Here is a 288,358-nt window from a genome sequence, read left to right on the forward strand (position 1 = left end):
TACTCTGAAATTTTCAGAATAAAATAGGACCGAGAATGTTGTATCTGTGAGAGGCTTAGCTACCCCTAATGGTACAAAGAATACAAAGGAATACCCTGGTCGTATTTTGAAACTAGTTTCAGGTTCACCAATATCATCATGTTTTGGCAAGGCAAGGAGAAAGCAAAGTCAGTAGCATGAGAATTGAATAGGATTAATACTTACTCTGTTTTTCTCTTCCTATACCTGATTGCTGGGGGTGGAGTTGGGCTTTTTGATGGCACATGGGAACCTAGCTTTGCCTCTGGAGTTCAAGCAAATTTTGCCTAGCTAGTAAGTTTAAAACTAAGCTCTGTAGATACATGACCTGGAGGTGCTATTAGAAACTGTTGTACCAGAAAATCTTCCAAATGTGTTATAATGTTTTCTTACTCAATAAATCTTACAGTGTGAACTGGATGCTATTCCTATTAGATTTAAACAATTGCTTTTTTTTTTTTGTGCTTTCTGATCATTGCCAATTGGGAGATTTTAGTCCTGAAGATAGGCTGGACAATCTAGTTTATTCAAGCACTGAATTTGGGAGTTTGAGGTTCACTGGATTATAATGAATCAGCCCTAGGAGGAGATACCATCTATAGAACATGCCATTCCAGTGTGCTGCGCTGCCTCAGAGAACCTTAAATAAAGTTGTGATTAGTGCGGTAAGGTTTGCTGATATTAAGGTTTGATGATCAAATCCTACTAGTTGCATTTTTTCTTTTCTGACCTTCTTCCTCAATCTTTGGGATATTGACTTTGAATTAAAAGTTTTATTTGTAGCAAAGCATAGCCTGTATATGGAAAATGCAATAATTTTTTCCTGTCAGCTGTAATTTTCGCTCCTTTTTTACTTTCTCTTTCCTTCCCATTTCTTTTTGTTGCCTTTCCTTTCTCCTTGTCACACAGAATTCCTCCAGTGACTTAATGAAGGGATGCTATTTCAGTAGGGCAGCCAAACACCTCTGCCAGGACACCACTGACTGGCATGCTATAAATCAGCCAGTCTTTCAAGCTCCAGGCAGATGTTTTCAAAACCAAGTGGAAATTTGTTTTCAAAAAAAAGAGGCACAGTATTAGTAGAAATGCAGTTGTAGGTACAATTTAATATCTCAGACCTTCAGCTCAGCGGAGAGTCAGTGACTGCAGTAATGGACTTACAAATGGAAACGAGATTCATGATGGTTTATTGATTGAAGAAGTGAAATAAAGGCAAGGCTGGCAAGAACCTCAGGAAATACTCTGGTGGGAAGTAGACAACGGGCAGAGTTAGAAGTGTATCTTCATTGTCTTGCAAAAAAAAAAAAAATTAAAAAGCCTCCTCCAACATGTGTTCAGCCACTCTTTACTGGGAGCAAGTAAAAAGTTTTACCAGGAGGCATTGTGCCACCTGATTTCAGTAAAGTTGTGTTTTCTGCAGTGTTCATCCCTTACTGCATCTGCTCCCTCTCCACATGAGGAGTGCAGACACGAATGGGTGAGTGCAGCAGCCGAGGCTCTAGCTACCTCTTGGGAAAAGCCACTTGGTAGTCCCTAGGAAGAGAGAGCTTTCCTCGCCTGGGAGCAGAGCCATTCAGCTCCGACCCGGGGAGAACAGCAAGCCCGGCAGGATTTGGGGCCAAGCGGTCCTGCTTTTCCCAAAGCTTTCCCTTCTCCCCCGCAAAGTAGGGCTGTCAGAAAATTATTGACTGGTTTGATGGCCAACAGCTATTTTAGCCTTGCTGGCAACAGGGTTCCATCTCTTTTTTTGACACTTAGTCATTCCAGCGAGGGTAAAAGTGCCTGCCAATGCCAGAATCCAGGATGGGCAGAATATACATGTCTTGGTCTTTGTTTTAAGCCGTTAGTACCATCTCCTTAAAATGACAGAAAGTCTGTTACCTCAGTGGAGGTCTGTTAACTCAGCAGAGAGTGGTTTGGAGCCTGAACTGAGTAAGGGGGAAATTGAGGCAGAAGCCCTGGCAGGCTGCATTAATGGAGAAAGAAACCAGGGCACACCTGATTTTCCTTCCACAGACTGCTGCTGTTTTCACTCTGGAACAAATTAAAGGGATGACTGAAAACTGGTCCTTTCTGAGCAGCACAGCTCAAAGCCCCTTTCTTTTTCTTCGTTCTGTTACATCAATGCTTGAGGAGATGCTGATAGTGACTTTCTGCCGCCCTTCTCTCAAGAAGTAAGATTGCAGGAAACTACTCCCTTACTGAGCCAGGGGTAAATACAGAAATGGCAATCAGGATTATGAACCCAGGATTATGATCCTATATAGAAAAAGAGTAAGAAAGAGATAAAGAAATCTATAGGAAAGGTCTGAAGAAAACAAACACAACAACTTTTTACCCACCTTACCAGTTCCTCTGCAGTGTTGTTATCTCTCTACATCCAACATGCAGTGTCTCTGATGTTTTGTGAAGCTGTTGTAAATGAGGAGTTTGTTTTGCTTTGCTCTCATGAGGTTTCCGGTATCCCTTGCCCCACAGCAGAGCAGATACAGTATCTCGCTCAGAAGAGCTCTCCAGATTTGCTGTGAAATCTCACTCTACTGTGGTGAACGGAATAGGATGTTTCTCCCAGTATTTTACAGACCTCAGTCTTTTCCAGACTCTTAAATACTTGGTTTGGAACGTGTTTTCCCCACATCCTTATGGAAATTCGGCATACCTCCGTGATGGCATGAAAGACCTGCTTGTTTCTCTGCTGAGTATAGTGCTAAAGTGCGTAATCCCAGCAGAACTCATGGCAATGTGTCAGAAACAGCAAGAACTGAGATGTTTCTCAGTGAGCAAGAACAAGAGCCTTCACACAACCTCGGTGCTGTCTGCAGCTACTGGCCGGTGTTACAATCTCCTTTTTCCATTTTGAAGGGATTTGGTCAGAATAACTGTCCCCGGCTTCATTGGCTGACAGCATTTCCCTAGTGGGCAAGGAAGAAGGAAATATGAAGCAGTTCAGTTTCCTTTGACTGCACAGACATTACTGTGCCAGGTATGAAAACTGTTAGCTCTCCCTATGCATACTGTCATATGGATTTACTACTAATGCACTTCTTCCCTCGCCTCAGTAGTGGAATAAGACATTTGCAAGCATGACATGTTAAGTTAATAGGAATCCCTTCAAATTACTGTAAAGAAAAAATTTCTCCCTCTCATAAAGTTCTAACCCCACTCTAAGGTCACTTATATGAGAACTGGATGGCATCAATTCCGAACAAATTCAGATGCTGGGTTACAGACAGGTCAAGGCAAAAGTGGGTGGTGCTCTCGTGTTATTTGTACTGCAGATGAGGCTGCCAGTGGTTTCAAATCAGAGCAATTTCTAAATTTACTGTGAAATACACTAAGAGCCATCATCTCTAAGAGGTTTTTTATTGCTAATTGCGATGTTCCCCTGTGCAAGGTCCCCTTCAGCCTCTGAGACCCGGGATTGCAAGCCAGTGAGCAAGACTGGGCTGAGCGTTCCTTTGTGGTCTGTGCTGGGAGTTAGAGTCCCATGGAGAAGGTGGTAGATGCTCTTTAGCTTTTGACCGCTAAACCATAAGACTGGATGAAGGGTTTGTTTTTGTTGTTTAGCTGCCAAATGTGGTAGCCAAGAGAAGTCAAAGGACGCTAAATTTGGGAATATCTTTAACCACACATCCATCACTGGTCCTTTTAATTGGATTATTGTTTTTTCATAGAAAAACCTCTCATAAATCACCTACCTCTTCCATTCAGTAGCAGTTTCACTTTTGCATTGCAGCAGCGTGAGGCTGAATGGCTGGCAGAAAACCTGCTCTTTGTAGAGATAGAAAGGATGATTTTGCGTAGGAGTGTGTGTGGGGCACAGTGTGGTCACTTCATTGCTGCTAAATTTGCTGGCTGCAAAGATTCTGCCTGCAGCGGAAGGATTTTCTGTCAGGAGACCTCTCAAATGTATGCACTGCCTTGGTGGAGGCTGTACTTTCAGTCATTTGAAAATGGAAGGGCTATATTGCAAGCGCAGAGGGTACCTTCCAGCACAGCCTCTTCCAATTTAATATCCCTTGGGCATCCCAACATCCGAGATTGTTGTAGTATTTTCATTTGCCTCCTTCTATAAGATATTGGAAAGAACATGCAGTAGGTGAGAGATTAGGCTGCTTGTGCTATTCGACGTGGAGCGTCACAGGTTAAGGAACGGCATGTCTGTGCTGAATGGCATTTGAGAAGTTGTGGTGGAAAGCACTTGCGTATTCAAGGTTTTACAAGTCTGTCTTGAGCATCTTGTTTGCTAGTCTGAGGCTACAGTCAGAAGTGTCAGGTGAATGGGCAGCTCAGGTGTTTGAGATACTGTCCAGAAAAGCTTGTGGAGAGTAGATTTGATTACATCCTCCTCAGAGCAAAACGTGTATGTTAAAAGCAAGTTTTGTGCTCTACTTCCTTTTGACCACCGGGAGGAGCTGGTAGAATAGGCTCCCCAAATACCCCAGGTGCCTTCACTCCAGACTTTTTTAGACCCAGTAGAAGCAGAGATGCCTGTGAAAGTGCTGGGTTGGTTATGTATATTCAGGATAAAGAGCAGTTCCCTGCCTGTTTATTTCCCACTCGCACTGCTCTCTTGGTACAGAGAGGGCAGATACTCCTTCCAGCTCAAGGTCATACATTTAAATAGCATATTGCATTGGAGTAGGTGCAGTAGGACACCCAGAAACCAATCTACACGGAGTGATTTGTAAACATCAGAGATATGTCAAAGTCATCTACAAGCAAAATTCTGCCTTCAGCCAAGAGGGAAACGTATCAACGGGCCTCCAGGCTGTTCAGATGCTTCAGGCAGTCTTTCTGCTTCAGTTGGCAGGCCCCATCACTCACTCTGTACAGCGTGACCAACCAGTACTTGGCTGAGTGGTCAAGAGCGCTGGGGAGAAGTAACCCAGAATTTTTACACCTTTTCCAAAGTGTCATGGCTTAGTTGTCCCATGTTTCTCAGCTAAAATGAGGGTAGTGAAGAGTTTCAGAGAAGACAAATTCAAAAAGCAAAGATAATGCTGGAAGAGTGTGATAAATGTGGACTCTTCCCTCTCAAGACAATAATGATAGGCATGTCTGTGGCAGTATTAAATCAGTCCAGTGATTCTTTCTAGCTTACTTCTTTGTGAATAAGCAGAATTCGTTTCTGTGCAATATGAGTAAAATACCTACATGGGATTTTTGATCTTTGACTCAGAGCACAGAGGGCAAACATTGTGTGGACCCTCACATGGTCAGTTTGGGGAAGTCAGTCTTAAAAAAAGCTGTCTGGGGATGGAGTAGTCAGCTGTACAGCACAGCAGTTTATCCTGCAACGGGCAAAGGAACATGGATAGCTTGAGCTGTGGGAAAGAAAATGGAAGAGTGCCAAGTGCATCTCCCTGAGCTAGAATTTGTTGATGATATAGCATCTTTTGGTTACCTTATGGTAAATTCAATAACCACAAATGGTCACAGTGCTTCATAGCAGGGAGACAGCACAGGTCCATTACTGAACCAAGAGAGGGAGAGCATCATACCAAAATACCAATACCACTTCCTCTAGGATTCATCAGGCTCTTGAGCACTTTTGCTGTTGCCCACGGCCATTTCCCCTCAAGACTGTCAGACTGCACAGAGCAGCTACTCTCCAGATAACAGCTACAGTAAGCAGATCTATTCAAGTTTTATTAACCTATGCTACAGCTTTGAAAGGCTAGAACAGTTTATGGACTTCTGCTTCTACTTAGATACTGAGAGAATGGTTGCAGAACTCAATTTAAAGAGACCACATAAGCCACACAGCCTGGCAGTTAGTAGGATGTTTCAAATATATTGTGTCATGTATGGTCAGCTAATCGAGTGATATGATTTGGTGATTAACAAATACAGCAAATACAAGAGCTATTTGAGTGATGAAAGAGCATGTAAGCAATTTGACTATTTTTCCCTCTCAGATCCTGGATTTGGGACTTTTAGCTAATCACTTACACTGCAGAGCATCCAAAGTCCCTGAAAGTCTTTAAGATAAGGAGGAGGGGAAGAATAGGTAGCTATGAAACATTTATTTTCTTAGCTCCTCAGATGTTGCCTACTGCCAATTTTCACTGCTCTGCACACACAAAGCTATTTGTCTCTTAATGCTAAATCCCGTACTGGGATTCACAAATGCTTCTTCCATGTGTCTGTAGGGATCAGGCAGATGTACAGAATTGCCATCAAAGAAGCTGTGTGCTTGGGAGGGAGAGAGAATGGGACCATATGCTTCATGTTGGTATTCTGCGTTCAGCTATGGAAGGTAATCTCAGTATTAGGACAGAAGTAGATATGCATATGTAGTCTGTAGTTCAGTGTTATGCCTACCCCAGAAAGCCTCCAAACTCAGCAGTGAGGCAACCTCCTGCGTGAAAATACATTGAAGAGCTTAAAAGTCCCCATCTTCCCCACGAGAAAGCAAGTACTGCTCCATAGAGGCTGTCACCGGAGGTTCAAGGCTGCAGAACTAGGCCAAGATCATTTCTTCTGTATGTTTATCTAATTTCTGCAATCTGGTACCTTATAGCAGCCCTTTGAGGTAAAGCTCATACCGCATCTCACAAAGCTGAACCCTTTGGCAAACCAAAGGCATTTTCCCAAGAGTAACGTAAGCAAAGTTGCAAACATTATCCAGGAATTCCTTGGCACCTGGAGTCCTGCAGTTTACTGTCCCCGTGAGGATTTGGGATAATGATTGTCAATTCTATTTCCACTAGCTGTTATGTTTTTCTGTTTGGGTTTTGTTGTTTGTTTCTTTTTCCTGTTGTTCGTTTCTCTGCTACACACATGAAATTTGCACATGTAGTATAGATTAACAGTCTAGCAGCAATCAAGACTTACTTGAATGTTCACAAACTGAAAGGAGATGTACATAAACCAAAACAAGCCTCAATTTCTGATATATTGAGAAGTTCTTTGTAAATGGTTCACGTTTGAATTCCTCTCTAAGGATTGTTAGTAGATCAAACTTAAGCAGCAAGCTAAATTTAGCAAAATTACAGGACACATCTCACACACCCAAACATTTGCAAGCAGGGACATCACTTGTGGAAACCTATGCCTCCCCTTCTTTGGCGTGCTTACAAAAATATTACCATTTCTGTATTCTGCTGTTGCTCTTGCGTCTCCAATAAATAGCCAAGGAAGTAATGCCATTCTTGTTTCAACCTGGAAATCTAACAGAAAACGTGTAATAGTGATGATGTGAACCAATACATCAGAGCATCACAAGTTCCGTATGTTCAATGAAGTCTTTACTGCAGAGGTTGTAGTTACTGTTAAACCTCTCCAGCCGCTCCAGAGGTGGCTGAAGGTGTACAGCAGCAAACTAGGTATACAGCAGCAAACTCAGCACGTTAAAATGTTTGGGGTGTTCACCTCAGGCTACGTTTTCAATTCTGGTTAAAATCCTTTTAATAAACACCACCGCTTATATCCTGGAAACCGGGATGAGAAGAGGATAGTATGACCAAGAGATATATCCCAGGCATATGGGACACCATTCTGAGAGGTGAACCAAAAAGAAAAAATATTTAAGGTTCGAAATAATTACAACTTGATTTTTCTGCTAACTGGCATTTTAAAAGTATCCCAGAAATGGTTTTATTCTGCTTTGCCTTTTGCCATTTCAGTGACATTTTTGCAAAAAAAAAGTTCTGGAAGAGCACTAGACCCACCCTATAACGCGGCAGGACCTGCACCATAATTATCTGAGTTTGAAATATGGTGTCTGCCTGCCTGAGCTCCCCTTATAGAAATAACAGTCAAGACAGTGAGATTCTTCTATTTTTCCCCTATGCTTTTATGTCCAAATCTTCACAATCACCACCCAAAGAGTGTTTGCCTTGCAGTTGAAGGACAAACCCCATGACAGAGGAAGAATACTTCCACGTACGGTTAAAATCATTCAAACAAACTGTTATTAGTTACAAAGGAAGGAATGTCATCTATTGCCTTTAAGTTTGGACAACCTAAAAGGCCAAGAGAAGTTTTTCATGCCAATGTTCTGTGTCAGCACTTTCTGATTTTATTATGTTGATTAGGGTTTTAGGTTACATACACACTTTAGATCTAGGTCTAGGTTAGAAGAGGACAAGCAATTTTTATTGTGTCTACTTTCTCTACTATGCTTGGTGGAAAGAGGAATGCAATGCCTTTGTTTAATTGGAGAGTAGTTTATTTATGGAACACATATTGTAGTACTACCATTATCCTTAAGTAGCAATTCATTATGTGACTGTGTTTTCTTTCAGTCAAAATAGTTCAAATTTTCTCCATGATCAGTGGAAAATTTAAATCTTCAAGGTAATGGTCTAATCCACCAAAATCACAAAAATATTAATGCTTCCTGAGTCTCCTTTTTCCCACTGTGCTCCTTCTCTCTCCCTTATATTCTGCAAGGTACCATCCTGAGTTATTTGTAACAGCCAGGAATGCTGATTTTTCTTGGCTATGTTCTTTCTCTTTTTTCAGGGCCGCATGCCCTGCAAGAATTTAAGAAGCATTGAATATTGGAAATAAGAATATTTCCAGGAATGGCTTGGAGTACTGTAACTTCAAGAAATCTTGGCCTCTCGTTTCCAAATACTCTTAAGTGTATTTTGAATTTAATGCTCTCTCACTTTTTCTTCCACATAAGAAAAGAAGTGATAAAGGAAATTGTTTGTTGTGTGACTGAACTTTGATCTGCGAGTGACTCTTGATAGTGATCCAAAAAGTGGTTTGGAGATGTTTGGTTTAGAAAATCAAAAGTAAAAGGTAAAAAAACTCAGTGATGTACATAGGGAGATGATCTAGGAAGCCTAAATCGGTAGCGTTACAGATACATTCCATGGAGGCAGAATGAATAAATGCTAGTCCAAGGGGGTAAAGGCAATAAGGACCCTTGTCTGCAATCACAAGTTTACACTTTGTTTTGAGAATTGTTCAAGGTTTCTCAGTGACAGCTACGTACTTCGTATCACTCATGAAACCTCGGAACATAAGAGATGAGAAACAACCGAGGACATCAGAAATCTAGGCTTCCCATGCAACAAATGTTTCTTCAGTCAAATAGGAAGAAAGGTCTTTCATTGCAACATAAGCACTAGTAGGACACGAAACTATAAAGCATTTTTAATTTAAAAATACTTACATTGCCAAATGTGAAATCTCTTCCTTCATTGCACAGAGAATGTGTGACATGTGGAGGCCGTGTCTTGGTTTAGTGCAGCTGAGCATGAGTCGAGCTTTTTGAGGGAACCAGTTTAGTATTAGCTGTGCAAAAACTACCAGCTTTTCATAACATCTGACAGTTGTTCTTATCACCTTATGGAGAAAATACAAGGGAAAAAGCTGATTCATGACAAGCAGAGAGCTGATGTAACGGGTATTTAAATTTTAAATCCATGAGCTCTAAGATGGGTTTTTTTTCTCCCATAATCAAGTTATGAAGTGGTGGACTCTTTAAGCTCTTTAGATTCTTGTGTCTCCTTAAGAGGAAGCCTCCTAGTATGCCAAAGAAATATTTGGTATATTGTACCATTATGATATGGTATAGGGGAGAACTTTGTAGAGTAGGGTAGATGGTTGGACTCGATGATCCCAAGGGTCTCTTCCAACCTAGACGATTCTATGATTTATTTTTTTAAATTCTTCTAGACTAGAGAGACAATCACTCATCTTATTGGCCCTCTGAAGGTACCCTTTAGTCCTTGATGTCATGAGAACCATCACGCCCTCCTTGCAAGACACCTCTGATGAAATAATATCTAAATACTAACAAAGGCAGGAAAAGGATTGAGAGCTGGCTGCTAGTAGCTCCTTCAAGTAGCAACCTAAGGATTTTAGTTGCAGCAGTATAACTTAACAGTTCTTCAATTTAAAGGAAATTCTGTGGCAAATATCCAGGTAATAGCAGGTAGCATTTATGGCCTAGTGGTAAGGAGCAGCTGCAACATCATCTTGTAACAGACCAGTTTGGGTTTGTGCCCGTTTTGAGCCACAACAGCAGAAAACCCAGCTGTTACCTGTGTACTGTGCCATGTATTTTAACATCAGGCTGTTTCTTTTTGCCTCTCTTCTTGCCTTCCTTGCAATTTCAATTAACTTCCATAGATGAGTGGTATTTCCAAAGACACGAAGTTCCTACAAGTTTTGTGAAAAACCTTTAGCTGTATGTAGGAAAGAGACAAGCTACTGACTTCTGCAAAAAAGCTAAGCAGGTTGAATTCTACCCACCATTCTGATATATGCAGATTCTTAAATAGAATATTAAATAGTCTGATATATACAGTTATATATATGCACACATATTTTTATCTGTTCTGATATATATAGTAGTTAGAGATGATGAGTCATTCCCACATAGGTTGAATGTTGTATAACTGCAGATAGAGGATGTGAGGGAGGCAGGTAGCGTTGGGAGTGTGGTAAAAACCTGGGAGTTATGTGGAGCAGGGGGTGAATTCAGGGACATAGTGTACAAATCTGTACAAACAAGTGTTATTTGTCCAGAGAAGTTGTTCATGTGGCATAGGAGTACGAACAAACTGTGAGTGGAATAGCAATAAGCATTAGTTCCTGGTGATAAAACTTAAAAGCAAATCTTTTCTTAGTCTTCATCATTATTAGACTCTTTTTCAGATTAGGCAGTTATTGAGAATCCGCGGCAACTTTTCCATTAGGCTGTTACTTTAGTATTTGAGCGAGGTATTAAAGGGACAAACAGAGACTCCATTAAGCAGTACAGCTTCAGCAAGACAGCACAAAAGTCAAATGTAATAAGGGAATATTTTCTTAAGAAGCCATACCTAGGTTTTTCTTATTCTTTTGTGAGGCAACTGAAGATGGCAGAGCTTTTCATGCTTGAGAAATAGAATGAATAAAGGTTTTGATTTTCACAGTTCAACGTTGAATCAGCGATGATAATTTATGAAATTGTTGCCTGCTTTTGTGAGTGGCGAATTTACAGACAAATTCATTCATGCCACTTCAAGTTAACTGGCCAAGAAGGAAAAAGAGAAAAAAGAAACCCTTTCATATAGATTTACTCCTAATTGTTTTCTAATCAGTTTAGGTTCCGTTTATAACTGGAGAAGCCAAATCAATATTCAGCTAGGCAAATGTGCTATGGAGGCAATCTCTCCTGATGCCAAATATGAAAATAATGCCAGCTTGCAGTGTCATGACCTATCTAATCTCACTATATTAACAATGCTGAATCTTCAACTTCATCATTGCCAGGTTGTCACAGCGCCCCTCGCTCTGAAGATGTTTTACTGTATACTGACAGTACCTTACCTACCTCCAAAATCGTGATAAAATTTCTTCTTGATAATGCCTGCAACAGGTTTTTGAAGTAAGCTATTCCTATTTTGCCAACAGGAAGACTGAGAAGGGAGGGAGGTTAGATTACTTGCTCAAGGCCAAATATGTAACCAAGTCGCAGAATTCCAATGCCTTTGCTGTACTCAGAATTACAAGTATGCTTCTCTTGGTTTATTACATTAATTTATTGATTGATTGAAGGACAGTGGGAATATTTTCTACACACAGGCTTTTCTAATAAATCTGCTTGTCTGAAGGAAAGCACTTAAAAATCTTTGTCAATATTATGTTTTAATAGTATTTGCATCTTTAATAATATGTCCAAAATCAAAATACTAATATTCACAGTAATGATAAATTTGATTTATATTCTTAAAGATTCGTGATGTATTAAAATATCCAAATCCTCTAAAGTTTTCCAAGTAATCCAAATAATACTAATGCGTGCCTGGCATCCCAGAATTGATGAGCTCCAGGTGCAAAAATCAGCATTCTTCATTTGCATTTTTTATTTAACAGATTACTGTGATATATTTTGGGGCACAGAATCTGTATTACTTCAAGCATTTTTGCTTGACTTGCAGTGCAGTATTTGTAATTGCTAAACTCACAAACCTGCCCCAAGTGGAAAGAAAACTTGCATGAGGCACGTTTACAACTAATACTGTGGGGGTTTTTGGTTTATGGGTTAAACAAACTTTAGTCTTTTTTTGTTGTTGAATAGATACTAGTTCTGTAATATCAAAGGCATTCAGGGAAAGGAAATATGATCCTCTGAATCTGTAGCCTTAGAGATATGTGGGGTGCTAGCCTCATCTTGTATTCCCTTAGTGTTTAAAACCTGTTGGAAACATTTTTCTGTAGTACTCAAAGTGTGAGGGACCCCAGATTTAGTGAGATCACGGACCTCTGCCTGTCCTGAAGGCAGAACATTGCATCTGGGTTCCTGATTTGGATTCATGTCTTGTATGCTGCTAGGCAGCTGATGGCAACAGTAAAGAGAAATTTCTCCTGTGGCCCTTGCATCTGGATGTCATTTATCTAGAGTTCATTTTCAGCTTCTGAGGTAGCTGTTGACCTGGAATCTCATTCACAAAGAAGCGAAGGCAAATGATTTTAAGAAGCATTCTTGCCAAGTTCTCACCATAACAAAGAAATTCTTACAGGTCAAACTCAAGAGATAATAGATGGCCAACATTATTGATGCCCTCTTACTGATGACATTGATGTTATTGATGCTCTTAACAACTGCTAATTAGGAACTGGGCCATGAAGTCCACAAACCCCTGGATGATATTTGGGAGAGGAGTCTGACAATTGTGAACAACTGCATAAATCTACTCGGCCATTGAGTAATTTAGTTTTGGGGATTTTTTGGTTTTGTTTTTTTGCCTAGACCCTTGAGGCTGGATTTGTTTCCTCTTCAGGCAGCCAAACCTGAGGCATGACCAGCGAACAGCGGTGTGCTAGGGACCTCCAGGACCCAGGGTCGCTGAAGGTACTCAGCAATTCAGCCAGGAGCTCACCTAGGAACCAGATTGTGTGGTAGTCAGAACGATGGCCAGACAAGGGTAAGTGGATTGTGCATCAGAAATAAATCACTCACGTGATTGTTCCCAGACCACTCTTTAACAGTAATATAAACATAGATATTAGTTGCTCAGGTTGTTTTGAGAGTTACTTTCTTATTGACAAATATTGTATGAAGCCTTTGCATAATGCTTCAAGACATTGAGTCACATATCCATCTTCATAGCTCCTGCAGTTACCTAAGAGAAGAGATGCACTCTAATTCTGACCGAAAGTAGAATAACAGCAAATTTGATTTGGGACTTTTCAATGAGAACATCACAAACTTTTTGCACTGAAGCCTCTGGATATTACTTCAAAATTTTTCTGGATAGTGGATATGTGGTAGCATCATGCAATGGGTCAGCTAGAGATCTTCTGTGATGCTATGCAAATGCCCAATTAAAAAGTATTAGTAAGGTTGAGAAGTCATACACTTCCATGTTAGAAACTGCAGAAATCATTGCTTTACCTAGTTCTTTAGGTAAAAACTAAATGTGTGTTCCCCTCTTTCTCGGTGGCTAGCTGAGATTTTGAGGCCTAATTACAGAACTGTTGTTAAGCCTTAACGATTACGCTAGTATTACTAGCAAATATGTTTGTAACGCAGAAATGTTCCTAAAGATAGGTCTTTGTCATAACAAATTGGACATTTAATATTAGCTGATGTGGTTTTACCTTAATCTGGATGTTTCTCAGATCGTTTCTGTAATGTAGGTAATGTCCCCAGTCATCTCGGATGGGCACGTGAAGCTCTATTTTGTTCATTTGTACAAAAGCTTTTTATTATTTGAAAATAAGGAGTAAGAGAAATTTTAAAAGGGCATTTTTATTTTTCTCTTCAAATTGAAATGGGAGAAATGTTCAGTAAATAAGATCTTTCACCATAATAATGAAGATTAAAACTATTAGGTATTTGTTTCATAGGCATTTCATAGGTGTACTGGGTAAACTGTGGCTCTGTGGTGAAGTACATGTGTAATGACGTCATTCAGTATTGTATCCTTCATAGCAAAAAAGGGCCAAACTGAGATTACACAAGCAACTTTTATTTCTGGTATTTTTTGAGTTTCAAATGTTTGACTTTGTAAACATAAGGTTCTTTTCTTTCTTCAATGCAGTTCTAAATGGGTAAATTCGTGGATTTACAAAACAGTTAAGTGGCCCCTTGCCCTCTCCCTCCTCAAGTTCCATCATCTGAGCATTGACATACTCAACAAACACCATTAGAAAGTTTATCACTTGAGCTAGTACTTTACGGTAGCATTCCCTATCTAGCCAGGCAGTATCTGAGGAGAAGGGGTTTTGTATTACCTATAGAAATTTTTGCTTTCAAAAAAGAAATGACAGTTTACCAGGTGTTATTCCAGACTCTGTTCTCCAGTTTCCAGTCTGTCTCAGTCACCCTTGTCACTAGGCTCCAAGCTTGTGCTGTTCTGCTGCCTTCCTCCTCCTTGGTCTGTGTCTTTTTCCGCGTGGATAGCTGTCCAGTCAGATCAGGACAGGGAGCCGAGGGTGGTTTGAGCATGATCTGGAAGGAAGGAGTTGTCAGGGACTGTATCTGCTAAAATCTGACTCTGTGTCACGGATTCTGATTTAGGATCCTGACGACTACACCAATTTGTCGCGAATGAGTGGAATGCACCTCACTCAAAAGACAGAAGCAGCAACGTTTTATTGAGGTAAAAATAATAATTTGACAGAGTTCAGTAGATTTGATGGAATTTAACAAAGTTTAACAGTGGTTTATCAAGATTCAGTAAGTTTGATGGCGAGGTTCACCTTATTAATTACTGCATGGAAAAAACATGCAAAGGAAATTCACACAGAGACTGGAGATGCAAAAGGGTAAGGAAGACCCTCCCATTGAATCATGAGGTTCAGAGTTGGACCCCTCTGCTTTCTCAACTCCTGATGGAGCCTAGGTGTGGCTGGGTCCAATCTTAGCCTCAGACTTAGATAATTCCATTAGACATAAACTGTTGTTAATTATTATAAACTTTGTATGGACATTTAATAGTTACATGAATTGGTAATGTTTCATTAGTGTTAATTCAGCATGCTCTCAGTCACTTACCAAAGACCTGCCATGGGTAAAAAGTCTCTCTGCCTGGAAGAGCAACCTTGAGAGGTATCCAGATCAAGGGGAGATCACGGCCATGTAGCCACACTGCCTACCAGGGAGTGCTCAAAAAAGGCTCACTTAGGCTGTCGTGTTTATGGAATAAAGAGACTGGCTTATAGTCAAATTGTATGTAATGGGAAAGGTATGCATGAGACTCCTCGTACCCACGAACTCTTCTTCGTTCCTTGATAAATGAGTCTTGGAAAAGCCACCCCGCTATTCATGTGTTAATCGCATGATTGATGTTCCAAGCTCATATGCATCGATGCTCACTGTGTCACTCTACTCCTTTGGGGGGTTTCAGAGAACAGATTGAAACTAGAGGAATTCTTGGCCCAATTATGGCTCAGGCCTTTACCTCCTTTGGAGCCTGTACCAAACTACTGCTAGTTGGGTTAAGGGGTCGAGTGCATCCGTCACACTCTCCAATGAAACCTGTGTGTTGAGACTTAAATTTCTGCATTTTCTTTCCTTCTCCAGCAAGAGCATGGTAATTTTAGGGGACAGCCAAATGGATTATTCTTCATAAGCTAGTAAGCATGAGTATGTAATGGTTGCAATTAAGAAATGAGCTTTGATAAATTGTAGGGCCTTTGAATAAGGGCAGGTAGCACAGAGGTAGAGGCTGTTTTCTAAAGAGATTTACAAAGCCTCAATCCAGTGTAAACTCTGATAAATTAAAAGGTAACCTAGCTTTTAAGATGTCCTCTTCCTACAAAGATCCAGTAACAAGTCGAAAGTATTTCCTTCTTAACTGAAAGGTTTTCCATACATTAGGAAAGACTCTTCATAAAACTCCATGGCACTCTTATTCAAAATTCATTAAAAGATCATGATAAAAATAGTGTAATTTTCCCTGTACCGTAGCAAACTATTCACATGTAAAGAATGCTGTACTAGCCTTCCTTCTTGTCTTCCACCGAACTTCCAGTTCCATTTTTTTTTAATTGTCCTCCAGTATTAGCACTCAATAGGATAACTCCAAATCCCAAGTGCTAAAATGCAGTGTAACAAACCCCTGTGCTGTGAGTTGGTCCAAATTATGCAAACATACCAGCTGTTGCCAAACGGTTAGCTTGGCACTGGAGCCCAATTAAGTATTTATGCCCATGTAAAACACTTCCCAGAGCTCTGGCTTATATGTACAAAAAAGCCTTTGATTTAAACCAAAAATAAGCTTGTGAGGCAGGGGTAAGGGTGAGGAAGAAACCTTGCATGCAAACCATGGCTTAAGCATAAGGAAATTCTATGCTTTTAAAACTGCCATTAAATCAACAAAACTCCCATGAATGAAGAATTCTACCACCTTCTTTACGGCAGCAATATTTAATATTGAAGGCTGTGCCAGGTATGAAGAAGTCTCTGCCTCAAAAGAAAAGGTTCTGTGTTGTGATTTTCGTTTTTCAGCAGGAGTGTATTTTGGGAATAGGAAACAGGGAAAAGGCATTGGAGAAAGTAGGAGGGAACCGAACATAGGAGAGATGGTAACAGCAGGGTGTCCTTACTGGGAGGAGCTCATCTTTGTGATGTGGTTCCTCAGAGAGTACAAGTAGCACTTGCTTTGTCCTTTTTTTCTAGAAAGTCCACAACCACCCTGTGCCAGTGCCTCTCTGTTGTATAGTGCACTGCGGTACTGACCTAAGGCTTTGCCTCTAAATGGTGCTATTATGGTAACACCAAGTGGGGAAGATTGATACAAAATGTATTCAAGAGCAGTTTGAGGAACCGGGTGAGTTAGAGGGGGAGAAGAATAGAAGGGAATTACGAGAAATGAAATGAGTGTGGATTTACTAACAGTGTCTCAGTGTGGTGTGAACTACTCTTTAGGGAGCGAGGCAGCCCGTGGAAGTGGGGCACTACAGCCAAAGAGTATATTGCTTTGCATTGACTCATTTATCTGTGGAAATGTAATAAAAAAGAAGAACAAGGATTTTATTTTTCATACTCCTTAGGAACATCATGGCCATGCCTTTAAGTATCTTGTGTCTCCTGAAGGGTCTTCCCCATCAAGCTGCAACAGGGTAGGTTTAGACTGGACATTAGGAAGAAATTCTTCACAGTAAGAGTGATCAGACACTGGAACAGGCTGCCCAGGGAGGTGGTTGAGTCACCATCCTTGGATGAGTTTAAGAGTCATTTAGATGTGGTGTTGGGGGATATGGTGTAGGGAAGAACTTTGTAGAGTAGGGTAGATGGTTGGACTCGATGATCCCAAGGGTCTTTTCCAACCTGAATGATTCTATGGTTTTCCGTGTAAGGGTCCTTGGCTATAGGTGTACTTCAGGCTGTTATAATGTCAGGTACAATTTTAAATTGATGGTATTACAGAAGTAGTCTGAAATATGACTGTTTAGTATGAGGGAAAGGTGGAGTATTTATCCCATCTGCTTTAGCCTGTTGATGTATCTCAGCAGCAGTTAGCAGCATCTATGTTCAGACACCTAAGTTTATGATATAATCAAAATAGAAACTCCAGAGCTTGATGCAGCATGCCTAAACTGGATGTCTAGTTAGAGGCACTAAATCTCTCCTACTCTGGTATATTTTAGTTGAAAACACTTCTAAAAGATAGGGAAATAGGAAAAAAAAAAAATCATATACCTGTGTTCACGGTGGGTTTGTACATTTTTAACAATAGAATCATATAATTTAGGCTAGAAGGGATTTTTGGAGGTCATCGAATTCAACTTCCTGCCCAAAGCAGGGCCAATCTTAAATCTGTTTGTTCAGGGTCAGTTCAGTCAAGTTTTGTGTACCTCCAAGAATGGAGATTCCACAACCACCAGTCTGTTCCAGTATTTCAGCATGCTCTTTTCAATTTTTTATATTGTACATCAGAGTTTGCTTTAAATGAGCAGGGTTTGGTATCAGAGCAGCTGGTTACAGCAGTGTGGAGCTAAGAAGAGCCTGTAAAATCCACCTGAGAACCATGGAGTGGACAGGCAAGGAAAGGACTGCGTAATCTCTTTATCAAGAGGGCATAATGGGACTAAACTGATACAATTCAATAATAGGGAATAGTGGGAGAATATTGGGTGTTTCAAACGCTTTGTTAACGCACTGGGTTAAGTCACAGCTAATTGGCATTTTATTGCCAAGTTTTCTACTATCTCAAACTGCTGCCTCTTAAATTGCATTAAATGTGAAATGCAAGTCATATTCCATTCATCAAAGCACTGCTAAAAGGCCAGCCTCAAACTGATCCCCCTTCAAAGTGAGCAAGGAGTGACTGAGGCTGAACTGAAGCAGTCAGATGCGAGAATGGAGGGAACGCAACACGGAGGATGGGGTTTGGTAAATAGACAATACGCCAGTAAGGTTGAAATGTTGTCTGGGTATTGTAACCATAAAGAACTGGAATCAAAAGAATCCCCTACAGATACAGCAAGTCTGTGCAGAGGGGAGGGATGCAAGGGTTATGTTTTCATGGTGAAGAAGTACGGTTTGATTAGCAAAAGCTCGAAAAAACTGGTGGCCCAGGGAAAAGGAGGAGTTTCCATTTTTGAGAAAAGATGCAACGCTTGCTTCCAACAGGGCCCTGACTCTTCAAAGCTAGGAGTGCTGAAGAGCAGGAAGGAAGTAGCTGCGTGTAAATGAATGCAAGCAACTAGTGACAAGTTAGGTATACAGATTTAAATAAATAAATGTGGTAGTATTTTGGAGCCCACTCAAATCTGGGGTGCCCTTTTGCATTGGTGACCCATATGTTCCCAAAGAGGTTGGAAGAAAACCTGGAGTGCTCACAGGGTTAGACCCCTGGGAAATTGAGTTGTTAAGCTATTTGAAAGCACCAGAGTACCAGCTAGGCAGCAGGGTCCTATTTCTGTGAAGGGAAGGGAAAGAGCTGTGCCCAGGATGCTCAACAGAGAGTTTATGGAAGAGGCTCGTGACACAACCGATAGCAACTGAGGAAAGCTGAAGGGGCCAGGGACCCAGCGCGATGAGTCCCTGACACAATAGCTTGTTAAGTGTTCAGCTTTCCCAACCATACATAATATTTTGGAATAATTAAATGCATTTACTTCTAGTATCACCATGACATCTTTATTTGAGGTCTATGGCAGAAGGGCTTATACTTTTAATGAAATACAAAACACATTAAAAATAGCAACATATAAAAACTTGGTATCAGTGATCTAGATCAGTGTCTAAAGTCAGATGAGCTGCTAAGAAAATGCTAAGAATATTTGGGTAGAAAATTAACTGATTCATGATCTCAGCTTAGTATGTCAGCAGGATGCACTGTTAAAAATTAGTAGTGATGCAAAACTCCAGATAACAAAGGAGAACTCTGTTCTTTTAAGATGTAGACTTGAAGAAAATTTAGAACAAGATCTAAAGAGGATGAGGTTTCAAGGAGTGAAGCATTACTACTTATAAAGCAAGAATAATAAAAAAAAAATTTGCTGAAACCGTATGATTGCCAAGCTGCTTAACATAAACATGTAAATTTTTTTGGCTCTATTCACACAAATCTGTTAATTTGGGATAGCTTCATTTTCCTTTTCAGGAAAAAAGATGGTTGGTATGATAATATTAAAAGCTGAAAGGGGAAACAAGCTTGCTGCGTCCCAGTTAGACACAGGAAAAATAAATGTATCTTCAAGAACGCCAGATCAGAGAGCATTTCCCTCTAATGGTTTAGTTCACTGTACTGTAAAGATCAGGGCAATTTATAGAACTCCAATCTGCCTTGTTACAGCCTAAATTTCATGTGTGTTCAGTTTGGGTTTGGCACAGATATAACTCTGTTTTCACTGGATTAATTCTTCTCTTTAAGCGACCGCTGAGAATCTTCCACTGTCTCTTTCTTCGGTGAGTTATGTTAGTTGCCAACTCCAAAGATGGGATGAGCTCAAATTGGAGAGGACTGGATTGTCTTACATTTTTTGACTACAGTAACAGCTTTGTCTGTTTAACAATAACTAAGAGGTAAAGAGGAGTAACCGTCCCTTTATTCTCTCCCGTTATAGTTTTTGTAAGAAGACAAAAGTAGATTTGAGTAAAATATGGTCAAAACTGGATATTCAGGTGTCTAAAGCTAAGCCACGTCTGTGTATGTGTGTCAGCATTTTCCATCCACAGAGCTGCTATAGTGCAGGAAGCAAAGGCTTGTGCTTTGTGTAGGACTAGCAGCCTTCCAGTATCTGAAGGGAGCCTACAGGAGAGCCGGAGAAGGACTCTTTGTCAGGAGATGTAGTGACAGGACAAGGGGTAATGGTTTTAAATTGGAAGAGGGGAGATTTAGATTAGATATTAGGAGGAAATTCTTTCCTGTGAGGGTGGTGAAGCACTGGAACAGGTTGCCCAGGGAAGTTGTGGCTGCCCCATCCCTGGAAGTGCTCAAGGCCAGGCTGGATGGGGCTTTGAGCAACCTGCTCTAGTGGGAGGTGTCCCTGCCTGTGGCAGGGGGGTTGGAACTCGATGATCTTTAAGGTCCCTTCCAACTCTGACCATTCTATGATTCTATGACTAGGGCAAGGTGGCACAAATTCTAGGGCTTAGGCAGTTGTTCAGACTGAGCATTGTAGGTAAAGATCATGCCTCGTGGCCTGAAGTTCATAAAATTTGCCCTGAGTTGGTAAACTTAAGAGCACAAGGTCCAGTGATTATCAAACATACCAGAGCACGAAAAAGGGAGTCATACAGGATATGGCTGTACACGCTGATATGGCTTTAGTTCAAATATTTTTCTGAATATGATACTTTCTCGAAACTTCCCTGTCTGTTACTTGTGATTATCATTCTTTAGCCAAGGCCATAAGCCACTGATAATATACATTTCAGTTCTCAGGACCCATTTCAGAAAACAGGCCTTTTGATGACTCTCATATCAACACATTTAAAATGTTCCCATAAGCACATTACTTAAGCTGTATTTTTTAAAAAGCATGTGATGAAGTTTCCTGCTGAGAATCGTTAGTATGTGGATCTACAGCAAGATCTTTTTATGGTTTAATGTATAGCTGTCTGCCTCAGAAATACTGTGAGAAGGGAAATGTGTTGCAGAGCATTGATATCCTCATCTTGATCTGGGGACAGAGTGGCACAGAACAGGCACAAGTTTTTCTTCTCATGGAGGCTACATGTCCAGGACCAAGATCATGTTTCTTCCTCTCCACAGATTATCTGAAGTGGGAGGAAGATGCTCATTTTCCTTCCCGCCTCTCTTCTCCAGCATGTCATAAAACTTGTGTCTGAATTCTTTTTCCCTAGAGCCAATCACCGTACTTTGCAGGCTTGTCTTTTGGGGCTGTAATTCTTAGGGGGTGGCTTACCTAGGGAGAGGTCTGATAACTTCTGCTCTCAGCTTGCCCACATTATCTTTTCCACAGAGGTTCCTGCTCCGCCCCAGTGCAGGAAGGCTCAGTTATTTGAAGAGCTCACAAAGCATTGCAAATTATAGCTGACATAACAGGGAAAGCTAAAATCAATGCTAGTTTACCATTCTATAAGCTGTTACCGTTCAGCTTGTACCTTTTTTAAAATCTAAGGGAACGGTGAGACAGGCAGCTGTGCACGGAAACCGAACAGCTATTCCTGCCGGTCAGTTATGTGTGTTTATTGCACCAGACCCTTTCCCAGAACGACAGTCATTTCTAGAAAATAGTCTTGAGAGACCTAAGAGGGGAGATAATGAGAGAGTATTTTGCTTTTCCCATTTTGACCTTCCCCTCCGTAGCATCTTGCAGTTCAGCAGTGCAAGGGTACCAGAAAATAGTACATCCTCCTCCTGTGGCTGCTGCCAGAGAACATTGCTGGTCAATATGCACATATGCTGCCCCCTGACTGCTGCTGGGCCAATCTGTGTCCAAGAACTAGCCTTCCACAGCTGTTTTCAGTACAATTGCATAAAATCTGCTCTGAGCATTGCTGTCGAGCCAGAGACACTCAGCTACTCAGGCTCCCACCGTGCCTACAGGAATGCTAGTAAAGGTGGAATTTTTGTGGCATAACCAATATTGTCGGCAAAGAGACGGCATCCTTTTTGTTGATTTCCAGTTGCCGTTGCTGGAATGTGTGCACTTATAGCTGCATTTTCTAGAGTGGTGGAGCATCTTTGTCAGAGGTCGTATTGGCAAAAGACATCAGGCAGCATCAGTCCAGGGCTTACAGCTGCTGACGCGGCTGTGCTGCTGGAGTGCATCCACTTTGGCACTTCACTGGTAACTGTGGTGACCTTGTGTGCTTCCTGCAGACAATGGAAGGCTGGACTCTACCAAGTCACTTCACCTATTTTTTTGCACGGCTACACAAAAAGCTGTGGCAAACAAACACCGCAGACTCTCGTTCTCTGCTGATCAGAATTTGTTGTCTACCCAAACCAAAGCAGTCTGCTGACCTGCTGACCAGCTTGATGCGTAACCATTTCTCGTAGGGTCTCTAGAATTTCGCAGATGGAATTGTTGACTCTCTTGAAATGCATTGCACACAGTTATCTAAAGGAATTCTTGCCAGTTTAGTGGCAACAAATGTTATGCAGAGGCATGACCTTATCAGCAGGCAATTCTTTGCTCCTTGAAGCTATGAAGAGTAAAGTGCTAACTACAATTTACTCAAGTTTCTGCAAAACCAACACAAAACCTTCTCCAGGGTCTATCTCCAGGAATGATGTGGAATTTTTTCTAGTATGTTTTGCTGGATTAACTGAAGAACAATAATGAAGTGCTCACAACTTCTTTTGGTTTCTGTTTCACTGAGAACATTCAGATTCTTTTTATAGATGGCAGCAGTAGTTATCAGTAAGATTCATGTATTCCTCCAAGGGAGGCTGTAGACACACACACTTGTACTGCCGTGTTTTAGCTCTTGCTTCAATAAAACATACATTTTTACAATTTTCATTTCTCTATCATGAATAAAGTTTAAACTCCTTCCTTCCTATACCCTCTTCCTTCAAGAAAATGTCCACTGTTAACCTGGCAAGCCAGCAGCAGGAGCAGAGGAAGCTCTGAATTAAAATGCTCCAATGCATTGCAATTACCCATCTTGGCTTTTGTGTTTCAATAGCCTTAATTTTGCCTGTGGTTTTGCATTTCAAATTTTAACAGTGCGAATATCTCACCGTCAGTCTCTTTTCTGAACTGATGCAATAGTTTCACATTGGTACAAAGCCCCAAACTCTAGGCTATAGTCCTTAAAACAGAAAGCTTGTGTCACTCAAAAAGTGGTTCTCCCTCAAAATGGAGCACTTCTATAATCTCTTCCAATTTCTAAATAAGCTAACAGCATGTCTGTATTAGGTAGTAAATGACCACAGTAAGAAATCCAGAATAGTTCTCCAGTATGGACACTGCTCTGGAAAAATAGCTTGGGGAGGGGGGGTTACATTGAAACAAACTACTCTGCGTTTGAAGCAAACTGATTATTCCAAAATGAGTATTTTTTTATTTTAGAAGAGTGTCCACACTGGGAACTATTATAATACATTTCACTATACCGCAAATCACAAAGCAGAAAGAATAATACTTCTATTTTAAACAATATCCAGCCTGTGGGAACTCATTTTATTTCAGGCTATTTCCATTGTAAGAATAGTATTAGACAGCCTGTTTCTGTTCAGAGATTCTTATCTCAGTGTTCTCAGAAGCTGTTTTCCAAGAGGTTACCAAAATGACAGATATGTGGAAAGCTTAATATTCTGGCTGGAAAGAGAAATTTTTCTTTTTCCATTTCTTAGACAGCATAACTTTCCCTTAAGTTTGTTTGGTCCACAACAGAATCTTAGGTACTGTTGGGAAGTGCTTAACCTTGTTCAGTTCCTATGGAAAACACAACTGTGTATACTAGTACCTGTTTCAACCAGTGTTAGAGAAAATGATCACTTGCCTCTGGCTTCAGTAGCCTTTTCATGAAAATTCTCATCAAATCTAGGAAACTAAGTTTGAAATTGTCATTGTTCTTGAAAATAATGTTCCATATTTTCATAATTTCAGCCATTTCCATTTTTAACTAAGGATATTCCTGTAACACTTTTCAAGCAAGAAGAAAGCATTTCCTTTCACTACAAAGTCATATTCTCCTAATTAAGGATAGCAACTTTAGAGTGAGGTTTGCATCACAGAGCCCACTGTCGTGCCAGATACTTGCTCCTTACTCCATCCTGCTGGTGGAGAAAACGGCAGGAGCAAGTATCTGGCACGACAGCAGAACCCGTATCATCAGGACTGACCCATGCCACTGTCTGTGACAAAGCCCCAGCAAGGTACCCTCTGTCACAAATACTTTAATCCTTTCTGCAGTGTAAGGAAGGAAGTTAATCGGTGATAAACAAAACTTTACCAACTTGGAGAAAACAAGAAGGAACATTAAAAGGTTAATTAAAAGAAAAGGCCCCAGTCATACTAAAACTCCCAATTGTTTTAGCAACTGTACAGTAAATCTATTAGAGGGAGAGATTAAAAAATGTGAAATTAACAGAAAGTTGCTATCTATACATTCAGTGTTTTTCCTTTTCTGTGATACATATTGTACAGGAAATAGGTTGTTGGGCTTCCTACAGCAGAGTACACGTTCTCTGTGGTTTTCTTTAAAATATACACAAATCGGCAGAACTGGCTGGTCTTGCTTGGGTCCCATTTTACTGTTATCGATTGTCACAAGGATTGAATAAGTCTTGAAATTTCTCCTGTTTCCATCCAGCATCATCCAGTGGTTAGAAAGTGGAAATAAAGAAGGTAGCACTGCATCCTCCTAGGGAATGATGTGGAATTCTCTCCAGTAATTCTGGCTGCAAACATTTGTTGACCATAACCTTTCTTCCTTCTGACGAAGGAGTATGAGGCAGGATTTTTTTTTTTTTTTATTACAGCAAACATTTCAAATGGAAGTACAGAGCTGGATGAATTGTAGTGAGAAAGGAAGGTATCAGTTAACTGAAATTGTCAGTGTCCAGGAGTCAAATGTAGGGAAAAATTCAGCACAAGTTCAGTGTAGCTCTGTTGCTTTTTTTAACCATCCAGAGTTTTATGCTTACCTGCCTTGTGAGACTCAGTGCAGTTGAGACTTCTATGTTTCCACTAAAATAAAATAATACATTTTTATGGTGTTTTAAAGTTTGATTCTCTATTTTGGCTACGTATAGACTAGTAGGCTAAATTTATTTTGTTTTTCCTGTTATTATTTTTATGAGTCCTTCATCCCAACCAGTGTACTGCATTTGTATGTATTAGGCTTATTTTCTAGGACTTCTTATTTGTATAAAAATTGAAGAGGCAGAAAACTGTGCCACCAGGTATTGCTGATGCTCAGTGTACAAATAAAAAAAAAAAAGAATTAAGAGATTGATATCCTATGAATAATGCCTTAAGTAGATCAGGCTTGAATTACATACGCCCTCGTTGCAGAGACTGTGCTGGGTCTATGGTTATTTCCCCAGAGTGCCTGGATCAGGCTTAACTGATGATCCACTCTGGAGCTGGTCACTCCTTCATCTGTCGCAATTTTAAGTCACCGCTATCAGGTACAGTTTGGGTAGATCACTGGTCTTATCTCTCTGGTAAGTTAACCTGTGGCAAGGTTTAAAAAGGGGTTGAAGTGCCACCTAGGACTGAACAGCCCAGAAAAGTCAAGCAGCCTCACACTACAGCCCTACTGCTCTGCATTGGCCACACTGTTTTCATTTCAACCTGGTGGCATTTCAGCCTTTCCTCCCAATTTTCTCGTTGCTGTGGCCTAAAAATGTTTAACACTCAAGAGCTCTTTTTATGGTAGCTTTTCTTTAATTATAAATGTTGTGGACTTAATTTTGGTCTTGCAATCTTCATGAAATTCCTCTTCCTCATGCTCTGGAGTGTTGACTTGATATCTTTTATAAGGACTGTTTTGATATGCTGACAATCACAATTGCTGTGATAAAACCAGCTGTGGAAAATCCCTACGATTTGCAGCATCAACAGGTCTGGGAGTGCCGGGAGCCCCGGCTGAGTGCACCGGTTGGTGCTGGGCCACTGCACTGCACGGGCGGGCCAGTGGCAGCATGAGGAAGCCCCTGAGCTCCTGGTTCTCCGACATGCAGCTCCTACTACGAAGAAGCAGCTGGAATGTGAACACCTTCCCATTTCATTTACCACTGAGCTATTTTTATGGTGTTCCAAATATTGTGAAATGGGGGAGTATTTTTATTTCTGCGCTTTTTTTCACATTAGGGGATTTTTAAACCAGCGGCTTTTATTTGTTCAGAAAGTATTCAGACTTTTGTTGGCCAAGTCTAAAGCTCTTCTGCTACATTGCTTGTAGAAGCAGTGTAATTGAAAGAGCTGATCCTGTGGACACAAGACAGAGGCTGTGATTATCCACAGCTTGGCTTTGCCAGTCAATTTCTTTTTTTAAAAAATCCATTAAGCAGTACACTTCAAATTCCTCGTACTTTTCAGGTGGTTGACTTCTGTCTAAAAGCCTTCAAAGAGCCGAATTGTGCACATTTCCAGTTTAGCTGCACATCTCTTAAGCATATGATTGCTGTATAGCCAGTTTATTTTATAGCTTTCAGCTTATTCACTTCATTACATAGCTTCTTAATTTGGGGCTTAAAGGGGAAAGTGATTAGTTACTTTTGTGCATGTATCTCAGTTCTCATGAACTTTAGCATCCCTGCTTTGTCTGTTCACCATTTATGTTACAGCATCAGCAAGGAGGGATGAATGCCTGTTCTAATTAGTTCTTTCCCTGGAGGATCACACAGAGATCTCAAGTCAAAGTCCTGTAAGCACATTTGCTTCAGAATGCAATTTCCAAACTGAGTTGTCGGTTTTTTGATCAAGATCAAGGGAACAATGGTATAAAACGTTAAGGAACAGTGCGTGTGCTAACAGGACATTTATATGTTTGTGTAAGTCCCAATGGCAAAGAGACAAGGATCTTCCGGGTGCATTGTAGCATTTACTGAAGAGCATAAAAATAAAGGAAAATTATGTTTTCGATACTGTTTAGATTAATATGTATGACACAAGAAATCCATGCCGGCAAGCTTGGCTATAAGCCAATCTTAAGCCTCAGGTCGCTGCAGAACTTCTGTTCATACGGAAGTTATTCCAGCACGGCTTTCTGACTGTCTCCACTCTTGTTACAGGTGTGGAAAAAGTCAACAGGCAGAAACTTTGCTGGCTGGCCTGACACGGTGAGACCACCAACTTAGTGTTTCTAGATACGTCTCACACTGATGTCCCTACCAGAAGCCAAGTGTTTGTGCTCTGAGGGGGTTTAGAGAGCAAGGCTGAAAGGGTTACACTTGTTCCCTGCTAAGAGGCATGTCACAGGGGACAGCTGCTGCAGGAGAGACAGTCGGGGGGGAAGTGAAATCTTGTAGAACCCAAGCTCCCTTTACGTTTATTTAATCCCCATGTACAAATGGGTAATAATGCTAATAATATGCTACCAACAAATAGGCCTGTCCTTTCCATCAAGCCCGGACAGCATCTTCTTGCAGCTGTTGCAGTGCAAGTAGGGAAAAAAAGAGCTTGAATAAGGAGCAGCTGGCACTTTGTGCCTTCTCTGCGGACCCACAAACTCCTCCCTTCATTAAGGCTTAATACCTTAGAAACTATATATGCTTCAGCTGCAGTCCCAACTCCCTGCTCGAACTGGGAGGCATTTGTATATTTTGAGAGATCAGCTAAGGTCTTTCCAATGTTTCAAGGTCCTGACAGATGTTTGGGTCTGCCATCTGCAGTTATTAAATGGCAGCGTGTACACGCGGCTTTCATAAATTCAACTTTTGCTTCTGTCTGCCCACAGGAGGTCTCAAAGCAGTGAACTGCAAACGGAGGCTCACAGGGTGGATCTTCTTCAACCATCTTCCCTTTGCAAGAGAGAAAAGGTGATTGTTAGGTAACTAGCTCTGTCTTACTGGTCATATGCTGACCTCCTGCTCACACATGGATGTTTAGATCCACAGCATAGACATGAGAAGAGGGAGTGGGATGATACCATAACCACATGGTCTGTGAAGGTAGTTCCAAAACTCAGACTCGATCTCTGTACCTGCTGAAGGTAGGTCTTCCTTTGTTTAGGACAGCTGTTAGTGGCTTCCCTCTTTTGATTCCTGCCAAGGTTTCTGAGACTCTCTTTGGTACCTTTCAAACAGCAGATCTTTCCAGCGGCCCTAAAAAAGTAGTGCAAGAGCCTGAAATCAGAACCAGGCTTGCCAGGTCTGATGGATTTTGGCACCTTCAGTACTCACTTCCCTGACTGGAATGGAACCATGTGGTACTGAGGGAGCAGCGACCACCTCACTGACTGGGAGAGCCCTGTGGTGGTGTGGCTTAACCTCCAGCGTGAGTACTCAAGCCACAGAGTCCTTACACCAGTGCTTCCAAACTGCAGTGGGTTTCAGACTAGGAGTACAAGTATCACAGGGAAAAGGCGTGTTAGTGCTGCCACTCTACAAATGTGTGTAGCTGGGAACTGCCACCGATGCTGCAGCAGCAGTGGGTGAGAAAAATAAGTTTAGAACCCCCTGTTGTACACTTTGCTGTAGATCTGAGCATTGATACTACAGGCCAACTGCTAAATCCTATCATTCGTGACTCCTCACCAGTCGCTCAGTGTATGGTACACACACACGTGTATCACCAAAGCAAATAAGAGTATCGGGTGCCCACTCTTCCTAAAGAAGCAGAAAAAAACCCCCACCCTCGATTGGAATAAACAAGGTAAGTGGTTTGTTTCAACCTATTTGGGGGAGTAAGGAGCTTATCCTCGGGAAACAAGGTAAGCACACTCTTTTTTCATAATGGTGAGTAATAAACTTTGTTTAAGGTGCCTTTATCGAGGTATTTTTTAGGGATTGCAAGTGTTTAAGGAGGATTTTTGTACTGCTTTGCTTGAGTAAGTTACACTAGTTCACAGCAAACTAGTGTGACTTCTGTGCTGAGAAGCATTTAGACTTCCCCTGCCTGATAAAGCTACTATTTACTTATTAGCCTTTGAGATAAGTATTTCATTGAGGTTTTGGTGGCAGAGGTGGTATGCGGTTTACATGTTTTCTATTGCTGTTTCCTCATGGGAGGCTTTCTGTAACAAACTGCACTCTCGCTGTACCTGAGTTTGTCCTCACTTCAGTTTTAACTTGGATTTCTAACTGCAAATACATAAACTGTGAGCTCAGGTGCGTGTTAGTAATTTCCACCCAAGGTAATGGACCCATTCCATCACACAGGACTAAGAGCTAACCCAAAGTGCTGCTTGCTCTGACTGTTGGTAACCGTGTGATGCCGGCTAAACTGGCGGAAGGCTTAGTCCTTTAGTGCCTGCGTTCCGCAATGACGTGGAAAGGGTGGAAAAGGGACAGGCTGCTCTGCTGGGAACAAAGCGAGGCCCTCAGAAGACCCAGGTGAACACGGAGTATTGCACCTTGCTGTAAGCCAGTAGGGCTTTGGAACCGGAGCGCTTACTCCGAGTCAAACCAAGGCTGCTACTCCTAGCTTCTCTGCAGGGAAGGCATAGCCCCTGTGGGATATAAAGCAGAATTTTATTAGATCTTAAGGTAAATATTTAGGCATCCAATGGCCAGCAGCAAGCAATGATAAAATACTTTTCGACTGCATTTGCAAAATTTGTGTTTATTTCTTGTTATCTGTAAGAGATCTCTAATCTTTGTATCTCACTCCTAGCAACGTCTCACCATGAATAAATCATGAGTGCTGACATAGGTCTCTAGTAAAGTGGCTGTGTGGAGATCAAGCTTAGGTAACTTAGCTGGCAAAACCTGATCTCAGTCTGATTTATTTCATAGTGAGAATTCGAAGTTAATGCCTTCACAAATACAGGTTAGTGTGGGGAAATGTACAAAACCAGTCGACCTTTCAAATGTACCTGGAGATGATTTCCAGAGGTCCCTTCCAACCCCGTATCATTCTGTGATTCTGTGAAGTGACTGTGTCATGTGAAAATCACTGAAAGTCAATGGAACTTACATTCTTAGACCAAGTGGATTCCTCTGAAAATGCCAAACATAATCTTCCCATTTGCTTGTATTAGGAGAGGTTCTGCTTAGTCTGACGTACATCTGGAGTGGAAAGTCACTGGATATTTTATGTTAGTATAAATGAAGAGAATTTCAGTCGCTGCTGAAACTGGTCTTCTGTCTAGTGTCAAGCGCAGAATGAAGGAAATGATATTGAAAAAATAAAAGACATGGAGTCCATGTTGAGGTTTAATCTCCTAGCACCTAAGATGTGGTTTATTTTTCCCACCACTTTTTAAAGTCGGAGCTTGCATCAACGCAGATTTAAATACATGACCTTCAGTCAGTTGATTTTGAGTTCCTGTAGCTTTTGGCATGATTTTTAAATGGATACCCGAACTGCTTGCGATGGTTAACTGCATGGCTGATGTAACCTCCTTTGCACTGGGCATGAAGGTGATGTAAAATGTTATGAATTCAGAGGTCTGACGCTTGGTGGGGGAACAAGGGAAGTTTGGCGAAGTGCGGTGTGAGAGTTTCCATGTGACTTATTGGGGGGTCTACAAACAGGGAGAGACAGCGGATCCCAGCGTCGCTTGCAAGTGACTGCAAGTTAAGCTGTTGGATGACTGAGGGTAGGATTTATGCCAGGAATGCAGTGCAAAATTTATTTTTCCAAACTAGGATGGAAAGGATCAGGTAGACACTGAAGTGTCAAAGAACTTTGTCAGTGGGCTAAGGGGAGGTCTTCTGTTTGCATTTGCCTAGAAGAATGCAGAGAGAGGAAGTCTGAAACGCATCTCCCCCAGTCCACAGGTTAGAGAGAAAAATACAAATGTTGGTTTTTTTCCCTCTACAGTGCTTTCATTCTATGTAAACATTTAGTTTTTAGGCAGCTCAGTGATTGCAGATTGTCACTCTCACTGCCTCACAGGAAGCAGCTCTGCTCCTGGAGCTAGTCAGACCTCCTGTGATGAATCCCAGACAAGACGTAGGAAAGCCGAGGGAGGTCTGGCCTGAGAGTGGTGGATTCAGCTTTGGAAGATGGATAACAGCTAAACACACGGTCTAGGTGAAGGCAGAAAATAAGCAGGCAGTAGCAGTAGGTAACAGGAGGTAGCAGTGACAACTTGTATTTTTTGGATTTCTCATCTCTTTCCACTGTTGTTTCCAATGGAAAGGCCAGGGAAAGCTGAGATCTTGTTATTTTAACTCCATTCAGATCTTGTCTGGTCTAAGAAACACGCTGGTCTAAACTAGCACTGATGCGGTACTTGATGTTTAACTCCCTGTGTTTCCCTGTGTAGAAAGAACTAGTCTATCATTGGATTCAGTGGAATTTTACCTTGAGCATAAATAGGGATTGACTTAAGTATTTGCTTAAGTGATCACCTTAGGCGAGTCATACCTGTAAGCACCTTTGAAATACCAGCATTTCAGAGCACTAAATAGAAATTAGCAGGGAAGGATTCCACAGCGTTTCAGTAAAAAGAAAAGATCCCAGAGCTTTGGTGGTGCAGTGTCTCCCGGGGGGCTGTCGGGTGCCCGGGTGGGTGGGTGCGCAGGAGAAGGGCACAGGCCTTCCCTACGCTTCCAGCATGTTTGTCACCCCCCACCTCTAGATGGAAGGTGCTGAAGTAAAGAAAACAGCATATTCTGCCATAACTCTGTATTTTCTTTTGTGGTCTGTTTATCTTTCATGGGATTGTATTTTAGTATGTTCTTTCATAAACTAACAGGCACTGTACTTACCACAAATATAAATCAGTAACAAAATCCACTGGAATATCTCCATGTGTATAACTAAAGAAAAGGCCAACAAAATTTTTATATCTTACAGTTAAAACAATTCATTAACGATAAATATCTCATGTAACTGGAATTAACTCAGTGGCTGATTTCTTCATAGTTCTGTCTTTTCTAAATATTTATACCTTTATAACCGCAGGCAAACACATTGGAATCCTAAAATCTGCTCTGGGTTTTTTATGGTGCTGTGTATAGTCCATGTATGTAAACCTCACGTATATGCCTCTATTTCCCAAATCATAATATAAATTTCAAACCTTTAAATTGGGTTTATACTGTGCTTCTGGATGTAGCTGAACTTTGTGTGTAAGAATGACATCATTGTTTCTGGAGTTACCAGCCTACATGAAAAGAGGAAAATCAGAAGCAGACTTTTTAAGAGGAAAATATCAAACAAAATAAATGGTTTGAACACAATATATGATGCTTTTGGGTGCTATAAACATTTTATTGTTACTTGTTTGGGAAGAACCGCGTAACTCACTGGGGCTCCACAACTTGTGAGTAATGCAGCCATCTCAAAACCTAGCAGATTTATCAGTCACAGTCTTCAAATGAAAATCTGGGATCTCATTTCCTCCTAAGCCCTTTTAAATTGGACCCAGTGTTTAACAATGGCTCATCTGCATGTGCTTCCTTACACTTAACATGAAACACAACTCGGACTGAAAAGTGTGATCTGATGGGAATATTTTAGTGCCGGAGCGCTAAAATCTACTTGTGGCTTCTATTTTAAAGAGCACCAGAAACTTAAGAAAAATGTCACCAATAGCAGTAATTACAGGAGATATGGTATTTCACTTAGAGATTTGTTGCTAGAAATTAACAATTGTTTATATTATTAATCCTGCATAGGCAATAACTGATGTCTAGATGAAGTGCCAGCACGCCTGCCGTTGCACTGACCCTCCCTCTGCTCTTTGTCACGGGGCCACGTTTCACCCTCTCTTTACAGGCAGTGGGGAGAGGCACCAGAGGATGATTTTCGGGGGTCGCCCGGACACTTGGTGGCAGTGACCTACATCTGCCTTTCGGTGCCCGGCTGACAGACCGACCGCCGGACCCTTCCTGCATCTTCTGGAGAGGACCTTGCTGGGGTAAGGTGGTTGAGCCTGGCTGTAAGCACACCGGCCCCACGTGCTGCTCCTCACAGCAGCATCTCATCCTGCTAACTGCTGCCCTACAGGGGATGCTGCCGTCAGCCAGCTCCACACCTGGTGGCAGCTCCCGGCTCCTCCAGTGCTTTCCTTCACTTGCGAGATTACTGTACAGCACGGGAATTCTGCAGCAGCACCGCTGCGGGGTGGAATTCTGCCCGACAGATCAGCAGAAAGCATTTTGCTGGGGAAAGTTTTCTGTAAATAACACCTCTGTTGGGTTTTTGCCTCAACTTCACCTAGTATTATTATTATTATTTCCAAATGATGTGGCTGATGGTGCGCACAGGCTCCTGCCTGCTGCTCACAGACATCGTCCTCCTCTGTGTGACCACAGCGTTTTCCTGTTGCATCCAGTTGCGAGGTTGCAACCAAAGGCTTGTGGTGTCCCGTGTGGCGGCCGCAGCGGCGGCAGGCACATGTGGGAAGCCCTAGTCCTATTTCCATGCAAATTTTCTTCTTCCTAATTAATTGTTGTTTCAGAAAGGGAGTAGGAATCCAGCCCCCGAGGAGCTCCGAGGCTCCCCGTTCGGGGTGACAGAGGTGGCACGCAAAGACTGCCCCCGGCGAGCGGCCGGGAGCCGAGCGCTGCGGGACCCGCAGCCCACCCGGCTCTGCAGCGCCGGCGCTTCGCTGCGGGGAGCCGAGGCCGGCAAAGGCTGCGGGCGGAGCCGGGCGCAGTGCGGGCCCGCCGCGCCGCCGCTCGGTGTGTGCCCGCAGCCGGGCGGGCTCGGGGCGGCGCGGGCGGCGGCGGCGCTGTGCATGCCGGGCGCGGGGCGGCGCGGGCAGGAAGCGCTCGCTGCCGGCCGAGGCGAGCCCAGCCCAGCCCAGCCCGTGCGCAGCCGGCGGCGGGGGCGGGCGCTGCCGTGCCGGTGCCGCTGGGGCTGGGGCACGGCGGAGGCAGCGGCGGGATGGGGTTGGCTTCCTGAAGCGGGTGTGTTGGGGGGGCGGGGGGGGCAGGGCGGGAGGGGGCTGGTTTTGCATTTCGGTCCCTCTCCGCCCCCCTCCTGCCCCTCTCTCCCAAGTTCGCCGCTCTGCCGCGGCCCCTCCGGAGCGGGCTTGGCTGCGGGCTGCCCCTGCCCCGCTCCCGGCGCTGTCCGGGGCGGGGACTGCGGGGAGCCGAGGCGACCGAGGCAGCGGCCCCGCCGCCCCCGGGGAGGCTCTTGCTCCGGGGAGCAGCGCGGGGGGAGGCGGCTGGCACAGGCGCCGGGTTCCGCCGCCCGCCCCCCCGGCACCGCCGCCGTCTGCCCAGCGCTGGCAGCCCCGGGAGATGGTGACACATGAAGCGTGCGGGAAGGACCATGGTTGAGAGGACCAGCAAGTTCTTGCTGATCGTGGCCGTCTCGGTGTGCTTCATGCTTATCCTGTACCAGTACGTGGGGCCGGGGCTGAGCCTGGGTTCCCCCAGCGGCCGCTCCTACTCGGAGGAGCTGGACCTCTTCCCCACGCCGGACCCGCACTACGTGAAGAAGTACTACTTCCCCGTGCGGGAGCTGGAGCGGGAGCTCGCCTTCGACATGAAGGGCGAGGACGTGATCGTCTTCCTGCACATCCAGAAGACCGGCGGCACCACCTTCGGCCGCCACCTGGTGCAAAACGTGCGGCTGGAGGTGCCCTGCGACTGCCGGCCCGGGCAGAAGAAGTGCACCTGCTACCGCCCCAACCGCCGGGAGACCTGGCTCTTCTCCCGCTTCTCCACGGGCTGGAGCTGCGGGCTGCACGCCGACTGGACCGAGCTCACCAACTGCGTGCCCGGAGTGCTGGACCGCCGGGAGAGCGCCGCCGCCAAGACGCCCAGGTACCGGCCCGCCGCCCTCTCCCCCCCCCCGCTGCCCCGCCGCCGCTCGCCCCGAGCCCTTCCGCTGCTGAGCCCCCCCCCTCCTCCCGGTGCCTTGCAGCGTGCTGCTAACCAGCCCTGCCCCAACCTGCCCCGAACCTCTCCTCAGCCGGTTCACCTGTCCTCCCCTCCCGCCCTCCAGGCTGTGCCCTGCGCCTTCCCTCTGCATTCCCAGGCAAATAACACTGCTCTCTCCCTCCCACGTACCCAGCGCGCTGCACCCTCAGCCCGTGCTCTTCTGCTCTAGCAGCCTCTCTGGACCCCTTAGCAAGCCTCTGTATTTGTTCTGCTTACTCTCTTTTCTAAACATTAAGTCTTCATCTCAGACCTTGCTTGCCACCTTTTAGTACCCATTACACCATACCCTAGTCTCAAGCTTGCCTTTGTAATCAGCCGTGCCCTAACCTGTGCACCCCTTTTCCTCCAGCTGGAATTGTTCTCCGGTGCAACTGAGGAGAGGCACACCACACCACCAGTCCTCGTGCTTACCCCCTTGTTTTACCCCCTCTAGTCCGCCTGATAGTTTTTTGCACGTTGCAGAAAACATCCCTTAAACACCCTGTTTATCTTGAGGGAGACCTGAGGTGAAATCTTTTGGGAAAAGGAACTACCTTGTACATGTTCCTTGTGTCTCCCTCATCTGTGCACCAGGAGAGAGCAAGAGCCACCCGAAAGCACCCCTCAGTGCATCCCTGTTGAATAGCCAGTGTTTCTGCTGTCTTATCCCATTATTTCTCTACGTTGGTCTCTTTCTAAATTATAAGCTTCAGAGGAATTTTCCGTTTGAAGTACTCTGATAAAGACAGTGGCTTATATTAAGATCTCCAAAGATTATGTTCTTTTAGCGTAATATATCTTTGTGTCTTTCATTTTAGGAGACAGGTTTTTTAATTGATCGGGTTTTTTTAACACCACACACACCTTCCTTGATATATCAGTGTTTTTATTACGGCACTTTGTAATCTGTTTGCCTTAAAGTTTCATTCTTAAGGGTGTCCAAGATCTTATGCTAACATTTGCTTATGCCATATGCTTTATTTATATGCATATTGTTAATACCATATATAATCCCTTTAGTGAAAAGTGGCCTTTAAGAAAGTGTGTTTTAGCATCATAACTGTTTTTTCTCTGCGTTTTTTAAAAGTGATTTTTAATCATTTTTCTTTGAGTGGAGCTGAGTGTGATTGCCGGGGTTCTTTATTGTCTCTGTCATGATTGCTGCTGTTTTCAACCCGTTTTGGTGTTAGTCATCCAAGTACTGTGCTCAGATTGCTGTCATGCTGCCTGACCCAGGAGCAGCAAACTGAAGTATGTATCTAAAGGGCTGAGTATTCAGGCTTTCCTGTGGTCTCTTATTTTATTAATTAGGTGCCTGAAAACACCTGTAAGTAAAATATCCTTAGCCCATCTGGTTGCTGTTGAGATTTTAGTGAAGTCTTGTCAGTAAGAATGCACGAAGTTCAAATCAGATTTAAAAAAGAAACAAAGAATTACCCATTTTGTGAACCTTGGTACTTGCCTAGCAAACCATTAACCTTACATAAGGACCTGTGTAGTTTTATGAATTGTCTTGTCTGCTTCTGTTGGCAATTTTGTACTGAAATCTGTGATGTGTTCAGTATTTAGCTGTCTCATCCTACTTAGCAGTTGTTTGCTGGGTTTTGTTTTGTTGTTTGTTTTTTTTTTATTAGGTACATGAGAACAGGGCACTTCAGATTGGGAAGTAGTAATTAAATTCTTTACTGTAAGTCAAAAGAAGTTGAGAACCAGAAGCCTATCGCCTCATGTCAAATGCTTGTAAACAAGCTTTTCTTTGCCACTTTTTTTGGAACATCAGGAACTATATGCTTCTATATACTTCTTAACTGTCTTGATTTTGGATGTGCAGGAAAAATAATTAAGCCTGCCCCATTCCCTCATGTCTGCATATCCAAAAATAGTTCTCTTTACTTGTAGTCTCCTCACTTCCCTTAAATCTAAATTAGAACTTCATTTTCAGCAGATTACAGAATAACTATGATGTGAAAGTTTTAGATAATCCAAGGTTTATCACCTTGGTCTTTTAGTCAAAAAGCAGAATTTCCTATTCATTGTATCCTGAGGATGGTTTTGGTGCAATGAGCAACTGCTGGGTATGTTAGTACTGTCCTAGGATCTGCTCTGTTCTACTGCAGTCCAGTTTAGTAGACACTTTCTCCAAACTATTATTTATTTCATGTCTAAGAAAATTGGGAGTAAGAGACAGGCAATGCTTTTGTAAAATAAAAATTGATGGATTGCCTTTGTTAGAAAAGGGATAGTCTTGTATTATGTCCGTCGCACTAAGAGCAATATAACTTCATTTCTCCATTGTGAGTGTTGTATCTCCTGCGTTGAAACAGGACATGTTTTTACATAAGGCATATGCTGGAGAGGCTACTGTTTTATAATAGAACTGAACTATGAAAATATCTCACTCTCTTTCAAAAGAAAAAAAAAAAAGAAGAAAAAGGAGCAGCAAACAACTATTCGGTCAGGGTTCCCTCAGATTTAAATGTTATCCACTCTGGGTTTTGGAGTACAGTCTTCAAACTCAGGTTTTAAAGCTAACGTACTGGCCTCTGCTTCTACTAATTAATTCAAAGTTTAAACCTTTGTTCTTCCAACTATATGTTTATCCCCCAAAACAAAACAGCTGACTTGTGATTACAAATAAATCTGCCTTCTAGTGAATGTTGGAAAGCGTGAAGGTCATTCAGTATTGCCCACATGTACAAATCATGAGTTTAAAGCTGTTAACTTTGTAAGGAATGCAGTTTTATCACTGCACAGTGCCCTATTGCACCGCATTCCATAACCTGCGTATGGTACATAAATTTACAATGCAATTGCTCTTTTTATTGTTCTTCTGTTCTGTGTTACACTTAATGATTAGGAGCCCTAGATTGCCGAAGACTGCAATTTTATTTTTTTCTTTCTTCTTCTTTCTTTCTTTCTTTTGCACTGATATAGTAAGAAGTTACAGATGGGTGTTTTAGCTCTGATAGGTCAGTACTCCTTCAAAAAAAAAAGCCAAAACCCCAACAAACTACTGGTTCTCATCCCCCTTCTTCCCCCCCACCCCCTTAGTGACTTCCCCTGTTTTGTATTCAAAAGACTTCTGGACAAGCACTTCTTGAAGCAAATGTTATGTTTTATACACAGCCAGTAAAAGCAAGAGATTGATTTGTTTGGGGGCTGTAAAACTTGGGACTCCAAGGAACTCTGAAGCTGGCTCTGTTTATCAGCGAAGTCACTCAGCTGCAGTTCTCTTCGTGGCTTTAGTAGAGGGCAAATTCCAAGATTTTGGGAATGGAGACCTATTCATTCCTTGTACTGTTAGGCATAAGTAACTGCTGGAAAAGACTTTTTTTTTTAAAAAAAGCAGATAATACTAAGCTGCGTGGTTTGAGTCATCATGATGATATTTCAGAAAGCAGAGGCTAAGCAGTGTCTGTGAACTGCTCCCTTAAATTTATCTCACCTAAAACTGCAAGAGATCTGATCTCTTTGGTTGGTTCTGAAAAAAAGCCGAACTTCTCTGTCAGCCCAGTTATTTAATTTGGCTTCCAGAATTAGAAAAATCTTTGAAGTGATCCACTAGTAACTTGTCCATCTCCTCCGTTAAAGGACTGGATGAAAGCCCCTGGAGGAAGCGTGATTCCATGCCCTTCTCGCTGCATCCTCCTTCTGTGCTCCCAACACAAGAGCAGAGCTGGGTGTTCTGAAGTTGTCCTTGTAGGACACTTCATGCGTGAGCTGGACTCTAATGTAAGGTGCTGCAGGAACACTAAAACAAATAAATTACACTGAAGGAATTCTACATGCTTCCTCTAGCGCTTCTCAAAAAAAAAAAAAAACAAACAACCGAAACAAAACCAAGCCAACCCAACCCCAAACAGCCTGGGCTTTGTAGCCATCCTGCCAGTTTCTTCTGTCTCACGAAAACAAGAGCATCTAAGCTGGTGTTCTCCTGAAGAGATGTTATTCACATGGAGAGGACTTTAAGGCATACAGCTCCTTTAAAAATACATTCCGTGCCAGCTGCCTGTTGCTGTGGAGAACTCGTGTGCTTGGAAGAGTGTTGGAAGGGCATTGCTGGCTCTGTGCTCCCCCAGCTCACACGCATGCTCTGCCTTCTGTTATTCTCTTTCAAGCACCAGGTATATGGTGGGTTTTTTTATTTTTAATGAGCCACCTTAAGACACTAAGCTTCGTCTTGGGTTTGTGTGTGTGTTTTTCTGTGCTAGTCTGTCATAGAAGTTTGGTTTCTGAGTTCATCTATGGACAAAAAACTTGACAGAAGTGTTTCTTTGTGATTTTAAAAACATGTGCGCCCTTCCAATTTCAATATTCTTTCTCTAGATTTCATATGCTTTAGAAATAAAAATTGTAATTCATATACTTTTTTTTAATGTAAGAAATCTATGGCGGGTTAGTAAAACCTGCTGTTAAACAGATAGTCTAAGTTTTAGAATCTCTCTGATAAGCTATTTAGAGCTTATGTTTTGGGTTGGTGGTTGTTTTTTTTTTTTTTTTTTGTTTTTAACAAAACACAATTAACAAGGCTCAGCAGTTTGTTGGTTTGATTTTTCTGAAGTGTGAACTTTCACAGCTTCCAACCACATATCTGTCCCTTTGCAGGGATCTGTTCTTGATGAGGTTTTTATTATATGTGTGCTTAGGAGCTGCAGAGACACGTTGTCAAGAGACCAACTGTTTGAGAATGAAAGGCTTTACCAAATCGTTTTCATAATAGCACTTTTAAAAAGCTTGGGTTTATCATTCTTGGTGGATCTGTGTGTGCTGGGGGTTGTGAAATACCTGTCTGCGGGGAGCAAGGGGCAGTTTTTCCACTCACCAGTTCAGCTTAGGCTAGTTTCTCTTAAGGAGTGGGGGAGAAGTATCAATGTAAACCTATTTTCAGTAGCCTGATTCTTCTCTCAAATCCGTAGCATGTGGAGTATTTTAAAGCCTGCTGGTCTGATATGAAATTTTTTGTATCCACTGGTGCTTGCCCATAAAGCCAGGTTGGTTTTTCAGAGCCAGGCAATTCTGAGAGGCCGGATAGTTTTGTGGTGAAAATCTTTAAATTTGACATGGTAACTAAAAGTAGGTGAAAGTTGGAACTCTTCAAACAGCTGCCTTCAGGTTGAGGTACTATATTTATCTGCGTTTACGGCTTTTGGCTAGTACACCAGGTCTAATTACTCTTACTATTTTTTTTTTATTTTGCTGGCAAAGCAAAAGGATGTGTCCTTAGATATGTTCTTGCTTGAGTGTATACTTACACTAACCTGATTTTGCAAAACTATGCGTTTGGCTGTTTTCTATTAATCTTTAAACAAAAGTTGTGTCATAACATAATAATTTTGTTTTTCTGCTTAGAAGTTTGCGAACACTCTTTACCCAGACCTCAGATTTTGCCTTTTTGCCCTTATCCTTTCCCACTCTACAAATAAAAATGTATTGCTATTCTGAGTAAAACCTTTGATAATCGCTTTTTTCTTCTTTTTTTTTTTTCTTAACCCAACAATTCAGAAATAATTACTTTTAAAGAGCTGACTCGAATGTTATTAACGACTGAACTGGGTGCTTTGATATATACTCCCAGTCTAAGGACAGTCTTTAAGGAATGGTCCACTGTGAATGCACAGCTGATGTATTCCACCACCCGAGCGTATGCAAGGCTTTTGAGGTTAATTACTTAGAGATTACAGTTTGTAACACTTCGTGAAGGGTCCTGTCTTGTCAGTTTGAAATGACGAGTAGAGGGCCTGTTCTCTATCACTCATTGAGCAAGCAATTTTAGTGTGCGTGTATCTCTTCCAAAATAACATGATCTTGAGCAATGTCACCTCGTGACCTTTATGTCACATCTTGAAAGGAGTCTGTGATTTAAGAAAATGGGAGTTCATGAGTGCTGTAGGGGCTTTAGGTGAAAAGTACCCTGTGATCTGCAAGTATGTGAGTTCGATGTGGTGTGATAGAACTTAACCTGATGCAGCCTTACCTGGTGTGAAAAGGGTGGGACCTGCCTGGGGATGTGTCTTGAGGCCTCTTCCCCGCAGAGGACTGGTGAAGGTCTTTCGTTGGATATTAGGATGCAAACTGGAAGAGGTCATATTGCTTCTTAAGGAAGCACTGCTAGAGGGGATTATGTTATAACTTGGAGATTATTACAATGCTGCCTTCCCTCTGGGCCTTCTGTTTCTTCTAGGAAGGAGGAAGAGATTAGCCTCCTCTTGTGGCCTCTTCCTTCGTTGATTTGCAGGGTCAGACTTAATGGGTTTGGTCAGCCATCAGCAGAAGCTTTTGGCTGCCTGTCACAGAAATTGTAGGAGTGTAACCTGGGACCTGTTTTCTAGAAAGCAATTCAGGATGTGCGGGCCTGGAGTTATTTAAGAAAACTTCTTTGAGTTCATTTCATAAGTGAAGTTGATGTTGTGCCTTATCTGAGTCATATTTGTACGCAATGCCCACGCTTCCTGCTCTCATCAAGAGTCCTAGATGACTCCTTGCCAAAGTGTTCCTCACCCAAATGTTAGTCACAACAGTGACAAGCAGAGCCACAGAAGAATCATGATAGAGAGCAGTCAAAGGGGCTGTGTTTGTGGCTCTGGCATTCTAGGTACTTTGACCTGGGAACAGAGTGACTGTACAGATAGAACACACCTGATTTTAAATTCAGTTAGGAATATCTGGTTTACTGAATGTATTGCGCACGTTCTGAGTCTCCCTGCTGTAAATCCTGCTGTCTTTTACAGGTTACGGCTTTTGTACGTCTCAAAAACAGGGAAAGGAGCATGGATGATTGCTTTCAGTCAGTCGTAGAACCAAGATCACTGCTTTGTGTCTCTTTATTTTAGACTTCCACTTACTTGGCAGTAACTTTACCACATCTGTTGTAGTAATGCTTTAAACAGGTAATATTTTGTCAGTAAACACTTGAGCTTCTCCTTGCTTTAGAAAGCCAAAGTGGCGTAGTCTAATGCCACAAAGCTTATCTTTGTTTATGCTTGTATTGCCAGGAAATATTACAGCAGAGAGAAATTTTCCATTATTGACTGAAATTGTGCATTGTCAAGCAAAGATGAAGCATGGTCTTTAATTCCTAATAATCACAAGTGTGATAGTCTGCCGAGTCAAGATTTTTTGATGGAGTCTTGCTTGGTGTGCATGGAAGGGAACGATACTTAAAACTCAGAAGCAAATGTCTTCCTAAACAAAGATGTTAGTGCTGCTGTGTTGAAAGAGTGTATGAAGCACAGGAGGAACACAGAGCTGAAGTAGTCCATTACAAATTCTCTTGTTTCTGAAATGGTGGTTGACCTTAAAAACAAACAAAAAAATTCTCTACTTTTTCTAAAGAAATTGAAGTAAGAATTGATGAGGAAAAAATAACCACTAGCATAGATTCAAGGCCACACAGTTTCTGTAATCACTATTTGATGTATTTTTGTTCACCCTTCTATTTCTGTAACAGAGTACTCTGCTGAAAATCCAGTCTGAGAATCTCTCTGAAGAGTCCTTTGGAGATTATTGTCACAGAGACACAAAGAGCCTTAAACACCTCTGTACTCTGTAGTGTGTCGAGTTTCAGATCTGAAGAGGATGCTTCAGATAGTCTTGTGTGTTACCACCAAAGGAGGAGCTATTTACCAATGCATGGCTATTGGAACCTGAGGTATCTCATGCCTGGAAAAAGTGTTTTCAGGAAAGGTCCATGCAGAGAGAGGTCGACAAATGAAAAGCACATCATATACTTAAGTAGAAACAACTAAACCCTATTGTATTAAATGGTGTACATCCGTTGTCATTTCTGTGCTTAGCCTCGGAACTATGATGTACTATTCTGAATGCTGCTTCGTCCCTACAAACTGCTGAGTGGAGCTAAGGATGTGAAATATTCTCGGGCATCTTTGTTCCAGTGATGCATCCAGAAAGGATTAAGAGACTCCTGTTGTCCAACGCTAACTGTAACCTGAATTTCTTAGCAGTCCTAGTTATATGGCTCTTTCACCTGCGTATTTCAAAGCCTCTTACAAAGTATATAGTAAATAGCACCTGGTGTTATATTCATTCACAGCCTAAACCAGCTCTTAAGTGGTCTGTCTTAAAGCTGTCTTTGACCGTAAATCGCAGACTTACATGTTCACATACAGACCTTTCCTGCCCAGTGACTTTGTCTCTTTCAGAAGTGACTAGTTTCTTAGCATGTTATTATTACTTTGCTCTGTACTTCCCTTCCTTCCACCCTATTAATGGTAAATTCTACATAATAGCTCACCTATGTTTTTATAGAGGAAATATTTCACAATTTCCTGCCAATTTAAACAAGAAAACAGTGATTTGCAATTAGCTTTTTATGGTCTGACTCTGTGTTTTGCTTCATAACTAATCTCCAGCCTATTGAGCAGAGATTCTTTCATTACACCTCACTGCAGATTGAAATATTATCATTCCTTTTATGGACCTCTTCTATGCGAGGGGTGAGACCTCTGAGCTTCCTGAGCCACCTTTGCATTTTTGTTTTTAAAAATACACCAAATTTCCTTTTTGGTTAATGCTGATCTTGAAGTACTAACTAAGAGGATTTAAGATTTTCTGGCGAAATAGCGTTGCTTAGTTTCAAAATGCCTGGGGACTTTTCATTGTCTAACTGCGGGTAAGTCAAAAGGGGCCTGGTTTCTGGACAAGTGCTAAAGAGGTAGAAGTGCTGCCTTCCAAAAAATCCTTCCATTTATTGGAATTGCTCTACATTTTAGCCTTAGTTCTTGTGTTAATTAGACATACACATGTATAAGATAACTGATTACAGGGAAATACTCAGTGGCTTTTGAAAGAAGATTTTGTGAAGAGTGTGAATTGTTCTTTCCTTTTCTTATCTTTAACAGCTTAAAGAAAGAAGTCTTTTTTTGTATTTTTTTCCTTTCAGGTCTCTCAGAAAATTTAAGTGTCCAAACAAATACTGTAAAAATAGAATTGACTTTTTTGTTTAAACTAACAGCTCTTGCTGCTGTGACCCCCTTGCTCTCAGTAAAGATTTTAGCTAGGGTACCTGTGACCCTATATCAAAGCGTTGGGAAAAAAATCAATGCCTCGTAGCTAAGACAAACAGCAGCAGCGTGCTGACTCACCACTTTCCTGACAGGTTTTGCTTTTCTAGAGGAGATGGGGGAAAGTACAAGGAGCACAAGAATCTCAGAGTATAATCATAATCAGTCAACCATCCCTTCAACCATGCCTTAAATCATAAAAGACTGGATTACCTTCTTCTGTTCCTTGCCTCTTTCTCTTCTCTTTCTTGCCACCTGTACCTTTTTTTAGGTCTTTGAAAGAGAAAAGACAGATGCGACTTGGGTAGTTCTGCAAGGAGGGAGATTGAACAGATTTATCCTGTCTGCTGAAACAAGTACAGTAGGAGTCATTTAGATGAGAAACCTCGTTAAGGGAAATACTTCATCCGTTGTGTACTGTACAGGAAAGCCGGTACGTTTGCACAGGAGCCTTTTCAGATAAGGAAATACCTCAGCATCTTTTCTAGGGGGAGAAAACTGGAATTTCTCGTTCCAAGGATCTGAGTGGAGTTGCCATCACTGATTATACTGTTGCGGTTGGTGGTATTATTTGCAACACATCCAAAATAAATCATCTTGAGCTTTTATTTGTCCTGAAGTTTTCCTTTGATTTATTTCACCACATTTCCATATGTTTAAAAATGACAGCATCTTTCCAGTGTGTACATCACCTGACTGCAGTAGAGCCTCAGACCAGGCCAAAGACTTTACCATTGATTTCACCACTATTGTAGTGAGATCCTGCATTTTTAACAGCCATATTCTGGTACACGTATCAGGATTCCTACTGTTGCTACTGGTAGCTTTGATTTTGAAATGTAATATTATGCTAAAGACTAATGACTCAATATTACCCTTCTTCATTCAAGCCGTTATTTGGGCACAGCGTTTAATCCTGCTCTTTCTTTTATACTTTGCAGACAGGCTTTGTCTAAGCAGTGTGTTACTTCTTCACAATATCAGAACAGCATTTATTTTCTGTCCTCGGAACTAACACTTTCCTCCAGGCTGGCATTTTCTTGTGCCTTGATTACTTCAATGCTATCTTCCTAAACTTGATAAATTTTCCTCTGTCACTTTAGAGATCTGTTACTGCCTATCTCTTCCTATTCTCCTAAGTTACTAGAAGTAGGACTTGAGCTCTGAATCAGCCAGTGGTCCCCGCTTCTATCACATCTTGAATTTTCAGGCAAATTCTGTCATACTTTCTAATATGCCCAATTTCCTTAGAGAGGAAGAAGCTTCCTGTGTTGAAATGCAAAGTTCCTTGGTTGTTGTTCATAATTAAGAGCTCATTGACCTGTGCTGTTATACACCTCGTAAATGCTATTATCACCAAATAAGATTAGCATAGGTATTTTGATTAGACATCCTCGGAAATGTTTGGTGCTGAAGCAGGAGTTGAAATGTCCTTTTCTGTCGTAGGCTTAGTTCACTTGAAGGCTGTGTCATCTTTGTTTAGATGCCCATGGCTTTACTCTTCATCCGGTGTGGTGTGAAAGCAGTCCACTACGCCCAGAAAGTCCTACAATATGCTCCAAACCATCTGATCACTTTCAGGGTGCTTCTGAAGTAATCACTTAATAAAGAAGTGAAATCATCTATATTTTCTTAGAAAGGGAAAATGTGTTTAATATGGTGTATTACTCTTTGAATGCTTTACACTCTTGCAAGATATCACGTACTTTGTTAAACTAGGATAAGTCAGAAGAGGGTGAAGTAATTTACTTAAAGTTGTGCTTATTTTTCGGTTTCTTCCCATAACTGTGTGATCACCTTCCCCCATCTTTCTTAGTCACAATGTGAATGTAGTCCATTTACCATTTCCATGGGTTTAAAAGTTTCTGAGGCAGAGCAGGCGCTAGCAGCTCGAGGCCTAACTGGCAGGAAGTAACTACAAAAATGTCTCATGTTTTCCATACTTCTTCTGATGGAGAGGATGGTCGTACTCCAGCACTGTGAACCCCACGTATTCCGGAATTGGGAAAAAAACCCAACCCATTCATCTATTTCGAGATGCTGGTTGTGTCTTGAGATTTTTATTTAGGTTTTCTTTTTGTTCTGGTCCTTGCAGAGCCCCTTTTTTTAATAGGTCAGAAAGCTTTAGATGTGCAAGACATGACTCTGCCAACATCAGAAACAACTGTTCATCTCAACAGTCAAATTTAATACGGTCAATACATTCAAATCTTTTGAGTGAGGTATTACCGTCTTAGGATGAGCCTCTTAACAGTACTCAGAAAGGGTTGTTTTCATGACTTTTACTAAATTGGATGAAGCCGACACCTGTTTATGCAACCAGTCATACATAGCAAACACATGTATTACAGAAACTCCAAATTAGCCAGTTACTATTTTCAGCAGTTACACTTTAATAGCCAGTTACCAATTTTCAGCCCCGAGTGTTCAGAAGTCAGTCAGGCTCCAAGCAGATGAGTTTTTTTTCTTTTTTTTTTTTTTTTTTAAGAAAATGCCAGCTCCAAATATTTAACTGATTAAAAATCACCAAAAGGTACATGATTTTAAAAAATAACCCTGTTGTTGACTGTTTCTAATAAGAGAGGGCCAACTATAGGTGGCCTCTTAGTTGTGACTTGGGTACGTCAAGAAGGAACTGAAGAACAGCCGCCACAATTCTATTATTATGAACTCGGGTTTGGTCATGCATCATGAGGACTGATGTGACTGTCACCGAAAAGGGAGTAGCAGGAAGTTGTTCAATGGCAGGAGCAGTTGTACTTAAGTTCTGGTTGTAAAAGGAGCATCTGAGGTTGGGGATAGAAGAAAAATGAGATAATCAGTCACTGTCTGAGGATGAAGGCAAAAGAAGAAACCCCGCGTACCTTGTGTTGACTGGGATTTTCAGGTGTTCGATGGTTTCTTAGTTACCAGTAAAGCTTTTTGTTTAATAACCATAAAGTCTTTGATCTCAGTGAAGGCATAGTTGGAATTTCTTGCCCTTCTTTCCACCAAATTTGCCTTGGTACTTCTGTAGGATTTGACTCTGGAGCTGTGTGTAACTGTTTAAAGGGATAACATTGGACTACGACATGCAAGAAAAATACTTGAAAAGTTGAGTGTGAATAAATATAGTATGTGAGACAACTAGCTTAATAAATTTTAAAGGCATTCTAAAACATTTACATCTTTAACTGGCAACTGCTAAGAATATGTTTTTATAATATGATTTAGGCAACTCCTTGGAAGAATAATTTGGCAAGTTCTGTGTAACTTGCTGCCTTGAGACAACTGAGAAGGTCGTGGATTTGCCTTCAGCTGGTCTGAAGGTTCTCCATGCTGTGACACGCTGCTCACAGCACCTTCTGTGATGTAGCGACACATTAAGGAAAGGTGTCTTTCCCTGAAAGCCTAATCAAAGCTCAAGGGAGGCCTCAAAAATCAGGATTATGCTTATGCCAGTGGTTCTTATTTGGGTGTTAGCCTGCCTGTGACAGCAGGTCCTGGGAAGAAATCCTCTCGTAGGTCGCTGAAATGCTTCCACGGTGCTTATAATGGTAGCTATCAGCAGGAGAAATACACTTGTTTTGTCCGAACCTTTGAAATTGGTTGATGAAAACAGTTTTGTTTACTCTGATAGGATTTCATCAACTGGAAGGCAGTAGGAAATTGTCCAGCCCATTTCCATCCCAGCAGATGGCCCGGCCAGGGGTGTGGAAGTTGTGTATTACAGAAGCTGGGTTGTTGCCCACGTTGTTAGGTACTTCAGGGAAGCTGGTAGAAACTGTTCTTACCCCGGCTGTCTGTCCCACCAAAGCTTGCTCGGACAAGTTTTTGTGTCTGTTTGACAAAGCTGGGACTGGGTTATGCACACTATTTGCACAGCCAGCTTTTATGCTGCTGAACGGTAAGGTAATACATGCCTGTGGGGGGTGCTGGGTTTTGTAACTGTTCAGAACAGGTTTTATATTCCTCCCAAACATTTCAGCTCTCAAGTGCAGGGGTTGCTTCTCTCCTGACACCTGAGGGAACCGTGCGTTGTTCCCCATCCCCTGTCTCCAAAGCTACTTAGAAAGCTTCTCCTTTGTGACTGGCACAGGGCAGCACCAAGTGAAGGAAGCAGCACCAGCAGCAAACTCTTTTAGTGCATAAAAAAGGAAGATTCTTGCTATACCTTGATGTCAGTTTGTATTTGTGAATAGCCCAGGCATCATCTCTAAAAGGCAGCAGAGAGCTTTGCCTACTTTTCATATCCAGAGAAAGTGCTACTTGCCATCTGACCTCTGAAGTATTTTAATAATAGTTGTTTTTTATTGTATTTACTGTTGCATGTATCACCTTGGAGCTCTTTTGAAATAGGTTGCCTGCACAAAAATGGAGAAATGTTTTATCCCATTAGTTTCCCAGCCTTGAAACCACAGATGACAAAGCCGTTACGTGGCAAAGGTATGTGAAGGATGTTGTTCTTGAAGAGCACATACATGGGATGTGTATGTGTGTGTACTCCGTTTCTTCAAATTCCTCTGAAGTATGACTCTTAATCCCTATGCCACGCTGAGCTGGGATATTATGTGTTCTTTTTACAAATGCAGAAACAGAGACAAAGGTTAAACTGTTTGCCATGGGATATGCCAGGATGCCAAATCTAGGATTACAGTATGTGCTGCTTACACTGGTAGGTTGTGCCTCAGCACAAGGAGGGTTGTGCAGTTACCGTCTTTCCTGTCTCAGGCTCTGCTGAAGGAGTGAGCCTGGATTGGACTGTGTAACAAGGTGACCGTGAGAAGATTTCCTGCCACTCAATCAGACACTATAAGTAAAGATCTTCTACATCAGTTTTCTAAATATCCTGAAATAAAGGCAGAAGTTAATCTTCTTGCAGACTTTCCACAGCATGACTGCTTCCATTTGGAAATAACTTCCCCCTGAGGCCTTCTCACGAAAGACCTTCTTAATGAGAGTATTTTCTTCCTCGTGCTCTAGCTAGTGTTGGAGGGGGAGAACTTGACATTTGAGGTGTAGTCGGACTATGATGACAATATAAATCAGAATAGGAAGGGTGCAACTGCAATTTGTAAAACTTGCTGGATGATCAGTAGTTTCTCCTGCGTACTGCGTGGGTAGCAGTTGGCTATGATAAAGCACTGGTTGCCAGTGTAACACCCAGCTGGAAATCTTGCGGAAATTGAAGGATGGATTCTCTGAACATTTGGGAGATGTGGGATGCTTGGTCTGCCAAATACTTCAGGCAGGATGAATCCACCCCTTTCCTAACTAGGACATTTCCTGACTTCTGAAGTTATTTGGGGATTGTCATGAAAAGCCTGTTTTCTGGATTGAAGCCTGGCCAATCCCAAATCTGGAAATAACTGCTCATGAGAGCAGAAAAGGCTGTTATATTTGTCAACTATACTATTGTGGGTAAGCGAGATTTAGAGACTCTTGCCTAGTGCAGAAAGGATCAGGAGAACAGCTTTCTCTTATGGAAGTCAGTAGAATTACTTCCATACCAAGGAATTTATATGGCTCTTTACTCCTTCTTTTCATGGGAATGTGTTTGTGTTGGGATGTTTGTGAATGTTTAAACCAAACCAAGTTAAAATAGATGCATTAAACTCTAGCAGGATGCTGTATCTGTATGAACCATGACATCTTGAATTATTCTGAAAATAATTTTGAAATCTGTGCGAAAGAAACCCACCCTAATATAGACTGGAACCAGAGCTAGTGAATTCTAAAGGTGTCAGCTATTAAGTTCTTGGATACTTCAGGTTTTACTGTATAATGCATACTGCTGTAATATCTCTGTCTCAAAAAGAAAAACCCTCTTTCATGTGAAATGGTCTCTCTGGGGTCAGCAAGGAGAGAATACGAGGGGGAAATGACTGGGCGTTAACAACTTCCCACAGGATAAAGCACAAACAGTCCTCCCTTCAAACAAATCCAGTTACTGGGTGTGAGTAGGAACTCTGATTTCTGCAATTAATAATACAGGCCTCGTGCTCCAGAAAATAATTAAGCAAGTGTTTATAGTGGTGAGGGAGCTCAGAGTAGGAGCTGGTTATACCAATTCATTCTGGTTATTGGCCTTTTTTCCCCCTTCCTATTTATAACTAGTTTAATCATGACTAATGGCTAAAGCTAGAAGTACACTACATGTCAAATAAACTTTTTTTTTCCCATGCTGCTTGATGATGCGAGTTGAAACAAAGGCCTAGTTGTTTAAACTCCCTTTAAACTCTATAAAAGTTCACATGCTTCTAAGCCGTGCTTTTAAATCACACCTCCAAGCCTGTATGGGAAAGCTATAGGCAAGTTTCGAGAAATTCATTCTTCATTCTGTTCAGCACACAGCTGATGGTGCCACAGGAGAAGTTGGAGGAGTATAAGCAAGACAATGGTTCTTGTAAGTGCTCTGCTTGGTTAGAGATGGAGGTGGGACCAGTGCCTTGAGGTCATAAGGAAATATCTGGTGGGTTTTGCCCCCAGGTCACTAGATCAATGCAGAACATGCTTAATGTGCTAAAAGCTCATATCCATCTGTTTGGTACTTTCAATGCTGCTTTTAAGTGACAGATGTCCTCTGTACAAACGCAACTATCTGTGAGGCACTAAATAGACCCCTGTTTCCTCTATAGTCTTAGTTGAGCATGTAAGATTGAATTAAACGGGGGAACTGAGCGATGTGAGTGGTTGCCTGTCTCGGAGGAGAAGGTTAGTGAACGTAGTCTTGAGTCAAAAGTATTTGCTGTTTCTTTTGCTCGCTGCAGCAGCCTGTACCAGCAGTAGGAACTGTGCCATCGCAGTGTCAGGAGGTTGGGTACAAATGTTGTACAGAGCCTCCGTGCATTAACTCTTTCTCACGCACTGGAGCAAACATCCTTCTACAATTTTTTTTAAGATTTTTTTTTTTTTTTTCTTGTAACCATTTGGTGCCACCCCCCCTTTCCCTCTTCGTCTCTTTTCCTCTATATTGGGGAAAAAAAGAATTGTAACTGCAGGCACTTAGCTAACTCTCAACCTGAGAAAGACGGAATTGGTTTATTTGGCTGGAAGCCACAGAACTAAGTGAACCTGTCATAGGATTCTCAGCCACTTATGAGAAAAGTCTGGGTTTACTTTCAACAATTTAGTGATGAAATTCAAGCACGGATAACAGTTGTGGTTCACGGTCTCGGGAGAGGTTCACTAAAGGACTTGGTTTCCAGCTCTCTCCTCAGAGCTCCTGTGGTGGTGTCCCATCCAGCTGTCGGGAGATCAGGTGTCCCGCTGAAGAGCGCTGTTGTAGTATCGATTTAATCTGGAGTGGACAAAAGAGGACTCATGTCTTTGACAGAAAAAAGGGTCAGGCTCTTCATGCAAACTTGTAGCTCGGAGCAGTTGGTTTCACTGGCAGCAAGACAGAGGAGCTGGTGCAATTAGTCTTTGTCTGGCCTTGTGTGGCAACACTACTTGGGTTTATGTGCTGCATCCGATTGCATCCTGGTAGAAAAGGCAGGCAGCAAGAGGATGCTGGAAGGAGGTACCTTAGTTCACTGGCCAAGAATCTCCATTTGCCTTCAGGCTTTTTCTGGCTTAATTTTGCATGGCTTCAAGTGAGGGTGCACTGTTATTCAGTTAATTTGTAGGGTGCAGTCTCAGACAGGTTGTTTCTTGGGTTTGACTAGTCCGCATCCACCTTTCTGCCTCCATGAACAGAGAGATGTGGGAGGTTTAGATTGTGGGAAGCTTTGACAGGCACCATGCACACGCCTGAGGTTCTGAAAAAGCAGATTTGGAGCAATGACTTTCAGGAAAAACCTTCTTGTCACTGGTTGATCCTTATGAGAGTTGCTGTACATGAGCAGACCGCTGCCCAATTTCTAAGCTTTTTAGCCCTGTCATTTTATGGTATATAAGCATAAAGTTTAGCGTGATAAGCTTCAGTAGCTCTGATACTTACTTGCCTGTGCAATCAATTCTCAGCAAGAAACAACAAAGTTGTCCTTCAGGCTTTAGGAGTTTGATTTGCTGTTCATCGGGGTTGTTTTTTTCAAGTAAAGGAAGAGATAGTCATGCTTTTTTTTTTTTTCTTTAATTGAGGAATTTCGAGGGGTGGAGTAAAAGAGCGTGGTTTATTCTTTTGTTTCATTTTTCCTTTCCTTCAGAGAACAGATGTTGGAGTTATGTTTATGTCATCCTAGTGCTAAATGCTTGCCTTGACTTAAGCAGCAGCATTACTGCAAAAAATAGAATAAGAATGCCCCAACGCACGTAGGTATTACTGCAGAACGTTGACTTGCATTTCTAAATTGTGGCAGGAAATGAGGCAGGAAATGCTTTATTAGAAACCTTGTCCAAAGAATCTATAATGGCACAATTTAATTATGTTGGCAAGGGTCTCTGGAAAGGTGCTCGAGCTTCCGTCAAGTGGTGACAGCATATCTATATGTTTTACCAGTTGGTGCCTCTTGCCCCGCAGGCTGACATTTCAAGAGAACAGTCAGTGCTTGCTGAATGGGAGCATGGAGGTGGACACAAAGCAACGTTTTCAACTCCAGCACAGCCCGCTTTAGCATGCGGCACACTGCCTTTTCCACAGGGATTTGTGTGTTCTGGGGAGTGGACTGGACTGGGCTGAAATTAAGCATCTGCAACATTAATTGTAGTGCCCGCTGTATGAGTCCGTTTATCTGTAGAGATATGCGTGTAATGACTGATATTGTGAAGCTTTTCTGCATGCTCTTGTCTACGAACAGTTCAAAGTACATACAGGAGGCGTCACCAGTCCTGTGGTAACATTCACCTTCTTCTGCCCAGCTCTCTCCCGGTGTCAGTTGTCCTTTCAGAACCCAGGGGCACAAACTGCTTCAAAAGTACCTCAAATTAAATTGGCAGGAATATCATAAATTTGAGCCTGAGCCTGACTACTCCTCAGTTATAAATGTTTATCTTTGTTATTGCTGGGCTGTTAACAAGAAATGCAGACCTGGGATTTAGTTTGAGTAAGTGCCATTTGAACCTTACATATAAACACTACAAATAAACCTACCTGGCTCAACAGAGATCAGACATGTAATTCCTTCTGAGGTATCTAGATGCCTCGATAGCTTTTCTACAGGTAACCTGCCAGTTGAGAAACAAGAGTTGTTGCTCCCTGTCTTCTCTTGAAGGTTGTTTCTCTCCTTACGTCTATTACAGAGTTTCATTTTTTTCAGTGCTACCCTCCTACTTTCTAACCTTTCTCTTGCTATTGGTTGTAACTTCACCCTCAAAAAGGGGTCATTCTACAAGACTCCTGCGGGACATCACTGTAGAGCAGACATCCCTGTGATGTGGGAGGTTTAGATTGTGGGAAGCTTTGACAGGCACCATGCACATGCCTGAGGTTCTGAAAAAGCAGATTTGGAGCAATGACTTTCAGGAAAAACCTTCTTGTCACTGGTTGATCCTTATGAGAGTTGCTGTACATGAGCAGACCACTGCCCAGTTCCTAAGCTTTTTAGCCCTGTCATTTTATGGTAAATAAGCATAAAGCACAGATCCCTGTGCTGCTTTCCCCATTAGATAGGAGTTAAGGTCCTCAGAGCTGACCAAAACCATAGGTCAGTCTAAAGACAGAGACTTGGCAAGGCTATTAAGGATAAGTATCTAACAGGGAATGTGAGAAGTTCTCAGATCTTGCTTTTGCACTATAGTAAATTGACATGAAACAGCTCACGTCTGTAACTTTCAACTCTTGCCACCCTTCAAAATAGAGTGGCTGCATGCAAACTGCCCATTGGCAGCGTCTCAGGCCTTTGCCAATCCCTGAGCTATGCCCAAAATTTGTTTGTGAGATCATTGACTGGCCTGGACCAAGACCACACTGACGACCAGCAATTAACAATGCAATAGAGGAATGTTCTTTGGGTGGCATAATCTTAAGTGTGGGGGTGTTTTCCCCTCCTCCTCCTCCCTGCTTTATATTGTCCATCATCTGCGGTGCATATTTAAGGGATTTAGAAGGGAAGTGCCCTGTTATCTTCTCTGTATCCCGCGCTGCCACGTGGCTGTCCATGCCTAACTGGGAATCTGCAGAGATGCTAGGCAATGAAGGAAGCAACCATCTGTTGGAAACTGGAGATGAATAACTGAAGTGGAAGGGGGTTAGTATTGCCTCTCTTCTTTTGGCTCTCCCTTTCCTTAGAAGGAAAACTACACGATGTAGTAATTCTAGAAAACTCTTGAGAGTGGGTTTTGGGGGTTGATAGTAGAGGATGCTGCACAAAGGGGCGAAGTTAGCATTAGCTTCTGCAGCCCAGTACCATTTCTGAGCTTTGGGAATGAATTTATTTTCCCTGACTTTGAATGACTCCTTGCTGCTCTTCCTTATCCAGGTAAAGGAGGGGCAGACTCTCCGTGTTCAAATCACAAACAAACTGAGCAGTCTGGATCTTTTTGGGAAACAGCACAGTGATACGGTCTCCAAGTAAAATGATAATAGGGCACAAGAACCTGGGATGATGACAGAGGTGCTTAATCACCACTTCTTCCCTCTCAACTCTCCAGCAGGCATGCAGGCTTCTTCCTTTGCTGAAAAGTCTTTTATTTTTGGAACAAGGAAAGAGGAACTGGGAAGTTGTTTGCAATGCTCAAGAATAATGAGCTGCCCTGTGGTTTCCTTGGGTTGTTCGTTTGTTTGTTTTCCCATTTCAAGGAAGAAGAGGAACATGTTATGTTCCACTTGCTCTGTGGGCAGCATCTGTAGAGCTGGTACACCGAGTCCTCAGTGGAGATCAGACCCCTGAGGCACCTCACAAGCACCAAGTAACCCCGTACCATGTGCAAGGCAATAGAATGCCCCTTCCTGCTCCATCCTTTGCCTCTCAGGAGGCACAAACAAATACCACATTGTCATCGCATAATGGGAACTCCATCACCAGGAAGGTAAATGTTACTCCTGCCTTTTTCTCTCTATTTTAATACCTGTATTTTGGTATTTGTTTTGGAAATAACTTTGATTTCATGTAAGCCTGTCCAAGCAGCATTGGTGCATTGGTAACTGAAGAGGTCTTCTTTAATAAGTGTTTTAATGTGATTTAGTGCAGCGTGTTTGTGAGGATTGCAAGCCATTGGCACGGGTTCTGTGTCTGCTTGGACTTCCTTGAGACACTAGTATTTATAGAGTGGGTTTGATTCAACTTCACCTTTAACTGGCCCAAACTGGGTATGTTTTACCTGAAGCCAGTGATGTATGTAAACTTGCTGCAAATAAGGAAAGAATAGGAGTTGATATAAAAGGAGTTAATTTTTCTAGGACGCTTGATCACACTAAATTCCGTTTGTTCCAGTGCAAGTTTCATGGAGTTCAATTCTGGAGCCATCCTTTTCTGCCCCTCTGGTTTAGGAGGCAATAAGGAGCATGACTGCCTGGCACCACGGAGCTGCACAGCTGGCACCTGCCTAGTTATTGATTTTTTCCAAAGCTGTGCCTAACAAAATATTTTATGACATCCAATGATCAGTGCAAGTACACAGTAAAAATCCACTACATTTATTTTTATTTCTAAGTCATAAAAAGAAAAATAAGCGCATTATATGCTATGCATATATATATATAACATATATAAAATGGTGTTTAAATGGGAAATGAGCAGCTTTCCTTGTCTTTCCTAGTGTGTTATGGTTGTTCTCTCTTCACTTGCAAAAGACTGAAGGTCCTGAAACAAGCAAGGAGGGGGCAGGAGGAAAAGCTTTCCCAATAGAAGCAGCAGTGTTCAGTGCCTGCAGCCACGTCTTGTTTTAAATGTAATCTACTCATTTGTTGTCAGTGGAACAAAATTATCATATCACCCTTGGCTAATACTTCGATAACCAAATGACTGAATATATGCAGACTATAAATGAGTTAAAACATCTACAGGTTCCCTCCTGGAGAGAACAGAAGCAGAAAGCCTAATTCAAAGTCTTGAAGAGAGTGTGTGTAAGAGCTGATCCAAACCGTGAGTGCATTGGTGGCATTCAGCTGAATGGTAAGCTGCATCCTTAAGACGGAATTAAATCTTCTCCTATGGATGTTGTCACCTTCTCTATGGTCTAGTGGGGAGTTTTTCACACTACTTGTAGGCAGAAGCTGCTGTCTGTTTGTCTGGGGGCTGGTATTTTCCAAGTCTATGTCAGTGACAACCTTTTGAATAGTCAGTGGCTCCCTTCTAAACAGTGCCTTTGCCTCAGTTTATTAAAAATTCTGTGCTTCCTTTCTCCATCTGTCAAAGCAAGGTGATGGTGAGCAAACTGAAAGTAATTGTGTATTTCCTACCTCATTTTGAAAGTCTGAGTCAAGAATTGTTGCTCTCAAAGTGCACCGAGACTGCATGCTGGGTCCTAGTCTGTAGCTCTGTGCCGCAGAGCTCCATTTGTCTCCTTTCAGAAGTGGTGAGGCAAGGCTCCTGGAGGCTTTGGGTATTCACTTGTGGTATTGCAAGCAATGGCATTTTGTTCCTGCCTATCAGAAGTGGAACTGATGTCTCAAAGAATTTATGACAGTTTATAGATTGTTAAATGAGGTCAAAATAACATTTCTGTTGTGTGATACAACAAAAATGATATTGCAGAGAATAGTAGTGACAGAGGCTCAGATCTTTAAGATTAAAGAGATAAAGTGGGCCTGTGTCATTTTTTTTAAGCTTTGCTTGGATACGGTATTAAAAATTAATGTAGTTTATCTTGGTTTCTTAAAAAGTACACAAGTCTAATGTAGAAAAATAAATCGGTAAGCTAAGAAGTACCATTTTGTAATGGCAATTTCTTGAAAAGAGACATAGGACAGACTATTGCTTAGTGGACACTTTTTTCACGTTAGTAATTTGGAACAGTGGGTTAAAATTCTCCTAAACTTCTCCCATGCTTACTTTTCTGTGGAATATTTGCAGTTCAGAAACAGATAAATTAGTAGTGAGTTGCAAGGAATAATTTAATTTGTATTTTTACTGCATTTTCCTAGCTATTCATACAATATCATAAATATGCAGTTTAACTTGGTGATACATTTTTAGGTAGAGTCACTACTGAGAATAGGCTTGGACTTATGCCACCCAAATCACAGTAAGCTCATGTTTTTTCCTGTCTTGGAAGACTCCTGAATATCTCACCAGGGCCAAGCCCTTAATAATTGAAAATCCTAGATACACAGGTCATTTTTTTTGTTTTCCTTTTCCTTGCTTTAATTTCCTTTTCCTTTTTGCTATCTGAAGTTGCCACTTCTTATTGTCTGGTCTATCTTTGGTCAATCAATTTTACACGTGAAAGTGTAAAATACCACTTATTTCCATGTAGAATACTCAGAAGGGAACAGGCCCAATGTCACCCCTGTTCCAATAAAGCCCTGGTTTAACCCTTGAGCTTTTTGACAGGTGCCCTCTAAGTATTGAGTAACGCTAATAGGAAAGATTGGGAGCTCTTCTGTGAAAGGAGAGGATAAATAACTCTCAGGTGATTCTTATTTGCCTGTCGCATCTTCCCTACAGGCCTTTGTTCATAAGACATTTGAATTGTCTATAGCGGAAAGATCAAGGAGAAAGGTGCTTTCTAGCTTTTTCATTTGAGTTCCCAGACTGCTGTGGGGAATATGGGGAGAAGAGGTAGGCATTATTTTCTCTTTTTAATTAGGTCACTGATTTCACTATCTATGTACAAAGTGTTTGAGCTGTAGCTGAGTCACTGGCGGATTTTTAAAGGCAACTTTTTTTTTTATTTATTTTGATTAAGTTTGCTGGCCCAACAGATGCATTAGCTGCCAGGAGGGAGAAAAGTTAACGTTCTTTAAAATTAAACTTCACTTCTGCACAGTTCTGTGATCTTGGCCCTGTACATCCTATGGAAACCTTTGCGCTTGGTACTGTTGAATGGTCCTTCAAAGATCTATTTTATGAGTTGATACAATTCAGCAATGGTCAGTGTAAGGCAGTTGAGTGTAGACTGTGAACTACGAATGCTGTCCTTTTGAAAGCAGAGTTTCAAGAACTAAATGAGGAATGAGATGGAGTAAGAAATGGGAGGAGGTCAAGGGAAAAAGGCTGGCAGAGAAAATGGAACAATTGAAAGTGGACACCTTGCAGCTCACAACCAGAAATAGGCGGATCTTCATCTGTCGTGGCAGCTGTTTCTCTCTGACTTCCCCTCTGTACCAGTGGTCACTGGGGGGCTCTTTGTACTGAAGAGAAGTTGCCCAAAGCAAAGCATTTTAAAGAAATGGATAAAGTACATGTGTGTATATATATATAGTCAGAACACTCTTATTCATGGGTATTTCTAAGCGACTTGGGGAGGAACAGTGGAGAAAGGAAAAGGAAGCATTTAAGGTAGGTGGTTCTTTATTCCCCACTGATTCACTACCTAAAAAAACCTGCAAAATGTGAGTATCCATACAGCTGCATTAGGAAGGAAAGCCTCAGTGATTCATTTTGTTAAAACAAACAACTTATTAGCTTAATAAGCTAGTTCAATGTTGTATAGTAAACCCTTTACAACTGCCATTGTGTCTCGTCACCATGGAGTTACAAAACCTGATTTTTACATCCGTGAAACATGAACAGTCTCTGTTTCGAGGATTTTCAGGTTGGTATATGAAAAATCAGAAGCACTGAACAATTCTTGCAAGTATGTTTTTGATAGTATGTTGAAAGTGTCATGTCTGAAGTTTTATTTGGGTTCCATTAGCAATTGTGTGTCCAAAGGCTGCACTATTTAGACATGACTGGTGTCACCTCTCCGATGTGCCAGGGAGAAGGCAGAGAAGCAGGACATGATGAAGTCTTCAGAGGTCTGTTTAATTTCTTCAGAGCCTGTTTCACGAGCAGAAGGTAGCCAGAGCATATTATTTTGTTGACCGTGTCCTTTTCTATGCTGAAACTGTGTGTAGAGGAAGTGGAAATTTCATGTTTGGTTTTTCTCACTTTTCAGTACTTGGTGGTTGTGTCAACTTCCTTTCAAAGCTGTTGTTTATATGGAAAGCTGTGCGATAGAATCACCCCTGTCGGTGTGGTTGTTTTAAAGGGATTCTACCATAGGTTACTGCTCCACTCTTGTGTGTTTTATATAGTTAAATTTGCTATATTTTTAAAGTTGGTTTTTTTAATGGACTTTGAAATCATTTCATGTAAGGTCAGTGACCAGAAGTAAATGACCAGATGTTTGGGGTTAGAAGTAAGTCAGGGATAGAGCCTTGTTTTGCTCTGTATTAGGTGTGGATTCTGTAATGAGATAGGAGGTCTAAAATTAAATCACGTAACAAAAAAAGACGTATTTGAAATAACTTACTGTCCGTTGAAAAAGACACAATAACTTTCTGGCAGTTACTCTTAAATGAAAAGTAAGAGATGGCATGATTTAGTGGCAGGTCAATCTAGAAAATAGTGTTATTGCAATTGTACCTTTTCAAAGGTGTTGGTGTTTGTCAGAAATCCTGCCAGTGAAGGGCTGGGTTTTGGGTAGTGGTATTAGACTGCCGTGAGGTCTGTTCCTGCAGCACATCCACAGTAACTTTCAGATACTCTCGCAAGAACAGACAGTCTATATGAAGGTTTCAGATTAAAACCAGTGGGGAAAAATAGAAATATAGCTATAGAAATACACTCTACTTCTGTTTCTACAGAAAAAATAACTATAGTGGAGACTCATAAATCAAAAGAAAAGGAAGCATGCCTTGTGCATGTTAAGTCAGTTATGTGGCCTGAGCTTGTCAGTCAAACATAATGAAATTCCTATTTATGCTGAAATTACTGTATTTCCATTCAAAAAGGAACACAGAAGATTTCACAGGTTCATGAAATGCCATGAACTGTAAATACATGGGAATTCTGTGACTGCAAAAAAAAATTACTAGTGAAGTACAAGCTAAAGTTCATCATATTCTTTTAATGCAAGGGGAATAATAGCATGGAACTCGGCAGACAGTAACTGTGGTGTTTTTCTACCATTTGATGTGCTACCCAGTAATAATCCAGTAAGAGAGCAAAACAGTGGTCATGGGAGGAGATGTATCGTTGTTTTGACATGTCATGGTGATAGCGAAGGATTGTTGTCAATTTTGGTTTTGAACAAAAAACATGTGAAAGAAAATTCTTTGTAGAGTCTTTGTCGTCTTTGGGGCGGGGGGGGAGCAGGAACGAGCAAAAAGTGAAAATGGGTGGGACGATGGGTTGAGGAAGCACCGTAAAAAATAGCTGAGACTTCTTAGTAAGTAAACACATCTTTGAGAAGTTATTAATACAGAAAGTCACTTTCCTAAAGAAAGGAAGACTTCTGTGATTCCAGAGATTATGACAGAGAATGTAACTTTGTTGGTTTTGCCAAACTATTAACAAAACCCCATCAATGTGTTGTTTTTCTTGTTACCTTCAGCAGATGATATTAAGCCAGTTTGTAGACATGAGCTGGTAGGCATGTCTGAACAGGAAAGTATGCATCTTTACTGTGTTATTCAACATTACAGAAGTTTGCCAAGACTCAGTCTGGTTTATATTCACTTTTCATGCAGGGTAATTTCTTTTTGACTGTCCAAAAATGGGTGCACTTTGTATACAGAAGTGTCTTTGTAGCCTTGCGAATATTTATAACATATGTTGGCACTGGACATACATGAGCATGAACATACACTCAGTATACTCGTTCTGGACCCACCAGCTGCCTGTCTGGAGGATGCGCTTTGCTTTGAGGGGAGCTGCATCGATCAGCTTCCTGCGTGGAGACACTGATGTTCTCTGGCGGTGCAATCACAGAGCTACAAAGAAGATCAGAACAAAATAGCAACCAGCCAGTAGCAAGTTTACCATGTTCTTTTAGCCTCTCGGGAAGTGGGGTTCATCTTCGACAGCTGCAGATTATTTTGGGGGGGTGGGCAGAAAAGACAGGAATCTAAGTACCCATTTGGCTTAACGTTTTCTGCACAAGAAATATTTCCCTAAATGTATTAGAAACTTTGAGCATCTGGGGAAGAAACTGTAATCTCTGCTGTCCAACCTGCTCTTCTGCTCTGTTCCTGTGCGTGTCTCAGGGCAAAATGAAATGAGTCCTGGCTGAGTTTTGGGTTGCATTAGTATGTTGCAGTGAAACTGAATATGATGTGCCCAATTTTATACCTTATTTTTAAACAACCAATTTCATTAACAATGTAATGTCTTATTTCAAAGAATTTCTTGCAAAATGCTTTGGTTTTGAAGAAAAGTTCAGCTTTTTACTGGTTTGCCAGTAAAAGTTTATAGACAGTGTGTGCATGTAGCTGTGGACAAGTGACTTCAATTCTTCAACTGCCGTACCCTAATACAGCTTTAACCTGCTTCCATGACTGTTTTTTTGCTTATTTACGAGCACTGAAAGGTAAGTGAGAGACAAGAATCTTGTAGTCACAGATTTGCAGGATGTAGCACAAACCATCTGCAGAAGTGCTTTAAATGCCGGGCTAGCGTCTATTGATGTGTTCAGAGCTGAGGCTTTCTTTACAGAAAGTTAAAAGTTTTAAGTTCCACAAATGAAGCATCCCTTTCAACCAAAAACCTCGACAGCTCTGCTGGACCCACTTAACCCCAGGAGGTAACAGATGCTGGCTGAGCAGTGGGCTGATTTTTCCAGAGGAAAAGTCAGGCTCCTGCCTAGGCCAAAATAGAAATGAGGGAAGAAACAGATGCCATAGTGAACTGAGGTGCTGGTCTTGGTCGTGACATCTAGCTCCTGCTTCGTGTTTTCACAGCAGTAAATTCATTGTGTTGCTTGTTGGGATGCACGCACTCTCTTAGCAAGCTGTCTCTTAAATAGTATGAATATTATTTTTCAGGCTGAACCTACCTATTGTTACTGTGGCTGTTCTCCTTTGCAAACACCATGGGACCTCATATCCATTAAACTGTAGTTTCTCCTCTTCTACCACTGTGGTATTAGGTAATTGTCTGAGCAGCGAGTGACTTCTCTGCCCCACAGGGGTTGCCGGCGTGACTGGGAGGCCGTCTTTTCGGAAGTACCTAACAGCCGCTTTGTCAGGCAGGCAAAACCCATCACTTTTTTCAGGTTGGGGTTTATAGACACCTGAATCTAAACACGTCTTCTGATTTTAGTTTAACTGTTATTTCTGGAGACTTTAGATTTTCGAGTCTAGACAGAGAAGAAATTGAATCTAGCTTACTTGTAGTTACAGTAAAACCCAGTGGTCGGTGCTGAAACCCTCAGCCAGTTACAGAGCGCTTATTCTCTCGGCTCTGTACTAGGGTGGAAACGAAGGGAGCGAGATGAGTAGGAGACCTCTTACTGCAGGGCAGCTTCCTCTTCATGGTACATATCTTTTTGAAATGAGTATTGGACCCTTAGACCTGTCATCTGCAGGGTTGTGCCTGAAGTTGGAGGAAGGGCAAAAAATAATCAGCCTAAGTAGAAATGCAAACAAACCGTCATGCTTTTAATCACAGAGGCAGTGTGGGAATCATAAATCAGGGAGACGGCTAACAGAGTGGTTACAGGAAGCACAGATGAGTAGGAAAGGTTAGACTTTTCTTTAAAGATACTTTAGCTGCTCACTGACCCTGCAAATGCTAAATTTTTGCATAGTAAGTATGATGGAGAGAAAACAAGATTATACAGAAGGAAGTCAGCATTATGTAGATGTTCTCATGCACCCTTCTAACTGCATTTTGTATTTTCTGAAATATGTATGTCTTTTAACCACCTACAGTGACAAAGCACTACACCCTTCTGATCCCACGTACCGTATACATGCACACTCTTCTGCTCCCCTTTCTTCCCTCCTCTGCTTCTTTCCCTTCCTGCCTCTCAAGAATGAAAAGGGGTTATAATATGATAGAGTTCTTTTTCCAGAAAAGAAACTGATGAAATTTGAAGAGACAGAACATCATAAAGTAGCTTTTTTGTTGTTGTTGTTGTTGTTGTTCATGTAGACACAGTTGAGATAGTGCTTCATTTCTTACTTGGGCAAGCAAGGACAAAATTGGAAAGCTCATTGTTGTATTTCTCCATCTGTTGCCTCAGACACAGCTTTGAGCCTGGAACCACAGCCGTGAGAATTCAGCAGTCAAGGAATGTATCACAAAAATGTTTCTATTTCAAAAAACTTACGTGCTCACCAACTTTTTATTTTTCTGTGCTCTATCAGTTATTTTCATCATACATATTTAATTTCCTTAAAAATCTTCCCACCTTTTGCTTTGGTGACACTTTCTTAAGCCTTCCAATGAACTTTACCTTTCCTCTGGTAGAGTAATCCAAAATTGACCTACTGCTATAATAGCGCCTGGGGATTAAAGATTTCTAGGACCTATTTTCTCTTCTATTTTAGTTTTGCGAAGCCTTGAGCTTCTGCCACAAGCCTTATATCTTTAAAAATGTTGTTATTTTTAAAATACCTATAATATAGTGCCCAACTTGAGACACCTTTGGCCTCATTTTGAGAAGTACCCAAGCTTCCAGCGGATGCATTGCAAGCGATGCATGCCCAGAGATTGCGGTTTTTCACTTCCATTATTTAGAGCTTCCTGAATATTTTCCTCAAAGTTTCTCTGTCTCACTTCCCAGTTTTGCAAATGGTACTAGAACACGCTGCTGTCCTGTACTTTAAGCCTCTCTGCGTAAGTTTTGTGAGCTTTTTTATAATGATAGCACTTCATTTGTTATGCTTTTGACGTGCAAAACTATTGTAGGCAAGAGATTTGTTTTTTGCAGGTAGGTAATTTGGTTATGTCACGTGTAAAACAGAAGCAGGTGTCAGTGCAGGGCTCTGCCTCCAAGTTTACATTTACCAGTTTAGAAACTGGTTTGCAATCAACCAGTGCCACTAGAATCTTGCCCGTTGAGAGTCTCCCCTTTCCAAAAAGAGGTGCCTGCTCTATCAGTGTCTCATCCCACAGTTTTCTGTAAAAATCTACTTATGAATTTCTCCAGATCAGGCAATCCCGTTTGTCTGCTTCTAGTCTTGTAACACCCTGAAGTTGGAGGGGTTTTGGAGAGAGCAAACTGATGCTGTGGAAGTTGGTGGATTAGCAGTTGCGGCACGAGGATTATACTCTGGTGAGAGCAGAGGTGCTGTACCAAGTTCTTTAGTCTTCTCTTCTCATTAGGTTTGCTGGGTTAACAGTCTGTAAGTGATACTTGGATGAAGCAGGTTTTTTTTCTTATTTTCCTTAAAGCTCTTTGATTTGCTGGCTTTCTAGTTTGAGAGCTCTGCCTTATTGCTGATAGGTGACCTGTTAATATCCTGGAAACTGGAGTTTTTTAAAAAGGATTGATGCCTTCAACATTAAAAAAAAAAGAAAAAGAAAAAAGAATTCCTTTGCATTAGTCCATTTTAACAGCCAAGGCAATTTTCCACATGGTGGCTTTATGGAAATGGGTTGCAGCTCTTGCCGACCATGACCAGAACATTACAGGAAATGTATTTTCATGGAAGATTTGCTGCAATTGCCAACTGGAGGAAGGAGGGGGGGGACACAGGGGTTTGTTCTGTTAATGGACAACTGCGTGCCATGATGTGAATCCCTTCTGTTAAATTAAATTGGTTTGCACTTTCCACTATTGCTTGTTCCATGCTGAAAGAAATAGTCACTGATATGCCATTTCCCTCTGTAAGGACCCAAGTGTGTTGGCGTAGCATGACACCTTATGCTGAAATGGGGTGAACAACAAATGCATTTAGGTGTCTGACTGAGATCATTTAAGCAGTACAAACAATTGGAATATTTCCATGGAATGGCTTGGTCAGAACCAGAACTAATAGAAATTGGCTTTGCAGCCTCAGTGCTTATAGGTGGCAGTATCTTATGTGATTTACAGCAGTACTGAATGAGATTTTAAATCTGCAGATATTACTGCACAAGCATGTGAATAGTATCTCTACATTAAAACTTCAGCATGAAAGTCTGAAGGTTTGGGTGGGTTTTGGTGCACTGTGAGTGTATTTTTTCCGTAGCAGCTACAGCTGGAAGTTTGATACTTTCCAAGTTGAACCGGGAGTGATATGTGACCTTATTTATATGTGAAAATGTTATCTGTGCTGGGAATATTTGATTGCTTGCAGGAAAAAGTGCTGCATGACAGATTCCCCTATGGTAAATATTTGAATTCCAGTGGGTCCATTATCAATTCCATATGAGATATTTTCCGGCTCTTACCGCATACATAGGAAATGAGAACAAAAGAGAAATAGAAAAGAGCAGAGAATGAGTGGAGAACATAGGTTCCATCCCCTAAGCTAAACTCCTTGTTCAAGTCAAAGGAGATGGGAGGTACAGGGCAGAGACACTCCTTAAATACTCATGTAGGGTCTTACTGGCTTATGTTTTCATTTAATTTTTCTGCAGCTTGATTTCAGTCTTTTCTTGGAAGGAGTTTAAAGCTGAGCTCTCTAAGTTTGTATTGACCCTGACACTGGAAAGGCAACTCTGCTGAAACAGAGTTTAATATAGATTTTACTTGAAAATGGCCAATGTAATTCTGAAAAAGCGGATGAGGTAGGATCTGCTCTGGAAGGGTAGAGTTATGCCAAACTGGGGTGGGGGTGGTAAACTCATCCGGATGATAAAAATAGTGTTTGTAAAAATAGTTTTGGAGGGGTTGAGGTTTTTATAGTGATGTATGGAATTTTCAGTGGTTGAGTTGGTTTTGCTTTGAATTTACTCTAGAAGAAAGTTTTAATGTCGACTGTGTGATATTTGTAATTACATGAGTAGGGAAAGAGGAAATGGTGAAGTAAGACTAATTTGATAAAATTACCCTGAACATACAATAGATATATTTCTTGACAAGTTGCCAGTCTGTGTGCTAGAAAAATTTAATTAGTCCTTTAATTTCCCAGTCCCAACAAGGAGGAATTGATTTAGCTAGGTTTGCTTGCTGGGCAGAAAAACTTGAATGATCAATTGAAGTTCAGCCTTTGGAGGAAGTACTGTTTTATACTGGACCAATATAGTTGATATACTTTGTGTGGCATATGATACATTTATAGTCTGTTTTTAATTTTGATCTTGTCAGCAGCATTATAATAATGTTGCACGGCATATTCTGCTATACCTGCCACGTTTTAACTTTAGGTGTGTTACGCAGAGAGAAATCCTGCACTAAGTTGACAGAAATGAGGAAGAGGGAGCGTGGCGGAGAGGCAAGGGCCTTCGAGGAGATGGCATTATCTTGCTTCCTCTTTGTGGCTAAACTTTGGAAATGCTTATTTCTTTGTAAATCTTGGCGATGGCAGCAAGAGGGTAATGGAGACCATTCACCTCTAAGGGTGAATGCTCTCCAAACATTTCTGTAGTATCTTGAACATGAGACTTTGAAAAATATGCACAAAATATGCACTCTTGACGCTGCAAAAAGAATTGGATTCGGAGCTGAGGTTGGGGAATCGGTCATGCAAGGTCTTACACTGCAAGGGGACACGGCAGCTTTTCTGTACTGGCCCTTGTTACTGCTTGTCTTCTGGACAAAGGTACGTGCAATGAACAGCCTCCATCAAATGCCGATGCCATGGTTTCAGCTGGGATGGAGTTAACTGTTTTGCCAGCAGCTAGTGTAGAGCCATGTTTTGGATTTGGGGTAATTAATAATGTTGATAGCACGTGGGTGTTTTTAGTTTGTTGCTGAGCAGTCAAGGCTTTTTCTGCTCTTCACATCGCCCCACCAGCGAGCAGACTGGGGATGCACAAGGAGTTGGGAGGAGACACAGGTGGGACAGCAGACCCCAGCTGACCAAAAGGATATTCCATACCATATGACATCATGCTCAGTATATAAAGCTGGGGCAAGAAGAAGGGCGGGGGGGAGATATGTTCGGAGTGATGGCGTTTGTTTTCCCAAGAAACTGTTATGCTTGATGGAGCCCGGCTTTCCTGGGGATGGCAGATGGGAAGCAGTGAATGAATTCCTTATTTCGCTTTGCTTGTGAAAACAAACAGGGAATGAAGCCTACACAGGCACTGTAGGATTCCAGGATTCCTGCTTTTTCTTTCTTTTTTTTTTTTTTTTTTTTTTTTTTTAAATTGGTGGGTAGCCATTCTTCTCAGTATAGATAATTGAAGTCCAGGCTAGCTGGTGGAAGACCTGGAGTTCGATAAAGCAGTCAAATGAGACACAGTGAAATAGTGCAATCGTTTTACATATCAACACTCCCATCAATGACTGTTTCCACCTGACTGGAGTGGGTTCTGTGGTAGATTGAATATGACGTGCCATCTCGTATCCCAAAGACAGAGTTATTAAATCAACGTGCCATGCATGAGTTCTTACACACAGTATCACCGGAGGATTGTTAAATATTCACTGGGACAGGAAGAAATGCAGACTTTATATCCCAAGGGTCTCTTCTAACCTGGATGATTCTATGATTTTTATGAAGAAAATCAAGCTCTCCTGTGCCAGCTGACTATTAAAAACTTGTTGATGAGAAATTAAGAGTCCAGCACAATTGCGCCACACTGTGCGCTTGGAGGGCTATATATAGCTTGTTCCATTTCTGTTCCCTGTTAGCAAGGCAGCTTCCAAAAGAGAAAGGGAATGTTCTGTGTAACTGGATGAAACAATGGATTTCTGTGCCTATTGGTAGATTGATACGGTGCTTAGAAAAAAAGTGGCTTTAATCGTTGGTGTGGTCAGTGCTCAGCCTTGAATGTCTGTGAGATAAATGAGCCCACACGCACCTGGTTCTTGGTGCAGAGCAGTAGAAACAATATGCTCCCAGTCAGTCAACAGGTTATTTAGTTGAAGGATGAGTGTTAGCAGATATATGTTGGCGTGGATGGATGTAGTAATGCTTTTTGGGGAAGAAACAATATTTTTGCCATGCCTGTTTTAGGAGTAAGCATTAAATGCTTGCACTGGGAATGACATTAGAGCTTGATGTCAACTCATGAAAGCCCTTAAGGCCTTTGTTTGCCTTGGATATGACAGCATCTAAAAATACAGTATTTTAGCTCTGTGTCTCTTTTAGCACGTAACAGAAGCTGTACAAGTGGGAGTAAAAGACAGAGGGTCCAGCTTTGATTTCTCTATTCATTGCAGTACTTCAAATGATGGAGCAGTCTGTCATTTTGCTTACGCAGGAAGTTTTCTCTTCAGCATCTTATTACCCCACTGACCTTTTTGTTTGGGGTTATTTATTTTTTTGTCGTGATGAAGAATGGTGATGGGACTCTGTATTGAAATGTTCTGTGTTTTGTTGTCTTGACTTTTTCTTGTTACCAGTTTTTCCCCCTGGTTGGGTATCTACCTGCGAGCACTGAATTAACATGTTTTGGTAGTTCACTTGCTGCTGTAGTTCTGCAATGAATCTTCCTCGCTGGACTGGGAATGGCTTTCTCTTGGAAGTGAAAAATAATAGGCTGAAGGCAAAGTTCTAGAAGTTGCTTCCTGTATTTTATCAGTGCTTTGCAGAGAGACTCGAGTTTATAGAAGAGACCTGCATTGGTTCAGAAAAATCCCAACTGGCTCCTTGCCACTTAAATTATAAGAAATAGTTCAACAAGCGGATGTTTTAGTTATGAAACAGCCAGCCCTTATGATCAGTAACTATCTGTTCTGAAAGGAATCGTGACCTCAAACACACCTCAAGTGGCTGCAAGAAGGAGCAATGGTACTTGTGACTTGAACACAGTGTCTGCACGGTATTATTAACAGATGTGGCTGGTTTATTTTGAGCGTATCCTTTTGGTCTTATAATGCAGTTGCATTTGTTGATAAGGTGTCTTGCTAAGCACCCGGTGAAGGGTGTCTCAAGGTGAGAAAAATCTGTGATGGTAATCTTTGAAACCATGATCCATAAAAGCCTATTGTTTGTATTATGGCTGTTCATTCTTTTTACAGCTTACAGAATACCTGGAAAGAAGCAAAGTTTTTATGTTCTTGCGTTCTAACCCAAATCCTTCCCCTGTCTTGGATATAAGGAAAGGTCCAGTGCTGCTAGAGGTGGCGATTGGGTGGCAGTGGGAAAATGCATAGTCGGCCTTATCAGATACTAAATAGAATTGAAGGCACAAAAGCATTTATGCCCTTCATTCCTATCCGATCCATTGTTTGATCACAGATTGTCCTGTCTCTTATTAATGTAAAGAGAGGAGTCTGCTTTTCTGAAACAGCTGAATGTCTTTGGAAGTTGGGTTTGTTTAAACCTGTTTGTTTTTTTTTTCTTTAAACCTGTTTAGGGCGATTTTACAGATCGGTTGGTTCTCTGCTTTCTCTTAAACACTTTGCTCACCGGCTGTTTGTATTTGCAGCAGAACGGCTGATGCGTCAAAAGAGAAAAAGGATAAGAAAGAAAAGAGAAAAATAGCTATTTCCTCAGTTTGTGTAAACTGATGGAGGTATCCCATCATTAACCAAAGGTACTCTTTCTTACTGCTGAGCTGAGGACTTAGATCTGGAGACTCTGCGCCAGCGAGCTTTCCTGTAGCAAAGGTCGGGTCAGGTTTTAAACTGAAAGAGGGGAGATTTAGATTAGATACTAGGACAAAATTCTTTCCTGTGAGGGTGGTGAGACATTGGCATGGGTTGCCAATGCTGTGGATGCCCCATCCCTGGAGGTGTTCAAGGCCAGGCTGGATGGGGCTTTGAGCAACCTGGTCTGGTGGGAGGTGTCCCTGCCCAGGGCAGGGGGTTGGAACTCAATGATCTTTAAGATCCCTTCCAACCCGAACCATTCTGTGATTCTATGAGTGCTCCTCTGCCATGTGTGCCCAGTGCCTGCCGGCTGTTGTATTGCATGGAGGCAGACTGGGCACAGGGTAGCTGCACTGGTGGTACCCTGTGTAGTACTAATTTGTGTAGTATTCTCAGTGATCGCTGAGGGTGAGCAGCGATGCTCGCCGAGTCTTGTATCCTGTACGTTACTAGGAAGTAGTAACACTGCAGTGCATGGGATCCAAGGCTGTCTCCTCTCTTTTTTTTTTTTTTTTTTTTTAAAGAAAGAAGTTTTTATTGTTATCTAACAAAATACTGTGTAACTCTACTGCTAATAGAAGTAAAATAGTGAGAGAGAGGGTGCTGCTTGCAGCTGCATTTCTTGTTTGACACAAATATTACAAGTTAGTGAAGCAGTGTTTGCACTTGATATCCTGGATCTTACCTGTGTGGGAATAAGTTATCCCAGCTTCTATTTCAGTACAAAATTAGTGCATTTAGCCTCCAGCAACTGGAAGGACAGAGGTCTGGTGCAAACAGGAGCTGTGGAGGTGCTGATGAAGGGAAAGACAGATTAACCGTATTAAGCCATTTCCTTTCCCCTTAACATCGGCATTAAGCTCTGGATTTCTAATCAAAGACACCTCTTCTACCCAGGGCAATGCTGAGACCATTAAAATGGTTGGACTAGATGATCTTAAAGGTCCCTTCCAACCTATGATGATTCTATGATTCTAAAATCAAAACTTGACAGTGAGATTTGGTATTTAGGGTTATAAAATAACTCCATTGGAAAATGCTTTCAGTGCTACTGGAAGAAGGCAGCGTGCAGCCTGGGAAGTGTGGAGGAGACTTCTGTGTTACGTGGGTAAGATCTAGGGCAATAATGTCTGCAATAAATAGAGGAATTTCATGGATGTTCTACCAGGGCTGGGCACCATTCCTAAATGGAGTAAGGAGACGCAAATGGATGATTCATCCTTTCTGCAAACAGCAAATGAAATAAAAAGCTTCATTGGGTTTTGTTTTCCTTCCTTCAGGCAGCAACTGAATTCCAATTATACTTGGATTTTTTTTTTCCATATTATTAGAAGGAGAAAAAAAAAAGCTATTTCTTATTCCAGCATTACTGATTCAGACACGAAAATGAAAATGTTTATTTACTTTTGTTACAGAGCTTGAGTGCGTGATCCCACTTGCATTGCCATCGGTGGCAAAGCTCCCATTGATTACAAAGAGAACTGGGTTGGCCTTTTGCTGGCAGCAGGGAATGCTGTGATCAGCTTGATTTGTGACAGTGAAAAGAGTGTTCAGAGCCAAGGGATTGAAAAACAACCCACAAAAGTATGGAAAAACATATTCCAAAAACACCCAGATATGATATCTGTGGGCCTGGTAATAATTTTTGGGGAAGTAAACAATGCCAGTGGACTCTGAAAACATGCAGTGATCAGTAAAAAATAACAGATTGTTGCAAAATTCTTCTGTGAGGGAAGAAGTCTCCCTTTAGAAAATAATTACTTCAAAACAAATACAGCAAACATCTGAAAATTAGCGCTTCCGAAGCATAAAATGAGAGGTGTGTGGGATTGCTATGGTATAGTTTAATTTCTCTCCGGATCAGCTTTGTGGGTGTCCCAGCTTGGCAAGGCAAGTCGTCTGTGCGCATTCCCAGGCTTTGCAGCGCCGTGGGGGAAGAAGGACCTTAGTGCAGTTCTGTCCAAGAACTGGGACCCCAGTCCGAGAAACCTCCCTGTGCTGCTCTGTGCTCAAAGCTCACTGGTTTTTAATGGGATTAGTTATCTGGGGCTTGCCTGTGCAGGGTAGGAATCGGAAAGGAACCAGTGCATTGGAAATTTGTGCTTGCCTCTCATGCTGGCAGGCATGAAGTAGAGCTAATTCTGGTCGAGTTTTGGGGTATCTGAGCCAAAGTTTATGCAGTCCATGTCTCTTCTGTTTGGTGAATAATCACCAAAACAAAAGTAATCAGTCTGTGTCTTTTTTGTTGTTGTTGTTGTTAAAAACAACAAAAGGTCATGATGAGCACCCTTGAAATAGAAGACATGAGAATACTGTTCAGAAAGGAACACAAAAGACTTTTTTTAATTGTTAATGCCTTGCTGTAAGTAGAAAGCTTTTAAATTTAAACAACGGTTTTAAAGTGGTGAAAAATGTCTTAAATGTGTCCCTCACTCCAAAAGCTTTTGATGCCTTTGCTTTCTCTTGAGAATAAGCTTGAGCAGAGAGCAGTGGTAATTCTCCAACGGAGCTAACTTTGATTTCTTGTCTGGCGGTTATATTTGCAAACCTGAGCCTTCAGTACTCGCTCAGGATTGGATTAATGCAACCCTGGCTTCGTTTTGTCACTCCATTGGGACACCAAAGGAGGGAACGGGTCATGGTAGGGCTTTGAACAGGCACATACCTGATGGCACAAGCTGCCACGGCTGGTTGAAGAGCTCATTCCACCCAGGAGGAGCTTAACATTAGGTCCCACAGAGCAGTTCCCTTTTCAGTGGGATGGAGCCACCCTGGGACTTGCTTTTGCTTTAGATCTGAAAACTTCCTGCTCTTTGGAGAAGGATAGAGAGAAGGAAACGGATCTGTTCGCCACACACGGATACTGGGCTGTGAAATGGGAGTCAGTGGTTCTTGGAGAGCTGAGAGGAAACTAATTGCTTTAAGTCCCAGGTCCACACCCTTGTTTTACTGCAAGAATCACTATCCCCTGGCTTGAGCAGCTGCTCTCCCTTTCCCTCTGGGTGCAGCCAGGGTTCGTGTTACTCATCATTATAAGCAGCTGGATGCTTAGTAATTCAGTCCATCTTCCCCATGCTCCTCCGGTGCAGGTGGGAATGCAATTGCTCCCTGCTTATTGCGTCTTTGGAGGTGGTGGAAAGGAACGTTAAGTAGATGTTGGCCAGAACGAGCAGAAGAATTGGGTTGGAATGGTTTGGTGGCTTTTTGGGTTGGTTTTTTTTTTTTTAGTTTTGGTGGGGTTTTTTGTTTGGTTGTTGTGGTTGTGGTTTTTTTTCAATGCTGTATGCACGTTCTGAAGAAATAGCATTTCACAGAGGGGCAATGTCATTATTGCCGATTTCAGACTGGATAGCTTATTTGATTGCTACCCAAATAACACATCTCTGTCTTTAAAAAAAAAAAAAAAAATTAAAAAAAAATCTATCCAGCTAGGCAAAACACCATGTAATTTAAACTGGTTTTTAGGGGGAAGGGAGAGAGGGGCAATTGTCAGCAAACACTGACATAACCCTGTTCCTGATCTTCCTTATCTCTGGTTGCTGCAGGAAATCCTAGTGCTGCCATTTCAGATTCTTGCTCTTGGAAGTTTAGATTTGTACAGCTGCAGAGAGCCTACTGGGTTGGGCTTTTTGGGTTTTAAAGACAAAGATTTACTTCTTATATTGTGTTCCTGTTTTCAGATTAATTGATGGAACTTCTAATGGCTGAACTTCCCTTTCAGTGTTTGCAAGGGTGATCCCAGGCTCAAGAGCTTTCTCCCTGTATTTTACTGACTGTTCTTTTTACTTAGTTTTGGTTACAGCCCTGTCTGTCTCGCTATGAAGTGCTGCCGCCTGCAAGTTTTGCTTCTTCCCATGACCGTTTCCCCCCTCTACAGAGGAAGTTGGGTCTGTTAGACGGGGATGTGTATCATCCTGTGTAACCTCACCAAGAGAGTGGTGCCAGAAGATGAGGCAATGAAATCCTGCCCAGTTGAAGGACTTTACATCTCTGTAACACAGCATCGTGTGCTTTCCCCACCCTTGGCTGGACATCTGCAGGCCTTTCCCTAGACAAGGGGTGACCGTGACTGTGTAGACTACTGAGTTCTCAGACTAAGGGGTTGAGAAGAAGACATACCGGTTACCATGGTAAAGTGTACCAAACCTGGACTGGTGGGGTTTTTTTGGGTCTTTTTTCATGTTCACCCTATAAATTTGTGCCGTGGCTCTAGAAATCCGTTCCTATTCTGAAGAAAATCTGATTTGAGGAATCTGGAATCAAACTCTGTTTGGCAGGGAATTTCTTTTGGAAGGCTTTTGTCTCGCAGCCCTGTTTTTATCCCGTTGATTGAAAGTGTTGGGAGAGGAGAAGGAGCTCTGTGATCTACCTTCAGCTTAGAAAAAAAAGTATTTGCATTACTTTAATTTTCTTTTCACTGGATTTTTCCTCAAAAAAATCCAGATCTCTAAAGATCTCTCAGTGATTCTGCGGCTTCAGGAAAAAGTCATCCAGGCCTGACATCATTTACAAAGCTGGGGAGACCTCAGGCCCCATGCCCCTCTGTTTAATGCTGATACCATTTTTTAAAAAGGTGTATTGCCCACTTCACTGAATCTGCGGCACTACCTGTAATCAATATGGGTTTCTTCTCTTCATTCACTTACTTTTTCTGCCTGATTACATGGTTTCACATTGCTTTCAGGTAGGATGAGTTAATATATAAGGGTGTGTTAGTTTTTAGCATGCCAATGATAAGCAGTTTCTACTGTGTCAAAGGTGAGACGGTAAAAGCTGCAAAATATGCAAGTTCTGTGCTGGTATTCAATATTCTTCCTCCTTTTCTCTGCTCTTTCTGCCCACAGCCCTTCAGGTGAGCGGAGTGAGGTGTAATGACACAGGCTGCGGGTACATCTGCACTGCAGCCACCGTGACCACAGCTGTTCGGCCCAAAGCTGAGCTGCCTTCATGTAGTACCTTATTTTTAGTATTGATAGTACCTCCTGTTGCCTGGCACAAGGTACCTGCATCTTATCTCGTAGTATGAATAGATTTTACAGCTCACGCTGAGGTCTCTGCAGTCAGAATTACCCTGTTCCCGATAACCTCTATTTTTCCAGTTTACAGTTTGCTTTAACTGCAGACCAAGCATCACAACACGCATTCTCCAATTGACTTATGTTGTTTCTTCTTGTAGTTTTTACCCCATGCCATATCACCACTATCTTGGCTGTGCTTATGCAAGTGTTTGGGGGCCAGACCTTAAAATAATATTGCTGAAAGAGCTGATTTTCTCTAATTCACATCCTTTTGACTTTTACACAAGGTCCTGCAAATGTCCACCTCAACACAGCTGAGAGACCAACATATAACCTTGAAGCATGGATGAAATCTTGATTTGTTTTTTCTCATCCTGTACCCAGTGTTTTGAGTTGCGGTAAAGTTGTTTTATCCCAAGATGACTGGCACAGTTCACAGCTGCTCATCCAAAAACAGTACAGCAGGAGTTAGTGCGACGCACAGGAACATTTGGCTCTGCAAGAATAAGAAGTGCCACCATGCATACACGCCAAACACACACCATGCATCTGCCTGGGTGTGCTCTTTGCTACCGTTATCAATTTTCATGGAAAATCAACAGCGTTTAAAGTTTTCTTTGCCTTTTTCACCTGTGCGCCTTCCCTTCCCATAGCTAAACCGAGCCTGGGAGCCCAGTGACGTCTGCACGGCTCTTGGCTTGGTCAGTGTGTATTTTTTGTTACCTTCCCGTCCCCTGTTCAGTCTGTGACAGATGGCTGTCGTTCCTAGAAACGCTGCTCCGTTTTGCCTTATTCATTTGCCCGGTTGATTTAAAATGTATACACCCTCTGGCCATCCTGTTGTTCACCTCATCGGCAAGATACCCAGAGCTGCCTGAGCCGGGGCTGCTGCTGTGCGCGAGGTTGTCATTAGCACAGCAGGTAAAACTGGAGGGTTATTTCGAGCGGTGTGTTAATGTAAAGGAGCTGATGAACATCGTCCCAAACCCGTGGCGTATTTTAAGGAGTTCTAACCTTTAGACTGGTGCTGAAGGGTGCTTGTTCACAGGGTAGGCAGATTTTTTATCTACAGCTCTGCTTTCTGGTCTAAACCCCTGTGAATACTTTCTTCTTTCTTACTGTTTCATTTGAAAGATTTCTTCTCGGGCACTCATAGTTGTTGAATTCTTACTTCCTTGTGTGTGCATAGTTTTTATATACTTGGGTTTTTTTGTATATATAAAGGACTGAAATAATAATTATCATTATGTACCAAAGTTGATATTTTGCCGTTTTAAGATGATAAATTGTGTAAAAACCCCATTTCTGAAAGAAGGTATTTTTTCTGCTGACTGTAATCATTTTGGTCTTCCACAGAGATTCTGTAGCATGAGAGCCATTTGTTTGCAGCTTAGTATTTGAAATTCTGTGAATTTTGGGATGTAAAGTTGTTTTTTAGGTGCTTTTATTATTTATTTTTTTAATTATTTCCCAGATTATTTTTCTTGGTAATCTATATATAAATAGTCTATTATAATGCCTGATCCTTTGTTAAGGGAGACGTGGAAGGATCGACAGTGCTGTAAAAGAATAATTGGCTATCTTTTCCCCGTTACCCTGAATTGAATTTTCATTCTGTGTTGTATTGACTTCTAACAGTTTATTGAAAATGAGATTTGAGAAAGTCTGACTCTCACCCGACAGGCTAATCAGTCAATTGCTAATAGGCTTGGGATGCTCCGCAGCCACCAGCTAATAGATTTTCCCTTGTTGTTCCCTCCTTGTTGATCAGATAATCTGTTTTGGTGGTTGAGCTAAGGCATGCGGTTCTGGGAGCATGAAGACCCTGAAATTCCCTTATACAAAGTTTCCTTGGCACAACCATTTCACGTGCTGCAGCTCTACTTGTGGCCAGAGCGCAAGTGATATCAGGGTATGGCTAAAACTTTTCTCTGTAAGGAAGCTGAAGTTTCGAGAGTTCCCTAAAAGCCTGTAATGTGCCAGGAAATATGTGGATATAAAAATGGACCATCACAGATGGACATTATTAATAAATGAGTTAATGCCAACGAAGCGTGAAAGAAAGTAAAAACGTAGTGGATAATATTGTTTCTCTGTAAGAATTAGACTCTAAAAATAAGCCTTTGAGTTAATCTTGGATATTGCTGCACACTGTGGGTCCATCCAGGAAACTCTGCCTCCGTGCCTCTCCTAGGACTACTCTTGAAATTGAATCAAGGTGAAAGATATCGCCAAAATCCTGCATCAGAAAAGAAGTCTGACTGTAAGAAACGTATCTGGGGTCTGTAGATCTAATATGAGCAAGTGGAGGTGCCTGGAGTTCCGTAATGAGCACCCAGCTCTGTTTCTGCACAGAGCTTAGAGAACTTTTTAACCAGGGTCAGATGTCAGCACCTCCTTCTTTCTTATAGATAAGCTTAATAAGCCAATAGATTATTCATATTCAGGGGAAGGAAAGAAGAATTATTTTTCAAAATATATAGGAGTAAACAGGAAAAAAATTGTATTTGTCTCTGTGCCATGTTTTGTGTACTGCGCATCCCCACCCACCCCAGGTGGGGGCAATTTTCATTTTCAGAAATTTTAGCTTACTGGATGGTGCGCTGCTGGGATGGGGACAGACACGGACACATGCAGCCTCTCCTACCCTCCTCCCACCCAGGGAATGACTTTTTTCATAGTAATTGATCGATGTGTGAACAAATTACTTATTCCTAACAATGACAATATATATATATTTTAAGGATAATTCCCAAGGAATGTATTTAAAAGAGGAAAAGTACTACCTTTATGGTCAATTTTTCACTTCTTCAGAGCTGAAGAAGTCACTTTTAGAGAAAGTGGAAAACCTGGGAGTTCTGATGCAGTGATACGTGCAGCATCAGAAATTGTTTATTGAAAGATAGTTGTGCCAGAAACTCGAGGTTTAGAAACTCAGCAGAGACTTGAAATGTGTTGCCACGTTGGTGTGGCTGTTTGAGCCCTGAAGGTCAGGGCCTGTTAGACCACTGAGGCTTTGGTGTTCTCTGTAACCCCTTCATTGCAATAACAGCCACCCTGCCCTTGATTTGAGTGGTGAGCTTTTAAAATTAACTTAAAATGGTGCTGGATTGGTTAAAATCCCTATTTCTTTTTAACATCAAGACATGAAGCATAATGGCTCATGTGCAGGTCGGAGATCAGAGTTTCAACCACGTGGTGCAGTCAGGCGTGAGATGAGAGTGATTCCGTCGCCAGTGTCTTGAATCAAAAGGGGGAGAAAATAAACTGATCCCAGTAGGTTTGCCTGGAGAAAGATGATTGATAAACGGAAAATAAGTAGCAAAAGCTGCTAGCGATGTTGGGGTTAGGGGGGGAAGGGAACAGTTTTCTGCGTAAGTGACATCTTAAATAAGCTCACAAATGCTTTTTCTTACTTGAAGTTCCCAGTTTCTTCTGGCTTAAGCTCTAAGTGCATAATGAGAGAAAGATCTTTAGCTGATAATGTCGTTCATCAGAGTCTGTTAAGCAGCCAGCCAAAACATTTAAATTGTATTGAAAGATGAAGGACTGGACAACAGAAACCAGAAACTGCCCTGAAGGAATGACCCTGATTTCACAATTCCTTTTTTATCTCATTATCCTTTTTTAAAGTCACAGTTTTCATGATACGCACCTCTGGAAGAACTCTTGGGCCTAAATTTTTCTTGAATTTTGGTCATTGGTTTTGTACTTTGCTAGGAGATTTAACCCCTTGAGAGCCTGCCCTGATATGCTCTACGGGTGTAAGGTATGGTCCTCAGTTTCTTCAGACAGCGGTGCTCCCTGAGTAATGCTTAACCTGTTACAGACCTTCTGGGAAAATAGATTTTGTTGTTTCGTCCAAACACTGTCAACCTCCTTCCTGAGTGCTCAGTATTATATTTCCAAATTTACATGGTTTTGGACAAATATATATATATATATATTTGTGTGTGTGTATATATATATGTATAACTAAAAGAAACTTGGGTGGAGGTAGAAATTCAAATAAAATGCAATGCGCAAAAGACTCCAAAAGCTAGAAAACAGGGCAATCCATTACTTTTTCTTTTAACAGATCTTGTGTTTTACATCACTCCATTGTCATTTTCTTGAGAATTTTCTGCCTGAAAGTTTATGGGATAAGTCTGAGGTTAGACCCAGTCTTAGGTGCTATTTCAGGCTGTAGAATTGCCCGGTGAAGATACCTTCTAAGAACTCAGGCAGGAATGAGTTTGGATCCTTGATACTATGGTGTCTGCTGCTAAGGGCGGGAGATTTCATCATTTCCAACCGCAGCCAGGAATTACTTGATTCTGAGATTTACATTTTTTAAAAAAATGTCTCGATTTCCATTTGAAGTAAAAGAGAAAAAAGAAAAAAGGTTAAAAAAGCCCCCAACAACAGGAACACTGGAGCATCACATTGCCTATCAAAGGCCCTAGGAGATAGTTTTGTCTTGAGGAGCACCCTCCAGCGTCCCTGGACATGGGAAGGAGCACACCAACTTTTTTTCACCTCTTTCAGTGCATCTTCTTCCTTTTCCCCTTTCAGACGCCAGCCAGCCTCATTAGTTTGGTTACTCCTGGGACAGCAAAGTGGGAATAAGCATGTGAAAAAAGACCAAAAAAGAAGGCAGAGTAGAGGTGGGAGTTTGAAGTGTGCGTCTAAGCCTCCACTTGAGGATTTTGGCCAGCAATGTCTCGTGAGAGGGGAGCAGTTGGCTACCAGGACCCTTCAGCACACCCTTCTTGGTGGCCACAGTGAGCTGAGCCCTTCCCTCCGCCTCTCCGAGGAGCTGAACTCCAGCACTTGTACTTGGTAGTGATTTGAAGCAAAAATCAAACCCCTGATTGGATTGCAATTATCTGAACTGTGTCCTGGTGGGAAAGTGGATGTATGTGTGGAATAAAAAGGATTAGTGGTAACACTCTGCAGAAAGAGATCATGGAGCTAAAACCACCCAAGCTGTATGTGACTCTCTCAAAGGCGGGAAGAAAAGCTCCCCTTCCCCTTTGGGGGGGCCGGGAGCAATCTGCCCTTCTGTGGTCTGAGTCGGTAACAATTAGCAATTTGTAATAGCTGGGGTTTTCTGAGAGGATAATCCCAGGTTAAAAACAAACAAAAGCTGAAAGGAGTCCTGTATTTTGTGATAGCTTTCCCAGCAGAGAGCAAGTTAGTAAAAGAGAAACTGCATATACTATACCTTGTATTTTTGATGTATTTTATTCAGGCGCTTGTCTCACCTGATATGGTGATTTCTGAGCACCTTTCAATGCTGGAATGGTTTAATTCTTAACTTGATTTTGAAAACTAAATGAAAATGTGTTTTGTAGAACAACATGGTATGGATTCTGACAACACTGAATGACCTTTCTAATTAAGCAATACTGAAACTTAGTAAGAGATTCCCAAAGACAGTATATGTTTTCAGTCTGGGAGTTGCCCCAATGACGAGCCATGTCGTATGAGTACTTCCCAAAATGCCAGGTTGCCTGTTGTTCTTTCATTTTTCCTGGCCAATGTCTTAGCACCCACCTGATTGTTTCTCTGTACAAGAACCTAGGTCTTGCAAGGCTTGCTGAAATTCTTGGCTTACTCTTTGGGAGCTTGATGTTTTGGAAACCACGATGGATTTCTAAGGAATTCTCATTGACAAAAATCTGTCCATGGCAAGCTTCCATGAGAAACAGTATGAGTGAGGTAAACTGCAGAGGGAATATTCTCTGGATCTCTTTGGAGGTCTTCAAATATACTTATAACAGTGAAATGGGAAAGATTTATGTTCTCTAGACCACATACAAGGAGCTTCTGATGAAATCATCACTCTGGCTAACGGGGGTTTAAAAGCAGAGGTCAGTGAAGCTGCTGGTGGCGCTCAGAGAGCGGAGCTCGGCAGGTTGGGCAGGAGGGGCCGGGTGCTGATGTAGGTCCATCATTCTCCTCTGGGGAGCTCAGAACGGGTTGGCCCTTGGGAGCCCTGGTTTTAGGTTTCATCTCTCCGGCTGGGAAACCAGGAAACTATTATTTCATTAATCGTCTCTCCAAATATGCCTGCGTATTATATGGGTTCCATTGTTTATAGAAGGAAATTATCCGTTTAATGAGTGCTAGCAAAAGAAGGGGAGAGGGGAGAGAAATCCACTCTTGCATCCATTAAGACAAATTCCCATGCAGAGAAAAGCCTTCCGTTTCCCATAATGAATTCCTCTGCAAATAGAAGCATACACTAAGTGCTCCTGCTATGCTAGTGATGGAAGACAGGGTGTATGTGTACTTTATGTATATTAAAATAATTGTGCAACAGGTGTAGAATATGATTAGATGCCACTGACATAAATGCATAGGTTTTGTAAAACTGGGGGACAAGTTTAGCATGGAATATAATTAACTCGAATAACTTTGTTAATTTGGTGAAAGGCCCCACAATGCCTAAGGAATCCCTTTATTCCTGTGACATTCTTGCTCCTGTTCCCACTAACTATTTCTTTAATGTAGTTATTTCTGAGATCTGTTAATACAAACCTAGTTATGAACATGGTAGACCTTTAACAGTGTAAGGCAGCAAGATGTGAAAAGGCAAATCATTTAAAGGGTTCTCTGTTACCTTGTGGTGGGGGAGAGGGTGTCAGGCTGTTTGCTGGTGACAGCAGGTTTGCTGATGGCTGTAATGAGAAAGGGCAGCAGTGCTAAATGGATAGGCAAAAAGAAAGACATTTTAGAGCAGACTACAGCACTTAAGCTCTCATAAACAAATTAACTGTAGAAGAGGGAGACCAGCTTTCTTAGGCACAAGGTCACCAACTCAAACTGGAGCCATTGTATTGACTTCCACATATGCTTTGAAAACCTAAAGCCGAAGCAACCAATTAGCACATCTGACTGTTGTTGAAATACACCGTTTGCTTGCTGTCGGCATCTGGTACAGTTCCCTTGAAAAGTCACTAACAGGAGGATCCAAAATCCTTCTTGGAGAAAGATGGGGCAGAGGGATAAAAGATGTAAGTGAGAAAAACAAGAAAGGTAGAACTGGTGTGAACAACAGCTCCGTTTATATCTGTGCACGATTTGTCATCTTTCTAAAATTGTTTTGTTGCATTTGCCTGTTTGCAGGGTACAAACTGTTTTCTTCCCGAGCCTCGGCGAGCAGAAGCCAAGCTGTGGCAGGAAGCTGTCTTGAAATTTGGTACAGCCTATTGCAGCTGGCCTGGATGTGTGGCTTATGTACCTCCTGCACGTTCACCTAGGGGTAAAAAGAGAAACAGAGAATGAATCGACACCTGCCGGGGGTGGTATTATTTGTGTTGTATCATCTTAATATCCCATTTGGTGGCCCTGTGAGCTCCACAGCTGTATTAGTATGAAAATGAGAGACTTTGCCACGGTTGTGGAGTACATTCTCAAGTGTTTTGATCTGTTTTCCAACTTCTGCGCTTTAGAATATAGTTCCTTCGATCATAGGTCACTGTTTTATCGGAGCGACTTTGGGAAACTTCATTCTCAGTAGGCGTTTCATTTTTCAGGCAGAGTTTCTATTCTGAAATCTGGTGGAGGGGCAGGGTAAATTTAGTAATTCCAGTTGCCGCCTTTGAATTTGTGTTACAATGCAGCACTCGGCTTTTTCCTCGTTAACTTTTAAGTGCTGTGACACTCTGCTCTCCGAATGGAGGGTAAAAAGAGTTGCTTTAGAGGAGGAGGAGAGGCATTTGCTTTCACAGGCACTTAGGCGCTTGCGCTTTTCAGATTTGCCACATTGCCCTGGTTCAGGGAGAGACTGACCTAAGGAGGATGATGACCTGAGGAGCACCAGCGTGTAGCGATGGGGTTGATAATTGCATGTCAGTACTGACTGATATGCAAACAGCTTCCGGGGAAAGCAAGGTTCCTGGGGGTTTCATAGATCTTACAAGCCATTCACGCGCGTGAACTGCCGATCTTGGTTAAGATTAAATGGGTCTCAAATAACACGTCGTTACTTTTGCTATGTTTCTTTAAACTTCTGCAAAAAGTATTATAGAAAGGTATAGATATATTTAGGGGAGATATCAAAAGATAGTGATGACATTCTTATGTTGAAACTAAAAGAGTTGTTTAAATGTTTTTTTTTTAAACTTAATATGGTCTAGCAGAAGAGAAGATGACATTTTGAATACAAACATCGCAGTGGAAATGGTCTAACAAGCATTTTTCTGCCTTTTTTACCCTTTTCTAAGCGTTTCTTGTGGTTGCTTTCTTTGCACTTAGATCAGTGTTTGCTGTCGTTACCACACACATGTTGTAACTTAACCTTGCACTTCATTACTAACCAAAAGCAATCATTGCAAGCACAGCACAAACATTCTAACTTCTTAAAGGAAAATAAAAATATGATGCTTTTTATAACCAAAAAATATACTTTCTGAGTACTTAGTAGTGTAGCTTCTGTATATCAGCATTCACTTCCCTGAGGTCAAGGAGTTCTTTTGAGCCTAAGTTGCCTGAATTTTTCTAAAGACTTTTTAAAAACCAAATTCAGTAGTACCCAAATGATTAAATGCTGCAGAAATCTACTACAGTTGGTCTGTGGTTTATTAAAAGTATTAAAGAGTTTTCTGTATTGCATTATAACTTTGTTGAGAGGAAACTTTTTTTACCGTATCCCCAAGGTTGTCATTAGGACTTTGATTAGGGTTGTTTGAAATCACAGCATAAGTTGAGTGTGTTGCACGTTCCTTGTTCTTGTTCCTTCTTGTTCCTTGTTGTCTTCTCCTGACTTGTCTCACGGCCCTGGGTAAATCACTTCACCATCTTCCCATGGTTTTCTTACTGGTGTGCGTGTTCTCTCTCCCCTTCTGTTTGTTTTTTTTTTTCTTTTTTTTAATAAATATTGTAGGTGCCTTGGGCCAGGAACACCCTTTCTGCTCTGTGTATGTCCTACCATGGTAGAATGACCAATCTTGCTTAAAAACCTCTGGGTTCTACTGTAATAGTAACGAAAATCATAAATAGTAAATAACAACCCCATAAGCACTTCTGGTGCTTTTGTTCATAATATATACCTTGCTTTTTTTTAAATTAATGAAAATATGTGAAGTCAAGATAAAAATCCCAGAGTACTCTGATACAATTAAAAAATAAATTGGCTTTCAGGAAGAAACACTGTGCATTTGAGTCACTTGAAAGAAGAAAAAATAAAGTGGGTAGAAATGCTGTATTGCTGTCTAGATGGAAAACATGTCAAATATGCATGAAACTCTCGGCCCAGGGGGTGGGGAGGTTGAGAAATGGAATGCTTTTTTTTTTTTTTATCAGCTAAAAGAGACCATTTGCTTTCAGCCTCACCTCTAATCCTGATAAAAGAGTTTATTGAACTCAGATGCTTTTCAAAGAGAATTGAAGGGCATGCTCTAATTTTATTTCTCAGAGAAAGTTGAAATGATGATGTTGCCTTCATGTTCTCAGTGCTTCTTCGGAGTTGAGGGGAAAAAAAAAAAAAAGCAGGAACAAAGCAGAAAAAAACCCACCCTGTGTCTGCTCCTTCTTCCCAGGCCTGGTGACAGCGTGTTTTTATTCACTCTGTTTGTACTTCCCTACCCTCTAGTAAAGCAACACGGAATTCTGCACAAGGCTGTTGCGTCTCCCATTGCACGAACCACGGGGGGGTGGCCCGTTCTTGCTCTGAGCTCTCACAGAACTTTCACAGGCTCTCAAAAGCCTCTGAAGGAAGGAAGGAACCCACGACCGGGGACCCTGCAGTTTCCCATCGCATCTGCAGTGATGAATCTCTTTTAAAATTATCACCTCGACTGCTGTTTCGTGTCCTGGCTCAGCCTTTGCTTTGTCAGCTCCTGTTGTACACCGTGGCCTGCTTCTGAGGGGTCCGTGAAAGACACGGAACAGTGAGGTTGAATATGCCATGGAAAAGTTTGCGTATAGTTCAAAAAATAAAAAAAAAGTCCATATGTCCATTAGCAATTGCTTAAGGAAACAGCAATTGCGCAAATTGGAAAAGTTGAAATACCACAGCTGTTTCTTTAGACAAATTTTCTAGAAACTTTCCCCATAAAATGCTGATGGACAAGTTGAAGACGCTGGATGTAGTTGGGAAAAGCTGTGTGATACTGTAAGGGTTGCTTTACAGCAATATTGAAGGACATCAGGTTGCATTCATCCAGCAAAGAGGCACATATTACAGTCACGTGGGGATTTTTGTGGTTATAAATCTTTGCTCTCTTCCTTTTGGACCTCCACAGACAATTAATAGATGAAAGGAGTTGGGGATCTGAAGGAGCTTGTTCATTTTTTGTTAGAGGAGTAGATTTTCCTTCCCTGTTTCTCTACTTGTCACTGCTAAAGGAAGTCATTGTACCTTCATGTGTGTTCTTTTTTTTATAGCCCAGCTTTACAGTTGGTCTGTAGTACACACTCCTACTTCTGTCGTCTGAAGCACCCTGTTCACTCTGTTTGAAATTTATACTTTTCTTATTTGCTGAGGTTAAAAAAAATACATTGCTTGTCTACCTTTTCATGATAAGACTGGAATTATGCAAGAGGCTGTTTGAATGCCTTGAGAAAGACCACGGGAATGAGCAAATGGCCACTGAAAGCTCAGGAAGATAAAAAGGATGGTATGAAGACATTTCTTTTGTTTTTTTGGCAGTCAGTGGATCGGGTCCTGTATCATTCATTACTTGGGGGTAGTGAACAGTGCCTGCTGATTGATCTTTTCTGCTTAGTATCTAATATTGAAGAGTTGAGGATTCTTTCGTTGTGTAAGTTACTTCTGATTATATATTAATTTCTCCTGATCTACTTGTAATTAAGAGAGGATGGAACTTTTCCATCAACTGCTAGTGGGGAAAGGTAAATTTAATAAGCTTGATCGTTAGCCTGGAGAAGAGAAGGCTGAGGGGAGACCTTATCTACATTTACAAGTACCTAAAGGGTGGGTTGAAGGATGATGGAGCTGGACTCTTTTCAGTGGTTTCCAGTGATAGGACAAGGGGCAACGGGCACAAGCTGGAACATAGGAAGTTCCATTCAAATATGAGGAGAAACTTCTTTACGGTGCGGGTGCCAGAGCCCTGGAACAGGCTGCCCAGGGAGGGTGTGGAGTCCCCTTCTCCGGAGATTTTCAAGACCTGCCTTGATGCAGTCCTGAGTGATGTGCTCTGGGCAACCCTGCTTTAAGCAGGGGAGTTGGACTAGATGATCTCTAGAGGTCCCTTCCAACTCTGACGATTCCGTGATTTATCAGCTAATAAATTGTAATAGGGAGTGTCATTACTCTGTTACAGTATATGCTGGTTACCTGTTCTGACATTTGTTTCTTATCTAGTATTCGCAATATATCTAGTATTCGCAACTTGTGAGCCATCTTTTTTTGTTTCTGATGGGGTTTTCTGCCTCTTAGTGCAGTTCGCCAGTGTGGTAAATTCGTCCTTTCATATGGCAAGTCCCATCCTTGTATTATGCATGAATCTTCCTTCTTTTCAAGGCCCCCAGGTCTCCAGGTCCATAAATATTCCATGAATAGAAAGCCCCTTAAGGTTTCCCTATGGCCTGGAACTGGTTGAGAAAGAGGAGAGGTTACAGAATAAGAGGATGGGGCAAATGCTAAGCAATTCTTCAGTTAATTCTTATTAAATTATATATTTAATTAAATTAAATTATATATTAAATAATTCTTATTAAACAAAAACAAAACTTTGTGTTTTTCTCCTTCCTTCTGCCTCTACTTACAGCATGTTTGGGCTGCTTTTTATACTGGAGTGGGGCAAGAAACTATTTTATTATTTAGTTCCTGACATTTTTAATGTCCTTGGAACAATTTTAGTGTCAAATACCAGAGAATGGGAGGAGGAGGGATAACAATGGTTTGAAGTCATCTTGTTGTTAATAGGATGTTATTTGTGTAATTAGCCAGTGAAGATGTAATGATATAGCAGAGAATGTGACTATGGCGTGCAGCATCAATAATAATAGGGGTGAAATATTTATGGTTTTCTTCTTCAGGTAGCAGTTGCAGTTTTAATTGTTCGTTTTTAAGCGTCCATATGCTGTTTCTTTGTCTTCATGTGGTTCAGTTGTTTTTTGTGTAGCTTTCGTAACTCTTAACTTCCCTTCCTATTGCCAGAGCAGCACCTGCTGGCTAGAATTGATATAATTGCCATCTTTAGGAAATCATTTATTTCCTTTATTTCCTATTTATTCAGGGTATTGCCATAGCTGGTTTTTCCCTTAGGTTTGAATAGTTGTGCCAATCGCCAATGCAGAGAAATCACCATTAGTACCTTGAAGAACGGTCTAATTTTCCTGCAGGAGGTACGAAACACAGGGTACAGTGATGGGGTTAAGAGTTCTTTTGTAGTCTCTTTTTCCTGATAGATAAGCTTTTGCTCCTAGACATATTATTTCAGGTCTATTATTTATTCTCATGCCAAAACAGAGTATCGTTGAGCTTCATCTCCCTTCCCGAACAGATGCGAGCCAACTTTCAAAATGACCACGTGATCTGACGTTTGGATCTGTTCAGTAGATGCCATTAGCTGGAAGAACAGCAATGTGGATACTGGAATGAAAATGCAATGGCTACATCTCTGTAGGGAATTTTTGTCCTTGTTGAAGTGCAGTCAGTATGGTGCTATCAGGGAAATGCTAATACTTAATGCATCCCTTAATACGTGCTAAGAGAGGGAACATGATGATGAGGGATACGCTTCCCCTACAATTCACCACGCTGCATTTGAATAAAGAATGAAGAAAGTGAGGTACCCTTGCTGTTTTTAAGCTATATTGTGGATTTCTGAGAAAATTAGTTTCTTCTCTCAAAGTTATAAATAAATATGCAGAATGAAATTATGTAGTCCCAGCTGATGTTCAGATGGGATTTACCTGAGGCACCATGTGGATGGACATTTTGGTAAAGAGCTGGATTTAGCCTGTCTGTGGAAACTTAAAAATTTGGGAAAAGATATCCTTGGAAAGTGGTGCGGTCTGGTACATGGAAAAGAGAGGAAATGTGTCTAAGAAACATTTTTATGAGGCTAAGTATGAGGTTTGTCTTTAGCAAGAGTGATTTCATAGAACCCACAGAAGGGGAGAAGGGGAGAGGACACCTCTGGCAGAGACTGGGAACCGTCTCGAGTGGCCTCAACCAGGGAGCAGAACCTTCATGAGAGAAAAACATGAGTTTGCCCAGGAGCCCTCCAGCACTCACGGAGCTGGCTCAGGAGTGGCAGTAATTTAAGATCTTTATTGTAAAGCAGTGATTTACATGCTGAATTTTTGAGTTTATTTCCTAGGTTGGTGGGGACTTAGTCATGGCGGTGGGATTTTGGGTGCTGTAGAAAAGGTGAGCTGGGACCCAAGCCCTACGGACTTCCCGAATAATGCAGAGACATGAAGTAACATGGGCTTGTTTGGTGCTGTGGAAGAAGTTAGTGGCAATCAAAACCATGGTTTAAGATCTGCATTTCTCCACTTGCTTCTGCTGTCTGCTTAAATCATGTGAAGACAAGATAACACTGTAAACAGTGTCGGCAACAAATAAATTATAATTAGACCTCTAAAAGCTAAATGCTCACAAGTGTAAGTGCTGCACATAGCATTAGAATCATAGAATCATAGAATGGTTAGAGTTGGAAGGGACCGTAAAGATCATCGAGTTCCAACCCCCCTGCCGTGGGCAGGGACATCTCCCACTGGAGCAGGTTGCTCAAAGCCCCATCCAGCCTGGCCTTGAACACTTCCAGGGATGGGGCATCCACAGCTTCCCTGGGCAACCTGTTCCCGTGCTTCACCACCCTCACAGTAAAGAATTTCCTCCTAGTATCTAATCTAAATCTCCCCTCTTCCAATTTAAAACCATTACCCCTTGTCCTGTCACTACACTTCCTGACAAAGAGTCCCTCTCCGGCTCTCCTGTAGGCTCCCTTCAGATATTGGAAGGCTGCTATGAGGTCTTCCCGGAGCCTTCTCCTCTCCAGGCTGAACAACCCCAGCTCTCTCAGCCTGTCTTCATAGGGGAGGTGCTCCATCCCTTTGATCATTTTCATGGCCCTCCGCTGGACCCGTTCCAACAGGTCCATATCCTTCCTGTGTTGAGGACTCCAAACCTGGACACGATATTCCAGGTGGGGTCTCACAAGCGCAGAGTAGAAGGGCAGAATCACCTCCCTGGACCTGCTGGTCACACTTCTCTTGACGCAGCCCAGGTTCTGGTTGGCTTTCTGGGCTGCCAGTGCGCACTGCTGGCTCGTGTTGAGCTTCTCATCCACCAACACCCCCAAGTCCTTCTCCTCAGGGCTGCTCTCCAGCCATTCTCCACCCAACCTGTATTTGTGCCTGGGATTGCCACGTCCCAGGTGTAGGACCCTGCACTTGGCCTGGTTGAACTTCATGCTATTTGCACAAGCCCATCTCTCAAGCCTGTGCAGGTCCCTCTGGATGGCATCCCTTCCCTCCAGCGTGTCGACCATGCCACCGAGCTTGGTGTCGTCGGCAAACTTGTTGAGGGTGCACTCTATCCCACTGTCACATTCATTGTGATGTCTTTAGTACAGCTACAGGAAATATGAATTTGGTCCAAAGAGAGACTGTTTACATTTAGAAACTCAAACTTTTCACCTTGCAGTTCATCACTGCTCATCCCCCGGGCTCCAGCGAGCGGTAGGTAACCGCTTCCTGTTTTTTTCCTTGGTCTGAAACCTCAAATCTTAAAAGTAAACTTTGCATATCTCAGAAGCGTGCACATCTCAATGCAACCACCTGCTACTCTCTGCTCTAGAAATCAATTTGCCATTTCATAGCAGATGTCGGTGAATGATTTGTTGAACTATTTAAAAAATCTGAAATAAAAGCAAACAAAGTGAACAGATAATTTATTATGCTGTTTCATACTGAGAGTGGGGAAAAAAAAAAAAGCAGCTCACTAAAGAGGTAAAAACTTCCTCTTATATGCACTTCACATATTTTCTGTTGCTTTGCTTGCGTATGAGCTGACTTAACTACGCAATATAGTCTGTGAAGGTAGCTGCGTAGTGTTTACACTCACTCTGTTTTGTCACCTTGTGTTCCTGTTCCCAAAAGGAGTGGGAAGGGCCAGAGTGGATTTTTACAGAGCACAGCTTACTGTTCTCCTCACTGTTCAACTTAAGTTCTAATTATTCTATTATCTCTGCCTCTGAAATACTGAGGTTTTTCAGGGTGAGCGCTGGGGGCTGGAAGAAAGAAGGGAAAGAGTATTCTTAGCCAGGAATGGTGGGGTTAAACCTTTTACTTTCCTGCTTTGGTTGGCGCTGCCCTGACCTCTGATAAACTTTAGGGGGGTTCAGGACTGGTGTAGAGTGGGCTCACATTTAAAAGCTCCGTGTTTTGAGCTGAGAATAATTTACTGATCCACTTTCTGCCTGCTGCTGAATGACTGAGATGGTGAAATTTAAAGGGGGGGAAGGAGTTGTAGAGGGGATTAATGGGGGAGGAGGGAAGAACTTTAAAACAGTTCTGGCAGCCCCATTTATTTGGGAAATCCTGTGTCCAGCAGCCTTGTACACAGCTCAGTCCTGATGTGGTTCTTGTGAAGAGAATATAACAACCTGGCCCTGGTAACTACACTGTTAATTAAGCTGTCGTAGAGGGAATGTGAGTGAAAGCGCTAGCACTAAAGGAGTGTTTTTAGTTTAATCCTTAGTTGTTCTTCGAGCAGTTGCCCAAATAGGTTTCAATTTCTGGAAACAGTTGAGCATGCACGTGAGACTTCATCTATTTATTTGTATAAATTGTCCGTTTCCAGTGCAGCCCGCAGACCTGCTGTGTGTGCTCAGCAGCCGGAGCAGAAAGGGGTGCCAGCCCCTCAGGGCTCACACCGAGTCACCTCCGGTGAGCTAGCTGGGGGAGAGGTATTTGAATTGCCTTATGTCTGCACACCAGCAAGCACAGAACAATGATTTATTTATTTATTTATTTATTTGAGATCCTGGTCGCTGGCCGTTCCAGGACAGGGAGCCGCTTCTCATACCAGAGGATCATCGTGGTCTGCTTCGGGGAACACAGTGCACCGTTTATTCTCCAGAGTACTGGGGAACTCCGAGATGTTCCTGACTGTTGTGTGGCTAGACACATCCCTCAGTGTTCACCCCTTGTTTCCAAGAAGTTTGGTAAAGATCTTGTTGCTTAGATCCCAGAAATGTGCAGCTCCACCAGTGGCATAGCGTATTCTTCTGGCTTTGGGGAGGGTGAAGTAGGAAGTGTTGGTAAGGATTTCACAGTGTCTTAAAACGTTTGACATGTGGCTCTTCGGTAGGAGAAGAAGAAAAGGGAAAGTCCAAAGGCAATACATCATGGAATAGACCCAAAGAGGTTACGTTTTTGTTTGTAAAGGGGCAAGTTACTTTACGGTACACCATGAATGAGGTAAAAACACTTCCAAGCTAGAGCTTGATCAAAAAATCCCACGCCCACATGAATCAGGAAGACTTTTCATTGACATATTTGTTTTTAAATGCCTAATATCACAATCTTTTTATTTATTCTTTTCCTCAGGTTTTATTTTGTGTTTATTCCAAAACAAGCACTTGATTTTTGTGCCTAGTTTCGAGTCTTGTGAATTTATGGATATTGGTCTCCTTTTACTTTGGAAAAGGTCAGTTGATTTCATAAACTTCTGCAGTTCCTCATTTCACTTTTTAGGTGAGACTAAACACAGAACCTCCTTAATTCAACCAGAGAATTTTTCAGGCAGACATAAATGAGCAGAAACTGGAATTCTTAGCTTTAACTGTAGTATTTTCTATACGAGTCCAAGATAGTACAGGTTGTGGTGAAGTAAACAATAAAGCTGTCAGCTGGTAGTTACGTTTGAAGATGGTTTTACAGGGATCTGATTTGAGCCAAGCCAGGTAAGTGCGGGTCAACAAGCATTTTCTGTGACCTGCCATATTCTTCCTGATCGAGCTCTGATCAGACGCTGCCAATTGGGCCAAAAGGTGGTGTGATTTTGCAGCAACCAGGGAGCAGGATGGGACTTGCCAAATACTTGTATGCTTGCGACTGAGGCCAGAACTAAAAAGAAAAACCCAGTGGCTCTGGCTGCCTTATTGAAAATGTGGCTTTGTATTTTCCCTTCCTTTTTGTCTTGCTTTCTAACAATGTGGCACAGTTGCAGTGGCAGCCTCTAGCTGTCCAGCTATCTGCAGGCTTTTTTTGTTGCATGGCTTATAGCAGGAAAGAAAAAAAAAGAAAACAAAAACCAGGCAGAAATTCAGTCCTTTCCCAACCCCAGTTCCCTCTTTCAGGAAGGGCAAGCCAGGTAGAAGACTTGGCACTCTTAAAATCTTGAATTTTTAAGCTGGGGGGGGGGGGGGGGGCAGGAACCTGACTAAATTAGTCTCTTAGTCTCCTCTTTCTTTGCCTTCTTTCTATTCCTGGTTTTCGTCTGTCCTTTCCCCTTGGATTCCTGTCAACTGGTTTCTGTACCGTTTCATTGCCTACAGCCAATGCTGCGGCTCCCAACCCAGGGCCGAGCGTAGCGATAAATCACGGCCGCCCCTGCGCGCTGGGAAGAAGGATGCTTTCAGTGAGCTCGGGGCTTGTAATGCAGATGAAGGTTTCAGCCTCTCCCGGGAATGCAGGGGAAGGCAGCGAGAGGGAGGGAGGCAGAGTTGTGTCTCCATTCAGGAGCCGTCTCGCTGTTTGGAACTCGCCTTTGTTCGAGTCCCAGTCAGGTCTGCCTTAGGTCACACATTTGCACTTGTTTTGAATAAGGTAGAAGAACCCTTGAGAGACTGCATTGCCAAAGAGGGCTGGGGAGGGAGCAGGGAATGCATTCGGGGCTTGGGAAAGCAAAGGGAGGGAGGGCTAAAGCTTCTCGAGTGCAGCAAACGAAGGTCAGAGGTCTCCTATGACCTTGCACTGCCTTCGTGACCTTTTTAAGACTGTTGACTGGGATGATTTCCCTGCCTGAGGGATCGCTGGCATCTGCCGGCATTCCAGCAGCAGTTAAACACCTGTGTGTTTGCTGCTGACATTTCATTAGGATGAGTAATGAGGCTGGATATTAAATGTCTACCTTTCCGACTGGTCAGGAGAGAAAACAGGGGAGGGACGTTACGGTTTGTCTCAGGGCACGTGAAATCCTCATAGGGAAAGTAAAGCCCTGTCCCCTCAACCCTGCTGCTCAGAGCAGAGCGTGGAGAGCGGACTCAGCATCACAGTGTCCTTGTCCTGCTGCACCACGGCCATGAGCTAAAAAACATTTTCCCATTTTTTACAGCTTTTACAGCCGTGGCATAACTTCCTTGTGTCAGTCTCGGGTTCTTCCAATAAAGGTTTCCTGGGATAAACACCCACATGTGTGCAAAAGTTTATCCTGTAGCCTCCAGTTCGGGATAATTCTTCTCTGCGCTGGGATCCAGAGCTCTGCGATGCCAGACTGTGTCCCATACGGAGCAGGTGTGAAGGAATGCCTGCGACAGCCTGGCTTGGGAAAAACATTGCTCTCCCGACTGTGGGCCAGGGCTGCTCTCAGCCAGCAAGCGAAGGGCTGGGAAGCAAGGTCAAGATACGGGAGCTTTCTACCTTTAAAAGCAGCAAATTAAATCCTCGGGGATGAAATATCTATGTGCTCATTTCAGTTGTCAAGGAATTGTATGTGTTTTGAATTCTTTATGCAACTGATACTCCTGTACCACAAACAAATCTAGTAAGTGTCAGGCTTTGATTGGCAAAACAAACAAACCCCCAAGGGTGGGAGAAAGGTGGTTCTACCTACACTCTGATCTTGCAACAAACTGCACCTCCAAATCTAAATCCTTTTCTCCTGCTGTAGGGGAGAGTGGGCTTCTCCTGAATCTGAAAGGGCTGGGTTGCTGAGAAGGGTGTCCATGCGCACCTCTAACATGCCTGAAAACAAGGCAAAAGTCTTTCTCTTGGAGTGTTTTTTTCACAGCAAAGGCAGCTCTCGTTTTGCCGTTGCTTTGAGCTCTGCTGAAGTACCATCTACTGACTCGCACCCATGTTCAGAAAAATTGATGTCTCCTTGTTTACACAGTAGCATAAAGATGTGGTACCCTCTGCAGACAGTTGGCAAGCGTCATGTACTTGAGATGTTTTAGATGTGCTGGTGGAGAGCCTTCCTAAAGGAGCCTTTTAGGAGCCTTCCTAAAATTTAGGAGGTGCTAAAATTATACTCTTCTTCAACAGGCAAAGATGGGCTTCCCCCAACCACTCCTACCTTCTGATCAAAAACTTACTGAAATAAGTGGAATAGTTATACTCTTTTTAACTTAGCTGAGGTTTATGTGTGGACCTTTAAATATTCTATTTGTCACTGTTGGCTGAAGGACAAGATCAATGTCCCTCAAGTTTGTGTTGAGTTTAATTGGAGGAGTGTTATGCTTCACTCCAGCAATACGGAGTGTTCAAAATGAGTTTACCATGGTATAAAGAACAGTTAGCTGGGCTTTTTTTCCAGCCCTTGGGAAATTATTGCCAGATTGTTTTATTCCTTTTGTTGCTGATGCATAGGACAATATTTTCATGAGCGGCATTTTCATTTCTGACAGCAGCTGGCCTATAAATCACTTTGGCATAAAAGCATTGTTTGGGATCTGAAAATTACGTGTGTCTTGGGTAACTGTGCTCCTGCCATCGGGTCAGGAGTGTGTGTACAGAAAGTCTGAGGGCTGCTTAGACAGTTTTATGTACACATGAATGGAACGGTAATTTTTTTTCTTGTTCCCAGGTGTCCATGTGTTGGTTTTGTTCTGTGTCTGTTTTCTTGCCTTCGCACTACCGCAGGCATTGGTGTCCTTGCAGGTTATTCATGAAGGGATGTGTGTTTGCGTGTTTCCCATTTCACCATAGCCAGAGTGTTTTCATCTGTTCAGTGTTTCTGTCCCTACTCGCTGTCCTTCTCCCTTGGCAGAGCTGATACACACACTTAATTGGTTCAGGGTTATGCTCAGTCTGAATAGAAAACTTCCTTGGAGACTACGGTTCAGTCATTTTTACGGACAGCCACTACAGGCCATTAGATGCTGACTTTGACTGAGCTGTCCTCCCTGCTTCCTTCAGCGTGTCGGGAAAATCACTCGTCCCCAGAGCTTCCATTTTCTCCTAGTTCCACCAGCAGTGATGTCTGCTGTGCTGCCTGTGAATTGAGTGACTCCCAAGAGGATTTTGGTTTTTTAACTCCCTTCCTCTTGTTTCCTGACATAAAAAGTATCTTGAGCGAAACACCCGTGCTCAAAACAGTGAAGATTTGTGATCGTTCTGGACAGGAGAAGCAGTCAGCTCTTTTGGCATATTGTGTCTTGGGATGTTATAATTGGCCACTAGACCCTCCTCTGCTGCGTGATCAAGTGAGCAGGGTAATAATGTCACAGCAGTCCCAGCGGGGGACCCGGGGGGTTGCCATGAAAGTGTGTGCTGGGCAAAGGCCTCTCGTGTGTCACGGCTGGAGGAGTTTCTTGAGGGAAGAGGCGGAAGAAGAAGGGGGAGGAATGTTTTTATTGGCTTTTTGAATGAGAGTGATAAAATTCATGGTTCTCACTCTGATAAGGCGTCAGAGGATTTGCAGCTATATTGTATTTCCCTAATTCCTGAACAAGAACGAGAATGATACCTAGGTGGACTTGGAAGTTCTGCCCCGACAACGTTAAGACTCCTCCCTCTCTCTCTCAGTTTTAGAGCTGGATACAAGTGTCATGACATGGAAGTTTACAGCCTATTTAGATTTTCATACCTACTGACCTCTAAACCTTTTATGCTAGTTCATATCTGATTTGTAGGTAGATGTTTAGCTAAAGATTGTGTCTGAATACAGGTTTCATCACCAAAAGGCTTTGTAGAGTGAAGACAGAGCGGAGGGGAGGAAAACTCAGGCAGACTTTTTGAAAGACTCTGCAAAGGGTTTTGTAACCACAGAATCCGCAGAGAATATACTTTTCAGGAGATGACATCCCTTTGTTAATTAAGACCTTTTTTTTTCTTTTGGAGTTGACAAACAGAAAAAGAAAAGCCTTGTTTTATTGCGGTTCGTGGGGCTGGGGGAGAAACCAGGCTGACGTTCAAGCTGCCCTGCAAGCAGAAGGTGAGGGAGAGCTGTGAGTAACTGTGGACAAGCCACGAGGGGGGGAACCGTGTTCTCAGCACTGATTTTTTTGTCCTGACTATCGTGCTTAAGCCGTTATACCTGTGTACTCGTGTGTATTTATCAGTCATTTTTAAGCTGTTCATACCACGGTGGAGGGACGAGCCAAGTGGACTTGAGATCATCTTTTCTTTAGTTGGTTGGTTGAGTTTTTCCCCGTGTGGCTGCTCTCCCACAGTGGGTTGTGTTTCTGTTGTGCATCGGCGAGTCTGGAAACGGCACCGACAACTAAGAGAGGAGAGGAGGGCGTTCGGCTGGCATTGGGCACTGGCCGTGCTGGCCTTTTAAACTGGTGATGACAGGCAGCGAGGAGGTGTGAGCGGGCAGCAGCGGAGAGGTCTTCTTCTGAACCTTTGCTGAGAGCTCGGCTTCACCAATTCAGCTCTTTAGCAACAGCATTTTGAAACCAGAGAAGAGCATATGTAGGACGCGGTTTACTTGCCCTTGAAGTAAGATTATGATTTCATGGACAGTGACAAATTCTTTGAAATAAGGCAGCACTTGGGCTACTAAAGCGCTTGTTCGCTCCGGCTGTGGCAGAGCAAGTCTGCTGCTGTAGTCGGAGATCCCGAGAAGAAATACTGAGGGAAATCTGTAAAATCATTGTAATTTGGTGGAACAAAGTGGCGTAAACCTGGGTGGGTTTTTTTTTTTCTGCTGAGCATCATATAAGCTCATGGTAACAGAGGGTTCCTGCTTTCAGATGCCCGCAGTGAAAGATGGGAGGAAAATAGGCACAGGAAGGTGACATAGCGGTAGCGGTACAACAGGACAGGGCTCTGGGGACCCTTGTGCTTTATGATCCCGCGCTCTCCCGGCTAAACAGGGCTGCCTTTGCCTCGCTGTCCCGTTTCGTTCAAAGCAAACCTTTTGGTCTCCCTTTCTCATACCAGAATTATTTTCTTAATCCTAATATATACTCGAAAGGAAGAAAAACACTTTACAAGAAAAGTTGGTAAAAATAGTACTAAATATTTTTGTTTTCCTAAAGTAAACATCTCCATAATGAAGCAACTCTGAGGCATGCTCTGTCCTGCTCCTCAAGAACAAGCTGCACTGAACGCAGGGTGGGATTGGAGAAAGTGCAGGATGTTGATCTAATTCTATGCTCACTGCGGTCAAAACTATGGATTTTGGTAACAGCAGGTTTATGTCCGTGCTTGCTTTGTTTGAGGAAAAGCAAGAAAATTCCAGTCCCTCAAAACTGCCCGTTGGTTTCAAAGACCAGATGAAATGTCCAATGTATCACAGTCGTGATGGATGCGTAGATTTTTCTTCTCAGCTCTGGAAAATACTTTTTAGTATTTAGTAAAACAAATATCCTAATATTGCACTTAAAAGTAATTCCATAGGAAAGAAGTATCACTTTTATTGCTTGAAAAAGTAGCATTTTTGCAGATATCTGATTAGTATTTTTCAGTTTCCTAAATATGGTAACTTCCAAAGTGTAATACTGAATGCTTTTGAAAAGCGTATAGGAGAGAAAACTGTAATTTCATCAGTGTCCAGTATAAAATCAGCCTTGTTCATGCAGTAACAGAAAATGATAGATCTTTAGTGACAATTAAAAGGAATCATTACGGTTTCATTCCACACAAACCTTTTTATGAGTAAGCTGAAAAAAAGCCCATAGCGTTCACCATATGGTTTTATTTCAATGAAATGTTAGCTTATTCTAGAAGCGGTGAAACTCATCAAGGCTTTTGAAAGATGTTTTTTTTTTTAGTGGAACTGGTTTTCATCATCTTTTCAGATTGCACAAGGGTTGTTGGGATAAGGTCTCAGCGGGTCCCTCTGCCAGCTGGCCTTGCAGTGATTTCTGCATCTGCATCTGATGCTGTGCGAGATCTTGCCCAGATCATATCATATTTTGCTTTATTCATCTCTGCCCATAGAAGGGAGACAATATTACTGTACAATTCCAGCTTTTGAGATTGAGGGGACACTCTGCATAAATGCCAAGTGATGATATCATTTGAGTCCGAGCTTTGAAATTATTTGAGCCGTGTTCCTCTGTCGCTCCATGGCCACGCTTTCACTGAATTTCACTGAATTTTTTTAGAGTTGGAAGGGACCATATAGATCATCTAGTCCAACTCCCCTGCTGAAGCAGGATTGCTTAGGGAATGGCAGGATTGCTTAGAGAATGAACTAAATGAGCTTTGAATGAGCTTTGAACTAAAACTCGGCTTAAAAGGTGAAAGGAGGAACTCTGCTGTCTTGTCACACCCCGGCATGGCAGACTGGGAAATGCGGAAAAGGTATGCAGAAAAGGTTGCCTTTTTATTTCTTTTCCATAGGAAATTCCCTGCAGTGGAGAGCGCTGACTGGGTTTTGTTCCCTTATAGTGCAGTTGGCTGATGATCTGATCTGGCTGAGGGCTTGTTAGTCCTCAGGCAGTGGGAATTAGGATTTTAAAAATGTAAAAAGTGTGTTTGAAATGGCATATCGTGTGGTATTATTTTTGTTTCGTGCTGTAATTATTGAAGTCAGAACTTAAGCTGGGAAAAAGTTCGCATTATAGCTGTTTAATTTTGTTGTCTCTTCCTCTTACCAATAGCTTTGTCTCCTTTTTATTCCCTCCTTGCTCCTGCTGCATCTGTCAACCTGGGAGAGCTTGCATGATTTCCTTGGCAATGCCACACATCCCTAATCTTAATGCCTATTGCTGCCTGGCTCGCCCATCCTATGTAGGTTTCTCTAGTACGCTGCGGAAGGTGGCCAGCAACAATCTTTCTTCTTTATACCTCTGCAGCTCTAATCCTGCAGAAGTCCTCGCTTGTAAAGATAAAGGTACATTTATCCTCCTTAATGAGGCAGCAGGTCTGGAGCTGCGAATCGGTACTGAGTTATGTCAGCAGAACCGTACGGTGACTAAAATGTTATTGCTGATAAAGACCAAGTGGTACTGAAGGAGCATCTGCGCTTCAGCGAGCTCTAGCCTGCCCTGAAGAGTTGCTCAGGTTCATTTGTAAATTACGTTAAGATTAAGAAAAAAGCAAAGGAAATACTCGTTTTGCCAGCACAGAGCCTGTTCTGGGCTGGTAGAGCAGGGAGGAAGCCCTTCAAATTGGGGAGGAGAGGGTCATAATTCGCTTGGCTGGTTTTAAACCTCTGGCCCCAGAGAACGTGGTCCCAGTTATGCAAAAAGGCAGATTAGGAAGCAAATGCTTTTCTCTGGGCAGTGCTTGGAGCCTCTGAGATGGAGCACTGAGGTGCCATTCAGGCAGCACGAGCTCATCCTGATCCATGGCTTTGTACTTTGGGTTCTGGATTATCTCTGCTTCAGAATTTGAACATGAATGATTAAGCCAAACATACAGAGGCTATTTAGTTCTTTGTTTTTGTTTTTTGGGGTTTTTTGAACTTTTTCTGATTAGTCTCATGGAATAAGAGATGTTCTCTCCTCCTTAACCTTTTTTTTTTTTTCTTTTTCTTTCCCTTAGCACCTTCTGTCCTTATGAGCACCTGCCCTGATTTCTAGCCATAGAGAGCCTTCCTGGAGAACAGCCAGGCTTGAACCTTTGAATACTAGGATACAGCTCTCCTGGATCAGATCAAAAGCCCGTCTTAACACAATGTCTCCAGTGCTGATCCTAGAGAGATCTCTACAGATAACTAAAACAAGGCGAGGGTGTATGCTACTTCCCCTGAGTAAACTTTCCTAGTCTCCAACTATTTCAGCTCAAAAGATTTCCTGTGCTAGATGCATTCTTCTGTATTTAGTAATTCTCAGTGGATTTTTCTTCCTTGAATTTTCCCAGTCTGCCATTAGTATGGCTATCCTTTGGTGGTGCTTTCTATAGGTGCATATATTTCTATATTGCCCACAGCCTCATGGATTTACTTACTGTTGTTTCTTTTGATTTTGGCTCACAATCCCTTGCATCTGCTGCTCCAGCTCCGAGAATGGACAAGCTGGAGAACAGTTGATCCTCCTCTGTTCACTGAAGGTCTGGCTGAACGTGACGGGAGTTGGTGGCCGTTTTTTAACAAGGATTATTTCATTTGTTTGAGCTAACAGAGAGGCTACAAAGAACCTTTGTATAAAAGCTATGGCAAGATAAAATCATAGTAAAATTTGGCAGGAATAAGATGATGAAAATGAAAAACTAAGGAAGAGAAGACATTGGGGAGCAATGGTATGGTAATGTCCTTGTTGGAAATGTCCATCCCTGATTTAGGGAGAGAAAGCAGAAAGGTAGATTTGGCTGAAGTTAAAATGTGTATAGTTGAGGTAAATAAAAAACATCCTTTGTCCAGTTGGCATTGGTTGCAATGTTAACGTAGGTTATTGTGAGTTACTGCAGTTAGTGGAACCGAGTGCCGTCTGTTCCCCTACAAAGTCTTTGTTAAGGGTTAAGATTTTCACCATGCAATGGGATGAATGACTGTTTATATCATATTAAATAAATATCATTGTAACAGGAGCCTCAACAAGAAAAAAAAAAAAAAAAAACAGTGCAAAATAAAGATATTTTGAAGGTTACTCATTTTCCTGTCTTTTTTCCTTTCCTCCTAAAGCAGATTTTTTTTCCCTGATGATTATCTGCTCTTGAAATTTGCTCCAGGCTTAGCACAGCTAAGAATTAATGGGCTCAATAGGAATCAAGTTCCTGAAATTGCTTAGCCCAAGTCAATGAGTTCTGAAGGCAAAGCCAGGCCTTTGTGTGCCCTGGCCACCTGTGTTGAGTCTGCAGAAAGTCTTCGGTGGGCAGCTTCTCTGGGTCCTGAGGGTGGAGTCGTATTCCCTCCAGAGCGTGCTAAGGGTTTGGTTTTATTTCTCTGCTTTTTGTATCAGCACATCTGCGTGCATCATGCCGCCGCTAAACTGACACGTCGCAAAAGGCAGTGCTTGTTAACCTTTGCTCACTCAAATAAAGGTTGGGTCTGATTTGTTTGGGGTGCTCCCATCATCAAGATAACTGGAATTGCCTGTCTTTAAACTAACTTATTCCCTCTTTTTTTTTTTTTTTTCTCTTTTCATGTTTCCTGGATGTCTTCTGACCTGAACCTGTTTCACCATTTGATGCGGTTTAGGTAAGTGTATATGCTCTAAAGGAGCATTGTTTTGTTGTGGGATTTTTTTATTCCCTTCCTCTCCCCTTTATACTTCACGCAGCATTTTCTGACTGTTTCTGCTGTGGTTAGGAAGCAGTTTTTACTATTTTTAATATCTCTGCTATCACATTATTGTTCCGTGGGCTGAGCTGCAGTGCTATACCTTCTGGGTCCCTTCAGCTGCAGGTGTGGAAAGGAAGATGACCTCATAGGCTCTTCATGATGATGCCATCCCTAGGCTTCCAGCCTTAGTGAGGGTAGTAGCTCCCTGCTAGAGCAAGGAGAGCATATCTAGACAAAACACTCGGAGTAATAAGGAAGTGACATCACACAGGGTTAGCGCACTTAGAGCTGACAAGAAAAGCTTTATGATGTTACCTAAGTGATTGCTGTGTAAAAGCCATCTTCTCTTACTTAGAATTCCAGTTTCTTCGGAATTTAAATCTTAAAAATAAATAGTGGATCATGAAGCCTTCCTTGAAGGGCTTCTTGAAAATCTCACCATTTTAGGAAATGTGTATACTTTTGAAGAGAGAACATAAATGCAGACAGAAAGCGTTTTCCTATTGAACGGTAGGGCTACCATCTGATGATGACATGACTACACATAGCCGTTATTTTTTTCATTCTTGTTCAAAGTAAAGTGCTTTTTTAGGTCTTAAACGTATCTAGACATAGAGAATGTGCTAGCATCTATTGAGAATGTTAATATAGCTGTGTGACTGAGACAAGTGAAGCACTTGCTATGGTCGGGGAACTGACAAGTACCTATAATCTGCTGGTGAAAGCAGCTTTAATTGTGATCAGCATGCGACCTTTTAATGGATTTTTTGGAAAAATACAGAATGTAGAGATACTGACATATTGGGGCAGGATTTTACTCTTACATGATGTAATATAGCAGTTGTTGACTTCACTGAACCACAGTGGATTATGAGGCATAATTTGAATTGCAGAATAAGAATGCATGAACTGTCTTTCCTTCGTGAGTATTTATGTGTGAGAAATATCACTTTACATGCAGTTACGGAAAGCCTGCCTGCATAATGTGGGATCCCATATGCTTGACAAAAGAGAAAGTATAGAGGACAGCCTACCGGTTAGATTTGCTGTGTAGGAAACGGATACCTTGTGGATTTAACGTTGAGGTCTTCTGTGCCCAGCAAAGGTAGCTAGTTAGCTTGCGCACTTCTGTCAGGCTGGGAGGTGAGGAAAAAAAAAGAAGTGGAGAGGAAAATACTCCCAAGGGGGTCAGGTTCCCAACTGTAAGTGATGTCTCTGTGGGCAAACCAGGACAGACCAGTTTAGAATTCACGTTCCAGAAATCCCAGCCCATCGGCAGAGCGGCTGCTCACGGGAAAAGAAGGTGAAGCACTTCACGCCCCGGCTGACGTCTCCCCACGCCCCGCGTGTCTGTGCTGGCGTGGGCACAGGAGGGGATAGGAAAGGAGGACAGCTCAGCTCCGGAGGCAGATGTGCTGCTGCCCATGCCCTCCTGCAAGGGGCAACTGGGATTTTCTGCCTCTCTGCACAGGTTCAACTGGGGAACCAAACACGAGCTGGCTACTAGCTGTCTGCAGAGAAACAAGTGGCTCTTTCGGCAGCTCTGCGAGCATTGCTATGCTTCTTTGCACAGGTAGTTGTTCCAACCATAAAAAGAGTTTTCCGCGGGAGGCGTAGCACTAACCACATCTGTCTCGCTGTCCTCGGAGGAACAGCAAAAGCAGAAGGGCTTTGTCTTCACCACAGAAAGCTTGGCAATGGGGCCCCAACACATCACACTGACACATGGAAAAATGTATCGCTAACCACGCACACTTACGCAGTACTTCTGCGGGGACTGTACTTGCTTCAGCGAAGCTAAATGCTGTGTCACACGCCATCATGTCATTTTCTACCCAAGCAGCAGCAGCAGATTCTGCTCATTTGTCTCAGCCGTCCAACTCCCACAGTCCCACGTTCCCCAGCTACAGCCAAGGTGACATAGCTTGTTGAATTTCTGTCCCCATGTGTTCTTGTAGCGTTAAACGAACAATATTTCATTACCTGCACTTTCTTGACAGCTCCAACTTATTACCCATTGTTGTATACTCTTTTAGAAAGCGTCTTTGGAGCCCATCTCTCAGAAGCTGCCTTGCAGGGGAGGATTTCGGGTGACTGTGGGCTGGCTACTTGTGAGCATATGGAGAGAATGGGAGATTCAGCACAGCCGTCTTCTGTGATTTGAAACACCCTGTTCTGTGGCAGCCAGTTTGAATATCCATGGTGTATCAACAGCTAGAAGTCACTGCCAGGGAGAAAGGGAAAAGATCTGTAGCTCCTATTAACGGGGTGGTTAGGAAGAGCAGAAACTACTCTAGGTTACTAAAGAAAAGATACTCCCTTCTAAAAGAACTGAAGCATCCCGTTGTTGCCTGTCCCAGGTGTGGAGCAGTTCTGAGGAGCTGAGCGCCAGTGTGGTGAGGGACCAGGATAAAGAGGTCATCAGCCGTGCTGTCTACTGTCAGAGCAGTTGTGCCTAAACCCGTCCTGGGGTCTCATAACCCTGCTCAGGGGCTGTGTGTGCAGAGACAGTGAGGAGTGACATTTGGGCAGGAGACAGCTCTGAAGGGAGCTATGCATCATTTATGCTGTAGCAGTGCTGAAAAGGCTTGATAATTTTAGCTCCTGTGTTGTGCTATGTTCAAAACAAGCCATGTCATTAATGACTGCCTCAGCTAAAACTTGTCATCTCATTCAAGGATGAGACAAACCGGGATGAAGGAGGAGAGGTGCAGACCATCCACAGGAAACAGCAGTAGCTGCTTTCAGCTCAATCATCGCCGCTTTTGCTGGTGGTGTGAGGGCTGGTGTTGCATGTTCTATTGCTTAGGAAACACGACCCGAGAATTAATGGTCTAAAATTTCAGCCAGGGAGCTTCTGCTAATACTAGAAAAAATGGTGGTCTCAGGCAAATGCTGGAATAGGTTTCTTGGGGGGCCGTGGGAGGAATTTGCTCAGAGTTTAAGGACTTCCTTGGCAAATGTTCTATCAGAAAAGTTTTAGGTAGAGTTGAATCGGTCTTGTTTGCAGGGTCTCTTCAGGCGCTCTTTATGCTTTCCTCCTGTCCTCTTTCCCAAGTCTTTTTTCCCAGCCAGTTCTGCTTGTGCAAAAAGACAAAACACAGTCCTTAGAGAAGAAAAGGCCTCTCTCTACACGTTCTGATCTCTCCATCTTTGAAGTCAGGGTCCTCTGCTGGCTTGGTCAGTTCTGGCAAACTTTATCAGTTGTGACATGAATCCATCTCTTTTTTTTTTTTTTTTTTTTGATTTGGCAGGGCAGGGGGGGATATCAAACAGTTGCCTAGCATAAAAGACATTTCCAGAGGCTCCAAGTCTCCAGATTACCTGACAGGATAGAAGCAGGATTATGTTACTAGTGTGTTACCTCTTCTTTAAGACCTTCTCATTGAATTTCCCTGCTGTTGCCCAATTGTTTCTGTGGATTACCATGACACTTCATCAAGTTGATAAGTGGAGCAGAGAAAACAAAGATTTCAGGACGTCTATTTCACTTCAAGCACCACATACGTAGTGTGATACACATTTTGATTTGCAATTAGGCAGTATGCTTATGTACTCTAATCTGCAGCAATTTTGGCTCTATTAATAACCTATTAGTAGCCTGCAGTGTGTTCTCTATACATGACCACTTCACAAATTAGTGAACTTCCTCTCACAAGTTTATACGAACTGAAACAAACTAAAGCAAAAAGGGTGAGAAAGATTGCTTTTTCAGAAATGGTGAGATCTGACCTCGAGATCACAAACGACGACTCTTGAAAAATACAGCTGCTAAGTACAGGCCGTTTCGGGCCTTGGTCCTTTCCATCTCGCTGTGCAGTCGTGTCAAGTGTACACACTCCAGTTTGGCTCATTTGCCTCGTGCCGGCAGCAGCCATGTAAATCACAGCCTCAGGTAGCATTGCTTGTCATTCCAGCTGCACTGCAAATCTCATGGCCCTTTGAGCCCACATGCTATTAAATACCTTGCCCTGGCTGTTATAAATGGTGTGCAGAAAAGAGGCAAAGATTATGATACCTCTGCTGCTGATTGCACTGTCATTGTGGGTCATTAATCTCAGCCTGGCTTTGAGCCTTCCGAGTGAGCGCTCTGCCATCGCTCTGCACCTGCCACCGCTTACAGCATCTGCAGGATCCAGGCCTGGCTTTGTAGACCCCAGGAGCAGGGGGAATGCAAGATTCCCGGCAATCATGGCAAGAACAGGGGCCATGAACGTGTCTGTCCACCTGTGGACACGTAGCTGCCTGGCAATTGTCCAAAGTAACCAGTTTCCGCAGAGTGACGTACCAGGATGAGGTGATGTGTTTTTCAGATGGGGCAATCACCACTTGGATTTGTACTATGAGAGAGACTCTTACACTGGTAATCTGGGACTTGCCTGTTGAGGCTGGTGTCTGGTCTAGATACACAGGAAGGTCTCCTTTCCTTGAAGTTGTGAAGTTACATCAGCTCTGCCTGAGCTGCTGAGGGCAGCAGCTTGGTCCTAGGAGCCAGCACCTATGGGGCAAGTGGCCCCTGGGACTCCACTGCTGACGGCCCCATGGAGTGGGTTATTCCATAATTTGGGACACAGCCAAGGGCATCCTGTAGACCTGACACACATTCCGCTAGCTGGTAGCATTGCTTGCTGTCTGTCTATGGACTGTTCATTGGGCTCCCTGGTCATTGAGATTTTTGGCAATGACACCTCATAGGTTTCTTCAGAACCTGTTATCTGATCATAGAATCATACAATTGCCTAGGTTGGAAGGGACCTTTCAGATCATCTAATCCAACCATCAACCTGACACTAACAAAAACCATCACTAAACGATATCGCGAAGCACCACATCTACCCATCTTTTAAGTACCACTAGGGATGGTGCCTCAACCACTTCCCTGGGCAGCCTGTTCTAATGCTTAATAACCCTTTCCGTGTAAAAATTTTTCCTAATCTCCAATCTAAATCTCCCCTGGCGCAACTTGAGGCTGTTTCCTTTGTCCTATCGCCTGTTCCTTGGGAGAACATTGGTTGAAGGAGTGCGGGCTTTCCCTCCAGTCTCCATTTTGAGCAAGTCTGAGGCAAGTTAGTGTAGTTCCCAGAACAGCCCTTCCTCCAGGACGCTTTGCCAAGTCTGGAAGGCATCGCTTACTCTACCACAAGGCATGTCTGTGCTGGGAAGTGTGGAAGAGTGCTCACAGGATGGTCTTCCGACGGTAGCCGGGCTAGGTATTCATGTGGGAAAGAAGCCGGGCAGGGCTGGTGAACGTGCACACCCAGAGCCCAGCAGAATTGACTATGGGTACAAAGAGTTGATCAAAGGAAGGTAGTTTGTTGGAACAGATTCAGCTGAAAATTTGAGCCAGTATCCTTTTTCAGCAGCTCTTTCTGTGTTTCAGTATTTCTTCTTTCTCTTAATTCTCCTCTAAAGTTTACTTTTTTTATAGCTTTTGTCCTGTTTTTAGAGAAACGCCTCATTTATTTTGAAGAGTTGAAATAGCATTTGTTCAGTTTCTGCTACTTTTAGCACCAGATTTGTCCTTCCTACACTCCCACGTAATCTTTTTTTCCTGTAGAGAGACTGCCTGAGCGTTTGAGCCAGATCCAAATGCAAAATCAATAAAAGCTCATTGCCGTACATGTCATCGTATTAGAGCTCAGCAAGGGAGACTGGTGGGAAGGAGCTTGCTTCCAGCCCGTTATCAGGCAGCCACCATGCTCCTTGGGTTTGGGGCCAGGGGCCAGTACCCCACAGCACAAAAGGGAAAGTGATGTTCTGCCGGCGCTAAGCAGCAATGGAATTAACATTGCTCTATAATTTATGTGTTTTACCATCAAGTCACAATGCTAATCTTTCTCTTTTCCTTCTGAAAATCAAACAGACCAGACTTTGGAAATCTTTTCTGCAGGGATTTTACTTATTGACTCTAAGAAAGGATATCTAAACAGATCCTTTATTAATTATTGTTATTAATGCACAAGTATGATGCCTCTTGACAGTCCCTCGGTACTGAGTGCATGGGGTTTGAGGTTTTTTTTCTCCTTTAGCCTTCTAGTTTCTTTCAGAAAAGTAATGTAAAAGAGAGGCTTGCTTGTGTTTGGATTTTTTTTTTCCGTTCCTTAATTCTGCATACTTTATTTTTGAGTCATCTATCTCTCCTAAGAGATGAATTTTGAAGGTTGTGAACTTTGCAGCTTACTAGGAAATCCTCTGCTGTAGCCAACAGAGTCAGGATTTATTATCTTTCCTGCAGTTCTTTCTGGAAGGAGAAAATAAATACATTTGGTGGGGAAACTGGTTCTGGGCAATGAGAATAGGAAGCCTAAAAAATTAAAAGAGACATAGAAGGCACTGTAGCATCAAGGCTGTATTTTAGATGAAATAGTTTCTGTCTTTTATTTCATTTCTAATTCCCCAAATGCAAATGGAGTTTTTACATATTCAAAGAAGCTTTTGCATTTGGAGTCTGGGTTTTGATGTTTGGGGTGTTCTTCCCAAGAAATAGGCCAGAAATACCAGCTTCAAACGCGTACGCTGCCCAAGGCGTTCCCCATGACCAGCATTTCAGACACCCGCTGTCCCAGCGTGAGATCTGTGGGGATAACACGTTGCCTAGAAAATGGTGCATAAAGAATGAACGTGGGTTACACAACAGAAGTTGAATAAATGGGGTAGGGGGAGGTGGGGTTTTATGACACCATCTGCTTCTGTGATCTGGAGCCTCAATGTAAAATCGTGGCTGGAGCTCCATACTATAGGTTAACAAAAGCCTTTAAATAGGGTAACTAATGGGTCAAACGTATCTTCGCTTGTAAGGTTAAGACCCACAAGTCATCGTTTGTAAGAAAGTGGGGGGTGGATTGGTCACTGGAGAGGAAAGACATTAAATTAAATGTGGTGAAGCAGCCACATGGGACCCCTTAATAGTTTCTGAGTATTATTTTTTTCTTAATGAAATGCAGCTTAATGCAATCCCACCCTCCTGGCCTGAAAAACATCGACTCTGGCCGCTTGAAGGTTGTCATGTCACCGCTGCCTTTTCAATGATCCTCTGCACCCTCTGCTCTCTGCAGCTTTCTTGTCACTTACAGCCCCTGGTTTTTGACGTAAACAAGGGAGTTTGTCAGTGGGAAGCTGGGACTGTCAGGCCTTTCGTTTTTGCTTCTCACCTCGTTGCCTTTCTTACAACAAAAAATAAGGTGTATTTAAAGTGGGGGTTGTACGTAGAGCCAGTGGTGCATTAAAAACAGGCGGCAAAAATGGGGGAAAACATCTGTGGAATATGAAATATGAATGGGGACCTGAGCTCCTGGAGGTCATGGTCAAATAGGCAGCGTTGTACGAGGTGGATCCGAGCGAGTCTCAGCCCTGGGTTCATCTGCTGGTCAGGACTCAGAAGAAAGCATTGCTTTTTTGGGAGCAGTGAGGAGAAGTGGGTCAAATGCAGGTCGCCTGAGTCATTTTAAGAGCCATTTTAGGAAGGCTGCAAGAACTTGGATCTTAAACATGTCTTTTTAGCAAGACCAAAGGCCACAAACCATCCTAATAATTTTTACGAGAGTGTGTTTAAACACAGGCAGAGCAACACTGCTACTGACCATTATTCATCAACAGCAGCACCTCACGGATGAAATGCTGTGTTTTCTCCTCTAATAGCTCAGTCCTGGTCTCCATTATGAGGGGGTTTCGGTAGTGTATTTCTTTAACCTCCCCTAGAAGAGTTTGTCCTTCACCCTTCTGATCTTTCCGTGCTGGAAACTGCCAAGGAGCCGGGGAGAGGTTGTTCCGTGGTTTGCCTCTGGTGACTGAGGCACAGATTGTAAATGGCTCGTCAAATGTCTGCAGCATTCAGATGGTTGAGGTTTTTTTCCCTTTCTCTATGTTCAGTCTTTCCCTTCACTAAATTATTATTGTTTTGAGGTGAAATGCTTTTCGTTCTGGCCAACAAGTTTTTCGGAATGAAAAGCTTTTGGCTTCCTCTTTGAAGTATTTGGGGAGGAATATGTAATAGTGTTACTGCGATAGGAGCTGGGCTCAGTAGGAACACGAGGGAAGCTGCTTGAAATTGAGAAGAAGAGTAGAGGTGACAACGTAATCTGAAAGGTTTCTCCTTATCACATAAGTATGTGTGGAAGGTGGTCAAAAAATCCATCACTTCAAACTAAACGTGTCTGGAAGTGAATGTAGCTGATGGTGTCCCACTACATTGGTATCCATAGTGCCCCTCATGCTATTGTTTTCCTCATTTACTTTGACGTTATATTAACTGTGCACGTGCAAAATGAATGTATTTACCTTACTCGCTCTAAGTTATTGCTGTTTAACGCTGGGAAGGACAGCCCAACAAAGTCTGACGAGTCTTCCAACAGGAAAAGTAGAGAGCACTTACAAACCTATGGAAAGGGGTTGTGAGATTTGAAAGGACTCTCCTGGCCTGCTCTTTGGTTTTGATTCTTGAGAGAACTTGATTCTTGAGAGAACTGCTCAAAGTCTTCCCTTCCTTAAGGGCTGTGCTAATCAACGTAATCTGCTTTATGCAAGAGGACTGGTAGTCTAATTGATGCATCCATATAAAAGAAAACTCTTGATAGTGGAACAGAATTTCATACCCTAGTTGGCATCTCAACAGAGAGGCATGAGAGTGACTGGGCGTGAAATCAGAATTACCTTTATACCCTGTGATGGTGGTTCTCTTAGGGCATGGGCCGTGCAACGGCAGGGCACGCTCGCAGTTGCGAACTTACTGCTTCTGGTGGCAGAAAAGCTGTCAGAGCTGGCACAGGTTCAAAATAAAAATTGTCTGTGGAGACACAGCGAATGCTGTAGTCCAGCAGAATTCCTTTGAATACTTATCCGAAAGTTAAATGCCACTTGTTGAAAGGAGTTGGCGTCTACTGCAGTGAAAAAATGTGTATCTGTAACCGAGCAGCTGCACAGTCCGTTGTGTGTATGTAGGAAATCGGGTTTTCATATGTAGCAGAACCAACGTGCCGAGTGTCTGCACCCAGGAACCCGACAAAGAAGAGGAGAATCGGTTCAGAGCTTTTTGTAAAGGTGGTTCCCAAGGGGCAGTTCCCTCTTGTGCTGCTGCTAATAAGGCTTTTTGTCTCTTCTCCCACCTGCGAGAGTCCTTGGAACAGCTGCAGAATGTGGATTTCCGTCTCCCACCAGCAGACTCAGCTGTGTCCTGGGAAGATCCATCTGCATATTTCTCCTTAGGGGAAGCTGATTCTTTGATTGCATGTGCTGTCCCACCAGGGGCTGGCTCTTGCTAGGGACAGTTCATAATAAATAGGTGTCTCCAGGGAGGCCTTTAAAGGTAGGGACCCTCTGTTTGGGCCTGTTTTTTTTAAAGTAAAGGTGAAAGGGCAGGTAATTCATCCCTTTAAGGATTCTCTTAGGAAAGAGAATATGTCACGTAATTAAATAACTGTCCCCGCAACATTTCTAGGGGTAAAGCAGTGCTCAAAGCAGATGCTTCGATAAAAATGACACGCAGGTGTGCTGGACTCACACTATAATGTGCTTAGGGGAGGTGAAAGTTTAAAGCTGGTAAAAGTCCTTGAGATTCTGGTGGGGGACTGATATTGTAATTCTGGCCTCTTTTCTTTCTTAATATAGGTGAAACTCGTAGGCCCAAGTGCGGCCGTAACTGAGTATGTGTTCAAACCTCATCTTGAACCTTTGAGCTTGTTCTAAAGCTAATCCATTTGTGCTTAATTTACAAACAGCTGGTTGATTTAAAGGGATTTTCAAACTGGAGTAAACAAGAAAAACGTTTACACAACGAGTAAACTATCCTGCCATAAATTCTCTTTGGAATTGTTGTAGCTATTTGTTTGTATTAGATCTTAACTTCCTCAGTGCAAAGCTAATCCTTCTTGATCCTCTAGTGAAGTCATGATCCTGTGTTTGATGTCACCATCTGTTGCCATAGAAGCAACTGTGATGTTGCAAATTAAACTTTATGACTTCATGGCAAGAGTAAAGCACATCTTCAGCTGCTTGCAGAAGTAGTTAGGAATATTTCCATGAAAAGTATGCCAGTTTGGATTTTGTCTAAATACAGTTCTTGGAAAGTTTATGAACAGGGAGGGGTTGGAATAATGTACTGTATGAAAGGGGAAAAAAGAATCCCAAGGCTTGTATCAAATTTGAGCTTTAAAAAAAAAAAAAAAAATCCCCTGGCAAGTAATTCATACTTGGCAGGAGCCCTGCCTGTTAAAAGGTTAGAATGGTTACAAACAGGATTGAAATAGAACCAGTTTAAAACTCAAACACTGTACAGATATCTCCTCTTCTGACTACAGAGAAAAGCTCTCATGATCTCACCTGGCAGTGTGCAACAGCTGTTGATAATGATGATTTAAGTCATTGTCATATAAATATCTAGTCAGGGATTACAAAAGCTTGAGCTAGAATATGATGTGTTTTTTTTTTCCTGAAGCATTTAAATAGCTTAGGAAATTAAGCCTTGATCACACTTTTAGGTGTGTGACCCACTTTGAGAAAAATCTTCCTTTTCATAAATTAGAAGAATGTTTTTTGCCTCCGAAAGATCAGGGTGTGGGATTTTGACTAAATGGCAGGGGAAGGAAAGGCGTAAGTAAGCTCAGCGGTGATACAGCTGCATCTGCACAAGCGAGCAAAGGGCTGCATGCTCCTGCGAGCTCTCGCTCTCTTCTTCTGCTGACGGGGGGTGCTGCAGAGAATGAGAGGTCAAATGCAGGAGAAGTTTTTGTTTTCCTTTTTACTGTACAGAAGACAATATAATTTTTTTTCTCTGCTACCAGGGAAAAACACTGCCAAGTCCTAAATTAGGAACTGATTTTTAAAAATGGGTTTAATTGGCACTTTCTCCTTCCTTCCAGCAATCGCTTCCTTAAGAATCCTAGCTTTTTTCCCCTCTTAAAAATGGATATTGCGTTTCAGTATCGCAAAACCGCAAAAAAAGACCCAAGTCTCTCAGTCTTACAAGGAAAGAAAAGAAGGCTGAGGGGGGATCTGATCAACGCCTATAAATACTTAAAGGGTGGGTGTCAAGAGGATGGGGCCAGTCTTTTTTCAGTGGTGCCCAGGGACAGGACAAGGGGTAATGGGCACAAACTGGAACGTAGGAAGTTCCATCTAAACATGAGGAGGAACTTCTTTACTTTGAGGGTGGCAGAGCCCTGGAAGAGGCTGCCCAGAGAGGTGGTGGAGTCTCCATCTCTGGAGACGTTCAAAACCCTCCTGGACACGTTCCTGTGCAACCTGCTCTGGGTGGACCTGCTTTGGCAGGGGGTTGGACTAGATGATCTCCAGAGGTCCCTTCCAACCCCATAGCATTCTGTGATTCTATAAATATCTTACTTCTCATTCTCTATCTTTGAGTGATAAAGAATAAATCATCTTACCAGAGCAGTCCAGAGTAATATATTGATGCCAAAAGCAACTTGACAGGCTCTGGATGACACAAGGCAATCTAATGGGGAAAGTGGAAGTTTCCCAGTGAAGCTGAAGGAGTGCTCTGTACCGACATGCACCTGCTGGAGAAACATGGTCTTGATTCTGCTTGTCCGTCCTTAAACAGCTATTGCTGTACGTGCCAAATACTCCATGTGCTCATCATCACCCACTTGCTCTTGTCTGTACTTGAGGTTGGTGGCTCCAAATGGTTGGTTTCCAGACGTTGTTAAAGTCAAAAAGAAAAAGGCAGTTTGTAGTGCTTAAAGTGAGGACATAGAATCTAGTAAGTGGGATTTGTTTGCCTTTCTGTTCAAGCCTGAGCATCTCGGGGAAGCACAAGGTTGTATTGTCCATCCTGATCAACTGCTGCGGGGTTGTTCCCTCTGATGTATTTGTGGTTAAATCACTTAGATCACGGAGTTTACTTCTCTGATAAGCACACAGCTCTGATAATTGAGTTAAAGGATTACTTGAATAGTTTCTTTAAGGGAACACACTAATTCTAGATTCTCTTGCCATGTCTCTTCCCATCTCTGAATGTCTCCTAGGGAAATGAAAGTCAAAAATAACATCCAGGGACCCCCAGCGGAATTAGGTTCACTTTAAACATGACACATGCTCTATATCCCTGGGGCAGGCACTTAATTTTGTAGTGTTTCAGACTTTTATGACACAATGATTGATTTTGTAGAGGTGGAGTTGCTTTAGTCATTAGTTAAAAAGCCTGATAAAGCTGCACAAAGATATTAAGTTGTTATCAATCATCACTGTCTTTTTGTTCTCCCCCAACCTTTACCCCCTGTTTCAGAGGGAAGGAGAGAGACAGGCAGGAGCTGTCTCTCTCTCAGTCTGTCAGGGTTTTATTAGATCCTGGCTCCCTTGTCAGACCCACTGCTGAAACCCAGGTTTGCAGCAGATGATTAATGGGGAGCAGCGTGCTCTGAGGCTCATGCCAGGCTCCTGCTCTCCAGCCTGAGCCACACAGCCTGGCCAGCTGGTCCTCTGCTTCAGCTTAAAACACCACCTTGCCCGGGCTGCCTTCCCTGCTCCCTCACCTTTGCAGATGTGCACTAGCCTGCAGTTGAAAACAGTGGAAGAGTTTTAGGCTGTTAGTTTCCTTTTCTCCCTTTTTCTGTTCCCCTCCCTCTCCCTCTGGTAGGGTTTAATTGGTTCTTGGAAATCTCTTCAGCATATGAATGGCAGCCCGAATCCTCCTGTGAGTTGAGAAGCTGCCCAGTGCACACACAATTGATTCTTGCCTTGATTGCATGGGGTTCTCCCAATTTTTTTTAATTATGCATTTTCTCTGAATCACAGAGGTATTTTTCCTGATTTCTATTGCTCGATTTCCTTTGTCATTTTTACCATCAGTGTGCTGGGGGTTGGCTTTTTCATTCTGAATTTCTTTTTTATCATTGCCATTTGCACTTACAGACTATGGGAAATCCTCTCAGTACAAGCTTCTTGGAGTGTTGTTCGGGTTATTGTTGGAAGAATACAAGTATGTCTTGTGGCTAGGATTTTCCAGCCAGAATAAGCATGTATCCTTTTGACACGGCTAACGACAGGATAGTGCAAGGTATGGGTGGATAATGACTTATGGAAGGTGAACGTCAGGTCACACAATTGACAACAGTAAATCTATGCTTCATCTCTCTTATATAAATTTAAAAAAAATGATTCCTGGTTTTTCAACCAGCCAACCAAAGCTGGTAAGTGCTTCAGACGGCTTACTGTAGCAATACTATTGTAGTGGACTTAATTGTGGGGCGGGGTGTATGTATTTTTTTATTTTTCTCTGTGCTTATGTTTTGATTCTACATTCCATGATGTGGAAGCATTTTCCTCATTCTGCATGTAAGACCCTTTCTGTATCCAAGTGCGACAGAAGAGGTCTATGAATGTGTTGAAAGGACCTGTCATACTTAATTTTTTTCTTCTAGAGGCCTTTCACTACAGGAACTCCAGTGAAGTGTTCTCGAGTGGTACACAGATAACATAATAAAAGCCAATTTAAATCCGATTTAACTAAGTTCTGTCTTTTTTTTTTTTTCTAACAAGAGTGACATATATCAGACCAAAAATGTCCACCTAGTCCCCTGTATCCAATAGCAACTAGACTGAAAGCCTGGAAAATAGCACCATAAGAGGGCAAGAATATACTGCTAGTCATCCTAGTGGCGTTCCAACCTCGAGGACTTCCCTGAGTCAGAGGTGACATCTTCAGATATTACTTCCAGTAATTCTTCCAGTTGCATTTTGAACCTGTAGGCTTCTTAGCGTTTACAGCGTCCTCTGATGATGAGTTTCACAGTCTAACAGGATATTGTGTGCAGAGCCACTTCCTCTGCTGCTTGTGAATTTACCACCTGCAGGTTTCATTTCATGCCCCCGATTCCTTTTCATGAAGGTGTGGTGGACACCGGGCTGTTCTCCGGGCACCTTCTCTGTGTCACTTGGCATTCAATAGCCCTTGTCCGTGTCCTTACTTAGTCGTCTCTGTTTCAGGCTGAAAGTATTTTCTAGTTCAGTTGCATCTTTCTTCAGATGGTAAGAAAATACAATCTTATTCTGTGTATAAATCCATCATAGTTGCTATTCCATGTTTGCTTTTCTGTTCTTAATTCCTGTCACTCCCTTCGCTTTTTTGACAGTTAGGGAGCACTGAGATGGCATTTTTATTCAGCAGTCTTGTTAACTCCCAAGGTTGGCTTCTGAAATGACCAATTTGTAGTCCATCACTGCATATGTAAAGTTAGGATTACATTCTCCTATGTGCATGATTTAACATTTTTCTACCTAAGTTTCGTCTGCCCTTTTATTCCTTAGACTTTTAGTGAGGTCTTGTCTGCAACTCTCTGAAATTCTCTGTTTTTCCTCTCTTGGTATATTGGTACCTGTGAACTTTGTGTTATTGGTCATCTATTTGCATACCATCTGGGAATATATTGCCCGGGAGAGACCCCAGCACAGATTCTTGTGCGATTTCCTGTGTGCCTTTGTGCTTTTAAGAAAAATAACTATTCTTAGCTTTTGTTATCTGTGTTTAAAGCAGTTATCCTTCTCCGCACGCACTGAAGCTTTTTTTTTGAGGCAGATTTTTGTCTGAATCTGCAGTTTCCAATTTGAAAGCACCAATGACGCAGGTAAGAGAGACTCTATGAATTCATAGAACCAAAGAATGGTGTGGGTTGGAAGAACCTAAAAGATCATCGAGTTCCAACCCCCCTGCCCTGGGCAGGGACACCTCCCACCAGACCAGGTTGCTCAAAGCCCCATCCAGCCTGGCCTTGAACCCCTCCAGGGATGGGGCAGCCACAGCTTCTCTGGGCAACCTGTTCCACTGTCTCACCACCCTCACAGGAAAGAATTTCCTCCTAATATCTAATCTAAATCTCCCCTCTTTCAGTTTCAGAATTAGTTGTAAGGTCTGATTTCCAGATGTGCAGGCGGAGCAAGGATCAACTTTGTTGCTCAGATGGTCTCTGTGCTAAAGAAGCTTTTTGAATAGGGAAGCCTTTAGTTTATTAAGCATGAAAACAAGTATGAAGAAGAGGTGAAAAATACATATATGTTTCTCCTACTGATGTTTTACAGGTTGCCTATACTTTATCTGCTGTTTATACATCACATAAATCCATTTGCCATATAAGTAGATTGGACAATGCCAACTTCTTGTCTCAAAATACACTGTTAAATTTAATTTAAAATCCTAAAATGGATAATGTTCACTAAAGGTGCAGTAGAAAAGGAAATATTTATAGCTAGAAGCGTCAAGATTTTCTCAGGCTTCTCAGGGAGTTTTACGATCCTCTTGCTTTCATCACCAGTATCCACATACGTACTGGCTCGCTGTGCCGGGCTGTTCAGGAGTAAGGCTGATCAGTGGCTTATTGCTTAAAAAATAATGCCGGTGTTCTCTGTGGACTGAACTGTTTTCCAAGCTATTCTACTCTTTCCAAGTTCAGCAAACATGGCATTAATTCACAGCGTAGTTTGGATAAACAGTTATTTAGAAATAGCTCATTTGAATTGTTTTCTCTTTGGAATTGGTAGTGGGTGAGTGGTCTTGCAAGTTTGGTGAGGGTTTTGCTCTCTTCTGATTGCATGATTTAAATTTCTAAAGGGAGGAAATGAACAACTGAGAATAATGAACATCAAGGTAATAATGGGGATTCTTGTTCTTGCACAAACACCCTTTCAGCTCTGGAGAAAGCAGCCATTTCCCTAACATTTGTGGAAACAAAAAAAATGGTTCAGTTGAACGTTCATGAATAATAATAAGGCATGAATATTTTCTGTAACAGCTGTTTGGTGAGAGCTAACATGTGAAGCAGTGTTTGGAGCTTTCACCTCTTTGTTCAAGAGCATGAAGGTTTTGAAAAAAATACGGCCGTTAAAATCATAAAGCCCCGGTGTCCAACAACAAAGACGAAAAACAGGAGAATGTTTGAGGATTTTGATACTTACTTAATTTAAGCATTCTCTCCAATAACCTGTGGGAGCACACATGCCTGCGCGCAGGCATGGCAGTTTTCAGAAGCACAGAGACCTCTGCACAGACTCCTGTTGGGGCAGTTCTTAAAGCAAGGAGGAAGCTTTGTAAAAAACATTTGCAATTTCTAGCTGGTGGGATGATTCTCAGAGAACAGCTGCTGTTTGCACAACAGGCTGCGTGTGTGCGAGGGAGAGCAGTGAGTGACTCGGGTCCTGGCACTGGTGAAGCCTAAGTCAAGAAATGTCTAAGCGCTCCTGGGTGGGATTTAAGGAATGATACCAGTCTGTGAATCATCAGTGGGATTTTTGTTATTGGGTTCAGGTTTAGTTTCTCACTGTAGCAAGCGAGCACCTTTCACACGTTTCAAAGGAGTCACGAGCATGCGAAGGGGTGAACAAATGGGACTTTAAAGTGCCAGTTTCATTTAAGAGCACTTTGAATATTGGAAGATATGGGTGAGTAATTAGTTTGATTACACGTCCATCTCGATGACCATCTACTCCTTTTAAATACTGTTTCCTGGACAGCCAAAGTGAGACCCCAGAGGATGCTGCAGTGCAACCACTCACCAGCCTCCTCCTTGTCAGAGTACGCGGCAGAATGTGTTTGGTCTGGGACGGAGCGATTCCTGGGGTCACACAGCAAACCTACTTTCTGGTAGCCGGCAAGTGCGTAGGTCAGGCTGGTAATTGTAAAGTTGAGAGAAGCTGAGAACTTGAAAATTGCTTATTTTCTGTTTGACTGAGCAAAGGAGTTTGCCTCTTACAACCGCCACTGTATTTTCAGAGTAAGACTGTAGTCATGTGTGTAACGGTAACTTCTCTTGCTGGAAGTTTTATTCGAAAGATGGGTCAAAAGCACATAATTTGGGAGTACAAAGGGAGGCTGATTTCTCCCCTCTCCCCTCCGTTCATTACGTGGGGCAGTTCAAGCTTGTTACCTCCCCGTGTAATCTGCTCATTTTCCCTTGTCAGGAGGCGCTCGCAGCGCTGTATTTACAGCGAGGGGATTAGGCTGGCAGCTCTCCAGTGATGCTGAAAACGGCCTCGGCGAGCCCCGTTTCAGCTGAGGTTGTCAGCGCTGATTGATTTTCATGGTTGACAGCATCTGAAATGCTTTCAGATTGTGATTTCTCACTGGGCCTGATGTGGGGGAGGTATTTTTATTATCATTATTAATAGTAGAAATAGTATTATCTGGATACTTATGCAGATAGAGATTACGGGCGCAGACTGGCATGAGCAGTTGGTGTCAAGCTCCATGTTGGCAAGGAATAATCTCATCAAGACTTGCATTGCAAAATGTAGCTAGTTCATGGGCTTTCTAGGGGAAATGAAAATTCAGCATAAATTTTCATAGATATTTTTGTCATTGTTGCTTAATAAGACTGCTGTAAGTTGGCTTCTTCTGTGGGACAATCCACCTTTTTTTTTTAACTTTTAAAATTGTATGTTCTTAGTTTGATGGAGCAAAATTTGCATGTTTCAAAGGTGAGTGTTTTAGTGAGGTTTTTGCAGAGCTGTTTTTGAGCTACTTCTGTACAAAGGATCTGCAGGCTGACAAACTGCAGGGTGACTGTTCTTGGAAGGTATAGCATGTGCTTCCTTGTTTCCTATCCACAAGCATGAATCTTTGTGTTTGTCCCTACTTTATTGACTTATTTGGGAAGAACTGCAAATCCAAGTAAGGATGACCTTTTTGCCGTTTTCATCCACGCCTGAGCATGGGATGGCACAAGCTTTTTAAGACTGGTTTGGCTGCCTTAGATACCATCTCTCCTTAACATCTGGTTAATTGCTGCGTGGAAAACTGGTGTCCTGGGCCTTAGGTTTTGTGTGCTGCCTAGAGATAAATTTGGGAAAGGAATTCTTTTGAGTCTTTTTGTGAGTTTCCAAGCAATGTACTTTGACCTACTCGCGGCATTACCTGGGGTGGCAGGAGAGCGTGTTCCAGCTGAACGCATGTTCGTATGGCTGGATGCAAGCCATGCTTTTCCTTACCTCATCCTCAGCATCTCAACTTCTTTAAAGTGTCTGGCCAACAGCTGGCTGTGAGGAAGCTGCCGGCTTCCATCTCCTGCAAATATGGGCACCAAGTGGTCTCACTTCATGGAGCAATGTGCTGGCTTGTGCCTAAGTGGAGCTGATCATGGGCCGTCCTGGGGAAGTGCTGCATAGGGCAGCTGAGCCTGAGCTCCAGAAATACATTATTGGAACTATGTAGAGCTTGTCTTGCAGTTCTATCAAACACGATAACCCCAAGTTGTATGTAACATCGAAGCTGGAAGTATTTGAGCTGTAGCTTGGTGGTGTTTGCTCACCCACAGCCCCTGCAGGTGCCTCAAGGGGCAAAGCACAGCCTGATCTGTTGCTTTGAATCTTGCTCATCACCAAGCGTATCTTCAGACATACAGATGCAGGTTTTCTTTTTTGCCTGGTTTTTGTTCAGTCTTCAGAGCAAGCAGGTGTTTTTTACTCCCATGTCATTTTGGGATGTCACTTCATGTGGCAAATATCTGTCCAGCTTCTTTTTTCAGTTACTTGCTGTGACACTGCAGTCTGAGCAGTCCCAACTCAAGAGTGTATCCAAATGAGCATTTTATCTGCTGAATCCTCAAAACCCGGATCTTGACCCAGGTTTTTCCCATGCCTTGTTAGAAGAACTACTTATCCCAGGGTAATTTCTGTATAAGTAACGTAACTTCCAAAAGGTATGAAAAATAAAAGGAAAAAAACATTGAGGGCAGCATAAGAATAGCATTAAGGTTCATTTTTAACATATGGAACAGCTGTCGGTTTTGTGCTATGAAGACAACATATCCTAATGCTTTGAAATTAGCTTTGTAAGGATAACAATGAAAAGCACACACACAAAAAACCCTAAAGGATGTCTGTTAATAGTGTTGCTCTGAAAAACAGTCTGATCTTTGTGGGAAATACATTACTCACGGAAATAGGAAATCACAGTGGCTAATGAGAGGAAGTTTCAGAGTTGGATCGGTCTGCTCATCTTTGTTTGAAGGGATCCCCCCCTTAGCCAGAGAAAAAGGTCTTTTGAAGTTCAAGGCTGAAGTATGCTACTGTTCATGCAATTATTTTTTTTTTTCCTACAGTATAAACAGTAAGGAAAAATAATTCCTTATGAACATCTGAGTTTAGGGCTACAGTCTTAAGGATTTACACGTAATGCGTGCCCTGTATCACCCCAAGCCACACTGAGGATAAATCTATGACCTTACTTCGCTTCAGTAGATGTTTCCCATAGTGCCTGTGGACCAAGAATCCCTCCTGTAAGTCATTGTATAAATACATACCAAAGACCAGCTGCCCCTTCCTCCAGGCTTTTATGAGCTTCTAGGTACTGAACTCAGCAGCAAGACTCTACCCATGGTTCTTGGAAGTGGTGGTGTTGGCTGAAAAATGAAAGCATATTTTGTCATGAAGCACATTCTGTAATCCTTTGGCTACATTTATGCAGTCAGTGTTGCTGTTGACATCGCAGTGCATTCACAGGAGACTTGTTTCTTAATTGCAGAGAATCACATTTTGGCTGCAGGTGGTTTCCTGATTTATAGATCTATAAATCCGAGATAGATAAATGTTGAGTGAATCATTCCGTCTCCCTTTTTTGCGTGGAAAAATCCAATGGTGGAGCAAGGTGTTGCTCTTATCAGCGCTTGCCTGTCAGGGACCAGTAATAGCTACTATCTCAAGACTATGTGTTTCTTTAAAAAAGAAAAGTAGTTGTATATAGAGTGACATATGGTTAGGATCTGGCCAGTTCTTCCAAATGTCTTTGATAACCTTTAGGCAGTTTAAACATACAAATTCTCATCTCGCCCAGATTCTGGGCTGCTTTCGTCATTTAAGAAGGAGAAGCAGAGCTGAACATTATAACCCTGCTGGGCACAGAGATGAGGTGGGTGGATTGCCAGATTGAAAACACGCGCTGTTTGCTTTCTTGGAGAGCCACAGAGGGTTGCGCACAGGTAGGTAGGTTGTTGTTTTGTTGTTTGTTTTTTTTTTTTAAGGATATATCAAGGGACTCTCGTTCTTTATTGGATTTCACCAGCTCCCTGCAGGGGAAGTCTGTTTTGGGCTTTAGTCAAGGTATTCTTGAATTCTTGCGCTTATGCAGTCAGTCCCAGCTCTCTCAAACAAGGCGGGCTAAGTTCTGCACTTTCACACTGAGAGACTTCCCTGTATCAGATACAACATTTGGTAAAAATATTGTTTGGACAAATTAGGGTCACATCTGAGGTTTTGTGAATCGGTTTGCTTGTATGTGGTAGTTCATTACACCAGAAAGTTCAGAGAAGTCTGTCCTGGCTTCCCTGAATCTAGATTTCCCTTCTTTGTAGAAGTGGTACTGCTTAATTAGAAAGGTGCCTCCTATATCCTTTTATACTGAGACAGTAAACTAATCATTATTCTTTGTGTCTTTCATTAATTCAAATAAATGCTTTTTAAAAAAACCCAACTTTTAAGTACTTTTTCTTGTAGTAACTCCGCACATAGAATTCATCCCTTTTATCTGTGCATTGGAGAATAAAGAGGGTTTGGGAGTGGTAAACTCTTACTCATTTTGGTTGGTGCTGTGATATTTTATGTAGTTTTCCCTAAACCGTAGAATTGTATGTGAAAAAGGAACAGTCTGCTCTTCTTTGTTGCTATAGTCCCTGTTCAACTCTGGGATGGATGAAGTAATCATACACTGTATTATTGGTGACATTTGTTTATATATTTCAGACCTTCACTAAAATAACTTTTGTCTCTCTCACTGAGCTTTTCTAGGTGTTTTTTGGTTTGTAGAAAATAAGACCCCATCAGAGAGCAGTAATCATGTAGAGGACACGCCGCTGATTTACCCAGTAGAGCATTTTCAATTTCATTGCTATCAATTTCAGTTGTGTTCACTCTGTCTCTGCAAACTGAACAGAGCGCTGCCCATCACAACATCCAGATCTTGTTTCTGGAAGGCTGATCCATCACAGCGTAAGCCGGGAGCCACAGATCCTTGTGGGCATTTTGATGCTGGTCTTCTAGTAAAGTGTGTTCAAGAGGTCAGGTTTTGTTGAGGGTTTTTTTTTCTGGTTAGCTAGCTCTTTTCCTGAAGCTCCCCTTTTATTTTTTTTCACTTGGGGCGCTTTCTAAGTCTGTTGGTCATAAGGAAAGGTATGCTAAGGTTCACTGGTGTGTTCCCCCTCACTTCCAGATCTTCAAACGCCAGGCAGAACACTATTGAACCCTGTGGGAATTTTGCCACTTAGAAGAATACAGGGGTTGAGCCCAGTATCCTCTTTGTGCCGTGGAAAGCTCATTTAAGAGGTTTTTTGTCTCCTGTTTATGCCTCCCATTGCTTAGTTTGTGACAGGATCTTCTCATTCTTAGTTCTGTGTTACTTTAATGGCCTGTTAGTGGGGACTTCATGAAACTTTCATTGAAAATTTATATAAATTATATCCTCTTGTGCTTATTTATCTGCCATACAGATAATACTGTTGAAAGTAAAATACTGTGGTATTAAGCCCGAAGAGTATGTATGAATTGCAGCTATAAAATAGAAGCAGATTACGATGTACGCATTTATATTGGCTTACTGTCTAAAAAATGTCACAAGGGTTGTTTGTAAGACTTTAGCACAGAGATACTCTGCACTCACCAATTGTAAGTATTGCAGGAACGGGGAGCAGGAAGCTGAAGACAGAGTTTTGTCTTTAGACTCTACTTAAACTCTATCATGAATATAAGCGTGTCAAGGTCAGTTGAACCAACATGAAGAATAGTGCTTAAAATGAAAACCAAATGAAAATCAGTCTGTCTGCTTTGCCCTTCTGTGGGTGGCTATGCATTTCTGCCATAGGATAAAGCTGGGTTTCTGATTCCTCCAAAGAATAGTTTTGGCAGCAATTATGCCTATCAAGAACCATTTATTTTTCCCTGTGTGCTCAAGGGATATACTTAAAGGGGAATGGGGAGAAATAATCTTCTGTAGTGATCTCCACTGTCAGAGCAATTCATGTTATAGTAGCAATGGCAAATCGTATGCAGGAGTGCTTCTCTTCCACATTTCTTTCTAATCCAGAGTACATGCAAGTGAGGTTCCAGTGCTCGCTGTGAGTCAGCGTGTCCTGAACTGCCCTGATTGACTGAAGGTCTCTGCAGCTGATTCTGTCTTTTAGCAGGTTTTGTTCTAGACCTGCTATCTACTTGCCTTCTGTAGGTCTTCATCGTGTAATATCTTTTATTATTTTAATTAGCTCTACCTTCTGCGAAGAATCCTCTCTCACAGATTAGTCAGGCTTTACTGGTTGTCACAGCACAGGTTGTGATAACGGGGCTCAAATGTTCTTTCAGGTAAGGAGTGTGTGCCCGGTAGTGGACTCAAAGTCAACTATTGTATTTAACAATTAAAAGTATAGTGCACCTGCGTGGTGAGGGGATGTTGCAGAAGAATTTCTTTGTGCAGGTTACCGTATCTCCACAGGCTTTGGCTTCAGTTAGTCACCTTACATGAAGGATGTATTTTTTGGTTTGGCTTTGCTGAAGGAAGCTGGAAGATGACTCTGCTCTGGTTTTGAGGGGAAAAACACAGAGAGGTGAATGTGGTGCACGTACTGCCAGCGCTTTGGTCCTAATGAGCAGCACAACCACAAACAGTCAACAGCCAGAGTTTATGTAAAGTAACTCTTGCCAGAGAAATCCTATTGTTTCGTTTGCTAATTTACAAAATTAGTGGCTGAGAGGAATGCAGTTTCAAGGCAAACCTGTGATATACGCAAGGAGGAGAGTGATTTATAGAGCTAGAACAGGAAATCAAGGAAGAGGAAAGCTTGAAGAAGATACTGGGAGGAAGGAAGGGAAACAGCCTGACAGTGACATGGGTTAATATTTGACTAGTTCTCCAAATTGATGCATAAGGCTTGTCTGATACAAATAATACTTATTATACTGTAGGGAACAGATTTGTAACAGGAGAGACACAGTCTAAACTGTGTCTCTGTTTAATGTGTAACTGTTGTTTTGCACAGGTAGGTTTGTTTCCAAGAATTTTTGCTGGGTAACTGTTAACTTGTGAAAGCCCAGTTACTGACCGAAAAATAGGAGCTGTTTTCCTTTTTGTTGATCACAACCTGTTTCAACTGTCCTGCCAAAACAAGCACCCACTTAACTCGATGGGGTGACGATTTTCACACATTACATTCGGCATTACTCTGTTTGTCCAATGTGCAGAGTGAAATGAAAGGCTCAGGATGGTTACACAGAGCGGTAAGCACGTTTTCAATCCAAGATGATGCTTCAGGCCTGAAGAAACCTTAGAAGGAATTGCCACAAATCTTACAGAAGGAACAAAAATCGACAGCTGCCTGGCCTAGCTTTGAACTTAGCAAGTCCAGACCTTACATTCTCAAGGAGCTTCAGCCAGGTGCAATTCTAACATGCCTCGGGGTGCTCTCTGTTACAACACGAGAATATAGCTGCAAGGGCTACACTGAAAAGTGAGTCCATATTTCTTTCATCCCATGGCATGCCCTTCCAGAGATGCATTTGCATTATTGGTGAGGCAATATGGATTTTTTTTTTTTTTCTAGTAGCCTGTAGTATTTAACTAGCTGAACACCTAGCCCTTAAGATGTTGCTGATGTTGTATTTTAAAAGTCTGGGTAAAACTTTCTAATATGCCTTTATCTTTCGGCAATGCAGGTCTTCAATTTCTAAGCAGATAGATATGCTAAAACACAGTTTCACCACCATTCTTTGTTGGTTTTCTGCTGTTTGTTTTTCTTTAGTAACAGAAACTTCTCAAAAACACAAGCTTTGTTATATTAGATTTTTTACTTATTTTCCTCAGGATAATGTATTTCATTTAATGTCACCTATAACAGTATAATCAAATGCATGTTTGAGTTCCATATCTAAACCATGTCTACATCAAAACCAAGAGATGAATGAACTTCACATAAATTGTCATACTTGTCTTAGGGCAAATGTCCATTTTTATATGTGAGGAAGAGGACAAAGAACAAGATCAGAAGCAGAGTATATTAAAGCAACACTTAGATTTAGTTAGAAAAACAAAATCTCATCTTTCAGTAAAGTCCCAGAGCTTTTGGCTACTGACTTGTTTTGAAAACCTGATCTGGAGGGGGTTGGTTTTGTTTTGTTTTTTAAAAAAGTCATATAATCACCCATTTTCTATATTCTAAGCAGTGAAATGTTACCTCTTTTCTAAGCATTGAATGAACTTGCGCTGTGTTTGCCAGGAGCTCAGAGCGTGCGCTCAGTCAGTTACTGCTCTTCCGTTGGGGCACAATAAATGGTCAAGCTGCAGACTTGGTTACTCAACTTTTAAGCTAACGTTGCAGTGAATGTTTTTTTACAACTGAGGGGGAGAGAGATGATGTGTTGGATTAGTCTGCATTCATTCGAATGCCTTCTTTTCTTTTTTTTAAGCAACTAAAAGACAATATATTGAAATAGCAGCAGTCTTGCAGTGATGAAAGTCTAAGGGTATATGAGTTTCAAAGACAGATGATATCTTTTGTTACCCTAACTGATACGCATGGGAAAGCAGGACAAGCTTTTGATGGCAGTTATTTAATCGGCTGAAATATCAAAGCACATTCTCTTATCTCTACACTGTGGAGATCACATTTTCTAAGATTTTCATGATGATTCAGTAGTTCTTTAAATACTCCTGTTAAAGTGTGTTTAAATCAGCCAGCGGGAACGAAGAATTACAGTTTTTGCCACAAGAAGGTGGTGAGTGTTAAGAACAGACTCACTGAGCACGCTTGGGAGATGTCTGAAAGGTTCCTTCAGTACGTGTTTTTGGAGTATCACTAGAGAAACTAGTTGAAATTCAGCAGCCCTTCGTATGCTGGGGTTCTGCAGTGATGTGCTCATTTCACATTGACGAACGGATCAACGTAACGGTGGTATCATGTATGGGGAGAAGAAGAGCTCTCCTGCCTGCCCTCGCGGGTCTGGCCTTTCTTTTAATGGCAAGCTGTACGAGCCAGCTGCCAAATGCATTTCCCCAGTGTGGCAACAGGATGTATAGTGTATTCCCATCTAGGGAGTTCACTCGGGCTGTATTTCTGTATTATTACGAGGGCTTCTGGCTGTTAGATCTACGGCAGAAAAGATGCAGTGTCTCTCAGGCAGGAATGTTTAGCATCTGATAAAATGATGGTGCGATTAGCGGCGATTTGTAATGTGCCTTTTCTTCTTTTCAAATTGAGTTGCTCTTAGGAACAACACTGAATGTTTGAGAACTCTGAAGTGTATATATATAAATATGTAATACTTAAGCAGTCCTATATTTCACTGCATACCTTCATTTTTCTTTTGGTTTCTCTGTTTGGACAGCATATAAATACTGGATCCTAGAAGGTCCTGTTTAAGCTGGGAAATTGAGTTGACTTATTATCACTGAGATGAGAATTACAATAGGAAGAACGGTATTAGCTCGGCATAGCACAGTCTAACCTCCCTCAAATCCCAAAGCTCCTCATTCTTCACACCAATATTTTAAAGGAACATCAGCCACTTGGAACCAATCTGTCTCAAGCTCTTGTAGAGTTTGAGAGTTTGTATTGTTTGAGAGTTTGTATTGATCGCTATCAATACAGACTGGGGGATGAGGTATTAGAAAGCAGCCCTGAGGAAAGGGACTTGGGGGTGCTGATGGATGAGAAGCTGGACATGAGCGGGCAGTGTGCACTTGCAGCCCAGAAGGCCGATCGCATCCTGGGCTGCATCAAGAGATGTGTTGCCAGCAGATCCGGAGAAGTGATTCTGCCACTTTACACTGCTCTGGTGAGACCTCACCTGGAGTGCTGTGTGCAGGTCTGGAGCCCTCAATATAAGAAGGACGTGGACCTGATAGAGAGGGTCCAGAGGAGGGCCACGAAAATGATCAGGGGGCTGGAGCACCTCTGCTACGAGGACAGGCTGAGGGAGCTGGGGTTGTTCAGCCTGGAGAAGAGGAGGCTCCGGGGAGACCTAATAGCAACCTTCCAGTACCTGAAGGGGGCCTACAGGAAGGCTGGAGACAGTCTGTTTACAAAGGCCGGCAATGACAGAACAAGGGGTAATGGCTTTAAACTGGAAAAAAGCAGATTTAGATTGGATATTAGGAAAAAGTTCTTTACCATGAGGGTGGTGGAACACTGGAACAGGTTGCCCAGGGAGGTGGTTGAGGCCCCTTCCCTGGAGACATTCAAGGTAAGGCTCGACGAGGCCCTGGGCAACCTGGTCTAGTTGGGGGTGTCCCCACTGACTGCGGGGGGGGTCGGACTAGATGAACTTTGGAGGTCCCTTCCGGCCCAGAGGATTCTATGATTCTCTTTGTTAGTGTTTACTGGTTTGTACTTGTTTTCCCATCTAATACCTTTTTTCCTGCTGCACAAACTATCTGCACAAACAGCAAAACTGACAGACTGTAAAAACCAGAAGCTGTTCAATGCACAATACCCAGAATTAACAGGTGTGTAATGAGCCAATCTCCATGTACGCTCCTTTTACAGTCTCTTAACTGGTGCTGCAGTGGGGCTTCACTGGGGTGTTGGTCCTTTGCTGGGTCTCTGTGCATTTTTACTTTAAAAGATATTCAGTGAGTAGGGGAAGAGTACATGAGTTTTGGCCCTGATCTTTCATTATAATAATTCAAGGGAGTTACTGCAACATTTTTAATAAATAAAAAGACTGTGATACTTTCCAAATTAACATGTGGTTTCATGTACGTGCTGTTTCCCCATGGGGGTTGCATTGTTGTGGTACCCCTTTGTCCTTTCTCATCACTGTGATTTTATATTCCCCCACGCTCCAAAAATGTAGGATCCCTCTCCACCCTTCTTGCTTGCATATGGTAGAGGTAGAACAGAGGGAGAAAGACTGCTTGCCAGCCTGACCCCACCAAAACCAGCTCTTTCTGAAAAACAGAGATTGGTGGGAACTGCTGGCCTATTCCCAGTTCTGTGGTAGTAGTGATGGTAGAAGGTTAAGGTCCATCAAGCAAAATCAAAAATGCTCTAGTGAACGCTTTCCTTTAATCTCGCTGACACAGAAGTCACTTTGGCCTAGTGAAATGGATTTTTGCCAAAGGGTCTTTCTCAAGACCTTTCTCTCATGCCTCTGGCAGTTGAGGCCTTGGAGGAGATTTTATTTAAAGCCTTTGGCTTGGAGACTGGGCTATAAGTCACAGGATCTCTTCTAGCATCTCTGTGCACATCAGACAGCTCTGAAACAGGGACTTTTAGGGATGTCAAGCAAAATCTCATCTAGACAAAGTTGCATTTTTTAAATCAAACCAGGATATGTCAAATGGATTGCATCAAATAAAAGTCCTTGAGTTAGGATGCCTGAGCCAGACTTACCATAAGCTGATATAGTGTGATTTCCTGGGCAGAATCTGTCTTCTCCAGCCTGGTGTCACAGTAGTTCCTCTTCTTCCTCAGTTCCCTTAAGTCTTGCACAAGGAAGCTTTTATTGTCTCCCTCAAAGTGGGCTCTTCAGTTATATTGCCTCATTTGACTCTTGGTGTGCTGGTCAGGAAGCTTTACTGCAAATACCATTCATTTCTTAATGTTTCAAATTGGAAAAGGAGTTTCAGGAAGCTGGGAAGAATGAGGCATGTAAAGGGGTTGTTAAAACAAGGCAAATCAAATATTCTCTGTATCTGTGTTATTAATCATGCTTAAAGACTTTCCTAATATTGTCAGAGCAGGCAGAACTTAAATATTCCAGTTTCTATCATACAAGTGGTAGGAGAATAGTTGGATTAGTTCAGTGCTGGGTGAGAGAACCAGAAATGACTCTTTGCAGTCACCTTTGTGGTCCAGGACAGCATCTTTCTGTCCATACAGTGTCTGGTTCAGTCCACTTAGTTGAGGTCCATCCAAGCTAACTGGAGATCTCTGTCTTGGGTGTCCTTGTTAAGAGGTATTCACTGTAGAGATTGGAAATACAGTTCACAGAAACAGTGACACCTCCTAGAGTGTGCTTCAGATTTTAGGCATCAAGCAAGTTTCCAAGTTAGGCATCTCGGGTGGATAGCTAAAAGTTGGGTGGGACAATTCGGGGCTCTTTTCTCTCTGTATTGAGAAATGCTCTTTTATATACTTTTTGTTTGTTTGTTCATACAGCAATATAATTACATACTTTGCTCTCTTTTCAGTAAAAAAAAATAAATGTAGAAATAGGAAAATATTTCAGGGGCATAGTTCTGATGTAAACAATACTTTTAGATTGCAAAACTGTCCCAGATTCCTTTCAATTTCCAAAAAGCAGATTTAGGAATCCACAGAAGAACAACTCCCCCATCTGCCTTCCCCTCCCCTTGACTTTGGTTATTCTCTTCCAATTGCTCCCTACTTTGCTTGAATAAGAATTAATGATTTTTATGTCAGCAACAATTATGTTATATTTCCCTCTTAAATACTGTGCATGACCCTATCTTTCATGTTCACAGTTTCCATGAAAGACAATATGGAGTTGAAATCAGTTTGGGTTATAGAGTGGAGAAGGAGAGTTTCCCTTGGGCAGCTTCTGTGCTTTTTCTAAATTAAATTTAATCTTACCAAATTAATTAAGGACAGTTTCTCTTAAACCTGATCTGATCCAGCTGCTTAATGGAAAGAGAAGTTAGTTTTGTTAGACTAAAGGAAAGCAAACTATTCCTTTCCTCTTTTTTCCTGGCTTTCTGCCATGAAATGGACACCAATCCTAACCGAGGTTGTAGGGACAGGAAAAGAGTGACACCAGACCTTTTGTACTACAGTGCTCAAAAATGGAATCTATGACATTTTGTAGATTTTAGATGTTCAGAACACTGAATAAGTAGGCCAGCCTGTTGAATCCCCCACCAAAGTATCTGGAGGAGAGAAGTCTGGCAAATTCCAGCCAAAGAGGAGTAGTCACCTTAAAGAGAGTAAGGTCTAGAAAGTATAATGAAAGCAGGCAATGACTTAGAGGAGAGAGAAGCAATAATAGGTGAATGTCCTGCCATCAGGGAGCGACTGTAGAAAAGTCTGAAATACAGTTGGTGTATTTTTAATTGGAATTTTACAGTTTTTCAGTAAGAGGAGTAACTGATTGCTTTTTGCATCTTATGTTCAAGGAAACAATGCAAGAAAGTTGAAATGTGTGAATTCTCTCAGTAAGAAAAATTATCCTCAATTGTTTTGCATATCCCATTCCCTACGAGACTTACCATTGGACTTGATGGGAAATCACACACAAAGTCTAGTCCTAGACTATAATGGTTTGAACTGTTATTTAATTCACCATTCTCCTTTTTATTCAGTATTTATTATCTGTTCTGTAGTATAGAGAAGATGGGAGATTATTATGGGCACTGAAATGTACACGCAATTTTATTTTTTTTTGGGGTGTTGGGTTTTTTTGGAGGTTTTGTTTGTTTGTTTTTTACAACTATTCTCAATTCTAGAAGCAGTATCTGAATTAGCCATCTCTTTAAAATCATTGTCAATGATTTTAAAATAGGGGTGGGGTGCTTCCTGGAGATGGGAGAAAGGAAGACATTGGCATCTGCTGCCTGTTAAGTCCATTAATTGAAAAGAAAATACTGCTGGTGCCAGAATGTACAGCCCTGCTCCTAATTAAGCCTAGGGAAGCAATGGGCTGGTTTTAATTGAGAACAGCATCTCCCTTAATGGTGCCAACAGTTAAAAAACGCAAATAGATTCAAAGCATGGAGCACATGCAAGACAGTGGTGGCTCTTTATTTATAGGGTCACTTGTGCCACACTTGGAAACCTGCATCCCAGCTCAAGACCTGGAGGAATAATTGGGTCCAAGTTACCGGCAGAGTCATCTATACTTTTTTAGGTCTGAGAGCTGGGTGTTTACAACACAAATTAGCAGTAGTCATTAGTAGTGTGTCCTTTCAGAAACGGTTAAGGAAGAAAGTATTTCCTGGTGGCTTTGGTGGCAGGAGGAAGAGCTGCCATGCCTTACTGTGCGTGTGGCAGTATGGTTCCAATTAGCGTAGTCTTCATACTTGAAATGCTTTCTGCCTAGGTCGCCCACAGGTTCAGGCATCTGGTGTGTGCACCACATTTCAGTCCTGGGTCCCTTAATTATCCCTACTTATTGCAACAGAGTAAAAAAAAAAAAGGAAAAAAAAAAAAATCGTCATTCTGAAATGATCAGCTATTAGGAGTTTTGTGCCAAAAAAGGTCCTAAGCCACTTTTAGCCTGTTTTCTTAAGGGAACGAGGCTTATGTGGTTGTATCATCTGTTCTCATGCTTGTCACCCCTGTTCTAAAGCTTTTGAATCCACTAGGCAATTTCAGCTGAAAAGCTCAGTGAAAATTGGTAGCCAGGCAAAGCAAAGAGACACAAATTAATTCTCCCCTTGAGGGGAGGGTTAGGGGTAAGCTGGGCTACATTATTAGACACTAATGAATCCACATGGGACACATACCCCTGCTTCAGGAGAAGCTCTGAGTAGAGCTCCCACTTCTGTTAGACATGGGATAATCAAACCCCAGGCCCTGGGAAATCACTCTTTCTAAGTCCCATGGCTCACTTGCTTTCTTTGATAGATCAGGGTTTGCCTGGTCCACTCTGGAAAAAATCTCTTCATTTCTCCAGAGCAGAAGGCTCGTCCTTTGCCCAGCCATCTGTTCTCCCCCCCCGCCATGGAAAAACTGCAACATTGAGGCTTATCCACCATTTCGAAGCAGCTTTTTGATCCATATTTGCTGCTTTCCAACACAGCTGCCAGTATCCTTTGCCTAGGCAGGGAATGCATTAGATGTATCCTTCTGGGCCCCTTCTAGAGGATGTGAGCCTTTTTTTTTCACGTGGCCTGGCTCTTTAGCTCCAGCTATAGACAAAAACCAAGGCTCACGGCACCAGAGCAGCTGCTTCAGTCCATTTTAACAGCTAAAATGTCCACCATCACACCAAACGGCAGACATTTAACCAAAGCCAGCTTTTGGGACACAGAAATATCTCAGCTCCATCTGTTGTCTTGTGGTTGCTGAGTTAGTCACCGTATTGAGTAATGCTTTAAAATCTGAGGTGCTTCTGGAACTACAGATTTGATGAGAATATGTACCTTGGGTGATGGGTGGCACTGGCTCTGTGTGGAGGGAAAACAGTGACCTCTGGGGAGAAGTGGTAGCTCATGGTGCTAACAGCTTACACCTGGATGCCTAAAACCAGCTTCTGCTCGTTAAACAATTTGTAGCCAACTCCAAAGTACCTTTCAACAGGAGAGTTTTTAGATGGGACTTCACTTAACACCATAGTGTTTTCAAAAAGGTGATTTGAAAGGGGGCTGAACTGTGTCCACCTCCTCTGGAAGGAAGGAAGGAAGAAGCCAACAGTGAATTTGCTATCAGTCTGGGATTTTTATCTAGTATTTCTACAGCTTAGAAGGCTGGTTTTGTTCTGGCTTTGGTCCAGATCGTTTAGCAGCCTGGCTCATCCGACTCGAGCTATAATGACCTGGCTATGGTTTTAGGCTGCTGCTGTGAGCCTAATTGTGGATTTAGACATGGCTTGTGTTTTCATGGCAGTCGTCAGTAAGTCCGAGCTCATGTTGTAAGCCTTTTGTCACAGTACCTGCTGGGTTTTGCTCTTGGATTGTATTGCTCAAATTGTTTCTTCAACTTTTTTTTTTTTTTCTCCTGAAGAAATCCAGCCTGTGATTTATTTTGGGGTGTGTTTTCTCACTTTGGCATCCTTAGTATGGCGAGCTTCTACTTTCAAGTTGTTGGTATGCAGATGGCAGCAAAATATTCAGTGAGCAGTAAATTGGCCAAGAAATATGATTAAGGGTGAGGGGAATCAATATTATTTAAAAACTCTGGTTACATTTGGCAAACAGTTTTGGCTAAAAAATAAAAGAGGATTTTTATTAATTTTTTTTTAAGTACTTGGGGCGAAGGTCTAAGATCCAGAAAATGAAATTGTTTTGGCATGAGCAAAAATGAAACTTCTGCATGGATTTGGTCTCTGACTTCCAAAAAAAATTCTTTTGCATAGCTCGAAGTTTAAGTTTTCTTTGAGTTCAGCCTGTGCTCTGCCAACTGATGACACTCTCCAGACCTGAGACCTAGGGTGCCTCAAGGTTTCTGTATTTCTCAAGGCCCAGGCTGCAATCCTCGCTAACCCTTTGACTTCTCCAGCTATGTCTCTTGAGATTTTGTGGTTTATGTGGTTGTGCTGTTGCAATTTGTGCTTGGGCAATGACCTCTAAGCACAGTTCCAGTTCTTGAAGTAACATCTTGGACCTTCCGCAGAGCAACAGATTGAACTTTGTAAACCGACCCCTGTTCGTGACTCAGTAATTCTTAACTCTTCTGGGACCACATCCTGGAAGGCTGGTATCTTGTCCATGCTGACCTGTGGCACTTTTTCTAAAGACAGTAAGGAGGTAGACTTTTTGGCATAAAATGAACCTTGTTTGCCTGTGCCAGAGACTATAGCTCCCACAGCAGAGCTCTCGCAGAGCCTCTCGGGATGTGCAGCAGCCCTGCTTGATGCCAGCTGAGGTGTGTGGGAGGGAGGTGCCTGTCCATGGCTGGATGGGGACAGAGCTGGGACTAAGAGGCTTTCTCAGAGCCAAGCTGCTACCAGCACTCCTTGATGTGTCTGCCTGTGAAAGAAGGAAGCTCCAAACTCCCACCAAAGTGGAGTTTGCAGGAGTCAGGAGCGCCGCCACTCACAGACACAATTTGCCTCTGTGCAAGAGAAAAATGGAACCAGCAGACTTTGTATTTTTCCTTCACAAAATGGAAGCTGTCTGGCGTGTGACGCTTGATGGGCTGCTGACCCCCGAGCTGGTGGTTAGACACTTGAACCTGAGGTCAAGAGATCTAAAGGGTTGCACAGTTTTGCCCCTGGCCTGCTTTTGAGCCCTTGGGCAGCCTGCTTTACCCTGTGGCTCTGGTTTCAGTTTGTCCTTTGTCTCAGACATTTAAATTATACGCTTTCAAAGACACTGCCCTCTCTCCCTGTGTAAGTATGTGGTACCTATGGGGCCTGTACCGGGACCTGTACCAAGCCCTGTTTGTGGTCTGGCTGCTGCTGGCGTACAGAGAGTGACAGTCTGGAACTGATGAGAAGCTGTGGCTGCCCCATCCCTGGAGAGGTTCAAGGCCAGGCTGGATGGGGCTTTGAGCAGCCTGGTCTGGTGGGAGGTGTTCCTGCCCAGGGCAGGTTTGGAACTCTTTAGGGTCCCTTCCAACCCGAACCATTCTATGAATATCGTTTGTTCCTCTTGACTTCAGTGAAATTTGGCCCCTACCACGTGCCTGAGACCCCCTACCACCATTCCTGGCTGCAGGCTGTTACTCTACCTCAGGACTTTCCCATCTTGTGTGATTCTGAGCGAAAGAACAAACTGGTGGTTTGAAGGTTCATTCTTGAATAAAACTGCCCAAATAATAATATTTTTTTTGAACACCTGATGTGGAGAACAGGAGTATTCTTACCAAAGTGGTAGGGAGCCTCTAATGAAATTGGTCTGTCATCAAAAATGAAATGAGGAAAAAAAAGAAACAGGTTTCCATAAGAAGTGGGAGTACTTGGTTAAATAGTTAAGCAAATCAAAGTTATATTAGTACCTCCAGTAATACTGACTTTTCATTTTCACTGTTGTTCCCTAAACACACACATTCACATTTAGAGTCTTCAAAGGAAGAAAACAAGGGTGGCCAGCAGTTGGTAGAGAGACTTTTCCATGGTGCTGTTTCTTTGTGTGTAATAGAAAACTGAAAGTGGATGAGCTGGTGGGCAGCACTGAGGTGTCTGTATCAGTTGCTTTCCAGCTGAACTGTCAAGCTGGTTTCTAATTGACTCTTTCTCCCTCCTGTTTTTGTCCTACCAACTTCCCTTTGTCTTTTGGGGGGCCCTTACCTTTGCTCCAGGATGCCCAGGAGGTAGCACAGTGCTTTGGGGAGCTTTTAGCTTCTGCTGAAATAGGGTTTCTAAGCTGCTATTTAAAATCACAGCCTGCATTCTTTTGAGACTGTGATTGGTGGTCTGGAAAACAAACACGAGTGGCAGCTCCTCTGTGTTTGATAAGTTAGATTGGACAACATCATCCCTTCCAATTGCTTTCTATTTATTTCTGGCTGACATGAAGCAGCGCTCTCTTTTAAGACAGGCCATGATGCCGAATTGAAAATCTGCTGGTTTATAATCAGTGGGTGTGTGGCAACGAGAGCCAGGCAGCACCTTTGTCATCTCTTCTCATTTTTCTTCCCTTTTCCTCGGGCACAACCACACCTCTCTGCTCCTCGGCCTCGTCCCCCCGCCTTCCCCAGTGAGTACACCTGAGCCATTTGTTCAGAGACTCCCCGTCTGAAATTGCTGTTAGCCCATTAGCACAAATGCCGAATCTCCCAGCCCTCCAGTGTGTTTTTTAATGGAGCCCTCTGAAAGCCAGTGCTTTATTTTGGGGGCTCCGCTAGACAATAGGCTCTCTGGATTCTCCTCCGGGGGACAAGCTTGTCAATCAAATTGTCACAGACAATAATTACCCCCTGCTTTATTCGCTCTGTCTGTCTTCAGAACAGTCAATTAGAGCTATTGATACAGACAAGCTATTCTCACCAAGTTAGTTTTCAGCCTAATTAAAAGGAACCTGTCAGTGCCTTTCCCGTAACCCTCGGGCTTCTAATGGCTTCTCTTTGTGTACAGTGCAGGAACTGAAACTCAGCCTCAGTCTTGGAGACAGAGGGCTTAGTTAAAGCCTGGTCTTTCATCTTGGCATCCTCCTCAGTTATGGTGAGAGGGCGGGATGGAGGGAGAGAGAAGAGGATTTTCTAGAGAAGACAGAGTCCTGTCTGCCTGGTTTTGTCCAGTGTTTTTAAAATTCATCATGTGGAAAGGGGAGAAATCCTCTGAACTTCAGCCTCCTTGAAAGCACTCTGATGGTAAATAAGTGTTAATTCTCTCTGAGCGTAGAGACCTTTGAACAGACAAGTAAAGGGCCCTCTTCAGGGATGAAAAACAGTGTTTTTTCCTGCCAAAGTGTTTTGTTCTGCTTTTCTCCCTTAAAATGACTAGAGCACACAAAAAGATATGCCAAAAATCTCATCATCTTGAGGATACTGCCGATCTAAAGTGTATTCAGCAAAGTAAATACTTTGAGCAGGCTTTCATTGTGATATAAGAAAGAAACTGCCACGCTCCACAACTTAAGCCCATTTCAACAAATTCCGACATAAAATAAACTCACCGTGCAAACTTCAGCGGGGGGATTCTGCTGTGAGTTTACACCTTCTGAGATTCAGTGTATGGGATATAGTTTCTGAAGAGCCAGTGGGCAAGGTCTTTAGGCCTCAGCTCCTATAGGACCAAGTTGTACATGTTTTGTAAGTCTGCTGTGATAACTGATTATTCCTTTTCTGAATTAACAGTATGTCTTTTCATTTTCTTTTCTCTTCCATGTCTTCGCTGCTGTTGGATCTTCTTTTCTTCTTCTCTTCCTTCATGAACTGAAACATACAGGTAAGCGCAAAATCTTGTTTTACAAATAGCCCATTACCAGTATTTCTTTCTTCTTTGCCTTTCCCCCAATTTTCTGCTGTATTGCAAGTGATTTTTGAGGAGCGTGTTGCACAGAGAGAGAAATGGTAGGAGAAAGATGTGGTGTGATCCCTAGTGCTCTATAAATACATGTTCCCAAACAATGAGCCATTTCGCAAAAAAGAAAAGAAAATCCAAAACCAAGTTTGCCGTTTACCCCAGAAACACCATAAAGTGAGGCATCACAATTCTCTTGCCAATGAAATTGCTAACCTTCCACTTTGTGCCGGTGTAATGAAAAGTACTGGAGATCAGAACTCTGTGTGAAGAAAGCCTTTACTTTCCTTCAGTGCAGCAGACCTCCATAGGAAGTCACAAAATTATTTCAAAGTGTAATTCAAAACAGGAGTGGGATTTTAAATGTAAGAAAACCTACCTGTACATTTCATCAGTATAGCTTTGAGCTCAAAAATCTTTGCGCACTTCCACAAAGTGTTTGCTGACAAGTTTGCTGTAATATATGTCTTTTGTAATTAAAAACCTGTCCCAAATCCTTTCCCCCAACCTGCCTCTAATTACCCAGTACATAAAAGGGAATAAGAAATATTTGATTTCTGGAGTCTTGGAAAAATTCTCTCTTCCCCCCACCCTTGAAGATGTGTAGAGAGCCAAAAAGGTCTGTGAGATCTAAAACTGGAGCTTTCAGAGAGGCTTTTGAAGCCTGGGCTATTGCACCTGAATTCAGGAGCACAGGATACGTCCCGAGCTTCTCCTGTCCTTGGTGTGACCTGAGCTATGGGCTTTCTCAAAGAGCTTTATAATTGTTTTGGAGCTCCTGAGTGATGACTGCATTGTTTGGAAGGTGTTGCAGGTATCTCCCACACCACTGGTCTTGCCAGCATTGCAATTTATTTTCATAGCAATTTTTAGGCTAAAAATTCACTTTTTTTCTCAACCTTGTTTTCTGCATCCTTCCTCCCATAGATATCTGTGACTCTATGATGTGATGAAGGCAGAGTAGCTGTCTTTGTGCTGCTGCTCACTCACTTGTTGTAATTTTGCCTAAGTTGGATTAAATCTTGTTTTAAACGTGTTAACTTTCAAAGACTTGGTTAATACAGTACTGCAAAATGATACCACAGCCAAGACACAGCAATTCCCATTGTTTGAAAAGCTGTTTTTTGCCACATAAGTGATCTACTAAGCAAAGGGCAATTACAAGCATTCCTGTAAACTGCATGTTTCAAAAGCTGTGTGCGTATTACTGTTTTAAAATTTGACATGTAACAAAATGCCATCAATACTGCATGTACCACGTATGGAGCATACAATATCTGAGCTGTAGGTCTGAACTGTGTCTATAAAAGCGGAGTTTGAAGTGATCTAGCGATGTAAGCTCATGTGCACACATGCATATGTAATCTTGATACACTTGCACAAGTATATATTGTTGTGGTCATGTGGGATGTTACTATTCTTGAAAGAAAAAGAATAAGAACAGCTGTACTGGAGCAGGAGATAAATCCATCCAGTGTGATAGCCCAAGGAAGAGTAAAACAGGGCAAATGTATGTGGTACTTCCCCTAATAGTTCTCCAGCTTCCAATTATTTTCAGTTTAGTGACTTCCTGAGCATCATGGAAGTAGGACATTCAGACTAAAAACTTACCAGACAAATAGGGGACAGAATATGGAGTTTCTGACCTAAGGATTTAAACACTGCTTACGGCAACATATTGCTTTCTTCCCCAAGTCCCCCATTCCTTAAGTCTCCCAGCGCTGAAGCCCATGTCTCCCACCAATATTAGCTTTCTCTCAGAGAAAATAATGTGCACCAATTCACAGGATCCTTTGATGTAGCGCTCTTAAAATTATTTCAGTGTAAGTGATGGTTATCAAATGAAATTGTAGTCAGCGCTGGAAGATTCAAAGCGGTTCTTCTGTATCTGGGGAAGGAGGAGGCTTTTCTCTTGCTCGCATCCAAGGCACTACACGGGGCTGTGTCAGGGGGTGTTGCCTTCCTTCTCCCTGCTTTTTACATGTTATCTTCCAGGCTTGCCATTAGAATTATAGAATCATTCAGGCTGGAAAAGACCCTTGGGATCATCGAGTCCAACCATCAACCCCACTCTACAAAGTTCTCCCCTACACCATATCCCCCAACACCACATCTAAACGACTCTTAAACACGTCTAGGCATGGTGACTTAACCACCTCCCTGGGCAGCCTATTCCAGTGTCTGACCACTCTTTCTGTGAAGAATTTTTTTCCTAATGTTCAGACTAAACCTACCCTGTTGGAGCTTGAAGCCATTCCCTCTCGTTCTGCCGCTAATTACCTGTGAGAAGAGACCAGCACCAACCTCTCTACAGTGTCCTTTCAAGTAGTTGTAGAGAGTGATGAGGTCTCCCCTCAGCCTCCTCTTCCCCAAACTAAACAGTCCCAGCTCCTTCAACCGCTCTTCATAAGATTTACTCTCCAGGCCCTTCACCAGCTCCGTTGCCCTCCTCTGCACTCGCTCCAGCACCTCGATATCTCTCTGATATTGAGGTGCCCAAAACTGGACACAATACTCAAGGTGTGATTAATGAATACTCTTTCTGGTGGGTTTGTTTAGTTACATGGAACGGTTGGAATCTGTGCCTATGCTTAAGCCTTCGTGACTGTGGGTGGCTTATGTAGCGTTAGAAGTAAATCTCCGAGGAGAGATCTTACCTGCTGTCCTTCCTTCCCAGCGCACGAGGGGTTTTGTGAGCCCTAGTTTAATCCCCCAGTGCCAGCGATATTCCCAAGCCCAAAGCCAGCGTGGATAGCTGGGTGCTGCTTCCCTCACAGAACGGCAATAACAGGTCATCCTTGCGAAATGACTTACCTCAGAAATAATTTGTTGAGAGAGAGAGGGAATGACCTCTTCGGTTACCAGATGTGGTTTGAAGCATGGCCGCAGGCAGCGAGGTGCCGGGGCCAGAGGGTGCCTGTGGTGCTTCGGAAAAGGCGGGAAAGGAGACCGCCGGGTTCCGCTCTCCTGAGGGAGGCTCCTCTCACACCCGCTCTGCCTGTCGCGCATCGAGTCACGGTGGCAGTTTGTGGGCTTATGTGGTAGATTTTTTTTGTTGTTGTTGTTTTTTTGGTTTTTTTTTTTTTAAATTCTTCTTGAAAATGAAAGTTTGGACTTGCCGATATAGTAGCCAAGGGGTGTGTTCTAGAAAAGATGATGCTCAGTGGAGGCCTCTTCAGAGAAACAGTAAAGGTAAGGAGTGATTTAAGGTCAAGAAGCAGTATTACTAACAGTACCGTTATTCTTACAAAATATACGTGTATTTATGCTCACAGAAATTTGGGAAGGTAACACGTTTGAAAAGGAACAGAGTTTGCTCTGGTTTTGCTTTAGGTTGGTGTCAGAAGGAGAATTGATTGCTGGGGGTTGCATGAGATGTGAACTGTCAATTGGCCAGCTCTAACGCGTGGAAGATTTCCAGAAGTGTTGTCTGCCATTTTTGGCAAACTGTGCCCCTGGGGTGTTGTCAGCTGTGATTGGGAGGCTTAAATAACAGTCCCGATTTATAACAAAATTTTCCATGAAAAATCAAACCAGCTTCTATTTTGCCTCACTAGAAATCCACTGACTCTCAGCTAGTTTAATGACCTCAAAATTTTCCCTGTCCTCTTTTTCTTCAGTTCCTGAACGCTCCGCAGTCTCTGGTGTTTTAACACACTTTATATTGAATAAACATATCCAACTGAAACAAACTTCTCCCGACTTAGCAATTAGTAAGGAACTGCAGATCCTGAGATAAACAGAAACCTTAAGGTGGACAAAATCAAGTCAAATTACAACAGGATGAAGACAGGGTGCGTGAATCCTACAGATTTGAATGAATTTTAGTGTAAACGAGAGAAAATGTATCAGATTTCATATATTTATTTAACTCTTCACTTCTTTTGTTATAAGCAGTTATAGCTTTCCCAATCTAGTATCTAACATCATTGTGTCTTAGCCTGCATTGCCCACAGTGATAAAGTAGTGCAGTATCAGCCATCTTGGTTAAAGCTGTATCAAAGGTACTAATGCCTCTTTAACTGAAATATTAGCCTGGCTTGTTTAGACACTAAACTTTGATATCCATATGCAATCGTGTGTGTGAGGCCTCACATAAATGTTAAATACTCTTGCAGAGCTACTTCACAGACTTTCACTGGAAAATTCAACCAGAATTTGTAGTTTACTAAACCTGAATATGTCTGAAAGCTCAGCTGAATGCTGCATGTATTCTCAAGTTGAATTAAGCGTAGTTGGCTTAAGTTTCTGGAATTGATGTGAGGAGTGAAGAGAAAACATACATCAATTACAGAACACCCTGGACTTGCTTCTGGTTTATTTACTTCAAAGCGGCATATGAATTGCTGCCTGCATTGCAGCTATGACACGGTTGTATCAGCAGCACGTCCTCCTGTTAAAAGGTGCTTAGTAGTTCTGGTATTTTCCTTTTTTCTGTTGCCTGTAGCATTCTGAAAAGGTAATGTCTCCGGCTAAGGTGTTCCTGCTCAAAGCTGGCTCCTGTGGGAGGGAGGACTGCCATGGCTCATCAGTCTGGGTGGAAGGCTCTGGTAGAAGGGAATTGGCGTTCTATTTTGAAAACTGGAAGACACTTCTTGCAATTTCTTTTGATATATTGTCATGCTGTTCAGCCAAATAGTACACATGCATCATGTCCAACAGAAGATGCATTGTAATAGGTATTTGAGAAATGCAAGCATGTAATTAAATATTGTACCATAACACACACTCAAGTGGGAACACAGTTAACGTCATTCCTTAGCATAAATATTTTTCCTCTTTGGAGCATTAATTATACAACAGTAATGCTTTCTTAATATGTTTTGGTTTATAGCCTTGCATTCAAAATACAAACATTACTGGAAAAATCTGCTTCTGAGAATTGAATTGCCTTATCTTTTACGTGAAATTGTCTGAAAATTTACTGGCGGAGTTACTGCTGGTTTTCCTAGTTTCTCATGGCATTGTTGCAAACAGGTACAGAGCTATGATTTTGATCACAATGAGATAAGACCGGGTAAACTGGCTTCATGCTGTTGTATCACCTCTGTTTTCTGTTCCTTGCTTTTACTCTGGCATTTAACTTAGCTGCAAACTGCAGAAATAAAAGCAGGCTCAGGAGGAGGAAGCACAGGGGCTTGTAAAGCTTGTGATGATACAGGGTAAAGGGAAAAAGAAATGGAAGGTTGAAAAGATACCTAAAAGACAGAGCAGGCTTTCATGCTAAGCTTGTTTCCCTGAAGACCCAAGTGGCTCGGTGTGAGTCCGGGTATGCTGCTGAGTGGCCTTTGCTATGAAGCCTGTAGAGCAAGATGTTTTGTTACCAAGCTTTGGTCCTTTTATCCAGATGATGGATGTTGTGGTGAGAGGGAGAGAAGTTGCAAATAACTCTTCAGTCTGGATACTTGAACACGTATCTGACAGATAACGCGGTGGACAAATGGCCTGTGTTGCGGGATGATTTTGGTTTTCCTGTACTGCTATGTGATGATACAAGTGCTTTATTTTGGTTAAAGAAGAAAATCATAATACTTGAGTAAAATTTACTGCTGTGAGTCCAGTTGCTGTTTCAGAGGCTACTCCTCCAGTTTGGTGAGTGTGGTCTCTGCAAAAAGCAGCATTCAAATCCTTTCTGGGAGACTGGTGGGTGTTCACCGATCCTGCAAAAGGGCAAAGCCTCTTGCCTTTTCAAAGCAAGGCTGCTTTCTTTCCACAAACCTGCTTGTAGAAAGCTTTGAACCTAGAGAAGGTCCATGGGGAGAAACACTGCCCAGCTACAGGTTAGGAACCTTGGTCTTTCACGGGCCTTCTCTGCCCTCCCCCTGCTGGCTTCCCCTGCCACTTTCCTGAGAAGGTAGCATCACGTACAGCTTAGAAAGTTCTCAGTTCTTAAAGATACTCTCCTGAATTATAAAAATAGATGGAGGTACGGTTTCATCTCTTTCTTTCCTTGCCATTTTTGTCTAGACTCCAAAATAATTTCTTTTTTTTTTTTTTTTTAATTAATTTTTGGAGAGACTTGAGCTGGCCTTAGATCTGGAGGGACAGAAGATTTTAAGAGAAAACAAAATGAGAACTATTCAGACTTGCATCAATGAATGGGCCACAGACGTTAGTTTGCATTTGTGTGTCTTGGAGAAATGTGCGATGTAATTTTTTCTTCATCCTGTGGGTTTTGTGGTCCTGAAGATAGTTACTGAGATTGGGAAGTGCCTGGCAGTACACTGGCTAAAACAAGGCATTCACATCTGGCATTGCTTAAACCTCCTACATCCCTCTAGAATGCATTTTTGCAAGTCGCTATTTCCCAGGCAAAATGATGGCAATCATTCTGAATTTAAAAAAAAAAAAAAAGGAAAAAAAAAAAGAATTTAATGAAGCAGATTCAGAAATTATTTATGGCTTTCCCTTCTGAATATCAATGGCTGGCAGCATCATATTGAGAAGAGACTAAACCAATTCAGCTCGGTTCCCAAGCAAAATTATTACATGAAAATGTATAGTTTATTAATACCAACATACATCCTCCTGCAGTATTAGCAGATGGTTGAGTCAGACAAGCAAAGAAGTGATCCAACTCTGCAAAGAATAAAGAAAGGAAAGGGAACAGCAAACCAAACTCTAGAGTTTCTTACTCGATGTGTTGGAAGTTCAGGAGACATCAACACTCGATGTGTTGGATGTCCAGGGAGAAAAAATGAGCAATATAAGCCATCAGAATAAAAGAGTGGACTCAGCATCTTACCCTTTTTCACCAGGATAACCTCCTTGACATCAGCTGAGATAAACTACACTAACTCTTAGAAAATCACACCCATTACTTAGAATTCTCAGAGGCTTAAATTATTCTCATATTGCATCTCTAACCCTTTTATTCTTCCCCTGGAGAGTGTGTTGCTGAGCAGATGCCAAACAAGTCAGAAGATGAAAGACTCTTCTGCCTCTGGTATATTATAAGGGTGGAGGGTTGTCAAAAGGTTTGAGAATCGCCATGCCAAACACTGACCCGCTCTCAAAATTTGTGCACAGATCTGATTTTAACAGCATACACCTTTTAAATCATTTTATTTCCCAGTTCCCTCTAAAACCTCTTTTTCTTCCCCTATTACAGCCATCGTTATCAGCAAAATAGTACCATGCTGCACTCCTGCAATTTTCCCAGCCACTTATAGCAAGAAGTTGACAGGGATGGGATCCGGTTTTCTCTTGCTCCAGCCCCAAATACATTTTCCTGCTACTACTGTACAGTCTCTTACGAGTATTTTCCTGCCTTTGGGTGTTGTTTCATCTTTTTAACCTAATGTAAATAAGTAATTTAGTATAGAAAAAAATTTAATTAGCAAATATAAACTGGCAAATATTTTTTTTTAAGGATGGTGAAACAGATCTCACTGGAGTTCTTAGAAGCAAATGTGGCTGGTGGTGCAGCAGAATCTTTATTACTTGGTTTAGCTCAATTTTACAATGTTCACAATCTATAACTAAATTTTAAAAATGAGTAAAATCACGCGGTGAGTTCCCTTGTTGTATTTTACTGTATTGTTGTTCTGTAAAGACTGATAAGTTTCGCAAGATGAAAGAAGTAAAGATACAGAACATCTGGATGCTGCAGAAACCTCTTCTGTTCACGTAATGGTTGACTGGTACAATTGACCAACACGAAAATTAATTGTTGGGCTTTCTCCTTTTCAGTTTCATTTCTTTCTGAAAAGTAGCTTGACTAGTCAAAAAATATGGGGAGTGGGTTAATTGTTTTTAAAGTCTTTAGGAAAGGTGGAATTTGGCGGTACTGATACTAGGTCCTCATTTTGCAGGGAGTTTTTTGCATAGAAATTTGACCAGTTTGAATGTGAGCATAGAAGCTTTGACTGAACCTGTTAGACCTGTAGTTTTCATGTGGTCTTTCACTGAACCTTCAACCTTTCTGATAAGGTCAAATAGTATCTTGTGTAGGGCCAGTTCAGTTCTTCAAGGGAACTCCTGACTTAAGCCTATTATAGAAATGATCTAACCAAGTATAAACCTCATCTGTTTCTCTCAGCAGTCACCTGCTGGAGGGTACTAACAAAGGCAGCTCATAGAATATTTATCTGGGGTTTTGTTGCAAAGGCTAAATAAAATTACCTTTGTGAAGTATCTGCAACAGAATTGTATTTAATTCAAGTCACTTTTAGGAAGATTGTGACATGCCTGCTAACAGCAGGAGAAAATCCCCTCTAAGGCTCTAAATCAGTATGCCCAAAAATATCTCCAAAAACATAAAGGAGAAAGTGTGTTACAGAATCGAATCCTGATGGAAAATAGTGTGAGACATCCTCCATTGTTTGTAGTGTAAGGCTGCTGTTGGGGATTAGCCATAGCTTGTAAAGCTGAGTACGAAGGCACAGTTTAATTTCAGATTACGTTATCTGCTCTGGCATTTAAAAAACTGATCATGATGCATCAGTACTGCAATGTCTTTATTGCTGTTAGTAAGGGACAGAAACTGATAATCAGTTCCATGCATAGTAAGGAAATTCAAGTTTTTACTCACAGGTTTCAACTAATGGGGTTCAAAGTCTCTTAGGCAGGAATATAGCGTACTCGAGAGCAAGCATTTCACTTTGGGGCTTCTTCAGCCATACCCTTAGGCTTAGCTTTGAACTGACGTGGGCCACAGTTCCCCTGCCCACTCCTCAAACTGCTGCCAGGCGCAGTGTTCCCTGTGCATCCTGCTCTAACAAGCCAGGAAGGAAATGTTTTGAGTGGAGCAAATGTTGTGAGAGACAACACAAATTAATGTTGCTGCTCAGTTTCCAAGTAAACTGTTTTAATCTGTTGCTAACGAAACCCTTCTCACCAGGCCCAGGGGAGTCCCTAGATGTTCTCCATCAAAACATGTAAACAGCAGTGACTGGTGCCATTCTGCAAATGAGAAGATTAGAAGCTGCTATTTATTTGTATGTCAAAATACTGCTCATTTGTCACAGACTCCAGACTAGGCTTTGGTCAGTCGTATGTTTGACCCCACTGGCCACTAGCCCGCCTTCCCATGCTGCGCATGATTTCGGTGTGGTGGAGTCCAACCTGCAGCCCCACACCCAGTTGGACATCCACTGGTGTAGCTGTGGGATGTACCTCCATGTGCAGGAAGGGTCTTTGGGGCTTTATCCCCTGGATTCCATGTTTGCTGCTGAGGCCATAAAGATTAACAAACTGGGGCTTGAAAGTACCACAGTTGTGACCATCCAGAGTGAGCTGGCAACCTTGTTTTTAAGAATGTGTACTTGGCCAGGGAAAAATATATGGAACTGCTTCTGGTTCCTTGATTTATTTTATTTTTTAAATCATATTGGCTTGATAGCGTTATCTCAGCAACCATTTTTGAGATGGGCTTTTTGCCAGTTTTACAGCCTTGTCTACTGCATCAATCACACAGCTCGTCTCGGGTCACAGCAGTCAGCGACTCAGCCAGCATTAAAATCAAGAACTTTCCTCCATGAGCACATTCACCTTTTCAGTAAGACGAGATGGCAGGACTAATCCAGCATTCGTTCCTAGTAGTGGATGATGTGCTGTGTCACCTTAGCAGGCTTTGTGCAGCTCTGGTGTCTGCCTCAGGTGAGTGTCTCCTGCCACCATTGGAGTTGCCATCGTCCCTGGTGGGCCCACTCCAGCCTGCAAGGGGAATGAGCTCGCAGGTGCTTATGAGGGGAAAGCAGAAAAAAGTGGCAATTAGGAGCTGTATGTCTTCATTTCCATGAGTATGGGAGGTGTGGTACCAATAATGAGTGATTTTCATCAAGCGGATTCTTGAGCTTTTTTCCCTATTTTCCCTGCCTCAGTGACATGTAACTGAACCCAAACAGAGACAATGGATAAGCAGCATGGGACTCTGGCGGGAGGGAAAACCGTGTATTGATCTGCTTATGAACTGCACAACAGAGTAAAGCTTCAGTGCTAATAGTATTAGTAATAGCATATAGTAATAGCTGTCTGTAAGGAAACAAAATATACAGTGTGAAAAGCTGTAGCTTGGGGTGGTTTGTGGGGCATAGCCATGGACTCAGTGCACCTGCTGATCTTGGAAGTTAAACTGTCTTGGGCTTGTCCAGTACAGGGATGAGAGACTGCTCGGCAATCTCAGGTAGTGTAGGCAAAAAGTGAGGAGTCCAGGCTGAAGAGCTGTTCCATATTAAGCACTAGAAGTCAAACAAACTCAAGCAATTAATTCACCCCTGTCACCAGTGCTGAGCTGCGAGTTGTGCAAAACAAGATATCTCAAAAGTCCTTTGTCGTGTTACTTGGAGAATTTTTTTAATAACTTATTATTTGTCAGCTGGTACTTACATTGCTACCAAAGAAAGATGATTTAATTTACTCCAGAAATCAGTGCTCAATAATCATAAACTTTCTGTGTGGTATTCCCAGCGTTACACTAAGACTTAACACAGTCCAGACAAGAGGTGGTCCTGGCAGTTGGGTGCAGTGGGAGATTCTCTGCAGAATCCAGTGCAAACCAATGGGAAAACAGAGCAGAGGCAGGAGAAATAAAGGGCTAGAGAGTCTGAGGGACTGTGCTTTGCATGTAGTGGGTCAGTAAAGGGTTTGGGAATCTGAGGTCTTGTGACTCCAGCTTACAGGAAGGTAATAAGCCATTAGAGCCTGCTGTTATAGCTCCTGACTGGCTGTTAGGACTTTAATCATACATACATCTTCATTCCAAGTTCAGCAGGCAGATACCTGGCTTTTTTACAGCATTTGAAGCAGAGGAGGCTGCTGGAACATGCTATTGTTTGCTTAAGGTGGCAGACATGCCTGGGTCCTGGAGGACAGTAGTATTTGAAAACTGGCAACCACAGACCTGTTCATGTTATGTAGAGGCATCTGCCTGGGGTGATGATACCAGGAAAAACTGTGTGAGAGTTTGGAATGGTGCCGGTCCTCTCTGCCAACCCGTCTCTCCGTGATGCTGCTGCTGTGGCATCCTGTGGCTGTTCCAAACAGCAACACTTAACTGGTGGTCTTGAATCTTGACTACAGTGGTGGGGGCAGACATATCCTTTGGTCTTCTCTCTAATGGTTAAAAACATTTAGGGCAGGATTGCTGTATTTTTACCCACATCTGCTTAGGCAGAAGTTCAGCATAGCCTCTAGTTCTCTTTGGCCAGTGACAGTTTTGCAGCTGGTTTCTGAGGCAGCTTTTCTCTTTAGACTACATTTTCTGTCCCAATTACAAGTGGTGTGAAATATGGAATGTGCTGCAGGAGCACGGGGGATACCATATACAAGGAAAACTACTGAATTTCCGATAACCTTGCTGTCCATTTTGAGATCTCAGTTCACCTTTAGATAAGATCCAGGGATAGGAGCTAATCTAGTTTTTCCCAGAAGTTTCTTGTATCTTTACTAGACCATCTACTGGCTCTCTACTTGCTAAACCTTTTCTTGTATGAGGTTTTTTTAAAGTTATCACAGAGTGCTGCGGCTGCCCTTTTGCTTTTCTGTTTCTATATCCCCAAATATCCTGCTCTTTGAAACTACCCAAGAATGGTTAAAAAATCTAAAATCTAACAGAACTAATGTTTTTTAAACAGGGGAAGCCCAAGTACATCCCCCCCTCCTTCCTCTTCTAACCCATCTCTCCCTCTTTTATGGTGCTTCGCCCATTGTTTAGCCCTTTCCTTTTTGATTGTCAGGTAGTAAATTCACCATGAAGAGCTTTGGGGTTGTACGGAATACGTCCCTCTTTGCATGGTAGGGGTCTGTGTTAGGGAGGGGGAGGCAATGGGTCAGCCTGGCCTTCACCCTCTCCCGGCACCCTCCAGACAGCTGTCAATCAGGGTGAGCGGCGCAGCGGAACCGATGGTAATTATGCACATTTAAATACAGCACCTTTCTCCTCTAGAAGTTGGAATCCTTGATGTACTCAGGGAAGTTATGTGCATTCTGCCAGGTCCCCAGGCAAAATATTTACCTTTCTTCTTGTTACAAGGATGCTCATTTCTAAATAAACACTATATTCTGCTTTCCCCTGTTCTGTGCATCCTGCTCCTGCCGTGGTGCTGGATCCTTCGGTGAATGCAGGTAGGGGAGTGACCACTGAATGAAAGAGCAGTGATGGGTGGCAGGTATAGTACGGTCTTTTCAGACCTCTGCTGACTAGTTCTGAGTAAATGCCTCTTCTTACTAATGTTTTGTGAAAATGAGAGGAAAAATGTAGGGAAACGTGCATGTGGTTAGGATTTTAAACGATTCGGCTATAACTCTATGTCTTTAAAACAGTCTGTTAGAATAAGATTAAGGAGCTACCAAAGGTTTATAAAGTCTTGCTTGATGTATTGCCACTTTGAAATGTTGCATGGCATCTCATAAGACGCTTTCTTGGTGGTTACAGCCATGAAGTGTGCCCGTGCAGAGACTCGGATCATACATTTTTAATATACATGTGCTTTCCCAAGCATCATTTATTTGGGATACTGTGTAAAACATTTCGATTTATCTTAATTTCACCTGGTTTTATTGGATTGTGAAGAGCTGTTAGTTCCTCATTTAGACTGCCACAAAGCATTTAAACTCATTAATTGACAATTATCTAACAAGCAACAGGAATAGATCTCTTGCTGGGCTGAGGCCTGAAAAGCCCATTTGAACCTTTACAAACGTTAGCACGTTCAATGAGCTAACAATGAATTTGAGTTTCTGCATGTTCAGTGGGAACTCTTCTTAAATGATGACCTATTGCATTTTTCTCCTCAATCCAGGAGAGGTAATGAGACAGGGACAGTGTTTAGAGTAGTCCAGAGACCCTCTCTTTAGAAGCTGTTCCTTCTTTCTCCATCATGAGGCTGGGCTGAAGAATGCCTCCCATTTCAAAGGGTTAGCATCTGAAATATATTATTTAGAGTTCCTCTAATTTTATTTACAAGGAAATGGGGGGTTTAGACATCAAAATTTTACATTTCCGCGTCAACTTGAATCCATTCTCTGGCCTAAACCCCCTCAAAAGTGCTTGCTGCCAGGGTGGGGAACTGTAAGTATGACTGTAATTAGCATTGGACGAGGCAGCACAGCAGCGTGATTCAGTGCTTGCCCAGACGTTCTCATCTGGAAAGCAGGCTTCATGTCTTGACAGCAGTCCTCCCTTTGCCATAACGAAATCCCATGCCTCATTTATTTGCCTTTGGTACTTCCGTGATACAGATACTCATGGGTATATGTTTTTAGTTTGTCACAATGTGTGTCTGAACATTGAGTGCTAATTGCGTCATGCAGCTGCTGAAGACTGGCCAGCAGCGTAACGCATCAAAGGTACAGAGCTCTATCTGAAGGCAAGATTGGTTGAGGGGGTTTATTTTAAAGGAGCCTTTTCTAACTTGCCAGGTTCAAGTTCTGAGTCCTGGCTGAAAGCTGGAGTCAGTACTAAGGGTAACCTAAGAATTGCTAAGAAAGCTATACCAGAAGTGCTTTTTCAGGGGAAAAAAAACCACCATACTGACAAAGTGCTCCTGCTATGGAATCAGCTGTACTGGCAAAGCTGTTCTTTGTACTGTTTTAGTAACACTTCTCCCTGGAGTGCGCACACATGAAATAAGCTTTCCAACCAAAAGTATGTGCTGCCAGTATAAACATGTCTGCACAGAGGGGCTTCTGCTGGCATGGCACCGTCCCGTGAAGACCCACCTCTTCTTACCCTTCATGGAGAGGGGCTGTGCCAGCAGAAGCCTATGGTATATACATGGCCTTGTTTTAGAGGAGCTTGTTTATTCATCCACTTTTGTAAAAGGCCTTGTGGTGTTGATTATAACATGGCACAGTGCTGTTGGTGAGCCCCAGCCTCTCAATGTCAGCCTGTCTATTAATCCTTGCTAAACCTATTAAACCCCGCCTCTTAATACACTTCCCACCTGCTTCACTCTACAGTACGTGTTGTGAGGGACAATGCGAGAGTGTGTACCTTGGTAGATGAAATTTTCACAAGTGTCTGAGTGAACTTAGTGACTTCAGGCTCTTGAGAGTCTTACTCTGTGTAGCTGTCGGCCTCGTTCAAGGTCTACGGTCTTGTTTCTGTATTGACTGATCACTTGTATGGGTAGGTAATCCTCACTGCACTGATTGCAGACAGCGTGAGCCTAATCATCACTGATACGAATCAACATCACCCCATAAATTTCAGTGGAAAAAAAAGCTCATTTACACCCCAGCGAGGATTTGGTGCTTTATGACTGGGCCTATCAGGGAAGACATTTGTATGGAGCATTTGAACCCCTAAACTCTGTTCAGAGAATCTGTCACATTGGCACGTTTTAAAAACTGCAGCCTCAGATGGCTTCCCCTCTTCCAGCATAAGTATATGTCATATGATATGTGAATACAAAATATGTGTGAGTTACAAACAGCAGCCTGATTTCATGTATGTTCAAGGCAACCATAACGCTGCTTGTCATTTGTTATTGGGAGTTACTTGCTTTTCAATCAGCCTGGAAATGGGGGACAGAAAACAGACCGTGTTACTGCACGTTCTGATAGTGAGCCTACAGGCCATGACACTGGTTCCCTCTTCCACATCACAACATAAATTTTCCCAATTCTTTCGAAGCAGTTATGGAGCTTTCTGCTTTTTGTCAGTCTTGTTCTGTGTGCAAGAAAGGTTATAAATGACTTTATTTTCAGAAGAACATGCTTTTGCTCATACCTGAATACAAAGAGGTCTTCAGACTTAAGCATCAGGTCAATGAGCAAATCCAGTGCGTTTCTAGAAGGATTTCTTCTGTGCATCCAACATCATTGTCAGTCCATCCAGGGAAAGCTGTACTATTCCATGCCAATACGGAGTCATTCTCTATGATCTGAGTATTGCATGTTTTATTCGCAGAAACCCCCGTACAGCAAATGTCCTGTGTTGCCAGTGTCATGGGAAGTTGGTCAAAACCATAGTGCTGAGGAAGTAGAGAAATCCAATCTGGGATTTGCCTAGGACTTGTCTTAGTCGCCAGTGTTTCTGTCGGTGTCAGGCAGCAGGAGGGAGGGAGACAAATGGCTCCATTTCTTCTCCTACTTGGAGTGACTTGTTAGCTAAAGTAAATCCCAAGGTTAGGTTTTGAGCACTGTTTCTCCTCCACTGTGCTCCTCAACTTTGGAATGGACCCTGTGATGTTTAATTAGAAAAGCTACTACTATCTTTAATTCCATGCCAGATTCAGCTCAAGGCAGCTGTTGCTTCCCAGGGCATGAAATGAGAGATCTGACTCCGTGTGAGGGAGGGAAGATCAGAGGTGGTGGTCAGATGTTGGCTGGAGTTGGCTCTCCAGCTTTCAGAATTAAGTGCGTCTGCCATCTGTGTAACAACTTAAAGGACTTTCATGCCTCAGAGAAAGGCCTTTCCCTTCACAGATTTCTGCCGCTTCAAGAAATAAGGCTTTTTCGTGTATAGTGGAGCTTTTGCCCCTGAAGGATCTGCTGTCTTTGTGCTCAAGCCGTCCCAGCCTCCCTCCACTGAAACTGAAATGATCCTGATTGGAGGGGAAATCTTGAAAAACAGGACTGGGACTTTCATTCCCTGCCCTACCCCTGATCTGCCATGGCTTTCAGCAAGTCACTTTACATCCTTAAATTGCTCTTTTCCTTCCCATCCTCTTCCTGCTCTGTCTGTTTAGGAACGTAAGACTGAAAAGTATCTCTTCAGCTGTAGGTGCAGGCAGTCACACGCTAAGTATTCAGTAGAGAAGAGTCTGTAAAACACCTGCTTCAGATGTACGCATATCGATGGGCTGCCAAACACTTCCCAGTTCCCTGAGGAACAAAACCCAGAACCGTGGGCATCACCAGTGGTTTAGGTCCTTGAACAGGCTGAGGTTTGTCCAGTAAAAGCCTAAGTCACTGTAAAAGGGGACTGCGCCCCCTGCTAGAGGGGACAGAACAAAGGAAAAAACCTGGTCTCAGCCATGGAGAAAGCTTTGTCCCTGCCCCCATCAGGGACCAGTGAGATGGGTATTATATATTCTGTTTGTGGCAGGGTTTCTGGCTGTGTTGGTGCTGTCCTCCGATAAATAAATATTAATGGCTATAGATAAAGGTAATTCAGGTGGGTTTTTTTTTTCATGATGAACTTGTATCTGTCTTTCAGAAGTGCTGAGCACAAACCAGCAGCTCTCAGTAATTCCATGTGTTCAGTGTTTTTAAAAATTATCAAGCCTTCAGTGTTCTCCAACTAGCACTGGGGGAAAAACAAAAAGTAAAAGAAGTGAACAATTCTCAGAAAATGCACTTTTTGATCTTTCTCACCCTTCTGTACAGCATGAAGTGAAGGAATAAAGGCAGAAGAATTGAATTTTAGAGATGATCAAATGCATTGAAAATTCTAATGTGCCGGTTTAGGAAGCAGCGAGAGGCTGTCCCAAGGCAGCCTGACACACTGATGGCTCGGTATGAAATGCAAGGGAGAGCTTTTAAATAAATAATAAGTGAAAAGAGCTCCTCCAGCCCAGTTCTTATTCAGCAGGAGGATGGATGCAAAGGAGCAGGGGGGAGGGCCCATTTCCTAGCTAAGCAGTGGTGAAAATACACTCATTCAAATGTGAAGAATTTTTAATTGGGGGAGCGGGAGGCTGAGAGCAGGCGGGACAGGAACAGAGGGGAGAGCAAGGAGGGGGCAGAGCGAGGGAGCGATGGAATGACAATTCTTAAAGATGCATTAAACTGCAGGGAGCCTAAAGCAGGCTTAGGGATGAGCCTAAGTAACTGGGACAAAGTCTGCTCGGAAGCCACAGATGGGCCTTGGCTTTCACTATTATCTGCTTGAACTCACAAAGGGGAGGAGAGGGAGGGAAGGGGGCGAGGGGAAGGTGCTTGCCTCCCTCTCCCTTGCATTTGCATGGAGAGAAAAGGATTGTTCCCTTCCACTTGCACAGAGAGGGACAGGAGGGACGGAGGGTGGGAGAAAGCAGCAGCTCCTGCTAGCTCAGGGGATCAGACAGCCCTGGATTCTTCCATCCTGCTTCTGCCAGGCAGGGTGTTAATGTGGCGTGAAAGCAGTTTAAAGCCCTGGGCCCCTCTCTCAGTCAGCAGGGTGTCCCATGCAGGCCAAAGTCCCCAGTGGGTGGCTGTCAGTGGCAGTTCGGTCGGTTAGGCAGAAATTTATTAGTATTATATTTTCCCCCATTTTTTTTGTTAGAGCAGCGGGGAGAAAGTGACAGCTGTATTAGGGGCTGAAATGCCTCCAAAGGGGATCAGAAGACATCTGGAGAGAGGGCTTCTGACAAAAACCCCTTTCAGTATGCCTTAGAAGCAGCTTCCAAAGATACCGTGGAAAAGAAAAGAAGGGAAGGTTTACTGCTTCTGGAGGGCTCGGGCTCCTGCCTTTTTATTTCTCTGTTTATTTCTCTGTTTCTTTATTCCTTTCCAGCCTGTTACAACGTAGGCAACCTTCCCGTTAGCGCCCCGGCGCCTGAGAGAAGAATAACCGCTCGGCTCCCTCCTCTAGCTTGCTCCTCTCTTGCTCTTTGTCTGATTTCCAAGGAACAAAAAGTGGAGGCTTTGAGGAAAAAGGTTGTCTCAGAGTCACGTCTGAAGGCGAGTCCTCCCGCAAGACAATGCTGAATTTCTCTGCCACCAGTGCTATCGGGTTTGCCAGAAATATTTTAAGCAGTCAAAATGGCTTTGTAGTTTTTAATCTCTCTGTCCTTAACCATCCTTCCCCCTCTCATGTCCCATCATGTTCAGCTGTGGAGCTTGGGAGAGGAAAAAAGAAAAAGAAGGAAAAAAACAGCAATCACTTTTATCATTAACCCATTCAGCTGCAAATCCCCCTCCCCAAAGAAAATTCACACACAGATTTGCATATGCAATCAACTGTATTCTTTATTTCTATAGCGCCTTTCTTATTATCCACCTCTCTCAAAGGAACTCTTCAGGAAATAAAATTGGTTAGAGATTAAATACAAGAAGTCAACCTTCCGTGTTAGAATCCTGCATTTTTTTGTGAGGGAGGCAACATTAGCTCGCCTTATCGGTAACACTGTTCATTTTCACATCTGCTGCCCCATTGAGATGGGACCTTTAACAGCAGATCGGGTTCTGTGCCAAGTAGCTGTGGGCAGCCTCCATGTATTAGTGATCTTAATCCTTCATTACCTTAACAGGTTTTACTGTCTAGGATTCTGATTTTTTTTCTTTTTTTTCAGGCTTTGAAGCACTGTAGAGACTAAAATACAACCCTAATGTTTCAGAAGGTTTCATTCACACCTGCCCAAGTTCTGTTTAATTCAGTTTATTTGGCCTTTCATGGGTGTGGGCAGGGAGCTGTGGCTGGACAAGCAGTACCTGCTGGGGTCAGGAACCTGCCACAGGTACCTGGGTGTGCTGGGTCGGGCAGCTCTTCTGACACTTGCAACCTCCAGCTTGGGCCAGAGAGCTTGTCACAGGGATTGCTGGTAGGAGAAAGGTGACTTTGGGGCTTTCCTCTACTGAAAATAATACAAAAGTACAAATAATAATACAAAAAATAATAGTAAAACCTTTTGAGAGTTAAGATCCTAAATAGGAGGGATAGCATTTGAAATAAAAGAATGAAGATTAATATGAAGCTTTCTTATGTATATAGAAGATACAGAATCATAGAATGGTTTGGGTTGGAAGGGACCTTAAAGATCATCTAAGATATAATACATAAAGGAAGGTGTAACATCATGTATAGCGCCTTTCTTTCTGATTGCAAATATACAATTGCTGAGCATCAAAAGAAATTCAGCCAAGGAGCATTTTCATGTTCATTAATTCTATATGTTGTCGTCCTGGGTATGTTTCTTCATTTTCTGAGATCCTGTTTTAAATCTGTGATTGTTAAACTCTGCATTTGAAGCCGTAAGTGAAAATTTGTAATATAGGAATTCACAGCTGGAGGCTTATGTGTCAGTTACAGTTGGACCGACGCTGTGTGCTTTACTGAGTACAAGCACAAAAGACCACTTTTCGCATAAGGAGTCGGGAAAGTGGAAGAAATTACTTTTCAGATTCTATCATCTGTAAGCAGCAGTACCAAATACTGTCATTTGGTAAAAAGAAAAAAAACAAGCACAAGCAGGTAATTTTGAGTAGTCTCATTTAGTGTAAGAAAGATAAGAAATTCCAAAGTGCTTGCCAGGGGGTTGCTGAAAAACATTGGTATTATTAAATAATTTCTCATTCAAACTCCAAAACAAAACTCAAATGGATGTCATTTTGAGCATAATCAGTATCCAGAGACAGCTCATTCCTTCGTGATAGTTTGTTTTCCATTAACTGTGATGACAAGAAGAAATTTTGCACTAGCATTTGTTCACTCTCATTTATAAATGGAGACTAAATCCACATTGTAGTAACAGCAGTGCTCCCCAAGGCAAATTGTTCACACTCCAGAAGGTGCTGGAGTTTTATTGTGAATATCACGTGTCTGTTTCTGTGGACTTCAGTTATGGTTTAATAATTGAAAACTCGTAAGACCAGGGAAGTTTTTGGAAAATTTACAAATCTGAGGTAAAGCAACATTAAAGAATGATGGAAAAAGACATTGAGAGCTGGTGTACTTGGCACTTGGCCAGTTTCCTTTTAATAACACATACACTCACTTGGTTAGGTCTTTGTAATCCCTATCTAAGAATAAACTGACGCTACAGCTGGAGCCAGTGAGGGAGGTGTCACCACCTCATTTCTGCTGTTTACAGTGAAACTTTAATAGTTCACGGTTTCGAGTTACTTAATGGAAGTATCAGACTGGAGACTTTTAGATAAAAGCAGATACCTGCCTGTATCAGACAGTGATGAAAGTTGAAACGTTGCTTGTTTTAAATATTTTTATAGGGCATGGGGAAAATTACGAAAAATTATGAAAATCCTAATTGAATTGAAATAGTACAGTGAAAATTGAATCAGGAGGGGTATATAGATAGTGCAGCTATTCCCTGGTTTGTCTTGATGTATCCACGCTTTAAATACCTTTAAAATCCCTCACTAACCCTTCTCTCAGAGATTTCTGGTTCTTGGGTTGCCCTTTGGCTAACCAGGACCCTGCCCATACACTGCACGGGTTGGTCTTGGGTTGCCCTGAGTTTGTGATGCTGTTCCTGGTGGCTTTTGAGGTCCCTGGACATGCTTGGAAGCAGGGGTAAAGCGGGACAGCACTAGTCCAGGGTAGAGCTATTAGGGGGAAACGGCTAATGCCTGAAAGAAGCTGTTTAGACACAGCTGCTTTTGTTGGGGCACTAAAACTGGAGCTACACCCAGCAAGCTGAAAGCTTCACAACCTGTGTGTGTCAGCAGAATCTTTGTTCAGAAGTGTAAATTCCTGGGAACAAAAATAATGAATATTCTGTTTCCACTATTTCCTCTCCGAGCAATTGAGTAACCCCTGTCTAAGGGTCAGAACCACAAGAATGGTGTCCCTGCCCTGGTTTTCTCTTTGCAGCCCTCAAATGCAGGCAGTCCTGGCCCAGAAATTCCAACCACATACAGACAATATGACTGCAAGGAAGAATCTTTGATTTTGAAAATAGGTGCATAAGGAGAGGAAACCCAGCGAAGTCCCGCTGCACACGTAGGGCCTCACTCCAGGATGATTCGTTGCACATTAAAAAGACAGTGATCAAGAAGTGCTCCATTTTGTAACAAATGTGGGAATTGGATGCAGCTCCCCTGCCACCTCCACTCCTTCGGAGATCAAGGAGTGAACAATAAAGAGCAAACCACCTCCCCTTGATGAGACGCAATCTCTAATGTTGCAGCATCAGTTGTAGCAGGGATAATGTTATGGCCGTGATGATCAAAAGATTTAAGAGGAAAAAAAAGATTGTAGGGATAGTTAGTTCGTTTTGTTGGACTAACTAATACAGCTGAAAAAGTGGACGGGATAGGCAAAGCTTTTCATTAGCTCGAGTAAAGTTGGCGGGACAGTACTGTGCTGGTGTTGTCTTCCCTGTACCTGCTCCTGCATGAAGAGAGGAGCACAGATTTTTGCTGCTGTCAATCAGGGACTTCTTATAAGAAGTCCCTCAAAAACCTCTGCCTTAAAGCTCCCTTGGAAGCAAGCACACAAGATGACATGTACTTGTATGTGTTCTCCCTTGAGTGTGATGAGCAGCTTTGTGGCTGGTTCTGCTTCAGGAAGGATGTAATAAAAAAAGGAGAGGGGGGTAAAATCAAGAAAAATCTTATGCATATGAAGTGACTTCACACTAGTAAAGCCTGAACAACACTATTCTAAGTACCTTTTCTTTGGTCCTTCTGTATAATATGTACAGTTTCTTAAAATTAGGAAACACAAGCTTCACCCTTGCCTTAATACCATCCAAGACAGATAATCATTGTGATTGTTGAAAAGGAGTAGGAAGGGGGAGAAGTAGGGAATTGCCATGAGAATTGCTATAAATAGACCTTTGCTGTAGCAGTGCTTTTAGTGGAGAGTGTTCTCGCAGACAGGCTTGTAACGAAGAGGGAGCAGATTTATTGTGCAGGACTGTCAGCCTTTCTCTGAAAGATTTGTTGATGCTGTGCCAGTATGCTCAGTTTAATTCTCTTGTGCTTCTGCCTAAGAATCCCCCCTCTATGCTTTTTGACTGAGATTTTCTGTATTTGTAAATCATTCTTTCCATTGCAGTACAAGGAACAGCACTGTTTATTTGAGAAGGATTGTGCAGATCAATTTAGGAGAACGGTTCACCTGCCTTACAGGGATGCTTTCTTGCTTTGAACTGTTAAAGCTGAGCTGAACTACTCTTGGCATACTCGATGCTACCATGTGCTTTGTGGAAGCAGAGATGGAGGAACCGTTTTCTGTAGCCTGAACAGGAACAAAGACACAAAGAAAATACTCTATTTCTTTAAAAAAAAAAAAAAAAAAAATTTTGATCTAATTGTTTAGTGTAGCAAAGGCAATAACGAATCCTGCATTATTGTCTGTAATTTCAGACTATCACGTGAGAGCTTTCTTTTCCTCCTCGTTCCCCTACAAACAATCAATTTTAATTTCTATGGACACGTTCTTTCACAGGGAGGCAGGCAAGCCCTGCTCCTTGCTGCCAGAATCAGCAGAGAGGTTCAACCAAGTCAACCTCAGTTGGCTGTGGGCACTCATTCAAAAGTAGGCATCGAACAGAAGCCTGAAGGTAATTTTGTTTTATTTTATTGGTTTTGTTCTTTCCTAAATTGTATCTGCATCAGCTCCTGCATCTTCCTGGATTTAATGAGCATATTTTAATATTCTTTTGTCAGAAAGAACTCCAGACTAGACCAGTGCTGCTAGACCAAAGGTGGGCAGAATCCTCATGCCACCCTCCCCGTTAGCCCCATCCCAGAGGTCAGAGCTCAGGAGAGCCAAGAGGAGAGACTCTCACCCCTGTCTCCTTGGCATGTCATCCCAGTATCATCCCTGAGGAGTAACTTTCCTCCTCATCTTAACCATAAAATTACTCATTGCTGTGTCCAATATGTTAGTGGCAATCGGTTCAGGCCATTTGTGTTCAAAGCAGTTTCCTGTCACAGGCTGTCTTTAGTCACAAGGCGTATCATGATGATTGCATTTAGAAATTGGGATGGATGGCAGCTGTTCCAATATTCCTTGAGAAAAAAATGTTATTCTACAGCTCAACTATAAATCTCACCAATGTCCTCGTCTCCCTGTTACAGAGACAGAAATACCTTGCACTTGTTGGCTAGAACTTAACTGTTAACTGTTGCTGACTTTCCCCTTCTGGAAAAAATACCCAACGTGATGGGAAGGTTTGCTGCTGGTGGTGATTCTTCCATGAATGGGCTCTTCTGAGCTGCTGGGTGTCACAGCAAGGTGCCCTCCCACAACAGGACCAGGACCTGTTTGAAAAGTGACGTGCGAGAACATCAAATTCAGAGACGCCCATAAGTGGGAAAAGGGATGCATTGGGCACTACCCTTTATAGGAAAGTATTTTTAGATGCTCAGGAGTACAAAATTTCATTTTCTTAATTTATTTTTCTTTTTTTTCCTTGAGCCTATTTCTAAATGTTAAAAATCCGAAGAGATGCGAGTGCCTCTAATGCTTTGCCGCATTAGGCTGATTGTCGTGGGGGGGAGACAGCTGTGTGCTATCTCAGTCTATCAGGGAGGAAATCCAAAGTTCACCCCGGAGCAGCCACTCCTGTCAGTCATAACGCATCGCTGAGCAAGATGAACCTTCCTCCTCCCTCCTACTGGCAAACACCGGAGAGGGGCCCATTGTTGCAAAAGCTGTTATCAGAACAGACATGCTACAGTGGCATATTTAATCCACAGGAAGCTGCAGTAACGCTGTATGTATTGATCACAGCCGCTTAATCGACGAATAGCTGATGAATGAACATATGGGTAATGCCTAAAAGGAGGCTGCTAGTCGGAGCTAGAAGCATTGTATTATGATCAGATTTGTAGGTTGGTGCTCATTACAGTTTCTCAGGCCTATGATAAAATGTCACAAATATAATTGTAGTTGACATATCATCAAAAAGGAGAGAGGCCGCTCTTTACCCTAATGTTGACTCGCCTTGACAATCCAGTGACCCGTAACGTTTGACCTGTAATCTCAACAGAGTTGCAACAGTAAGTGGGATCAAGTCCAGTCAAACCTTCACAAGGCTGCTCCAGGAATGTGTGAGGGTGTCTCAAGAGGGCACAGTCTTGTCTGTCCCCGAGTTACTGTTGTACAACATCACTGTATGGTACTCTGCAATTAGAAGCTCCTTCCATTCAAGACGTGTCTCGGCTCTAAGCACTTCTGACTTGGGCGAAGTGTTTCTCCAGTTGTCTGTCAAAAATAAACAATCTAGAGATAGAAATCATGGTTGTAACAAAATTCCTACCAGCCTGTTGGTGACTATAGTTGGGAGGCTTTTTTAATAAAATCATCTGCCTGCCAGAAGGAGCGATGCGATGCCTTAGCCCAGGTATGCAGGGTAGCTTCCTTTTGCAATTTGCTCTGTATCACGTTTGAGGCAAACGTCACTCTTTTTTTTTTTTCCTCAGTGGTTTTGGTGGTCTGCAAGAGACGGCGTTAGAGTTGCCATGTACACTGCAGCAGGTCGATTATCACAGCTATATTTCCCCTCCCTCATCTTTTTTTAGGAATACCATCTGTTTAGTCATTAGCCCCATCAGCTCTCATTAATTGAGTCATGTCTCATTTAGGCTGCCGTATTAGCTTCTCATTGTTCCCTAGATAAGGAATCGCAGGCCTTTTTCCAGATGCCTTGCTTCCTGTTGAGCTCTGTCCAAAGTCAGGTGTCAGCTGGAGAGCAAGGACGGGATCCAAACCCAGGATCATGCCAAACTGCCAGCCTGTTCCTTCAGGGCACCAAGTGCCAACTTGTCTGCGCTGGCCCGGCTTTGGGAAGTCATGGGGAATATGGAACAGCCTTGACTAAAGAGAGGAAGCCTTCTGTCTCCTTTCCTCTTTGATTTCCCTGCCTTTCATCATCTCTGCTACAGCTAATAGGGTTTTTTCCTCCCTCCCAATGGCACAGTGGGTGCGTCTAAGTATCAAAACCCTGATGCAGAACAGATATTAAGAACAAATCACCTAGAAGGAAATGATGGGTTGCATTTCAATTAGCACACTTTGGTTACACAGAATTAGTCCTGTCACAGAACTTTATCAAGAAAGCCTTCAGAAAAGCAAGGAGAAAAAAGGAGCCCTCCTGTGTAGTTGAATTTCAACACTGGAGGGCTGAGGGTTTGTTATAAAATCTTCTGTTTAACTCAGTTGTTTCAGGCTTATGGTTTTTTACCATTAGTTTTATTGAGCTTGCTGAGTTGATTTCTATTTTTGAAGGGTAGAAGGATTAGTTACAGCACAGCCCTTTGATTTGATTTCTTATCCTTAAAAGAGCCCAATTTGAGTGGGAGAATGTGTTAGAAACCAACCAGCTCGCTGCAGAATGGATCATTGTTAAGACTACAAAATGTAGGTGTGAGTTTGCAAAAGCTGCCCGGGAGCAGGATTAGGAAGGTGTTGAAGTAATCAAGGCTCCTCAAGAGTGATTTACAAAGAAGTGAATTAATTAGAGCAAATTGTGAGTTCACAGTTTTCTTGAATGACCTGCCTGGCTTGTATGCTCTGAGACCTTCAGACATTATATGATCCCTAAACATTTTAAGCGCTTTGCCAAAAGAGCGAGAACGAAATGTGGAGCTGCTGAAAGAAAAGTGTTTCTTTCCACAGACATTTAGATGAAGACCTGTTATGTCTGTGTGGTTTTACCCAACTTGCTTAGCTGTCAAATAATTAAACATTGACAATAAATTCTTGTGCTCCTGTCATGCCCATGCACATTCGCTTTCGTTTTCATTTTGCTGCAGTGGGGTGCCCACAGTTCCGTCCTGGGGCTTCGCTAAACACGGGTCAAATGGAGGACATAGCTTCCTCCAAAGTTGTGGTTCCCTGTACATGTCATGCTTGCCGGAACTGCTAGAAACAGCAATGGCCAATGTAGTGCCACCTTCAATAGTGGGCAAAAATCTAGAAAATTCCCGAATCTAGAATGAAAGAGCACATAGACTCTAAATCCAGTGTTAGATGTAGGTGGTGCTGAACAGCCAAATTACTTCCCGTGGAAGACCTGAGCTATCTGTGCCTTTCAGCTTCACCTTCCCTCCCAGAAATGCAGTGTTTGCTTTGACCTGTCGTACTGAGCATTTGGAGCCAGAACTGGAGGAAGATTTACTAAGACTTAAGAGGACATAACTCCTTGGCCGTCTGTTCTACACTGTGCAGCCTCTCTGCTCACCTTGGTGCCTGGCAAGTGCTTAGCAGGGCTGGGCAAGTTATTTCTTCTCCCTGCAGGACTACTTCTGGTTTCCGCTGCTACCTCCTTTATATCACTGCTTTAATTAACCTCTTCTTAATGTGAAGCAGCCGTAGACTATCACAAGCTGTTTGTGTTGCATATATTTTATTGTCTGTCCTGTCTTCTTCCAGCCGCTTTTGATTCCAGGGGAGAATAAAATACTGAAAGGCAATTTTCTTCAGCCAGAAATTGTGTGTATTATCTACATATGAAAAAATGTGTGATTTACTAGCTCCAGTTCCTGTGACACCTTTATAGATTGTATTATAAATGCATAAAAAATTGAAGGTTCATCATTCAAATAGTTTACAGTCTCAATAAGAAAAAACAACATGAAGTTTGTAGGATAAAGCATAATATATAGAGAACTGCCTCAAAATGGAAAACTTTAAAAAAAAAAAATAAAATTGCGACCAGTTCTTTCTTAAATGCTGTGACCACGATGTTTCATGGCTTTATTCACTGCTTTTCTTATCCTTGCAAGGACTCTACAAAATACCTATTCTAAACCAAGGTGTGGCAGGATGAAGCTTCAAAGGTATTGATTTTTTCACAGGGAAAGCTTTCACTGGCTTCCTAACAAGCCATCTAGCTTCAAACTTAATTGTAAATGGATTCTGGTTCACTGAGGTGCCAAGATGTCCATAATGTCTCCATATCTACTTGTCGTTTTGCAAATCAAAAGAATGCATTAATAGTGATGAATACACAGAAGTCAAGTTGAACAGCACCTGTGATTGTGCTGTCTGGGAGAAGAAAAGAGCTCAAGGATTACCAGGGCCTTCCCTCTCTCCGATAACTGTACGGTGCCTGGGGAGGCCTGGGGATGTGCACTGAGCTTGGGATTTGCTGATGGAACCAGCTTGCCTTAACCCTTCCGTCGATGGCCTCCTGCCTTCTTTCCCAGACTAAAGCAGAGGGACAAGCAGGGTTATTCCTAGAGCCAACGAGCTCGTGCTCCTTAGAAGGTTTAAAATCAGCTTGTCATAGCCAAATACAGACATTTTTCTGATTATCATCTGAGGAAAAGAATGAGTGGGATAGTTGTTTGTCTGTAAGTATCGTTTCTAGGAGCTGAGAGGCTTAGCGGATTAATCTTCCTTCTGGGATGTGGATCAGGCTGAAGTGCAGGGCAGGATGATTATTAAGACTGAAATTCTCTGTCAATTTGTTGGCAGAGATAGTTTCTCTGCATCAAGACGGTGGTGGCAGAAGTGTTTCGCCTCAGAGGCAGTACAGGGGAAGGGCACATCTGAGACAAGACTAGGAACGGCAGGTTTCTTTCCGGAGGGGAGGGAGGCTGGTTTTGCAGTGCCGCATTTCTTTAAGTCCTCCTGCTGTAAGAATTGCTTTCTTTTTTCCTGCAGAGTTTTTCGTAAGAACTACAAGCATTGCAGAGAGCAGCACTGATTAATGGCCTGTTTCTGATGTTCTTTCAAGGGCTGGAACTGTCCTTTCTCTGTCCCTTCAAGGCTGGTGCTGTTTCTTTGTTTTCCCCTTGAAGACCAGAAGGTCTTTCTCTGTCGTATTCAGAGTCAGAGTGGTGGTTGCACTCAGGCTATGCTAAACGCCACCTTGGTGCCAAGCAGTTACCCAGCGAGGAGTGCTGCTTTTGAGGCTTCCTTCTTGCCTCCCACTCCTCCTTCCCCTTGAGGAATAATCATTCAGTCTGGAGCATTCGTTATAGGTTCCTAATATCTCAAATACAGAGACCGCATTACCTTATGTTTATTTTTGCAGCATTCATTTTGCACTGCGAGATGTTCTCGGTCAGGAAGATGCTGAGGTGCGTTTTGAGCCGCAATTGCATTGGCGTTGGCTTGAGTCCTGCTTCGTGTTCAAACGGCAGCGCTGCACAGGAGCCCAGGCGGCAGAACGAGACTCCTACTGGGCTGGGTGCTGGACGAGCATAGCAGAAAGACATCTGGTATTTTTGGTCCTGTAGGGTTTCTAATTTAAGTGTAAGATCTGCAGTTGCAGATGGAGGTCGGCGTGTGAGACACAAGGAACCAATAGCGGTGGTTATGATATTCTTGCAGTCATTTTTTAATTAGAGGGATGTTAAAAATAGAAGACAGGTAATGCTGGGACTTCTTTGTTCTGTAATATTTAAACAGCGCCCTTTTGATTTTGTTTATTTTGTATTGAAGGGTGTATTAATTCCATTCTGAAGTAGGTGGTGTATTAGCTTCTCACTCAAGAGCTTGTCTCTTAAATAGTCTTACGAAATGTGATTTGCACGGGACTCTACAGTAGAAAGAGCGGCAGGTTTGGGCTTTGATAGTCACAGGAGCTTGTAGACAGGTGTGTTTGCATCCTGAGGCAGAAAATATCTTTGTGAATGCAAGTTTTTGTCGTCATATTTGGTTTAAATGCAGCCAGCCCCAGGAACTAGTTTCTGGGAAGGTTTTCTCCAAATGTGGCCTGTCTTAGCATGCTTGTCTTCTCTTTTAGGGGTGTGTTTTTGTACTCGGGCTTCTCCTTCAGGCTAGTCTGAGTTTAGATACTAAAGCACGTGTTCAAATGCTCCAGAGACATTTTTATCCTGTTTGCATATTTTATTTTAATTTTGGTGCAGGTTTTATTTTTACAAGATGGAAAAAAAGATAGCAACGGTTCTCTTGGCCATTTCTCTTCATCTGCAGTTCGGTTTTTTCCATTGGGCATTGTGGGAAAGAGATGTGTGTGCCTGACCTTGGCTCAGTCCTTCCTACAAAGCTTTCGAGTCAGGAGACTTAATCCTCCTTTTCATGCCTCACCTCTGCACAATCAAGGCCAACCTTTGAGGAGAGAGCATAATTATTTAGTGTGGCAGGCTGGGCAGATGGCAGGGTAAAAATGCGTGTGAGGTATTTTGGTTACTTCTGGGGAACAGCCCCCAGCACCTAAAAGATGGTTGGTATAATTTGAGCCATGCCTTCAGTTCTTTGAAGGGGCAGTAGCTGGGGTATGTGCCTCAAGGCTTTCCACAGTGTTAGCTACCTTATAAAAGGTGCTTTTAGAAAACTCTCTGGTGCCAGCGCTTAGAAATGGCCAGATGGCACTGAAAGGGTCAAGTCAGGCCCTTGCCTGCAGCTGCAGGGCATCCCACTCAGGCTGTGTTTTGTATTTCTATTTGAACTGACAGGTTTTTAATCCTAGTCTACTTCTATTTTAATGTTTTATTAAGAACTGGAGACACGGGCAGTAACACCTATGCGAGAAGTCCTAGAAGCCCTGGAAATAGGGCGACCCAGGAGAATTCACACACTGCTTGCAGACTGATTCCTCCCTGTCACATCGGCTGCAAGTGGATTAGTAAATTCATTTTAATAGGGAGTGCTGGGGATGGGAGGAAGTTCACAAACTACCGCTCGGTCAGGTGTATTAACTGTTTTCATGCAAAAAAAAAAAAAAAAAAAGCCAACTGCAAGGAGGGGAAGATGATGCAAATCGAGGTGCAAGATTCATGCCTGCTCATGCCCTCGTACAGAATGCACTGCCCTGCTGTAAATTTTGATGAAGCCTTCCTGAGGCAAAGAGTTGTTGAAACATATATCAGTATGCTGTAACCTGGCACACCCCGGAGGGCAAAGCATTCTACCTGAAGCAGAGAATGATTAAAATATTAGGCTGACACATGTGTGGTATCTGAAAAGTTTTCTGCCACAGCCATTAAGCCCCTTAACATTGTGCTTTGGAATGTGGCCACGAGTCATAAAAATGTCTGAACAGGCAAGAGGGCTGGTGGTATCATAAATAATAATGGCACTGCTCTGCAAATGTGCGTGAGCACAGAGAGAAAAGGAGAAATAAGGAACAAAACGGGATGACACGGGGAGATTTATTAACCTTAGCAGATACAAGATTTAAGATTGGAAATTTCCTGACAAAAAACAAACAAAATACTGTAAGGTCTCCTAAAATAAAAAAGGGAAGGCTCTGATTAGTGCTTGGTATGTCACTGGATGATGTTTATTTTTAGTTGCAGCTATAGTAAAAGATCCAAGAAGAATTGGGCTGTGTTAGTTTAGATTAGTTTGACATGCCATCCTGTTGCTCTCTTTAAATCTACAGTGCGTGCTGGGCAAAGGAAATTCAGATTCCAGGAACAGTGACCTCAGTGGAAGTTAATATTTTTTCCTGTGTGTGGTGAAGAAGATGCAATGAAACACTGTCATTTTCAGCAGAAGCTGCCAGTGGTAGCATTAAAGGATATTACGCGAGTAAAAAGTCTTGTCCCGGGCTGTGTGCTTTTGCACAGAAGTCACCCTGTGAGCAGCAGAACTGATGAGCCCTGGTTTCTCAGAGAGTTATGTCCTGTGGATTGATTTTTTGGTGTAGCAAGATCTGGAAATCTTTGCCTGAAACTGGCATTTGTAACAAGCCTCTCTTACGCAGAGACTTTGGTGTCTGACAGAAAAGTGCCTTCCCCACTGCTGTTGCTATAGACTTATCTAGATGTTATGTGCTGCTGCCTGGGGTGACAACAGCTCTACGGGGCAGCTCTGCTGTCCGGTTACTGGGAAATGCTCCGAGAGGAAACGTTGGTAGCCAGTTTCGCTGTGTCTTTTGTTGCTGTTTTAACCCAGTCATTCACGTTGATGCCCCGTTTTCTCCCAAGTGCTGAACAAGGTACTCCAGAGACCTGCCTGGATGCAGGGCTGTAGGGGAGAACCAGCGATGTCGGCACATCTCTCCTTTGGCACCGTTCAAAGCCAGGTTTGGGGAATGCACTGAGGTAGAAACAAAGCGTCCTGCTGCAGACCTTAAGAGAAGCTGTGAGGATGGTGTGGTTTGCAGTCTTGAGGCAGCACTAGAACTAGCTGTGTGTATGCTGGGACACCTGAACTTCCCCAATAGCCAAGATGGAATCATCACCTCGCCTCCTTTGGGCACCCTCTGTGTTGCACTTGGGGCTGTGCCTGATTTTCCAAGTATCGGGTGGTTGTTACGTAGCTGCTTCAGTTTGCAGTGTTGTAAATAGCCGTCCACAGACAGAGAGAGTGGACTTTATGGACTTTGTGCTTATTCTTGTTTATTCAATATGACCTTAATCTCTTTGTATCGTCCTGTGCTGTTACACATACGGATGCAGCTTGCAGACTAACATCTCATTGACGGAGTAGCTTGCACTAATTTAATCCATTTATATAAAACAACGTGACAGGACAGTCCATGAAATCCCTTGCCCCAGTACTGCTATTTTACATACTTGAAAATACTTTGACAGCTCTGAATGATATGAAAAATAACAGCAACATTTAGTAGTAAGTAGTGTTTTCAGCTACAGGCCAGGCCTTCTGTACACAGGGATGGACAGGCCCAGACCCATCTAGCAGAGCAAGGAAGGGCCAGTACAAAAGCCAGGGGTCTATAGTAATGCCAATAGGGCTTGTGGACCCTTTTGGTAGGGTTTTGGATGCTTTATAAGGAAGTAAGTTTTATACTTTATATACTGAGGCTTTTAGAAGTAGGTCAGAGAGAGCTGGAAGTGGTCACAGGCGAGAAGCTTTAGAAACCGTGAACTCTTCACCTCCAAAGAAACTAGTTTAACCACAGGATACACAATCAGGCAGGTCAAGGGACCCACAGAATCACAACATCAGACTAAAGATGGGTCTGATCCACCTGGAGACAAAGTGATAAAGTTAGGAGTGTCCCTTTGTTGTACTTGATGTAGATGTACCTTAGTCTTTAGATGGTAAGAGGGGATGCTTCTCTGACACTGATATGTTTTTGCAGGAAGCAGTTCTCAGCCTCACCTGTATTGAGACCCTTTCTACCCAAGCAACTTATTTTCTTAAACTTAGGTTATGATTATTGGTAACAGGCCAGCCAATCTGTTAGTGATCCTTAAAATTTGAGAATTTCAACATTTTTGGTGTTAAGATTCCTTCCTCCCTGCAAAGTTTATGAACGCAGTGCTGCATACATTATTTGATGCAAAATTAGTAATACATTATTCATGATTCATTTGCTGTATCTTGTCTGTATTTTCTGCAAAGATCATTTTGTCTCTCTTTGAAGTGCTTGTTTTTGCTGTGGCTGAATCCTTGCGCTCTCCTGGCCTCCGGCTCAGGTCAAGGTGCAGCTGAGGAGGTTAAATAATGGGACTTTTTGCTAATGCAAAGTGTCGGGTCCCAGTAGGTCACTGGAATACATTGCAGAACCTGTTAAAGTGTGCACTGGAAACCATTTTGAAATTTGTAGATTTGATGTACCAGCAAACAAAGGCCAAGTTACAAAGAAAAGTAACACTGGACTTTGGAGAGATTATGGACTTTTTTGCATTGCAGCATTGATGAAAGCTGCCTCCCTGCATCCCCTTTTCAGTGCTGTAGCAAACAAAGCCAAGCTTTTTAGCTCTGTCTCTGGAATATAAAATGGACATCAGAAGCCGCATGTAAAATAACCAAACCAATATACAATTGCAAACTCGGATAATCTCTTTAGCCTGGTTTCCTCCAGTAAGCGTCGGCTCTCTGAATCACTATTGAGAGACTTAGAAAGCACCCCCGGAGCTGTGCTGCGGGAAACTCGCTTTTCCTGACTTCCAGGCTGCATTTCTTTTTTTGTTTTTATTCTTTTCTCCCCACGCCTCCCGTCTTTGCCTCTTTCTCTATTTTTGTCCATGCAAACATTATAAAAGGCCTAAAAGTGGATAAGTGTCTGCTTCTAGTGTATTTAAGAGGGAGTACCATGCAGAGAATCCCCCAAGACAGCTGCTTTGGTTCCAGGCCAAGCCGGCATTAGTGCTAGAGGGAATTAATTATAATATATTAATATATAAACATAGAATATATGATGCGTTTATCTCTTGAAATGGACTTGTTCATTAACTTTGTTTATAATTATTATTCTTTGCATTTGAATACTTTCACCTGAGGATCTCGGTACGCTTTGTCTGCCTTTAGGTACGTGCAAAATACCGTGTGAGGATGGGGACCTTCAGAAAGCCTCTGCTATATTTTAATACCTTGGGAACACACTGCTCAGTGTATGCGTGCAGCATACAGCTGTGAGCACGGGACGGACTTCTAGGGCATTGAATTACACTGCTGCGTGAGAACAGCCGTGAAAGCACTGGTGGGATGCAAAAGCAGCATCTTTTCATTTCAGAATGCAAGATACAAGAGAAACTAAGCCGTAGAATTGAAGAAACCAATTATGGAATGTCCTAGTTCTTAATTGCAGATTTCCTTTTGGTTTTATTACATTATCTGGATGCTTCCCTAGCATGCACTCAGACAGTTCCTGCCTCTCTGAGTTTTCTCTTTTTTGTTATCTAATTATGGAAATTGATTTTAATACAACAAATCGACACTAAGTATATTTAGTGAATGCAAGTCACAGGGACGGTTTCTTACTCTCCAATACAAACTGCTAATTATGGGCCAGTTCTCTGAACTGCCAGTAGCTGTAAGAATCCCAGTTTCCCTGGTTTTCTTCTGAGAATTTCCTGCACTTTATTCCCTAGCACTGGCAGTGTGTGCAGACCTCACCCAGCCCAAGGGTGTATTAAAGACCCATGAATCTCACAGATGTTCACAGATGGCAAGTGCTCTGCCTTCACCTTCCCTGTGGCAACACACGGCTCATTCCCTGTGCTGTCAGCAGCCTCTGCAAAGTGCTGCCCTAAAGCTGTGAGGAGTAAGAAGGGGAAGGCTCCCTCGAGCACTCCCTCCATGCTCATTTACTGTTCCTCTGTGGCACCATCTCCACACCCTCTCCTACACCCACCAGTAAGGATGTGAAGGAAAAACTGAATTTCACAGCCACAGGGTCTGAGACGAAATCATTTCTTGGAGCAATGTGTGAATGAGGTGAGGTGGGCTGCTCCCCACCTTCACTCCCATCCAGCTGGCCCCCTCCCTCCTCTTCTGGGAAAGAAGAACAGATCTTTAGCAGCCAGATTTCACCAAGTGCAATGAGGTCACCAAGGTCTGGCTACAGCAGCAGCCAGAACAGGCAAAGGATGTGAAAGCCATCATCTCCTCTCTTCTTCCCCAGTCGGGCCCTGGCCAGAGGAGCAAACTCAGCAGTGGGCTGGTCTGCTGAGAGCAATAGCAGTGTCTCCTGGCTGTTGTCCTGCTCTGCTGGAAGGATGGGGGAGCCGGGAACCGCACCGGCCTGGGTCTGCGTTAGCTGGGCTGCCTGGCTGCCCACACCACCTGCCACTCCAGGCAACTGCCTGCTGTGCAGACACTTGATGCCAGCCTTGATCGGTTTATAAATGTACATTCTTGTCTGCAGCCAGTGAGACTAGATTTATGGCAAAGCTTTGGATGAGACTACTGTGGTGGGTAAACTGGTTGGGAACACTTACTGATATATTTGGTCACTAAGGAAGATATATTGCAGTGCTCTTTCATGTGAAAGAAGTATATTTGAACCCTACCCCCTGCCCCATCCCACCACCCTTCACTGCTTGGGATGCATTTTCAGACAGTCTGAGCCGAAATGAAAACTAACAGCTGCCGAAGGGGCAGACATAGTCATCTGTCTTCCCTTCTCCACTCCTTGCTCGCCTTTTCCTTTGCACTGGCTCTGGGGTGTGATTGGCATCTTATTGAGTGGATTTGCCTCACTAAACTTGCAAAAAAAAAAACAATATTGAAGAAAAGGTTGGGTGCAAATTATGCGCTGACTTGATGTGCTTTTTTTTTGCATAAAAGCTTGATGTGCTGACTTGGCTCTGGAGACGTCAGATGAGTGCCAGAGGCAGGGCCAAAGGAAAGAGCAAGACTGTGTGTCCCAAAAAGGTGAGGGGAGAGCAGCATGGCTCCTGCTGGCAGCAGCAGGCCATTGATGTGCTCAGCTCCTCTCATCGGACCACATTTGCAGGGTCCATGCTGCCATCCAGTGCCGCTGGGGGAAAATGTAGTTAATCCCAAGCTCCTTGGACAGAAGGTGCCTACCTCCTAGTCATTAATAATGGCAGTGATACCGCCACTTGGGACTGAGAGCTCTTGTGTTGATACCTGCAGGTCTGTGAACGTTCACTACTCATCTCAGTCACCTTCAGGCTGTTATTTAGGATTTCTATGCGCTTTCAGCAATAGGTGACCCTTCTCAACCTTCCTTACACGTCAAAAGTGTGTTTGCAGTCTGCCACACTTATATCCGAGCAAGACTGACCTATTTCCAGTTTTTGGTGGTTGCGAAATCCAGCTTCAGTGTAAGGGAAGTTCCGTCTCTTGAATGCTGTATTTTTTTATAGTATTAGGAAAACAAAAGCCAAAGTAGTTGAGAATTCAGCACTGTGTTTTTCCCAGCTCCCACTAACTGTGTGGGGAAAACAGTTGTCCACACAGTATCTTCTAGGGGGTCGCGGTTGCGAATGGATGGCATTATTATGGGAGTCTTTTCATTAAAAGCCAAAGGGATGGGATCTCTCTCCATCACCACCCCGAGGCCCTACTTCCCCCAAAGAAAGAAAATCCAAGACCCCACCAGGCAAGTCAATTAAGCATTGTATGGACCTGTCAGACAGATAAGAAAGGGACTCTTTGGCCGCAGTGAGGCCAAAAGAGGGGAATGAATCCCAGAAAGTCTCTTGAGCAGATAATAAATAGCCTTTATCTGGGAGGTGTGTCTGTGTGTGTTTTTTGAGGAGGTGTGATGTCAAACTCCCAGACTTGCCTTCTTTGTTGGGCGGATATTCATTTTAATTAAAAACCTCCAAGGGAATGTTAATTGGCCAGGGATGGGGGGGGGGGAATCATTACTTCATCTTCTCTCTCCATCCAAGTCCATGCACACACATATGCACGAATACACATGCTTTCTTTTACAGCAGAGAAAGCAGGGACAGCTAGTTTTCTGGCAGGGCCTCCTTTCCCCAGTCTGCCTGTTTGCATGTCACAGTTTGGCAAAGCAACAACAAATAAATGTGGTGCTTTGTTTCCTTCTTCCTGAGGAGCAGCAAGGGAAGATCTGCCAGCTCCTTCCAAGGGTTTTACTCTGAGCAGACCCCATGGGTCGGTGCGAGAGCCCTGCACAGCCAAAGCTCTGCAGCAATGCCAGAAGCGAGTTCCCCCGGTGGGATATGGCATTATAATAAAGTGGAGGGGGACCCGCTTGGCTAACGAGCATCCTTTGGCTTTGTTCCTTCAAACATTGTTTTCCATTAGTTTATTTTTTTTTTAATAAGATCATTTTATCCCACATTCCGGAGTGGGAAGCAGCAAGTGAGCTTGCAGAGAGAGTTCTCTAACCAAGAAAACCTTTGCTTATTTTTCATTCTTCTTTTCCTCTATTCCAAGATGAGTGAAAACAACACTACCCAGTTTATATCCTGAATCTGTACATTATCACAGCATAAACTAACATCCCCCTATAATCTAATTTTTTCTTTCCTGTCATTACTGAGAGCAGTGAGGGCAGTTTCTCAGGCGTACCCTGTTGGAAGCAGTGGTGGTTGATTGTCCTGCTGTGTGAAGTCTAGTCCTGATGTGAAACATGGTTTCTAGATGCTTTTTTCTATGCTTTTTTCTTCTGTCCTGGTTTGGGGTGGAGCAGAGCCAGCTTTCTGTTCAGTGAGAGAGGCTCTTCCTTATACTTGTTGTTGTGGCATCTTCCAGTTGTGATCTGGTTAAGTACCAGTCATCCTTGTGACTATAGCTTTTCCTAAAGCTGTATAGTTTCAAAATACTGTGATTTTTTTTTTTCCTCTGTGTCTCATTTGTTATCTGTTGTAACAGTTTATAGAAACAAACTCCAAAATGGGATGGGGCTTTGAGCAACCTGGTTAGTGAAAGATGTCCCTGCCCAGGGCAGGGGGATTGGAACTCGATGATCTTTAAGATCCCTTCCAACTCCAACCATTCTATGATTCTACGAAAATACAGATGATAACTGAAATGAAAAAACCCTGTGCCTCCCAACCTTAGTCACCTCCCTCTAACAAAAGATGTGTTTCTTTTCTTCCTCTGCCATAATTGTAGAGCAGAGTGCACAGCAAACTTCTACCTTGAACTACTGCTTTCAATAGTTTTAATGTTAGCGCAGAGTAAAGAGGACTTTGGGGAAGGGGATTTAAGCTGTAATAAAAATATATATTTTCTGCCAGGGCTGGGATCTAGATGGGAGGGAGAGGGGGAAACCCACAACTGGAAGGTGCCACAACAACAAGTATAAGGCTTCTGTTTCACATCCTTTGTATCACCATCCAGGGGAGTCTTTCTCTCCTTTGACTAACTAGGGAGCCAGTACTCTCAACATAGGCAATTAGAATAAATGTCAAAATCTGGATGCTTTGCATGCTGTAAAACAGGAGTACTTGTGTACCAAGAGCTCAGTACTACATGCAGATCTCTGCAAAGCTGAGGAGAAAATGAGGCCTGTTTGTTTCCCCAGAATTATATTTAAAAGGAGTGAAAACATACTAGGCTCTTGGGAAGGTAACACAGCTGCCTATATTGCATTCTGGAATGCCTTTTAAAAGTGACCTTTTCAAAGGGTGGTCTTGTGCTCGAGGCTGGTACCCATTTTTGCTCCTAGGTATTCAAGCATGAGTGTGATCCTACTTGAAAGAGTAGAGCTATTGAATTGCTAACAAGGACATCCCCTCTGAAAAATGCTCATTAACTGTTGGAATTTTAAACAAAATATTAGAGCTTTTAAGGAACCTAAATTGAAAGGTCTTCTCAGTTATGCAGCTTTCATTCTGATGATTCTTGTGCTGTTATAATTTTTGGCATTAGCATGGCCTTTCAGAGTAGGCAAGACATAAATCTGTATTATACATAAGAAGCAGAGAAGAAAACTTAGTAAAACAAAAAAGAAAAACTCAGAAACCCCTATCATTTAAGCTTTGTTTACTCATCCTACAAAGTACAACCCCCGTGAGGTTTCTTTGCAACTTCTCCAGGTAAGAAAGAGAACACCTTTTTAATTCATGCAAGATTCCTTCCTGCTCAGCGCTATTGACCGATCTTATAAAATGTACATGGGTGACAAGACTAAAAGTCTTGTCAGCCTCTACAAGAGCTGCAGGTTTGAGCCTCCGTGCAACAAATTGCACAGAACTGGTCCTTATCCCGTTACTGCTGAACGCCCTCTGCGTTGCTGCCAAATCTTCTCTTCATGTGCTGTGTTTTATCCCTTCCAACCCAAACCATTCTATAACTTTTAAAAGTATAAGATAAAGCAGGTCTGTATAAAGGTAATTTTGAAAACTAATTACCTTTAAAACCACAAATTACTGCTTTGTTGACTCTGGGCATATTTTTGTGTTGTAGAGCTATCTTAGAGATTGCTGGTTTTCTTCTTTATTGGACTACAAGGTCAACATAAGCATTTCTTTCCAGAAGCCTTGCAAATCAAATAACTTCAGTCAATCAACAAATTGGGTCTGCTGATAATACAGTTAATGAAATGCATTAGGGTCCTAATCTCTTGCCCAATAAAAACCTGAGATTGAGTCCTAGCTTGTAAATCAAATTGGCTGGAATGATTGTAGTTCTTTCCCAGAAGCATACCAAAAGCACGCTGGGCTTGAGACAGGCAAGGAAGGGGTGTCTGGGAGGAGAATAGCAGTGGACCTGGGATAAGAAGAGCAGGGGGGATGTGACGCTTGCTTTGGAGGAATATTGACAGATGCTGCGTGAGGAAGATTTACAGGCAGCGTAATGAGTGGTGCCGTGCTGTCAGGATAGCTCGTCCTTCATCTTCAATAAAGTCAGCCCACTTACATTATTTAAAAAAAAAGGGAGCTAGCTCAGTGGTCTGCAATAGCTGTTTAGCTATTATGGAAGAGTTGTTGAGTGTTCACGTGGCAGGACAAAACAAAACAGTTTATAAAATGAATCTTTCGGCCTATGGTATATGTCAGCATGAGGAAGGAGGAGTACTTGCAAAGTGCAGGCAGTTTGCCTGGAAGGGGGTTTACTGAAAGTGGAAATGGCCAGGAATCATGCTAGGTGATAGTTAGGCAATTTGTCATCTATTTATGCTTTTTAAAGTATATTTTTGTAAATACAGGAGTTAACAGAAGATGATCCTAATGACTCAAATCTGCCATTTTCTCCTTTACGTTCCTTTTAGGAGAGCCCATCAAACACCAATAATTCTAATCTTTTACAAGTACCTAATGGCTCCCAGCCAAGAAAGGTTTTAAGAAATAAATAGGAGCTCTTAATGCAGTGAATTTCAGTTTTGCCTAATCTGTGCAAATTGATGAATTAAATCCCTTTGCATCTCAAACCCACTTTGGTGATTTGCATGGTGATTATTTCAGTTTTCATAAATTTTCTCCAGTCATTTCCTGTCATTTCTTGAGAAGAGACATCTAATCTCTGCAGAAATGTGTGTGTGTAATAGCTAAATAGTGTTTAAAACTTGTCTATACATATTCAGCTATTGCACGGTCATAGATAATGTACGTAGACGCACGCAGGACACCAGATATCTCAGCTGGCCCTGATAAATGTGCCTGCAATATCTGTGTATGCATCCTCTTCAGAGAGCAGAAGCATATTTTGAGATATAATGAACGTGATTCAACAAGCAGCGATTAGGTTTGGCTGCCCAGCATTTCGTGAGAGCCTAAAAGTGGAGGCCGGTTGCTGTGTATGAATCCTGTATTGTGCACACTTACCTGTAAAATGTATTTTAGTAAACATTTTATATGTAAGATGCAAGACCATGTATTACAGTTCAGCAGCTGGCGTGGAGCACATTGAAGCAATAACTGAACAGATAAGCCAAGAAAGATTTTTCTGCTTTCTGTTTCTGTTCTGTGGTGTGGTTTAGTGAAGTTTTAACCACTGCTCTACTCGGGCATTAACTGAAAAGCAACCGCTAAAACCCAGTGAGCTGCTTCTGCCGTCTGGGGCCTTCACACGGAAGTTTTGTCGTGTAGGTCTGTCCCTCTCCTACAGCTTCTCTCAGTATGGCAGGAGCTGTAGAATATTCCTTTATCTTAGAGCTTACATTTTACTGAGTTTGCCAGATACTGGCACAAAAGGGAGATATTACTGATACACATGATGTTGTGGAATATGATGACTATGGCATACCATGGCAGTTGTTACTTGTTCTGACTTCAGGAGCTGTAATCACTTGTATTATGAGAAAAGTTTGACTGGTCTGAGATGTAATCTCTCCCTGCTTTAGAAATAGCAGTCCTGAGTAGCAGCTTTGGAATTATTATTATGGTATCTTTAGCCTTAATGCTTTGCTTTTCCATTTTCATTCTTATCTACTGTTTTCATGATTATCTGGAATGACTCTTATTTACAGAAACAGTGTATGTGTGTTTTGTAGGCAAATGGTTATGGATACAAATATGGCTAGAGATGTATGTACATCGTGTATGTCTTTCTGTCTGTGGGTATATGTACTTTACATGTTCATATGAATGAGGAAGTGCCTTAATCCCTGTTTTACAGAAAGTAGAGCAGTCTGAGAAGCTAAAGGTAATTGCAAGGATGAATGAAAAGTCATTGACGGAGACAGGATTGGAATCAGGCTTCTGCTCTCTTTGCTTTCATCAGAATTGCAGAAGATCGACCCAGAAAGGACAAGAGGCCATCTGCTCCATCCTGCTGCCCCCAGGCAGGATCAATTCCAACAAAACTCCTCCTGACAGATATTTATCTAGCTTCTTCTTAAAACCTTTAGCAGTGGAGATTCCTGAGGTCCTGTAGGTGGTCACATGGGCTGCGAGCTGCGTATTTGCCCACAACAGACTATCCTGTCACTGGGTGTTGCTTTGCCCTGCACAGGATTTCATAGCAAACCTCAGAAGTACAGGGCGAAGTGGGAGTGCGGGTTGGGTGGATGCCTGTGTTTTGGTATGTAGCCCTGGAGGTTTAATAGACCCTTTCTGCGGTGAGATGGACTGTGATACTCCATGTTGTGACTTTTCTGAGTCTTCTCTACTTAACAGAGTCCCTTGGATGTCTGTTTACGAATTCTGAGCCTGTTTTTTAATCTAGAAGAGGGATGTAATAGTATAGCAGGTTGATGGTAGAGTTTGCAGGCTGCCCAGGGAGGTCATGGAGTCCCCTACTCTGGAGATTTTCAAGACCTGCCTTGATGCAGTCCTGAGTGATGTGCTCTGGGCAATCCTGCTTCAGCAGGGGAGTTGGACTAGATGATCTCTAGAGGTCCCTTCCAACTCTGACAATTCCATGATTCCGTGATTCTTGGTAAATATTTGTAATGTGATTGTCCCATGAGTTTGGTTGGACTCATAGGAAACCTGTGTATAGGGGAAGTACAACTGGACTGCAAGGAGGAGAGAGAGACAGTTCTTCTGACTGGGAAAAACCCAAAGCATTGTGAAAAGGAGTAGGATGTAGTTTCATATGATGTTTTTGGAGTTATCTTTTGTTTAGTAAGTTGGAGCTACACAAGGTGAGTTTAATTTTCTAATTCCCTGTTTGGTCCCTCGTTGGGACAAGACCCTGTCTGTCCCCTACCTTCACAGTACTGCACCCCACAGGAGAGATGTCTGGGCTCCCAGACAGCACATCAGAGCTTGGAGGGGGCCTTATGGAGAAGTCACCTGTTTGAAGTACACTCAGGTAGCAGGCAGCTGGCAGGGGCTGGTTTTTGCCAAAGAGACAACGTGAAGAAGGGTCAGAGATGCTCAGGGACCTGCCAGTACTGCAGCATCCTGTCCCTGGTCCCAGTTCACTACTGGTGTGTGGCCCCGTCAGAGCTGTTTTCCAGTGCCTGTGCCTGGTGCTGAGGATCAGCTGTTACGACTCTTCCCTCTTACACTGTTTTTTCTCTCCTTCAGGACCCTTGGCACTTGTGGGTGTTTAGAGATGCTTGATACTCGTCCTGTCAGCTCCCAACTCTCCAGTTACACAGGCAGGGCACTGGCACCGGGATGTTTCACTAACTCATTCTTTTCTTAATATATAAAATAGGCCCAAAAAATATTGCAGCTCCATGAGGTTGGAGGATGTGGGGATCAAATTAGAGCATGGTTTGGAAATCTGATTACTGGTGGCTTTGCTGGCTGACAGTTCTTTTGCTGTCCCCTCCTGTCTTTCCTGCAGCTGCTGGCTCTGGGGCTGGATACTGAACTGGATCGGGAAAGCAGTCAGGGCTCGTTTCTTTGCTGGGTTATTTTTAACTTGTCTCAGTTACTTGATCAAGCCCAGCATTCAGCCCCAAGAAGCAGTTGTTGTGGCACCGCTGAAGTGAATGCTTTGGGGGTGGGCAAGAGCCGTGCAGGGCAAGGAGGGATGGTGGGAGCTACTTCAGTTGACCTTGCTGCCGAGAGGAGTGTAGATCATTCTTCTACCTAAGTGCAGCACAGCTGAGAAGTGCTGCCTTGAAAACATTGGTGCACGGGCTCCCCTCTTCTCCATTTAGACTCATTATGGAGAGAAGAAGAATAGTTTTCCCTGCGGTCCCCAAGCAGAGCATTTCCTCTTTGGCATGAAGATGCCCTTTTAAGAACATTAGCTGAGCTATTACAGTGATGAGGATGCATGTAGGTCAAAGTGGTCATTAATTTGTATGTCCTCATTCCTTTGCATCTCTCCTGGCCTTGCCAGTTACTGTCCACCAAGTTGTGCAAGGGTTTGTTTTTTAATATAGATATCTGTTGCCTAGGGACTGGATTAGGAGTGCTCCCGTTTATGTCGAGCACTGATCGGTGTCTAGGTAGAAACATCTATCAAGGCTGGACGTGAGACTGTGACCTTGGAAGGAGAGCCTGGCTGTTCATTATCTTTCCCCTGAGCTGAGTCGCCCTCTCCATGTGTGTAATCCTAGAGTGTGCGTATGTTCCATAGAAGAGATTCCAGTTGGCCTTTGAAGTTACCTCGAAAATATTTATAGAGGACAAGTCAACTCTTTTATACAGTAAGTGTTGCATGTACTCAGAGTGAAAGTGTAAATTATATCTTTCTAAATGCGTGTGCCTACGCTTGAGTATCAGAGCTGGTCTTAAAATACATACCGCTTGTGAAGCTTTTCATTAACATCATGATGGTGTTAAATTTAGAGTAAGATCGTTTTAAGCCTTATATATGAAGAGGCTTTTTCCACCTGCGATGTCCTTGCCAATGTTTATAATACCACAGTATCCAGGAATTATACTGAAAGTTTGGGGTCTACCCCTAATTAATTTGCAGTGCTGAGTACTGTTACACCAGTCAGTGCAGATATCCTGAGTATTACAAAGGAGGAGAATGTTACGTACAGAGGTGTTTTTAACTGGACTTCCAAGAAAGAAATATAAGTTAATGATACCTTCCTATTGCAAATCTTCGCAATATTTTAAAGCTCACCCTTTCCCACGGTTGCTATCCAACAGTCCAAGATAAAGAGGAAAGAGGTTACAAAAACCTGACTTTTGCAAACTCAGAGAAGGATGTTAACTTCTCCATATGAGAGATCCATCAGGGTGTTATGCAGCATACACCCAACAAAGCATGAAACTTGTGGTCTGAATGTAAGAAGCATTTTATCTTTCAAAGGTAATTGTGTAAAGCTGGCTCTTAAGCTGGGCTTTATATTGGGACAGCCTGAGTTTCCACTCACGTCTTGGTTTTGGTGCTGAAAGCTGTACCCCTAGAAGGCAATTTGACAGGGTACAAGTTAGGGGTGAGCAAACCAGCAAAGAAGCAGTAGCCCCAGAGCCTGCACTGGAAAGCAGGCTGTTTGAATGCAAGCCCATGTGCTCAGAGAGCTGCAAGAGGAGTGTTGTGCGGGATAAATGCATTTTACAACTTGTAAGGAACAGTCTCTCCTGCTTCCTCTTGCAATTATTATCCGGATTCATAATTAGCCTAGTGCAGCTTTTAACTCGATAGTAGGGTGGATTTTCTTGTGGCTGAAAAAGTGTTCTGTCCTTCTGTCAGCACATCTGATGGCGAGCTATTGCGTAGTTTCATTTGAGAGATTTCCCCAGTTTAGCTGCTTAAAAGCATTACTTTAGGAGGCTGCAAGATTTCACAAAGCCATTTGTCTGGCATTTCTCAAACAGTTTGCTTCCTGTTGATAGTAAACCGATGTAAAAATGCCAGAGTTGTAATAAACTATGTCCAGTCATGCACTACAGATCTGCTTAAGATTTGCCTAAAAGTCATTGGGACTGTGCACCAAGTACATATTTTTCTTACTTTTTTTATTATTTTAGATAGCAAAGGGCAAAGATAGACTGAAGGTCAGTTTATTTCTCCCTGCAAAAAGGTGGCGTGTCATTTTTGTATTCGGCAGTGTTTAGTTAGGGGATAAACAGACAAGAGAACCAGCTTACCATAGGGAGCTGTGAAGCTGACCCAAAGACATTCAGCTCCTGAAAACTATTTTGGCAAGAAATAGGCAAGTGGGGACCGAAGCAGACAGCACACTTATCCTAAGCATTTTCTTAGGACATAAACATGGGAAGTAATAAACTTGTCACAAAGGTCCATCTGTAAATGCCTAATGCTGGAAAATATAAAAGCGATACACATGAGCGTAGATTAGATCTGTTCCTGACTTCTTTGGAAAAAGGATTTTCTAAGGCTGGCAAGGCAGCTACATGAAAAATTGGCCTGAGAGAGCAGACAGCACAGCCTCTTGCTGTGCCTGGAGCTGGTCCCGAAGTGAGCGAGGGAGTGATGCTCCTTGTACAAAAGTTTGTCTCCACCCTTACGAGTTTACTTTGAGCTTCACAGATAGTGATGCAAATGAGAATATATAATTAAAACAGGGTTGTATTGAGAGTGTATAATAATAGGTCGGCCAACCTATCTTTCCCTAGAGGAGATAAAGAGGGTGAAATACCAACAGTGAATAGACAGGTGAATAACTAGGCCCTGCTGGTAAATCTTTGGGTACTAGAATTGTGTAGCTTGAGTATACACAGGAGATGTGAAGCAGAAACCACCCATAAAATAAGCAGCAAAGTAACCCACACTAATGGGTGGGCTTCTTGGAGGTCGAGCCTGTATCATCTGGTCTGGTGTCTCAGGCAGAAGTTTCTTTCTGGCACCTTCAGAAAAGATCTACTTGTGTCATGTTGTGCGTTAAGGTGAGAAGTTCTTTGAGCCAGGGACCGCCTTCACTGTGTGTTTGTGTCGTGTGTCTCAACTGAAGCACCTGGGCATTGAAGAAGTCATGCAGTACTTGACAAGGAGCAAAATGTTCCACAAGGAGGTGGTTACGCTGCTGTGTTCTCTTTTTCCTGGGGGGAAAAAATACATTGCAGTGGTGGAAGATGAAATTAGCCATCAGTCACAGACCTGGCAAGCATCTATATATGTAGTAAGCATTTTACATAGAGGCTAAATAATGAGGCCATTTAATGCTCCTTTCTTGGTAACAGTTTAATACGAGAAGGCCCTGCCAACGATGCAGTCCGGCAAGGAAGGCCAGAGCCAAAGCTAAGTTCCAAATGTTTTCCATGGATGCTTAGTGGAGCGGGGCCACTAATTTAGTGAGTTTTCAGCTTCTCTTTAGCTCCTTCTGTGAAAGCAACCATGAAGGAAAGGGAGAAAGAAAACTGGCTAAGTTTGGTCATGAAAGATTGTGGATGCCAGGTGCCCACCAGAGCTGCTCTATTGCTCCCCTCCTCAGCTGGACAGGGGAGAGAAAATATAACAAAAAGTTCATGGGTTGTGATAAGGACTTGGAGAGATCACTCACCAATTACTGTCGTGGGCAAAACAGACACAGCTTGGAGAAATTAGTTTAATTTATTACCAATGAAATCAGAGTAGGGTGATGAGAAATAAACCCAAATCTTAAAAGCACCTTCCACACACCCCTTCCTTCTTCCCGGGCTTAAGTTCACTCCTGAATTCTCTACCTCCTATCCCCCGAGTGGTGCAGGGGGACAGGAAATAGGGGTTGTGGTCAGTTCATCACACCTTGTCTCTGCCTCTCCTTCCTCCTCACACTCTTCCCATGCGCCAGCATGGGATGCCTGCCATGGGAGACAGTCCTCCACAAACTTCTCCAACGTGAGTCCTTCCCACGGTTTGCAGTTCTTCGTGAACTACTCCAGCGTGGTCCCTTCCATGGGGTGCAGTCCTTCAAGAGCAGACTGCTCCAGTGTGGGTCCCCTGTGAGTCCACAGGTCCTGCCAGGAGCCTGCTCCAGCACAGGCTTCCTACAGGATCACAGTCTCCTTCAGGAGAGCAAACTGCTCCAGTGTGGGGTTCCTCCATGGGCTGCAGGTGGATATCTGCTCCACGATGGATCTCCACAGGCTGCAGGAGGACAGCCTGCCTCACCATGGTCTTCAGCGTGGACTGCAGGGGAATCTCTCTCTGACACCTGGAGCACCTTCTCCCCTCCTCTTTCACTGACCTTGGTGTCTGCAGAGTTGTTGCTCTCACATATTCTCACTCCTCTCTTCCAGTGCAATTGCTCAGTTTTTTCCCCTTCTTAAATACGTTATCCCAGAGGCGCTACCACTCTTGCTGACGGGCTCAGCCTTGACCAGTGGTGGGTCTGTCTTGGAGCTGGCTGGCATTGGCTCTACTGGACACAGGGGAAGCTTCTAGCAGCTTCTCACAGAAGCCACCCCTGTAGCCCCCCCTCTACCAAAACCTTGCCACGCAAACCCAATACGAGGATGCTGAGGCAGAGCTTCCCCAGACAGAACTCCGGTGAAAGGGTGAGTTCAGGAGGAGGCAGAAGACAGGCACACCGGGTCAAGCTAGATCCACCTTTTCCTAGTAGTAGTCTGAAGTGGTGCTGAGGGATGGCCTAGAAGATGTCAAAAATGTAGGATACCTGCCCCTAACACCCTCTCAGCCTCCAAGAGTTTTTTTATTCCTTTTTTTTTCCCCCTTGTGTGTTCAGGAAAAAAAAAAGACTTTGTAAATTCTTGTGCAGTCTTACTTATTTGCAAAGAGATATTGCAGCCATATCAGTTTTTCATGGAAACAAGACGGAAGGCTTTGACTTTTGCATGCTGTTTGGGCTAAAAGGGCAACAATATGATGCATTTTAATACATGCGCTTTGAGTTTCTTCTAATGAAAAATATCAAATAAGCAAGTTAAAAGAGTGCCAGGGCTACTTCTGAAGCTTGCAAAATAGATAAAAGCCAAGAATTTAAAACATTTCATTAAAAATGAACCCAGAAGTTTTTTGAAGCTCAACATTTTGTTCTGCAAGCTCAGCAATATTCATTAACCTCCCACTGAAGATTGCTGAACAGCTGGATCCAATTTCTGAAAAGATAATCATGAAGAAATTAGATTAATAGTCTTCAAGTGGAGCAGTTGAGGATCAGTTGTGGCAAGCTCTTTTATATGTAGCATGTTGTTAGCTACTTTCCATGTGAAGATGGTTACCACAATCCCAAGAGGAATAGGGCTGTATCTCAGTGATACAGATAAAAGTTCTCCTGGACTGCGAACACAGCAAGGCACTGATAAGCAAGATTGCTGCTGGCTCCCTTTTCTCCTTCTTCCTATCTCCCTATTCTGGGCACATCACCTCCATGGTACATATGCATATTCGCTGCAAGGAAATCACTGCCCTTTCGATATCAAAGACAGCACGTTTCTGACATACCAATCAGTGCAAAAAAAGCTCCTGCTGGCCCAAGTGAAGATTAAGTGCCTTTGTGTGGGGCTTTATTGTAGTACAGAGAGGTAAATGTAGAGAATGACCTGTCCCTCCTAAGGCACAGCCAGAAATGAAGTAGCATTCAGTACTGGCTTCACTCTCGCTGAATTAATGGATAAAACTCCACGGAGTCCTGAATTGGGCCAGGGCAGAGCACCTCTGACTCCTGTGTTAGGCTGTCTTATCCCCAGTCTCATTTTTCACTCGCTTCAAGCAAGTGTCACAAGAAGAGCCGTGAATTTTTTCCTATTCTCAGGTCAGCGCCAGCCACCTCAGTGGAAACCCAAAAGCCTCTTTTGCCCCCGCTCCCACAGCACGTCCTTCCAACAAACAGCTCCTGCAGGGATATGCATTTCCCTCCACAGCCCAGCGATGCTGCTTCTCTTCACATCCCTGTGCTCAGTCCAGACAAGCGTGAGATAGGTGCTCCCCATGCTCTCCTCAGTCTTTCCCTGGCAGTCCCTGAATACTCGCACCCCACTGAAAAGTGTCCTATTTTTATTTGCATGTGGTGAAAGCAGTCAAAGTAAGCAAATACTGTTCTGAAAACAGACGTAGGGCCCATACCAGTGATTTCCCTGCTTTCTTCGTGTTCTAGTAGCTTTCTCTCAGGTATGGGACGAGCCATCAAAATTGTGAGTGTAAGGCAGGGATTAAAGCACGCTCATTTTTGCCCAGGGGAGCATCCTCATGGTGTGTGGCTTGGCACATCCTTCAGCAGCCTCATTGCTCTCTGCTTTGCTTATTAGCTCTCTCATTCTCCAACCTGTGAGTTTACTCCCATTCACACAAATAGATGCAGGATAACCTGGCAAACCTTTGGGCTTTGATTTTCTTGAAACGGTTTGCTGTTGTTTGCAGTGTGGTTTGCAGGCAGTTTACCAGCAATCTTTAAAAAAACCCCAAAAGTCTAGTGTCACCAGCTTTCACTCATTTTTCTCTGTTCTACAATTAGCAGAACGATACGCTGGTTCTTACCCTCTCACATTCAATCATTCCCTGTGCAAACGTATATCCTTATACCACCGTACACATTTTAGGAATAAACTACTGCATTACACCTTTAGGTGACACACTGTTGATGGCTTGGCTGCCAGATGCTCCGAGGTCTTAGCTAAATGCCAGCTGTGGGTGTGTGCTGCCTTTGATACAGGACACCCCAGAGCTGCCTCTTCCAAACCTGCCAGCGTAGGTGTGCGCCAGTCCTCGGGCCAGGACTCTGGAATGTCAGCTCTGCCACTGCCACCCCACCCCCCCCAGACGCACAGGCATGTTCTCCCACTTGGGTGGTGCATTCTTGGTCAGCAAATGGCTTAAGAACATGCCTGAACTTAAACATCACCTTGAAGGCTTCCTAGCTCCTGTGGGAATGGGTCTGGGGTCAGCTCGAGTGTTTCTCTGAATCAGGGTTGAGAGAAATTCTTTAGCGCTGCGAGACCCCTCATTTTGAAGGAAATGTGGGAGCAGAATAGGCCATGCCTGGCTTTTGGCAGTGCTGGAAGCCAGCCAGGCCTCTAAAAGTGTTAGTCCTTTTTTCTTTGCAGCCTGAAAGGAATATTTGAATAAGCTGACAGAGCTAGGTAAAGAGGCAGAAGGGTTGTTTGTTTTCCTTTTTTCTCAAACTTTCAGTACACGCTTAAAATGTGACACTCTTGTCTGGTATTTTCAGTTAGACAGAACGTGGTTGTTTCTTGGGTTGAAAAATTGAATTCCAGAAAGAAATAATGCTTCTGGCAAAGGAGACTGCATTCCAGGGCATGATTTCATCTGGTAACTAGTCCAGGAGAGTCAATATTGGCTAATATGACCATGACTACATGTATTTCTCATTAATTTTCATCAAAATTTGCCAGAAAATTCATGTTTTGATGCCAGCAGATCATTCTTCCTTTCCATATATTTTGTAGTGTCATCATTCACTAACCCCAAAAGTCTCTCTAAGGAAAAGAAAAAGCTGTAATGCAACGTGCTCATCTCCTCATTGCCCAGTGAAGAGTTACAGAAAGAGGCAGACAGAAGTCTTCTAGCAAACAAATGGGAAATTCTTCAAGAAAGTGGGTTTGTGAATCCCATGCAGGACCAATATTTTCTGGTGCGTGTGACAATGTGATTCTAAATGAGGTCATGAAGTACAAGGCAGCTTTGATGCTCCCTCTGCTTTCTCTTTCTGCATGAGCTCAGAACAGAGCCTCACGGATATCTGATCTAATTTTTATATATGTTTGGCCCAAATTCCCTCAAAATGTCTTTTGAGAATCCTCGGGACGTTCTCGCTCTCCCGTTGAGACGTGTGCCGGCCGCTTCTGCTACACCACGTTCCCCAGACGTGCAGATTTTGGGGCTTGCTCACTGCCCCTCAATACATGGAAGAATGGGAACTCTCAGTGCCTGCTGTGCCTGCAAGAGTCCTGGATTTGAAACAAGAGATGCATAATGTGCCCATAATTCGTCAGAGATGGAAGAGTGCAGTTGCAGGTCCCGAAACAATCCACGAAAATAGATCCAAACTCCTGAATTCTCCTGGTGATGAAGTGCATTTCACTGTCCCATCAAGCAGCTAAACAGTATCTGTGTCCTCTGTCCCTAAATATGGTTTAATTATAAATTTCTGCAGGGACCAGTTAGCAATGAAACTGCCAAAAAATTGACCCACATAGGGTTTTTTGAAAATCCACCTGAGCAGTCTGTCACTTCATTAGTTGTCATCCTAAGCGTGTAGTCAGGACATATCCCAAGCTTTGCTTTGCTGCCTCAACAGGCCAGTCTTTCCCCTGCGTTTTGGATATACCTGGAAACTGGAAAGTCAAACTGTCCTGTCCTGGAGAATCTCTAAATGGATCCTACGGTTTCTTTTACAGCACTGTCAGCTGTCTGGCCAGCCCTTCTCTCTGAATGTCAAAGCGCCTTCCTTGGGGAGACAGCCAGTGTCTCCCGCCTGCCTCGGGAGTGTGCCGGTCTCTGCGGTCGGTCCAGCAGATATGTGGGCCCATCTCCTGACCTTTGCTAGCCACCATGTACTACGTACGGCAGCCAGGGCAGGTCCATGTTTGGAAGAGCTGCACTTCAGTCAGGCTGACTGACAGGGCTGGTATTTCTCTTTCCCACTCTCCAAAGAGGAGATTCCTTCTTGTAAGGAAGAGAGTTTACATCGCCGGGTATTGTAGGGTAAATATCTCATCTTTGGAGTTACTTCAGTGCAGGTAGACCTGGTGACCCAGCTGCCTGCCTTTTCTCCCTCTCTGATGTTTCATTTTGAGGAAACTTCTGCCTTTTTTTACAGAAGGAAGAAGGGGCCCTCGAAGTGTAGGCTGAGGCTAGTCTTGAGCTCTGGAGTTAAATTTGAGTGTTTCAGCATTTGCAGCTGAATTGACGAAAGAACCAACTCGGAGAAACTCTGTTACTGCAAGTTACAGCTCAGCTTTAAAAGAGTCACCTTATCCTGCCAGTGTGTTTCTTTTGTCAGCTTGCTTCTTTTGTGAAGAAAACGGCTGTGGGCCATGAAACAAAATTACATTCGCAAACATTTTACGAATGGGGGGGGGGGTGGCAGATAAAAATATCTATTTGTTTAATGATTTACTACACCGAGTTCATGTGTAAGAAGTAGTGCTTATATCACTATATACTGTACACAGAGGGAGGTTTATGTTCAATTTCAGTAAACTGAGATGGAATAGTTGAAATATACATAAGAATCAGGAACATATATGTGTGTTTATATCAGTATTACTAATTGAAGGCTTTGTAAATAGTACCACTGTAGTGTTTTTCCTTAAATCTCAGCTGCTGAAATTACGTTACCGCCTTTGACGACTCCTATTGTGAGGAAGGAGCAGTTTTAAAACTCAGGACTTATTTAGTGAAAGCTATGACTGTAGGTGGAAGGTCCTAGCTCATTTTTTCCATATTTGGCCTGGCACTGTTGTACATGGGTGTACAAAGAGAAGACAGTGAAGGGGTCTAATACGCCTAAATTCTTGTTGAAATCTATATGGTAGAGTAATATGAGGGGAAAAAAGTCTGGTCACTGCTCATGCACCAGTCTCCCCGGTGGTGAGCAGTAGGCCCATTATCCAGCTGATTAGATTTCATCTTTTCCCTACTCTGTAAAATTAAGAGGTTTTTGAGAGCTAAGTGCCAAAGCTCCTTAATATCAACTCTATTATTAGCAGCGTTACTGTCATCACCTGTGGTGCCAGCTCAGCTTTGCAGGCAGCCCTCGTGGGGGCTGGCAGCGGAGGCAGGGGTAGCAGGGCAGGCAGCTTTGCGGGGACGCCCCTCTGCTGCTCTCCTCCCCAGCCGCACACTTTGCTCTGTCTTTGGGTAGGTTTCTCTCCTTTAACTAGGATTTCAGAGGTGGGGACATAGAAGAAGGCTAATGCATTTGTGAAGCGCGGAGCTGTGAGTGTTGAAGAAAGACTCCCTAAAGGGATAGGAGGAAAGAAAACAGTTTCAGCAACCCCCAAGAGTAAGCTACGTGCCATCCTGCAGACCCAGGCTATTTTGAATGGTGTTAAAAAAACCAACCCTCTTCCCCTCCCCAGTTTTCTCCCTGACATTTCCACTTCGCGACAGAAGACGGTTGCATCAAATGAAGTGATAGTTTTGATTTATATGGGACCCTGGATGGAGTAGGTACTCTACAAGACATGTAGCGCTATACCAGCTTCCAACTGCTTACAGCCTAATGAGATGCAGGAGATGTGACGAGCTCTGCTAGCCCAGAGGACGGACTGCAGGGATGTTCCAGGTGGGAAAAGAGGGATGGCTGGGAAGCAGCTCAGTGCTGTCGGGGAGTCCCGTCTGCCAGAAATTAATCCCTTGACTGGTGGCTCATTGCAACTGTCTGCAGCAGCCTCAGCCTGCAGGTGGGGGAAATAAGAGTAGGTGAAAGTCAACTTCTTTTTCTCTCACTGAGATTGGACACAGTGCTTTTTGGCCTGACTCTTCAGTGATGATGCTGAACCCAGAACAGAGCAGTGTGTGGCTCTCAACCCCCTGCTGATTTTTTTCAAAATACAGTTTCTTATTCTGCTCCACGTGGGCAAAGCCACATCAATCACACCATGCTGTCTCTGGCCCCAAATTCCTGTCAGTGCTTTCCTACTTATTTATTTTAGCTTTTCCTGAAACTCAAAGTATGGCAGATCTTCCTGCGATGGCAGCTTTTGTCAGAGTACTTCTAATGAAAGGTCAGACATTGCGATAGGTTAGATTTGCATTTTGATCTTTGCACTAGTGCTACCTTTGGGCTAAAACCTGCAGTTTCCTTAAAGGCAATGTTCTCCGCCTGTTGCTATTTCTCAAAGTATAAGGGGCTGTAGGATAAGGTTTGCTATTTGTAGATTGGTTCAACGTCCATTTAAGTTGTGTAATGATGGATTCCACTGAAATACCAAAATTAGATGAGATCTCAGTGAAACAGTCCATCACCTCTCGGGAAAGTGCCAAAATACTTGTGAAGACCCGCTGAAATCAGTGAAGGTGAGGCAGAGGCTCAAACTTAAGCATTAGCCCTGTCAGCTCCATATCCCTGGTTGTACTTTTTTTTTTCCCCCGTTTATTTGCCATCATTCTGAAACTAATTTGGAAGGTAATGATTAAATACTGTCAGAAAGCATACAGATGAGGAGGAAAGGCCTCCCTAATTGTGTTTTGACATTTTTTGACATCAGCAATTCTTTTGAAGGAAAGAGAAAAAAAAGAAACAAAACAAAATCTGTTCAGTCAAGATTTTCTGCTTTTGTTCTCTTTGGCTAAGAGAAATCAGGTTGCAGAGAAGCTAGTGCTGCAGAACCAAAGCTTGCCTTCCAAGCAGGAGTTTTCATGTACTCAGCTTCCATCTAAAGGCAATTTTACAGAAATTTGCACTCCTGTAAAGTGAGTGTTTTCTTTGTAAGTGATACAGCACTTGGCTTTCACAGGACCTCAGTGCTTTGCACTATCTCAGCGTCTTCAGGGACATGGTACTAAGATTTGCTTAATACATGGGTCTGTCTAAACACAGTAGGATGTCAGCTCCGTGCCCAGGTTTTGCATCACTAGGTAAATAACTTAGCAAATGGAATAGCACATCTGTGTTTTGTAAGATTAAAACCCTGCCTGAAAGAGACTATTGTATTGGCTCTTGAGGAGAGCTATAGCAAAACAGATACAGGATCTTCAACTTGGAAGGCTTTCTATGGAGTTATTTCTCTTACTAGCATTTAAGATTGGTTTCCAAGATATTTTCTAAATATCAAACCCAAACTGTAACAATAAGATCCCTAATTAATGACAGAATTATCAGTTAGTGTGTAAGTCTTGCGTGCTTTGAAAGCATTCCCCTGAAGTTTAACAATGGCTTCACACAGAAGATGAGTCAGGCCAATAGCAAGTCTAACACCTAAAGCAGGATTAATTTTTAAATCTCAGTTTGTTGGGGGATTTTGGTTTTGGTTTGTTTGTTTTTTGTTTGTTTGCTTGTTATAAATTTTGAAAGGCAAATAAAGCATTTCCAACCTTTTCTTACATTTGCCTACCAAACTTTATGACTGAAATGGTATTCCTTCCCTGTAACAGAGGAAATGCTGGTTTGCTACTGTGTGACTCTGGTAAAAGTAACAGAAATGGTTAAATACAAAATCTTTGTGAGCAGCATAGTTTGTTCTCCCTCCTACTGCCCTGCCGGAGTTGCTGGTCCAATGTAGGTGGCTTTAGGGAAGGACCCAAAGCCACAGTCTCTCCTCGGTATTGGTGGATTGCTCTGAGCTGGGTACAGGGAAACATTACAGAAGCCTCTGAGTCACCCACAGGGACATCTTGATAGATGCCACCACAAAGCAGGTTCTTCTCATCCCCCTCCAGCACACCTAAGGGCTCTCAGCACAGTTTTCTTTCCTGTAGCTGTTAAGGATATTTTTTTTTCTGCTGCATGGTAGGCTTTAATACTACTTCTCTCTTGGGTTTGGCAGGTAAACGAGAGCACAAGCTTCCAAAATTTTTTTACAAATCACATTAAAATGTCTTAATTTCCAAATTACTAATAAAACCTGAATTCTCCTGAGAGACCTAGGGCTTTTCCCTAGGATTAGCCTCAAATGAAAAGGCCATTACTGTCTGAATATTTCCAAAGTATGTTCTAGACGCTTTTTAAAATTCTGATTGAAAGTTAAGTGTACAAGTTATTTTGAAGGACCTTTCTGTTTAGTTGTCAAGAAAGTGAGTTGAAAGGAATGAGTGACCGAATTTGAGCAGAACTGAAGACTTGTGGGATTTCCCACAAGTGGGATCGGAAAGGAATCTGAACTCTTCCTCACCTGGTAGTTTGCGGGATGTGGTTTTGGAAGGGATTCATGAAATGATATATGTGCAGACAGCACAGCTTCTGGCGCTTCTGCATGGCAAACAACATTTTAAAGTCAAGCATCATTTCAAAAGAGAACGAGAAGAAAAACCACAGATTTTGCTAATAAGCTGTGAGTAGTTTGCTGAACCCCAGGAACTACAATCACACTCTGTTCCCCACCATGTCTACATCAAGGCACCCCAATCCTGCCAGTCAAAATGTATGAGAATATTTTGCACATTAACTTGCTAATGAAGTGAATCATGTGAATTAAGTTATTCAACCACATGGCTGTTTACAGACCGCCGTCTGCATCACGTGTACATTTGAGTTTCCAAAAGTCCACAGATTCAAATGGCCGCAAAGTGATGTGCATGAGGGATTGAATTTGTCCCCTAAATGTGTTCCCACAGAGTTAAGAGTCCACCGTCTGAAAAACTAGCTTAATACATAACATGACACAATTTCTTAATAATTTTGCAGTTACTTAAACACAATAGCATGAAGTGCAGGTGATAACTCTCTCAAGTCATTGCTTTGCTCTGATTAAGGCAGAACTTTAAAGCCATATCCTATCTCACTGTCATGAAACGTAGTGACAGCTCTGTCACTCACTGGAAAACTTCCTTCTGAAGTTTGAATGTCTTTGTTGTTTGTTTTTTGGAGATTGTGGTGGTGGTGGTGTTGTTTTTTAATGGCAGTCTTTTCATTTCTTTTATGCTTAGGGTTTTGTACATCCCTGGTGCTTTGCTGATGATCCCACCAGCCCGTGAGGAGTTTGCTTCAGCAATATGTAGCTTTCTCCTTGTGGAATGCAAACAAACAGTACTTAGGTGCATTGGTGGTGGAGGGATATTCCAGGAGAAGGGGCTGGGGCAGACTTCTTTTATGGAAAAGGAGCAGGCGGTTCCTCTTGATCTAGTCTCCTGTTCAGATCTTAGGAACAATTTGGCGTTTGTAGGATTCCAGAAGTTATTGTCCTCAGAGAGACAGAACTCTCCCTTGTTCAGCTGGCGTGCCAGGGCACATCTAAGCACTTTTCTCCTGCAGGCACATTCTTGAGCGTTCTCCTCTCCCTGCCCAAAGCTGACAGCCAGGATACCATCCCGCTGCAATTTCCAAGACCGCTCTTTCATGCTTCCGACTCAGCCCTGAATGAGATGTCGCGTGGAGCGATCCAGCCTTTGTAAGCTGGCACGCAGAGGCTTAGGAAGTAGTTCAGTTCTGCTTTTGTGCATCTCTTCACAAAATTAGGGGCTGCAGAAGGCATTGTGATTCAGAGCTGTAGTAACAGCCAGATGTAGGAACTTTAAAGAAAGGCATTTTGCGGATTGATCACAGCAATGCTATTACCATCAGTGGTGTGTAAAGTGTCAACTGCAGTTGTGTTGAATTATTCATTATTTCATAAATACAGTGAGGTTTCCAAGGGCATGGTTTTTAAGATCCATTTGAAAAGTGAAATGAAAGCCCCTGTAATTAAAATTCATTATTAAACTTCATTTATTTAACTTCATTTCAACTTTTCCCTATGTGATTATTATTAAAGTTATTATATTTATTGATTTTTCTACTCCCTTCCCTTTCTCTGCCAGCTAATGAGAAAAAAGCGGTTTTGAATTAAGCAAATAATCTTGCTCTCCCTAGACAATTGTTCTGTGCTCTCATGTTGACCCCTGGAAAGAGATTTACTGGGTGATGCTCTTATTTTTGCTGATAGGAGACACTGTGCCCATCAGTACAGGGCAAAAGAAAATAAATTAAAAGGAAATCTGTGTTTTGATGTGCTTGCACATCTTAGACCCTTAAAACTGTCTTTAGGTTTGGAATGACTGGAATCTGCCCTGGGCTCAGCAGGGAACGAAGTGCAGCAGACAGAGAGCAGTGCTTTCTTGTTTAAGAGCAAGCGCTGAAGACAGAGTGCACGTCCGATTCCATACAAACAATGTTATCTTTAGTTCATCTCTACTAACAGAACATATTTCCATCAGTACTGTGCCACTCAAAAAAAAAAAAGTTAAAAGTCCCTTTGAAACCTCAGCCATCTTTATGGTCATGCTATGGTCCTCTTGAGATCCAGGCCGGGGTATAAATACCTGTGCTGCATTGTGTGGCAGGACCAGGCGAGCACAGTGATGGTGCTTAGAATAGCCTGAACCGATCTCCATTGTGGGGAGGGTCACCCGTTTCCTATATCTCAGCTACTCCTTTACAACTTGTAGGACACATCCAGAACAGTAGCAAGGATGCTACCAGAGCAGCACGCCTGTCCCGAGGGCTCCTGGCTCGCCAGTCTCCTCTGGCCTCCTCCAGCCAGCATCACAAGGGTGGCAGGTCTCCGCTGCCACCGTGGCTTATCCCTCCCTCCTTCCCGAGCCCCTCGCCACAGTCCGACTACCCTTTCCCTGCGTAGCAGCTGGCACCAGCCCCAGGAGCCAGGGCTGGGACCAGTGGCTTTGCTGCCCCCAATATGGCTGTACGACACCCACCTCCTTTGTATCATTAATTATGGCTCTCTTACGCTCCAGTTTTCCTGCCTGCCTATTGGAATTGCTGGTCTTTGCCCATTCCTCAAGGATGCTGTAGGACTGTATTTACTGATGTTTGTGATGTTCCTTTTGAACCTGCAGTAGGAGGGGCTCTTAAGCGTCAAGAAGTTGTCATGTATATTGTTACCTTTATAAAAAGATATGTTCACACAGCTCATCTCGCATTTGGAACAGGAATAAGGGCAAGTATTTCCATTTTGTCTTTCTGTTTAACCTTCCAATCGTGCAGTATTACCCACAGTTGAAAGCCAAGCTGGTAAAGCCTTATGTATTCTCCTAGAAAATGGGATCTTTTTCTGGAGTTAGTTGCGCAGGACTCATTTCTTCTGCTGATTGTGTAGTGCAGCCTTAATATCGCACCTCCAGGCATCAGAGTACCTTAGAAATACGGAGAGTAGATTTCCTTGATTCCTGCGCAGTGTCTGCCAGTCCCCCCCAGCAGCAGGACGTGCGCTCTATAGTTCATTCCAGCTCTCCGTGGGGAAATGGAGCTACAGGGCCCCGTTGAGACAGAAGAAAAGATAAATAATCTTGTAGAAGAAGTTCTTGCAAAACTCCCTGTTGCTTTCAGGGGACCAGCTGATCCAGCAGTTTTTCCCCCAACCCAGAGACAAGAAATCTCCCGGGGGCAGATCTCAGTGGGAGGGAAGAGGCCTCAGACAAATTCTGCCCGAGCTCCAGATCCTTTGGGTTCCCTTGTCTTTTTGAACTGCTTTCCTCCATTCTCACTGCTTTCATTCTCAAAAAGGGAATTCACTGAGAGAATTGAAAACGCTGATGAGTACTGAGGCAATAAAGGTTTTGGGGTGAAAGTCAGAGGCAGTTCACTTTCCCACTCGCTTTTGTGACCGTGTGAACCCAGTGAAACATAGGTCTCCTTACATGAGTCCTTACTCATTTCTCATTCATCTTTGCTCAGTAGTTACTGAGGAGTGAGATCATAGCTGGGATTTATTTAGAGCTAAGGTCTCTCCACCCTGTTGGGTCCTTCAGCAGAGTCACTTTATCCAAGATTTCATTTCCTCCCTGTCTTTTTTGCATAAACAGAGAAGAAGGTGGATGGAAGCATATACTGGCAGAAGTGCTTTGGCAGAAGGCCCTTATTTTCGTCATAGCCTCGCGATGAAGGAGGGCGAGCGTCATAGCTGAAACTTGCCCGCTGCTTGTCCCCACACGTGTTTGGTGGCTGGAGGGCTGGTTTCTCAGCACCCAGCACTGCCCTGGGGGAGGAGAGGAGTTTCACAGCTCAGTCGTCATTGTCACAGAGTGTTTCTACCCTGTGAACTGGAGCCAGTGCAGAGATGGCCAGGCAGCGTTGTGCTGCCATCAGTAGGGCTAATTAGCTTGGAGGCAGCGCTGGGCAATCATAGCCCCCACCAAGCTGGACCAGGTGTCTAGTTAACATATTCCTGCAAGGCTGTGATGAACAGAGTGTGTATCTTCTTCCGTCTTCCATGGCAGACACATTTGCTGTACTATCCCAGCACATTACAGTTTCTTTTTGTATCTGTCTGTAGTCTTTTTTCTTACATCATGATCTTAGTTTCTCTGGAAGAACATCTCTTTATATGCATGCCATTTAGGGTAAAGCCTTGAAGCTCAAGTAGAAAAAACAGATACAACACCATTTTGTTAAAGTTTTCCATATAAATGCAAACTTGATTTTGCAGCTCTTGAAAAAGGTTCCTCTTAATATTAAAAAAAAAAAATTAAATTGTGGTTGTAATTTTATCATCAGTGAAAATAGAAAGCGTTATAAAATAATTCAAACATGCCATGCCAAATTCATGAAACCTGTATTCAGGCGTGGGCGGGACCCACACGACATTTCACATTTGCTTGGGGTTGTTCCTTTATTCACTGACACTTATGTCAAAACTTTCACCACAGTATTGGAGCACTAATGAAGAGACAATTAAAAGACTTGAGCCTCCTGCTTGGTTCCTTCAGTAGCACTACAAATCTTCTAGTCTCTCTGATAAAATCCCCAGGAAACTCGCAGATTTTCTGACTTTAGAACTGTCTTTGTTTCTTTTCTTGCAAGCAATTATTCCCCTCCCCTTTTTATCCCTTCATTGCACCAAACTTCTGTTGTTTTATGGATTTTTGGTTTAGCTTTAACAGGTCTCCAAAGCATTTTTCTTGGTTGAGTGCCGGAAGTATACTGCTAATACAGAGAAAAGTTACTGGATGTTAAATCTGTGCCTGGGGCTTTGAGATAACATGGCAAATGCAATGGGCTGGGCTGGTACCACCGAGAACTGGAGTTTTGCCAAGGGGTTAATATTGTTAAGTGTGTGCAGACAGATATATTGATACATACCCTACCTTTTCTATCTGCATCCATTACTTAGTGTTCAAAAGTGGAATGGTACGTGTCTGTGTTAAATTCTACAGTACATAAAAGATCTTCCTGTTACTCCTTTGATGACAGCAAGTCAGTGTCACGAAGGAATGCTGCTGAAAAGTTATTTGCATAAAGCTTTGAAATCTTTATCCACTGACAAAAGCACTTTGTGTCACCCTATTTTATTTGCTCCGTTGTTTTTACTTTATCATTTGCTTGGAGAAAGCAGACTAAATTGAATTAAAATGTCTTTTTTTTTTTCTCCTGTTTAGCTGGCATGCTCATAGTGAAATACAAATCTAACTGTTTTTTTCTTTCTCTTTTTCTTTCCCATTTCTCATTTGACCTGGATTTGTCTTTTGGTGGCTTTGATATCCCTGTGTGATCCTTTCTTCTTCGTTACTTTAAAGGTAAGATCATTATTTCCTCAGTCAGTTTATGCATGTATCAGAGGCACAGAAATACAACTTGAAAGCCATCTGGGAAGAGGTTAGTAAGGAAGCAAAATAATTAGTGGCCATTTGGAGTGCAAGAAGTCCAATTAAGAGGTACCTTTTATATTTCGTCTTCACTAACCATTGGCTGCAAGTAGGGATGCTCTCAACAGAGGCGGCTCAGTGTTTCCTGGGCAGCCCCTGGCACGGCGTTGCAGGCAGCACTGCTGTGCTGTGGCTGGGCTTTGTCTCCCTCCTGCTGCTTCCCAGCTCTGCCAGCGCCTCCCTGAATGCCACCAAGAGGCAAGCAACAGGCTGGCGGGGACACTGGACCAGCCTCAGCACAGAAAATCTGGCCAGGACCACAGGGGGGCAAGACAAGGTCGCTTGATGTTTCCCTTCACACAGGAGTTCCAGAGAATTTTGGCTCTCGAGAGGGGACTCAGTGAATTTAAAGATACATATAGATCTGCTTGTTTAAATTACAATAGAGAGAGGGGATGCCAGTCAAGATCAGAACATGCAGTGATAGGTGTACAAAGACAGGCAGGGACATTGTCCCTTCCCTGAAAGCTTGCAGCGTTTCCTTTCTGTCGCTGTGGCACAAGTATGTCTTTGGTTTAGACTGCATTTTTCTGCCGCTCTCGGGAGTCTGCCAAGTCTGAGGTGAAATATCTCCAAACCACTCCTTCCCAGAGCTTGCTGCTGTGTAATGCCTTTTCAGTACCTTCTGTTCCTCAGGAACCAGGACACTCGGAGATGAGAACCTTTTGCAGCAGGAATTTAGAAATGTGCAGATGTTGGGAGGCAGGGCTGTGCGTTTTCTGACAATTTCCAAGCGCAGAATTTCGCTGAAGGCAAGCAACAGAAACCAAAGTAGGAAATTTTATTTTAATGAGCACTTCTAGATATAATCAGCAAGTGACAAGTAGTGAAGTCCTGATGCTTCCCAGCTTGCAGGGGGACAGTCCTGGTCTCTGACAGATCTGGAAGATACTATTATTTTTCCAGACTTTATACTTTCCCCCCTCTCAGAGGTCCAGAAATACATGCTGTAGTGTCTGGGTCATCTCTGCAGCCCTGCAAAGGCCTGGCTGTGTTCCAGAGAGTGACTGACGGAGAGGGTTGGAGCCGGTTGCCTTGCGCCTCTCTCAACAATGGTAGGTTGCCTCCATTTACATAGTGACAGTGGAGTCACGGAGGACTCAATGAATTTAATTAGTAGGAACGGAAAAATGTGTGTACTCATTATGTAAAACATGTAAATTTAACCCTTGAAATGGAATTGTCAATGACTCACCACTGTGGCTGCATGCCAGCGCCAGAGGCAAAATTGCAGAAACTGGAAGTGTGTCACAAGAAATTAAATCAACTACATTAAGGTTCCTGGGTTTTGTTGAGGAGGTGGCTGTTCATGCCCATTGTAGACTAAAAACTTGGTAGGGATATTGGGTTTTCTCCATTAAAAATGTGCTTTGAAGCAGGATATGTATCTATAAGAAAGTTAATTAGTAGAAGACCAGAAAACCACCAAAGAAGTAGTAGGGATCACGTAGTGGATCTCTACCAAAGTGTGCGTCCTGAGTAAAGGGCCATAATAAACACTGCACAATGTGTGGCCACTGTAGGAGTACTAGAGGCTCTGATGGGTGTTGCAGTGCCAAAAATGGCAGTGGGGAAGGTTTTTACCTACCCAGTCACTGCAAATGTTAATTCACAGACCCTCAGGCAAGTTACATGAGGCTGGATTATCACTGTGGGATGCCCTGGAGTCTCACTCGGCCTCATTGTAGAGGAGATGGAACAAAGAGTTTCATGGTGAGCTTTAGACTATTGTTTTCAGTAAGAAGGGAAGGGACTTAACCCTCGGGCTGTTGCTGACACTTCTGGATCCTGTCCAGGAGCAGGTGTGTATAGTTGCAGCTCTTAGGATGGTGCACAAAAAAAGAATTTTTAAGGGTCTTTTCGAACTGCTGCCACTGTTGAAAAGCAAAAGAAGGATCTCTTAACGACTCTGAATATTACACCTGTCAATGCTGTAAATGTACCTCAAAGGCTCTGATTTTTCCATCCTATCCCAGTGGTTGACGTGGCGCTGTAGTGTAATCTGCATAGGACAGGGAGCCGAAAGGGGTGTCCTGGAGTCTCCCCCTCCGAGGGTCCCAGGAGTCTTGTGGGGTGACATGTGTCTGGTCCAGCTTTGCTTTCCCGTTCTGCAAATCTCTGTCTGACAGCGAGGCGGACACTAACCAAGGCTGGCAGGGCTGGGAGCGGCTATCAAAGGGCTAATCCACTGAAATGGCGTTTTAAAGAGGAAGAAGCACTGCGGCACTGGAAGGCAGAGCCATCTGGGAGAGATGGCCGCCACCAATGGGAAACATGGCCTATTGTCATGAATTTTATTCCATCCTTGAGCGTGGCCTCAGTTTATTTACTCATTTACTCCAGTTTTCTTATTTTTTTATTATTTATTTAAGAACTGCTGCTCTTATGCTTTCTCGTGCTCTCGAGGGGTCGTTTGATGTGTAACATAGCTCTGCTTGGAAGCTCTTGCTTATCTTGCAATTCTCTCCACAAACGTGCTGGCAGCTTCCAGAAAGGGCTGTGGACCCCCAGACCTGCAAATAACAGTCTTTCCTGACCCCATTTCCAAATGTCACCGCCCAGGGATTTCCTGTGCCCGCTCCAGAAAAATTCAGCTACATTCTGCGCAGAAACAGGCAGTGAGGGTAGACATGAAGCCTGGCAGGCCCAGGACAAAGAGCCCGGCTCCCACCATCAGTGAAGCCCACCTCCCTGAGCAGTGAAGCACACTTTACAGAGCAGATGTAACGGCCTGAAGCGAAAGTGCTGAGAGCGTTGGAAGGGTAATTGGTTTCATTCAGAGCCAAACCGCAGCCTGAACTGTCCGTTCCTGCCTGGCCATCGGATACCCCCAGCTCTTCCTACCTCTCTGTTTGACCTGGCAGCTCAAGGTGAGCAGGTTCTTAGCCAGGAGTGACATAAGTGAGATTTTTTTGTATTGTGATGCTGCTTTATTTTCCCAGTTTCACAGTCTGAAAGCCTGAGGTGGTTATTAGACAAGGATGTTTAACTAGATCAGAGTCCAAGATTATTCCAGTCTCGGGTCACCATGTCAAGTGCTGCTGTTCGCAACAGTAGTTTGAAGGATTTAACTTCTTAATATCTCCAGTTACCTAGAGAATGAGCTGGACTTGCAGTGGAGAAATGCTTGCTCACACAAAACTGCATGCAATTTTATGTCTGTGATTTACACCACAGCTCAGAAGGAGTGGGGAAGGTCATCAAGGAAAGTTTAACTGAGAGGAGTATAGAGAAATGGTTATGAGAAGGTTCTCAGCACATTTTTAATATCTAGAAAATGTTCCGCTCCTCTCCCCAAGACTGTCCCAGTGCCCCACTGGAATTACACAGGCTGCGTATGCTCTCCCTCCAGTTTCCATCCTCTCCTGCAAATTCTGCAAGGCAGCTCACCCAGGATTTAAGGTGGCTGGATGTTATTCTGAGGCCAAAGAGCCTGCCCCCACTGAGATGACACATTTGAACGTGAATCTCAAATTGTGTGAGAAGTGCCAGAACTGACAGCAGTGGAGATCAGGGACAAGCAAAATCATTTCATCAAATGTTTTAGCTGACTCAAACACTGTGGGTCTGACAGTTGTAATCTTCTTGAATATTACTGGGCTTGGGCTTTATGTCGGAAAGAAAAAATAGCCAAAGAGGAAAACACGTTTGGGAAAAAAAAAGGTGAAAACCTCAGGCAGTCAAACAGTGAGAATAGAGAGCACAGAGGAAGAGGGAAGGGGACTTGCCCTGTGTCAGGCACTCATGGCAGTCCAAACTTTTGGAGGGAGAAAAGGCACCCTCCTCATTTGTATCACAAATCTTTGAAAAAGAGATTTTTTTATGGAATGAAAGTCCTCTTTAAAAAGTGAGAATACAGTGATCTTTATGAGACAGTTGCTTAGAGGACAGCTACACACTGACCTCCCTTCCTCCTGGCCAGTCAAATTAAAATCATCGAAGCTGATGTTGCAAAACCCCGAAAGTCCTGTGGGCTCCTGGACTTCCCGGCTTGGAGCAGCACCATCTGTGGTGCCATGGATTTCCTCAGAAGGTACCAGTGTTGTGCCTCCCTGCTGACTCCAGTGTGGAGAGGAGGGCATATCTGCTTGTGGTAGTCATCCTGGGTATTTGCCCTCTGGACTGAAGCGGTAAATGAGTTACACACAGGCTACTAAATATTAACTGCTTCCCGTTACTGTTTTTCCAGTCTGGTTATAAGCATATATCCTAGAAGTAGAGTCACTGCCCCTCACTTGCCATCCTGCAAGTCATTTTGTACCCCAGGATTACTTGGATTCAGAATTTTGATTCAGTTTTCCAGACTTTAACAAAGACAGCTCTCCCTGTAACAGGAGCTGCCACTGCCAGTCCGTAAAAGCTTGCCACTTTACAGTCCGTAAAGTCCTGTATTTGGCCAGTTACTAACACTCATTAGTGGCTGCTAGATGATGAGGTTTGGCTCATTACCCTCCTCCATCTGACTTGAACTCCTGATTCAGAAACCAAATGCTGTAACATCTCATTTTAAGTCCTGAGGAATTTCAGGTCCTTGTTTCTCAGTGTAATAGAATGTGAAATTTGTCCAGAATATCCGTGTCAGTATTTTCATCTGTATGGCTACTTTATTTATACTCTTTTTGAGAAAGTCAATCCATTTGCTGAGATGGGATCACTTTATCAACACTGTTTATATCCCAAACACAGGAGTGCAAGGCTCATGCTAACAACATCTGAAGCAGCCCAGGTGACATCAGTGGGATTTCCTGCTGGAATCCTCCTGCGTGAGCTCTAATATAGGTACACAACAGGTATCCAGGCAGGAGCTGCGGCTGTAGCATCTCCTGCAGCTTTGAGTGTAGCATTCACCCACCTCAGTTCTGGCACCCACAGTTGGAGAAGGTGGAAAACAAATAGGGGAGGACTCATTGAAACACTACATGCAAGAAAAAGACTGGAAACCAGGCCTCGAGAGGAAACTGGCAGAGCACAGTCTGTTGGGTTCAAGCTTAAGTGTAAAGGGCCATTGATTTGCAGTCTGTAAGGGAAACAGCAAGCTGGCAGTAGACTAATAGATAAAAGGAAGATGAAGTTAGACAAACTCACACTAAAGATTGTAGAAAATTCACTGGGTTGAGCATTGCTACAGTTGTTAAATTGAAATAAGATTATTTGAAGAAGACATGCTGAATGCAAGGAAAAATTAAGTCACAGATGCCTAATGGCCCTGTAATTCAGAAGTCAAAATTGCAATAGTCTTTTGTGGTTTTACTTTCTATGAATGACAGTGAGATGAGTAAGTTCCTGGTTTTGCTGAGATTTGGTCAGAAAATGAAAATCAATACTCGATACTGGGCATTGACTTGGAGAGATATCTCCCCTTGTTTTCCATAGCAGAAAGACTTTCCACTTTGATTTGGGAGGATTCTTTCCTGCCACACACACTGTATGAAAATATTAAAATGAAGCATTTCATTACAGCTGTGTCTAAGCTGCTGGTGCTTGCTTGTTTTAGCAGTCGGGAGGGTATGAGAGTTTGGAGGTACATGTAACAAGTTAATGTCCATGTGCTCTCAAAAGAGAAAAGCAAACTAGTTGACGTAGTAAATATTAGTATTGAAACAGGAGTAGGCTAGTTAACATAAGAAAATGGTCTAAATCTTGATAGCTCCTCATCTACCTGAGAAAAAGTGGGGCTGTAGCTGATCCTCTCAGCAGGGCAGATCTCAGCAAGGAAGGCACGAAGATGAAAGGGCACGACAAAAGCAGGCTGCCTGGCTGCATTGCCTGCTCAGGGTGGGCTGCTCGGCAACCCCAGAGGTGCATGAACTTTTGAGAAGGTGTGGGTCATGGTGATTCACCGCAACCACTGGTATTCACTGCTGCAACCAGGAAAAAGTGCTTCTGGAATCCCAGCATGAAGGTGAACAAGGGCACAGTCAAGAAAGGGATGAAGCAAAAACTGGGGATTACTCACTGGCAGCATTTTCAAAAGCACACAGGTAATTTGGGAGCCCAAGCTCCCATGAATAGCATTTAGGATCATCTTTCTCATAGATGATTTTAAAGTGTTGCCATCCTTCTGTTGAAAGAACTGGCTTTTGTTCAACATGGGTGCTCTCAGGAAGCCCACAGTAACATCCACCTCCTTCAGCTGAAAAATTTGGCATAAAGAAGAGGGCCTACAGTGTTTTGAAATGCAAGTAGGCTTCCAGTTTATCAATATAAAAGCTGGGAGTTACTGCTGCGTTAATCTGAGCCAAAAAATACTCAGTGGAGTGTTATACCAGTAATCTCAGGCTGTACTTAATGTGTACCATAGCAAGGGTTAAATGAACTGGAAAGCTCATAGAAAAAAGCTCATACAGTGCAGTTTTTGTTTATGCTGAAATGTTCCCATATGTTTCAGTTAATGCAGAACATAATTGGGTCTGCCTTGGGATGGAGACATTTGTCTTACACGATTTATCCATTAATCGGGTGTGGGGGAGAGTCCACCAGAAATAGCTTCCTTTCCATTTTAGCCAAAACCCCACAGTTGAAAATCTCCTTTCTTCTCTCTTCCCCTTAGCGCGCTCATTCTCCTCTCCAAAATGTTCTGCCTTTTTTTGCAGTGAAATAACCTGGTAGAGCGGTTTCAAACATGAGGTAAAATAGTTCTGCCCTAAATTAGCTTCCAGTTAATGTATTTCCTGGCTCAATTTGCTGAGCAGCTCACATTGCACATGGATGTTCCTAAATTAGAAAATGGTACGTATAAAAGTTTTCTTGTGTTTTTGTGTGTATGTTGCTTCAAAGTCAGGATTTCTGGTTTTGATTTTAGTACCTCAGAGTAGCAGGAATGAATTGTGCTTGACATTAATTACATCCTTCTGCTGCTTTATTATTATTAGAATAAACAAGCTACTGATTTGAGGGAGAGAAAAGTCCACAAGGTGTTTGAGGTCTTTATTTCCTTTTCCTTTGGTAAACTTCCAGTAATTTAGCTTGCCTAATTTGCTGCTGGAAACCTGCTGCTGGGAGTGCTCATACCTGAGAGAGAATAAAATTAGTGAGCTGCAAGGAAAATTTCAGTAATGAGTTGAGAAGCAGGGAAAACTTGGCTTTCTCTGTTTGTTTGCTTTTTGTGTGTGAATGTGCACGAAAAGCGGAAGGAACATCGATTGTCTGAAGGCAGGACAGTGAGCTGTGCGTGAAATGGGATGCTCAGGGATGTTCGGTGGTATAATCAGTCTGTCAGGCATTATGTGGTGTTTCAGCACCGGGGTGCGTATTCCTTCCATTGCCTTTCCAGACAGAGACGGAGCTCTTGTGGTGTTCACTGTGATCTGCGTTGGTGCTAGGTGGGGGACTTAGAGCAGTGCGATCGATCTATCATCTCAGCAGAGGGGAGCCCGGTCGCATCCTGGAGTCTTGATTGTGGCTCCCCAGGGTTAATTTAAGGGAGTCAGAGTGGGTTTCTCGACATGCTGCCACTGATCCCCTGGTGCTTTATTGGCCCACAGGAGCCACTGACAGCCCGTAAACTTAAGCCATCTTTTGTACTATTGCCATTTACTACTAAGCATAAGGCAGATTGGGGATCAGTGGCATTTGGCAGCTACCTCTAGCCCTTTCTTGACCTGTGCTACACATTTCTTCATTGTAGTCACGGATGTGCCGTAGCGCTTGGAGGCAGAGGAGGTTGCTGATCGGTTGTGTTTCGCAGTGTACAGACACTTTATACTGAATGACAGTCCCATAAGCAATTGTGTTCCTTGACTTTTTGAACCAGTGGGTTGTCAATGTATCAAGACTAGTGCTGCTTGTGAGAAAAGCCCCTGTTAGATTTGGAGAGAGATTAATTGGCTTCACCAAAACCAGCCTGAGATACAGCTGCCCTGGAAGAGGCTCTCCGAGTTCCTCCTTGTGTGTGCACACTCGTACCCACACAGGTAAACAGATATTTTAGTGCAAAGTTGAGCTGTTCATATGGGAAGAGTTCTGTAACTTTAGTTGACATTTAGAAACAATGTAGTCTAATCAGTTCAATCCTTTTGGAAAGCTTCCTTTCCTCCTGTACTAACTCCCTCTCCACATCTTATTTGTAGTTAACATTTGCTTACATTTAAAAATACCTGTAAATGAGATTAGCAGTCGTGTGGGTCCACTGAGGTTGCAGGTAGAACTTCTTCTGTTGGCCCAACAAGTGCAGTCTGGTATTCGATCATCAAGCCACACTGTCTTAAGTGTCATACCTTATTGTGCAGATTCTGTAAGCCAAAATATTTCCCTTACTTCATATTTGCAAACTCTCTACATGCACTGTTCCATCTTTGCATCACCACATGGCTAACCAAGTGCCATTTGGGACAGAACTTGGGTTATCAAGCTTAATTAACAGTAGTTCTGTTTATGAGACACAAGACAAAGTTGAGTTCAACTGACATGCTTGTAATTATGGGGACTGTAGTGCAAACAGTTGTGAAAATGTACTAAAAATGTACCTTAAGTCAGCAGAGATGACACTGAATACACTTGGAGAGCGAATCTATCTATTGCCAAATTGATGCGTTTCATAGCCCTGTTTGAGAGAAATGCAGGACAGATCAGAAGGAGCTCCTCTATTGCTGGGGTGCTCCTGCTTGAGGATCCTTGCATTTTGACTGTGGCTATTTACTGTTCCTTTTCCTTTTAATTAGCACAATTCCCCCTTGCCTAGCAGTCCCAATTGCTTAAATCTTTCCCTGTCACTTTGTAGTCTGGTCCACTGCACCCATGTGCTTACAACCCCTTAGGGTCATCCAAAATTTATGTCATAGGAAAGAAATTGCCAGCTAAGAGAATGAGAAGTGTAACTGTGCAGGAGGCAGAGTGATAAATGAGATTCCAGGAGGAGGGAATGAGAGGATATTAGTTTTTAACAGCTTCTAGAAATCCTGAAATAGACCAGAACTGGGCCACAACAAACAGAAATCATGACTGCTTGCTGATGAACAGAGGCATCGCTGCTGTGAGAGAGGGAGGTTTGGCAGAGGGCATCTCCTGCAGCTTTCGTGTAGTTACTAGAGCGAATGACTTGGAGCTGGAAGGATCCTGGGCTCCACTGCCAGAGTACTTGGAGTTAAGCAGAATGAGGTCAGCTTAATGTGGTGGAATTTTTCAGCTGGTCCGGTGGTTTTCCAGGGGCCTGAGTCAAGTTTTCTGAATGCATGAATCTGGCAATTCATAAATCTTTTGGCTTTTATAGTCTTCAGTCACAAATAGCGTAAAACCCGCTTTGCATGTACATGCGGACAGGAGGGAATTTGGGGTCAGTAGATGCTACATGAATGGACTGAGAGACTGATGTTTTCATGGCAGAGCACTGACTGAAGTACGAGGCCTCAGCTTTCTACTGAGGCTTTTATTTTCTACCTTTTAGCTTCTTAGTGAATTAGGAAGGGAGATAAGTTTAGTTTTCTTGGCTGCTGTTGAACAGGTGGGAGTCCCCAGTGCTTCTGCTGAAGGCAATGAGATCAGCAGAGCCCCAGATGACAAAACTGGGCACAGAAGGTTGGCATTATGATAATGGCAAATAAGACATAATTCTGGGGAGAAAGCAGTATTTGGCTCCCTTAACAAGGCTGGACAATCACTCTTTTCACAAATTGTCCTTCCAAAGGATGTGGGTCACTGCTTCTGTCTAAGGTACGGGGTATGTGTGTTTTGTGGCAATCCCTTATGCCCTGAGCTCTCTGTTACGCTAACAAGGTACCTGCCTGGAGCAGCCCACAGCCCACAGCTCTCCTCCAGCCCATCAAAACCACAGCACAGGGGTGGCTGGGGCACCCCTGGACGTTAGGACAAACTGGTTATCCCACCTGGATAAGAGTTCCTGGATCTGATGGCGTAGACATAGCCCAAGGGAACAGGTGGGGGCACATAAAGCAAAGTTGTTCCAGCTGATTGTTTTCAAAAGCTCTTTCTTTGAACATGAGTTGGGAAGGGTCCACATGTCCGCAATAAAACACATCTGCCCTTTCTGCAGGAAGGTGATATCACCACTGGGGTCGTAGTTGTCCCTTTCTGAGAAAGGCCCAGCATTGAAACAACACAGAGATACAAGTTCCTAGTTTACCTAGAGATTATTCTTCTAAATTAGGGTTTGGGCATGAATGGCAGGATCAAGCGTGATTGTTGTAATGTGTAATGGTGTCATGGTTTCCGTCTGCCGCTCTTCCACGGTTCTTACTGATTTTCTTTCTGCTGTGCTCTTCTCACTATTGCTGCTCCAGCGTGGGTTGCTAGTGGGCTGCAGATCCTCTGGAGAGTCCCTGCCCTGGTGTGAGTCCTCCAGAGGCCACAATCCCCCAAGGGTGTCCCTTCTTCCAAGAGCATGTCTCCAGACCTGTGATCTCAGCAGTCTATGTCTCCCCATGTTTTCTCAAGCTTCTTCCCACCTGTTTCCTCATGTGTACTCCCCTAGCAGTTGTCACCCTTTCATAAGAGAGGTCATACGCAGTGTTTGCTTTGTCTTCAAGGAAGGCATTTGGCAGGCAGGCAGGTGAAGTATGATCCAAAATCCCTAGGAGCCAGTGCAACTCTTTCCTTTGAGTTCAACGAGCTCTGGATCGGGCCATTATGGAATGAAGATTTGGCAGAAGAGTTTATGGAGGAGTTGTGACTTGAGAGTCAGGCAAAAAGATTTCAGCAAACCATCAGTGGCTGGAACAGCTTAAGATGAGTGCCACAGCCAAGGACAGGGAGGCAGACAGAGCGGGAGAGGCCAGCAGTGGTGCCCGGAAAAACACTTGTAGTGACAGCAATTCTCCATCAGAGTACAGGCATGTTCAGTGGATTAAAAGTGACAATTGACCTCCGAGGCGTTCATCTCTGAGCCTGCAGCAAGGCCAGGTATGTTTGTAATTCATCCAGGTTAGTGGTGGTCATTTGAAAAGTTCTTGTTTCTCACTTTGGACTTAATGCAGTTTTTGAAGACCTGTGAAAACCTTGCCCACAGAAAGAAAAAGGAAAGGTAGGATTGTAGTAGATAGAGGTCTAAAAATAAACCCTTTGGATGATAACGTGTGCAGTGAACCTCACCCCAGATATTCACCAAAAAGAGTGTCATTTGCAGCCAGAACATCCCCTCCTGCACAAACTGGTTTTGAAAGAGAAAATGTCTAAAGGTTTTTATTTTACTTCTTCAAAATGGAAGCCCTTTGTTTTACAACCAGGCTGACCTGATGGTGAACTCAAGGCTGATATGTTCAATACTCTAAGTAATTTTGCAAATTTAATCTAAGGAATTTAATCAAATTTAAGTTTAATCGCAACTCATCTCAAGCTCCTCTTTTCTTCTCTTCCTTCCTTGTCCTCCCTATCCTGTCATCTGGATCATTCTGAGTTTTTCTCCCAAAATATTTTGCTACTCCTTAAGGCTTAGATGAGAATCTGTGTTTAAAGAAAACCCGTGTATTCACGGGGGATGAATAAAAGTGCAGGTGGAGCTATCTGTTGTCATGGATAACCAATAACTTTCTGACGAAGGGAAAGGGTAGTAAAAGGTATTGAAGCTTCTTTGGGTTAAAAAATTGGAATGTGATTCATAAATCTGCCATCCACCATCTTCAGTACCCAATCTCAAGACTCACAGCAGCCTGTACAGGCTCCCAGATGGTGAGAAGGATGCAAGGCACATCTGTCCTTGTTGGCACCCAGTTTCTGTAAGTGCCATCAGAAGCTTCATCCATAGAGTTTTGTGTGTTCATGGGAATAATGGGCATTTTGCTCTTAGATGCAAATAATCTCCCTTTTCTCTGAGATTGAGTACTCTAGAAAGAGGAAAAACCCACTCACAATTTCACATAAATTCCTCACAAAACAGAATCCCATTATTTTCCAAGTCACTTGCACAGCACAAATATTGCATGAAATATATTTGGGGTTTGCTGTAGGAAACTTCAGCTCAGGTTGAATTCCAGATCCCATTCAGGAAAGCTATCTCATATTGTAATGGACTTAAACATGTACTTTTTTGACTTTGGGAGCAGTATTAAGGATTGTCCCCCAAAAATGGCAAGGAATCTTCCTGTGTATTTGAAACACAATACAATATGTATGATACATGTCCCCATATGTAACAAGAAAAAATATAGTTACCATTCATCAGAATGAGGACCTGAGAATGTGTTTAACTCTGATTATGAGATAGAAACATGTCCATGATCACATCTCTAGAGTTGAGTTAGTAGCAAATAGTTTTAGAATTGAAAGTTGGTGTTGAGTGTTTTCAGACCAGTGCAATCTCCCATCCTCTTCCCTATTTTTTCCTCTTTATTTCTTCTTGCTTTTGGTTACAGTTACAATTTTTCTGACTAAATGCTGTCACTGTGTCCTTGTTCACCGGAGGGATGGCTGATGAGTCACGGAAGAGCATCTTTCTCCAGCCCCTGCAGGAGCTCTCACCTCCATACCCTCAGGTGTGAGGTATTGCCAGGCTAGCGCTAAAACAGGGAACATTTTGAAGCTGTGATTTTGATACTTGAATTATTCTTGGCTTTCAGATTTTTGTCAAGGGAACTCAGCTGCCTTATATTGGCTTTTAAAGCAAAATAAAATAGGTCTCTCTAGTCCTTCAGTGATGAAGGAGAAATAAAGTTGAGTGGGATGTTTCACTGCCGGTGTAGCCACATCTCCACTGACTTCATTTGAGTGAAGAGATAGAGACAGCAGGAGGCTGTTCCTGCTCCAGTGCATTTCATCAGGGTTTTTTTGGTGGTGTGGGAAGATGCCAGGCGCTTCAGTTACATTTGCAGACAGGGAGGAAATAAAGCTCGTGTGGCACAAATAGCTGGAGTCTAGATCTGCTGGTTTCAAGCTGAATTACAGCTCTTTGGGAATGGCGCAACTTCCCGGAGGCGCAGAGGGAGAGCAGACGCTCCCAAAATGCAGAGCTTTCTGCCATGGATCATAACTAACTCACGAGAGTAAGATCTTGAAATGGGTCCCTGAAAATGTCTCCGTGACAGTTCAGACACAGGCGTAGCTGTCTGTCTGAAAGGTCAGCTCTGTCCTTTGATGTTTCTTGCGCTTGATTATGGGGGACTGTGCAGGAAGGACAGGAAAGACTCCAACTGTCAGAATTATTTAAAAGACCTCTTGAGAAGGAAGGTCATTATCCAGAGGAGGTGGGATGGAGGAGTCTTGCAGGATGGAGGAGACCAAAACCAGGCATAGCAGACAGAGAGGAAGAACTCAGAAGGACAGATGCGTGTCGGACCCAACAATAAACAGAAAATCCCAGTTATCTTTAATTAAGTCTCTTCCTGTCCAGTCACAGGGAAGTAGGTCCCCGGCAATAACAGAAAGGAAGTAAGCCAGTGCCTCCGCTGTTAATTTAGTGCCCTCCTGGGGCAGATGGAGAATATTGTTGTGCATCTGCCCTGCTAAGAGGCTTCATCCCTCTGAGAGGTTCTGGCTCTTCCCAGCGCCTCCGAAAAAGCCTGATCCTGCAGCTGGGGGCCCTGGAGCATCCCCTGAGCAGGGGGACCAGGAGGCTGAGGCAGACCTGCTTGGGAGGATGGGACTTGGGAGAAGTGTCTGCTCGGCCCCAGCTTGTACCTTCTACCAAACGGCTGTCAAGCAGTGATGGGAAACAGCGTGCAGCGCCTGTTTTCCGGAGGAGAGCCGCGCTCCTGGGCCACAGTGCGCAAGGGCGAAAAATCTCTTGGTTAAAACATATGTTGCAAGAAATGAGCAAAACCTAAAGTAAACAGTTTACACAGAGGTGAGCATCTGCTGATTGCTGATATACACAGGCAAAATGAGTCTCTGTTTGAAAATGGCCTCATTTTGCCCTTGCCTGCCTTTTTTTATATAGTGGAATAACTGACTCTTCAGCAAGGCAGAAGGCTCCACTACTTATGTTTCCACAGTGCATTTTCTCTCCCAAACAATGTTTGCTGCCCCAAGAGCCTAATTATCACCTAAGAGATGTTAACAGCCGGATCATTGAAACTTCCAAAAGGTTTTGATCAAATACAAGCAAGGTGTAGTTTGTATCTTGCTGCCCTGTATTCCAGGAGCAGCTGGTCTCCTGAGGTAGTAAAGTGTGGACTAAGTTAATGAATTTAAATATGCTTCTGTTAGATCTTTTAATCATGAATGTAATTGCATCTGGTACTCTTTTTAATTTTGAAATACAGAGTATGTGATTGGATTTCTTTTTTTTTTTTCCTTTTTCAAAACTATCGCTACTGTTCCTCCCCTCAGGGAATTCTCCAGAAGGAAGACCTTGTCTTCCCAGAGCGAACATTATGAAACTTCATTGTACTGATTCTTTCAATATTAATTTTCTGTATCAGCAATCCCCTTCCTGTCCCTCTCTACAACTGCTTCTGCCTTTGTTATGTCTGGCGCAAGGAGGATACACATGTAGTAACAGGTACACCAAGCCCCAGCGTGGAGTGGGAGGAATTTCCCTTTGGTTTTCTCTGTCTCTGATACAAGCCTTTCGTGGCAGCTCTGGCACTGGTCTCTAGGCTGACTGGAATAACAGGATGCGCAACAAGCATCAGCCCAACTTCTCAGAAGGACTAACAAGGGTAACTTGAACCCCAATACCTGCCTCCCACAGTCAACTGAGAGATGTAGCTTTTCTGTGTTTGAGCTAATTGATAATAAAAAACATCATCAGGCTAAATGGAGCAAAGAAAGGAAACAGTGCTGGCAGTTCCTATGATGCTAAAAACTTTCCGGATCTCTTGCTTTTGTACACACCCTCTCTTTGGGAAGAAAAAAATGAAATACGTCAAGCTGAGATCCCACAGAGTATTCAAAGAAACGTATTGCAATGACCCTGCCACCCTCCAGCTCCCATTGGCAAAATAGTCAAAGAAAAGATAAATTCCTATGTGAAGAGGCAGTCAGGGGATTGAATGACTGAGGGCTGCGGGATACGGAGCCTCATACAAGATCACCAGCTCTCACCCATCCCAGGTTGGTAGTGACTGTCTAAGCTCAGCAGTTTGCCAGTGTATCTGAAAGAACTAATGGACCCAGCCCAGCAGATCCCAGTGGGCAGAGACTTATCACAGCATGCTCTAGGGATGTAGATTGCCACATTCTTATTTCAAAATTTACCAAACACAATAAACTTTTTCTCTGTGATAATTGTTTTGACAGAGAGACTAAGCACATGCCTGCAATTCAAAATGTGATTATTTCAATAGAGCTGTGCTGATAAACCCCTTTTGGAAGAGAACTCACGCTGGCAAGCATTCCTCTGCCTCTATAACTTAACCCATTTCCCTGGACAGAGTAAGCTATACCCACAACCGTATATATAGCTACGCACAGCTTCTTGCTGGCATCGCTATTTGGCTGACAATGTTCTTTTATTATTTACTTCTCACAGTACAGCTGTGCCAGCAAAACTTTTCCGTGTCACCTAAGCCTATGAGGGAGAAAAATCCTGTGTAAATTTTTTTGGTGGTGAAGTTTCGTAGTCAAGCCTGAGGCAGAGACTTAAGCAAATGGCTCCATAGCTACAGCATTGTAATGTCACAACACAAACCCCGGCGCTCCACGGTTATGTGTGCACCATCACCTGCAGGCAGTAGGGTACTTCCTATGCAGTGTTGGTGTAAGCAATGAATATATGCCGTTAAATTGGAAATGTCAATACCAGCGGTGAGTACTGCCAGTCCCTCTGGAAGGAAAGCTGTGTGTGCAGAGAATTGCCTTGGGAGGATGCGCTTGTGCCGACCCTCATACTCGGTTCTGCCACCCCATCAGCAGCTGCGGCTGGTACCCAGGTGGGGTGAGTTCCGTGTCGACTGGGGTGCTGTCGGGTGGCACATTGGCAATGCTGCCTACAGCCCTGCTACGGAAAAGGAAATATTCACAATTACTGATTCCTGTCGTCGTCCTCCCCCACCAGCCCAATTTAATGAAATTGCACTTCTGGCCTTAATATGGAAGGCATAACAAATCCCATGAGAAGAAGAGAAATCCTGCCACTGGCAGAGCTTCCCCTCTCCGCTGGGGCTGGGGGGACAATGCTGCCAGGTGCAGGTGACATTCAGCAGCAGGCAGGTGCCATCTAGTGGGAGCTGGGCTGGGCCTGGGGGAGAGATGGGTTTCGCCTTCACGCTGGGATGTTGGGGTATTCCCAGGCTGCGGGAGGGATAGTCCCACTGTGCACTTTCTTTGGAGAGATGCAAAGGGGTTTTTCTGAGTTGAAAGCAGCGCTTTGGGGAATCCCAGCGTACGCTTTTAAGCACCTAATTAGACTTATCTGCAGTAGAGCTGCAGAGGAGCTTCATCGCCTTTCATCCAGCTAGGACACCTCCAGAGTCCCTCAAATGGGAGGTGAGGCAATAACATTGGCCTGTTTGGTTTTTTTTAGAAGTCTCTCTAGGATTTATTAATCAAAAAGCTGCTTTTCAAAATCACATTCAACACATTGCCACTTTACTTGTAGTTGTAAGTGCTCCTGCTAGCCACAGGGCAAGGGATCTTATTTACCACCCTTAGAAGCAAAAGAGCCAGCCCATGGTTTGTTAGAGCGTGATATCCCTTCCTCACAGTCCAGGGGTGCTCTCCCTGCGAAATACCCAACAGGTATTTCTTTGGACCTTAAATTCACTCAGATTTGCTAACTCTTTCAGCCTCATGATGTATTGATCTGTGGGATCACCCAAGAGAGAAATCCTGTGGTTGTTGAAGTTTTGAAGCTTCAGATACCCCTCTGAAGAGCCAAAACCACGAGTCTGACTTGTGATTCCTGTGAGTGCAGCTGAGTGGAAACAAGAGGATTCCTGTAATTTGAAATAGCTTTGCTATTCCTTGCACCTCTCCCGGCAGCGCCTGGGACAGGTCACTGTCAGCGACAGGATGCTGGCTGGCCTGGAGGGATCAGTGATGGATTTGGAGCAGACCTTTCCAGCACTGCTCACCTAATGAATTTTGCAGTCTTCGTTAGCTTCCTCCGTATGGTGATTCACTTAGGAGAGAAATTGTTTCTGTGACCTAGAGCATCACTTTGACAATCCCTGTCGGATGTTTCTCTATGTCTGCTTTAAATGAACTGTGGCTGCTGAGGTTGGCAGGGAGCACTACTGCTGTTTGGTGTGAAATACCTGCACCTTGTACTGTGTGTGTTACATATTTTGCTTTTCTTTAAGAAACAGTATTAACAAAAGTGTTAATTGCAGGCCAGCTCACGCTGTGTTGTTTTCAGGCTCAAGCAAAAGAAGTTGAAACCAAGAATTAACCTACTGTTTCCAGATCAGTAATTTGTGAGAAAATGAGTAATGATGCCCACAAAGTCTCTGCTTGTGCTGTCAGGAAGGGCTGGTATCACTAGCTGTAGCCCATAATGAGTGGCACCCTCTTCATCAGGCTGCAGCCCTTCCTGCCCACCTCAGTCCGACTTCTGGGGGAGTTTTAAGAGCAAACTCTTAGCACTTCCTTAGGTCCACAGAAAAGGACCTGGGGGTGCTGGTCGACTGTCGGCTAAACATGAGCCAGTAGTGTGCCCAGGTGGCCAGGAAGGCCAACAGCATCCTGGCCTGTCTCAGGAACAGTGTGGTGAGTAGGACTCGGGAGGTGATTGTCCCCCTGTAATGAGCACTGGTGAGGCCCCACCTCGAGGGCTGTGTCCAGTTTTGAGCCCCTTACCACAAAAAAGACATTGAGGTGCTGGAGTGGGTCCAGAGAAGGGCCAAAGGAGCTGGTGAGGGGTCTGGAGAACAAGTCTGATGAGAAGAGGCTGAGGGAGCTAGGGTTATTCAGCCTGGAGAAAAGGAGGCTGAGGGGAGACCCCATTGCTCTCTACAACTCCCTGAAAGGAGGGTGTAGAGAGGTGGGGGTCGGTCTCTTCTCCCAAGTCACAGGTGATGGGACAAGAGGAAATGGCCTCAAGTTGCGCCAGGGGAGGTTTAGATTGGCTATTAGGAAAAATTTTTATACTGAAAGGGTTATTAAGCCTTGGAATGGGCTGCCCAGGGAAGTGGTTGAGGCACCATCCCTGGAGGTATTCAAAAGATGGGTTGACATAGTGCTTAGTGACATAGTTTAGTGATGTATTTTGGGGGTTTTTTGGTTTTTTTTTTAATCAGAGTTAGGTTGATGGTTGGACTAGATGATCTTAAATGTCCCTTCCAACCTAGACAATTCTATGATTCTTTGATTCTATGACTCTGGATGCTGTGCCACATGCAGAACGCACTGCAGCATGGGTTTCTTGACGCTGGCCTGGCCCGTGTGAGATCAGTTGCTTTTCTCTGCATACCTTTTGATGGATTTTTTGCATACGCCTTGTAGTAATATCTTGATTTCCCAGGAAATAATATGTTTCAGACAGAAGCCAGGCATCTTGTTACTCCTGCCCCTTGCTAGGGGGGTGCATATATACATATAGATATTTGGTGTTTAATAATTGAACCTGGCTATATCAAGGTTGGCAGCACGTCTTTCGGCTTTAAAGACAGGGCGTTGTTACAGGAAAATGGGATGTTTTCCTGTGCTAAAGACAGATTTTTCTTCCCCAGCTAATCCTGGTGTCTGCAGCTGCTGTCTAGATATCACCTCCTAAAAGGCAGGGAATGAACTTCTGAACATCTGTAACAGCTACATTGTAAGTGGCGTGGTTTATTGTAGAATTATGGATGATGATGGCTGGATTACTAAATTGTAAATCAATCAAAGGCATTCTGATGATATTCTAAACCATGAGAGAGAGAGACTCATGCAGGAAGAGACAGTGATTTATTGCACCAACTGGTAACACATCCATCCCCAGTCATTTTTATTTATCATTATTTTGAAAAGATTTCAACCCTTCATAAAAGCAAATAAAAAAAAAAAAAAAAGGAATCTGTAATGAGAATAAAGTTTTGCTGTAATGAAAATTGACACTCCTGCACTGTGATTTCTGGTGATGGAAAAGTGGAGAATAAGGAACTTAAGATACACAAACTTCACAATAAATTAGTTGAACAATTGCCTTTGTTTAATTGTCTTTTACGAGCAAGTGAAGGGAGCTTTTTTCCTTTTTATTCTTAAATCTATTCCTTTGAAAGTGTCTCACAGTATCTGTAGTTTTAAACCATTGGTACCCAGGGTTTTGAATGCTTAGCAAGTCATCCATTTCCAAGGCATTAGCAACACAGACAGGATTTATTTCAATCTCTGCAGTTGATTCTTTGATCCAGGGCTTGCTTAAGTGCATTCCAGTGCAATTAATTAGAAAAACAGTATAAGGCAGTGGCAACTCCAAGTGATCTTAAATGTAAAAGTGACTGATTAGTAGCTCAGCTTTCTCGAGGATTATCTATTTGTGGCTTGACAGCATCTGCTATTCCTGAGCAAGGGAGAGTCAGTTAACTGAGAAGAGGGAGCTTTGCCACTCTTTGTAAGCCACTGTTTGCAAGAAAAGCAGCAGTGTGGGAACCTCTCCCAGTACTAATTTTAAGAAGGAACTGGGTAAATGGAATTAGGCCCAGTCACCTATCTGATGCCGTTAGGCCTGTGGCAGTACATGGATTTGTTTTGCTGGGCAGTAGTTGTTCCCTTTCAGTAGCAGCCCTGCATGGCTCACAGAAGAGCTCTTTGGAAACCAGTCCCCGCAACAGCTTGCACTGTGGCTGCTTCCAGGAATGAGTCGTGCTGCTCTTCATGTTTTTCCTCCTTGGGATGTCTTGGTTCTTGATGTACCCTGGCTGGTTGAAAGTTAGCATGTTTACTTGTACGTCCAGGACATGTCAATCGAGTTTCAAAATTCTGTGCATCTTGATTCTGTTTCCTGAGTCTTCCCACTCTGATCAATAAGAGTAGCCATCCATCAATTTTTGATTGGAACAAGATTGATCCACAAGCAACTCAAGGGTGTCCATGCTGCAGTCACAGCTGCCTGACACAAATATTGCATCCCTTTGGGCTGAGGCAGGCCGTTGCCGAGGAATTCAATTGTCCTGCTTAAGCGATCAATATCTGCTCCTCTGACTACTCTTGCTCCCTTAATCTTCCTGTATGGTTTCTTTATAATTCAATCTTCTTCAAGGAGACATACTTCCTGTCTATCATGCTGTTACAGGTCTCTTGAATCTTCCTTGAATCTCACTGCCAGTGCAGCTCCTGTGATTCACAGGAAGAGAAGCTGGCTTACAGTTCAAAAGCAAATGCAAATTCCAGCCTATCTGCTTTGTTTGCAGCTGATTCAGATAAATACCTTTGCATACTGCACAGTTACTCCTGCTTTGTCTGTGCGCTATTTCAACTTGCTTCTGGTTTTCTTTTTTCTGTGCGGCAATATGCCGATCATTCTTTCTTCTGTGTCTTGAAGCGTGCAGGCTTCAGATGCAGAAATCCTGCTTTATTAGGTAAAATATGCACTTGTTTTATTCATTATATCCATCTTGACACCTGGGGAGGCTGAATCCTGGCGTTCTCTCTCTTCCCAGGGCGAAGACAGTAGGAAGCTGTGCAGATTTCCGTGCAGAACCAGGGCATCTCTGTCCTGATGACAACGGGAGACTTTATAAATAAAGTTCAGCCTCCCTGCTAGCATAGCAGCCTATGCTGGCACTTTATTAGGGGACAGCACTTACTCCCGGAGCTAGAATGAGACCCCGAATGTTTTCCACTTAAACTATCTAGTGATAGGGTGAAAACTGGTGTCTTATGCTACCTACCCAGCGCAAATTGGTCTCTGACACAGAGATGGAAAGTTCAGTGTCTCCTTGCAGATGTCTCATCACTCTTCAGGGGTTGATTTGTTTCTTGCTTGATTCTAATGTGTCTAACGTACAGGGAGAAAGTAAAAAAAATAGTGGATACAGTACCCTGCTAGCAAATATTTTACGGTAAATATGGCTGCAATGTGTTACTAAAGTCTGTATTTTGTGTAACGCTAAAATCAATAAAAATGAAAGTCTCTGTGAAAGAGCCAATAAGTGAAGGGAGTAAAATTTTCTCTTACGGAGAATGGCAGAGTTGTTTTCATCCTGAAATTTCCTACCTTGATGACAGCAGGGGCAATAATAAAAGCAGAAGAATGCAAAGAATAGGCATGGGTTGTGGTCCACATTTTTGCCGTCTGGCCTCTGCCAGCACTGATGTAATCCTTCTGGCAGTGAAACTTTCCATTGCAGTCCATCAGCCTTCAGATGTGCTATTGATTAGTGGGTTTACTAAGGTCACTTAGGAATCACAACAAACCTCCTGAAACTTGGGAAAGGTAATAAATCAAAGGTATTTGATTTGTAACTTGCCGTCATTTTTGGTGCCTTGCTTCAGTAGAAGACAGCAGTCAACACTTCCTAAGCCCTTGATATGAGGAAGGTTATGATGGCAAGAGAAAGCACTTGTTTATAAACGGTGCAAGTAACATAAGCTTTTAATGGGTCCTAGAGGAGTCCAAGGCTCCAGAGGGCTCTGGAATGCCGTCCTCTCCGCCCCCATCTGCTCCCCTTACCCTGACCCCCACTTTGTTTTTTCCAAGCCTTTGGCCAATTTTCATCACATCTGTCATTTTGAAAAATGAACTGGCGGTTCACTCCTAAGGTTCATAACATGTCACGTATCTTTTTTTAGATTAACTTGTTTGCAAGAGACAGTGCAACAGGAAATTCTTGTGCTTACACAGCAGCTCAATTTTCTTGAAAAGCAGAGATGTTGTTAAAACTCATAGTCTGTGTCTATTCTGCTAATTGGATATAAAACAGTCATGAGACGTGAGGGTGATAGGACCGTACTTGTTTCCTGGGGAAAAGCCTATTAGTACTATATTGCTAACAAATCTGAACCGGGGCTGCGTGTGTATTATGAGCACAGCAAGTATCAGTACTGCACAACACTGAGATCTAAGGTAAAAGCGTACTCTCGTTTCATTGATGGAGATAATGATCCTGAAAGGTCCATTTCTGATGGTTTCAGAGGAATTCATACCCAACCATACCTTTCTTGATGCTGCATTTGATTCTGGACATAAAATGGTCCCTTGTATTACCATATGTATCTTACCAGTCCAGAGTAGTCTGTATCATGGTGCTGCTCCCGAAGGTGGGTATCAAGGCTACATGTGTCCTCCCAGCTTTCCAACAACCCACGGTTTCACCCATCTGCCCTTGGGGATGGCTTACATCCTTTGTACCTCCACTCCGGCTCTGCAGCCTTTGCCAAAATAATACAGAAGGAGCATCTATGTAAGAGGAATGTATGCGTAATAGTATTCCAACGATTGCTTTGTAGACCTACCTTTCTTTGTAGGTCAGCTTTAAATGGAGAGGTCTCACGTTGAGCTGTTTCCGCGCTGCAGCCACCGTGTGTGCAGAGGCACGTGCAGACACACAGCGTTATTGCTCCTACGGATTCCAAAGTCAAGGCTGAGTTGCTGCAGGGTGTCTGGATTCACACAGATTCATATCTCCCTTGGTCCCACGCCTGCAGGTTTCTTCACCGCCAGGCTGGAGAAGGCCCCTTGCAGTTGTGTTTGACTCTACCCGGTGTTTGTAAAGCTGTGACTCAGAGCCCGTGCATGCCTTGTGAAACACCAAAACTTCTGTTTAGAGTTGTTCTTGAGTGGATGGAGGGCCGATTGTTCCTTTTGCGAGATGCCCGAGCTGCTGCTTGCTCTTTTGTCTCCTTCACTGTCAGCTTCTGTTACCTTTTCTACTGCCTTTGCAAGAACGATGGGTTGTGTTGTGTACTCACAGGTACGCACACACACACGGCTGGCACTGCAGCGTGACTGTTCGTGGTGTGATGAAAGGCTGCATCTCTGGGGTTGTGAAGCATTCATCCTCCACGTTTTATGAAATACACAGGGGAAAAAAGAGAGGTGTGGCATGCCTACTCACAGTTAAATTAATTTTTTTTGACTCAGAGTTAAATAGTACAGGTATTTTTAAGCGTATACTTGATGAATATAACACATTTTAATTCCTCCTAAAAGATAGAAATATGTAATAGATTCTTACTTTACAGCAATTTATATCCAAAAGACCTGACCTAAGTAATCTCAGGTTCATTAACACTCTGAAATCTGGTACAGATCTACTTACACCTTCAGCCGGTACTGGGGTAGCTGCTGGAATTAGAGTTGAATGTGGTTTTCCATTTTTAATCTGTTCTTCCCCAAGAGGTTTCAGAAAAGGAATAGAATAGAATAGAATAGAATAGAATAGAATAGTTCAGTTGGAAGGGACCTGCAATGATCATCTAATCCAACTGCCCTTCTCCTGGGCAGTAACTGTGAACTGGAAGGACAGCAGGTCAGGCTGCAGGCCCAAAAGCCATATAAATGTTGCCAGCTATAGAAGTGCTTCTTTTTCAGGGGCTGCTGGTGCTCACACCCCATGCTGTGTTTCAGAGGGACTTAAACATGTCATGTCAGCCAGGATCTAAAGCTCCAGGCACCCAGCAGGTGCTGAGACGCCAGGTTGCTAGGCCAGGGTCTTCCACAGATTCCAGAATCTGCTTTGAAACCCCTCTCTTGGGAATGGAGGAATAGGTGTTTGTATCAAACTGCATTTAAGCTATCCTGGAAGAGTGGCCCTTCTTCCTCGCCTGTTGGTGGAGGTGCTGATCCATTCTTGGTGGTTCCTTGGCGCTGATGTGACATGTGAGACTCCACATTGCATATGCCTGAGATTAGGATAAGCAGATGAGTGGTTTCTGGAGCATCCACACGGACAGGCATTCATATAGCAGCTTTTCATTTAAACGGTCTCAAAAATACAGCCAAACTGTGAAAGCCTCCCCACAGCTCTGCTTACTTTTCAAGAACCCCCTCAATTTTACCTGCCCAAACCCACTCTTGTGTATTTAGAAACCTGTGCTTTGGGTTGCATCCAGCCAAGAGTGTCTGCGCGAGTTTTAATTTTTCCATCTGGGAGAAAAGCATGTCGATTTGCGTGTGGTATGAGAGTATTCTCTTCTGCCTCCAACTCCCGACGCAGCCTGAGGGTTGTTTGTAGGGGTTTGCTGCCAGGGGGCTGCCAGCGGCATCGCTGCTCCGGGAACTGGCCCATGCCGACACTGAGTCCCTGGGTGAAGATCTGGAGGGTGAGCAGAGCCGGCGGTGATGCTTGTTCTGTTTTCAAATGCCCTATCTTTTAGTACAGCAGAGTCCCAAGAGCGGAGACCATCAGGCAAAACAAACACAACGGTGCAAAACAAACCCAGTAACCAAAGCAAGCCCTGACTTGCTGTAAAGACACCCCCCTCTCGCCCCCCTTTACTGGAAAAGAAAACCATTGATGTAGGTGTTTACCCAGTCTGAGTACTGGAGGCTTGGCTTTGCTATTAAGTTTCTTGGCTTTGGGTGTTTTGTGTGGCAACCTTTATTTAAACATAGGGGACAGAAGAGACTTGTTTATTTTGTTTATTTGTTTTGTTTGGGGTTTTCTTTCTTTTTCTATGACTGTTCAAGGGCTGAAGAGTTTATTGTGTGTGAAACGCAGGAAGAGTCTAAATGAACACCAGATGAGAGGAAACAGACTGAGGAAAATTAGGGCTATTTGCTACCAAAGGAAGTAATCATTGTACATATATTAAATTCCAATCTCTAACTGAGAATTTGTTTTGCTATGCAAGAAATCTGACTGTAGAGTAAAAAAGGTAAGTGGAGTCTCCCCAAGTTGGGGCTGTAGAAGTGGGTGTACTGGTGGTAAACGTGGCAGGAGGCAACTTTTATTGGAGCGAGTGCTGAGGTTGGCTGGAGCGTGTTCCGCACCCCAGTGTTTCCCACCGTAGTGGCTCAGTGCAGACAGGTAAAAGAGATTTTCATACGCCTGTTATTTGTATGTAACATTTAGTATGACTTTATAATGAGAATATAAATTCCTTATAAAGTTCAATCTGCCACGTTCTCAGCCCATCCATCGTTAGAGACACCTGACTCACCTTTACTTATCATTTACCTCTAAGTCATTGCTGGAACTGCTCCTTTAGGATACAGTGTCCATTTTGAGTGGAGATAACCGTTACCTAATAATCCCCTTAATTGTCTCTGCCAGGGGAGGGTTTAAGTGATGGCAGTAGGGGTGCTGGCTGCTCTCCTTCTTTCCTTGATCCTAAAAGCAGGGTAGGTGCACGGTTTCATTTCTCTGCTGGGAGGCAAAAGCACTAGTTGTATTAGTGATAAACTCTTTACAGAGAGAGCCAGTATGAATTGAGTAAGGACCCTCACAAATGATTTGAGCAGTGCGTAATACACAGTCTTGGCTTACGAGGATGCCTTAAATCAGCTGCAAATTTGACATTACTACTTCTTTTAAACAAAACAGTGTTTCTCATTCCTGCAAGCTGGCAGAGACGCCCTGTTCAGTTCGGTTCATTCAGCAAGGACATAGAAAGATGTTTTTTTATTATTATTTTTTTTCTTTAGCTGTAGAAAAATTGTAGCCTGGGGGCATGTTGCTTTGACAGATTGGGGTTATATGGTTGAAGCTGACCTATGCAGCTTCTTCCCCCTTCCCCCTCCCAGCAGGCAGGATGAAGCACGTATGATTGGAAGCGGCTATCCTTATTTTGCTCTTTATCTGATGGAAGGCCACCACAGTAGTCGAGAAGGACTTGTTATAGATTTTGCTTTTCCTGTGAGAGATGCTTGAAAGCTCAGTGAATAACCTGTAGAAATAAAAAAATGAGGTATTTTGGCTGTGTGGGAGGGAAGCATTTAATCACAGCAAAGAATAGGGGATTGCAGAGTCAAATAAGCAGTTCTTGGCAGATTTTAGAGACCAGCAGTGGGAAGTAAGAAGGGTGTATCGAATAGTAGTGTAGGAAAGCATAAATGGAAATGAACTGAAAAGAGATAATAGCATCGTATTTAGAATCTGTCACTTTATCAGAATTATGTTGACTGGTTATTAGCGAAAGAGAAGGAATTGTTTTTTTAGAGGAAGAAAGATTTCATTTCCCCTTCATTAGCTGAGGAACCTGCTGACAGGAATTAAGGCAGAATATTACTAAATGGGGGCTTCAGCCACTCCCTCGTGTCTGCAAGAAAGGGTTATTTTTAACCCAGATCTGCTCAGTGACTGCGTTTGCAGCATGGCCCTGCAAAAAAAAAGAAAAAAAAGGGGAAAAAAAAGGGAAAAAAAAAAAAAGCTCTGCTGGCAAAACTAAGGCTGCTTTGTGCTGCTGTGTGAGAATGGGACGGAGAGGTCCGGGGTGGGAATCCTGTAGGGCAACAGTGCCCCTGACGCCTGTGTCATGAAAATATGCCTCAAGTTAACTATTGTCCTCTGACCTCAATCCATGCTGAAACAGGGGCTTTGCATAATCATTGAAGGAGACGGTTCCTGCTCCAAAAGATGTTATGTTTTGAATTGCCAAAAAAGACAAAGGAGACATTGTCAGCCCTTCACACGTGGGAATCGGAGGCAGAGAGAGAGATTTGTCTGGGGCACATAGGCTAATTTTGACAGAAGGGATACTTAGGCTCAAGTTTCCTGAATTCGTTTGTGTACCACAACCGCGAGATTGCTCTTCCTCTCTAATACTGCATTTTTTTTCTCCCTGAAACTTCAGTTCTAATACAAGGTTGTTTATCAAAAACATGATTTCTTTTTGCTCTGTTTTAATAAATATGCTAGTGATTCTGTCCTCAGACAAAACTGTGCAGCTTGCACATACATCTGAGTTGCAACGCTGAAGTTGCAAATGTCTCAGGGATGCCACCCTTCAGGTGGATTTTCACATTGGGACCACCAGGGACAATAATGCAAGGAAAGGCAGAGGTGTGACTTTGGCTTCTGCTTTTCTGTGTCCTCTGGGGATCACAACCCCATGGATATGTAGAAGGGGACCCTGCAAGGGTAGGAATGCTGTTCTGCCCAGGGGAAGAAAAAGAAAAATATCTTACTCACTAGAATGTCCATTTTTCTTGCTCAAACTTATTAACTCCAGGAAGGCCAGTGAGACTTGGCATGGCATGACCAAACTGGGGCTGTTTGGGTTTTTTATGAGGCAGTATTGAGTGGAACCGTCTGGGCTAGGAGAAGACCACACTTCTGAAAAGAGCCTTTAGGAATACTTAAGTTAAGTAGCTGTCTGGGGCACCACGCTGAAAGGAAGGGCACTCACAGCTGCCTGTATTTTATGGGTTTATTTTATCTCTGATGACAAAAGAGAACTTACTAGTCATGTGGTTCCTCATAAATTTCAAGCCACTGCTGACAAGTGGCACTGCCTGTGTTCTCAACCACGCTGGCGCAAAGTTCCCCCAACTTTCTGGCTTGTGATATTAATAACAGTGCTGCTAATGGATGATGCTTTAGAGAGATATCTAACTTTTCTCTGAACTTCAAGGCAATCCCCAAGTTAACAGTTTGAGAATGGAAACTTAAGTATCTTAAGTGCCTTGGATGAATACTTCCGTGGTCATTTGTCTATATCAAAGTGTCTCATGTCTCTGGTTCCTGAGGCCCCAGTCTTCCTAAAGGTCTGCTGTTCCCTCTCCTGAGAGCAGAGGGAATCTGCACCTCTGAAACCAATATCCTCCCAGAAAGCTAAATACAGGTTTGGGAGCATAACTTTCAGTATGGCAATGGTGCATCTCAGCTTAGGCGGATTAAACTATTCTTTTGCATTGCGCTCTGTGTTTGGTTTTGGGGTGGTTTTTATGCCCCATTGGGGCAGCTTCCTGAAGTACCTCCAGGCACCTGGTTCCACTGCCTGTATTCCAGTTTCCAAAGACACATCTCATTTCTGTGTTTGGAGGCAAACTCCCCTCTTTCAAGCACTTTTCTATGTCACAGACCTGGAAGGGGGCACATCAAATTCAGTATAATTTCAAATAATGTAACCTGTTTTCCTTTGCTTTCTGCTCACTGAGATGAATCTTAGGGAGTGATCGCTCATGGTAAAAATACTTACCAGTGTATCACCTCAACTAAGATAATAGCTCTTTTGGGGCTGCTGTGAAGAAAGAAATACTTGCTCTTTAACCTTTTTTCAGTCCATGTCCTGTTCAAGCTGTCTCTGTTTCAATGGACCCTAATTTATTAACCTGGTTTACTAATAGACTCTTGAAGTTTAAACAGAGGATGAGACAGAGAGAAGAGACAAACTGGACTCAGGCTTAGAGGAATCAGATTCGTGCCAGCTCAGCCACAGACACCCATGTGACCTTACGTACATCATTTAATATTTGTGATTCCCCTGTCTGCAAAACGCAGATGCTAATTCTTCCTTTCTTTTTTTCCCCTATCCATACTGGTTAGACTGCAGGTTTGGACAGGAATCAGCTCCTCCTGTGTCTTTGTATACTTCACAAATGAGTCCCTGATCTTACGTGAAACGTCTAGTTGCTTCTGTAAGACACATTATAATAATTGGCTTCAACCTGCTTCAGGAAAAAATGCAACCTTTGGATTACACTGGTGTAAATAAAAATTCCACTACAGTTCACAAGTCAAAAAATTCTGGTAGTGTTTAGCATCAATGTCTGTCACTTGAACATCTGGCATTCATCATCGCTTTCCTTTTCCTTCCACTGTCATATTTTATCCCCATCTGTTAGAGGTTTCTTAGCACTGTCTACATAAATCATAGCCGTGTCTCAGTCTGGGTAGTTGAATCATTACAGGCTGCAATGTAAATGAAGGAAGAAGAGGTAAATTTAAGGGAAATGTTTCTCTCCGCTCCCCTTCTTTCTCCCCCCTCCCTGTCCACAGCCGGTACTAGACAGCATTACTGTCTAGCACGATACTCCTGCTATGAAGAGAGAGGGAAAAGTTTCCAAAAATAACAAATGTTTTTACCAGCCCTAGTTCTGAAGGCAGAGGCGCTGAAGCCTGAGTGGACGCCCATTGCCATTGTTGGAAAGACCAAAATGTACTGCGTTGGAACAACCCTTCAGCAAGTTAATAATAAATCGGGAAAGCAAACATTCCTTAAAATCAGACTGCCGGGCAATGTCTTTGATGTATTTTCTTAAAATTAATTTACTCTTATTGCAGTAATTTAGGTTACTGCTAGGAAGAATAATATTGAAGGTGCTGGGAAAATATGGGTGTGTTAATATTAGCCAAAGCAGAATATTTTTACTTCTTTTTTTCCTCAAAAAACTGTGCAGTGCCCTTGGAATGGCCATCACTTCCAGCTCTCCTGAGCCATGCCGGCAGGGCAGTGAGCCACAGCAGCATTCCAAAGATGCATTTCTGATGGGGAAGTGAATCCACCCCCCCCGTATGAAGTATTTCCAGTAGCATGAGTGCATTACCCTGCCAAAGCCAGGTGCTGCCGTTTGCGCACAGTGTCACACAGCCCCATGTGCTGGGAGCACACATGGATTTAATTCCCTGCCAGCTTTGGCAACTAGAGGAGGTATTTCCTTGTTCTAGAAACACTCAGGGACACCATAGTGCCAAGCTACTGGAAGTTAGGGGAAAAAAAGGCCCTTTTCCCTCTGTTTGGAGAGGGCTGTTGCAGGCTGCCATTGCTATCAGTCCCAGAACTGGATCCAGGCTCAAGGTGGGCTGAAGCTGGAGGGTCTCTCTTTAGAAGACAGCTGTCGTGTTTTCAGTTCAAGGGACAGCTTGTGTTGTCGGGGACTTGATTACACTTGGAACAGCAAGAGCGCCCCATGTCACTATGTGTGTTCCTCCCAATTGCCTTGCTTTTTCACCCTTTTTAGCCCCATGTATCAAAAGCGTGTCTTAAATTTGAATTGATAGCAGATGAGCTGAAATGAGAATAAACTATTGCTACTACTGCTGGTTGTCAACTCACGCCTTCTCTTTCTACAAAGCATATTGCATTCCTGATTTCCCATTATTTTTCACTTACATTCCTGCGGTGTTATCCTGCTACTCGGTGCAGACTCCCAAATTTCAGCTAAGCAGCCAGATCAGTCAAGCGGTAGGTGTCCTGGTCAGCATCTGCTCGAAGGGAAAATGAGAGGCCCAGCTCATGGATGGAGCAGTTGCTGGTCTGTCCTGCAGAGCAAGTCCTGGCTGATTCGGAGGGCGCATGGTCGTGTGAAAGGCCAGGCGGTCCCTAAAGTCACAGCTGCTCTCTGAAGTTGGTAGATCGGATGCTGTAATGTTGATTAACTCTTGTCTTTTTGATATTTCAGCTTGCCAAGCATCTTTCCTGTTACTAGCAGAATATTTATTTTATTTTCTCTTCTTTTTGTAGAAAATTTTACTACATCACACTGCTGAGAGACCCCGTATCTCGTTACCTCAGCGAATGGCGTCACGTCCAACGAGGAGCTACTTGGAAGACCTCCTTGCACATGTGCGATGGCAGGACACCAACTCCTGAAGAGCTGCCATCGTGCTATGAGGGCACGGACTGGTCAGGCTGCACACTGCAGGAGTTCATGGATTGCCCGTATAATTTGGCCAACAACCGCCAAGTGAGGATGTTGGCTGACTTGAGCTTAGTGGGCTGCTACAACATGTCCTTCATCCCAGAGAACAAGCGAGCACAGATCCTGCTGGAGAGCGCAAAAAAGAACCTCAAAGACATGGCCTTCTTTGGCCTGACGGAGTTCCAGAGAAAGACTCAGTACCTGTTTGAGAGAACTTTTAACCTGAAATTCATCCGGCCCTTTATGCAGTACAACAGTACCAGGGCAGGAGGGGTGGAGGTGGATAATGACACCATCCGGAGGATTGAGGAGCTCAATGACTTGGACATGCAGCTCTATGACTATGCAAAAGACCTCTTCCAGCAGCGCTACCAGTACAAACGGCAGCTAGAGAGGATGGAGCAGAGGATAAAGAATCGGGAAGAGAGGCTTCTTCACCGGTCCAATGAAGCACTTCCCAAGGAAGAGACCGAAGAGCAAGGACGCTTGCCCACTGAGGACTACATGAGCCATATTATAGAGAAGTGGTAGCCTAGGCAGACTTTTATATTGATGATATTCTAGGGTTTCCATATAAAAGATCATGGAAGTAAAATTACAAAAACAACAAAAAATATTTTATTTAAAAGCAAGTCTGTAAAACAGAAGATAGATTGCTTCCTTAAGCATAGGGTCTTTTTACTGTTTCTTACAAGACCGATGAGATTCTTAAAAAAAATAAATAAATACATAAAAATAAAAAAGGGTCAACATTATAACGCAGAGGTAAAAAATGCACAAATGCAGTTACCCGCTCTTAAGGCCAAATACGAAAGAATGTTTCTTATCCTCACAGTTCAAACACAAATGGCAGAAGTAGGATTTTAAAAATCTATCCCCTGAGCGTAATGATACGAAGATACATAATTAAAAAAATGAGGTTTTCTTTTGTGGGTGTTTCTGGGGGTGGGACGGGAATTGCATTGCTTGTAAGTAAATGATAACTAAGTTGAGGGTGGATGTGCTGCCCTGTCAGGCTGTGCGATCCGAGCACAAGGGCGGTCACTTCATTTCAGCTGGCAGCCACTGCCAGAAAGTAGAGCACCATAAAAACAGAAGAAGAAAAACATCAGAGGATGAGAAACATTGACGCAAATTGACTGTGGCCTAGGATATGTACTTAGCACAGTGGTTTTGATACATTGCACTGGTATCACATATACATAACGCAACTTCATCACGAAAATAATCGGGAATTCATGCACAGAGCTCCCAGATTTGTTTCACAGGCAGGTCCCAAAACGAGTGAAAAGCCAACCAAATTCCATATAGGCTCAAACGTGCACTCACATGCCATCCTGTCACCCTGCGCAACTGCCGCCCATGCTGTCATCAGTGTTACGTGTTAACAGCACATGAAAATCCTATCCTATGTACTAAAAAAAAAAAAAGAGGAAGAAGAATTTCAATAGCAATACTCCCTCATAAATCTTGCAGGGAAAACCCTGCAAATAATCAGTCCTTAATGGGAATATGATGAGGGGGTGATTTTGTTTTGTTTGTTGCTATGTGAAATACTGAACTAGAACAAGCATACAGACGTACCTGTATCTGTATTTTTTCAGTTATTTTCCCTTGCTTTTATCAAGAGGTAATGGGCATCAGCCTGCTTCCAGTGAAGTCACTAGAACTGCTTTAAGTGGGAACAGGATGGGGCTCTCTTCCAGAGCTGTGAAAATTTCTGACTGTGGGTCTGAATTAATGATGAGACAGTGCACATTGTCTTTTGGCAGAGTGCCTGTTCTGCAGCTCTTACTTTAAATGAACAAGCTGTGTTCGTAAAACTGGAAAGGGGAATCATGGATAATGTTTTCTTAGTCTCAGACCACTTTCAAAGCAGGACTCTTTCTCTTTCAATGCTGTTTTCTAGGGACTCATGTAAGTTTAATCCTCCAGTGTGGTGACAGTCTAACCAGGTTCTGCTTACTGACTTTTGAGTCATAGAACAATGACTTCTCTAATTCCTCTTCCCACTCTCCAAATTAAAGTATGGCTTATTTTCTTGCTGTTGCAAGCACTTCTTTGTTTGGCTGCAAGCATGGAAATGAAGCAGTTTTTGCCTGTTTCATGTCTCGCCCCGTTATTACTCAGCCTGTAAGACCTGAACCAGCTATTGTTTGGGGTAAACTGTGAACCAAATGGAATATGATTTGATTTTCAAAGGCCACGTTAACTGCAGATCAAATACGGCATTGAAGTCACTGGAGGAGAGGCAGAGAGCTGATGCATTCAACTTTAGCACGTTGTTTTTACAGCATCCCTTTCCCATCACACGAATCCACTGAAGTGCTGCTTGTTTTGTATTTTAATTGTCTCTCTGCCTCCGTACACCAACAGTTTGAAATTCAGACTGAGTTTCGCAAAGGAGGGGCTGCCTTAAGCAGAGGAGCTGCCTTGTTTCTTCTGTGTACGCCCTGGGGGATACACCTTGCTTTTGGAGATGTTCTTCTCCAGAAGCGTAAAGATGACTAAAAACTTAAAGAGCAGAACATGCAAGCAGCACTTTGGGCTCAAATACAACCCTGTTACAAAGTCCAAATCCCTGATCCAAAGTCCACTGAAGTCGAAGGGTGTCTTTCCTGTTGATTTCTGATGGATTTTGATGGGGTCTGCATCCTTGTGCTGCCAAGTGCCCGAGCACACGCTCATTCGTCTCCAAGCACAGTGGGTCGTTGTTACCCCTGCATTTGGCTGGTACCAGGATTTGCCAGTGGTGTTGCTGTCCTTAAGGTCCTGTCTGTGCTTCTGCCACAAAACAGCCGCTGCTCCCACAGGTGTGTAGCCTGGCTGTAGGCATTTCCTCCTAGTCGAGAAGTGGGAAGCAAAATGAAGCAATTTTCGGTTGTTGGCTTGGGGGCAGAAGGTATTACAAATCCATTTGGCTCATCTCTGAATTCCAAGACTGGGAGGAGCTATGTCTGCTAGTTCCCAGCGCTTTTATGCGTTGCTGTAACTAAAGAAAACATATTTAAAAGAAAATGCCATTTTACAGGCTGTTTATCCACAAAACCAATACGCAAGATATAAAAAGCAACTGTTCTCTATGCACAGTTCCCAGCTTTACCCAAAGGCTTTTCACTGTGCGTTCTGGATCCGTAATGCACACACGGCTACTGCAGGGAATCCACACCGGAGGCACATGTGGGCTCAGCCCCGGGGGAGCCGTGTGTGCTGGCACCGGCTGCTGAGAGCCCTTCTGTTCTGAAGGCCAAATTCTGCTCTCCTCTACCAAAGGGTGACAGTAAACGGGGAATGTGTGTGATTGGGAGCGGTAACATGATTTGGCCCGCTTTGCCCGAGTTGTTTCTGTGTTATGGGCTCCAAGTAACCAGCTGGGTTTTAATGGATCTTATCTGCAGGATTCTCTAAAGCAGAGGCAGCCTCTGACCCTAGAAGCATGTCAGTAGAAGACCTTGTTTCCAACATTTTCTTTGTAATATATTACAGTAACAAGCAAAAGAAATGAAACTATCTTGAAAACTGTCTTGTTAACAGTTTCACTTCAACCCACAAAAGGAGGGCTGATCCCCCCTCAGGGCTTAGCACTGAGGCAGAAACTTCTAGATTCAAATCCTGCGCCCGGCAAACGCCTCGGTTTCTCCCCCTGTACATTGGGAATAGCAAATGTAGGCACTGCAAAGAGGTACTCCCAGGTGTGAGAAGTACAGGGCACCTGGAAACAGATTCTAGTATCGGAAATGAAGAGAATGACCCAAAAGCCATCGCTCACCCTGGCTGCTGTGCTGGTCTGTTCATGGCCGCAAGCCATGCTTTAATTTAGTGTAAGTGCTGCCTGCCAGAGCATGGGCTGCAGGACGTACCTGGCACTATCCTCCTCCTTTAGTGGGTTTAAGGAAACTTTTTTAACATAATGTGAATGTAGTTTTTTGTGATTTCTATGTACTACAGTTTGAAGTGGTACAATTTCTTTTATTTTTAGGACTGATGATCTGATGCTACAATAACATGAGAAATGTATGTGTAGTTTTAAAACGAATGGAGAACAACGGCTTTAAGGCCCTCCAGCAGTAGCGGCCAGATAGTACATTCTTCTTCAGTATCTGCCCCTTTCTTCCAAAACATTTTTCCTTCTTCTCTACATGAAGTGTTTCTTCACGGGGCCTGTCAATGCGTCACGATCCAGGTCAGGATAGGTGAGTGCTGGGTACAGTGAGGGCAGGTGCTAGCTGGTGACCTGTCCCTCTCTGGAGCTGGTGAAACAGTTCCCCTTCAATTCAGATGTTACCCAGTCGGATGCTTGTCCATCCCACAATGTTTCTGCTGTAGTGGGGAGCTGCCAGCGGACTCCACTCCTGCTTTGGGAGGATGGAAAGGCCAAGACACGCTGCAGCGCTATAATGGAGGAGGAGGAGGAGGAGAAGGAGGAGGTTGTTTTTGCTTTTAGTTCACCTGAACAGTGTTAACTTCACTGCTTGGTAGGTTGTTGTTGCTCATTTGTCTCATCCCTGCTAGCTCTGTTGAAGGAGTTTGCTTTCTACTCCAAAGTCTCCCAGACAGTCCGATGCCACCTTGTATCCTACCCAGGTCACAGAATGCGGGATGGGCTGGCCAGGCTGCCCACCCAGGCTGGCGTGGGGTTCAGACTCGTCAACAGAAAAACTCTCAACACAGGATCAGTGTGAATTTCTGGCTTGCCTGAATTTCTCCCTTCGTGCCCAACATTTTGGAATGAGTGGGGAGCAGTTCAGGTTGATGTTTTTGCACCCCCTAGTTCCTTACTTGCTTACAAAACTGAGATGGCAATGGAAACAGCATAAAGAAAGGTCCCAACAAGCTTTTGAATCCTCTCTCCCAGGGCTGTCCTGTAGGAGCAGGAAGGGCAGCGCCGTTGCTGAGGACAGAAGCAAGGCAGAAGGACCACAATGGTGGCAGCACGGACACACGCCAGTTAGGAAGTTTTCAATCTGAGCCCATCAAATCACTTCCCAGAGACCCCTGAACAGCTACAGAAGGTAATGAGTGACGTTACAGAACAGGGCCTGACCTAGGTTTATATCCTGGGCTTAAAAGCTTCTCTAGCTTCTCACTGACATTTAGTGTTACTGACATCCCCCTCCTGTCCCGGAGGATTTTCCGAATGTCACAAATATGGGTAGCGCTCCAGAAATTTGCAACACAGACGATGCTAAATGCTGTGTTTCCAGGGCTGTAGCTTGGAATGCAACTCGCACTACCTGCTGGATTCAAATCACAGGGCTGGCTGGCTGGCTGGCTGTTATCTTTTTGTCCTTGTCTTCACTAATATGAGCAGAGCCCGTTCCGGTGGCAGCAGCGAATGCAGGATTCACTGCCCGATCTGCCGCGGAGCCAGGCCCACAGGTCAGTTAGTGGCAGTTCAGGTGGAGCTCCTGTCTCCTGCCATCCGAGCTCTCCGGGGCTGGTTGGTTCACCCCATCCACAGGAGTTCTGCCAAGGGGAATGCGGTCCCGATAAGCATGTGGGTGTTAAAGCCTGTATTGTCCCAGCTGCAGGTGGTTTTCTCTGTAATTTTTAGCCACGCAAGCTGAAAAAGAAAAAAAAAAAAAAAAAAAAAGATTTGCAAATGAGTCTGTCTCATCCCTCAAAGCTCCACAATTCTCCCTCCCCGTTTTCCCCCAGGTGTCAATTCTGCAGACTGGATTGAGAGAGTTGTACTATAATGAATGATATTATATTCAAATGGTTTACTGAGTATGATTTGTTTTGTACATATTGGAATATGATTTAACTTATTTTTATTGCCCCCTTTCATCTTTTTTTTTTCATAAGGAAGACAAAAATCCCCACCCTCTCTCAATGTGAAGTTCTTCTGTGTTTGTGTGTAGTCTGCCAGGCAAACACGCAACAGCCACAGGATTTCTCACCATCCCTACCCCGTATCTGATTTTATTTTTCATTGGTACCTGGTTTTGTCTGAGGCTTTGCTTGTATTATAGTCTCTTCTTTCCTCTCCGGTGCACAGTCTGCACAGGGAAGGGGAAGGGCAACGCAGGCAGGACTTAATTTTTCTCCCTCTCCCTTTTCTCTTGTGCTTTACCTACCAAGGAACTTGGTTCTTAAATCTTGAAGGAGTTGTGTGACTGAGGGTAAAAAAAAAATACAACTGTCCCCCCCACCCGCCTTCCATCCTCCGTATTGTAGATCAAACAGATTCAGCTTCTCTGAAAGTGATTGTGGCTGGAGTCATTCCATTGGGCTGAATGTGTATGGTTTGCTTTATTTTCTTTTTTCCCACTTCTGGAACTTAAAAAATAACAAAATATAAAAGACAACTGTTTAACTTGAGCCAAGTAACACTTAAAGCTTTATATATTTATTTATAGCCTCTTACAAAAAAAAAGTGTTAAAAGGTTTTTTTTCTTCCACAAGAAAAATTGGATTAAAAAAATAATCATCTAATTGTTTTTGTCTAGATCAAGAATGAATGTTAGCAGATGAAATAAACCCTAAAACTGAGTATTTTGTTGTGTGTGTTGTCCTTGCATTGGCCTTTGGATGCTGTTTCAGCGTGATACGCGTTGCCTTCCTGTATTACAGGGAGATAAAGCTGCCAGCGGAGTTGATGAAGAGTATTTTTCTGCTAAAAAAACAGACTCTAACACAGAAATATTCAAGCAGAAACTGCAGTATGTTTATTCCTATTGTTACACTTGAGCCAACATTACAAAAATCCCTTAAACTTCCTAAAACCTATCCTCTTTTAAAAATTAATTACCTTTAATACTGTACAGTCCTCTTTTTCAGTCATTGCAATGAACAGATTTGCAGGCAATAAATGGTGGTTGCTATACCAAATATTACAGAATAATTAACATGATTTTTTTGTTTCCTATTCAGAGATACTTTGAACAAATGTGATCTGTGAAAAGGCTCTCCAGCTACAGAACTGAAATAAGCTGTGCACCTGGTTTTGATGAAGTTAGTAAGTTAGGCGATAAGAAAATGATGATACAAGCGCTTTACAGTGAGAACAGCTAGACGTTTATGCGACTGTAGCAAATAACACTGCCGTTATTTCACCTAAGCACCATTACGCTTCAGGTTCCACCACAGGAGCTGGTGGCAGTGCGTGGACCATCCCGGCTACACTGCTTAGGTGTGTTTTCTCTTCCTCCTGTCAAAGTAAACCCACTCCTGTCACTGGAGGCCTAACCAGATAATATTTATAAACGTGCCACTGGCGGGAACACGGCACTGCGTCAGTTCACGCTGCTGAGGGGGAGCTCAGCAGGTTTTACTCACTGGGCGGCGCAGGCGCTGGTGGAAGGCCCAGGTAAGCGTTCGTGCGAGGGTAACATCCCTCTCATCTTGAGGGGAAGCAGAGGCACAAAAACTTAGCAACCGTTCACCTCAGGTCGTGCCGCCAGCCATCACACCCGCTCCTCTGGCCCGGAGCCCTTGGCCATAACCACTAGAAGGTTCCTCAGCAGAGCTGCTCCATTTAACCTCCCATCAACATCTCCTCCTAACCACTGCTGCTGATGGAAAGGGAGCCGGGCTTTGATTAACCTCCTAATTGCATTCACCTTGGCACGACACGACACGACACGGCCCGGCCCGCCCCCCCCCCGCTCGACGCCGCCGGTGGGCGGGTTCCGCCTCACGCGGGCAGAACCTTCTCGAACAGCCGCGCGCCCCGCCCCCCTCCTTCCTTCCCTCCTTCCTGCCCGCCGCGCGCGGCGGCGCCGCCCCTCGCCCCTCAGCCCTGAAATGGCGGCGGCCGGGGCCCACCCGTCTCCTCTCCCTCCTCCTACCGCCTCTGCCCCGACGGTAAGTCCCGTCCCGTCCCTCCGCGGGGAGGGCTCCCGGGCCAGTGGGGAGGGCGGAGCATGGGCACCCCTTACTGCCTCCCATGTTCTCCCCTCGGGGCGGGGGGAGGTGGTCCCTGTGGTACGAGGCAGATGGTGGAGCAGGAGCTCCCCGCCGGCGCTGGGATGTGCTCTGCAGACCGCCATCGGATTTGCACCCAGGGCCTCTCTGCGGGGGGCTCTAGGTGGCCGATGCAGCCCTGCTGCGCCTCAGGGCCCTGGGGGGCAGCTGAGCCCCCTCCTGCGGTCTGCTCGTGTGGGATGCTTTGAGTAACCTGGCTTAGTGGGAGGTGTCCCTGCCCGGGGCAGGGTGGGTGGAACTTAGATGCTCTTTAAGGTCTCTTCAAACCCAAACCATTTTGGGATTCTATGATGTTACCCACCAGTATTGCTTTTCCAGTAAGCAGATTAGGCACTAAAGTGCCTGGCTGCCTTAGTTGGGGCAGGCTGTGCCAGGAGTTGGGGCATTTCTGTTGCTGAGACCTGTCTGCTTCTGAACCTGGGTGCTTAGAACATCATCATCATCATCCAGTAGCTTGGAACACAGTGGGCTGGTGGCCTGTGGTCCTTCCAGAGCTTTAGGAGGGTGCAGCAGCCAGGGTACGGGCACAGCTCATTCTGGTGGATGGAGTCCCGTACTGTGGCAGTGTTCCCGTTTGAAAAGCACTGTTTTCTCCTCCTTTATCCTCTTTTCCATAGAGTCTGAAAGACGCTCATCCACGTGAAGTCTGTGCAGGCAAAGTGCTTTCATTTGCACATGGTTTTTCTGCACCATCTTTAATATGGTTCTCTCTTGCTCAATGCTGAAAGCTTCCAGAAAAAGGAGCGATGATAGCTAGCAAGCAGATGGAAGAAGGGCTTCTATTGCAAGAACTGGTGTACGAAGGGGAAAGGAGCAGAAAGGGTGCTGAAGGAGGGTTAAAAGAAGCGGGGAAATAAGTTGCTGAGGAGAGGACCTCTAGAGGGTTGTATTTTTTCTTGCCGGAGCCTTGGCCACACTGATGATTGTTCAGTTACCTTATGCTTGAGTCCAAGATGTTCCTGTTCCATTTGGTCATTTTACACTATCCAGCACTGCCTCGGGGGATGTGCTGCCTCAGGTTAATTGGAAAATGCCCTCCTTTACGTCCTGCTGTTACCCTAACAATAAGCAGCCCCTGGCTGCTCTGCTGCCCCAGGTGACAGCCTGCTCTTCCTGAATGGAAAAGCTGATCCTGACAATACCATATCAGAGGAGGTGGTGCAGAGCTCTTGTCAGAGGGTTGTGTTTTGTTTCTCTGGCTCAGGCACTCAAATGGAGTTACTTTAACTCTTTAACATCTTTCGTGCTGCTGTCTACAAGAGGAGGAAAAGCAGAGCGAGTATGCTTTAACACTAATGCCAGAGGTTTTTTACATTCATTGGTCTTTGGGTAGTACAGGTACCTTTTTCCTTGTTGAAGATTTGTGTGTTGGTCCACATAATGCTTAATAGCCTTGGTGTCAGAAAGGAGAAAGAGGGATGGAGATTCTGGCATAATTAAATGTATATCTAGCAATGACTGCATATTTCTATGGATTTTGTAAACAGGGGCAGAGTTTAGGAGGGCCCTGTGCATTGCAGTTTATAACATTTTATGATGCAGTACTTCAGTGGTGCTTACAGTAAGCATGTAAATAAATTTACGTACAGATAAAATTCTGGGCTTTCTGCAACTGGAATTGTTCATCTGGACACATCAGCTTAGATCCTCCACTGTGGGGGGGAACTAACTTTCATACATATACTCAATAATGTAGGCTTAGCGGTAAAGCAGTTTGAGCTTTATTGTAGTTATTATTTCATAAACTTACAATTAAAAGGGTTAGTCCATGAAATATTCATGAAATGAACAGTATTTAATAGACCGTTGCTTTGTATCTGTTAAAGCAGTTGCAGGCTGCAAGTGAGGAAATCTTTGCTAGCAAGGCCCTGCACACTTTAATTGATCTGGGAAGTAAGTGGCTTGGAAAAGAAACCATATATGTTCATATTTTGCAAACATTTTCTATAAGCCTAAAATGAATAAAATTATCAGTCTCTATTAATATTACTCACACCATACTGTAGTATATTCAGGTACTTTGGTATGTGGTACTGTTTCTTAGGTCTTAGAAATTCTTTGCCTGACATGATTTTACTCATTTCTCTCTTTGGTGATGCTCTTCTCAAAAGATTTTTTTTTTTTTTTCTTTGAGTTCTTTCATGTCCCCACCTTACACGTGCCCCCTCCCTAGTCCTGCTACCCAGAAGGTTTGTCCTTAGTGACTGAGGACATGCACTATCTCAAGCAGCAATCTTGTGCCTCTTGCGCTGGGGGCTGCAGAACTGGGATCTCAACGCTTTTGAATCAATACCCAGCCAACGACACAAGGGAAAAGTTGAATACCTGTCCTCTAGGAGCTGGGAATGGATGAGTGATAGCGGTGCTTTGCAGATGTCTAAAGCTGTTATTTATATATTTATTTTGCTCTCCCCACTAATAATATCATTCTATCATGCTATGCTTATGGATTCCAGATGTTTGTGCAATAAATGAGTAATAGTGATAAATAATAAACATTTATTTCATGCTGCTTTAATATATTCTAGTTCTTGCTGGATTCAGTTTAAAAGCTCCTTCTTTCTGTTGACTTAAACCAAATGTTATACTCAGTTGTGCTGTAAATAGTAAAGAAATTCCATGTGGCCTAATCTAGTTAATTCAGGCTGGATACCTGATACTGAAATGAATACGTGGTAATCAGTCATCAATTTTCTGGCATAGGCACTGACAACATGTATAAATCATACGGCCTTTGTGAGAGAGTAAATAACTTCCCCATAGAGCCCTTTCGTTGGGATCGTATTATTATTGCCAGACATTGTTTTCTGAACAAGAGCTTGCAGCCAAATTAGTGGGTGCTCAGATGTTTTGCATACCACAACAGCCCCCATCAGTACATGTTTCTACTGATCGTGTTTTCTTTTGTTTCCCTAATATCAAATATTTTGATGCCAAATGAGAATTTATAAACTGATGCCAGTTAGCCAACTTCTTGTAGGCTATCAAATTTTACCAGGTTAATACACAATCAAACCTTTTGTTTTGCTGGAAATATTCAAGATTAACCTTGCCACTTAGAACCGGGTTCTGGGCTAGTTAACAGAGGCTTTGTTCCCAGACTGGAGAACTTGGGTCTTGTTAACTGCGCCACTGGGAGAAATGCATTACCCGACCCTCTGGATTGAGAGATCTGCTGTGAGTCTGCTAAAGTTTCTTAGGTTTTGGTCAAGATCAAGTGGGGAGTCATTACAAAGCATTCAAGTGTATGTGGTCATCTGTTTTGAGGGCAAACTAGCCTTCTGAAATAGCTAAAATACCGGCATTCAGTTACTTTGGGGGTGGGAGTGGAGGCAATGGTCCTGCTTGAGGAGAAATCTCCTGATAGTAACCTAGCTAATGTTATCATGGGACCCTTTATCACAACTGTTTTGCATAGTTTTTCGTACATTTTATTTTTGAGTACTGTTGTGAGGCAAATGATTGTTCTCCTCACTTGGAAAGCTTGTTGAAGGAAAGTGTGGAAAATTGGGAGCCAGAGTGCTGGCTGAAGACCTGGCCCTGGTGGGCATGCCTCATCTCTAGTTCTTCACCGTCACCCTTGGAGAGAGAAGTCTGTAGCAATGTTCAGCCTGAGCAAATAGGCTTTTTGTTGCTGCTTTGAAATATTTTAGTAACTTGGAGGCTGTTTTAGCTGTCCATCTGCCTGTTGGACTCCATTCTGGTGGGTACTGTGTGCTGTACCTGGTGAGGCAGGGGAGGACACTAGCATAGCTGCCTTCTCCATGCAGGTACAAACCCAAGATCAGCTCTGCCAAGACAGCACCCTAAGGGCAGGGGCACACCTCAGTGGGCAGAAATGTAGGCGGGTGGCCAAACGGCACAGTTGTGGGGTGGATTGTTGGAGGTACAGTGATGTCCTCCAGCAGAGGTGCCTGGCAGCTGAGTGTTGCAGATGATGTCTGTGTGATTCCCTAATGAGTCTGGAGAGGATTCTCCCTTCCATAGAAGTGTTTTATTTTTCTGGAATGTTGGGCTTTAATTTTGTACTCCATTGTTGTAAATGTCTGTAAATTAATCATTCATTCTAGGTGCAAATTGGACCTATGCATGCAGCTGTTGTTTAGACGGTTTTATTTCCCTTTTATTTTGAAGCAATGCTTTAAGTTAAGAAATTCTTATAGCTCATTGAGACCATGAGCTTTGACTTTTTGTATGTACATTTAAGGACTTTCACAAGAAAATCAAACCATACATCATCTGGGACAGTGTATTGGGAGGAACAATTAGAGCAATAAATAAAGCTTCCTGCTTGCCTGCCAACCTAACAGGCTTTACTGTCTCCTCATCAAGCGATCTACCATTTGTTAACTGTTCCTTCTTAGGGTCTCTCTCCTCTAGGCCCATTCTTGGTTTTGTGTATATTTTAGTCATCTTGACAAGGGAAAAGGAACTATATTAAATAGAAGCACTTATAATTCACTATGCCTGTAACATCTCTTGCAGGACTGGAATTACAAGCCACATCAGCATATTTTACTTTTTTTGTTTTCTCTCTGTTTGGGAATCTCATTAGCTGTCTTACATTTTTGTTTGTGGGTTGTTGGTTGTGTTTCCCCCACCCTCCTGTGGTTTCTTTGTGAAAACAAATTGCTTTGTCTTTCTTCCTTGCTCTTTGTGAGGTAGCCTGCGGGTCTGGGTTAGCCAAAACCTACGGTAACTGGCAACGAGAGGGTGTGAGGCAGCAGGTACCTCTTCCCGTCCTCTTTTCTGATGGGGAGGTGGGATGGGAAGATGGTAGGAGGGAAGCGTTATGTTCCCTTGCCTCTGTCACTGCTCTGGTAGTCCAGAGCTGCCTTTTGTGTGTTGAAAGTGCTTAGGTGTGTTTCTCCCTCTCCAAAAGTCTGTTTTCAAGTTGTCTGTACTGTTTTCCCCTCAGCCCCTTTTCTCATACTGATATTATATCTGTTTTTTTATTGAGCATAGATGCTTTATAGGAAGAACTAATAGTTTTGCCTGTAAGATATCTGATGCTTTCTGCACTTCCATATGTTCACTCATGTATGAGATTCAACGATTAAAGCAGAAATTTCTGACTGAAATGGTGCTGAAACATGTGGAAAGCTGGAGGATGAAGATTGGAGAGGATGAGCATGAGGGTATAAAGACGGACAAGCTGGTGCTCACCAAAACATTTCATACTTTTTAAAAGTAGGATGGAACCCAAAGATCTCCCACTCTTTTGTACTGGCAGCAAAGGCACCATCATTGAAACCCAGCGGGATGTGGTGCCACCTCACCCTGGTGTCAGATGCATACGGGAAGTTCCCTGTTTCAGAACCAGTGCAGAAGGCTCTGTGACGGAACTTGACTTCAAGCATCTTGCAAATGTAGCTGTTACGCCATAGCTTTAATGGCTGTTACGAGATCATTAGCCTTCCTTTCCTTCATGCCCTTATAGAGAGTACATAGATTCTTCCATGCTCTGAACCGTATCCAAAAAAATGGATACCACTTTCTGGAGAGCAAGGCTGGAATAACCATGGGTTCTTCCTTGCTCCTGCCAAGAAAGATTAGGCTCCCAATACACTTCCTTCACTTTGTACCAGGAGAGGGGCAGCATGCTATGCAATCATTTCTATAAGGGACTGGTTTTTATACATTAATCCTTTACTTTTCTTCTGTGGATTACATGAAAGTAACGCAATAGAGGTTTCAGCATGGAATAGTGAAGAGCAGAAGCCCAGAGATGTCCATAGTTGCTGTGCTGTAGACACCACAACACTGTTTATAAAACAGGTAATATAGAGAAGTGTGTATCTACAGTTAATTGGAAATATGCCAAATAAGCAGACTGCTGGCAGAGATGATGCTCTGTGATAAAATAAATGGAAAGGTCGTCTTGATTAATTGCCCACAACTTCTCACCCTTACTGTGTTTTGATCTCCCTGCCATCTTGATAACTGCAGGCGTGTCTAACTGCTCAGTCACGTTGGATAGTTTCCATTTAATTGGAGTGTAAGCTAAATTATTCTTTCTGTTGTTTCTTAAGGTGTTTCATGTTGTTAAATGGTTGTGTGTGGTAATAAAGAATTGCAGGGAAACTTGCTTAAAACGCTGACGTAGGAGCGGTGTTTTTCCTCATCTGTTTAAGGACTCTGTTGTTTCCCCTCTCTGTGGAGCTTCTGGCTAAAAAAACCAAACCGAAAACCAAAAAGATCTGTCTTGTCTGGGTTTTTTTGATACGTAATTGCTGCAGGTTTTCACATATCTTATTATTTAGAAATGTTGTCGCATTTATATCCTAGTTCATCAAGTGTGCCCTCACTGTGCCATAAAAACACAGAACACAATGAGACCCTGCCAGGAAGCTGTAACTTACATCATGAGAAAAGAGAATTAGTTTTATCTCCCCCCTGGGCTATGGCATAATCAGTAATCTTTGCATTAGAAGTAAGGTAAGAGAGGAGTTTCTCACTGTTAACAGTGTGAGGACATGCAAAGTTGTCTCATTAAGAACAAATAAAAGCTGGCTCTTGTCAGATCTACATTTAGTCTCCCAAAAAGTGTTACCTACTTCAAAAGACTTTCCTTAAGTATTTTTAAAAATGGCCTATTGGGGCATGCAAAAATAGAAAAGTTCCTCCTTAAACTTATTGTCACTCTGTTTAAATACCCAATTAATTTATCGTGCTTTCCTGATCTACAGAGCAGGGAATGAGCCATCATATTTGAGGGGACAATGATTTGCTGACACTGATGGGGAAGACTGAACTCTCAAACTCCATTAGGGTGCATGAATCACAAGATTTTTCTCACAAGTTAATTAGTCATTTTTTCCTAATATAATGAAGTTCTGTCTTTGATCCTAGAATTTCTGCCTCTTGTCAGTTTTTTTTATTATCTACACATGGACTGTTCTCTCTCTTCCCCAAAACTTTCTCATATTAGGAGATGAGCTTTTCAGAAGTGTACATAAGAGTAATTTCTTTTGAGTGAAAACTTTGCAGGGTTCTGCTCTATTGCACACAAGTAGTGCTGAAACTACAGCTTGGAGTTTCATAGGCAATTATACACAGAAAATGATAAGTTCTGATTTTATGCTCTATCTAGAGGATATTAGAACCTGACTGAATACCGGTTACTGACATAAAAGCAGACATAATTTTGAATGCTACTAATTGCTGCTCTCTGAGCAGTGCTGCCAACCGAGTGCTGCAGTGCAGGAGCTGTGGAGTGTTAGGGCCATGGGGTCCCTTGATGTGTCCTTCCAAGTGAGGAGCACAGGGCTTAGGGCAGAGTGGAGGGAATTTGGGTATTTAGTGGAGAGCTCCAGTGGTCTCTCCCTCATGGAGTTGCTGTCTCCTGCCTGCACTGCTGCTTGCTGGAAGGTGTTTCTTCTGCTGCCACGGACTGGCCCCGCTAATACACCTGGGAACTTCCACTTTGGAAATCCCCTCCATGCTATAAATACCCTATGAGCATTGAGAGGGTCAGGTCGTGCTCTCTGTCTCTGCTGTTGGATCACAGGAAAATCTGGGAAAGGATGGCCAAGATTTTTCTTGGAACTTTGTGGGAGAGCTGAGCCAGAGTATTGGAAGTCATCTCCATTACTGGCAGATGCACTGGTTCCAAGGCTTCTGTCTGTGGGGACATCCACTATTTGTTCTGGTAGTGTTGGAGGGGAATTTTTGTTATTTTGAAGGAGTCTTCCTAAAAATGTGGGATACCTCAGGGAGCTGGAAATGAACTTCTTGTAGCAGCTGCTCTCTATGGTGGCAAACCTCATCTCCCTGTCCTGCATCCAGTTGTGGAATACTGACCCACTTAACCACAGGAATTTGTTAGTTTTCATCTCCAGAGCTCTTCACAGTGCTAAAGCAGGCGAGGGTTGAGGAATGAGCACAAGTATGATGTAAAAACTTAATGAGAGGTAAGGGAGAGCTGTGCCCCTCACAGTGCTGCTGGCTTTCTTTATCCCAGGAGTTTGTGTCTTTTTTTTTTTCCTCCTACTGCTTAATGTTCAGTATGTGGAAGCACATGATAAAAAAAGGAATTTGAAATAATAATATACCTAAAGTAGAACAGGAGTCTTTCTGGGACGGTTATTTTTTGGGAGGGTTGGGTGGTGGTTTTTTTTAGATCCTTAGGTTACAGAGGATTTCTTACACCCTAAGGATGCAGGACTTGCAAGGGTGGTGAAGAATGTGAGGGTTTAAATTATTTCTTTTAAGTAATTTTTAAAATCCTGGGGTTGAAAGTACTGGAGATAAACTATTACTCTGAAATCAGCTAACTAGGCTGTCTGCTTTATAAGCATTATGGTAGGATTTTAGCAAGCTGTTACACAGAAATTGCTTGTGGACCAGCTCTAAAAACATGCATCTGGGTTGGTTTTTGCAAGACAGGAGGAGACCTGGGTGACTTCAACGAAGGTGATAGCTGGGCAGAGGGTGGGATGTGACAGAGGACAGATTGAGGGAAGTAAAATTGCATTTGGTCCTGGGATTTAGAGTAGCATGTTTTTATGTGGTACAGTGTAGGAGGGAAAGAGAAGTGAGGAAAGGGAAGAGAGGAGACATGATCTGGTCAGAGCCTGAGGAAGCTGTGGGAAGTTTTCCCTGCGGATGGGAGCAGGCGCCGTGGGTGTGGGAGAGCCTGGGGAGGGGAGGCTGAACTAAGCAAGCTGGGAGGTCCTGGTGGCCCCAGCAAGAGTTTTAGTTGTGAAGCTGCAGAAAAAGAGATTGCTTCCACATTTTTATTCCAGGTTTAAAGTCCATGTGCAGACATGGACTGTTTTCAGTAGTCACGTTCATTTGTGGCTACTGGTAAAAGGTGTTGGGAGCCAGAACTTGTGTAGCTTTTGAATTGCAAATGAAGAAGTGATAGAGCAGTTACAAATCTGTTCTGATACGTGTGTGTTGTCTGTGAGGAGTGTAAAGCTTTTGTAGCTATTGGCACGCCATGCACAGCATATTCAGCAGCACATTATCCTGTTGCAAGCTACCTGCTTATTCTGAGTTTCTTATCACAGCAGAGCTTCTTACATATGAATCCTTCCCTGCTCCTTTCAAAGTTCAGGTTTCGTTGCCTTTCCAATTCTCCGCTCCTTTTAATTACCCCATGCAATACTGTATTAGAGTTGGCACAGCGTGCAGTATTGAAGGAATTACCAGTCCAGATTGACTGTCCCAGACAAAGCCCATATTGAAGTCAGGGGAATAAGTAAATTTTCTGACAGGTAAAGTGAGCCTACATCCTGCAGGAGGGGAAGGGAGCCAGGGTTTAAGTAAGGATTTGGCAGTACCTGCTCTCAAAGGCAACGGTTCAGCAGGAACTACTCCTTCCATAGCCCCTTGGCAGCAGAAGCTGTCCTGTCTGATTGCCTCTCCCTTTGGCGCTGCTCTGTGCAATACCTGCCGTGTTTGTGACAACAGTGAGTGCTTGTGCATTTAGGTGTTTTGAGGGACCACAGAATATATTTCTGAGAGCATTTCCACTTACTTCACGAGAGGCTGTTCCTGCTGAAGGCTCACACAGATAACCGGTAATTCAGGGCTTCTCCCTGGGAGGGCAGAGGAAGTATCAGCACCTGCCCATTGTTGCCAAACTTGAAAACACAGAGGCTTGTGTTCAGACCTCAAAGCAGTTAGACCAACTGGGACATTAGTAAGTATACTTAAAAAACAAAAGAGACCTGAGAAATTACTCATGCATCCCTGTTTAGAAAAGTGCTGGTGAGAAGGAGAGTGGTCTGCTCTGGTTGGAGCTCCGAGGAGTAATCTTCTTTCCAGATCAGGGAATTTCTCGCAATAGTGCTAAGGAGGAGTTTGTTGACTGCTGCTCCAGTATAGCCAGAGAGAGCACTGTGTTAAAACTGTGTGTTTTCTGAGGCCAGGTGATGCACTTTGCTTCAGGACCTGAATTTTGTTCTGAAATCTGCATGTGATGCTGTGAAAGACCAGGCCCAAATGTTATCTTGGCCTCCTCTCAAAAAAAAAACAAACCCAAAAAACCAAACCAACCAACCAAAAAACAACAACAAACCCCCCCAGGAGGGAAAATTGAAAATAAAAGAAAAGGCTTTTGATTTGTAATGACTATTTCTTGGGTTTGAATTTTGAAGGGGCTCGGTACAGGTGTAAGAACCTTTCCCAGAGTGACATCTCATACATAGAAACGCCGAGGTTCTGACAGGGCTGCCAGAGGGAATCACGCACAGTTAGCTGCTAGATGTGTGCATGCATGGCTGCCTCCCTGCCCTTCGCTCTGAGAGGCAGAAAAACAACTCTGCTCTGAAGAAGGAGGGAGGGAGGAGAAGGAAAAGAATATTTAAAGGTGGATTGAGTAACTAACCTGTCTGGAAGCCTGTCTGCCCGTCCATAAGCTGCTGAGCAACTGCGATGCTGATTTTGAAGTACTCAAGTGCACAGAGCAATGTGAACTTGGCCCATTGGTAAGGGAATAAAGTGCAAGTCCAGTACTGAAAATCAGATCCTAAATCCCTTGAAATATTGAAGGTGTCTGAAAAACTTTGTTAGTGTAGTCCGATGCCTAACAGGGTAGGTTTAGACTGGACATTAGGAAGAAATTCTTCGCAGTAAGAGTGGAAGCACTGGAACAGGCTGCCCAGGGAGGTGGTTGAGTCACCATCCTTGGATGAGTTTAAGAGTCGCTTAGATGTGGTGTTGGGGGATATGGTGTAGGGAAGAACTTTGTAGAGTAGGGTAGATGGTTGGACTCGATGATCCTAAGGGTTTTTTCCAACCTAGATGATTCTATGATTCTGTAGAGCAAAGCACCTGGTGTAAAGCCTGAATAAACCCTTTCAATGTCAGGCCCTGCATGGAAAGATACAGTTCAGCTTTGTCAGTTGCATAAAGGGGCCTTAGATACTGCATGCAGTGATGGTGATGAATTAGGTGGATTCCTCTCTGGCTCTGTTGGAAAAGCTACTGTCTCTGTATACCACGTAAGCTTTGTGTGTCAGATCTTATGGACGAGGTTTTAGGAAGCTCCTTTCTACCATTCATTTAATTCTGGGCCCTGCTCTCCTAAATGTGGCTGGAGAGCTGGCCAGCAGAAAAGGACCTGGGGGTGTTGGTCAACAGCTGGCTGAACATGAGCCAGCAGTGTGCACAGGGGGCCAAGAAGGCCAAGAGCATCCTGGCTTGTATCAGAAACAGTGTGGCCAGCAGGACTAAGGCAGTGATTGTCCCCATCCTTGGCACTGGTGGGGCCCCACCTTGAGTACTGTGTCCAGTTTTGGGCCCCCGTGACAAGAAAGACATTGAGGTGCTGGAGCGTGCCCAGAGAAGGGCAACAGAGCTGGTGAGGGGTCTGGAGAACAAGTCTCATGAGGAGTGGCTGAGGGAGCTGGGGTTATTCAGCCTGAAGAAAAGGAGGCTGAGGGGAGACCTTCTCGCTCTCTGCATACAACTCCATGAAAGGAGGTAGGGAGGTGGGGATCAGTCTCTTCTCCCAAGTCACAGGTGATGGGACAAGAGGAAATGGCCTCCAGTTGTGCCAGGGGAGGTTTAGGATGGGTATTAGGAAAAATTTCTTCACCAAAAGTGTTATCAGGCATTGGAACAGGATGCCCAGGGAAGTGATTGAGGCACCATCCCTAGAGGTATTTAAAAGACATGTTGATGTGGTGCTGGGGGACGTGGTTTAATGGTAAGTCGGCAGTGCTAGGTTAATGGTTGGACTCGATGATCTTAAAGGTCTCTTCCAACCAAAACTGCTCTATTCTGTTCTATGATTCTGAGACAAGTGTCTGTGTTTCTTGGAATCTAAGGTCCTGATCCAAAAGCTGTGTAAGTTGTCAGGAATGGTGTCATTTGGTGCAAAACCTCTCTCTTCGTAACTCTGCGATGGAACAGAACAGTTCACAAATGTGCCTGCCTAGGCTGGCAAGAGCGGCTGTCAGAGCATCACCATGGGAAGGTGCAGATCTCCTGACCATTCCATATTTCCGGCTGTGCCTGAAAGCTTAGCCCTCACGTTCACCCTTCTGCCCCTGGAGCCAAACCCCATGCCACGCTGTTGAGGTTGTAGCACCTGCAAGAACATGGGTGAGGAGCCCCAAAGTGTCCTTCTCAGGTGGGAAGAGGCTGGAATTAGCAAAGCCTCACTCTTGGTTTGAGCCTGGGGATTTCTCTGATGCCCAGAATGCCCTGTTTTTCACATCTGTAAGAGTCTGACCAAACGTGTGGCTTTGGACTTACTGCATTAGTTTTTAAGAGGTAATAGAGCATCAGTGTTACAGAGACAAGCTAGAACTACAGCCAGTGTTCAGGGAATTTCTTGTGTGTGGTTTTTTTCTGGATATTCCCTGCAGTTTTTGGATATGAATGGAAGCAAAGCCACAACTTGGCTGCTGCCTTTGGTATGGAAAAGATCTAAAGCAGTAGTATTGAGTTTTTATTTTTGCAGAATAATAAATTCTCCTCATTTTCCAGGATAGATGTGTACCACTGTACCGCATGCTTTAACTGTACAAGGAATAGACCTGTGTTTTGTTGGTTAACTTTGTGAATCTCAGGAGTCTGTGGAATATGCTTATAAGCTGTCAGATCAGAGTAGGGTATTTCAGCTTCAGTATAGCTGTTCATGCAGTCCTACATGCTTGAATGGCTTTGCCGTGGCTGAGCCGCAACATGCAGCTTTTGAACTTTCGTAATTTGTAAAGATTGAACTTTTTGTCATTCGCAGATTTTTGTTTCGGAAGCTTATTGTCTGTTAAAGTGGCAGCCCCACCCATTGTAAATTTAAACGTTACCGGTTTAGAATGAAATAAAAATAATTTTTAAAAACAAACAAAAATCACTGCTGACAGCTGTGGGAATCATGAGGGTATAACAATTTCATAGAATCATAGAATGGTTAGAGTTGGAAGGGACCTTAAAGATCATCAAGTTCCAAACCCTCTGCCCTGGGCAGGGACACCTCCACCAGAGCAGGTTGCTCAAAGCCCCATCCAGCCTGGCCTTAAACACTTCCAGGGATGGGGCATCCAGAGCTTCTCTGGGCAACCTGTTCCAGTGCTTCACCACCCTCACAGTAAAGGATTTCTTGCTGGTATCCAATCTAAATCTCCCCTCTTCCAATTTAAAACCGTTACCCCTTGTCCTGTCACTACATCTCCTGACAAAGAGTCCCTCTCCGGCTCTCCTGTAGGCTCCCTTCAGATATTGGAAGGCTGCTATGAGGTCTCCCAGGAGCCTTCTCTTCTCCAGGCTGAACAACCCCAGCTCTCTCAGCCTGATTTTGTTGAAGGCTGTGGCTAACTGAACTGCTGTCGGATCAGGCGATGCTTCCCTACGCTGTTTGCCAAGGGAGTGGTTACAGGAGTTAGTATGCCTACAGGTTAGAGTGGTTTGCATGGAGTTTCCTAACCTGCCCCTGCCTTAATGGGGTGATTGCAACCTCCTCAGCAGGCCGGCTTTGCCTGAAGTGTTTTATGTGAGCATCTTTATATTCCTTGAACTGCAGAAAAAAACCCCACCACAAGATGGGAACATTTTCAGGTAGCACAGCTGTTAGCATGGTGTCTCTGTGCCCACAGTGTGAGATACGGACTGTCAGAGGTAACCCAGGCTTTTTATTTGCTGTGTAACAACTGAGCACATGCTCCATTTATTGTGCACAGACCATATATATGTCCTGTATTAATAATATAGATATACAGGCGATTACACATAATGACGTACTTTAGTGTCTTGCAGGGCACTGATGAGTGAAAGTGAGAATTTTGTAGTCAGTGGTCAGTGTGAGTGTTGCGCTCCATGATGAAATCCGTCCCTGTGCATGGTCTCTGCACTTGGCAGGCCTCCAATAAAACCTGATGACATGGGTTTTGCTGGTATCTTCACTAGAGCAACAGAAGCTCATTTAGGACAAAAATAATTTTTCCACTTGCTACCTGATGAGCTGTGAAGTTCTGCTTCAGCTGAGTGGTGTGAAATTATTACCTTGAAACTGCTGATTAGACTGAGCTCTGTTTTTCATTACAGGCTCTTTGGTAACAGAGAAAATGGACACCTCTTCTGGATCTGGTCTCAGAAAATGCTTGGAAGCTGATGGCTGTTGATGTAATGCTCTTCTTGCAGGTAAGCAACATTTGGCTCAGTCACAAATTGTTTCTCTGCTGACCTTAAATCAGCAGCAGGACTCTGGTTCTCTGTTAACTTTCCTTTGCTTTTTAACAGTCCAAATAAATATTGGTTCTGCACCCTCATGCAGGTGTGGCGTAATTGTGAAGGTTGAAATTTGTTGGCGGCCTTGGGCTTGATCTTACCAGTTGCTCCTCTCCTCATTAATTAACTTGCAGTTCAATGACAATTAGCTTAGGAGTCTTTCTGCATTTCATAGCAGGGAGTTGATGCAGTTCTGGAATGTGATCATGCTTCGCTGTACTATATTCAAATGTGTTTAAACAATAGGTGGAGACTGCTCAGTAAATACTTAGACTGTGAGTATATCACACGACATCAGAGGAATACATAGGGGGTTTTTCTAGACTGCTTGTTTACAGCTTTCATGGAACTAACAGTTGTTAATGCAGTTACTTGGCTCAGGCACCAAGAAGTTAATTTGTATTCTCAATAACAACTACAGGCTTGCTTCATTTAAATCCTTACTTTTACTTTAAAGGTTTGCTTCTACACTGCATCCAATTTTACCTAATTCTCAGCAGCTGTGGAAAATAAGCTTAGTCCCATCCCACCACCCCCTCTCTGCCCTTCCACTACAGCTAGATTTTATTTCTTTTAATTCATGTGGTTCCCTGCTTTTGTTTCTGTTGTATGTAGTGATGTTGTGGCCTTCGAATCAGCCTGTTTGGAAAGTTGGCCTGGCAAAAACCAACCCTACCAAAAAACCCCCAAAGGTTTATTCTCATCAGATCTGCTTGCTGAATCTATTTGCATTCTTTCAAGGTGCGTGGTTAATTCTGTGGCTGAAAGGGGGACTGGGACCAGCCTTCTCTGGGACTACACTTGAACTAGATATCGATCAGAATGTCCCTGTGTTGCTCTGTCCTGCAGTTTACTCGCAATGAGATGTTCAGAAGGGATTGATTTTCAGCTTTGCTAATAATAATAAAAAGCATTGGTACAGTGCTAGGTTGGTAGTTTCTCTTAAATCCGAATTTCACCTTCTGAAGCTAGGACGTCTCTATTTTGTGTTCTTATTGTATACTTCTTTTTTGGCTCTGGACATGTAAGTGTGGTCACATGGTATTGTTTTTATATGAATTAATACAGCATTCTCCATATTGGATTTTATCTTCTCTTGTATGAATGCTTAGGAACCCTGAGTTGCTGAGGATTTTACTGTGTGCTGTTAAGGGTCACTCTCTAGCATGACCTTGGGCTGTGTTTTTGCAGGTTCTTTTCCCCCCAGGCTTCACAATGGAGCTGGATGGTATTGTGTGGAACAAGCCTTTAAGTGAATAGAACTTCTTGCATTCCTGAGAAGTGCTTTTGCTGTCAAAAAATTCCATTTCAAGTGCAGGGGAAGGTGGGAGTTGGTGGATTGCGTAGTTTGTGTGGGTGTTCACTTTTTGTAACAAATTCAAACAGCTGAAAATGTTCTCTTAAGTTGTGGCTCTGAAAGACCGTTTGAATGACAGAGGAGGTATTCTGTATGGGACTTTCTAACCGAAGCTCTGGTGCCTTAATTCATGCCTCCTGGCAACTGTCTCAACTGAAATCAACAAATAACTACTACTGTGTTTGCTATTTCTCCAGAAATTACTTCAAAATATTTTTATTGTTTTATAGGTTTGAACTAGTCTATGTATACAGGTCTTAGCTACCATTCAGAAAAAGCCCCAAGTATTATAAGTTTATAAATACTCACTGGGCTGTACAGACAGACAAAATTCAGTTGGTGTGACTGTGGATACATTATTCATTGCAGTGTGTTACTAATAACCTTGTAACTCACCAGTGACAGCAAATCAGAGCCAAAAGGGAGTCAAAAAGGACATAAATAGTTGAAATAAATAATGTATCTGCTTTCAGGTCGTGAGTCCATCATTTAAACAATAGTGGTTTTCTTTACATCATTTTTGTATCTTTGCTATTGTTTGGTTTTATTTGATCACTTTGCCTCCTGCCACTAGGTTAGTTGGAGAAGGTTGTATGCTGTTCTCTAATTAGATGATGAATTAATTCTTTCCCTTCCTTTCTGGTTCCGCTTTGGATTTCTATTATCAGGGTAGCCTGGCTACTGATTTCAGTAAGACTTTTATTATTTACTTGGAGTTCTCCTGTGACATACAAACTGAAAGCATGCAGAGCACTTGTTGTGGAGCGAGTCTGACATCTCTGAACTCTTTCTGGAGAAAGCATGGGAGAGAGTTTGTGAAACCACTCTCCTCTTCTCCGTAGGCGTTCCTGGGTATGTTCAGGTGGATTGAGCAAACCATGTCTTGGAAGGACATTGAATTGGAGGTTCCTGCTGTGCTCCAGGAATATGACTCCTTGCCCCCTCCCACCCAGTCTCAGGAAGCTGAAGATCCAAATAAAAGGGACTTTGGGTCTGAGTTTGAATGCAGTGATCATGTTGGGATTACATTAAAAGGCTGTAGCTCAGCTTCATCTCTATATCATGCTCAACTATGAACAAAGAAAGAAAATAAAAGGAAATAAGGAGGAAGTCAGAAAAGCACTTATTTTTAGGACCTTGTTTTCTGTGGCTGCTTTAGGCCAGTAGCAACTGTTTCTGGCTCTTGAATTTTTTGTGAAAAATTCTGTCTCTTTTTAAGAGGAAAAACAGGTGCTTAAAATTACTACATTAACTAGCAGTCCTGGGTGCAGTTTTTTTAGAAGATGCCCCTCCCCTTTCCCATCCTGAAGGCCTGTAGATTCCCAGCCACAACTTCAGAGTTCAGCTGAATCATTGCTGTATTTGGATATGTACATATGCAGCAATTCTCTAGTCCCTGCGCCCGCATGTCATCTCCTGGTGCTCTCCTGGTGCTGCAGACTTCTGCATCCTCCAGGACTGGACGTTTTGGAGGGGTAAGTGGAGGGGCACTGCGTACCTCTCCCTTTTCCTTCACCCCCTCTACTGCTCACAGGACTGTTTAGAGACACTCTGAAATCCCAGGTAGACAACTTGTCTAGTGCCACACCTGACTTCCTGGGAACGTTCTTCCCTTCCTTCCCCAGGGTAGGGCTGGACAAAGGTGGGAAGTGTGCAGATACTGGGCTTTTTAGTTCTGTGCTGAGAACAGGTAAGGGAAGGTGCACATGGTGCTCCTCTGGATGTGTCAAAAGAAGCATGCTGGAGAGCCAGGGCCTGGATATCTGCAGTGTCAGTAGACAGCATGGATTCCCTCTAGCTTTTGTGGCTTACATCTTCTGTACGTGTTCTCATCTCGCTTCTGGCTGCAGGGCACTGGGGCATAGCAGCCTGTAGATCTGCACTGGTTGACCTCTCCATGCTAGGGTTTGCCAAATTTAGCAAAACACATGTAAGGTATGATGAGTTATTTTGGTAGAGTTGTCTGTCTGATGGCTATATTTTAATGTCAAAGGAGTTGGAAAATTTTTTCCCACCTAGAAATTTCCTTTTCTGTCATATCAATACTGATTAAATAACAGAAGCTGATGAGTCTTGCCTATAGTAGGAATGGTGTGTGGAGAGGGGGGCTTCCCTGTCATTCCCCAGTGTAATGTGGGTTAAGAAAGTAGTGATAAACAAAAAATGTGCCAATTTCAAGGATTTTTAAATTGGTTAGTGATAGTTTAGGATACTGAGAATTATCTAAAGCAATCGCTTAATTTCTTCCTTAAATTCTGTGCTGTTAGCTGGCAGCAGATGCATTTCTAGGAGCACCTTGGTGTTCCATGTGGCCTAGTCGGTTTTTTGGGTAATGTGTTGAGCAGCCACTGACTTAGAAGAACAGCTTCTCTCTTCTTGTGTCCTACACAGGCATTAAGATTTACAGCCTTAAGTAAATGAACGAGCAAACAAAGTGGACAGCTTTTAGGTGGTTGCAAGGCTGGGTCTCTATGATGAGAGCTTTCTAATACTTCACTCCTTGGCACCTTCATCCCTAAAATACCTGGACTTTGCTGAAGAGCTTTAAAAATCAGCTTCCAGATGTTAAAATATCCAGCTTATGCTTGATGGTGCTGACTCTGTCTTCAGATAGCATTTCTGCTTTTAGAATGCAGTTCTTGCTTTGATCAGCAACACAAAGTGATCAGGTACATTTATTATTCCATGGATATGAGCTGGCAATAGGTTTCTCATGCATCAGCTATCTGGCAGAGGGAAAGCAGGCAAGGCAGGAACTTTGCAATGAGGAAGAGGAGGATTCCATCTTGTTCCCCGGTGGGTTTGTCCAAAAGAAGTAAAGAAGTAAGCAGAAAGGCACTTGGAAACTCAGACAAAATTATTTGCTTTGAAGTGTAGACAGAGCAAAGCTTTAGCTCTCCTGTACCACTCGGGTAGCATGTACTGTTATGATAAAAGTTCACTGTGTGCTTTTGGTTGCTTTAAAAAAAAAAAAAGGGAGGGGGGTGCGTATCACAAAGCACATTGTCTTTCTGGTGCTCACAAACCCCTTCAAAAAGAAAGTAAATTTATCAGTTTTCTCAGTCAACAGAATGACAGCCTTGAAAATATATATTTGATTTAGAGTCTTACGTGAGTCTTTAAGTGTTAATGTTACCCAAGCAAAAGTGTTTCTCTGAGTGGGATGTGAGACAAGAGCTTCTCTCAGAAATACAGTCATCTTGTAAGAAGTACAGACTTCTGCCCTTGCGTCCGGGTCCTTTCTGCCATAGTGGGAGGCAGGAAGCTGATTCTCAAACTATGCAGGGCTTTCTATATCACTTCCTATAAGTTCTTTGCCCACTGTCACCAAAGAGTGATAGTCATGACCAGATAGAAGACAGCGAACCAAATAAACCTAGTTCAATGTAGTGTAAAGATTTCTGTGTTTCCAGCCCATTTCTCCTAGAACCAATCCATTTTTGTAAGAGAGGTGTCCTAATTCTAGCGTAATTCTAAAAAGGGAAGATATTCTTCATTTGAATGAATAAACTGTGTCTTGATTTGCACTAGAAAGTTGATGGTAGGTGAAATGGAAGTGGTTCCACAGGATTTTATGATAACTAAGTAGTAAAAAACCACCAACCAACCAACAAACCAGCCAAAAACAAAAAACCCACCCACAGTAGATCCAGAAGAGGATCTGTTTGGCTGCTACTTTTCCTGGAAGCAGTTAAACCTTTCCAGGGTAACTGTACTTGAACTTCACTGGAAAGCCTTATAACTTAATAGCAGCAAGTCCAGCAAATGTATGGGTACTTCACAGAGATGGCATTCATTGTGTGTCTTAACATGCGTGCGACACAGCCAGTGCGCAGCTATGGGGCAGAACGTCTTCTTCCTATGTGAGGCTGGTTTGGGTAGAGCTTGCCGAGCTTCAGTGTTCTGTGCTTGGACCTTGGTGCTTTTTTTTTTTTTTTTTTACTTTTAACGGGATGCCACAGGAGACCACATGGGACAAATATTTCTCAATTTAAAAATGGCTGGAAATTGCCGGGAAGGGGTCAGCAGGCACTTGTGGTTTTTTTCAGCGGTGCAATTGCTCCATCTACAGGTCAAAACATCTGCTGAGAAGATCATTGTGCAGCACGGTCAGAGTGCTTTCCTTCAATTACGTTAATAAAAGGACCACGTAGCTAAAACTTCCGCAGTGAGTCCACCAGTGTGGTTCTGAGTAACCAGCTTCCAACAGAAAATTGTCATCTACCATAAGGTCACCTCCAAAAGAGTGGCTTTTCTGTTCGTTTTGTTTGTTTGTTGGTTTGCTCAGTGAGAAAGGGTGAAGCTGCAGTGTGTAAGGGGGGGTGGTGGCAGGGAGGGAAAAAAAAGGCAAGAAGTTAAAAGCAAATGTTGGTGTGAGGGGAGAAATGAGTGTGAAATTGCCATGTGTAAACTTTAGGTGGGCCACTGGAAGATGATTTCCATCATTGTCAGTGTGGTGAGGTTTGAACAGCTTCCCAGCAGTGAGATGAAGGAGTGAGAAACCCAACTCAAAGTGATCTAGATAAATTTGGGAGTGGGATCATAAAATAGTAGCTGTGGTATCAAGGTAGTGACTCGGGTGGCACCTTTCAAGGCAGTAGTCAACAATGTTTTTGGGACAAACAAAATGTTCAAAAGGGCAAAAGCCTTTTACTTAAAAGTAAGTTTTAGTTAATAACTGAATAATAACTGAATAATAACTGAATAATAACTTTTAGTTATTTTTGAGGTTTTTTTGAAAGACCCGAGTCGAATGGCTTGTGAAAACAAAACAATGTGTTCTTACAGAGATCTGGACAGATGAACAGCAATGAGGAGTTTTCCCATATAAGCCTGCCAACGTGTCTCCATCCAAAGTTGGAGACACATTCCTGGGGTAGGAGCATAATTCGGTCAGCATGTCTGCTAATTGGCCTCTGTGGCTGCCAGTATAGTAACAGATAAGGCATTATTTACCCAAGAGAGAGAAACACAATCTTGAACACATCTTAAATACAGTTCAATTTAAGGACAAGAAGTAGAACAGTATGAAAAATGTTCTTAACTTGTTTAGCTTTGCTCCTAGGTGGAGGTGGCAAAATCGTTGAATAAAAAGCAGGGTACTTAGTAGGTATATGTGTGCTGTATGTGGAAGGAATTGGAATGGTGCGCTCTTGTTTCTTGATAGTACTGGGATATCTTCATCAGTATCATGCAATACATGTTAAGCAGCTGATACCTTTAAGATTTTTCTGAAGGGACAACTGAGTAAGTGGTATTTAGGAAGAGCTGAAGAGATGACTGGGGAGGTTGCTGACCCAGCAACAGTAGTTTTTGATAAACTGCAAAAGACAAGGCACGTGTTCCAAAAAAGTGCAGCAGAGTTACTTGTCCGGGCATCTGTCTGAAACAAAACAGAGGGGAAGCTCCTGGGACATCAGTGGTGCCTTAAGAGCTGAAATGACTCTTGAGAGGGTTTTATGGGACATAATTCTTGTCAAACAAGTGTGATGCTGGGGAATTGCAGGTTTGGGTTTAATAGCAGCACTGAGTGTATATGTAAATGCTTCACAAAAATCTACCTTATTGCTCAAAAATAATGTTACTCTCTAGCATAGTGTTAGAGTGTGCATTAAAACAATTAAGAATCAGCTAACGAAGTTTTAGTAGCAATAGTTAGTGGGAATCCCTATCAAAGAGGTGGTTTAGTTTATTTTCCTCTGCAGTGATCTGTGCTATTCAGTGCTTTCATAAAGGTCTGGAAGCAATTGTGGTGACAGCTGTTGAGCAGCAGTGAATCATACACAGCAACGCACATTTCTTGGGGCCTCTTTCTGGAGGGGAATAACAAAAGCATTTCAGTAAGGCAAATTTGAAATTACACATCCAGGAATAAGAAGTACAAGGACTTCCAACACATTCACAGACTGTATTTTTGTGTCAGTTCAAGGGTTCAGTGATGGTAGTGGACAGGCAGTTCAAAAGAAGTTCTCAGTGGGATGGGTAGAAGGCATCCTGTGGTGCTAGATGGTGTAGAATGAGTGTGGATGTACAGAAATACACAATGCAAACATTTTTTCTTTATGCAGCGTTGATTAAATTGATCCTGGAACACTTGGAATAACGTATCCAGTTGTGGTGCCAAGATTTCCTTTTCTTTGTTTAAAAAATAAACGAACAAGCGAATCAGAAAATACCAAAAAAAACCATTTAAAGGCTGAACAAATACTTTTAGCTCTGGAAGTCCTTACCATGTATTTGTTGTAGTAAATAAGAACATACAGGTAGAGAAAAGATTGGAGATTAGAAGTCTAAGATCTGAGACCTGTTCTTTTCAGCAGAGAAAAGGAGACCTATAAAAAGTGTGAATGGCAGGGGAAAAAAAGCACGTCTTTAGTGTAATTTTAAGCAGACAAAGCAGTTTGTTCTCTGTTCTGTGGTATCTTTTAGGAGGAAGCCAAGAGTGTGCTGTACTTGAGGTGGCTGTGCTTAGTAGAGGGGGAATAGTGAGAAATACAGGTGGTGAGAGCAATGAGCTCTGGAACTGGTAACCCAGTGCATAAGGTGCAGCACTCCCTCCACCCCCTGTTTAGCTAACTTAACAGCTGCCCTCTCTTAATGACGAGTGTATGTCTTAGTCCTTCCCTTCCATCTGTAGGAGCTGGAAAGGGTCAGCTATCAGGATTTTGGTTTTAAGTGGTACTGTCAGGGGGTGCTTCCCACACACCTGCAGGCTCAGCAGCTCCTCAGCAAATGGGTGTCCTCCAGGCACAGCACTGTGGTCAGGCAGGTCCTGCATCCCCAGGTGTGTTTGTGCTCAGGTGTAGCAACGGCATTTGTTACAGAAGCAGAATGCTTGATTGCTTATCGTGTGTTTCCTGGGCTGCCTAGGAGCAGAGGGGGACCCTGCTGTGCCATAATCAAGTATATTTATGAGTTCTTTATTCCAAATCTTCACACAGAATAACACTGTTCTCATTCCTCATCAAGCCCCAAGCTGGCTAATAAGGAACAAATTCAATGTATTCCAAGCACAAGGCAATCTGTTTTAGCAATGATCTTAATAAAGTCTAGTCAGCAATAAACCCTGGTAGTCAGAAGTGATTTTCCTTGAGTTTCCTGATTAGGGAATGCTGTTCAATTATCTGGATTCCAACGAGCAGCTGGCATACATGCTGCAGACAGAAAGGGAGAGTGGGAGAGAGGTCTTTAATTATCTTCAAGTCAGCAAAGATCAGTGTGTTGAATCAAAACAGATGGAGTGTATAATCCACTAGCGATACTCGTGATTGGGTAAATATAGTTATATGACAAAGAAGAGGAAGGCAAAGCAAATGGAGAGGAATTTCCTTGTGGGTAGGCTTTGACTGTTGGTATATTTGCACTGTCACTGCTGGCCAAGGTGGAAGCCTGAAGTGTAAATAACAGTGTCAGAGTGAACCTTTCTGTGGTGACTTGCAAGGCCACTCTGGGGAAGCGGCAAGGTTTGGGGAAGTCAGTTCCTTGAGGAACCTTGTTCCTTGTGTTCCTCTGGCAGTGGCTGTGTTACACAGATGGCAGATTTGTGAGTCACTTGGTTCCAGAGGACACAGGTTTAATTCCCATGCTGGGGTGTGCTTCAGGCACTTCTGCAGTGACGGCAAATCAGGCTGGACTTGTCCAGAAAATGTCTTCAATTACTTTGTCCGACAGCTGCAAGGTGCTGAGATGTGTGATGGAGGCACTGTACAGCTGCTGGATGGAGTGTTACAATACTGGTAGGAGCTCGGTGTTCTTTCTGGTTCCCAGTTGTGAGGTTTGTGGTTAACTCCCAGCATCTCCACTCACCACCAAGTGGTGGTGGGAGGGCTGACCTGACAAGCTTGTCAAAGCCCAGCAAGGTCTTCCAACTAGAAGCCCTTTTGTTGATTGCCTTTACCAATTTATGGAGTTTTCTGGTGTGATGCAGGGTGCAGGTGTCTGCTAGGGACAGGATTAAATCCGGTGTCTCTTTTTACAGGGGGTTCTTGGTGGTGGCTAGAATGGCACAGAACTGTGCACAGGCAAGGAGTCATTGGTGATGGGACAGGAATGCCTGTTGCAACCAGAGTGCAGCTGAGGGTGCTGGTGTGTGCTGAATTGCAGGGATGGTTTTGTGCGCACAGGTGCTGCCGTGTGTGTCTTGGACAGGGGAGCTAGGACAAACCAGTGATCTAGAGAGGATCTCTTCAGCCTTGGCAAAGTGTGCATGGAAGACTGGCATGGGGTATCTCTGCCACTACTACTAAGCCCTGATGATAAGGGCACTCTAACTATTGTAATTTGTCTAGCTCTGAAGTGCATTTTAGTGACTGATTTTTCATCTTGTTATGTTAATGTATTTGCTCAATAGATGGAAACGAGCAGCATCTGGAAAGGCGGTTTGTTTACCGGGGGACAAAGCACTGGATAACCTTCTCAAGTGGTTGTCTGTTCCCCAGTTAGAGGCTTCTCCCTTTTGTCTCTCCTGTGTGGATAGAAGCTGGATTGGAGCTGTTGTGCTGAATATACCAGTAGTGGCACTAAGCAGAGCTTTGGGTAAAGTACTGCTTTAATTTTGTGGCAAATTCTTTGATAGCGGCACTGGGCTTCCTTGCTGAGGGATGGCTCTCGATACCAAAATCAAATGCTGCTCATGGAGGAATGCAGAGGCGAGGGGAGTTTTGCCGTACTGTGTCACGGGGAGATTAGTGCTCCAGTGACGCTGCGGTCACAAGTTCACACAGTCTAGAGCTGATATGCCAGAGGCAAGGGACTGCCACCAGTGTGTATGTCTGGCTCTGCAGGTACACTTGCACCTCATAACGCTCTCAGGTAACCTTGGACCTCTGCCTTTCAACTGCCTGGTTGCCTTTAAACAGGACCACGAGAGAAAAAGACATCCTACAGTGCTTGCCACCTCCTAATTGAAGTAAGCTGGAAACAAACTGCATTTTCCTTAACTGCCATTCTGTTCCCTGTATCAGTCCCCCATTCCTGTCATCCCTCCCTCTCCTGAAAAAGATTTTCTGACTTCCGTTAACAAGTATGTAAAATGACTGTGCAGAAATTTAGGTGTAACTTCTTTGCTGTGAAAGACATCTCGGGCTAAAGAATGGTTGAGTGGCAGGAACTTGTTCTGATGCTGTAAGAGCACATCTATAGGTGATACGCACATCTATATGGTGATACCCATTGGTGTGGGGCTGCATTGTGAGCCACTGTGTTACAGTGCACTGTGGTGACCGCGTCTCCCTGGGCTGGTAATTCGGAGCAGGGCAGTAAGTCTTGTACTGGCAAAGCTATTGATGAGAGCTAGACACAGGTGCTGGAAATTACTTTTAAGACTGCTGTCAAGAAAGTGAACGGGCAGGTTGGACGCAGTTGAGAAATGCCTCGCACATGTGGCAAGAAGTCCAGAGACAAGCCGGAATGTGGTGGGCTTCCACAGCGGCCTCCCTTGGCGTGTTACAACATTGAAGGGGACATCCAGCACCACATGGGGTGACGGTCCCAGCTGGAGGGATGTGCAGTCATGTGCTTACATATGTGCTTTGAAAATTAAAAGGGGTGGTGGTGCAGACCCTCATGCTGGTTGAGGAGGCAATAAGCATAAGGCGTGTATTTATTCTTCCTGGCTGCTTCCTTTTCCCCTTTCATTTGTCTCCTAGGGTTTGTTCTCATTTTCCAAAACCGAGCAAGTTCAAACAGCCAGCTATAGGAAACCAAATACGTATTTTTGTGGCATTCAACTGAGCTTTCCATGTAAAACTATCTATTTCATAGCTCTTTCTTTGAATAATAAAGATGTTCTGGCTTAGAGGCTTTTCTCAAGAGTCCCATAGGAGTTTGGAATTCATTCCCAACTCTGAAACACTAACTTTTCTGAGTGCTTACTATGAATGTATCGGTGTAAAACTTAAAGCAAATGACAAAAACTGCCATAGAAGCACTTTTTTTTATTAGTAGTAGGTAGAGTTGGGAAAAAAATCTACTTTAAAAGTAAACTATTTCTATTGTTTCTTTAACAGAAGTGTCTCAGTTCGGGGGTTACTTTAATACCATGATTAAAAAGACTGGTTTGAAGGAGGAACTCGACTTTTCCCTTCTAGAAGCTTTTCAACAGTATCCCAACACTTGAATACAAGAATAAGTGAAAAAAGTACTCTAAGCAACTCCATTAAAGCATCAGTTATCAGCCCAGAGTAAGTGACACAAGAGGCATGGGTAAAGAACAGAAAAGACTTTATTATATTAGATCTTATTGTCGCGACTGTACTGGGAAACTCCCTGTAATCTCAGTTCAGGTAACATTCAGTACAGAGTAACTCCCAATATCTTGGGTCAGTAGGTATCAGTGCCACACTGAGTTATGGTATGTTCTTGAACAGATTACAGAAGATTTGGATATGCAAAACGGTTTATATTTTCAAAAAAAGTTTTGGTTCCTAAGATTGTGACTGCAGATTTACTGCTTTGTACGTGTCCCACCCCTTTCATTTCCTTTACAACCCATCCCACAATAGCTAAATGAAAGAGAAATCTTAAAAACATATTTCTCTGCTATTTGTTTTCTAGTAAGGCAGTGAAATGTCACTTTTAAAATAAAGTACTGGGCATTTTTCAGTATGAACTTTTCCCCAAGAGGACAAGCTGCTCGTATCCAGAGATTGGCAACAACGTCATCACTTTGCCACAGGAGTGGCCTTTCTGGTCTGAGGGATCCAAAATTAGGTTGTGACCTCTATAAATCCCATTTTCTATTTTCTCCTTATCAGTCTTACTAGTTACAGGAGCAGGCCATCAGTGGCATGACCAGAAGCAGCTCTGTTTAAGTAATCATCTTATTCTGAGATGCTTTCTGGATGGAGCTGTCAGAAGATTTTTCTTTTGAGGCCCAGTTGAGCACTACAAGCAAGTGAATGCCCAGGTCCAAAATAAGGGACTGTTCTTCTCTATGATTGTTATTCTCGTGTGCAAATAAATAGTGGCTTCCCAGGAGAAACTCTAGTAGTTCACCACCTTAATGATTCGTACCACGTACATATTATAATGTACTTGAGAGCGGGTACAGGACTGTTAAGAGTAGTGCAGAAGGTACAGACTCTCACAATACATGTTTCTGGTTTCTTTCTGTATCGATTGTGAGTTAGATTTTTAAATTTTATAATGAATGAGAGCTGAACAGAAGAGCACGGTCTACGTTAACCGGAGGGAACAAAAATATTCTCCATAGCTTGCTAGATCTCATCATTAAAAAAAATAATAGTATGCAGTGTGGGTGTTTTAAGTGCATACATTAACTATTAAAATGGAGGAGCATAATTAAAAAAAAAAATCTGTAACTGATGTTTCACTTTAAAATATCATCTTATACAACTCTAAATAAGGCATTGTAAATACTGCACTAAACTAAAGAGGTTACTTTAGTCTCTCTCTCCTGGCTTCTAATAACATTTGAAAAAAAAGAATGAAATCAAATATGGTTTTAGATAGGAGAGGGTCTGGTTTTGCAGAAAACTTGCACTTTTCTTGTGAGGCCTTGGGCAGATTCTTTCCCCACCCACACCCCATCTATCCTCAGTGACCCTCCTCTGTTCCCCGCATCCATCCCTGGCTGAAACTGGTGTCCACCTGATCCTGCGCCATTCCATGTGTTCCAAAGAGGCATAAGTGGTTTGTAGCTGAACACAGAAATGGTAATCTTTTATGTGCTGTATTACCTGTTTAAAATAGGCTAATTAACACAATGTAATGACTTTAATTTGTTGGCACATTATTGTTTTTTACACTAGAAAAAAGTCCTTCTAGTGTAAGTCTGGTTATCCTTACCTGGAACAGTTTTGATGGGAAGCGTAAGCCACTTTTAATTTACAGAGCATCAGGGAGACTTATCTGAATTTAGAAACCCCCAAAATGGGAAATACATAAGCTGATAACGCCTACTCTGTAAGTTGATGTTCGATATCCAGCCCCCCATGATTGCATAGCTTCCCAGCTGGAGGGGGGCACATTATAAACTGTCCTTTCTAATGCCTTTCTAGAATTACACTTCTGCTGGTTATCAAAAGTGGGTATGTGCGGTGTTATTGATTAGTTTACTGGCCTTGTCAAGGGTGCCAGCAACATGCATTTAAGGGACCTCAGCTATTTCTTTTAACATGTTTTTTTAAAAGTTTGGGCTAGTGATTTCTGCCCTTTCTTGAGCTGGCTGGAGAAGAGCTGCTTTTCTGTTCAGTTGTTCTGTTGAACAGTTCAACCACTACGACTGCTGTCTTTCAGATTCCTCCAAAACATTTATAGGACATTTAAGATATTCTTGTAGAATTACTGTATTAAGTCAGGATTATCTTTAGTGTGAAGCTCTTACAGCACAGAACATTTACCTGTATAAAAACATGGCCGGCAAAAATGATCTGAGTTTGGAATTCCAAAGAAGCAGTACCTAGGGAGCTATATTTTACTACTAAAAATTCAACTCTTCAACTCCTCAGTGTTCTAGGGAGCAGACAATAATCCTACAGAATGAGGTAAAGAGGGTTTGAGGTTTTGTTTTTTTTTTTAATTGATATGTTTGTAACAAAACTATGGCAGTATCATCTTTAAAAAATGAAGACATGAATGAGTGATGAAACTAGCCCAGGGTAAATAATCCTTGCAGGAATACGTTTTCTTGTCTGTGCGTAGAATAAAAACAAACACAGGTAAAATATTCAGAAACCCCAAAATCAAATTAGGACTGTAACATGTGCAAGCAAAAAGGATGATCAAAGGACTGAGTGTGAGCTGAAGCTTAAGACCTAAGAACTCCGAAGTTTTTATTGATGTGACATCATCTCTGTTTGAAGAAAAATAAAGTTAATGAAATTTACATGATGAAAAACTTCCAAGCTTCCACAGATTTTTCCATAAACAAAACACATTCATGAATCAGTGAACCACAGCGAGAGTAAGGCCCTACCAGTTTTGCAGACTGATTGAAACTTTGAGCAGGAAGGAAGGAGGGCACTTTGATTCAAGTCAGATGGGCTGGGATGAACTGAGCTGTCAAATGCAATGTTCTGCTCTCTCTGGGAGATTAATCATTTGTATTTGGATGGGCATTTAAACAGATTGCGGTAGCTTTACATTAAGCCAAACCTTCAAAAGTTGGGCAATAACTGAAGACAGGAAATAGAAAAATCTTAAGTAATGCTGGATTTGTTACAAAATCAAGGGCATACTGAACAAATCAGAGAAGCATTTCCAACCATTTGAAAACCTGCAGACAAAACAGTATCCCAAATTCAAGACATGATTCTGAGCCTTTTAATGTTACCTGGAAAAATTATCCCCATCAGTTGAGGTTAGGACTTATGTTCTAGGCAACAGCTCAACAGGTCTGCGATTTCCAGGCTCTCGAGTGAGATCTGAGGCTAATGGGATGGATCTTCATCAGTGCTGGAGGTAGCAACAGCTGAAGGAACAGGCTGTGGCTTTTCCAGTGGATTTTGAAGTTTTGTTTCTGAAATGCTAAATTCCATCATGGGCTCTTTCATCTCCACCACAGGTGCAAAAAACCAGTAATGCTAATTCCAGCAATCCAGATCCTATTTCATATGCAGAAATTAACCCAAAGGCAAGTAATAAAAATGCATACATCATCCCATTCAATTATTCAGCAGTTTTGCAGACATACCGGAAAAAAACTAGCTTTCAATATAAAAATTGTCTATGAAACAGTCTAACTTGAATTTTTCTCCATGGATCATAATTCCACATGTGCTTCTGGATCTGTAGAAGGGGAGAGAAAAATGAGTACTTCATTTCCAGCTGCCTCAATTAGCAGATTGGTTTGAAAATTAGTATATAAACCCCAAAGACTTGTTCTTTGCAAGGTTCCCAGTGACTGAAGAAACACTTCATACCCATTGTGTACAGCAGCATTTTAAGTAAAGTTTAAGATAAGGCCAAGCTCCTAAAATTGCAGGAACAGTGAGGGTCTTTAACAGAACTGGAAAGTGTGCAATATACCTCTCTGTTCTTTAAGTTTCAGAATCAGGTGAAATTACACCGGCCTCACTCACCAAGGCCTTTCTATCCCACTAAAATACACAGCTTATTTAACAGATCCTCCATGCAAGCCTTTGCCTGGGGCACATTTACAGTGAACGAGTACACAACTTTGCCCCAGTCCAAAGGGGTAGGAAGAAAGTCCCAGAAGTAGGGAAACAGTCAGAAAATTTACCATGTGTGTGTTGGCCTGGCATCTTAGCTGGTGTTCCCGTTTCTTTTTCTTTCTGGAAAAGGCTTTGGAGCAGTTTGATTTCTTGATCGTAGTCCTGCCATTCTGGAACTATACGCATTGCTGCTTGCAACTTGGGCTCTTTGGTCATGGGGTTATTACACTGCAAACAAAACATACCAGCGGTTCAGACAATGTGTAAGAAAAAAAAAAAGGTTTATTTACTGAACAGAGGTATGCTTCCCCCTGGTGGAATTAATGTGTTGTTGGTGAACAATACAAGCCTGTGTTTTAGCCAGAGTACAGTGAAAAGTGTGTTTCCAAACTCATAATAATGCCACTGCTGCAGGTAAGAGAAGTAGAGAAGCTAAAGGAAAAAAAACTGAAGTGCTGAAAGCATTTAAGTTACAATACAGGATGAGATGCCTAGATCCGAGGTAGGGAAGTGCCTCTAAAACCGGTCACTGTATTCTATTGTGAGTAAATGAAGAGCGAGGGAGCCGTACTACACTCACCAGATCAATGGTTTTTGCTCTCTTCTTTGAGGAATCATCACACCACGTTTCACACCACAGCCACTCCTGTGGGAGTGATTTAATTGGCACCTGGTGGATCATGTTGTTAGGCAAATCCTGTTGTGAAGAATAAGAGTGAGCAGCAGTTTCCACAGGATGCGGGGTGGGAGGAACAAACAATATTGAGAAGTTTAACTTTTGTGAAGAGGGTTTTTTTCCAGTGCAAATAAAAAGCAATGAATCGACCTTTTGTTCCATTCCAAAGAAAGTTCTTTGGAAAAAAACCTGCGTACTGCAACTGTTAATCTTATTTTGTTGAAAATTAGTTATTTAGCAAACAGTATTAAAGCAGTAATACAAATCCAGTAGCAAGCCTGTACTGGACCAGTTTGAAAGACTATTGATTAAAACCATTGTGTTATTTGTTTTCCATCTGCCACAGTACAAGCCTTATTTCCATGTTACTAAGTCAGTGCACAGTAAAGCACTCAAGAGCTGGATAGCTCAAGAAACAAGTACCCAGTTGTGTTATGTATTTTTCTTGGAGGATACTGGAAAATTTGATAGTCTCTTAAGACATTTAAGACAAAGGTGGTGTTTCCATCCACCAGAGGTATTTGGTACTATCAGTACCTGCCTCATTTGAAGGCAGGGCATAACAGGACTGGCATTGGCATCTGGCTGTGACTGAAGTCTGACCAGGAAAGGAGGGGTCCCAGCCTGCCATCATACCCTGGTAAAATAAAACAAACACAATAAAACCACACCTGATCAAGGTTGGACAGACTGTTTGGATCTTGACTAAGACCCTGGTATTGTCCTCTGAGCCGATCTCCAGCTGCTATCTTTCTGAACTTCTTCAGATCCACAACATACAGAGCACTACATAAAGATGACACAATTAGTAAGGACATTTGACTGATGGGTAACTTACTGCAGCCCCAGCAGACCCCAAGGTACAATATGCTAAAACAATCTCTTGGTGGCAGTAAATCAGGTTATCTAATACAAGGCAGGAAAGCAGTTCTAATAGGGTCATGGCACATAAGAGAAAAAATTTTCAACAGATCTATCTTAGCTTTGCTGTCATGCAGTCCTTTCTTCAACATTTGTTATTAAGAAATGAAGATGTCTGGTTAGTTAACACTTCAGTTCTTCATCTGTAAAAGCTGTAGCATACTGAAAGTAACTTCAGTGTCCCTAGTGCTTCAAATGGACCATAGGGAATGGGACCTTAAAAAGGCAACAGCAGAGCAAAAAGTGGTTCACTGCAGCATTGTACACCATTGTACACCTCAGCTAGTTTTCTGCTAATTCTAAGTAGTAGCAAAAGCTTTCCCCCTCTTTTGAAAAAACTGAATTCTTCAGTACCTGATGTGGTATTTTCTTCCAGCTAAATGACTTGCCCAATATCCCGATTTCCAGAACCTGTAGCCGTCCATTTCTCTTCGACTGTCACAGAACGGAGTATATCCATAAGGAGCACCATCTAGATTGAAATCTCTTAATTCCTTTAGATCTGTGCGCACAATCTGAAGGGAAAGGACATCTTATTTTTATTTGTAGAAGCCTGCCGCAAATTATTTTGAAATGCTGGTCAGGATTTAATTGAAACTGAGCAAACAGTTAAAGGAAGAGCTACCTGTTATACTCTGCTGTCTTTGGCATTATGTATATGTAGTACATAAACACAGCACAAAAGGTGTTGTCTCCCCTACCCTTAGAGCTGGAGCAAGTAAATAGAGCTTAAAATAATCTGATAGGGGTTGGTTTGACAGCTAAAGGACCGAACTCTTGGTTAATAAGCAACAAGAATTCTCAATGTACATAAACTCTACCATGATCCTTTGTATCCTTTCCTCTTGAAAGTTTGCAAACCCTTCAGGGATGAAGGCTTTTTATGTATTCCATGTATCCCGTTCAGGCAGTGAGCACATGCAAAGCCTTACAGACAGCCTTTGCTTTGCAGTGGGACGTGGCTTCACGCACAAGGGCTTTGCCTTCTCACTCCTCTGAAAGCCACTCAGATCGGGCCAAGTTAAAAGGAGGGGGGTGGGAGGGCAGGGTGTTTGGTGACTTAGGAAAATACCGTACGTGGTAAGTGATCTGCAGGCTGGGAGAACAGACGGAGCTGGAAAAATGGAAGGGTGAAACAAGAATCTTATTTGGCAAACTTGCTGGAATCACAGTGAGTGAATGACGAACCAGACGAGTAAAAAACGAGCCAACAAAACCAATCTTTGTGAGAACAGGGGAAAACAGCACTCACTGGAGTACACTATAGTTACAGAATCAACCTTCAGTCAGGCCTGCAAAGGGCTCAAACTTGCAACCTTTCCAATAATACAGAAAATTATAATCAAGAATATACTATTCTTAGAGAAAATAGAAAAAGAAAAAAAGAAAAAAGAAAAAGATCAATTAATTCCAACCTCTCTGTTACCTGATCAGCATCCACAAACAGGATTTTATCAACAGCTAATGGGAAGAGCACATCTAGAAAGAGGATCTTGTAACCCCAGATGATACGCTGCTTCTCTGTCTGCTGATGAAGCCAGCGTGGCCATTTATACTGGACAAGCTCATACTGGAAATTATACTTCTCTGCCATGTATGGGATGAACTCCTGCAGAGGGAGGGGGAAAAAAGTAGCTTATCTCAGTTCTTTGTTCCTCTGCAGGAAAAACACAAGTGCATTACAAGAAAGAGACTGCAGTCCTGTAATAAGGCACAGAACATTAGAAAACAAAACACTGCAAATAATAACTACAGTTTCATTGTTATTTCAAACAAAGACATAACCCCAAACTGAACAATCAGTACAAATTGTAAAGCCAACTGTCATAAGACAACTAAATATTTTGGCACTTTTCCCCCCACAATTACTTATGAGCCATTTTATGGTGATCCACAGATAGTTTAAAAGAATGCATTACTCCAATCGTAAAATTTTGCAGATGGGAGAATTATTATTTGGGGCTGTACAAAGCAGCGTAAATTGGAATAATAAAATGAGTGAGAAGAATTGGGAGAAATTTTTTACTAGAACAATTTGGCCCACTGTCAAATCAGTTGATGTTCTCATCTGTGAGGCTTCCTCTGACGCTGGGAGAGCACAGGTTTAGCCAAGGGATGCTGGTACAACATGGCCATTAGAAAGGGGGGGGTGGGCGCAACTGCTGCACCACCCCGAGAGGGGACTGACAACAGCAGAGTCCCAGCACAGCCTGTGGTTACAGCGGTAGGGACACTGCCAAGTATTTCCCCTTGAGTTCACGCCGAACAGGTGAAATTCTCTAAGAAGTGATAGTTCCTAATATTAAATGTTAAAAGTTGCAAATTCCTGAACGTTTTGACATCCGTTTACTTCTGGGCTTTGTTTTGAATTCTGCTATTTGTTTTATGATGTATATATAAATATATTGTATAGTCAATATATATCATATGGATAAGTATTTCCAGGGATACTCATCTAGAGCCAGGGTCACTCTCTACCATGCACCACTCGTGTACTCTAGTCAGTCTGAAACATGGTTTTCTTTCCTCCTCTTACGAAGCTCTCCCCGTACCTAGTCAGAGGTGTTTCTTCTTTGGTAGTTTTTTCCTATAATCTTTCAGCCCTTATATATTAGATGTAAGTTTATAGCCCTGAATTTCATCTTAAACTCTACACCTTTGTTGTGTAAGTCACAAAAAAAAAAAAAAAAGAGTTCAGATTCTTTCAAGTATGATTTTCATAATAAAATGAAATTTTAAATTTATTTTTTTTTAAACTTTTCCCCACAATGGAAAAATTGGTAAATTTCTAATTGGTAACAAACCTTGAATGTAGGTGATAAGTAGTTCTTCAGAAACCAAAACTTTAAAGGAGTCTTAGTATGTTTCAGCACAGACAACATCATTATGCTGTCAAAAGAAAAAGAAAAAGAAAAAAAGCTTTTACAGAACAACTGCCACCCATTAGAAATCAGTTGCATAAGGGATTGTAAATTGCAGTTTTACATTATTACCTGACCCATGACTGCAGTCAGTCTAACTGGTCTTAACGCATGGAGAAAAAGCAGGTAGCTTCACCCTACTGCAAATAACTTCATTTTATCTACAGAATTACTAAACCCCCCAAAATCTATATATTTTAAGAGCCAGAGAATATACAACCCGTTGACTTTCACAGTCCTTTGAGAACAGAAGCTCAGATTCTTTGCGAAAGCAACTATGACTTATTCTGTAACTTCTTATCAATACATTTGTATTTGGTTCTATTGTAGTGAGAGAATTTAGGACAGCACCATACCAACTATTAAACTGAGTCTAGTTTGAAGATATGAACATTATGCAGAGAGAAGTTTCTATAGTACAGTCAGTGCCAAATCTAGAGGACTGCTGAGCTGCTGAAAAAGGTGGGGTTTTTTATATATTCTTGCAAATTCTAAGCTTTTTTCCTTGGGGAAAGCAGGGCACATTACCATTTGAGACACCCAGATTCTGAACTAACCGTAGGAATCTTTCATATAGGTGTCCTGAAGCCACAGAGAATATATTTAGTACATCGTCTTTATCCTGTTTCACATCTTCATTCTTCTGTCCACCTGTGAATCCCCTGAAAGGACAAATGTGTTTATATAAAGGATAAGATAGTAAGGGCCAGCTATACAGGAAAGAGTGCAACAGATAATAAGTTGCTACAGCATTGGTTTAATACAGGACAACCACGGGGTTTGGCGTTCAGGGCATCCTCCACAATGCGGAGTCCTGCAGACACAGACCTGGAAGACCTTATAGATGAGCACCTATTGCATTGAAAGGTTGGAGCCCCTGGAAATTAACAATTTTTTCAGGTTCCTAAGTCGCAGTGGGGGTAAGGGAACACAAAGCAGTAGCCCAGTTCTCTAGAAACAGAGGGGTCCTATGAAAGATAACCCTAAGTTCAAGCAGTCTTAATAGATAGCTAGGGAATATCACAGACCTAACTGTATCAGCAAATAGTTTCCCCCTTTCAAGAAACTTGCAGGTTATTATTGAATTAGTTTTACCATTTGAGAGATTCCCAAAATCCAGATTCATTCTCACTGGTACCATCACTTAGTAGATCTTCATTCATCATATCTAATTTTTTCTGAACCTGTAAAGCAATAACAATGCTTTAGTGAGCGGAACCACATATAGGGCAAACAGCTATGGAGTGTTATTTTGACACTGGCCGTGTTTGCATCTAAAAGGCACAGCAGTTACATGTCATTCTCTTCCGTGTCAAAAGAAAAACAAAACCAGGTCTCCAGATAATTCTATTATTGATACTGTGATGTAAACTTTATGCAAACTGCCTCAAATGTATGCTTGTAAGAAGGGATCATCAGGCCCTAATCAAAGTTTCTTCCCCACTACTGGTCAGTCTTTTTTAAGAGCAACTCTAGTTTTTAAACTTACCTTCACTTTAATAATTTTGCTCTTGAAGTTGTTGAGAACAACAATAACTTCACTCGCTTCAGGGGGAGAGTCTGTGCCGTCATGGCTGAAAATACAGCAAAATACTGACCTTTACTACAAAGCAGAAATATGTTCTTTATTTCTTCTGCACAGTTTTCTACATGGTATTAAGCCTTAGCACTATAAAACAGGTTTGAGTCATGCGACAAAGTGACAAATACATGTATTTGAACACACCCTTACTTGGTTTTTTTAATTAATTTATTTCATCTCACATAACTTACAATCAGTATGAAATGTAATATGCCGTTCAGTTCACTACACTTTGGCAACGGAACTGTGAGATTCACATATTACAGTGCCTCCCTAGTTCAAAAGTTTCACAAGAAAAAGATGCAATTATTTCTTATACTGTCCTACCTGTAGATTCTGTAGATATCCTCAGATCTGCCTTTTCTGAGTCTTAGAGTCCATGCACCAGGATTGGCTTTTAACTGGAAGTAACCCTGCAAAGTAAAAATAACATTTGTCAGTTTCCAGAAAAAGCAAACATAGAAAACTAAGTTTAAGTCATGTATTTTCACCCACTGTTTTATATCTGAGAACAGTTATTTGGAAGCCAGCTGATTAACATAACCATATGGCCTTAAAAACCCAGAGAACAGGAGAAAACCCCCAGAAGTTCCATTCAAAATCATTGTATTTTTCATAAGAGACAGGAGTATGAAAAGGTCTGGCATTATTTGTTAGATAAGAGAAAGTCTTCAGGGTGTCCTGATGGGAACAGTGCAATCACAAAGGGTTTTCTTCAAGAGCTTGTCTTCATGCAGGAGTGAGTGAATTTCAGAACACTGGTTGGCGACTATACAGCAGTCCATGAAAGATCTGCCCACAAAACAAAATTTACATCCATTTTGAAGCTTTCCAGACTAGTACTTAAGCTACAGCAGGAAACAGTAACATAGTTTATATGTTACAGGGTATTCTTTCTACAGAACTTAAAAAAATACATGTGAAATTAAAATACTGTATACGAGTCTGGAAGTTTCAGGTTACAGATCTGAGTATTTTCTTCTGTGATTTAGATCATTACACCTATAGAAGATATAAACATATGTAGTGATGCTTCAGTGTCCTGTCTGGTTTTGTACTGTGACCCCCAGATGCACACATGTGAACCAGTCTGCTTTAAAAAGACGGAGCAAGCAAAAAAAAAAAAAAAGCACAGGGCATGTTCCTGGTCTCTTCATACCCCTTGACAGTATAGACACGGATACAGCATTGTATACTGTGGTACCTACACTTGGGTTTAGCTAATTAGATAAAAAGACACCTCCAAGCCATTAAACTTTACTCCCTAACACACACACACACACACACACAGTGTGATCACACACAAAATAAGGGTCATCATCTTTTCTACAATAAGAAATATTACATCATTATAGGATATACTTTGGCACAGAGAAACAGAAAATGAGTGTAGGAATTTTAAAATGAATACTTAGCATCAGTGAACATTTTTTTTCCTTGCTTTTTCTTATTTTAGGCAATTTATTCCAGTTTTCCACTGTCATTACATATCAAGAAAATATTCCGGTGACTAACTTCCTTTGGCATAATTTTAGTCCATTACCTCTCATTGTCCAGTGCAACACTGCAAACAGACTGATCCCTTGTGCAGCTACCTCATAAAGGCAGCTGCAGGAAACAATCATACAATTGGATTTCTGTCACCTTTTCTCAACTTTATTAAGCAATTCCCATTCTTTCACACTTCCTTTGTTTTCTAGAACATCAGTTATTCCCTGCTGACTCTCTCCATTTGTTCTGTAGATCTCCTGAAGAAATGGGACCCAAAACAAGACACTGTCCACCTGAGGCTTACCCTACCACGGTGGGTGGCCCAAGGAGTTCCCCGTCTAGAAAAAACAGAACTGTCTGACCTGCCCTGGAAAGAGGCCGCTTAAGAATATTGGCATCATTTTAAGATATTCTAGAAGACTGCTCTCAGCAAGATGAAGGGAAAGGAGCACATCTTGGAAAAGGTAAGGAATAAATAAGCACACTGCAAGGTCTTAGACTTCAGTGTTAGGAATGATGTGGTTCTGATGCACTCCACAGGTGCTTGCAAATGTAAGTAACACCACATATCCGTAACCCACACACTAGAAAATACTCAGTGGTTTACGCAAGCAATTGTGCTGATGGAGGCCAGTTATTTGTCACCGGTTTCAATCAAATGCTTACCAAGTTGGCCATAACAATGGTATCCACGATGACAGGGGTGGTTGAAGTTCCCAGTGTAAACTGGAGTCCCCGAGGTGGCTGCCCAGTAGTGATATCATAGCAGTGTCCTTCCAGAAGCAGATACTCCAATTCATACTCTGCAGCTACAACATTATCCACCTGTAAGGAAAAGACACTGCTGAATTCAGTACTAGCTCTAAAGTGCAAATTTTTAGTGATTCAGTTATTCTCTAAAATGGCCATAGTAATTAAATAACACTTAATTTCACCAGAGTAATTTTATTACATACCTAGAAAGCCTCAAAGAGCTTGGCTGCTTCAAGTGACAGACTTCACACATATATTGTTAAGTGTCCCTGACCAAAGAGATTTGAATCTCAACTGGTAAGATGCTAGGATAACAAGAGGGAAGGACTGTTGCCCTATTTTACAATTTAATTTTTTTTTTTAACATTTATTGGAGGATGTAGTCGAGTAAGTGATCGGCTTGGCGTGTCATGTAAGGTATATGATGAGCTCCAGAATTTTGAATCTGAATCTGTTTAAAGCTAGTCTCATCTAATATTAAAAAAAAATCTGAAATAAACATTTTATTTTGCTCTGCGTTATTCTTACAGTGCACTAGGGTACTGTCAGAAATACCAATTCCTTTTTTCTACACCAAACAAAAGTGCCAAGAAAAGGAAAAAAAAAAAAACAAAAAACCAAAAACAACCCAAAACAAAAAAAAAAAAAACCAACAAAAGAGGGCCTCAGGCTCCACAGCTGTCAGTCAGACGTCTTTTGCTTATGCTGGATTATACTTACAAAATTACTGGGTTTAATATATATCTGCACTTCAAGGCCAACTAAATAATGGCTTATTTCAAGGGAAAAGATTATTTGACTGCCTCATTTAACTTTTATTACTTAACATTGCACCCTGAAGTCCAAAATTTTCTACTTTGCATTACATATGGATTATCTAACTTTTAATATATGTGTTTTTAGTGCCTATCATAACATGTTAGTGTTGTGCATTCTAACCGCTTACCAGCCCACTGCTTCTAGATCTTCTGAAAACTATTCAAGTTAACTGGTAACAGCAGGAGGTTAATAATTAGCACTGAGTTATCCATCCTATTAAAGATTAATGAGATTCATCAGCTTGTACATACAGCTGCTGTTCTTTCATTTCTAATGTCCTTTTTCTACTACACTCTAGCCCCTTGGATTTTTTTTTCCTCCTTACTTTTATCCCTATGGATGTGGGGCAGCACTGCCCAGATGTTCTGATAGTCTCATTCAAGGCCTGTTCTGGCAGCACTCAGCTCCTAAAGCTATTGCAATTGAGAGGATTTCTGCTGCACTGGTTTTACTGTTTCACTGATACCACGTAGCCTTTTGTGGGCCACAGGAGTGTTTGCCAGTAACAAAAGCTGTGAAAATGAACAGGTAGCTAAAACCAGGTTGGTGGCTTCTCAGAGCAGGGGAAAGTAAATAGAATTTGCTTACTGAAACAGGACTCGTTTCTTAATTCAAAATTTCTAAAATTAATTTTGAAAAATAACGATCTTATTCTTAGTTGTGACATTAGCCGTAGGGATCTCTAATCAGAAATTTTTCAACTAAAAAATTGAAAGATATTTAATGACCAACAAAGTTTCTTTCTTTCTCAGGATACTCTGAAATGCTATATATACACACTTAAAGCATCTGTAGGATCTGCTTCAAGCCTGCAGTATTTTTCAATCTGTGGTTCAGGCATCCATGAGTAATGGAGAACAGCATTCTTGCTGTTAGTGAGCTTAAGTTTTCCTGCATCCCTCCTAGAAAACACTTAGGGGTCTGCAAACATAAAAGGTGTTAATATCCACAGTTCTATGTTTATTAGCACCTTAAAATTCTACATTTCTTTCCCAGTACAAAAATAAGTCCTGGAAAAACACCACCATTTAAGTGCAGTAATAGGAACATGCTGATTTCTCTTACCTCCTCTAGGTAAATGTTATCAAGGTCATATGGGGTTCTGACAGATTCCACCATCCAGCTCTCAGGAGTATTCAGGTTCAAAGTGAACAGTGGAGACTGGGGCATATCCAAAAACTTGGCAATTGGTCCTGGAGCAAAGTTATTATCTGCTGTGAAAGAAATCTCCGGCTCCAAAACATAGCGATAAAAGCTGAAATTTCAGAAGGGAAACGTTAGAACATATTTCTGCCAAACTTTGCAAATATTTCACTCTCATTGAACTCTCTGATGGCATCGGTTTTCCCAGACCTCCAACACCTCCAAGGCTTTGTCCAAAGCAACACAGGTTGTGTTGACTTTGAAACAGGTCAGAATTTTCATCTTGAAGAACCAAACAGAATGTGCAAGACTCAACCATTAAGATAAGTAATTTATTTAACTCTCTATATATATCTAAAGGCATCCAACTTGTAAACCAGCAGAATTACCTCATGCTAGCCACAAATTCCCAGATTTTCTCTGTGGGAAAGTCATGCTTTTATATAAAGGAGGTCAAACTAGTTACTGAGACTGCCTGTAGGACATTTGACCATGTTTCTGTGCTGTTGCAATGTGCACATTGCAACAGGTTTTTCTCTCTCTCTCTCTTAACCCCGGCACGGTATTGCTTACCTTTTCAGTGGCATGTCTGAAAGCTTGGACTGGCAGTTCATAAACACTCTTAGGTTCATGTTTATCAATTGGTTCAAAACCTAAAGTAATGAGAAAAAGACATCCCTTAAAAAGCTAACTAGGAAAGCTGAGCGCTGTTTTTATAGGCAGGACCTCAAGGAGGCATTTACCTGCTCATTCTCAGTCCTCCCTTCTCATTATTTGTTTTACCACAACCACCTTTTAATTGCTGGTTTTAAAAAGAAGAGTTACCTGCTCTCTTACATTGCAGACTTTATTTTTTTGGGATGCAGAGACTTTCTTCCTCAAGAAGAAGAGTCCCTGCAAACTAAACCGTTAAAACGGTGAAACTAAAAGCTATCTAGACAATATCTAAGCATTATTTTGTTACTGTGTAGTATAGCATAATTAGTTTTTCCACTAATAAATGTATTGTGCAACTCATATGCACTATTAGAAAGCCAAACTGAGACAACTTTTTGAAATTGCCATAAAATGCATTACATCACATACATACCAAAAGTAACGGAGCGAGTCTTTGAGCATCTCTGGTCACAGGATCAACAATAGCCACAACATCAAAGTATGTCTCCCCCTCTTTTGGTCTCAGTTTAACTGCACTAAACAGAAGAAAAAACAATTTTAAAAGTATCAAATACATGGATAAACGTAGGAAAAGCACTATCCATATCATTTTGAAGTCAAATTACTTTCTAAATGGTATGTGCCTTCTGAAACTAGATAGAGAAAACAAATACATCTATACATAAATTTGTATAAAATTAATTTCTGGAATCTCATTGTGCCCTCAAAACTGTTGGGGACTTTCCTATTGCTACTTGGATATTTTTTTATTAAGTTAAATGCAATGTGAAACAATGGAAACGTTAAAGGATAAGGAAAAGCATGTTGCTCAGCAAATGTCAGCAATCCTATACCTGTATCGTTCTTCAAAAAAATGATACTCAATCCTTGCCTCTCCCTTTGGTTGAGCGGAAAGAAGAGCATCCACTTTCATTACTAAGTCACTTGCACTGAAAAGAAGAAAGAAAAAGAAATATGCTTACAGATACTCAGGAAAAGCCTTGTACTTATCACATTTCTGCCAGTTAGCAGCAAAAGAGAAGACAGACTGAATTCAGATGTACACACTAACAGTTTTACTACCTCTCTCCACAAGCTCTGAATTATAAAACATATATAAGGGTTAATCCACCATTAATTTAAACAGGTTGCAGCCTTGTTACTGAGGGTACCAAAGCTGGTATTTTAGGGGTCAGCCGTGCTACAGGCACTGCCTTCCTCAATTTTACCAACCTCTCGGACCTGTAAGCCATTCCGATCAAACCTTCGTTTCACAGCATTCTTCCCAGTTTACACTGCAACTCTTAAGAACTGGGAAGCAATCCTGTCTGTAAAGAAACTTTTTTTTTGGAGGAGGAGGGGAGAGAGGGGAGCGGGGGGTGTGCTATCATTAAAGGGGAATTACTTCTGACAGCTTCCTTTTTATTATTCCCATAGATGTTCAGTCTAGTATTTTAAGAATATATTTAATCTTGAAAACGTAAAACCTCTTGAAAGTTCAGTGAAAATTGATTTGTACATCATAGCTTTGCCAAGAAGCAATACTGTAACTTAGAGGTCTGCCAGCTTTTCCTGAATTAAGTCTCATAGATTTATAGTGACAGCTGTTTAAATTGTTCATACCAGAACCACAAGCCTGGTGATGGCTGCCAAGTTCTACAGTGTTTTCCAATGCAGCAGATGATACTTCCAAAAGCTTTTTAAAAACATTGCCAGTATTCAAACCAAGAAATCACTCCTCCGTCCAAAACCAGCCTATGTTCAAACTATGCCCTCTTCCTCCATCCTCTCACCCTTACTTCTCTTTTGATTCCCAACAGCAGCAGGTGCAAAAGTGTTTGGAGTGCTGTTAAAACCTGCCTGCCTAGGAGTCAGAATCACACAAGATTTCTGCCCAAAAGACCTCACGCTTAACTTATTTGACCAGCCTTTAAGAGTTAAACAGCATCACAGAAAAATGTAATATTAAATGTGAGAGAAACCATCTTCTTAGCTATACGCTCCAACACACAAACACACGCCTATGGACTTCAGTTCTTTCAAACCTAAAGATTACTTTCTTTTGATTAGCTCACCTCTACGCTTTTTGCAATAATTATCCAGAAGTATGATTTTCATTTTCTTACATCTGCCTCTTTTCCTGTTTTTTCTCTTTAAAAAGTTAAAAGCAGTTTACGTGGTTCTGTAGTACTGACAGTGAAATACATTACTAAAATAATTTTTATATTGATAAGCCAGGCAGCACTTAACTGAACTGCTAACAGATTCAGAAAGCATATTCCAGCGTCTCATTTTCTTCCCTTCCTTCTGCTTTTAAATCAATACCAGAGTGGTCCTGCACGCGAGTTACGAAACCCAGACATATTGGAGGTAAATGGTTTAGAACAGCGTGTCAGTTAAGATTTAGCTGGCAGGAAAACGCACAAGAATTCTGAATGCCTTAATATTAATGAAAAGTTAGGCTTCTCTGCCATTTAGAGGAGCAGAAAAGTAATCCAGTGCAGAAAGCAGTTTCAAGAATAAATTTAATAATTTGCAGCAGTTTATACCACTCGGTAACACATCCCACAGCAGCAAGCAGCTCTTGTCTGCATACAGACATCTTTTCTGTTGGTAAAGCTGTCACCAGAGTCAACTAAACCTTGCATGAAATTTCACCTACCTGAACACAGCAAAGAACTAAGCCAACCCCTGTAGCACGTATCACCACCCTCATTCTTTATTTTTTAAATCCACCTGCATCCCCACCCCGCCAATCCAAGATGCCACTTCCTGAGCCCCTCAGATGACCGAGCAGGCTGTTCTGTCCATGCTGCTGTGATCCAAGGAGTATCTCAGCAAGTACCAACACATTTAGTGTTCCACGTTCACTTGAACACATCTATAGTAAATTCCTACAGACTTGGGCACTTTCCCAGTTTCTTGCTGCTTGTCAGTGAGTCTCCAGCCAACACAACTCCTCCAACTTCCGCTGGAGGTAACGCGCCAGCCATGGCAGGCGGCTGCTAGATACTGATAATGAGTTGAGAAGGATGAACTCTGAGCACATAGTGGGGGTTGCCAGTACGCCCCACTGCCTCCTGAGTCTGGGGGATACAGTTACGGCTCCATTCCTCCAGGAGCTCAGGAACTACCAAAAAAAGTCACTAAAGCACTTTAAACCCCATAAAGGTTATTTCCATCTTTTTTCTTTCTGACTTGCCCCTCTGAACAGCTGAGCCATGACCATACAAACACATGCATGCTTGTTTATAGCACCTATCCAGAGTGTACTTGATAATTTCTCCAGGATGCAGAGTCACATTACCAGAGTACCACCACTTTTTGATACGCCTCTTCACCTTTACTTACAGATCTTCTTCGAATCCCAGCTGCTGAATCTGAGATTTGATTTTCTGTCCTGATGTCTTAAGTATGATATTCTCAAGGAGATGAAAATCATCCTGATTGAACATCTCACCATCCTCTAGTGGACCAATGATCTACAAAAAGGCAGGATCAGCATTATTAGGTAAAGGCTACGCTGAAACAAAACTCAAATATGTATTAAATAAATACTCCAGCCCAGTCTCGGTGGGTGTCAACTGTTTAGACTGGTATTATTTGTTAACCTCTGCTGCCATTGACATAAAGTGTAGCTATTTAGAGCCAAGAGCTCCACACTGAGGCATAAAATGCATGCTTAAAGTTATCACCGAGTGCTTGGTTTGCAAAAGTCAAGCATACTAAATTATACATGCAACACTACATCTTGAAGGGGCAATAGAATACCAGGCCGTTCCAGTAGTCCAGCAAGACTCTAGCAAGTCTCACTCCTCTAGCTTTCAGAAGCCTAACAGCTACCTAGACAATTCCACACGTAGAATATTTGTTACTGTCTGCTGATTGATCTCACCCTTCCGTTGCTGATCACAGCCCTCTGCCCCTTCTTCAGCTTTAGAACATCTCTGCAATATATAGCATGGGACAGGATGAAATCCACCTTGGGAGACTCAAAGGCTTCTTTGAAAATATTGATATCCATACCCTGAAAGAAAAGAATACTTGACATTGAAACGGGAAGAAAAGTACACCTCTGCACACTTTTAAAAATGCACCTTTTTTGTTCCCATTCAAGAACATCTTTATATCTTGCTAAAGTTTATCCCCAGGCCCCTTTTCTTTATGATCTTAAACCTAGTTCTTGCCCGTCACCTTCAAACATTATCCCAACTTCTGATGTGAAAAGCCACAGCCAGAGTAATTGTTGCTACTTAGACCAGTTGTTCCATTCTTCTCTTCATAAGTGATTCTTGCCTAACTTTTTTAAACCTACTTTCACAAATGTAATTGTAATTTTTTTCTCAGCTTTTTAAAGAGATTACACTTCTCTCTTAACCCCCAAAGAAACAACTGACTCACTTAAATAGATCCCTGAACCTGCATTCATTTTGACTTTTCAAAATTATGTAGCACTGATGCATATCAGGATTTACATTGGTTTTAGAGAGACTGTTACATTTAGGTAAGTTTACCTTTCAAAGCAAAAAAAAACCACCAACCCCCCAACAGCAAAGCCAACAGTGTTACTGTCCACTCTTACTGCATCTTTTGCATGTGAACATACCACACTGAAAAATTCAGTAGAAGAACAAGCGAAGTTCCCTCCCTTTGTGAATGCCAATAAACGTGCTTACCCCAACAGCAAATTCCAAGATGTCGGCTCCTGCCTCTACTGCCTTTGCAATTTCTTCTTTTGCCATTTTGGTGATGAAGTTCTTGGCGTTATTTGACGTTTGTGTCTGTAGAGCTGCCCATATGGCTTTAGCAACAAGTGTATTCTGGCTATTTGGATCTTCACTAGGATTATTAATCATGCTAATTCGAACATTATTGCTGGATTTCTGTGTTTAACAAAACATGCATTAGGAAAGGTTTAGATTTCAGGTGTGTTTTAAATGAGAAGAATAAGTCTATTATAATAAACAGTGTAGCAAAAGTTTTGTACTTCTTAACCAGAAAACCAGATTCCAAATTAGGTAAATAACAGCAGAAGGTTAAAAGGTTGAATGAACTAATTTAACATTAAGTATTTAGTTTACGTGTAGGCAGCACTGTCATGGGAATCTTCTGGCTAATACTGTGCTACGTAAGAGATATAGGACCATGGCCACCACTCAGAGTCTGGCAAAACAGTGATTTAGTAGTAAGCTATCTATTTTTATGATTCAGTTATCTTCCCAGAACAAGTGAGACAGAGCAGAGAGCAGTGCTCACATTCATCTCCAAACCAAAACACAGACATCTTCAATTTAGAGCCACTTAGGGCTTAAAAGAACATCTTTTCTTTATTGTAGTAGCATAATACTAAGAGGGGATTCTGTCCAAGTACAAGAAGGTCAGCGATGTTCCAGCCCCTACAAATAAGATGAGACTGGAAATGAGGGACCCTGCAGGGAGAAGCAGTCTCCCCAGGTCATACAACAGGCAGAAGCACAACCTGTGTTTTTCAATCCTCTACCTACTGCTTTATTAGCACTAACCCATTCAAATGCAAATGTAACCTACCTGATGTTTAATTGCATCATACAACAACTGCCTCCCTGAAGGTTTATCAAAGTCACCAACAATCCAAAAAGTAACTGGTCTAACAAAGGAATCATCTGCAATTAAAAAAAAAAAAGGGTGGGAGAGATTTGAAGGTGAAGGAAGGAAAGCTGCAAGTTTTCCTCATTTGGAGGAAAAATACGATGCACATGCAAGGACTTCAAAAAAAGTAAAATTACATAGGAAAGCTACAGATGAAGCTAAGCTATGAAATCTGGCAAGACGAGAATAATAGTATTCGTATTATATTAGGTTTCATTTACCTAATTCAGAAAACCCACATGGGATAGCATGCATCGCTGTTTCTAAGCTGGATTTTTTTTTTTTGCTCCCTTTTTAATGTAGAAATTTTAAAGGAACCTCTAAATCACTTACAGATTCCAGCTAGATTACACACACAACTGCTTCTTCGTACTGAAGCTGTTAGTTCACAAAATCACTTTTGTATAGAGAAAAAAGTGCTGCAGCAAACATGCATTTAAACAGCTTGCTTCATGTCCTGCCGGTTCTAAAGCCAATGTTATAAAGGAACCAGAAAATTCCCAGAACAACAACAACGTATGAAATGCTAAAGCGCTAGTTACCATAGATCTCCTTGGAAGACATTCCTGGTCAAAAAGCAGAAAGGAAAGGGGGAAAGGAGAGAGACATTAATAATTTGACAGTAATCTCAATGTGTACCAAGAAGCTGCAGCACCTTACTGGGCGTAACTGAATCACTAAAGTTCAAGTCCAACGAGCAACAAGATTGTGCTAATTTTATTAGAATAAGCTTTGACTTTTTCTTCCCCTCAAATAGATTGATGCTTTATTTTCATGCCACAGCACTAATACATATGACCAGGTATCACTTTGAAGATGGTTTTCAAAAATTGCTATGCCGTTACAACTTGGATGTTAACTGTTTCTGTTGTTACCTTCTTTATTTGAAAAGTAGCATGACAGTGCTGTTTCAGTAGTGTTGCTGAGCCAGCAATACATATAACTTTCCTATTTTTTTAGAAAATAAATGTGCTACAGCGTTACTGTAATCAGATACCAGTTATTAAGTATCTTAAGTGACAGAAGAGGCAGTGACCCAAAACTGTCAGGCCATGGGATTGCAAATTAATGCACGCTTTCAAATGAGCATGTGGAGGTGTAGGTTTAATTAATACTCTACAAAGGGAAAACAAGGACCTTGTTCGGATCTAAGTGACTGAACATGAACCAAGGGCAAATACGAGACAGAAGGAGCAGTGGGAACACTGAAGGCAGTGCATGCAGGTGACAGTGCCTGGGACAGTACTGGGGAAACTTGTGAGAGTCTAGTAGGCAGACAGGAACAAGAGGAATTGGGTCAAATGCCAGCAGCTTACTTATGATACCTAACTGAAACGGATACAGGAAAAGGCCTGATGGAGCCCTGCGTGATGTCTGTGCACAGGTTTCTGACATTGAGAACTACAGCTGAGTTTTAACACTAATGGGAGACTTTATGTATAACCGTAATAAAACAATACTACCATTGAAAAAGCAGTGCATGCACTGGAGCAATAAAAACAGCACAGACCACATTAGGTGTTGTCTTATACAATGGGCAATAACAATTTTCTTCTGAATCCATGTAACTTTTAGTAATTTTGAATTATGAGACAGAGAGCCCTTTTGTATTTTTCCAGTCAGTGTCACTGCAGGATCAGAGCTTACACTGCTGCATTCCTGGTGGCCATCTGCAATACAGCAAGAGCACGTTGGGTGGGACTTCATTATTCATTGAAGGCTGGGCTGGGTTTAAGGAGGGGAACATTCTTGTTCCATGTAGATGTCATGTTTTATTAAAAAAACAACTTTTATTTTTAAAACTTAGATTGCATCGTTACCCACAGGCCTGAGCAAGACTCGATGCGTGTGTTGAGTACTGTGTATGCACTTGGAAACGCACATAAGATTAGATTTGGGTTCGTAATCCACTGCAGATGTTACCTTTCTTTGTTAAGTAGGTCATGCTGTTTGCGACAGCAGCTGTCTTGTCCTTGGAATCCAGCGTGGTAAATCGAGCAAAGTCATCCACATAAAAGTTATCTGAGGAAGAGAAAAAGCATTTGATGGAAAAGCAACTATTCCATGTAAAACAAAAGAAAAATCACTGCCAGAACATTAAGAACAGATCTCATTTTGTTCCTCGGGATACTGCTTTTTATGTCTCATTTCTACTGTTAGTATCTAAGCCAAGGAGTACATTTTTGTTACATAAGTTTTCTCATAAGTTACATTTTTGTTTCATAAGCTACATCAATAGCTACAGTGTATATTTGATATGCAGAAGTCAGTTCAATTGTTCAAGTCTCACTTAGTTGAAGTTAATTTATGTAAATAACACACATTTAAAAAATCTACTGCGTTCCTATTTTTCAAGGAACTCAAGAAAGGTAGTTGTACAAGTGTTTTTGCAACACCGTCATTACACTGCAGAGTCACCGCACTGGGTGTTAATGCATCTAGCCCTGAGAAGTTCTGCTAATTCTTAAGTAATTCCAGAGTTGACTGTCAATCTCTGCTCAAAAGAATGTTAGAAATAAGAAACAAGCTGTTGCTTCATACGTTATATGATTGTTCTTGGCTTTTGCTAGCATTGCTAATTTCTCAGTTTCATGAGTCATATTGCCCCCTAAAGGTTTGTATAAAATCAAACCCAATTCCTGTTTTAAAAAGATCTGTAGACATTAAGATTGCTGTTGTACGTAACATCTCCCCCAGCACTAGGGCTACAGCGTCACTTGGGGTGCTGTTAATACTCTGCCACTAGAGCTTTCCATTAGGGCAACAAAAGCCTTTGACTCAGATACTTCAGGTTTAATGCAATGAAAAGCATCCCTTACTCATTCCTGTCAGATCCAGGTACTCCCTGTCAGACGTTAAGATTCTTGAGTTAATTCTTGGAACAACATTAGGCTGGTTCATGATATATTCAACCACATCTTGGTCATTAGATAATTCACCCTGAAGGAAGGAAGAAAGAAGCAATATTTGTTATTTTACATGTATATTTACCTTAGATAACTTTAAAAAACCCCTAACAACCAAAACCCAAAACACCACCAACAACAACAAAAAAAAACCAACCAAGAAATGATGCAAGTTAAGTTGGTTTGTGTATTACATATTCAGGGACTTTTGAGTCAGTTTTTCCAAATATTTTTTCCTCTCTAAAGTCACAGCTGAACTCAGCACCTACCAGGTACACAGCTCGCTGGAAGATGCTTGTGGTTTCCAGGATTTTGTGCATCGTCACGGTTTCCAGGTCATCAGGATCCAGCTGATCTTTTTGAAAAGGCATTCCATTGAACAGCACAACAGGGAGAGGACCTACACCCGTTTGCTCATAGTAACCTCTCGCTGCCTAAATCCAGGGAAAGAAGTAGCTTTAGCACATCAGCCCTTTACCACAAGGGTTCATAACATGAGGGTTTCCATGCAATATTCACACAAGTCTATTCTAAACACACCAAGATGTCCTTCCAGCTTTTATACGATACAGAAAATGTTAATTTTACGCAGTGCATAAGGTATTTTCTGTATCTTGCATACACAATGCTTCCTTGCCTTTCAGAGTTTCAAAGCAAAAAGAGTTACTTCATAATACAGAAGTGCAAAATAGTCCATTAAGTTCATACTGTAAATAAATTAATTCTAATGAGAACTTTCTGGTAATAGCAAAAAAATGCACAACACAAGATCTGACTTTACATATGGAAGCAAATGCAGTGCAAGCAGGCAGAGGGGGTTTTTATTATTTTTTAAGAACATCTCTTGAACTTGTGACATCAAGACAAATTTCCCCATTTCATGTAACCACTGCAAAATGCACCATCATTATTGATACTCTGTTATGGACAGAAGTTAATCAGGTTCTACTGTTAATTATTGAGGGCTTTCAAGACCTTTTAAGGACACAATTATCACAAAGCTTGGATGACATGAAAGAGTGCCCAGTGTTGTTTTAACTTGTGTCCTTTATATGGAGGATCAGCTCTTTCTAAAGGCTTCCTTCCTTATCCAAAGGCTTTGCACTGTCTCAGGTACACCAGTCGGGGCAAGGCCTTCAGAATGGCCTCTCAAGCCTTCTGGAGGAGAGCACTTTCCATATGTTAGGACTTTAGGGGTGTGGAGAGTGCTTTTGTTTTGTTTGGGTTTGATTTGGCATCTGGTATGTAAACTGCAAAGGCCTCTCCGGTCATACAGAAGTGCCTGTCTGTCTTTCATGACTTTGGATTTCTACAAAATGCTTTTCCCTTCATTTTCCTACATCAGAAGATGGAAAGCACGAGCCTATTTTCATAGCCCTAACTGCATTCCTTGCATTTGCAGATGTAGGCAGTGTCATCTGTGTTCAGATGTATCGTCTATTGTAGACAGTATTTTCATTCTTTCTTTTAGAATATTCAATAAAAATGTGAATATCTCCCTATAGAACCTCAAATAAAATCTGCTTCATCTCACATATAAGAGATCCAATAGTGATTTGCTCTCCCAGTTTTCTCCATTGAGAAAAGTATCAACCGTAAAAATAACTTTAAGAAATTATTTGGGGAAGATTGTTGAATGCCTTGCTGTAGGAAAGACATTTTGAATTCATCATCATTACTTTATCTCACACGGTATTCAAATACCGATAAAGAAAACCCACAGCAATCCCTCACAGACATTAAGCCACTTGGTTTCTTATGAACCGTTCCATCACCTTGATTTTTTGCAAGTAATTTTAAACTCTACTAAAGTCTGCACACCAGAATGAAAGCATGACTTATGAGGCAGAAGAGAGTTACCTTGGCTCTGGTACTATAGGTACGGGGGTTTTTTAAATACATATTACAATATATTATATATAATGTGTATTATATAAAGCTTTGTGCTGAACGAATACTAACTAAAGTATTACTAAGAGTCACCCAATGTGGTAACAAAATAGCTACCTGGTAGTAAGAGAATTGGATCAAGAAATTGTATGTAACTATTTTCAAAACAGTGGTGAAACAAAAAAGTGAAAACTATTTCATGAATTCTTACCTTTCTGTTTTGATCATAGGCAGAATCAATTCCCAGAATGCTGTTGACTTCCACATAAGGATATTGTTTCTCAAGAACACTAACCACATGCTCCACTTTCAGCTGATCTCCTGTTTTCACTTTGTTATATATCTGAAGAGAGGATACAAATGAAAGTTGACAGCTGCAACTGTAAAGCTTCTGTCCTTACCAAAGGTAAGCTGACCTGTGACCTGTATCCCAGTAATTATAATAAGGCATTAACAGCCATATTGCAAAACATATTTTCATATTTATTAGCTGCACTAACAGCTCCTAAACACTTGTAGCTCTTATAATTATATTGCTTTACCTCATAGTTATTCCAGTCAGATCGGAAGGAAGTAAATATTTCTTTGCATCTTTAATTAGAAGAGGTATTTGAGAAGGAAAAGTACTGCTTAGGGGGAAAAAGGCTCAAGTGAAACATACCCAAAGAGCTACCCTTCAGAACTCAGGACACGCTTACAACAGTACAACAGACATCACATGTAAAGTAGATAACTGTTTCCCTCTTGAAGGAACAAGATTTTAATTCAACTTACAAATACATGGCAAAAAAAAAAAGAGAATAAAAGTCATTGTCTTCAAGTCACTAGCAGTTTAATGTTGCATACACCCCAGCTTGTCGATTTGTACAGCAATGTCAAACCACAAGTGAAAACGCATTTACTAGCACCTGCGTTATCCTTTGATGTGGCAAAGTACGCAGCAGGAACTGTTCAAAACAAACTGTTATATCGAAGGGATACAGCAGTTTAGAACTCACTGGCAGAAAGAGCTAAGAGGCATTATCAGAAAAATAAGCAAGGCTGTTGTGTGTCACATTTAAATCTAGTCTCACTTGTTAAAGTTAGGCCAGAAGCACTTTCTAAAGAAACATGGAGTGTGTGATACTAGTGTTTGGAGATATTCTGATACCGAGTCAAAGAAAAACTTCTTCCATTATCTACTTATTAGCACAGTAACATTATCTTACATACATGGAAAATATTAAAACATTAATTTCCCTTATAAATGAATACTTACAGACATGACAGTCTGGAAAGCATAGTTATTGTCCATTTCTTGTGCCACATAATTGTATGCCCTAAGGAGGGCAACACCAGCATCCTGAAGTCCATCAACATCCTCTGAGTCATTAACCACAAAGACTAGCCCTATCCTGCAATCAAATAAATCCCCAGATCATTAATATATTATACTAATAAATAATCAGCTCTTCATACAACTATGATCATCATCTCAGACAAAGGCTTTTTCTGGAATAGACTGATAAGATTTTGAGCAGAGCAGCCAGGAATTAAACTTAGCACATATAATCTCCAATGGTGAGTCCATCAGAATCTTGCTTTTCATCTCTTTTTCATCCAAAGTACTTGCTTTTAAGTTCCTTTTGGACTGTTAAATAAACTGTTATACTAGTGCCAAAAGTTACGAAAAAACTTAGTTACTATTAGTAAATTAGTTACTAAAAAAAAAGTTACTGTTAAAATTTCAAATAAGAAACAGTTTTAGTAAATGCCCTTCCCAGCCACCAATACAAGGTATGCAACATTTCTACAGTGTTCTAGCAATGAGAATTTTACAATTGAAGAGGTCACAAAAATAAAAATTATATAAAAAAAAAAAATCCCATTAAAACATAGCAATTACCTCAGTGGGATGTGGTTACTGAAGAACATCTCTGCCACATTCAGTAATTCCGCTGTGGTCTCGTGTGTAGGATCCACTATCAGCACCTGCGTACAAATTGCAAGTGAAAAGTTTGTGCTCCCTTAAGAAGTCAAGGTCCAGGATTTTGATTAGAGCACGCTTCATTCACCTCTCTGTGCAGAATTATCATCAGTCCTATTTTATACACTGCCAGGGAGATAAGTCCCACTGAGTAACAGTTTCTTCTAAAGTCTTTAAGTCCATTATCAAAAATACCCAGTCTAAACTACTCCTTTAACCAGAAGAGTCCAGACTTGTTACATACTTTGTATCTTTACCTCAGTATACCCTAGCATCTAGGATCTGCCTCTGCGGGCACACAAATCCACCCCAGATGTGCACAGGAGATAAAGGCATTTGTCAGAATTGAGGAACACAGCGTTGCTCCGCTCAGCCCCCTGGAGAGCCGATGCCGCTGAGACACTCTCAAAGCAAGCCCAAACCTGGACACAACTGGGCTATTCCGAATTAATTTAGGGCCCTGTATTCATGCCAGGTGCTGTCTTTTCATTTAATAATTTCCATGTTAAAAGTACTTAACTTCAGAGAAAAAGATAACACATTAATGGTCCCACAGCTGGAGGTGGTTCAGGTCCTGATTTGTCACTAATGAGAGGAGCCCTTTTTCCTATCAGGCCACCCAGTCTCATGACAAGAATTACAGGACAGAATTTACAAACTCCTCATTAGATCTAACTTTAAGTAGTTTATGTAGAGACTAAAAGGACACCCAGGATTAAGCTGAGGGCTGTTGATCATCTTTTGAAGTCTTGGTACAAGAATGCTTTCTAACTGAAACGACTCAAGTTGGTCTTAACCCTGTTAAGAAATTTGAGGGATTTCATTAACCAGCTTCCATTCTTATCACAAAGCTGAAATACACCAAATTCTCACTTGTCAGGTGATAGTGTTTTCCATTGATAAAGCAATTTTTAGCATCTAATAAATGCCAGAGAATCATGCTCAGTAATCTCTGAATTCCAGCCATAGAATACATGGTAGAGGTACGGGCAGAACAAAACCTTTTAGAAAAGCATCCTGTCTCGAGATACTTAAGTGACTGGGAATCCAGCGTATGTATAGGGAAGTTACAAAAGCTGATGTCCCTGCTGTTGAAAAAACAAAATG

The 288,358-nt window shown here is 42.7% G+C and overlaps 2 protein-coding genes across 2 annotated transcripts in view; one reads left to right on the forward strand and one right to left on the reverse strand.

Moving 5' to 3' along the window:
• Positions 1–34,170: 34,170 nt before the first annotated feature.
• On the forward strand, positions 34,171–227,713 carry HS6ST1 (heparan sulfate 6-O-sulfotransferase 1). Its single transcript, XM_074153191.1, has 2 exons — positions 34,171–34,688; positions 226,119–227,713. The coding sequence occupies exons 1-2, from the start codon at positions 34,171–34,173 to the stop codon at positions 226,825–226,827; spliced, it is 1,227 nt and encodes a 408-aa protein (XP_074009292.1). The 3' UTR covers positions 226,828–227,713.
• A 34,821-nt stretch (positions 227,714–262,534) lies between these two features.
• The window catches only part of UGGT1 (UDP-glucose glycoprotein glucosyltransferase 1), a 43,510-nt gene continuing 17,686 nt past the window's right edge, over positions 262,535–288,358 (reverse strand). Inside the window, exons 15-41 of the mRNA XM_074154186.1 lie at positions 287,171–287,256; positions 286,544–286,679; positions 285,497–285,628; positions 283,665–283,829; positions 283,309–283,429; positions 282,413–282,511; positions 281,032–281,055; positions 280,409–280,503; positions 279,538–279,744; positions 278,757–278,888; positions 278,213–278,343; positions 275,716–275,811; positions 275,295–275,397; positions 274,778–274,857; positions 274,127–274,316; positions 272,156–272,314; positions 270,326–270,411; positions 269,906–269,990; positions 269,512–269,600; positions 268,974–269,078; positions 268,300–268,384; positions 266,922–267,104; positions 265,850–266,010; positions 265,246–265,360; positions 264,479–264,595; positions 263,967–264,126; positions 262,535–263,512 (exon numbers count right to left, since the gene is read on the reverse strand). Coding sequence (XP_074010287.1) covers positions 263,487–263,512; positions 263,967–264,126; positions 264,479–264,595; positions 265,246–265,360; positions 265,850–266,010; positions 266,922–267,104; positions 268,300–268,384; positions 268,974–269,078; positions 269,512–269,600; positions 269,906–269,990; positions 270,326–270,411; positions 272,156–272,314; positions 274,127–274,316; positions 274,778–274,857; positions 275,295–275,397; positions 275,716–275,811; positions 278,213–278,343; positions 278,757–278,888; positions 279,538–279,744; positions 280,409–280,503; positions 281,032–281,055; positions 282,413–282,511; positions 283,309–283,429; positions 283,665–283,829; positions 285,497–285,628; positions 286,544–286,679; positions 287,171–287,256 — 3,168 coding nt within the window. The 3' untranslated portion in view covers positions 262,535–263,486. The remainder of the gene's footprint in view (positions 263,513–263,966; positions 264,127–264,478; positions 264,596–265,245; positions 265,361–265,849; positions 266,011–266,921; positions 267,105–268,299; positions 268,385–268,973; positions 269,079–269,511; positions 269,601–269,905; positions 269,991–270,325; positions 270,412–272,155; positions 272,315–274,126; positions 274,317–274,777; positions 274,858–275,294; positions 275,398–275,715; positions 275,812–278,212; positions 278,344–278,756; positions 278,889–279,537; positions 279,745–280,408; positions 280,504–281,031; positions 281,056–282,412; positions 282,512–283,308; positions 283,430–283,664; positions 283,830–285,496; positions 285,629–286,543; positions 286,680–287,170; positions 287,257–288,358) is intronic.

The sequence above is a fragment of the Numenius arquata genome, chromosome 9 (assembly GCF_964106895.1).
Source record: "Numenius arquata chromosome 9, bNumArq3.hap1.1, whole genome shotgun sequence".
Lineage (NCBI taxonomy): Eukaryota > Metazoa > Chordata > Aves > Charadriiformes > Scolopacidae > Numenius > Numenius arquata.

Coding starts and splice junctions, on each gene's coding strand:
- HS6ST1 (XM_074153191.1), top strand. CDS start 34,171: ATGAAGCGTGCGGGAAGGACCATGGTTGAGAGGACCAGCAAGTTCTTG. Junction 34,689..226,118: donor GCCGCCGCCAAGACGCCCAG/GTACCGGCCCGC, acceptor TTCTTTTTGTAG/AAAATTTTACTACATCACAC.